The following is a 288,358-nucleotide window of genomic DNA, read 5'->3' as shown; positions in this document are numbered from 1 at the left end:
GGGATTGATCCCAGGGGTACTTTACCACTCAGCTACATCCCCAGCCCCTTTTACTTTTTTATTTTGAGAAATCTAATGAGAAATTGTAGTTACCTTAAGTGAATTAGGTTGCTACTACTTTTTGGGGATGGGGAAAGGGGTGCTATCACCCCTTTTGCCAAGGTAGGCCTCAAACTTGCAATCCTCCTGCCTCAGCCTCCGGAGTCACTGGGATTATAGGTGTGTACCATCACACCCACCTAGATGAGAAAAATTAATACCCCCAATTGTGAGAAGATGGTGTCTTCCTAGAATTGAGTAACTGAATGTTCAAGCCCCTGCAGAGTAAGAGTATTCTAGTTCTGGCCAACTCATTCTCATTTCTTCAACTCTTTCTTTACCTCATCTATCTCCTGATGCCTCCCTCATTACTTACCACTCATCAATTAGTTTAATGGGCCTCAGAAAAGCTATGAAAATCCTAAAATGCAGAGTCACAAACATCCCTAGCACGATTGCTGAAATTCCTCTGGGTGCACTAGAGCATTCATTTTGGTGATGCTTTGCAGATTAGACAGAGCCCTTAATTGCTTCACTAGTAGGGACTTCTTTGTGACCCAAAATGTAGGCAACTCTGAGCTCCTTTGGAGAAATGGACAGGAAATGTTACAAAAGAAAATGATATTGTTTTCCAATTCCAAGGAAATTTATTAGCAAACACATTAAAATGCACTTGAGTGTCCTAACACTGATGAATTGTTTTTGGAAGAAGCCCTGCTTTGGAAAAACACAGGGCAGAAAACATTTCACTCCTGCAGCTTGGCACAATGAGACAGCAGGATGACAGCTGTATTATTTTTCCCTGTGGTGCCTTAATATTGAGACGACATCTGCTACTATGTGTTTCATCCTCCCCTAAGTCACCTTTTTCACCATCTAACCTTATGTTATTGCTATTTTCCAGGCCCACCTGTTACGGTGATAAGACAGATATATTCCTGCAATGTGTGGAAAACAAATTAGCCCAACAGTCAGGAGGCCCAGATTCCAGTCCCAGTTCTTGTCCTCGCTAATGCAGTCTTAGGCAAATGTGTCAAATTCTCATGGTTTCAATGTTCTCATCTAAAGACTAGGAAGTGTAATAGATATGATCCCTGTGAAAAGGAAATTAAGACTTTCCCTGGTGATTAGGGAGTTCTCAGACAGAGAAGCAATATGTGATGAAGGAGTGACATATCTTTAGTAGGAATTAGGTTGCTACTACTTGTTGGGGATGGGAAAAGGGGTACTATCTGAAGGGCTCAGGGATTCAAGGAACAACCTCTTGGCTCAGTGGTCTGTCCGTGGAAAAGTGCTGTCATCTAATTAAGACAAAACTATCAATGTCTCATAGCCCCCACACAGTGAAGTTTGGGCCTCTCCAAACCTATTTTAGAGAAGCAGGCTAGGGCATCCTCATTTCTGTAGCCTGGCACAAGAGAGGAGGAAGCACCATGACCAGCAGAAGTTCTGACAGTCGATGAGCACAGGAATGGGAGATAGAGGAAGATCACCTGAGTGCCAACTTGGGCCTTGGGACCAGCTACTGAAGCAGAGATTATCCCAGCTCTGTTTTTTGTTGTTCAGTCCTCCCCCATGCCCACCTCCCTCCTAAAGAGAAAAACACCGGAGGTGGCTAACACTTTAGGCTCAGGTGGGCATATGACCACCTTCTCATTACCGCAGACCTATTCTCACCCTGCTCTGTTCTGCTCTGTTACCTGGGAGGCTGGCCTAAATGTACTTCATCTGGCCTTCTGGCTTCCTGTTGGGTTCAGCAACAGGGAGTACAGACAGAAGATCAGAAGGACCGAAGGAAGGCCTTTCACCCCTTTCTTTAAGGTCACTGTGCTGTGGGCTGGCTCCATCCCACATAGTGGTCATAGCTCGGGTCAGGCAGCTCCCTTCCCAATCAATAGCTGAGCCTCCTGGTTCTCACAATGGCTCTCTCTGCTTGTCCCTTCAAGCCTGTGGATGGGAAAGGTAAGCCATGTTACTAACACCAGAGTATTTTATTACCACTTTTGAGTTCCTTACATACTTCCTTTATTAAGCTTTTCTCAATTTACAAAATTTACACAAGCAGATTATTTCTTTTCTGTGGAACCTTGAAAGAGTTTTCTCTTAGGAACCACAAGAGATATTTCTAAGATAAAATGAGATTTTAAAAAAAAATGTATGTGAAGTTCAAATGAAGCATATACAATACATACAGAAAAGTTCATAAACATATATGTAGAGTTTAAAGAATAATTATTAAAGGAACACCTGTATAAGCAGATATGGAACTTTGCTGCCTGCTCAGAAGTACAATCTCCCTTCTCCTCTTTCTTCCTCCTTCTTACCTTTAAAGTCATTTTTATCCTGACTTTTAAAAAAATTATATGCATTTTTAGTTGTTGATGGATCCTTATTTTATTCATTTATGTATATGCAGTGCTGAGAATCAAACCCAGTGCTTCACACATGCTAGCACTGTGGCTATCACTGAGCCCCAGCCCCAGCCCTATTCTGACTTAATGCAATAATTTTTTTTTTAAAATATTTTATTTATTTATTTTTTTTAGTTGTGGGTGAACACAATATCTTTACTTCATTTTTATGTGGTGCTGAGGATCGAACCCAGGGCCTCACGTATGCTAGGCAAGCACTCTGCCACTGAGCCACAACCCCAGCCCTTAATGCAATAATTTTATTGCTTTCTGCATTTTCCCAGTGAGTGCTCTATAAACCCCTATGTAAGCATCCGTTGAATACAGTTTCATTGCACCTGTCATAGAATTTCTATAAATGGAATGATACTATATACACTCTTTTGTGCTTTGATTTTTTGCTTGATATTATGTTACCATGCTGTTGGGGATAGCATCCATGCTGTTTCCGGGTACTTAGGACACAGAGACTGCTGTAGACTCTTACATTGTAACAATATACAATGTTTTTTCTATCTATTATATCATTGGGAATGTTTTAATTATTTCCAGTTTCAGGCTATTCAGAACCATGCTACTGAGAAAATTCTTGTGCTTATCTGTAGTGCACAATATGCAAGTTTCTCTAGGACAGTAGTTCTCAAGCATTTTGGTCTCAAGAGTCTCTGTACAGGGTTGGGGATGTGGCTCAAGCGGTAGCGCGCTCGCCTGGCATGCGTGCGGCCCGGGTTCGATCCTCAACACCACATACCAACAAAGATGTTGTGTCCGCTGAGAACTAAAAAAATAAATGTTAAAAATTCTCTCTCTCTCTCTCTCTCTCACTCTCTTAAAAAAAAAAAAAAAGAGTCTCTGTACATTCTTAAAAATTGTTGAGGATCCCATAGAGCTTTTGTCTATGTAGATATCTATTAATGTTTACTGCACTCAAAGTGAAAAGTGAGAAAAAAATCTAAGCATTTATTAATTTATTTGAAATAACAATGATAAACTCATTATATATTAACATTTTTTCCCCCTAGTACTAGGAATTGAACCCAGGGCCTCATGCATGCTAGGTAGATGTGCTACGTCCCAGCCCATATGCTAACATAAATAAGGTACTTTTAAAGTTTTATCTATTTATTTATTTATTATTTTGTGATACTGGTGGTTGAACTCAGGGGCACTTTACCACTGAGCTACATCCATTGCCAGCCTCTTTTTTTTTTTTTCCTTCTTCTTCTTTTTATTTTGAGGCAGGCTGGCCTTCTCCTGCCTCAACCTCCAAAGTAGCTGGAATTACTGGAGTGAGCCATGGCACTCGGAAAATAAGGCATTTTAAAAAATGAAAATACTGTTATATTTAGGAAAATGATGTGAAAAATTTTTTTATAACTTTGGGATATATACTTCCTAAATAATAAAAAGATGACATAAATGATAATTTTTTAAAAAGGTACTAAATTGGTCTACATTTAAGAACTTCTTTTCATGAAATGATACATGAGAGATTGAAAATTCAAACCACAGCATAGAAGATATTAGCTACAGGTATAACCACCAAAGAACTAGGATTGAAAATATAAAAACTCACACAAATCCACATGAGAAAGTCAGATAACCCAATAGAAAAAAAAATGGGCAGAAGATGAATAAACAGTGCATAAGAGAGAGATTCCATTTACCCTAGAAGCATATAAAATCATGTTCCACCTTATTATTCCCCTTGTTATTAAAGAGGGAAGTGGAACAGAAAACCACAAAAAATACCAATACATACCAGCTGTTTGTGATAATGTGGACTGATGGTACTTCTCAAAGGGTGTTGATGGGAATATAAATTAGTACATCCACTTGGAAAAGTGATGCATTGCACTAAGACAAATTTAAATGTATTTTCTGACATAGCAACCTACCCTGAGACTGGTATCAGAATATCAGTTCCCAAAGTGTGGTTGATGGACATCCTAATCTTTCTGGATCTGTAAAGACAAAACTATTTATAATAATGCATTATTTGTATTTTTTATTGTTCTAACATCTGCACTGATACAGTACAAGTATTGCTGGATAAAATTGATGGGTGCTGGGCATGAATCAAGGCAGCAGCACCAAACAGTACTGGTGGTCATTGTGTTCTTCAGCGTAACTTGTTCATTGCATTAGCTTTCTGTTGCTATGACAAAAGACCTGAGAAAAACAACTTTAAAAGAGGAAATATTTATTTTTGGTTCATGGTTTCAAATCCATGGTCAGCTGGTTTCATTGCTATTATGCCTATGGTGAAACCGAACATTATGACTGGGAGCACACTGTGGAACAAAGCTGCTCACTGCATGGTAGCCATAGGGCAGATAGGAGAGGGCGCTGGAACAAAATATATCCTTCAAGGGTGCTCCTCCAGTCACCTAGTTCCTACTGCAAAGCCCCACCTCTGAGGTTTTCATCACCTTCCAATAGCCCATTAAGTCATGAATTCATAAATGGATCAGTCCATTTACAAAGTCTGAGCTCTCATGATTGAATCACCTTCCAAAGGCCCCATCTCTGAACACTGAGGCTTGGGAACCAAATCCTCAACACATGGGCTATTGGGCTACATTTCAGACCCAAGCCACAACATTTACAGTAAAAAAAAAAAAAAAAAAAAAAAAAAGCAGGACATAGGCTGCAGTTTTGGCTCAGTGGTAGAATGCTTGCCTAGCATGTGTGAGGACCTGCGTTCGGTCCTCAGCACCACATAAAAATAAAGATATTATGTCCATCTAAAACTAAAAAATAAGCATTAAAAAGAAAAGCAGGACAATTTAATTTAAGAGTTTCTTTAATGAAAACAGGTGTGGTGGCACATGCCTGTAATCCCAGCAGCTTGGGAGGCTGAGGCAGGAGGATTGCAAGTTCAAGCCCATCCTCAGCAACTTAGGCCCTAGCGACTTAGTGAGACCTTGTATCAAAATTAAAAATGAAAAGGACTGGGGATGTTGCTCAGTGGTTAAGCACTCCTGGGTTCAATCCCCAGTACCTGCCCCCCAAAATAGAGTAACTTTAATGAAGCAGTAAAAATTACTTTTATTAAATCTCATCCGCTGAGTGTACATCTTATCTTGCCTAAAGAGATTAGTAGTGACAGAAACAAATGTGATATTTTAAAATATCATATAAGAAAATGTGCTGACATTGGGAATATCTGCATGACCCAATGAACCAATATTTTCCAAATGACTAATGTTTAATGTCATAAAATTATTCATAAGTAAAAGTTTCAAAGTGGAAACGATAGATGAATTTTAATATATTTAATATATAGTTCACTGGTGTGGTTTCAGATTATACATTACATTGCCACTGATCTTTAAGAAACTACCATTGTAATGTTGAACAGAAGAGGTGGTAGTAGGCATTTTTAAATCTTACCTTATGTCAAAGGGAAAGCTTTTAGTATTTCACTGTTCTGCATGACATTTTTCTGCAGATTTTCTCTACGTACCCTTTGTTAGCCTTAAAGGTTCCCTTTTGTTTCAAGTTTGTTGCTTTTTAAAATTAAGAATTCACTGATTTGGGGGCTGGGGTTGTGGCTCAGCGGTAGAACGCTTGTCTCACACGTGTGAGGCACTGGGTTTGATCCTCAATACCACATAAAAATAAATAAACAATATAAAGGTATTGTGTCCATTTACAACTAAAAAATATATATATATTTTAAAATTCACTGATTTTTACCATGTACTTTTTCTCAAGATATTGAGGTGGTCAATAATTATTTTTAAGTTTATTAATATGAAAAATTACACTAACTCAATTTCAAATATTAACCCAGTTTTGTATTCCTAAGATAACCTATCTTGATTATATACATATTATTGTTATGCATTGCTGCATTCATTTTGTTAGCAGTTTGTTTCAGTTTTGTAATTTATGTCCATATATCAAATTCATCTGAAATTATATTTTGTCCTACTACTGTCCATGATGAGTTTTACTTTATTATGAGCTTGGGAGTTGTTCTCCCTTTAATGTTTAATGTTTTGTTTTTTTGTTTTTTTTTTTTACTTGTCAATGGACCTTTACTTCATTTATTTATATGTGGTGCTGAGAATCGAACTCAGTGCCTCACACATGCTAGGCAAACGCTCTGCCACTGAGCCCCAACCCCAGCCCATAATGTTTAATGTTTTTATTTGATATCAGAATGCTTCATTCTTTAAAAGAATGATAAGGTTACCTTAAAGATTTTTGGTCCTGGAATTTTCCTTGTGTTTTTTTTTTTTTCTATGAGTGATTCAGCTGATGTAATGATTGGTTATGGGATTATTCAAGATTCTTCTATCACTATAGGATTTGCTAATTTTATCCCTAGGAAATAGTCTATAAGGTCCACATTCTCAAATGCATTGTCATTAAATCTGATAGTATATCCTCTTATTATCTTCTCAATGTCTGCAACATCTGGAATAATATGCCCTCCTTTCATTCTTGATCTTGTGTTTTTTCTTTCTCTTTTATCTCCCAAAAGATTTGAATAAGAACTGCTTATTTTTATTATTTAAAATTAATTTTTTAGTATTCTCAAAGAATTCAATATTGGCATTATTGTTTCTGTTATATTTTTTTCTATATCATGTATTTAGTTCATCTTTCTTTATTTCTTACTATTTTATTTTCATTTATTTTGCAATTTGTTTCTAATTATCCTGAAATAGATGTTTAACTTGTAACTTTTAGTCTTTTTTTCTCTAATATAACTTTAGGGTCCAATCAGTACTCTAAGCATTTTTTTACTTTATCCACAAGTTTTTACTAGATAGTATTCTTTGAAAACCATTCTTACAAAATTTTTAAAATGAAAAAATTTTAAATTAACAGGTAATAATTGTACATATTAATAGGATTCAATGTGATATTTAATACATATCTATTTCCAATATGATTTTATCTTTGACCCAGGAGTTATTTAGAAGCATGTCTTTAAATTTCTAAATGACCTTCTTTGAGTTTAAATTTCCCAAATAACTTAGTATATCTTTGAAGTGATCTATGTAGTTAAATTTGTTTTTTTTTTATGGTGGTGCTGGGAATGTGAGCAGAATATTTTTTACGTAGTTGTTGAATATAATATTTGTTCTCAATTAGTTTAACTTTATTCATCATCATTGAATTCTCTACTTAATAATTTTTGTTCTATCAGTTATGAAGAGAGTTTTTTTTACTTTCCCATTTGATTGTAGTCCTTATAGTTCTTCTAATTTTCTCTTACATAATTTGGGGCATGTTATTAAGACATAAAAGTTTTACATTTCTAAATTTTTTTCTCAGTAAATTGAACTTGTATTCTTAAGAAGTGATTATCTATATCTTAGTAACTTTTTAATGAGTTTAATAGTTGTAAATGGACGCAATACCTTTATTTATTTTTTATGTAGTGCTGAGGATCGAACCCAGTGCCTCAGGCGTGCAAGGCAAGTGCTCTACCACTGAGCCACAACCCCAGCCCCAACTTTTTATTATGGTAAAATATACATAATATAAAATTTGCCATTTTAACTATTATTAAGTGTACTATCCAGTGGCATTAATTAGTCATTTAAGTCAATTAATGTATGCAATTATAACCATCATCTATTACTAAAAATTTTTCATCACCCCAAACTGAAACTGTAATCATTAAGTGAAACCCCCCTATGTTCCTCCTTCCCTCAGTCCCTGGTAAACTCTAATCTACTTTATATTTCTGTAATTTGCCTATTCTATACATTTCATATAAATGGAATCATATAACATGCATCCGTTCATGTCTGGCTTATTTCACTTAGCACATATTTTCAGGGTTCACCCATGTTGTGGGGTATGTCAGACTTCATTCCCTTTTATGAATGACTAGTATTCCATGGCATGTCAATGTCACATTTTGTTTATCTGTCCACCTATGGAATACTTATTGAACACAGTTGTACAAGTATCTGTTTTGAGTCCTTACTTTCAGTTGTTTTGTGTTTATACCTAGTAGTTGAATTTCTGGGTCATACGGTAATGTGGCTTCATGTTCTCAGGAACTGCCAGACTATTTTCAATAATACTTTTTGTCCTAGAGTCTACTATGTTTTATTAATATAGTAACACTAAGTCATTTTTGGTTATATATGCAAGGTATACCTATTTTCACTTTAAATATTTCAACCTGTTTGAATATTTATTTTTTATTTAGAAAACTTTTGTCTATTAACTGAAGTACTTAATCAATTTATGTTTTATTTAGCTGGATGTAGGTATGCCACTAATCCCAGCGATTCAGGAGGTTGAGGCAGGAGGATGGCATGTTCAAACCCAGCCTGGACACATAGAAAGGCCCTCAAAATAAAGAATTAAAAGGGCTAGGAATGTACAACACTTCTAAGTTTAATACTTAATGTTGCGAAAAAGAGTTTATATATTATATACATACGCACATATAAACACTTTTTAAATATATATTTAAATTTATTTTAATTAATTAGTATTAATAATTAGTGTAATTAAAATTGACTGCTTTCTGTTTTGCTTTCTCCTGTTCTTTTTCTCTTCTTCCTTTTTTTTTTAAAGAGAGAGTGAGAGAGACAGAGAGAGAGACAGAGAGTGAGAGAGAATTTTTTAATATTTATTATTTATTTATTTATTTATTTATTTTTATTTTATCTTTTTTTATTTATTTTTCAGTTCTCGGCGGACACAACATCTTTGTTGGTATGTGGTACTGAGGATCGAACCCGGGCCGCACGCATGCCAGGCGAGCGCGCTACCGCTTGAGCCACATCCCCAGCCCCAAATATTTATTATTTTTTAGTTTTCGGCGGGCACAACATCTTTGTTTGTATGTGGTGCTGAGGATCCAACCCGGGCCGCACGCATGCCAGGCGAGCGCGCTACTGCTTGAGCCACATCCCCAGCCCCTCTCCTTCCTTTTCTTCATTTGGATTATTTATTTATTTATTTTTTATTGTTGGTCGTTCAAAACATTACACAGTTCTTAATACATCATCTTTCACAGTTTGATTCAAGTGGGTTATGAACTCCCAACTTTACCCCGTATACAGATTGCTGTATCACATCAGTTACCCTTCCATTGATTGACATATTGCTTTTCTAGTGTCTGATGTATTCTGCTGTCAGTCCTATTCTCTACTATCCCCCCTCTCCTCCCCTCCCCTCCCCTTTTCTCTCTCTACCCATTCTACTGTAAATCATTTCTTCCATTTGTATTATCTTGTCTTACCCCTCCTTTCCTCTTATATATCATTCTCACTCCCTTTCCCTCCCACCTCTCATCCCTGTTTAATGTAAATCTTCTTCTCAAGCTCTTCGTCCCTACCCTGTCCTTGTTTACTCCCCTTATATCAAAGGGGTCATTTTGTATTTGTTTTTTAACGATTGGCTAGCTTCACTTACCATAATCTGCTCTAATGCCATCCATTTCCCTCCAAATTCTATGATTTTGTCGTTTCTTAATGCAGAGTAATACTCCATTGTGTATAAATGCCACATTTTTTTTATCCATTCATCTATTGAAGGGCATCTAGGTTGGTTCCACAATCTTGCTATCGTGAATTGTGCTGCTATGAACATCGATGCAGCAGTGTCCCTGTAGCATGCTCTTTTTAAGTCTTTAGGGAATAGACCGAGAAGGGGAATAGCTGGGTCAAATGGTGGTTCCATTCCCAGCTTTCCAAGAAATCTCCATACTGCTTTCCAAATTGGCTGCACCAATTTGCAGTCCCACCAGCAATGTACAAGAGTGCCCTTTTCCCCCGTATCCTCTCCAGCACTTATTGTTGTTTGACTTCCTAATGGCTGCCAATCTTACTGGAGTGAGATGGTATCTTAGGGTAGTTTTGATTTGCATTTCTCTGACTGTTAGCGATGGTGAGCATTTCTTCATGTACTTATTGATTGATTGTATGTCCTCCTGAGAAGTGTCTATTCAGGTCCTTGGCCCATTTATTGATTGGGTTATTTGTTATCTTATTGTCTAATTTTTTGAGTTCTTTGTATATTCTGGTTATTAGGGCTCTATCTGAAGTGTGTGGATTAAAGATTTGTTCCCAGGATGTAGGCTCCCTATTTACCTCTCTTATTGTTTCTTTTGCTGAGAAAAAACTTTTTAGTTTGAGTAAGTCCCATTTGTTGATTCTAGTTGTTAACTCTTGCGCTATGGGTGTCCTATTGAGGAATTTGGGGCCCGATCCCACAGTATGTAGATCGTAGCCAACTTTTTCTTCTATCAGATGCCATGTCTCTGATTTAATATCAAGCTCCTTGATCCATTTTGAGTTAACTTTTGTGCATGGCGAGAGATAGGGATTCAGATTCATTTTGATGCAAATGGATTTCCAGTTTTCCCAGCACCATTTGTTGAAGATGCTATCCTTCCTCCATTGCATGCTTTTAGCCCCTTTATCAAATATAAGGTAGTTGTAGTTTTGTGGATTGGTTACTGTGTCCTCTATTCTGTACCATTGGTCCACCCTCCTGTTTTGGTACCAGTACCATGCTGTTTTTGTTACTATTGCTCTGTAGTATAGTTTGAAGTCTGGTATCGCTATACCGCCTGATTCACACTTCCTGCTTAGCATTGTTTTTGCTATTCTGGGTCTTTTATTATTCCATATGAATTTCATGATTCTTTTATCTATTTCTACAACAAATGCTGTTGGGATTTTGATTGGTATTGCATTAAACTTATAGAGAACTTTTGGTAATATCGCCATTTTGATGATGTTAGTTCTGTCTACATTTGGATTATTTTTACCATTCCATCTTTTCCCTTCTAATGCTATATAGGCCACAACTTCTGTATTTATACTTTCAGAGGTTAACCTAAAACCTTCTATATATACATATAGTTTATCAAGTCAAGTTAGTCAATAATGTTATTCTTGTGCCAGATACTACAGATTTTAAACGCTAATTTACTCTTCTAATTTGTATGCTTTGATATTTGTGTATTTAACTTATTTTTCAATCTCTCTCTCTCTCTCTCTCTCTCTCTCTCTTTTTTTTTTTTTTGGTACTCATGGGTGCTTAACTACTGATCTGCATCCCTAGCCCTTTGTTTATATTTTATTTAGAGACAGGGTCTCTCTAAATTGCTTAGGGCTTTGGCGCCTCAGCCTCCAGAGTAGCTGGGATTACAGGTATGTGCCATGACGCCTGGCTCATAAGACATTTTGGGGGGGTGGGGGACGGGAGGTCCCAGGGATTGAACTCAGGAGTACTCAGCCACTGAGCCACATCCCTAGCCCTATTTTTTTTTTTTTAGATATTTTATTAGTGATTGTTGGACCTTTATTTTTTTGTGGTCCTGAGACTCAAACCCAGTGCCCCACACATGCCAGGCAAATGCTCTACCACTAAGCTACAACCCCAGCTCCCAAGTCCTATTTTGTATTTTATTTACAGACAGACTCTCACTAAGTTGCTTAAGCACCTTGCCTTTGCTGAGGTTGGCTTTGAACTCGTGATTCTCCTGTCTCAACCTCCTGAGCCTCTGGGATTATAGGTGTGTGCCACTACGCCTGGCAAGACATTTTTGATGATGTGTTGTGTACAACATTGCATTGTTTAGATTTGTCTTTGACTTTCACCCCCACTCCAGTACTGGGGTTTGAACCTGAACGTAACACATGTGAGGCAAGCATTCTACCACTTAGTAGAGTGGTACTTTTCACTGTTTCTTGTACCTCAGAACTTCTGTCTGGGATCACATTCTTTCTTCAGAATGCCATCCTTCTGAATACTCTAATACAAGGATATGGATAATAGCAAACTCTTTCTGTTTTTGAAATGTCCATATTATACTTATTCTTTTTTAAATTTTTATTTTAGTTGTAGATGGAGACAATACCTTTATTTTATTTATTTATTTTATGTGATGCTAAGGATCAAAACCCAGTGCCTCACACATGCCAGGTGAGCACTCTACCACTGAGCCACAACCCCAGCTCCATACTTTTATTCTTGAAATATATTTTTACTGAGAAAAATAAGTTATTTTCTTTCACCCCCATCATTTGTAATACACTGTCATTTAATTTACATTACTGTTATTGATAACAAATTAACTTTTTTATATACATTAATTTTGTGGTGCTTGGATTGAACCCAGGGCCTTGTATGCTGGGGAAGTCCTCTACCACTGAGCCACACCCCTGACCAAAGGCAGTTATGAGAAGTCAGTGGTCAAACTGCTGTTCCTTTGACAACTATCTCTACCTACACTCTGTCTTCAATATCTTCTTCTTTGGTGTTTATTAATTTTATGATGAATTTGGGTGAATTTCCTTCCTTTCTTTCCTACTTGGGATTTGTTTGTCTGGAGTATGTAGATTCATAGTTTTTGGGAAAGTGAAGGTCAGTTTTTCTTCAAAACTTTTCTCTACTACATAAACTTTTTCTTCTTCTTCTAGGACTCTATATGTATGTTAGATTTTCTTGCTCTGTTGTCCATGAATCTTAATGTCTCTATCATGTAACCTGTTTTCCTGACATTCTGGACTACATTCTGTAAAATCTTACTTTGCTATTCTCTACTTCTCTTTTCATTTGTGTCTAATATGCAGACAGCCATCCATATTGGTTTTGTCTTCATTTTCAGTCCTTGTTAACAAGTTTTCATTTTGAAAATTTTTATTTGGTTCTTCTTAAAATGCTTTTTTAAAATTTTTTTTTTAGTTGTAGAGGGACACAAAATACATTTATTTTTTATTTATTTTAATGTGCTACTTGAAGATTGACACCAGTGCCTCACACACGTCAGGTAATGCTCTGCCACTGAGCCACAATCCCAGCCCCTCTTCTTAAAATGTTTTTGGCCACTTTTTATAGTTTACAGTTTCCCAAAGAGATTTTCAAGATTGTCTCTTATTTATTTGATAATAGCAGTTACAATCATTTTATAATTTTTTGGCAATTTCAGCGTCTAGAATCTTTTCGCAGGGCCGAGGGTGTAGCTCAGTGGTAGTGCACATGCTTAGCTTGTGCAAAGTCCAGGGTTCCGTCTCCAGTGCCAATAAATAAATAAATAAAAATAAAATCTTTTTGTTTCTCTGTCAACCTCCTTTTTTTTCCTTTTGTTTTTAGCTCTCACATGGCACTAATTTCTTTATGTGTGCTTAGTCACTTTTTAGTATGTGCAGCTGATTGACCTTAGAAAAATACTTGTGTAAAGAAATTGAGGCCCTTCATGGCATTTGCAGGTAGATGGATGGAGTTGGAGAAGATAATGCTAAGTGAAGTTAGCCATATCCCCAAAACCAAATGTCGAATGTTTTCTCTGATATAAGGAGGCTGATTCATAGTGGGCTAGGGAACAGGAGCATGAGAGGAATAGATGAACTCTAGATAGGGCAGAAGGGTGGGAGGGAAGAGGGGGAATGAGTTATAAATGATGGTGTAATGTGATGATCATTACTATCCAAAGTAGATGTATGAAGAAAGGAATTGGTGTGAATACACTTTGTATACAACCAGAGATAAGAAAATTGTGCTCTATATGTGTAATTAGAATTGTAATGCATTCTGCTGTCATATATAAATAAAAAATAAATTAAAAAATATAAAAAATTTTAAAAAAGGAATTTCACATATCTAGTAAACAAGAGAACGCTGGTATATATATGTATGTTATTTATTATCTGAATATGAAATAAGTTGAAGGAATTTTATGTAAATAAATTAATAAGTTAGAAACAACAGGTTGATCAAATAATTCACTTAAATACATCACATTTTATTTAAAAAAAATAAGAAAGAAAGAAATTGAGGCCCAGGATAAAAGTGACTTCTTAAAATGGATATGTTACTTTCAATATCTGGGAGCTAGCTGCACCAAAATGGCACCAATTGAAGTTTACGGCCTGAATGTTTTTGGATTATCCAGGGGTGATAGCTGCAGTTATGCCAGTAAATAATGACAAATTTTAAGGGTTAAAATTGTTTGTCCGGACTGGGGTTGTGGCTCAGTGGTAGAGCACTTGCCTAGCATGTGTGAGGCACTAGGTTCGATCCTCAGCACCACATAAAAATGAATAAATAAAATAAAGGGATTATGTCCATCTACAAAAAAATTTTTAAAAATAAAATGAAATTGTCTGTTCATTGTATTATTCAGCAGTCCCCTCTTACAAAGAGACTTTGTAAAATGTAGACTTGGAGTTCTCAGTTCTCTTGGGGGATTTGTTTTGTACCTTCCTCCTTAGAGGCTCAGATTAGTTGGATTCACAAAGACCTCAGGGCAAAAGTTCCTTCGGTATTCAGTATCTCTTCCATTTTGTCCTGCTAATTACTTGCTGTCTTATTAGTACTTCAATAGATTTCATATAATTTTGGTTTTTAAATAATTTTAGTATTTGATACTCTTAGTCTTCAATGGAGCATTCTTTGTTGCCAGCGTCTATAGTCAAGTGACTGGTGTGAGCTGCTTGCTGGTCTGCCTCCAAGTCTAGTGTCCACTGAGGCCTCTCAGGTGCTATTTCTGGTTTCTTGCTGCTATCTGTTGCTGGGGATGGTCACTTTTCTGTACTCGGTCAGGATCTGGTGGTATGCCTCAGCTACCTCAGGCCTGCCGTGGTTCTCACCAGTGGTGTAGACCCTCTAAACCTCTGCCACATCCTCCATTCAATGCCCTCCTCTCTATTTTACTGTGAGGTCACTTTAACCTCCAAGTGACAAACCTAGTATCTATCAGTTGAGCCATGTTCTGTGTCCTCTACAAAAAATACAAGGACGTCTGAGTCCCTTCCACATCCTATAGGAGCTAATGGAGGTTCAACTGCCTGATTGCTCTACTCCTTTTCTTCTTCTGGGTCCACCCCATTGTGCTGTGGACTCACCTTGAACAGTGATTTTCTTCTGAAATTCCAGATGGGAAGTAGAGAAGAATCCCTTCTGGCCTTGGCCTTCCTCAAACCACTCTAACACATCTTCCCTCTCCGGGACTTACTCCTGATATCAAGAAACTTCTCACTGCCCAGCTTTCCTAGCTCCAACTCCTCCTGCCTTCTCACACTCCACCACAACAGGAAAAGGTTTAACATTCTGCTTCCTCATTCTGTGCTGAGACAGCAAAGCTCAAAGATGTGGTCATTATAGGCAGGCAAAGTTGTCACCTTACACTATAAAGGATTCTGAGATCTACTCTACTGGGTTTTGCCTTTACTATGTCAAAGCCTTTTATCTCTTGTCTTTTTTTATTCCCCCTGGATTTCCTCATTTATACACACACACACACACACACACACACACACATAATTTTGAGCTGGGCACAGTAGCACATGTCTGTAATCCCAGAGACCTAGGAGGATTGCATGTTTGAAGTTAGCCTCAGCAAAGCCTTAGTGTCAAAAAACCCAAAAAGTCCTATTTTGGATATCTGAAGCTGATTTTTAACTCTTCCTTAAATATATATATTAGTTATACATGGACATAATATCTTTATTTTGTTTATTTATTTTTATGTGGTGCTAAGGATTGAAGCCAGTGCCTCACATGTGTGAGGCATGAACTCTGCCACTGAGCCACAACCTCATCCCTTAACTCTTTTTTTAAATTTTTAAAAAATTTTTAGTTGTAGATGGACACAATACCTTTATTTTATTTTTTTATGTGGTGCTGAGGATTGAACCCAGTGCCCCACGCATTTGAGGCAAGTGCTCTACCACTGAGCTACAATCCCAGCCCAACTCTTACTTTTAAGAGTTTTTTTTTGTTGTTGTTATTGTTGTTCTTTTTAGTTATACATACAAGTAGAATGCATTTTGACATATCATACGTACATGGAGTATAACTTCCCATTTTTATAGTTGTGCATGATGTGTAGTTATACTGGTTGTGTGTTGATATGTGAACACAGAAAAGTTATGTCTGATTCATTCTACTATCTTTCTCATTCCCATTCCTCCTCCCTTTACCCCCATTCCCTCTGTCCAATCTGATGAACCTCCACTCCTCAAGCCCCCACACTATTGTGAGTCAGCGTCTGCATAGCAGAGAGAGCATTTGGCCTTTGGTTTTTTGGGATGGGCTTATTTTACTTAACATGATAGTCTCCAGTTCCATCTATTTACTGGCAAATACCATAATTTCATTCTTTTTATGGCCAAATAATATTCCATTGTGTATAAGTACTGCATTTTATTTATCTATTCTTCTGTTGAAGGGTACCTAAGCTGGTTTCATAGGTTAACCATCATGAATTGTGCTGCTATCAACATTGATGCAGTCACATCACTATAGTATGCTGATTTTAAGTCTTTTGGGTATAGGCTGAGGAATGGGATAACTGGGTCAAAGGTGGCTCCATTCCAATTAACTCTTCCTTTTTAAATTTATGCTTTAATAATCCTAACCCAACTCTTTACATGACCCCCTCAAGCCAGAGAATGCTCTAGGCCAAGTAAAGGAAAGATTTATGAAAATGCAAAATGGAAAAACATAGATTGTTTTAAATAAAATATTTACATTAGTTATCTGTTGCTTTGTAACAAATTACCCCAATATTCAGTCACTTAAAACAATGAATGTTCATTACTTCAGTTTCTACAGGTCATCAGTTTGGCAGCAGCTTACCTGGATGATTCTGCTCAGGGTACTTAATGTTTTAGTTCAAATGTGAGCTGGGCTGCAGGCGTCTGAGAGATTGACTGAGGCTGGAGATTGAACCTTCAAATTCCCATACATTTCTATAAGCAGGAAGCCTCAGTTACTTGCTAGCTGTTGGCTGGAAGCCTCAGTTTCTCACTACACAGGAGTTTCCTCATGACATGACAACTGGCTTCCTTTGGAACAAGCAAGGAGACACTACAGTGACTTAAAAGTCCTAGTTTCTGAATCACATGCTACTACTTTGTTTCACTCTATTCATTAGAATTGAGTCACTAAATCCAACCCATATTCCAGGAGAGGGCAATTAAACTCTGCCTCTTTAAAGGGAGTGTTAAAAAAGAATGTGCAAACATTTTAAACTACCACAGCATTCACCATGGCTACTTCCTATATATGCCATAAAGTATAACAACAAAATAGAGATTTCTTCCATAATGGAGCTCAAAGTCTGCTGGGAACATGAACATGAAAATAGGCAATTTTAAGTACTCTGAGATATGAGTTTTCTCCTATGTGAAATAGGGGATGATAGGTACTTGGGAGCACATGAGTTAATGCACATGAACATGTTTTTCAACAAGTGTAGTTTAGTAAAACTAATCAAGAGCTGAGTTTCAAGAGCCAGAATCCCAACCCTGTCACTTCCTGGCAATGTGACGGTGGATCAGAAACTTGTCTTCTCTGTGCCTCAGTTTCTTATTCAGTAAGATAAGGGCAATAACAGGTATCTATCTGCCTCATAGGGTCCTTGTGAGAAGTAAACAGGTTAACGTGTAAAAAGGCTTAAAAGTTGCCTGGAACATAGCCAATGTTAGTAATCCACTGTAAACCTCAAGGTGCTTCTGAAATGGCAGCATTGTTATTCTGATCTCTGAAACTAAGTGTATGTCCTTCCCCAGTCTTAATGAGAATGGAATTCACTTCCTTTGCAACTTAATTTTTAAACTTGATCTTAGCCAAAAGACTGAAAAGCAATTGTAATTTAATTTTTTAAAATATTTTTAGTTGCAGGGCTGGGGTTGTGGCTCAGTGGTAGAGCGTTTGCCTAGCACGTGTGAGGCACTGGGTTGGATTCTCAGCACTGCACATAAATAATGAATAAAATAAATATCTATCAACGTCTAAAATATATTTTTTATTTTTATTTTTAGTTGTAGTTGGACACAATACCTTTATTTTATTTATTTATTTTTATGTGGTGCTGAGGCTAGAACCCAGTACCTCACATGTGCTAGGTGTGCACTCTACTGCTGAGCCACAACCCCAGCACCTAAAATATATATTTTTTAAAAATACATTTTTAGGGGCTGGGGTTGTGGCTCAGTGGTAGAATGCTTGCTTAGCATGTCTAAGGCACTGGGTTCGATTCTCAGCACCACATATAAACAAATAAATTAATAAAGGTCCATCAATAACTAATAAAAAATACATTTTTAGTTGCAACTGGGTATGGTAGCACATGCCTATAATCCCAGTCACTCAGGAGGCTGAGACAGGAGAATCATGGGTTCAAAGCCAGCCTCAGTAACGGCGAGGCACTAAGCAACTCAGTGAGACCCTGTCTCTAATAAAATGCAAAAGTGGGCTGGGGATGTGGCTCAGTGGTGACTGCCCCTGAGTTCAATACCCAGTACCAAAACAATATATATATATATATTTGCATATGGACACAATACCTTTTTTTAACTCTAGTTTTTTAATGTAGTGCTAGGCTAGAACCAAATACCTCATGCATGCTAGGCAAGTGCTCTATCACTGAGCCACAACCCCAGCCCTATAATTTAATTTTGAAGAATGTATTTCTACATATTTTTTTTTCTTTTTAAACATATAAAATATCACAAAATGTGAATGTTGTTCCTTATTTTTACCTCTACTCACTGGTCAACCCCACTTCCTTCCCCACGGGAAACCACTTTAACTGTTTCATGAATGTTGTTACCGAAATAGATCTATCTATTTAAAAACTATATACTTTAAAACCATTTTAACTTTGGGGCTGAGGCTGTAGCTCAGTGGTAAAGTGCTTGCCTCACATGTGTGAGGCACTGGGTTCAATCCTCAGCACCACATAAAAATAAATAAGGATACTGTGTGTTTACCTACAACTAAATAAATATTTTTTAAAAATATTTTAACTTAAAAAGAACTATACCAGTCATATCATTCTATTACTTTGATATTTTCTGATAAATTACTGATCTTTTCATGTTAGTGATTATAGCTTTACATTCTATTTTTTAATGAATGAGATTACATTACTATATTAAATTCTATGGGATAGATGTGTCATAGACTCTTTTATCCCAGATTTTTTATTGGTGCATTACAGTTGAACATATTGATGGGATTTGTTGTTACGTTTTTGTAGATGAACACAATATTTGAGATGATATAATTTGCCATAAAATCTTATATATATTCTTTTTTTAACAGTAGAATGCATGTAGACATATTGTACACAAATGGAGCACAACTTCTCATTCCTCTGGCTGTACATGGTGCAGAGTTACTCCAGTAGTGTAATCATACATGTACGTAGGGTAATAATGTCTGTCTCATTCTACCATCCTTCCCATCCCCACAGCCCCACCCCTCTCCTTTCTCCCGTCTACATGAACCAAATTTCCTTCATTCTTCCCTGTCCCTCCTGCTCCACTATGGATCAGCATCTGCTTATCAGAGAAGACATTTGGCTTTTGGGTTTGAGGGATTGGTTTATTTCACTTAGCATGATAGTCTCTAGTTCTATCCTTTTTTCTGCAAATGTCATAATTTCATTTTTCTTTAAGGTTGAGTGATATTCCATTGTGTATATGTACTACATTTTCTTTAACCACTCATCTGTTGAAGTTGCCATAGTCTTAACCATTTTATTGATGGATATTCAGGTTGTTTTCAAATTTATTATATATATATATATATATATATATATATATATATATATATATATATATGCAGTACTGGGGTAGAGCTCTGGAGTGTGCTACCTCTGAACTACATCCCCAGGCTTTTCCATTTTATTCTGAGACAGGGTTTCGCTAAATTACCTAGGCTGGCCTTTAGCTTGCCATCCTCCTGCCTCAGCCTCCTGCATAGCTGGGATTGCAGATGTGTTGGCACGTTGGTTTTTCCAACTTCTTACTGTGAATAATTTTGAAATCAACATAAGCATTTAAACAGACTTTCTAGCCTCCAAACCCTCCAGCCTAGCTTTCTAGTCTTCCTGAATATAATATTTTTGGTGAAGACTTGCTGTACTCATTGAACCTGTAGAGTTCTAATGAAAAAAGTCTATACCATCTACACCTAAAAAATAAATATTTTTAAAAAAATCTATAGAATATTTAAAGCTTTTAGCTTGATATCCAAAATTTTCTCCAATGTGACTTTATTTCTCTAGTATCTCAGTACTTTTGTATAAACTCTAGATCTAGCCAAATGGCCCTACTTGATGTTACTAGAACAGATCATACACATTTCCGCCTTCAGAAAGGGCTTCCTGCTTCCCTCAGCTTGTCTCTCCTTCCTTCTGTAATAGGTGACCATTGGTTGTCTACCCATCCCATAGGGGTGGATCTCTAATCACAATTGTTTGGCCCAAGAGTTGTCACCAAACCCAAGCTGTGATAGTCCAAATATCTCCCTGGGGAACTTAGAAATTGGACCAAGAGCTAGGGTCAGCCTCTCTCAAAGTGGCCACATCTGGGTCACCATGGTGATTTTCTGATCCATGGAGACCAGAAATGCTGATGGAGACACAGGCATATGACAACCTACCCAGAAGGAACAAGAGACAAGAGTCTCCGTGTTTCCTCCTATAGCACCCAGATCTTCTCCCTTGCTGGAACCCAGTTTTAGTCCTGTTTTGGATTCTGTCAAATGCTGGGCTTGCTAACGCTGATTGTTCCTATTGGATTTCATAAAAGTAGGTCCCATTGTTTCTTCTTTTCAGGTTGAGCTCCAGTTACTCTTGACCTATGAAGGCTTCCTGGACCACTTGCCCCTCAGCCTAAACCTGCCTCCATTGGCTAGGAGTGCCACTCACTTGGAACTTAATCCACTCACTTTCATTACTTTGTTTAAAAATCAAGATTCTCGGGGCTGGGGTTGTGGCTCAGAGGTAGAGGGCTCACCTAGCATGAGTGAGGCCCTGGGTTTGATCCTCAGCACCACATAAAAATAAATAAATAAAATAAAAGTATTGTGTCCAACTACAACTAAAAAAATAAATATTTTTTAAAAATCAAGATTTTCTAACCTTGCTGGACAAAGAATTGTAGATTAACAAAATAAAGATTAACACATTTTTCTTCTTAAAATTTTAATCATCTTGGGCAAATCTTTTGAAGACAGATGACAGATATTACCTAGTTTATTAAATGGAGTGCATTACAATTTAGTCACTTCTGGGTCATTATTAAGATCAAACATTTTAGGGACAAGGCATAATTCAGTGAATCTATAGGTTTGGTTAGTATAATGAATACCTACTATTGAAACAACAAAAGAGTCCTCTTTTTGAAAAGGGGAAATATGAAATCAGCCACATGAGCTCCCCTTTAAAAATCAAAACTGTTTGGGTTGGGGATGTAGGTCATCATAGAGGGATTATATGACATATACAAGGGCCTAGGTTTGGTCCCAGCACAGAGGGGAAAAAAAAGAGTGGAAATATTTTAATTAAAGAAAAAATATGGACATCAATCAAACCACCTAGGCCTAAAGATGTTTTTAAATTCAGATGATGTTTTGTAAAATATTTCAGTCTTGTGCAGATAAGAAAGCTAAGTTTCTGACTTAATGAATGACTCAAAAGGTTTAAGTGATTTATCATTTAGGTTATCAAATATAATTAATTTTATCAAACACCACTCTCCATCCATCATGAGCAATGAGTTTTTCTCTGTTGTTTCTTCATACTTGTGGGAAGATTAAAAAAAAATCTGTCAGGAAGCCCATATTCATTGTTTATTTCTATGGTAATATAGTCATCAAGTGCAGTGAAACATGTAATCGTGGGATGTCTGAAAACGGGTGTGGCTGATGTCAGAGTTCACAAATTATATTTACTGTCAAATTTTACTTGTTTGGTTTGGTTTAGAGCTAGGTCCCCTTGTTTTCAACTCAAAAATCTCTAGTGTAATTTTTATTTGCTTTACTTTCAAGCAAACGGTGTTTTTTTTTAAAAAAAATCAATTATAGTCACTGGAGAATGTATTCAACATAAATATACATTTTAAAGAATGAAAAGTAAGTGAGCACTGTGCCTAACCTATGGGTTAAGAAGGAGAACATCGTCCATGTCATAGCAAGTCCCTGGGGGGCAAGGGGAAGACCTCAATTACTCATCCCTGATTATACCACTGAGGCTGTCAATGTCCTGATTTTTAGAATAATCATTCCCTTTTAGGGTAGCCATCACCTGTGTGCATCCCTAAACAAGAAATGTTTAGTTTTGTCTGTTTTGAACTTAGTATAAAGAGACTTACTGTGTATTTCTTCTGTGACTTGATTCTTTTCAGTATTGTGCCATCTATACTGATGTGCATAGAAGTTAGTTCATTATCTTTGTGCTGTATAATTTCCTTTCTATGGATATATATAATTATATATTCTAGGGCTGGGGATGTAGCTCAAGTAGTAGCGTGCTCGCCTAGCAAGTGTGAGGCACTGGGTTCGATTCTTAACACCACATAAAAACAAAATAAAGATATTGTGTCCATCTAAAATTAAAAAGAATAAATAAATATTAAAAAATTATATATTCTATTCTTGGCAGACATTTAGATTGCTTCCAATTTTTTATTATCATGTACAATTCTGCTCTGAAAATTTACGTACATGTTTTTTCTCTTTTTCATTTTTTTGTGGTGCTGGGGATTGAACCAAGGGCCTCGTGCATGCTAGAAAAGAACTCTCCCACTGAGCTACACCCCCAGCTTCCCCTGTGCATTTTCTTGGCACAAGAGTTCCTCTATAGTATGTGACTGGGAGCCGAATTGCAGAGACATAGGACATTTACCCATTCAGTCTTAATAGGTAATATCAAATTGTTTTTTCAGCATCTTTGTACAAACTTACATGCTTATTAGCAATGTGTAAGAATGCCCACTGTTATATAGCATTGTCTACTTTTGGAATAGTCAGTCAGTCTTTTATCAATCTGTGGGTTGGTCTCTGTGTCTTCTGCTCTGTACCATTGGCCTACATGTCTATTTTGGTGCCAATACCATGCTGTTTTTCTTTTATCAATCTGTTGGGTGCAAAAATATTTCAGTGTGGTTCTACTTTGTGTTTCCTTCCTTGCTTATTAGTATCTCCTCATACATATTTTAAAACTTTTTTTGGTAGTTGTGGATGGACAGAATGCCTTTATTTCATTTGTTTATTTTTATGTGGTGTTAAGGATCGAACCCAGTGCCTCACATGTGCTAGGCAAATGTTCTGCCACTGAACTACAGTCTCAGCCTCATCTTGTTGCATATTTGATAATTTTGAGTTTCCTCTTTTGCAAAGAACCTGCTTTAGTCTTTAGCCCATTTTTCTGTTTGACTGTTATTGATTCATTAGTGTTCTTTATTTTTTAAAAATTGTAGATGGACACAATACCTTTATTTTGTTTATTTATTTTTATGTGGTGCTAAGGATTGAACCCAGTGCCTCATACGTGCAAGGCAAGCACTCTACTGCTGAGCCACAATCCCAGCCCCTGTGTTTTTTTATTTTTTAAATTTTATTTATTCTAATTAGTTATATATGACAGCAGAATGCAATTCAATTCATATTACACAAATAGAGAAAAATTTTTCATGTTTCTGGTTGAACACAAAGTAGAGCCACACCATTCATGTTTTCATACGTGTACTTAGGGTAATGATGTCCATCTCATTCCACAATTTTTCCTATCCACATTCCCCCTTCTCCTCCCTCCCCTTTGCCCTATTTAAAGTTCATCTATTCCTCCCATACCCTCCCCGTCCCCATTATGAATTAGCATCCTTATATCAGAGAAGACATTCAGCATTTGGTTTTTGGGAATTGGCTTACTTCATTTAGCATTATATTCTCCAACTCCATCCATTTACCTGCAAATGCCCTGATTTTATTCTCTTTTAATGCTGAATAATATACCATTGTGTATATATACCACATTTTCTTTATCCATTTATCTACTGAAGGGTATCTAGGTTGGATCCACAATTTAGCTATTGTGAATTGTGCTGCTATAAACATTGATGTGGCTGTGTCCCTGTAGTGTGCTGTTTTTAAATCCTTTGGTATAGACTGAGTGGGATAGCTGGATCCCCTGTGTTCTTTACTTTTCAAACTACTTTAAAACTACTTTTAAAATATTTGTTTTGTACTGAAAATTGAACTCAGAGGCATTTTACCACTTAGCTTCATCCTCAGTCCTTTTTTTTTTTTTTTCAGATTTTACAATAGGGTCCCACTAAGTTGCTTAGGCTGGCCTTGAATTTGTGATTCTTTTGCCTCAGCCCCCTGAGTTACTGGGATTATAGGCACGTGACACTGCACCCAGTTTTTGATACTACTCTTTTAAATCTGATACATAGGGGCTAAGATTGTGGCTCAATGGCAGAGCACTTGCCTAGCGTGTGTGAGGCACTGGGGTCGATCCTCAGAACCACATATAAATAAATTTTTAAAAAGGCTCATCAACAACTAAAAAAATTTTAAAAAAAATCTGACATATATATGTATACACACATACATATACACACATATATACATATATGTGCACATTTATATACATAAATGTTTATATCAATCTATATATCTTCATATAGATAGTGTATAGTTTTTTTGTTTGTTTGTTTTTGGTTTTGACACTGAGAATTGAACCCAGGAACAGTTTACCACTGAACTACAACCCCAGCCATTGATTTTTTTTTTGTTTTAATTAGATATACATGACAGTAGAATGCACTTTGATACATCATATGTAATGGAATATAGTTTCTCATTCTTCTGGTTATACATGATGTAAAATCCCACCAGTCCTATAACTATATATATATATACATAGGGTAAGAATGTCTAATTTATTGCACTATCTTTCCTAATCCCATACTCCCTCTCCTCCCTTCACTCCCCTCTACCTAATCTAAAGTAGCTCTATTCTTCCCTAGCTACTCCCGCATTGTGAATTAGCATCTGCATACCAGATACAATTTTTGGCCTTTGTTTTTTTGGGGGGATTGACTTATTTCACTTAGCATGATATTCTCCAGCTCTATCCATACATTTTACACATGTAAATGTCATAATTTCATTTTTCTTTAAGGTTGAGTAATATTCCATTGTGTGCGTGTATGCACATATATAATGTATATATGTATGTGGGAGGCCATCCTCGCACATACATACGCATGATTTGAGTTACTTCCCTGGCTGGGTGAGAGGCGGTTGGACACAGCAGTGTTAAAGCCATCCCACACTCTTTTCCAGGTCCAAGGGCTTGTCTGTGCAGAGGCGTGCCTGGCCCTGACCTTGGGATGCTGCCTCCCTTAATCTTCATTGGATGGGATTTTCCCTTGAATTTTTTGTTCCCCAATAAAATCTCACTCCCTGGTGTGCTCTCCCTCTCTTGCTAGTCTCTTCTGTAAACCTCGCCACCGCCACCGCATTAGGTGGCTGGAGGCGGGAGCTAGAACAAGCCGTCTTGGAGCTGGGGTTAAAGGTAAATGAGAGTCTGTCTCTTTAATTTAAAACTCACTAGCAATTTCTTATGCACTGAATCTTCTTTTATGAAGCTCCCGCTGGTCAAGAGGCAGATATGTATATATACACATTATATATATTATATGTATTATATAAATTATATATATAATGTGATATATATTATCTATATAATATATATATTATCCATTCTTCTGTTGAAGGGCACCTAGGTTGGTTCCATAGTTTAGCTATTTTGAGTTGAGCTGCTATAAACATTGATGTGGCTGCATCATTGTTATATGCTGATTTTAAGTCCTTTGGGTATAAACTGAGAAGTGGATCAAATGGTGGTTCCATTCCAAATTTTCTGAAGAATCTACATACTGCTTTCCATAATGGTTGCATCAATTTACATTCCCACCTGCAATGTATAAGTGGACCTTTTTCTCCACTTCCTTGCCAACATTTATTATTGCTTGCAATTCTTGATAGTTGCCATTCTGACTGGGGTGAGAAAAATCTTAGAGTAGCTTTGATTTGCATTTCTTTAATTGCTAAAGATGTTGAGCATTTTTCATATGTTTGTTGATTCATTATATTTCTTCTTCTGTGAAGTGTCTGTTCAGTTTCTTAGATTTATGGATTGGGTTACTTGGTTTTTTTTTTTTTTGGTATTAAGTTTTTTGAGTTCTTTATATATCCTGGAGATTAATGCTCTATCTGAGTTGCACATGGTAAAGATTTTCTCCCATTCTGCAGGCTCTCTCTTTATGTTATTGATTGTTTCCTTTGCTGAGAAGAAGCTTTTTAGTTTGGATCCATCCCATTTATTGATTCTTGATTTTACTTCTTGCACTTTAGGAGTCTTGTTAAGGAAGTCAAATCCTAAGCTAATTTGGTGAAGATTTGGGTCTACTTTTTCTTCTTTAGATTCAGGGTCTCTGATCTAGTGCCTAAGTCTTTGATCCCCTTTGAGTTGAGTTTTGTGAAGAGTGAGAGATACGGGTTTAACTTCATTTTGTTAAATGGGGATTTCCAATATTCCCAGCACCATTTATTGAATAGGTTATTTTTTCTCCAGTGAATGTTTTTGGTGTCTTTGTCTAGTATGAGATAACTGTATTTATGTGGATTTATCTGTGTCTTCTATTCTGTACCATTGGTCTATGTGTCTGTTTGGGGGCCCATACCATGCTGTTTTTGTTACTATGGCTCTGTAGTTTAACTTCTGGTTTCGTGATGCCTCCTGCTCCACTCTTCTGGCTAAGGATTTCAGCCCTAAATATTTTTGTTTATTTTGAGACAGGGACTTGCTAAGTTGCTAAGTCTGGCTTTGAACCTACATTCTCCTGCCTCAGCCTCCTGATTATGAAGTTTCTGATGAATAATTGTTCTCAATTTTAATATAGTCCAGTCTGCCAATCTTTTGTGTCTCATGCATTTTGTATCTTATTTAAGAAAACTTAAATATTTTAAGTGTTACTACCCTAGCACCATTTATTAAAAGGTACTTCTTTTCTTCTTTATGCTTCATTGCCCCCTTTTACATATGTGTAGATCTATGTTGGGTCTCTCCCTTCAGATTCATTGATATTCTATTCCTGTACCAATAGCATACTATCTTAATTATTATGATTTTATAAATTTTAATATCTAGTATGACAAGTCCCCTAACTTATCACTATTCTTCAAAAGCATTTTGTCTATTTTGGGCCCTTTGTACTTCCATATAAATTGTAGAATCAAAATGTCAAGTTAACACCCAAAAATTGTTAGAATTTGATTGGAATTACAATTGAATCTAAAGGTTAGCTTGGAAGAATCCCCATCTTTAAATGTTGTCTCCAACCATGAACATGGATGATGACATTGATAAATATTATCTTGTAGTTAAAATGAATGTTGATAATAACTAAAAATTATCTGAGGTATTTTCTTTGCAAAAAATGTTTCAACATCAACAGGTAATATGTTGAATGAAATATGTATTATATTAAAGAGTATCATGTGCATGCAAGTTAGTTGTTAATCTTAAAATCTGACTTTAAAAAGATAGTTTTTCTTTGAAAAAAATCTTTTTTCCTAAGCAGTAAAGCAGGATAATAACGGGAACCAACAATTTGTATTTCTAAAGTTTGGAGTCAAAAATCCTGATACAATGGCAAGCTAGATACCACCATATGGGAAAGGAAAATATAAACTATAAAAGATTATATTTTGAGTTCAGGAACATTGTGTAGGATTAAAAACCAGAATAAACAGATTGTTTTCTAGTCATCTAGAATTTCAAATTTTTCTAGAGATTAGTGTTCTCCTCTACCTTCAAGATACCAGGAGAAGACAGTGGAGTTAGAGATTCACTTTATTTCAAAGCAGATTGGTTGATCTAAAAATGAGATATTACATAACTTGGTCTGCCAGTCTACCTATCACTGGGAACCTTAGCTTCTTTATGGATAAGAACTTATACTTGCATTGTATTATAACTATATTATAATTATCTTTGTGGAAACCATTGTTGGAAACCCATAAAAGAATCAAGTTACGATCATGATTACCGCTCACAATTTTGATTCCTTTGATCTTCACATCTTCTAGTTTGGCCATTCTGGCCCCTTAGTTAGACATTGGGTATAGTTGATCAGCCTTAAAATTTCAGACAAGGAGCTGTTGAAGTCCTTTGTGTCTTCAGGTTGCAGCTTGTCTATTCTGAAAGATGAGTAACAAATCTACTCCAAGCCTGAATGAAATAAATGACCAGTCTTGGAGCTGCCCTGATGGTCACCCCTGAGCTGAGCAGGACCTATGCAGAACACCCCCTTATTTACAGAAGTTAAGGCAGTGAGCACTTGCTATTTTCCATATCATCTTGAAAAAGTCCTGTTGTTTCTTCTTCTTCCCTCTCATTTCTTCTTTAGTTTGTGTGATTAAGAATTGCTATTAATTTATGGGAATAAGAAATAAAAAGCCCTGATAATATAGTGCTTTAGCATTGCCAAATTTAGCCTGTTTGGGGTTTTGAGGGTTGTTATTGTTTTTCCTTTGTGTTTTTTTTTCCTTAATGTTTATTTTGGATGGGCAGGGAGAAGGAGTGGAGTAGGAATATGCAGAGGTTAGTGTAGAAGGCATTTCCTTTTCATATTACACATATTTGGAGTTTCTTTTGGTTCACATGTGAGGTGTTCCCCAAAAGCTCATGGGTGAGATAATGCAAGAAGGTTTAAGGTAGAAGTGATTGGGTTATTCACTTAATCCAATTAGTGAATTAATCCCCTGATGGGGTTAATTGAGTGGTAACTGAAGGCAGGTAGGATGTGGCTGGAGAGGTGGGCATGGGGGGCTGGCGAGCTTCGGGTATATATTTTGTATCTGGTGAGTGGTTTCTCTCTCTGCTTTCTGATCATCATGTGAGTCGCTTTCCTCTGCCAAACTCTTTTGCCATGATGTTCTGCTCCCCTTGAGCCCCAGGAATGGAGCCAGTCTCCCATGTACTAAGACCTCTGAAACCCAAGTAAACTTTTCCTCTTCTACAGTTGTTTTTTTCAGGTCTTTTAGTCATAGCAGCGAAAAAGCAAACTAAAACAGAGTTGAAACATGAGACCGATTTTATTCCTGCCTCCCAGGTTAGCTAGGTGACTTCCAGCAAGTCACTTAAACTTCTAGGTTTCCTCATCTGACTCATAAAAACATTGGTCTATAGACAGCCATCGAAATCCATTTTCCAACTCTTCATTCAGTAGTTATTCAGCACCTTCTCCACATGGGCAGTGTTAACACTGATTCTTGAGAGTTCCAGATTGTGTCTCAAAGGCTTTTGAAGCATCACTCTCCTTTTAAAACCAGTGCCTGACTTCTCCCTCAGATTCCTGGGCTGGGGTTGTGGCTCAGAGGCAGAGCGCTCACCTAGTATGAGTGAGGCAAATAAAAATAAAATAAAGATATTGTGTCCACCTATAACTAAATATATATATATATATATATATATATATATATATATATATATATATATTTAAAAAAAAACAGATTCCAAACATCTTTGCCACTTGCAAACGTACAAAGGGAAAAGAAACGTGTCAGCTGCAGTCACCAAGCTCCAAAGGAAAGCTGGCAGGCCTCCCTGGTGAACTCTTCCTTCTTTGTAAAGGGCACTCTACATTTTAAAGGTCAGCCTAGTCACCCAAAGTAAAACGTCTTAAAGAGCGCCAGGGGTCAGGGTGGGGCGCTCCACAGTTCTTTTCTAGGCTGGGGAAACCAGGGAAACTTTTCTGGGCTCCAAACTAGTCACGCGGCAAATCCACAGTAGGAATTGCGCAATGGGTCGTGTCAGGCAGGCGTCCGGGGGCGGAAAGAATCAGGGAGGCTTCCACGGTGCCAATTCCCCGCCCCCCAATTCTAGGTTGCCTCACGCTGTGAGAAGCGCGATGGCTGGGCCAGACGGCGGGGTTCCGACTGGCCCTAAGCCCAGCCCGAGAAAGCATCACTTCCCCGCAGGGACGCGGGGCCAGAAGCGCGTGGGTGCGCTCCCTCCAGCAGGCGGGGCTGGCCACCACGGCGCCTCGCGGGACTCTGCAGCTGCCGGAGTGAGAGCGGGAACGGCGCCCTCGACTGGCGCTGGGCCCGAGGCGGCGCGGCGAGCACAGACCCGCCAAGCCGATCGGATCGGGGCTGGGAACTCGGGGCTTGCACTTTCGGTAAGGGCACCGGGGCTTCCAGCGGCGCCGCACCCCCGCCCCTGCCGGCCGGCTCGCCCTTTCTGCTGGTGACGCAGCCAGCGGGCTTCACTGGAGTCTGCGCGGAAACCCCGTGTCCGCCTGCCGCCTCCGCCGCCCGCACCTCCCCCGCCCAGCACTGTCCTTCCCCGAGTGGGCGGAGGCGCGCTGGGCTCCGCGCACCACACCCATTGGGGTCCCAGGACGAATACTGTGCGCGACACACTACGGAGCGCTCCCGGGTGCTGGCGCAGTGACTGAGGCTCCGTCCTGTACATCACTCAGGCCACTGTCAAAGTGACAGACAATAATTAGCTTTGCTTAGAAGTTAGGAAACTGGCACAAAAAGGATGTTAATTGCTTGAAGTCAAACCGAAAGCAGAGCCGCAAATTAAATCCAAGCATGTCTCGACCTCAACGCTGTGTATCCTAATTGTCTTGGATCAGCCACTTTCACTCCAGTAAACAGCGAGTTGGTAACAGGTGGGGCGGTGGAGGAATTTGCATCAGCTTATCGCCGCTCATTTGCCTCAGTGTGCTGTTTTTAAAATTATATATATGTATAAGTACGCACATATAGGAGTGAATATGTGTGTGTGTGTGTGTGTGTGTGTGTGTATACGTGCACCTCCCCCCAAGTGTATCATAAGGAGAACACGGGAAAAGCTTGAAAAGCATTCCGCAGACCCGGTGTTTCTATTTTCAATGTTATATTGGGATCAGGGACACCTATAATAAGCAGCTGAAATATTAAATATTAAATAAGACTGTTTACATGCATGCTAACACCTCGGGAACCCTTCTATAGGCTATTTCGCTCTTCCTTTTGCAGGAGACATCATTTTGCCCTGGAGACATCTGCGTCGTTATTCTAGGTCAGCACTCTTTGACAGTTGCAAGATTTAAACCAGTCTACAGGAAAATCACTCACCACCCCACCCCCACCCCCGTCACCATCTAATTAGTGACAGACACCAAGCTAAAGGCTGTCTTTTGGTTCCATTCAGGGGTTCTTGCCAATTCACCCCTCTTCCCCTTTTCCTCTCCGAAGATTCAAAACAGTTCTGAGGCTCGAACGTGACTTCCTCAGAGATCTGATGGCGGTGGCGTGGGCGGGGACCTTCCGGAAAATAGGCGTAGACAAGCGTGTAACCGCGCTAGCCGCCTGGGAGGGCTGGGAAGAGGGGAACCAAGCGTGCGTGGCGCTTGGCCAGGCCTGCAGGGGGCCTTCCTGCTGCCCGGGACTGGGCTCTTTTTGGTAACTACGGGAATAGCTGAAGCCCAGTAAAAGTGTGAGTGTGTGGTTTGGGCTGTGGAAAGTCCAAGTAAATTTAAGTTAAGTAGGTCTGTGAAAGGGTCAGGTGTGGTATCGCCCGCATTTAATCCCAGCGATTTGGGAGGTTGAGGCAGGAGGATAGCAAGTTCGAGCCTACCCTCAGCGCTTTAACGAGGTCCTAAGCAACTTAATGAGAATCTGCCTCAAAATTTTAAAAGGTGCTGTGGATGTGACTCAGTTGTTAAGCACCCCTGGGTTCAATTCCTGGTACCAAAAAAAAAAAAAAAAAAAAAAAAAGAATATGCAGGCTTTTGGAGCTGGGACAGAATCCAAATCTTTCCAGGATCAGTGTAGACTTTTGATGGGGGCGGTGTGCGTGTGTGTGTGTGTGTGTGTGTGTGTGTGTGTGTGTGTGTGTTTGGGTGGCGGGGGCGGTGCGGATATCTTGGGCAGTGAAATAGGTTTACGGAAGTTTTCTAATACTATGCTAATGCTATGAAATCTTGGAAATTGGCCATTCCATTTTAACAATTGCTGCTCACTAGAACAGCTGTTTTCCCCCTTCCAAAGCTTCATTTTGGGGATCAAGGCTAAAATTTCTCAACAGGCCTTTCCTTTAAGCACCCTGGAATGTTGGGACTATGAACAGATTCTTAGTAGAGCTGAAACCCTAAAGTGAAATAGAATCATGAAAAGAAGGATTCTCTCCTTTAGAAACAAAAACTTTTTTTAAAATCACAAAATAAAGGATAGAAATGTAGTAACTCAGTATTATTGCACTTGCCTGACCAAGTATAATTTTTGTACAGAAACACGATGACTTGAGAACCCCATATATGGCATTTATTTGGGGGAATTGTAAGTTGTCTCATGTTCTTGTACTGAGAGTACATCAATGACACAAGGCAAAGAAGTAGCCTATTATATCACACTAAAAAAGGTTTGGAACTAGAGATGTAGCTCAGTGGGAAAGTACATGTTTAGCATCCAGGAGGCCCTCAAACCAAAAACAACAAAAGACTTAGTCTTGATTCACATATCAACTGGAAAAAGTAAATTATAGCGCCTTCATAGTCATGATGAAGTTAGATCCCAGCACTTAACCTATCTAGAACACTGTGTTCAGTGGAGCCCCCAAATCATCCTGGGGAAAGAAAACAGAGAATAGGGAGATTTTAAAAGGAAATATTCCAAGAGAGTGTTGAGATGAAAACTACAGGGAATCAAAGAAATTCACGGGTAATAACTATCATGTCCATCACACAGTGTGCTATGTAATTCACATTAATTAAGTGTGGTCATGAGAACTCACTTTTTTAAGTTTAAAAAATGACATTAAGACCAAGCGTGGTGGCATGGTGGCACATGTCTGTAATCCCAGCAGTTTGGGAGGCTGAGGCAGGGGGATCACAAGTTCAAAGCCAGCCTCAGCAACTTATTGAGGCCCCAAGCAACTCATTGAGACCCTGTCTAAAGAAAATACAAAAAAAAAAAAAAAAAGGGAGGGGGCTGGAGATGTGGCTCAGTGGTTAAGCATCTTTAGGTTCAATCCCTGGTGCCAAAAAAAAAAAAAAAAAAAAGACTTCAGGGGTTGAAGGATGAAGCTCAGTGGTACAAGCACTTTCCTAGCATGTGCAAAGATCTGGGTCCTATCCTTAGCACCAAATAAATAAATAAATTCATAAACAAATAAAGCTTTAATTCTGACACATGTCCAGAGATTACTTCAGTTTCCTATTAGAAAACAAATCTTAGGGACTTTAAAAATCTTTAAAAATACATTGCATATTGGGCTGGGGATGTGGCTCAAGCGGTAATGTGCTCGCCTGGCATGCGTGGGGCGCTGGATTCGATCCTTAGCACCACATAAAAATAAAATAAAGATGTTGTATCCACTAAAAACTAAAAAATAAATATTAAAAAATTCTCTCTTTCTCTCTCTCAAAAAAATATATTGCATAGATTTTAGTCTTGAAAACCTTTTGAAAACTATGAAGTAGTATTTAATGGTTTAAAGTTAAAAACTCAAATGCCTATTGTAATCAGGTATGCCATTACTTTCAATAATTCTAAAAAATTCCCATCCTTTCCCATCCATTTCTCTATCTCCTTGAAGAATTTTGATTACATGGATATTAGACCCAACTCTATAATCCAAATTTTATAATCTGTCTTTCATAGTTTATATCTCTTTATATTTCTCAGGACCATATTTAGGGTAGTTTTTAGGATCTGCCTTCCAATTAACAAATTCTTTCTTCAACTTTGTTTAATCTCCTTTTTAACTTGAGTTCTTCATTTCTATCTTTTTCATTTCTAAAAGTTGCAGATCTGTTTGGACAATTTTGTGTAGTCTTTTGTTTCTTGCTCATCTTTATAAGCTTTTATTTCTTTTTTCTTTCTTTCTTTTTTTTTTTTCTTGGTACTGGGGACTGAATTCAGGGGCACATGACCATTGAGCTACATCCCCAGCACTATTTTGTATTTTTTATTTAGAGACTGGGTCTCACTGAGTTGTTTAGCACCTCGCTTTTTGCTGAGGCTGACTTTGAACTTGTGATCCTCCTGCCTCAGCCTCCCGAGCTGCTGGGATTACAGGCGTGTGCCCCCACACCAGGGAAGCTTTTATTTCTTGCAACAGAAGTTTTAAAGGTAAGATGGTCTCTCTTGTGGCTTCTGGGCTTCCATCTGTGGGAAGCAAGAGGGATCCGTGGAGTAACCTGCGCCTCAGGTAAGAACATCCCCTCCCTACCTCTCACATTTGAGTTGTCAGGAATGAAGAGAGAGGGCCAGGACTCTGTATGTTCTTTCTATCCTTACCCCACTTTCTAGAGCACTTGTACCACCACCATCTGTCTTGCAACCATTATAATCTTATTATTCATTTTCCCTGCTTGTCAGTCACACAAGAAGTCCAGGACCCCCAGATCGTCTCTCGTATTTCATGCTGAAAGCGAATCCCTGTGTGGCTGTAAGGACAATACGATCAATACGATATCCTCCACTTTATAGTACTCCACATTTCTCTCCTAGTTTTTTTTTTTTTTTTACCAACTCCCATACTATATATTTTATTGCTATTTTTCTTCCCCTCTTAAAATGTAAACTTTTTGAAAGTGAAGGTGTTCATTTTGTTGTCTACATTATTCTCAGAGCTTAGAATAGGACAGTATCTGGCAAATAGAAGATATTTAATATTTGTTGAATGAGTTAATATTAACATTCTTATTTTATATTCTGTGTCTTGTAATTCCACCTTTGAAGACTACCAATGTGATTTTTGTCATCTGTTGCTGCTGGTTTTTACCCATTGTGCTCTGTTTACTTGGGTATTTTCTGAATTTTGAATCTTGAGTTTATATCCCTTGGATTTTAACTGTAGATAGTCTTTGAAGTTGCATTCATCTAGAGGTAATTTGTGTTTATTTTTATTAGTTGCCTGGGGTAACTATGCTTCTACAGCCAAGCTAATATCCCTATTTGATGTTTATCTTTTAACTACATAAGTAGGGTGAATTGGCCTGCAAACCTACGTATATGGGAATATCTATATAAATTTGACTATAAATTACCAAAAGACAAAATACACATCTTTGCTCTACCAATTGTCAAGATACAAATGGACATTTCCTTGCTGTCCCTGTCTGTGCAGCAGATTTTTTTTTTCTTTTTAGTTTATCATTAGGTTTCCAGCTTATTTAGATCTCCCCAAATTGGTTGCACTTTAGCTTAAGCTATTTATAAAAATCCAGTGTTCTTAGATCTTCAGATTTTTCAAGAGTAACTTGATGTTTTCAGATACAGCACTAATCTCTAGGATATATAAAGAACTCAAAAGCTAAGCCCCAAAAATCCAAGTATCTCAATCAATAAATTGGCCGAGGACCTGTACAGACATTTCTCAGAAGATGATGGACAATCAATCAACAAATATATGAAAAAATATTCATCATTGCTAGCAATTAGAGAAGTGCAAATCAAAACTAAGATAAACTAAGATTTCATCTCACTCCAGTCAGAATGGCAGCTATTATGAATACAAACATGTGGGAGACCAACCTTGCACATGACTGAGTCACACTCCCCAGCTGGGTGCTGAGATGCTCAGTCACAGAAATGTGGCAGAGCTTTCCCCACCCTTCTTGGTTTCGAGGGTCTCATGCATGGATGTGTCTTGCTACAGCCCCATGGGTGAAGCTATGCTCACCTGCTCCTTTGTAATATGACCCCTTGCCCTGTTCAGGATAGAATATTCCATGGAAGTGCCTTGTGTGTGTCCTCTTCTTTTACTGTGCCTTTGGGTGTGGCCTGCTCAGATGTCAGTCAACCTGCTGACAGTGGATATCATGAAGATACCCAGCCCCCTGAAACCTGACCCCTTTCCTCATTTGAATAGTTTATCCTCAATAAAAGTCAGCGTGTGCTCTCATTCTCTCTTTCTGCGGACCCTTAAGGTCAGAGGAGCCGTCACAGCAAACCCAAAGAAAAAGGTATTTGTGTCTCTTGTGTGGTTATTTTGCGAAGCCCAGTCAGCCCAGTTCAACTGGAGTAACCCCTGAGCCTTTTAGTCACGAAAACAGAAACCTGGCACAAACAATAAGTGTTGGAAAGGATGTGAGGAAAAAGGTACACTCATACTCTGCTGGTGGGACTGCAAATTGGTGCAGCCAATATGGAAAGCAGTATGGAGATTCCTTGGAAAACTGGGAATGGAACCACCATTTGACCCAGCTATCCCTCTCCTTGGTCTATACCCAAAGGACTTAAAAACAGCATACTACAGGGACACAGCCACATCAATGTTTATAGAAGCACAATTCACAAAAGGTAAACTGTTGAATCAACCTAGATGCCCTTCAATAGATGAATGGATTAAAAAATGTGGCATATATACACAATGGAATATTACTCAGCAATAAGAGAATAAAATCATGGCATTTGCAGGTAAGTGGATGGAGTTAGAGAAGATAATGCTAAGTGAAGTTAGCCAATCTCAAAAAAACAAATGTGGAATGTTTTCTCTGATATAAGGAGGCTGATTCGTAGTGGGGTAGGGAGGGGGAGCATGGGATGAATAGACAAACTCTAGATAGGGCAGAGGGGTGTGAGAGGAAAGGAGGGGACATGGGGTTACAAATGATGGGGGAATGTGATGGACATTATTATCCAAAGTATATGTATGAAGATAGGAATTGGTGTGAATATACTTTGTATACAACCAGAGAGATGAAAAATTGTGCTCTATATGTGTAACAAGAATTGTAATGCATTCCGCTGTCATATATAAATAAAAAAAATTTTTAAAAGGAAATTGCTGCCATCTTTAACTAAACTATTTAACTAAATAATGTTTGAAATAAATATCAATTTAAGAGGAAAAAAGAGTAACTTGATGTTTATGTGAACTCAGTGAATTTAACTATTGGTTAATAATTCAAATTTACTTTTTAAAGTGGGCTGGGGAAAAATTGTCATAGTATATATTTGATCTCAGTCTACTAATTTGCAATTTCTGTTCTAGATAAGCCAAAGAGTTGACCTGTCAATCATCCCATGAATGTTTTATTTATATCATGCAGAATGCATCCTATTAGAATGCATCTGTTAGGGGCTGGGGTTGTGGCTCACCAGTAGAGTGCTCAACCAGCACGTGCGAAGCCCTAGGTTCTATCCTCAGCACCACATAAAAGTAAATAAATAAAATAAAGATATTATGTCAACTACAGCTAAAATATATTTTAAAAAAAGAATGCATCTGTTAGATACAATAAGCACAGAAGTGGAGTGGAAAGCCCAGTTTTAGGTTTCTCCTAGTTTTTTCCTATAAATATAATTCTTGGATTATGTGTGTCAATTTTTTATTCATGAAATATGGTCACTGTATCTATAATACAAGAAAATATAGGCCATAGTCCTGCCCCAAAGGATTTATTGTTTCTGCCATATAGAATGTGCAGGATGGATTGAAATATCAACAGATTTTGAAGAAGAGCAACTAGGAGGTCTCTGCTTCTGTATGGGTCTGCTTTAAAGGAGACTTAACTAGAGTGGGAATGGTGGCAATAAAAAAAAAAAGGGGGGGCAGGGGACTGGGGTTGTGGCTCAGGGGTAGAGCGTTCATCTAGCACATGTGAGGCCCTGGGTTCGATCCTCAGCACCACATTAAACAATAAATAAAATAAAGGTATTGTGTCAACTACAACTAAAAAATTAATATATTTTTTAAAAAGGACATATATGAAATATGTAAAAGACAAGCAATGAAGCTGGTCATGGTGGTCCATGCCTATAATCCCAAGTGCTCAGGAGGCTAAGGCAGGATGATCACAAGTTTGAGATCAGCCTGAGGAACTTCATGAGACTTTGTCTCAAAAAATAAAAAGGGCTGGGGATTTAGCACTATGATAAAACAACCCTGGGTTCAATTCCCAGTAACAAACAAAAACATGTACATAGGCACATCAAGATTTTGAAGTATCTATAGGTTCTTATGTTGGAAAACTTCATTGAAACAGACTGTCAATATTCACTTAACACTATGAGTTCCATTTACAGCATTTCACCTGTGTCTGATCATTTCAAGGGGCTATATGAAAACTGATGACATTAAGATAGATTATCTGTCACATTCAGCTCTCATCTCTCAGTGGCCCAGCAGAAAAATCCCATCATCACTAATGTGAGTTTTGAGCATAAGACTCTGTGTTATTAGGAGTTTACCAGTAAAAATCTATCAATCTCCTAATCTTTCCAGTAGATTGCAAATGGACTTTAACTTTAGTTATAATTGGCTAATTGGGTGGGAAAAGGGTTGGATTATAAATTATTAGCACCCAACATGTTTTATTTCCCTCTATCCTTTTCCTCTTTATAGGACCATAATGATGAAACACTTATTAACAGCCTAGAATAAAGATAGTACTAGAAGAAATTAGTCATTTATGTAGAATCGAGCCTGGAGGCAGGAATCAGGTAAGATAATGATTGTTTAACACTTTAGGGATTATTTTTCACATGTACAGTGTCTCATTTGAATCTCACTGTAATTCTTCTATAGTCAGGACAGACCTATTATTGCAATTTGGAGACCGATTATCAGAGTTACATTGAAGTTTCTTATCCAATATCACAAAGCTCATGTGTGAAAACCAGGACTAGGGGTCAGGTGTGATGGTACATGCCTGAAATCTCAGTTACTGGAGAGGCTAAAGCAGGAGGATTGCAAGTGCAAGGCCAGCTTCAGCAATTTAGCAAGACCCTATGTTAAAATTAAAAGGGTTGGGGATGGAGCTCAGAGCTCAATGGTAGATTGTCCCTGGTTTTAAGCTCCAATATGGCAGGGGAAGGGGGAGGGAATCAAGGGGAAAATAAAACAACAAGGATTAGAACCTAAATCTTCCAACAAGTACAATTCTGTATCCTGGGCTTCAAGTTGCTTTCACAGCCATTCAATTTAACAAGTGTTTCTCCAGGGCCCTGTTATGTGTGCCTGCATCAGGCTCTGGGGGTGGCCACAGTACTATGAAAGGATCTAGAATTTATTTGATGAAAATTGTGTACATATAAAATGGCTAAAGAATGAACTGCATTTTCATCAGGTATTTTAGGAATGGAGAAAAGGTAGGGAACCATGCACTATTCTTTGGGAAAGTTTTCATGAGGGAAGTCTGTGGATGTTCATAAATGCTCTCAAATAAGGTATCTGAGAAACTAGCTGTCTGGAACACCTACTCTGGGTCAGGTACTGAGCTAGGTATTTCTCATATCTTCTCTGGTTTATCAAGCAGTGTTGAGGATCGGTGGAACCTAGAGCCCCATCCATGCTAAGCACATGCTCTACCAGTAAGTTACACCCCCAGACCACTTTCTCACATATAAACCTCATTGTGATCTTCTGAGATAGGAATTAGATTGTCTATTTTACATAGGAAAAATTGGTGCTCAGATTGTCCAAGGCATACAGTAAAGGGCAAGGACAAGATTGAATGAACACAGTCACCAGAGTCCCAATTTCTTTTTACTTTTTTGGTACTGGGGATTGAACCCAAGGTTGCTTTACACTGAGCCACATCCCCCCAGCCCTTTGTTTGTTTGTTTATTTATTTTTTATTTTGAGACAAGATCTCACTACATTGCTTAGGACCTGACTAAATTGCTGAGACTGGCTTAAAACTTGAAATCCTCCTCTCTTAGCCTCCTGAGTTGCTGGGATTATAAGGTATGCACCACCACACTTAGCAAGTCCCATCTCTTAACTACTACTATACAGGATTTATAAAGTAAATTTTAAAATCTGACTTTTTTTTTAAGAGAATTTTAACATTTATTTATTTTTTCTTAGTTCTCGGCGGACACAACATCTTCGTTTGTATGTGGTGCTGAGGATCGAACCCGGGCTGCACGCATGCTAGGCAAGCGCGTTACCGCTTGAGCCACATCCCCAGCCCCAAAATCTGACTTTTTAAATGTGTGCAAAGTTGTGACCAGTCCCACAGAGCAAAACAAGAAGATGTGGGCAGGTCTATGGGATATCACAGAGAGAGGAGACCTATTACATTCCAATCCTCACTTTAAAGAAGAAAATCCTGGTCTACAAAAAAATATCTTTGAACTTTGAGATAATTGTAAAAAAGCCTAGTAGTTACCAAAATACTTTGCCAAACTTAGTAATTATGAAAACACTTTGCTTTAATCTGTTTTCTGTCATTATAATAAAATACCTGAGACTAGGAACTTTATGAAGAAAACAGGTCTATATAACTCACAGTTTCAAAGGCTGAAAGCCCAAACAGCATGGCGCTTGCTCTGGAAAAACCCCTTCTCTCTGGTTGTATCACATCATGGCAGACAGGATCATGTTTAAGAGGGAGAAATCACATGATGAGACAGGAAGCCAGAGTGCAGGGGGATTTCAGACTTGCTCTTTTTTTTTTTTTTTTTTAATAACAATCCTCTCCAGAGAACTCAGGATCCCAGAAGAACTACCTTGACTGTTTCCAAGGGCAGTTTTCCCAAATGACCTACTCACCTCCCTCTAGACCTCACCTATTAAAATTTCCACTACTTCTCATGTCTCCACACTGGAAATCAAGCCTCCAACACAAGAACCTTGGGTGGATACACTTAAACCATGATCAAACAGGAGCACTGAGGAAAACAAAACCAGTGAGAATATAATCACAGAGGGCTTTAGGGGATAAGCCCGTAAGGCTGGACTAAATCTTTTAATAAATCTTTGTGGCCTAACCCTTGGGGTACACCTGCCTTAAGATGGAACACTTTTTTCCTTGAACCACTGAGGGAGGTGATTAAGAAGAAAACTCATCCCCTGTACAAGTTTCTAAATCTATCAGCTATGGTTTACCTGTGCTTTCATGCACTTTTATTCAGTGTAATTTTTTTGTGCATACTTTTGTACTCACTTAATATTAAAGATTTTTTCCTAATGCCCTATTTTCTGTGCCAGCTCAGTTTTCGTCAGCACTTGCAGTTGGCCAGCTCATGGTGCCTGTTGGTGCATTTCTCTTGACAGGTGTTGCCAAGAAGCAGTGAGGAGAAAAAAATAAGCAATTGAGAGAGCAGTGTTTATTATTAGTGGACTTAGGAGAAAGATGAGAAGGGGGGAGGGGGGGAGAAACAAGTCAGGCCTAGAACCTACATAAAGGGGTAGTTTTACCTCTTCCTTTTCAATTTGGGTGCTCTTTGTGTCTTAACTTAGTTAACCTTTGAGCATGTGCATGGCATTCTATGTACCCCTATATGTACAGGTGTTTACGATTGTCCTCACCTCTCAAAGAAACTCTCTCCACATATTTTTCTTCCCAGGCCTCTAATTATCTAAGTGCATGGTTTCTTGTATGGCTTCACTATAATCTTTTTTGCCTCAGGCATTGTTCTTCCACTTCCTAACGTTTCTAGCAATGTCTGCCACTTCTCCAGCCTGGGCAAGTTTAGAGTTAGACGGAGAAGAGCACTTTATGCCAGTCATTTAGGTAATCTCAGAAAGTTTTTTTTTTTTTTTAAAGATGTTGATGGACCTCTATTTTATTCATTTATTTATATGAGGTGCTGAGAATCGAACCCAGTGCCTCACACATGGTAGGTGAGTGCTGTACCAGTGAACCACAACCCCAGCCCCCTCAGAAAGATTTTTAATAGACCCCCATGATAGTTTGCAAGTACGGTCTGCTTTCCTCTCTCAGCAACCAAGGATCATAGTTTCACATTGGCAGTATGGAATGCTGTCTTTAAGACTTCTGCTTAAAGATCAGAGCTGTGGGGTAAGGACAAGTAAAAATGCCACAAAATTTCCCCACCACGTCTAAGTTGACTTTTCTTGATTGAGGATTCATTTGGTTGCTATAAGCCTTCTCCTTTTTTCTTAGAGTTCTGACAAAGTTGATAGGACTTCTATTTGCTTTTTGATGTTTCCATGGGGAACGGGAGCTTGGAGCTGCCTACTCTGCCCACTTGCTGACCTGATCAGATGTTTGAAATTTAAAATTGAGATATAAAATGGACTTTTTTTTCTCACGTGTAATTAAAAAATGTATTTGCAAAAATTTAAATGGTTAAGTGCATGAACTTTGAAGGTAGATGGTCTGAATTTTATTTTATTTATTTATTTTTTTGCTCTGCCTCTGCAATTTATTTATTTATTTTTTAAAAGTTTATTTATTTCTGCTAACAAAGAATAGAATTATGACAGTGTAATTTAACAATCCTAATTGGCTTCATTTTAAATTTTAAAATCAGGTAACACTTCCTTCCATAAAACAGAATCAGTTTTCCTATGAGCCAAGCACTCATCAAAAATAATTTGATGGGTTAACATCAGATTATTTACTTTTCTTACACAAAATAAGGACAAGGGAACTTCACTATTTCGCCAGTTGAGAATGGCTGTTCTCCTCCAATCCAGATTTCTCTTGGAGGACCAGATGTGTCAGTAGTTGGTTTGATTAACTCCATGTTGCTGTTCCCCCCCCCCACGCTGGAATATTATCTCTGTTGAAAAACTGGCTTCACAAAGAAGGTGGCAGCAGGAAAATTTCAGAATCCAAAGCTTAAAAATAAGTCTTGGGCAGTGTGGGGTTATTTTCTGTCTCTGGAGGGTGGGTGGGGATCATCCGGTGTCCGAGGCCTGGGGATAGAGGCAAAGTCCCCAGCTGCCCCTCTAGGAGAGGTCACTCTCAGTAGCGTCTGGCGTCCTGAACTGTGCTCACCCAGGATGATGGTGGGTAAGGAGCAGGTCACAGGGGCCCCTGACCCTCTGGGAGACAGAGCTGTCCCTGGGCTGACCCGGGGACTGAGGGTCAGCAGCCAGGGAAGAATCAACGATTGTCCCCACCTGTGGTCTCTGAGGTCCTGGGGCAGGGATGCAGGAGGCAGCCAGTGTCACAAGATGTCCGCGTCCCCAGCTAGGCTGGGTGCCTGGCTAAGCGAGGAGAAAACCGGTGTCCCTCCTCAGGGCCTGGCCCATGCGCCTGGTCTCACTTCCTCCTCGGCACCGCCTGGAAGGGGAGGAAGTGACACCCAGGGGAAGGCCGGGAAGTGAGGCCACCATCACATTCAAGTTCAGGGTGCAACAGCTCAGTCGGCCTCCCAACAGGCCCCATACTCTGCTCCCCTTCATGGGCCACATCCCTTCTGAGAGTCACGCCCTGCCCTTTATAGGCACAAGGACCCAGAAGTTCCAGAGACACGTCCATGTTTAGGCCCTCGGATCCAGAAGTGCCTCAAGCGTCATGTTTAGGTCGGTGGACCCTGAAGTTCCTCAGACATCCACGTTTAGGCCCCCAGATCCGGAAGTTCCAAAGGTGCACATCCATGTTTAGGTGCCTGGATCCGGAAGTTCCTTAGGTGTCCATATTTAGGCCCACGGATCCAGAGGTTCCTCAGGTGCACGTCCATGTTTAGGCCCCTGGATCCAGAAGTTCCTTGGGTGCATGTCCACATTTAAGCCCCCGGATCCCGAAGTTCCTCAGGCATCCATGCTTAGGCTCTGGGATCCAGAAGTGCCTCAGGCATCCATGTTTAGGCCCCTGGATCCAGAAGTTCCTCAGGTGCATGTCCATCTTTGGGCTCTTGGATCCAGAAGTCCCTCAGTCCTCCATGTTTAGGCCGTAGCATCCAGAAGTTCCTCAGTCGCATGTCCATGTTTAGGCCCCCGGATCTGGAAGTTCCTCAGTTGTACATCCATGTCTAGGCTCTAGGATCCGGAAGTTCCTTTGGTGCACGTCCATGTTGAGACTCTAGGATCTGGAAGTTCCTCAGGCGTCCATGTTTAGGCCCCCTGGGTCCGGAAGTTCCTCGGGTGCGTGTCCATGTTTAGGCTCTAGGATCCGGAAGTTCCTCAGTCCTCCATGTTTAGGCCGTAGCATCGGGAAGTTCTTCAGGCATCCATGTTTAGGCTCTGGGATCCAGAAGTGCCTCAGGCGAACATGTTTAGGCCCCAGGATCCGGAAGTTCCTTTGGTGCATATCCATTAGATGGTCTGAATTTTAATCCCTTCTTTGTCATCAAAGAGTTTGTAATATTTATATTTATTTATATAACCTATCTGCACTTCCGTTTCCTGACTGTAAAGTACACGTATTGAGAAAACTAATTAGTATCTTCCATTATTAAAACAGTGGCCTGCTGGTGAATGCTCAATCATCAGCTCTTGGAAGAGATGGGGGCATAGACCCTGGTTTTTTAGTGTGTGTCAATTTCCAGTAGAAATACTCCTGCTAGGGCTGAACTTAAGATGCTTGTGTGAAATCATTTAATATAGAAGACAGGCACACAACGGACTCATTTGCTAGTGGGAGCCCACTCCAGCACATCACTTTAAAAAAAGTACAGACATATAAGTGATGGATCAATAAATATTATCATCTTCAGTTGCTCTAAACAAAAAGAATAAAAATAAGGGGAGAATTGGAGGATTCCTGAAGAGATAAGATATATAACTTCCCTCTTTATTGCCTTCTATTCTAAAATACTTTTGTATTCTAGGTACTTTGAAATGCTGTCTCCAGATGGTATGTCTTCTGTGAAAATCACGATTCCCATCCCCACTCTGTCTCTACATCTTGCATCACTGTTTACAGTGAACACAAACACAGGGAGGACAGTCATTGCTCACAAGTCTGCCACCCTGCTGGCAGCTGACCAGGCCTGGGAGGACTTGTTCCTCATTGATTAACCTATTAACCTTGTCCACACAGGAAAGCTTAAAGGCTTTACCCTGCCTTTGCTCCCTGGTTGCCAAGGCATTCTGCCTGATAATGGTCCTGCAGCAGGTCAGCTAGCACTCTTTCCCCTTGAAGGCATACATAGATTTCTCAACCACTCTCACCAGGTGAACAATTCTGCAGATGTCAGGTCCTCCGTACTTCTGTTTCAACCCCAACTTTGGCAAGTCTGTGAAACAAAGACTGTCTTATCTATTAAATGGGTACCCAGACCTAATCCTTTTACCAAGTCATGATGTTGCCCCATGTTCATTCCCCTTCCATTCTGTGCATCCACCCAAGACTTACAAAGTGCCTATGACTGCAAACACAAAGATGACTACACGGTTCTTTCTGTCTATAAACTTACAGCCCAGGATGGAATAGGGTAGAGTGGACATAGATATGCAAACAAAATAGATTACAGTGTGAAAGGGGAAAGTACTAAAGTCCATGCAAAATACTCTTGGAAACTAATGACAAATTTTGACTATCTCAGGGTTCTATGGAAGTTTTTGTAGAGTGCATGCAGTTAATATAGGGGAAGGTAGAGGCTTGGTGCAAAATTGCAGTATATTTTGTGCTCTTTTATTTCCTTGCATTTAGAACTTCAAGTCCTGGTCTTTAGTAATAATAAAACTAATAGGCAACATTTTTTAGAGTTCACAATGTGATAGATACGGTACTAAGTGCTTTACATGCGATTTTTAAAGTTATCTTCACAAAACCTTAGAAAATATTGTCACCCTCAATAAGAAAATCAAGTTTTGAAGTGGTAAGTTACTCAAAGTCACACAACCTAGGAATAGGTAAAGAGTTAAAACCCATCTCCAATTCACTGCCAAGCCTGTGGTCTTAGAAACAAGCCAGCAGGCCTGGCTTGGCGGTGCACATCTCTAATCCCAGTGGCTTGGGGGGCTGAGGCAGGAGGATGGCAAGTTCAGACTGCCTCAGCAACTTATTGAGGCTCTAGGCAACTCTGTGAGACTCTGTCTCTAAATAAAATACAGTAAGGACAGGAGATGTGGCTCAGTGGCTAAGCACGCCTGGGTTCAATCCCTGGAAGAAAGAAAGGAAGGAAGGAAGGAAGGAAGGAAGGAAGGAAGGAAGGAAGGAAGGAAGGAAGGAAGGAAGGAGGGAAGGAAGGAGGGAAGGAAGGAAGGGCCAGCAGCCAAGCATCTGGCACACACTTGTAATCCCAGTGGCTTGAGAGGCTGAGACATGAGACAGAAAGATTGTAAGTTCAAGGGCAGCCTAAGCAACTTAGTGAGGTCTTGTGCAACTTAATGAGACCCTGCCTCAAAATAAAACACAAAAAGGGCTGAGGATTGGCTCGGTGGTTAGGCACTCCTGGGTTAAATCTTTAGCACCAAAACGGGGGAAAAAAAGAAAAGAAACAAGCCAGCAAGATTTAGTATAGTTGAGGGACCAAGAGGAATGATTCTACCACCCCAAATTGCCTCCCCCCAAAATTTCCTCATATAATGCTCATGTCTTAAAATCACTTTCTCCTATCAGGGCCAAATACAACAATCTGCAAGTGTCCTTGGAGAGATAATAGCAGTTATTGTGAAGAAAGACTCTGAAGTTTGTTGATGTGGTGCCAATTTATCCCCCCCACCCAGGTCTGTGGTTGCTGCTTGGTGATGTTGGGTTAATGGTTAATCTGCTCTTGTATAAGTCAGCTAATGCCACTCCCAAATAATGAAATATACTAGCCCAATTAAGAAACACCTGCCCAACTAATCTGAATGTGGGATCTGAGTGTCAGTTTCCATTTTACACTTTGTAAAAGGAAAGAGGATTTCCACTGAACACTTGAAGTCTCCAAAGAACACAGCTGATCTTTCTTTTCAACCAATTGAAAAACTTCTTGCCAGGTATTATATAATATATGTTATTTGCTTTAAAGTTGACATCAGTTCTGTAAAAGTTTTTTTTTTTGTGTGTGTGTGTGTGTGCAAGTAAATAACACAAAAGCTCAGAAAGGTGAAACCTCTCGTAAAAGTTCACGCAGTCAAATGGCTTTCTGTTTCTCCAGGATTCTATTAAAGGGATTCGTTTAGTTTGTATCCTAGTTAACAATGAACTTTCTTATTAACGATGAGAATTTGAATATCTTTGAATGAGCATTATTACTCTAGAGGTGCAATATAGCAAAAAGAACAGGAATTTTGAAGCTCAGTATTCCTGTGTTAAAATGCCAGTTCCTGCTGGGGAGTGATATTCACCAATTATATTATTATATTCTGTGCATGTAACAACAAATCCCATCATTATGTACAACTATAATGTACTAATGAAAAATGTGGGGGAAAAGAGAGTCGATACGGTTAAAAAAAGTCACGAGGATGAAAAACAAGTTCCAGTTCCTCCTATACTGTTGTGACCTTTGTCAGATCACTTGATCTCACCCCCAAAAGGAGAATGTGAGAATTGAAGCAGATGGCAGGTACCTAGGGGTACTTAAATCCATGTTCCTTCTTTCCAGCTGTTCTCTAGTAGGGCACGAGTGGTCATCTCTAGCTGTCTCATGCAAATTGGTTAAAGACAATATATTGTTAGAGGCATTTTAATTTATTATAATTACAATAAACTCTTGCCATGTGCCAGTTTTAGGGAAATTTAGAGAAGGTTCTGTGAAACTAGGTAAATGCTACAGCTTCTGCAGGTTGAAACATAACAGACCAATCAGTGAAGTCCATTACCATGACACTGGATGAGGTGCCATTAGAGTTCTGGTGGAAAATCAGAAAAACCTCCTGTAAAACCTGGACAGGAGATAAAGCACAGAGACAGGTGGAAGAGAAATAGCAATAGAAGGCAATAAAGGACACGTTTCCAAGAAGTAATTCAGGCCATAAATGATGTGTGACTTCGGAAGATAGAGACCCCTTAAAAGGGGCCAAGAAACCCTCATGACCCACTTCATGCACTTTCTCCTCCTCCTGTCCCTCCATAGCCCTCTGGGTTTCTCTCAGAGTCACTAGTGCACTTATCTCTGTAACAAGGTGGAGAAAACATCACAACCTCTTAATAGCTGGCGCCAGAATTCCTCTTGAGGATAGAAGCATCTAGGTTTGGAAAAATTGGTTGGAAAATTAAGTGTAATCGAATGGATTAGAAAGTGCTTGAGGTGGAACAGGCTGGCTGCTAGAGGGGGGGCATTCACTATGCATATAACGGGAATTCAGAATTGGGGGCAATCTGCAATAGCGAGCGTGAGGGAAGGAAGAAAGGCAGAGGGAAAAGGGAGAGAGCAGCTAGCAAGGTAACAGAGTGGTAAGTCTTCCCCAAAGCGGGAGAGAGCAGCTAGCAAGGTAGCAGAATGGTAAGTCTTCCCAAAAGTGACCTCGCTATGGCTTCAGAGATTGCTGCCAAACCCAGGCAGCTTTGTGTCTTTCTGATGGGAAAACCGGGAAGGCACTAAATTTCATTTCATTTCATATCAATATTGTGCAGAACGGAGTAGATGTGAGGAGGTGGGAATGTCCCCTGGGAGATAATCTAGCTCTTGAAAGGGCTTTAGATACTTCTACAGGCCAGGGATTGAATTAAGGGTTCAAACCATGTTTACCCAGATCTTTGAGGGGCAAAAGGGCCTCAGCTGACTTCTGAGTTGTATTACCAGTTCCATTCTTCTTTTAGAAAAGAAAAAAAGCTTACCTAGTACAGTGCCTAACATATAGTAGGCACTCTATGAGTATGTTGTTCAGAATCAAATATAAACAAACATAAGCAGCCCTTCATATCTGCAAGTTCTATATCTACAGATTCAACTAATCATGAATGAAAAACATTAAAAAATTGAATTTCTACTGAACATATACAGACATTTTTCTTGCAATTATTCTCTAAACAATAGTGACTATTGACATAGCATCTGCATTGTACTAGGTATTATAATCTAGATATGATTTAAATTATGCTGGAGAATTTGCATAGGTTATAAGCAAATACTATGGCATTATATTAAGGGACTTGAGCATCCTGTAATTATCATATCCACAGAGGAGGGGGTTCGGAGTAGTCCCCTGAGGATACCAAGGCCAGACTGTACCTGGTTTCTACTATCATGGTAATTAAAATTGAGTGACGACAACATATATGTATTTATAGTTAAATAATCAATCTAATCTTAACAATTCTGGAAAGGATATAAGAGCCTGATTAAACAGGTTTAATACTTTCTCTTGTATTTTTCAGTATTCTTCAAGGTACAGCTCACATCTCATTTCCTTTACAATGACAAATCCAAGACTTGTCTTCTTGGATTTCCAGTGATGTTTTCTATCTTTGAAATCATATGATATTATTTTAGTCTGTACCAGCCATTTGACCCTGATCATTTATTTTTCAAATGGATGTTTCCCTTTTATACACATAGTCCCCAAGGACAAGAAAAGTGACCACCTCTACTAAGGGCCTATTTTAGTAGCTTGTACATGTAGTTGTTCAGTTGATTGTTACTGCTCATATATATCTGGCATCACGTTGTCAGAAATTAGCACAGTGCTTGCATGTACTAGTACTGAATGAAGATTTGATGACTTGAGTTGAATTATTGGTGCCATTGACCTTTGGGAATATACGATTTCTAGATATCGTGTTCCTAGGGGGATAACAGGAAATTGGAACTTGCAAAGAAATCACACATGATCCTTATCAGCTATTTTATTTTCCTATTATTTGGGGGCATGAAATTTAGGCTTTCCTCTTCAGTTACGCATCTCTATCAAATGTGCACATGATTTCTTGGCCAAAACTTTAAACAGATACTGTGAGATTAAAAAGTAAAGATGCACATAATTATGATGCTGACTGGCATCCTAAAAAAACGTGATCCAACCCAAGGAGAAATCTGAGCTCAAAGGGCTTTAAAAGATTTCCCTAATTTTCTTGTTTATTAAAGAGCTCACCAGAATGCAGGTCTCCCACTTTCTGATCCAGTGGTCTTTCCGAGACACCAATTTTGGTTGTCAGCAGAGCACAAAAAGTGTTTCAATTATTAATGCAGTATGCTAAGTCCCAGGAGTAGAATAAGCCTCATTATTAGCTAGTAAGTCAGTCCAAATCATTCTGACATTCCTATAAAACTGAACAGATTTTGAAGTAAAGCATCCTTAGGCTTACCACCCTAAAAGGGGGCTGCCATCTCATTTACTATTTAAAAAAACATAAATGAGCTCTTCTGTTTGGATATTCATTATATCTTAGTTTTATTGATTCTGTTATATTGCTGTTAATTACAGGAACCACAAAAGCCTTCAATTGGATTAAAGCCATAATAAAAAGATTAGTAATATTTTGTACATTGAGTGTTTTTAGAATCAACTGATGTTTATCTTTCCAGACATTACTACACTGAAATATTGTAAAATAATTAAATTGAATATTTTAATTTATTCTTGTTGGCAAAATAAATCTGAATGCATTTTAATAACTTGATGATATTAACAGGTATTATTAATTCTCATAACTCTGGAAAATGGGCTTTATGATTTGCCTCACTTACAGATGACAAAATCAAAGCTGTTAGAAATTTCATATTTTGTTCAAGACCCCACAATAGATAAGCTAGGATTAAATGAGATAATACATATGTACAGTACTTAGCACAGTGCTGGGAAGATAGTGTGTTGAATAAATGCAAATGAGAGACTCCATGTGAAGTGAAAATGAGTTTAAGAGAATAAAAGAAATCTGTTGTAAAGACAGTAAATAAAGTTTGTGTTGTAATTTCCTATGTACATACCAGAAGGATGACTAAAATTTGATTCTGAGGTTCTCAACAATAAGACCAAAGACAGAAATACAATCAGTTATAAAAATAGTAAATAACCTTGCCCAAGAGAAGTGCAACTATTTCTGAAGCTCAGACCTAGAGTCATTTTTTAAATCTGTGCATTATAATTATTCATAGTAGTGGGATTCATTGTTACAAATTTGTACATGCACAAAGCATAATTTGGTCAATTTCATTTTTGTGTCTCCCCTTTTTCCTTCCCTCCTCCTTTTCCTCAGTTCCTCTCCTCTGCTCTACTTGTATGCCTTCAAGATACAAAGACTTTTCAAGATACAAAGACTCTGGAGGATGAGGCAAACTTAATGTGGCTCCTAGAAGCCTGGAAAAAATGATGGCCAAACTTAGGTAAAGTGGAGTAATCAGAGTTATCCTGGCAGTAGGTAAAGGAAGGATTTAGAAGTTGAGGAAAGGGGCATGCTAGAATGGAATATTATACAAGACCCGAAGACTTGGCCTGGGGCTATAGCTCTGTGGCAGAGTGCTTGTCTAGCATTGTGAGGCACTGGGTTCAATTCTTAGCACTGCAAAAAACACTAAACAAATAAAGGCATGCTCACCATCTACAACTATTATTAACCAGAAGTCTTGCCAGATAATTCCATGGGAGACCCAAGGGCACAGTACTCACCAAGACCATTAAGAATACACTGGCAAGGCACTGGCACCACTAAGAAGTATAGTGGTGGTCTCCTCTGTAGGCCATGACTCAAAGCAGGACAGTGATCTCAGAGCTGAGCTCTATAGTAGCTATGGGCATGAATGGGTTCCTTCCAAGAAATAGAAAGTGACTGGAAATGGCTAACTGCCAGAAAGTGGAGTCCACAATTACCAAAATCACCAATAAGATCAGAGGGTCTTGATCTGCAGGAAATGTTAAGGAGGTTAATACAGTATGGTGTTCCAAAGAGCAAATGTACAGCCAACAAAGGTGCTACATAAAATTTAAAGAGGATAGACTGAGCTGTGGCTCAATGGTAAAAGAGTGCTTGCCTAGCATACATGAGTTCAATCCCCAGCACACGCAAAAAGGAAAAAAAAATCTAAAAAGGAATAGACTTTTGATCATTTAACATCATCCAGAGCAGCCAACTCCATAGTGTGCTGGAATAGCCTTTGAAAGACACACATGAAGTGACAGATTGGAGGCAATGCATTCATCTTGCAGGATATACATCAAATCAGAAATTTATGTATAGCATTCTGTCAACAACAAGAACAAATGGATCCAGGAATAAGGAGATAAATGAACTTTATCACTGTCCCCCATACTGGGTTTATCAAGGGATAAAGGTCTGGTTCCCACACTACATGTGATCATGCCAGGGAATATTACAAATGTCCCATTGAACTACAAGTTACAGCTGCCACTAAGGCACTTTGGATTTCTTGTCCCCAGGAATCAGCAAGGGAAAAAGGTCACCCACCATTGCACAGGGATATCCATCTTCATTAGTGGAAGAAAGAGGACACAGCTAGGGAAGAAATTATGTGTGGAATCTAGGTAATCTACCTGGGCCTTTCCTGATACTCCCTTGACCCATTGGTACATGACTGGATGTGCACAGCACTCCTGGCCAGAGAAGGGTGTGACTGCAAAGAGGGCTTAGGTCTATGGGGGAAAAGAGATTTGAGTAACATCACTAGTTAGCCACAAGGATGAGGGGAATTTAGAGTGGAGAGAGGAAGAGGGAAAGGATAAGAAGAAGCTGTGAACCTGAGATCAATGGCAATGACCTGGACATAGTTTTGTCATATTGACCTTCACTTCTAATTTTCCTGAAGGAAGAGAGGTCTGGGGACCTGCAGAGGGGCTGATCCTTGTACCTAGGTAGAAGCAAATCTGGCACCTAGGTAGAAGCAGTGTGGGGAATGTGGCTGCCATGTGGCTAAGATCTCCTACTGCCCGGAGCATGACAGGGTAATGACTTTATAAGTCGCTTCAGTGCATGGTTGCATGGAACAGGCCTTCCCATACCATTGATTGATCATGAAATGCATACTATAAAGCTGACCAATTTCTGCAAGCATTGGTCAGTTTGTTTCAAGGACTCCTGATTGGCCTAAAGCTCTCTCGGAACTGTGCTGCAGTCTTAGACTCTTTCTACCCTTCTCTTCCCTTCCTTTCTCTTTCCTCCAGATGTCAGAGCTGAAGTATAGTCTGGAGGTCTTACTCACTTTCTCCTATCCTCTCCTTGTTAATCTTTGACAGGTGTTTCCCCAAATAAATATCCTGCATGGCTAATCCATCTTATTCCATCGATTCTAGATGGCCATGAACTAATTAATGCATATTCTCCAGCTAGTTGCTAGCTAATTACAGGCAGATCCATGCACCATAATATTGTAGGAGAAGTGAGTTTTTATATACAGTTTAACATAATCTTTGTAATCATTTATTTATTTAAATGGGCTAGGTAGCATGATTTCAACAACAATAAAAAATAAAACAAAACAAACAAGCTTGGATCCAGGTTTATTCAATCAGTAATTTGAAGACATACCTTCATACAAATTCATGATAGGGTTACCAAAGTTCTCCTCAGTGGTAGAGCACTTGTAATACTGTATCTGGCTCAACAAGGTCATTGTACACATATTCAACTTACAAACCATTTCAAAATTATAATGTCCACGGTTATACAACCTGACATTGTGTACATTTTTCTGGGCAATGTAAATTTGCAGAAATTGCATGGAAAGTGACTTGCCAATATGAATCTAAGAATTAAGGTTCAAAAAATATGCACACCATTTGACTCAATAGTCTCTTTTCTGTGAATCATTCTGAAAATAATTATTTAAATATTAAACATTTAATTTTATATTTATTATCTAAAAATTACTTATATGAAGAAGTGCATTAGCTATGAATATGTGGAAACACGGAAATATGCTTATAAATTAAAATTAACTTTAAGGAATGATTTACAAAATTACATACGTATCATGATTATATTTACATTAAAATATACTTAGTAAAAAAAATGGAAGAAAATATATTACAATGGCCATGTTTATATTAGGGTTGCAAGATTATGAGTGGTTTTCTCTTTTTTTTCTTTTTGTAATTAAATTTCATGAGTTATACAATGGGATTTCAATTGAGTATTCTTTAGTACAATCTTTTAAAGGCAAACCTCTTTGTTTATATTTTCCCATTGTTTATGCAATAGCTTTGGCAGAGGCTCTTTTTTTTTTTATAGTGTCTTTTTATAGTGTTGGGGATTGAATGGGACTTTGCACATGTTAGACAAGCGCTCAACCACTGAGCTACATCCACAATACAATGTTGTGTATTCTTCTTTTCATGAAGACCATGTGTGAAATTGTGTATGATGGTTGGTTAGATGGTTATTATTATAATTTTAGATAATTTCCTGATAAGAGTCTTCTACTTTCTTACATTTGGTTTAGCTCAATTTAGATGTATGTCTAACAAATTTGTAATTTGTATGCATTACAAATTAGGTGGGAATATTTGTATTCCTCTGTTTTATGTTATTTTCCTTTCTCTGGTATCATATATATTATCCACAAATTGACTTTAAAAAACTTTTCTGTTCAGAACCACTGGATTCCTCATCAATTTATCTGTGGCATTATAGGTCAACTTGTCAACCAATTCAAAAATTGAGAGTCATGTGAGAGTCCTCTGTTTGCTTCACCACTTCTCAGCACTGTCTGTTTCATCTCCCCAGGCTTTTTGTATCTTCAGCATATCCTTCCCCAGGCCACTGCCTTAGAAAGGCTCTCATTACATGCAGTTTATAGTTCTATAATGCTATGTAATTAATCTCTTTGTCCTTCAATCTATCTTTCACATTATCCCTAAATTAGTGGTTCTCAATGGGAGAGGGGTGGTGTTTTGGCCCCCAGGGGACATCTGAAGATACTTTTGGTAGTCACAACTGGAGCAGGGAGAGAATAAGGAGTTTGGGGATGGAAGGAGAGCAAGGAGTTGTACTGGTAACTAGCATGTAGAAGCTAAATGAGATGCTGTTAGACATCCTGCAAAGCAGAAGACAGCCTGGTTCCCCCACAAAAGTTTCCAGCCACAAATTTTAATAGTGCTGAGAATGAGAACCTCTGCTTAGAGTGATTCTTCTAAAATAAAACTTAATTAAATCTTTCAAGTACAGACTATTTCTTTGTTTATTTAGTTTTTTTTTTTTTTTTTTTTTTTTTTTTTAATGTGGTGCTGGGGATCGAACCCAGTTCCTCACAAGGTCTAGGCAAGTGCTCAACCACTGACCCACAACTCCAGTCCCAAACTATTTCTTTTTTGGTGAAAGTTTTTGCATGAAGCTCATCTTTTCTAGTCTCAGTTACAAAGCATGTAGTATTCCTTGCTTGAATATGCTATGTTTTCCCTGGCTCCTGCCACTTGTCTGCTACTTGAAGACTCTTCTGACTTTTCCAGATTGGGCTGGATGATTCTTCTCTGTGATCACCTTTAGGGGTACATGAATCACACTAATTATTGCCTGTCAGTTCCACTTCACGATGAGCATTCAGAGAGCAGGAAGTCTTTTTCTTTGAATTTTCAGCAATGTTTGACACAGAAGAACGGATCTAAATCAGTCAAGGCCCTCTGCCCTGACTCCATTTAATGAGCAGGCAGATTTGCTTTTGAGCACAATAGGTTCACTGCTGCAATCCTTATTTTCCTTTTGCTTTATCCTCTCCTCACCTGAAATGCTTTTCTTTCATGTCTCTGTCTACCTTCATGTTCTTCCCACCTATTCTTTAAGGATCAGATTAAAAAGAATCACTATAATTTACTGAGCCATGTGCCAGGTCTCCATTATTTTAATTAACCTTCAGTAAAACCCTTATAAGGAAGGTATTGTCCCAATTAAACAATGATGCAAACAGCTCTGAGGTGTTCACAGTCGAGATAAGACAGGCACACCAACACTCACAATCACAATGCAGGTACGTGGGCCCAGTTCCTCCCTGCTTGGTTCTCCTGTCTTCTCTGATAGCTTTTCTTTTTCCTTCCAGATGGTAATTGGGAGATCATTTAGTCTGCTGTTCAACTTTTATGAGCAAACTGAAATGCTTTGTGGAAACAGGTGGTTAATGATGGAGGACAAACCCGAAATCTAGTAATCTGGATTCTGATGCTCTTTTCACCTACATCCAACATGTCTTGCTCAGTCTAAGTTGCCATTCCTCCCCCTCCCCCAAGACATTAGGAGCAGTCCAACATGGTTAGTGGAATTAGGACAGGTGGACAGTCTTAGTCTGCAGGGACTTAAAGATGCAGAATTCTGGGGCTGGGATTGTGGCTCAGCTGCAGAGTGCTCGCCTAGCATGGGCGGGACCCAGGTTCGATCCTCACCACCACATAAAAATAAAGGCATTGTGTTGTGTCCATCTACACCTAAAAAATAAATATTAAAAAAATGCAGAATTCTGAAGATCCATGGCCTAGGAGAATTTTCATCTAAGGATTTTCATGAGGAAGTCACTAGAATCACAGGAATGATTGGAACAGATTTGAATTTTTAAAAACTTACCATGGAAAATTGTGGGGCTGTAGTGAATGCAAGTGACAATGTAAGATGTTTTTGTGGTTCAAAACCACGTGTGGGAACACAGAGAAGTGGACTAATTGGAGAGCTATCTATATTGTCAGAATTTTGCCATCGATGGTCAATAGGGCATGAATTTTGGCTATAGTATGACTCTGATGAAGGGACTTTAGCCTTATTTTATCTCTGCATGGTTAAAATATGGTTAACACTTACTTTGAGGGATGTTAGAAACAAATGAAAAGTGCTAGACACATATTAGCTATCAACAAATATTAGTTCTTATATACATAAGTTAGTTTTCCTCCTTCAAATAGTTCTTTAAATAGAAGATCTTAAGTAACTCATCAAATCTTCGAGATTTGTTTTCTGGTTAAGTAAGTTCTTGTTAGTAGTCAGGTGCCCTTTGAGCTTAGTTTTTGTAAGATTGGTGTTAGGTGCGGACAGGCTGAATAAGTTATCTGCAGGGCATGCCAAACAAAGTTAGCTGCAGGGTGATGTGGCCACTCAAACCCTCTGTCTGGTTCTTTATCACCTGTTTGTTTCAAGCCAACTCCAAGCCCCACCCCCCTCCCCAAGGCTGAACGCTCAACCCACTGCTCAAGGCTGAACACTTAACTCCCCTTGTGCGAGCAAGGCAGCTTGCAAACACAGAGACCCTGTTAGATTTAGGCAGCACAGCAGAAGGGCTATAAAAACCTTTCCCTGCCACAGCTCTCCCCTCCACCTTACCCCCTTCTCTTTCTCTCTTTTCTCCTCTATTGCACTGCTGCAATAAAGATCTCTCTGCCGCTCTGAGTGTTATGGTCACTTTCCTTTCAGTTGGGATAAGGGGCAGAGGTGTACACGGAAGGCTGTGATAAATGCATCAAAGTGTACAAAGACATGAAGGAAGGCCTCCAAACTCGGTGGTGGTGGGAGTGTCACTCTATGGACAATTTTACTTCCTAAGCAGGCTGACCTCCAGTCCCTAGATTGGTGTTTTTAAAAGAAATGCTAAAACCTCCCAGTCACGGATGGGGCGGGGGCGGGGCTTGCGGGAGGCCGGATGGGGGCGGGGCGGGCAGGCCAAGTTCAGGGTCTCTAGCCTCCACCTAGGCAGGCTCCCGCCCCCTTTCCGGGGCTGCAGCTCCTGACGTCGAGAGGAGGCGGGGCGCGCCGCCGCGGGGTGGGAGGCGTGGCCGGCTGCGGGGAGGGGCGGGAGGCGGGAGCGTCGCGGAGCGCAGGCCTCGGAGGCCCCCGAGTTACCGCCAGCCGTAGACTGAGCTGGCCTGCGCCCCAGTCTTAGTTTTTCTCCCGGTGCCCCCTCCTCAGCCCTGGGCGCACCGCGCCGGGCCGAGCGGCTGGCTGCCTAGCGAGCCGGCCGCCCGACCCCGACCGGCGAAGCGACCCGGAGCCGTCCGGCCCAGGCGCACACGGAAGTGGTGAGTGTCTCCGAGAGGTGGTGAGAAGCCTGCCGCAGTCTCGGCGACTGGCGAGGGGCGCGGAGTTTTACGCTGGCCGGAGGCGCGGCCGCGGCTCTTGATGTGTCTCCGAGCGCCGCGCACCGCAGGCGACTCCGCGAGCGCCGCGCGGGACCCCGGGGTCGGGCCGGTGGGGCGTGCGGGTGCCAGCGGGGACGGCGGGGGATTTCCAGCCGAGCGGGGCCGGCGGCAGCGGGGAGGTCGCGAGGCAGGGGCCCGGGGCCAGGAGGGGAAAGGTTGAGTCTCGCCACCCCCTCCCCCCGAGCGCACCGCAAGTTTTCATAAACAAGCCCGGAACGCGCTGTCAGACATCCTGTTTATACCACCCCGAGCTTCGGGCGCGGGCTTGAGGTCTTGACGTCCCTCGGTCGCCGCGCGGAGAACTTGACCGCCAGCTCCCTGGCCCACTTGCTGGGGTGGGGGTGGTGGGGTGAGAGATTTTTTTTTCCTGGCCACAGGACGGAGGCTAAGTGTCTTTTCTCAGTGTTGGGTTTTGGAGTCTGGTAGGGGTCTGGTAGGGATCTCAGGAAACGCCCCTCCCCTTCTAGGTTCTGTTAAGGTACCTGGCGCCAGGTAGCCAGCGAGAAGGGCGACATGGTGACCCTGGACTGGAGGACCAGGGAAGGGCAGCAGTGAGAAAGAACCATGTAGGGATTTGCGAATTCTGCTGTAAAGGGACTTGATTAACCGAATCTGGGACTGGTCTCCGAACTCCTCGGACCCCATCCGCGCGCGGCTGCCTCGTTGGCGCATCTGAGCGGGGACGTTGCTTCAGCGGGACTAGTAAACACCTTTCTAAAGTCACTCCCTAAGGTTCCTGAAATGTGGGCTCCTTGCATATGTGTTTACGAACGAATTCTCTAGAGAGACTAGATGAAAGGTGACTACTGCCAGATGTTTGTGTGCCCATCTGAGGACAAATTTTCTGATTTCCTGTGTGTTACTGGGGAAGGGTATCCTGCCCTCCCTGCCCTTGATACGTGGCTGTGAGCTGTCTTGCTCCTGGCTGGATACACTACTATACATGCTATTAATCCAATTCATAGAGTTTTTCTCTCAGTGACAGGTATTTACAGTGCTATAAAATTGTCATTACTTCTGTCAGGGAGGAAGGCCTTGGGCTGTTAAATGATGGTATAATGCAGAGACTGTTAGGTGTGAGCATGTAGTCTTTCGTTATTCCGCCCCCCCCCCCCCCCCCGCCAAAAAAAAAGGTTTGAGTTATGTGTGGACATAGTCACTGTGGGAAATTAAGAGCATTTTGTATTGATTAAATTTTTGTTCCTCAGTTTCCAAAGCCCCATTTTGTGTTGTCTGTTCACTTTTGCTTTTGGTGACTCTAATGTTTTCCAAGACCTGAGAATCATTTTCATTGAAGGATCAATGTGTTCTTTTGTACTCTGTGGTGAAGACTAATGGAGACCACCAGGGTTCTGGACACTTCTGGTGCAGTATGCTTTGTAATAAGTAGAAAATGTCTTCCGCATACAGATCCAGATCACATAAAGACGCAAGAACATGTCCCTGAGTGATTGTGGACATTATGAATAGAAATAGTCATTACCTTTTCTTAATTCTATATATTGTGTTAACTAAGCATTTTCATTGTACCTTATCTCAGACTCTCTAGATAACTATGTAGCTGTGTTTTTTTTTTTTTTTAACCAGGATTTTGGTGTTAACAATCCACATAGAATACTGCTAGTTTAAACTTTTTTCTGTTCCATAGTATACTCATTAATTACTACCATTGGGAAATGATGAGAGTAAATAAATTAGGCATTGGCAAAATAGTTTGTTTTTCAAAACATACCTATATTTCAGGGTTTTTTTTTGTGTAATTTAGGCAGTTTTAATGTCAATTTGCCTAATGCTATACTTGTAATTACCTCTGATTACTTGGTATCCATCCTTTACAGATTTAAGATGTTAAAATATAAAATCTTTTGAATGTATGCATTTGCTAAAAAAATCTAGTGAAGATAAGGAATTTTGGGGATGGGGCTGCTTTTGTAGGAGTAGACTTGGATTGATTTTCTTGAAGAAACAGTCTGAGGGCTTCTAAATAGGCTTGTGAGGTCTTCCAGATTAGATTCTAAGTTTCCAAGCATTGGTGATTTTAGTAGCAGACTGAAAATTATAATAATTTAAATTATAAGTATAATGATAAATTATGTTCTGAATTATCAGTTTCTTCTGAATGCCTTAAAGTAACATATATTTGGACAGGAAGCCAGAAGAAGCAACTTGTGTAGGTTTACCATTTTTATAGAGAGAACACTAAGTAAAAATAACTGCATTAATAAAGTAGTTTTTTCTAATTTTTAGGTTCCTATGGTAAATGTTTTTTCCTTTTAAATACACATATCATTCTGGATAGTCATTATGTTCTAATTAGGTAATAATATGCCATTAGAAGGTTTATTGTTGGAAATGTACATATTTGTGCAAAGAACTTTATCTTGCTTGTTTGCACATTTAAGAAAATTCTTTCAACTAGGGAATTAGTTAAGAAAATGAATCTTCTGTTTCTGTAATGTGTGTGGCTCAGTCGTGTTGTCTCTTTGTTATAGAATTGAGGTGCCTGAAGGAACCCTGCAGATTCTTTTAGATCATTGATTCTCACTTTGGTATGATTTTGCACTGGAAGAAGTACTTGCAACTTCTGGAGAGGTTTTGGTAGTTACACTTTGGGAAGAGGGGTGGTAATATTGGCTTCTAGGGGGTAGAGGCCAGGGATTCTGCTAAATATCCTACAAGGCACAGGACAGCCTCTGACAACAAAGTATTATCTGGCTTAAAATGTCCATAGTGCTTGAGGTACCAGGTGAGAATCCAGAAGATCTGAATTCCTATCATGGCAAATCTTTTTACTTCTGGTACTTATTTTCTTCATCTGAAAATGGAAATAAAAATATCCACCTTAGTTGTCTCACAGAATTGTTGAGGAAAATCAGGTAAATAATGTATATATAGTGTGTGAAAACTGAACAACTACACAGGTTGTAGCTGTTATAAAGTTCATTTTTTTTAAGAAAGCCTGTTTTTATTTTAGTTGTAGATGGACACAATACCTTTATTTCATTTAATTATTTTTATATGATGCTTAGGATTGAACTCAGTGACTCACACATGCCAGGCAAGTGCTCTACCACTGAGCCACAACCTCAGCCCAAAGCTCAGTTTTTTTTTTTTTTTTATGAATAAATTGTTAGATATGTTGGGAGTTGAGAGGTTGAGACAGTATGCTGAGGAAAAAGCAGGATAGGTGGTTTAATATTGATTATTCATCTTTTTGGGATAAAGAGTTTATTTAGTGTAATTATTATTTTTCTTATTGTTAGAACACAAACTTCTTAGCTCTGTGTGTTTTTTTTTTTTTTAAATAAGCTTATTTTCTCATTGCTACGAGTGGGAGACACACTGTAGAAATATTGGAAAGTGGCAAGTAGAGGAAAAATATCATCCATGCTTTACTCTCTTTTCCATTTAAGGACAATCACCTTATCCTTTTTTCCTATAAGAGTGGTTAAAATTGGGAAAAGAGTTATAATGGAAATAGGAAGAGCACCTGGTGACCAAGGGTGGTACTACTTGTTTTTATGTCTTTCCTTTTTTCTGTTTTAATAATTAATTACAATACAAGTCAGGTGTTGGTGCGTGCCTACAATCCCAGCTAACTGAGAAGCTGAGGTAAGAGGAACTCCTGAGCCCAAGAGTTTAGGGCCTGCCTGGGCCACATAGACCTGATTGCCTTAAAAAAAAAAGTTGCAAAGGTAAATTATAGGAGGCATTTGAGAAATTGGCTCATTGTTTTTATATATTTCATGCTAACCTCCAAGCATGTTTATGTTTGGTTTGTTGCTTCCTCTCTTCTTGCTGTCCCCAGTACTCAGCTAGGTATGCCACTGTTGCTTCCTGTCTTAAAAAGTGCTTTGGTAACATGGGGTTTTAAGCATCTGCCATGTTGAAATGACTGGGTTTCTGGGGCAGGAAACTAATTCCTTTGAGTATTCTTTCCTCTGAAGTACATTAGCATTTTTGGCAGTTTGAGGCCATAAGAAGGCGTAAAACATTAAGCTCATTTCCGTGATACCTTCACTTCTAAGGTTTTATGATCTGTGATTCTTTGCAGCTGGCTGTGGGCACACATTCTTCCTTGGTGCTGAGTAAATTGCCCAGTTCCAAGGCAAGATGTACTTTCAGAAGCAAAAGGAAAATTTCTTATAAGTTTACTCTGGCTAGAAGATAGCGGGTATTTGTTGGGGTATTTTTAACCTATTACTGACTTTTTTTTTTTTTAACAGTAACATTCACACAGCATTTTATTCATTTATTTATTTATTCAGTAAATGCTTACCGAACTCTTGCTACAACTGTCAGAGAGTGAATAAATAGAACAGAACAGGTAAAAATTTCTGCCCTGAAAGAGCTATGTCTAGTGGAAGATCTCAGAGAGCGTGTGCAGAGCTTTGAAGTTGCAGGTTATACAGATGAGTAAATCCTATGTTGTTATTGTAGATTGTTTCCTAGAAGCCTTCAGAGCACTCCACTGATGTCTGAGAACTAAGGAGTAGTTTCTCTTTGTTGTTATTCTCTTTATAAAATTTTAAGTTGGCGCTGGGATTGTGGCTCAGTGGTAGAGCGCTCACCTAGCAGGGGCGCGACCTGGGTTCGATTCTCAGCACCACATAAAAATAAAGGCATTGTGTTGTGTCTATCTACAAAAAAGATTCTCTCTTTCTCAAAATTTTTTTTAAGTTACAGATTAATTTATTCTTTGTATACACAGATGTCTCTTGGTACCTCTGAAGTGTCTGGCAGATGGATTAGGCACAGTTTATAATGGAAGTAAGTTTGCTCTTTGTAGCTATAACACGGTGTAGGTAATGCTATAATAGAGGTGAAAATTAGACCACAAGGACCCCTGAAAAGAGCTAAATTCTATTTGGAGCCTTTCTCAAATGCTTTTATGAAGAGGCTTCATTTGAATGGGTTCTTGAAGGAGGAGTAGGAGTTTCCTTGTTTAGAGGTGGGGAAAAAAAATCTATGCAGATATGCAACATGAATAGAGGCATGAAGGTGGGCATGTATGTGGTACATATGGCAAACTTGGAAGCAACCTCTGTGACTAGAGCAAGGACCACTTGGGAAGAGCAGGAGGAGGTCGAGCTGGACTGCAGGGTGGTGCCGGATTGAGAAGACTGACTTTCTCCACAAGTCTGTGAGCAGTGTGAGGTCAGGACCATGGCCTGTGTTGAATAAATGAATAGGGAAGATGAGAAGACATTTTAAGTTTTGGAGCTCAGGCGTGTCATTTCAGATGGAAGAATGAGAAGAAACACTGAAAGTTCTACAAAGGGCCAGCTTTGTAGAACCAATGTGCTACCCTTTCCTTCTCCCCACAACAGAAAATGCTTTATTTACCCACTACTTATCAACTATCCAGAAGACTGCCAAGAAACAGAAAATGTTTAGAGCCAAAATATGTCAAGAAGTTCCTATATGCTTTCCTTATGGTAGAGTTAAAACTACTTTATTTTGCTTTTAATTTTTAAAGGACTCTTGACAATTTTTCTAACTGATTTTCAGGTCAAGAGAAAGCTAAATACAACAAGCCTGAGAGAAGACAGTGATCAAGAGGATGAATTCAGGAAGGCACATCTTCAGGCTAGCAGTGTTAATTTTTATCTTAGCTGTGAATGAGGAGTAAGTTTATGAAAAGTAGAATCATAGCTTAAGAATGAAACACTCTTTGGGGCTGAGGTTGTGGCTCAGTGGTACAGTGCTTGTCTAGCACATTCGAGGCCCTGGGTTCAATCCTCAGCACCACATAAAAATAAATAAAATAAAGGTATTGTGTCCAACTACAACTAAAAGTTAAGCGGGGGGGAAAAAAGAATGAAACACTCCTGGGCATTTAGCGGAAGGACAAACCATTGTAAACACCATAGCAATTTGAAGTTGTTACTATCACCACACACAGTATGGTAATTGATGTTGGTGATGATACTGCCCCCAGTATTAAGAATAAGACACACTGCATGAAATGAAGTGAGAGTTCAGATCTCTAGCAGAAAAAGGCCATTTCATACACCTCATTTAAGAAATGGGAAGGAAATGTACAAGTAGAGGATGGGGACTGAATAAGAAGCTGCTGTCAGGGAATTTCTACAGGACAATTCAAGGAAGAGGTTTTCTTCAGAATGAAAAACAAGTGAAGGATCTTTACTTTAATTCTTCAGGAAATGAGTTACTTAAGAGTGAATTGAAAACCTCTGAAATTTGAAAAGAGGTGCTGTGGCCGTGTAGGAGACAGTAATAACTTGAACCAGCTATAGGTACTGAGGTTGATTTTTATACCTCTAGGTAGAAAACAGATGAAATTTTTGCATCTTAGCCTTGTTTCTTTCCTTGTTTTTTATGATCTTAGTCTTATTTCTTTCCTTGTTTTTTTGTGATCTGTTTTTGGACCCAGACTGGTTTGGTCCTGGCTATGAGGAAGTGAACAAGTAATGCCCATGTCCTTACCGACAGTGAAGGGTACCTCTCTGTAAGATTGATGTGAGGATTGAATGGCTACACCTAAAGATTTTGGAATGGTGCCAGTCACAGAGTATGTTAGCTGTTTAAAGATTGGTATGTATGCTTTGTGTCAGTTACAAGAAAAAAAAAGCCGAAAGTATATTCAGAATATTTAAAGATGTTAAGTCTCACCCAATAGATGCAAGACAAAAATTATAACTGAGCTAATCTGTGTGAGAAATACTTTATTTAGAAATGAGTAAATCAAAAAAGTTTTGGTGCTTAAGACAGTTTCTCAAATCTAGAAGCATTAATTATTTAGACAGCACTCAAAGTACTAAATTAGACTTTCTTCTATTTTTAAGGAAAAAAATGATAAACAAAGGTGCTTTTATTTAACTTTAAATGCCGTCCAAGGTATATAATTTGGTAGGAATGTATTAGGCTTTCTGGGAAAGTCAATATAAAGATACTGTGTTGCCTTCACTGATTCAGTTTACTTAGGAAATGGTGAGCTGCTGGCAGAGAGGCACCAGGCATACCTGATTTTAAAATGTTGTCTTCTGAGTTGTGTGGAAATTAAAAATCTTATAAATCAGGTAGTACTCCAATGAGTTTGCTGCTTATGGAATTATAGGATTTTAAAAGAATTCTCACGTGTGCGCGCGTGCGCGCGCGCGCACACACGCGCACACACACAGTTAAGAGGAAGGACTAACAATACAATTTTAGATTTTGGGTAAATCTTGCTTTAAGAAAGGACAAAACGTAGGGCTAGGGATGTGGCTCAAGCGGTAACATGCTTGCCTGGCATGCGCGGGGCGCTGGGTTCGATCCTCAGTACCACATGATGTTGTGTCCATTGAAAACTAAAAAATAAATATTAAAAATTTTCTCTCTCTCTCTCTCTCTCTCTCTCTCTAAAAAAAAAAGAAAAGATAAAACATAAACAGAAATAGAAATTGTAGAGCAACCTTTACTGGAAACTGAAATAAATAAATAAATATATATATATAAATATAAAAACCTTCTATTTCTATTTACGTTTTGTCCTTTCTTAAAGCAAGATTTACCCAAAATCTAAAATTGTATTGTTAGTCCTTCCTCTTAACTGTGTATATATTTTGCATACTTAAAGTACATTTCCTTCTTAGTGGTATTTATGTTGAACAGGTTTCTTGGTTCTGAGTATTATTCTTACTCTGAGGAACATTAGTTGCTTCGTGGTTGGAAAATGACTGTTGATAACTTTTTCATTCCAAGAGCTTTGACAGTGAAGGATTTAGCTGTATCTTTGTCTTCCCATTTGATAATGACAAAGACAGTGAAGCTCTGTAATTTGATTTGTGGAGGGACAGTGTATAGTGAATTCTACTTGAACTGTAAAAAGGTGAACAAAAAGAAACTTAAATCTCTTATTTTCATATACCATGGGTAACTGACTCGTTTGATTGTATAAAGCATTACTAGATAAGAATAACTAGTAATTAATACAACTCTCATTTGTCTTTAATGTTGTTTTAAAGGGCCTAAGGGTATTAGAACTTACAAGTTAATTAGTTAAACACAATTCTATTTGTAGGCTTGCTTGCACACTTAATTTTCTCAGAATGGATGACTGTAATTCATATCAATTTTTCAATTAGTACAATTTAATCTTTCAAGCTATGGTAAGAGAAGGGAAAGAGAAAAAACAATCTGTTGAATGTATATCTTCTTATGAAAATTTTTGATAGTAAACTAGTTTGATGGATTACAAGCAGTGCAGATAGTCTTGATACATACATCTCCAAACCGATTTTAGGGTTAATTTGTATAATATAGACTAAAAAATTCTGAATTTAATATACTACTTAATTTTGTTCAGTTAAAGCCATTCTGTAAAACTTTAGTCCACCGATCATTGTGTGTCAATTATCTTATTGTGAAATGTGTTTGATGTATGATGGTGACTCCAGAGAATGTCACCTTTTTAACTTATTTTTTTACAACCTAGGTTGTTTAGAAGTAGGGGGATGTCAGAGGTCAGATACATCTGAATATAATAAATTTTAAGCCCCCTTGACGGATGTAGTAAATTGTCCACTTATGACACACAAATTGATTGTGATTAACAAAACACCAACTCTTAGGTTTTCTTTTTTATCCCTGTATTCAACAACTATCTGTAGATCACATATATGGTAGAATAAGACAGTTGTGGCTGTGTCCTCAGAAGGGTTCCTTGCTAGTAGAAAATACAACAATTCCACAATTGTACAGCCTTTTGTTACAGATATGCAGTGTATCATAAGCTGGCCAGCTGGTTGTAAAAAAAAGATGGAACATTAAGAAGAAAGGGTTTGGGACTGGGGTTGTGACTCAGTGGTAAAGCGCTTGCCTGGCATATGTGAGGCTCTAGGTTCAATGCTCAGCACCACATATAAATAAAGTAAAAAAAAAATGCTTTGACAACTAAAAAATATTAAAAAAAAAAAGAAGGGATTTTGTACATTGAAATCTGATGAGTGGAAGGGGTTTTCTAGCCAGAGGGAACAGCATGTGCCAAGGACATGCAGTAGGGCCAATATCCTGCAATTGGAACAGAGAGGAAGAGGATGCAGGCTGGTGAGAGGCGGGATCATTCTAAGTGCTATCAGGCAAGCCATTAGGGCCCATATTTCTTTGGGCTTTCTCGTAATGCAGTGGGGGAAGTTGGAGACTTTTAAACAGGGCACTACCATGATCAGATTTGTGTCATTCTATGAAAGAAAGAAGGATCCCACTTCCTCACTGCTGCCCCAGGGTGCGCCTCTGCTCTCCTCTCTCTACTTCCTCTACTCTGCTGAAAATGCCTTGAAAGCTTTCACTTCCTCCTACCCACTTATTCTTTAACTGACTGCCACCTTCATACTCTTGAGACTGCTTCCTTGAGATCACCTTTTTGTTCTCACATTTTGACACCCCTTTTCTGAAAACCTGCTTCCTGGCAGACGATCCCCAGCCCCATAGCGCTTTGGCTTCTGAGACACAGTAAGTACTTCCCTTTTTCCTCTTTATGTCTTTGTTTTCTTTTTGTGTGTCTTCTCTTTCTCTCACTTTTTGCCTTATCCCAGTGAAACTTTTCTGAAGGTTCTGTGAATGGCATATCTCGTTTGTTTCTAAAATTTTGCAGATGATCCACTTTTTACCTGAGCTTCAGTTGTCCCTTTATTCATTTTTCCTTCCTTTCTGCTCTTTACCTCCTCAAATACTGGCTGAGCAGTTTCAGATACTCTGGTAAGCACAGGGACACAGGGGAACAAGAGGCAAGGCCTCTGACATTTTAAGATGTTAAACATGTCTATACGTAATATAATTTCAGGTGGTGGTAAGTACAACATAGAAAATTAGGAAGGTAACTGATGGAGAATGCTTAGGTGTCGGAGAGAGGGACTGCCTCTCTGATGGAAGTGACATCTGAGCTCAGACCTGGGAGAACGGGTGTATAGGATCCAAGCCTTGTAGTGATCTGGAGGAAGACTGGGTGAGGCCAGGGCAAAGCTGGTGCCCTGGCCCAGGGTGGTATGGTCTTTTCAATGCATGCCAGGCCCCTTACCTGGCTAACTTATTGATACCTTGAATTTAATTACTCCAAAATTGATACTATTTCTTTCTTTTTAAAAATTTTTTTAGTTGTAGATGAATATAATACTTTTATTTTGTATATTTATTTTTATGTGGTGCTGAGGATTGAACCCAGTGCCTCACACATGCGAAGCAGTGCTCTACCACTGAGCCACAACTCCAGCCCCTACCTGCCCCATACCATTTCTCTTTCTGACCCATTAGCTTACTAATAGATGATGTCTTTGTTTTTCTGAAGACCATATCTGTCCACCAATCTAAAAACCGTAGACCTGCAGCCAGGAATTTTTTTCCTGAGAAAGGAAAGACAGGAAACTTTTTTCTCTTCAAGGGTTAGGTAATATTTGTCATAACCACGGAACTCTGCCTTAGTATTACTAAAGCAGACGATATGTAAATCAATGAGCATGGCAGTGTTCAATAAGATTTTATGTACGGACATGCACAGACGGCAGTTCTTTTCCTTAAACATTTAAATACGCAAAATCTGTAAGTTTATTTGGCTATACAAATGGAGCAGGCCAGCTTTAGCTTGCAGGCTAGTTTGCTGACCCCTGTCTTAGACCCATCCTGATCTCTCCCTTTGCCTTTTCCCTACCCCTTACCCAAGTTTGCCAAGCCCTCTGGGTGCTCCAGTTATTTTTGCAGTTTGCCATCTATTTCCAATGCCGCTGCCTTTGTGCTGACTTTCTTTTTTTAAACCTGGGTGGTTGCAGCAATCACTAAACTAAGTCTCTCTACTCCTTGCTTTCCCCTCTAGGCTGTTTTTTTTATGTGAATATTGAATAATCTTTCTGAAGCTTGACTCAGGTCATAGAATTTCTCTGGCCGTAAGCCTTTAGTATCTCCTATTGCCTATAGAAAATAATCCAAACCTTGCCTGAGTGTGGTAGTAGAGAGAGTTTGTGATAGGACCTCAATCTACCTTTTCAGCTTTTTTTCTCTATTTCTTTCCTTTTCTGTATCACAATGAATTATTCACTATCACTATTTCATATTTACATTTACAAATGTTTTTTATGCCTTTCTGTGTTCTATTTTTTTAAAATGCACTTTGCTCATGTTTCATGTTCTGTCAAAATTCTGTTAACTTTCAAGGCCCTTTCAGATATCCTTGATCACCAACCCCTCATGATGCGTGGGTGGGTGATCCTCTGTTCTAGAGCATCATGTTCTGCCCTGTGCATTTTTTTTCCTTTTTTTCTTCCTCGACAGGGTCTTTTAAGTTCAAAGTGGGAACATTTTAATGAAGGGAGTTTATCAAGTTAAGTGCTTGATTTCTTTATAAAATGGTACAGTTATGTGAAAGATCACCAAGTATTTTGTAAGGCTTTGTTTGTATTTTGGTCCTGCCAGTGGCTTAGTTAAATAAGTTCAACAAGTTATTGATAGTTCTTCTCAGGAATTGATGTTTCCTTCTACAAACAGAAAAAGAAAAAGAAAAATGTATTCTGTAACTCATTATGTTTCCTTGCCAACAAACTCAAGGTTAAATTATTTGCTTGCTTTTGGTGCTTCAGTTTTCTTACAATAATCTCTGCCTCAGTCTTTCTACCACATTGTCATATGTGTTAAATCCTTCTTTTAATTAATAGTTCTATTGTGTGTCTTTTATATTTTACAGTTGTTCTCAATTCTTTTGCAGTAATAAAAATATAAATAATAGTTGCCCATTGTTTCCCCTATCTGCAGTGACCTCAGAATGGTAAAATAGATAAATATCCTGAGTAAGAGACAAAAAGGCTTTAGGGCATTATGGGAATAATGATGCAGGTTTGGTAGAGAATGAGGAAATCTTAGAGTTTGTAGGTTAGTGTGTGCTTTGGGGCAGGGCTGAGCATCTTCCCAGATGGGAAGAGAGAGAGCCATGAGGATGTCTCGTGATTAGTAAGCTTTTACTGTGTGTCAGCTGTGGGGTTATGTGCTTTGCATTTGATATTTAATTTAATCTTTGTAATAGCCAGAGAGTGGGAGCTTAATGGCATCATTTTTCAGATGAGAAAACAACACTAAAAATGGCAGAGCTGGAATTCAAATCTGAGGCTCTCTGGTGTAAAACAAAAACAAAAGAAAAAAATCTTTTCTACTGACTTGTCACTTGTTCTTTTGTCCTTTTTTTTTTTTTTTTTTGCTGACATTGGCATTTAAAATGAAAACCTAGGAAACTTGTTCGTGTCCTGTTTTCTAACCTAATGTTTCTGGAGTAGTTTTAAATCCTTGGAGAAGTGCCTCCCTCCATACATATATATAGTATATGATGGTGTTAGTGGTGGAGCAGTAAGGAGGACCTGAGAGGATTCCTTCCTTCCCACTCTCCACCTGTTGCCCAGTTGGTCCTGAATTCCTAGGCTCAAGTGAGCCTTCTGCCTTAGACTCCTGAGTAACTGGGACCCTGGGTGTGTGCCACTGTGCCCAGCAGGATTCCTTTAAAAACCAACAAAAATGGGCAAGGCAATTGGGTTCATTTAACTCTCCTAAAGAGAGTTTGTATTTTCTAATGAAATAATTAGATTAAAAGTTACCTTATGGAGTGGGGTACGCCTTGCAGCTCAGTGATAGAGGACTTGCCTAGCATGTGCAACTGCCAGAGTTTGATCCCCAGCAAAGGAAAGAAAAAAAGTTATTCTGATGATTTTGCCATTTTAAATCAAACTAGATTTACTGTTGATTTATATTCCCTGATGGTTATATAACGTGTCCTGTGTTTACCTGTTTGAGCCTAAGCATACCAGATATGGTGTTACGAAAAGCATGCTGGGTTTGGAACCCGGAATATCAGGAACTGAAGCTGTCCTCTGCCACCACTAGCTCTGTGACTTTTGGTTCATAATTGATTCTCAGTTTTTCAAAACTGTAAAATGGACTTAATAGATCTGTCACAAAGGAGGCTTTGTGAAGTCTAAGTGAGGTAGAACATATGAAATAGCTTCAGACAGTGCCTGGGATCCAGTACCATTTAATAAAAGTTAACTACTACAACCTCGCCAGAAAAATCTATAAATTATTACATAATGTTTATACCTTTCCAAGTGGGAACTTTATAGAAGGCATTACTGAAATTAGGAACTGCTGCTGCTGCTTGTTTTTTTTTGCACTGGAGTCTTGAACCCAGGGGCACTTTACCATTCTGCATTCCCAGGCTGCCACTTTTTAAAATTTGAGACAGGATCTCCGTAAGTTGCTAAGGCTGATTTCAAACTTGCAATATTCCTACCTCAGCTTCCTGAGTTGCTGGGATTATAGGCATTCGGGCGTCAAGTAATACATTTCTGATATAGGAAACTGGTTGGATTCTAGCTATAAAAGCATGGGTATAAGATAGTGAGTGATTCAGGCTCCCAAATCTGGAATCAGTCTGTGGGTTTGAATCTTGGCTTATTTTTCTAGTTGAGTGATTGGGGCAAGTTATTCAACCTCTTTGTGCCTCACTTTCCTCATCTGTAAAAGAATAATAGTGAGGCTAATAATTACACCTACCTTAGAGTAGTATAAGGAGTAAATGAAAATATGTGTGTGTTACATGTGTATGCATCAACACTCTGTAGAGGTTTGCTGTACTATTTACTATTCCTCCTCTCTTCTCCCATCCTGTAAGTCATCTGGATATTCCCTGGATTCCCTCCTCATATCTTCTTTTATTGGGAGACTCCTCTGTACGATATATGCTTGTCTTTTCCCTCTGTATTTACTGCCTTCCAACTTATATTAATTTAGATGCCTTTTTCTTATGTGTAACACTTCTTATCAGTCTCCTTCCTTGCGTATTTTTGCCTAGATACTTTGAAAGATCTGCTTTTCTTTTATGTGGGGAAACCGGCTGTGTTAAGTATACTTTCATATCAAAGAAGATTAAAGCCATATAGTCTCAAACAAATTAAAAAAATGTATTCTTTACTGAATATTTACTCTGCCAGATATTTAGAGAATAAACAGGCTTAGAATGATCGAATAACATGTTTAGAGGCATAGAGCATTTTAAGTAGGTTTGATCAAAGCCAGGCCTACCTGGCTCTTGGTCTTGGTCCCTGGGTTCAGTGTCTAAAGTCTCCAAGCACCAATTCAAGATTCTAGCCGTACTTTGTTAGCCTATAATTTGCTTTCCTTCACACTCCAGCTTTTGAAATGACAGAATCATTCACAGTGCTCTTTGACTGTGGTACCTTTCTGCTCTTTTGGCAGGGCAGAGGTGTAGTGTTTCATATATTTTATGTGTTAAATTGGTCTTTTGTGTTTTGCTTGGAAACTTAACCACATTTACAGTAGGGTGTATTGGGGCAAAATGTGCTTCAAGTTTCAAACAATTAATTGGGAATGAATTTTTAAAAAGGCAGAATAGTTTTTAAGCTAACAACTCTTGAGTATATTTGAGCTTGTCACCTGTACTGGTGACACTTTAAAGGCTTGTGTGTCAAGCCTAAGCCAGGCTTGTTTTAGGATGCTTACTGGTCATCTGTTGGACCTGTGTATCCCAAACAACTGCCTTTGGTTTTTTTTTGGTATATAGTAGGAGCCCTGTGAAGATACCTATTAAACCTCTTTAAATATCATTGGGAGACTGAGGCGAGAGGATCACTTGAGCCCAGGAAATGGAAACCAGCCTGGGAAACATAAGTTAGACCCTGTCACAAGAGGAAAGAAATTACTCTTTACATTTTTCTCTATGTCTGACGTGTTGTCTTCAACTTAAAAAAAAAAAGTTGAAAAAATCAATAGAATAAGGATCAGGCAACACCAAAAGAGGAATATTGTCAGTCAGATGGAAATACTACCTATGCTAGGTCAAAAAGAGGCACTTAAGACTATTGCTTTGATTATTGAGAGACAAGGAAAGCAGTCAAAGGAGTTCCTTTTTGCTTGGAGTCTTGTTTATTTTTCTCAGGTTAAAGCTGATAACTGTAATGATTTTAAGAGATTATAGAGATAGGTCTTCCATGAACCTGAGCATATTTGGATCTGAGATTCTAAATATTATACAATAAGTGCTATTTAAGGGTTATTAGCATATCATGGTGATAAAATCTTATAGTAATTTTAGGAATTGCAAGAAATCCAAGTCACCCAGGATATGCCTTTTTTCTCTGTGTTACAGTGAAGAAAATAATCGGATCACTTAAGTGACTTGCCCAAGACCTCTATGGGTTGATGCTTTTTTTTTTTTTTTTTAAATATATTATGCTGGATTTGTGATTTAATGATGCAGTGTTTCAGAAGGTAGTCACATGTAGAATCTAAGAAGCTAAATACCCATTTGTTTAAATGGTTCTGAGGCTACTGAGGTAGGTATATAAGAGGAGTCTCTTGTTTAAGAGAACTTAGGCTTCTCTAAGGTTCCTCTTACCTTGGATATTCTAAAGGGCAGTTTATCTCATGAGAGAAGAGAGTTGAAGCAATTTGGGTGAGGTGTCCTGGGCGGGATGGTGGCAGTGAACCTGTTTGTATGCTTTTGTCTTGGGAGCAAACTAACTAACACAAGCTTAGTTTTTTTGTTTTAAAGAATGATAAAGCTTTGTACTAGTCTTAAAAATTTTAATAATAACTCTGTAAATTTCCAATACGTATATTTCCTTTAATGTTGACATTTCCTCCCATATTACATTAAAGCTATTTTTTACTTACTGTGTTCCAGTCTTTGCCCATAATGGATGATGTAATTTGCCCACATGTATTATATAATTTTAATTGCAGGATATATATGTATCTGTCTTTTCTCATTTAAACTTTTTTTTGTCTATTGTAGAATTGTCTTCATAATAACCATCTTCTAAGAGAGATGAAATATTTTGTTGGGTCAATAACATTTTATTTTGCTGAAATAAATCCCCTATTATAGCATATTTAAACTATTTTCATTTTTAGAGAGTACTATGGGGATCCTTTACAAACATATAAATGGTATTTTTTGCTCCTCAATTAGGTTAAGTCCATAGATTTACTGTATCAAAGGATATAACCAATTTCATGGTTTTTAATTGTAACTCTGGAAAATTAAACAAACTGAGATCACAGTGGCTTTAAATGTTGGGAGGAAGCTTCAAATTTCTTGATGGTTGTATAGGCAGCCTGCTGGTCAGTAACATGCATATATTGACAATTATAATTGTGCTTTTAAATTTTATTTTGTCATTGGTGCAATATTTATTATACTGAATGGTGGGTTTCATTACGTTATAATTGTTTATTGTGAACAGATACAGTTTTCTTCAAATGCTGTAACAGGAATTGATTTGATTTGATTTTGGTGCTTTTTCTCATTAGAAAGTAATATTCTATAAGTAATATTCTATAAGTAATGGAAGCCATGAATGTGAAATAGTATTTAGGATTTATATTATTTGTTATATAATTTGGTTATGATAAAATAACTTTAGGTTTGAGTCTATATTTTTGCATGAATAATAGGAGGGGTCCCAAAGTAAAGTGGTCCCCTTTTCTTTTACATCAGTCAGGTGTAAAATCATATACGCTTACTAGTCTTCCTTAAAACATTCATATATTGCTCTTTTTTACTTAGGAAATGAATCCTACTTTCAGTGTTTGGTATTTTTCTTCTCAGTGGGGATATTTAGTATGGTGCCTGGACAATTATTCTGTAATGCAAGTCTGAACATGTCACTGCCTTGCTTAAAATTTTTTATTTGCTGTCCTTTGCTGTTAGGATCAAGTCCATGACACTGCTGGTTATTGGTGATGAGTTCTGCTCCTTCACATGTTGAAATATAACATTAGAGAAGCACGCAGAGGCAAGCATACAAAACAGGGTTTATTTAAAAAGGGAGGGAGAAGGGAGCCATAGCTGGTATCCTAGTGTCCCAAGAAGCCAGGGTGTTCTGCCTTTTTTATATGTCCTAGGCTTCCTTTGTTCTCCTGTTCTCTTTCCCTTATCTCTCTCCTTCCTGCTTATGTGACTAGGCCCAGGAGATGCTTGGTTCCCTGGTTAGAAAGTGAGAAGCAGATTGGCTGGAGAGGTCAAGTTGAAGTGATCTGGGCTGGAAGGGGGCATAATTAACAACTCCCTGTAGGGAGGGACAATCTCTGAGAGGTTACCCTAGCAACAGGTTGGAACAGGGGCAGGTTATCTCAGTAAAGGTAGAGGAAAGGGTCTGAAGGAATTAACATTTCAATTCCTCCATTCTCTGGATCCAACCCTTGCCTATTTGTTTGTCTAGTTCTGGCTTCATCCAAACTCCTTAGCAAGGGATAAAAAGCTCTTTATAGTTACCAGTCTTGCTTTCCTTCCATAATCTACCCCCTACCCCCAGCCCCGCTTTTTTTATTTTGGTATCAGGAATTGAACCTGTGATGCTTAACCACTGAGCCACATTCCCAGCACTTTTTATTTATTTTTTTTTATTTTGAAGCAGGATCTCATTAAGTTCCTTAGGTCCTCGATAATTTGTTGAGGCTGGTTTTGAATTTTTGTTCCTTCTATCTCATCATCCCAAGTTTCTGGGATTACTTGCCTGTGTCACCATGCCTGGCTTTCGTGACCATTCTTGGAGTCAGCAATGTTGAGTAACTTTTGGTTCTAAATATTTCACGGTATCTCTTACTTCTGAGCCCTATTCTTTGCACGCACAGTTCCTTCTCCCAGGAACAGTTTTCCCTTCTCTACTCCTATTCGCCCTTTAGGTGTGAGTTTTGTGTCTTCTAGGAAGCCTTCCCTCATCATCCTCCCAGGAAATGCCTTTCCTTTGCCCCTGGATAGCACCATGGTTTTATCACAGCATTTACTGTAAATATTTGACCTCTGATCACTGTCAAGATCCTGACCATGTCCTTGAGTCAGAATTTACCTATCGTCACCATGTTCTTGTGTTTGTGTTTGTGTTTGTGTGTGTGTGTGTGTGTATCTACTCATCTGCTCTCAGCAAATCTCACAGTAAGAGTGTAGCCAGAGCGAGCAATTCAGTAAAGGTATTTATGATGAGACAAGGTACCTCAAAGCAGACAGTCTATTGACTCTGACTTGGGCCTTTGAGGAGAGAGAGAGGCTTTTGTTTTCTCTTTCCTTTTGATGATTTGTTTCCTTTGTTTTCTCAGATTTCTAATATATATATATATTTAATTAAAAAATAATTCTAGCCTTTCTGTTTTATACAAGAAAGATCCATATTTTATGGGTTCTTCCCTGATGTGTATTATGATGTTTGGTCATAGACATGAGACACAGTGTTTCTCTAAGGTGTAATTTTTAAATGAATTTTAGATAATTTGTATAATCAATGTTCAACAAATAGTTATAGTTTAATAAGGAACCCTGTGTTAGCCATACCATGTGGAATACTGTCAGCCATTTTTATGTTTCCTTTCAGAGAAGTCAAGTTGTAAGCTTAATAATTTGCCCTTTCTAGGCCATCATTTGGAATTTGCTGTACCTACAAACTGCAAATTAAACAAAATAACAAATAGTATATTTGTATTTTAGAAAAATTAAGAAATAAAAAAATCCAATATTTGCCATTATGTTTTATGTTTATATTCAGACTTTGTTTCATGAGTGTATGAACTTCTAAATTAAAAAAAAAATTAAAGGAGATTGTATTAATCAGCCTTTGTGTCATTGTCATCAAAATACTTGATAAGAACATCTTGGGCGAAAAGTGTATTTTGGCTCATGGTTCCAGAGCCTCAGTGTATTTTTGGCCAAGTCCGTTGCTCTGAGAGCTAGGTGAGGCTGACCACAATGGCAGAATGGTATGGTGGAGGAGCACTGTTCCTTTCATGGCAGAGTGAGAGGAAGGGGCTGCAGTGAAGATGAATCCTTTCCTGGCATACCTCAGTGACCTCCCTCCACTCCACTTGCCTACAGTTCCCACCCATGTAGTTCACAGAAACTAGGATGGACTGGTTAGGTCACAACTCTCATTCAGTCATTTCACCTCTGAACATTTTTGGATTAACACAGGAACTTTTGTGGGACACCTCATATCCAAATGATAACAGAGATTAAAGAACATAATGCTGTTTTGTTTTCTCACTTTTTCACCAAGAGATTCCCTTTCCCTCGTGGTAATAACTTTTGTTATGGCAGCATAGCTTTTTTTTTTGCATTACAGCTTTTTATGGTGGATAGATCTTCATTGTATATATGAATGAAAGTTTATTTACCCAACCCTCCACTGTGGGAAAAACATATTGTTTGATTATCTTACTACAGATGCTCTTGCAAATATGAGCATCTTTGTGCTTCTGTTAGTATGTGTTTCTTAGTATTTCTTCAGGATACTGTAAGTGATAGTTGTCTTAAAATTTTTCTAAGTTTTGAGGTTTTGGATACTTATCTGTACATGATATTGAGAGATTGATTATAGTACTAGGATTTGAAATTATGGGCTAGTACTAGGATTTGAAATTAGGCCCCCCCCCCTTAGAGACATAATAATATTCTGGCCTAAGATAATAGTTTTACCAACTGGAAAGTTATATTGTTTGAAATTATACTAAGTTATGGAATTGTATATTACTTTTTAGCAGTGATATATGGCACTGCACATAAAATTCTAAAAGGTGCTGTGGTGAGAAAATTCTTGTGTAGTTACCTGTTGCTCAGTGAAATTGCTTTTCTTTTGGATTTCTGTATCCGTTCTATTTTGGTGGCTTAACCGGAATAATGAAAGGTATTGGGGTTTATTGGCCTGTGTAACTGGAGTATCTTAAGGGGAAGGGGAAGGTCCATGGACTCCAGAGTGTAAAGATGTTCTCCTCTCATCAGGAGTCCTGCTTATGTTGGCTCCCTTTCATTGGTCTCATTTCTGGCCAACGAATTGAATGTTTCTTGAAATGCCTTGAAAGAGAACAACCTGCTTTCCCAAGATGATATTCATTTGGTTTCCATTTATTAAATATTTCTGATGGAATTTTGCTTGGGTCATTCCTTGGTCCTATAGGTGGACAGTAGCTGGTCAAGCCTGAGTCATGTAGAGGGGTTAGTAAGGAGTCTGATTAGCACTGTTAACAGAACTACATATGATGAGAGGATTCTAGACTGATAAAAACAAGAGATTTCTACCATAATATCTTGAAATGACAGTTTTTGAGAAATTTAAAAAAACTGGTAAAATATGCTTATCATTCAGTTTAACATCTTAACCATTTTGAATGCACAGTTTAGTAGTATATAATGTATTTAGAGTGTTATGCAACCAGTCTCTAGAATTCTTTGTTTTAGTCAGCTTTGTGTTGCTATGACCAAAAGACTGGACAGAAACAACTCAGAGAAAGAAAAGTTCATTTTGGCACTCAGTTTCAGAGGTTCAGTCCACAGTCAGCTGACTCCATAGCTTTGGGCAGGTGGTGAAGCAGAACATCATGGAGATGGATGTGGTAGAGGGAAGCAGCTTAAGATATGGCAGCCAGGACACAGAGAGAGATCTCTGACTGGGGGACAAAATATAAACCTGAAAGTCATGCTCCCAGACACACCCTCTCTGCCCACATTTACCACCAAGTTAATCCGTATCAGTGGTTCGTCCATGATAGCTTTTTAGATATTCTCACTTTACTAAGTCAGATAAGTCTGCAGAGCCTAACACCACCTCCCTTTATTTGCCCCCTTTCCCATGCCTCTTGGTTCATGCAAAGGTCAGTCTACCTAGGCAGTCAATAAATATTTATTGATTAGATTTGGATTTAATAAGATTATACTGGTTAGGTCACATTTCTTATAATAATTTTACCTCTGACTGTTCTTTTATTGTCTCACCACATGAACTTTGCAGGGAAGACCTCATATCTAAACCATAATACTCTTTAAATCTTGCAGAACTGAAATTCTACATCATTCAAATGATAACTGCCCATTCTTTCATCCCTGTAGCCCCTGGCAGCCACTGTTCTACTTTTTGTCATATGAATTTGGTTATTCCAGGTACCTCCTATAAGTACAATGAGGCATATAGTATTATTCTTTTTATGACTCATATTTCACTTATATCTGAAATATATCCTTAAGGCTCATCCATATTTTTGCATGTCATAGAATTTCTTTCCACTTTAAGGCTGAATAATATTCCATTGTATGTGTATATCACATTTTGTTTATCCATTCATCTCTCAGTGGATATTGGGTTGCTTCCATTTTTTGTGAATGTTGCTTTTGTGAACATGGTTATGCAGATATCTCTTTGAGACTTTGCTTTTAACCATTTTTTGAATTGATACTTTTTAAGACAACTCTAATGCAAACAGGTCCAAAACTATGTTCATTGTTTCTCTTAAATCTGCCCTTCAGTGAGCATCTTGACTGTCCTGCAAAGCGTGATTCTTCTCAAGATATTCTATGAGTGAGTATTTCAGGTTCAGAGGAGTGTGGAAATCACCATGATGTTACTTAGTTTATTGTTTTCTTTGTGAACTAAAATGAATTCGGATATACCAAAGTCTCAGAAGCCTTGTAGTAAGGAATCTTATTGTATTCATTCAGTTGTTTGCAAATATATTTGGTCCTGGAACCCTCTTTTCACTAAGCACCTACCAATGTGAAGTCAAGCTTGAGAAACATATCTCTGATCTCCCCTTGCCTTATCATCTTCCCTTCCTGTGCCTTTCTTTACATTTCATCTCTTGCCTAGATTTTGCAGAAACCTCTGGAATTAGGTTTTCCATCTTGTCTCATCAGTCCCTTTGGCAGTCACTTGAAGCAGAATAATGTTTTTGAACACATACAGTTAAATACATTACAAAATATTTATCATTTTGGTAGAGAGGATCTGACTTTCTGGTTTATTTCACTCTCTTGAAGACTGGAAATACGCAAAGAGACACTAATGTATGGTTGGGAATAGTGGGGAAAATGGAGTGAGGACACCGAGTAAACAGATTACTTAAATCCTCTGTATATTCATCTGTAAAATGGGGGAAAATAATAGTACTGACCTGCTGCGCCCCTCCCCTGACTCAGGCAATGGCAAGGCCCTACTGAGGTGGATGGCGCAAGGTGTCCATCCTCTGGAGGAGCGCAGTATGTTTCTGGGAATGGGCTGATTTGTTTTTGTATTCCTTTAATAAGTATAGTTGCAACTTCTCATATGACCATTAAGTATGAAGGAAAAAACATGACTTTCCCAATTAATGCAACTACTTCTAAAGAATAGATCTGTTTGCTCTAAATGCAATGATTCAGCTGTGGAGTGTAAATTGTTAATATCTAATGATATTATCTAATGAAAAACTCCCTGATTATGGAAAAGGATTTAAAAATATGAGCCATTTTGTTTCATTAAAAAGATGTGTGTTATTTATGTGCCAAACTGATGTTTATTATAGTGTTTGGATACCAAAATTTACTTGATATAAATTATTAGAATGACTAATGAATCTCTTCACCATTGATGCTCTTTTTTTACAAAATATTTATTTTTTAGTTTTAAATGGACACAATGTCTTTATTTTTATGGGGTGCTGAAGATCAAACCCAGTGCCTCATGCATGCTAGGCAAGCACTTTACCACTGAGGCACAATCACAGCCCTTGTATATGCTGTATAAAATGACTTAAGATGTCAAAATTTTAAAAATATATAAAGTTCTTTGGGTCCAAATGAAAAAAAAATAGGTCTTTATATATGATAGTTCTTAGGATTATAATAGGGATTTTCTTCAGGTCTATTGAGTTGTGGTTTATTTGTATGTATATGTACACACGTGTACACATATACTACCTTTGTTCCACACTGATTACCTTTGGACTGGAATTGCCAGCTGTTAAACCCTCGGTGCTTAACCCCTGAGCCACACCCCCAGCCCTTTTTATTTTTTGTGACAGGGTCTCACTAAGTTTATTGAGACCTTGCCAAGTTGCTGAGACTGGCCTTGAACTTGCAGTCCTACTGCCTCAGCCTCCCAGTTGTTGGGATGCCAGGAGTGTGCTACCATGCCTGGCTGTATATTCTCTTCTTGAAGCTATCAATATTCCTATGTAAAGTGCCTGTTCCTAGGATTTATACTTATTGGCATCTAGTCACTTATAATTTTTACATATCTCTAAGTGAGAAGGCTGGTAATATGTGATGTTTGTGAATATTTGTGTGATATTTCTGCAGCATTTCTTCTGGAAAACTTATAATTTGTGCCTACTCCATAATGATGAAGCTTAGTCCTATTAAAACACAAAGAGTATATTTGCATACTGTCTTTTATTTAGAAAGGAATGCTATTGAATTACCCCATTGGGGTACTTGCAGTCTATTTTGTTTTTCTCCAGTTCTTTCTCTGGCTTTAGATTTTATTGACTTGCATGGCAAATATACACTAGTGATATAGCAATAGCTGGATTTCAGAGTGCATGTTTACGTCATGTGGTTTCTCTGGATTTTTTTTAAGCCTTGTATGGAAATTTTTATCTGTTACCTTAACTTTGTAAACTGCACGTCTCCTGTATACCTAGGTAGTTGTATATACCTCATTTCATCTCTGAATGACCTTTTTGCATTGGATGGTATTATTCCCACTTAAATATGAGGAAACTGTTGGAGAAATTAAGTACCTTATTTATTTTAAATGAGTAACACTTGTCTAACTACAAAGCTGATGCTTTTTACCATGCTGCCTGCTAGCTCCAAACAGTAAAATTCTTGTGAATTTGGGTGGATGTATTGGAGTTGGGTTGGGTAGGTGTTCATATTTTTTCCCTTATCCCTTGTAGTGGATAGTAAGCTTCCATTTGCTATTTCCAGCTACATAGTCAGCCTTAGGGGTATGTATGTAGACTTTCATGTACAAGATCCACTGCTTACAGCATCATCTGACAAGGGGGCTGACCTCAGCCAGAACTGTGTTGTGCCATGGGCAAGGACGTCTTTAGGGCAAAATATATTATTGACTATCAGATAGTAAGTAGTTCTCTAAACATATACTGAGCCAACAGAATCCCTTCCCTATGAAAACAATCCTAGTTAGGCCTTCAGTTTAGTTATTTAATTATTAAATACTAAATGATAGCATTATATAAGACTGGCAAGGTACACAGAGGCTTGATTCTGTTCTAGGGGCACTAGGAAGCATAACCTGAGACTATAGTGATGTCATCTCCCTTTGCCTACATCACATCCTGTGTAGATATAAAATATTCAGAAGAGGAACTTCATAAGGAAGCAAGTTTCTCAGTTTCTTTTGCAATCAACTCTACTTTTAATTGAGAAACTTGAAAGTTATGATGTTGTGTTAAAGAGTTTACTTACTAGTTTCGTTTAGAGCTAATACAGTTCTGGGCTTTATAAATGGTTCTTGTATTGAGAAGTAGAGAAGATAAATAGTTCTGATGTTAAGGGAAGTGGAGCAATAAAATCAAACTGAAACATAGTCATTAAACCCATGCAAATCAGCTCATCTGTATGCCTTGATATTAGGCTGATGATCTCAGTCCAGGCCTTCATTGAGTTCATGTAACAACATGGAATCAAGAGTTCAGACGGTACAAATGTTTCTGGGTATTTTTTCTAATTAGACTTAGTTTATAGGCCAGAGAAAGATTCTGCTGCTACTATTGTTACTGTATTGAACCAATATTTAAAAAGAGCCTTTCTGTTATTAATGGACTAGCGACATAAAATCATACAATACATCTAAAAGATTTCATTAGGTTGTTTTTGACTAAAGAGTCAGTTCTTGCTTTTTTATATAACTGAACTTCTCTAAAAGTACTTTTTTAAATCATGAAATTGCATTCTTTTTTAGGATAGAAGATTTTGACATTCTCTGCTTTAGAAACTTCCACAGTGAATGTAATTTGGTGTGTTTTAGACAGTGTTGGAGTGATTGAAAGATGGTTTTCTTATTCCAGGGTAGAATATCAAGAATCTAGGTAAATTGTGAATGGATCAGTTTGCCTTAGACTTAAGGATATTACTGAAAAGCTGAAATAACATTTCTGTGGCTTTTTTTTTTTTTGGCTGGTTACTGTTCCATGATCATTTAAGTCTATTTTGTCTTTTAGTTAATTACTCAATGTTCTATAACACCTGTAAAGTAAACCTTATTTTGCAATAATTTTAGATTAGCAGGAAGTTGCAAAGACAGTTCAGAGGGTGCTTATGTTGTATAATTGAAAATTAACCTAAGTGATAAGCTCTTTTCTCTCTAATTATTAAAAGTTTTTAGTCTTATGGAAAACCAAGCAAAGATAAAAGATGTTCATTGTTGCGTTCTCTGAAATGTCTTTTGGAACTGGTTTTTTGAGTGACTTCAGATATAGCTGGAATAATGGCTGAAATTCAGATGGTGTTGATTAGGACTGTGACTGTTGCATGAGCATGAGGTGGTTTCTCTGGAATTCAGAAGTACCATTAGAAGAATGATTTAGTGGAGTTCTCTGGTGGCTGTGATTTGCTCCTTTAGTCTTTGGGCTTCCAGTATGTATACGTTTTGCAGATGTTTCTGGTAGCACTGAAGCTACAATTGTAAAAGTAATAGGTCTGACTGGGGGCCACCTTGGTAGTAGAGCAGCTCCCCAAATAGTTAAGGCTACTCAACCCTCATAAGGTTCTGCAGACCAAATTGAGGGTGGGGAGGATCAATCCCATACTGATATTTGATCCTCTTTTTTTTTTTTTTAAAAAAAAAGTTGTTTGAAATATTTTCTATAAAAGATTTGATCTTCTTTAGGTATAGAAGATGATTTAAAATGTACTGCTTTGCATTCTGATACATCCTATTTGATTTTGTTATATATTTCACTTTTCATCATAAAAAATGGCCAAATATTGGCAATTTTCTATGAGTCAACTCAAGTTTTCTAACTACCATGTAGAAAATTCTTAAAAATGTAGAATAGCATGTTTCAGGGAAACGGTGCTGACTCTTCATTTATGGAGGAAATATAGCACTCATGATTAACTTAATTAGTTAACTTAATCCTTTTAACAATCCTATTAGGTAGGTGGCTCCTAGCATATCCCCCTTTTCTAAGTCACAGAGTTAGTGCATGGTGGAGTTGGCTCACTGCCTAACAGTTCAGCTATGAAGCTGTGCTGTTTTCAGTACTTCTAATGGGTCCTGCCTCTTCACTTGTGCTTGTAAAAGTCCTGGGGCTCTGGACAGTGATGGACTAGTGACATAGGAGCTTGTCTTTGATTTCATGTGAAGAAAACATAATTTTCCCCTAGTAATGAATGGATTCTTTCACACTACAAGAGTTTTAGGGACTGAGAAAAACACTGCCTTAAAGGTGCCTTCTAATGTCTACTTTATTGCCTTGGAGGGTGCACTGTGTCAGATTTTTATTCTTAAATACTAAATGCCTTTGATGTCTTTGAGGGTAAAGGTAGAGACTTGTTGGGCCCAAGAAAGCTCTTGTCATGGTGGCTCTTGTCATGGAAGAGGAGGATGAACCTTGAAATCTACGGCTCTCTAGTAAATCCCTGCCTCTCTTCTATGTTGCTGAACTGTGATCTTGAGGACAGAAGTAAAAAGTTAATCAGCCAACAAGGGAGTTATATTTAGAAATCTCTCATCAGCTTGTTGCTTTCTGAGTGTCCAGCTGATACTGGGAGAGTAAGGCTAGAAGACCAGGCCACATGGTAGTAGCTTTGTGAAGTGGGTAGGGGTGAAGAGTGGGCCACTTGTTTGTGGAGCAGCTGCCCTGGCATTCAGATGCTTGCAGCTCTGTTCTGGGACAGTTCTATTGGCTTCTGTCAGGTTGCACTCTAGCCTTTCTGGGTTATTTGAATATCATTCAGTTTATTATCTACTGCACAGAGTTGTAAAGCTCACACAGTGGCTTTCCCGGGGCTTTGCCTCTTTCATAGCCTTTGAGACAGGCCATGGCAGTAGAAGGTGGTTTTATCGTAGCATTTCAGGTACTCATAGCAAGACAAGCTGGATAAGTAGCAAGTAACTGCCATAATCCAGGTGACTCCCACGCAAGCCTACCTGGAAGAAGGGACTTGGTTTAAAATGAATTAGGGTCATTCTTCCTGGTTTCATCCTCTGAGAGGTGGAGGGGAAAAAAAGGTCAGAAATGTGTTTTGTAACTTTTTCAGCACCTTCCAAGTTTGGTGCTTTAGATTTTTGGTTGCAGTGGGTGGGAGATTAGAGACCAGCTTGTGTGTGTGTTGGGTCATGCCCAGTGATGTCAGGTACGTCTGTGTTCTCATTCCCACTGCTAGAGGGGAATCAAGGGTGAAGCTACTCATTCCAGTCTTAAGGAGAATATGGAGAGGAGTGGTGCAGTCTCTGTGTTTAGGACTAGATTGGTCCTTAAGGTAAGGACCAATTGATTATGAATCTCCCTGCAGATGGCTAGGGCCTTGGGAACTCTGGATACTCTTAGTGCACATTCCATTCATCTTTTGAGTCCCTTCTGTGTTCTAGTTACTGATTTGGAGGAAAAAAATGAATAAAATATACCCTCAGCCCTCAGTGTAGTTTGGCAGGTGTCTTAGGACAGAACACTCTGAGGTTATAATCAGTGAGTGCAACAGCACAGAGGCACAGAAGAGAGAGTGACTGTTTGTCTAGGGAAGTCAGGAGGATTTCACAGAGAAGGTGGGGCATTTGACCTGGATTGTCAGAAGATGAACCAGAATTCTTCAGGTCCAAAAGATGAGAAAGTTTTCAGAGAAAACTCAGAAGGATAGAGTGCATTGAGGGCACTCAGGTGGGTCCACTACCCATCTTGTTTGGTAACCAGAATACCATATTCCCCCTTAACTGTTGGTTATCTTCTTTGTTGTTCTGTGGTCTCATCATGAGTCATTAGAACCACTCTGCCTGGGGCCAGGCATTCCTGGTGAGAAAACGACCCAGGACTTTGCCACTTGACTGCTCTGGTGTGGCTGCTGTCCACTTTTCCTTTCCCCTTCTCAAAGCAGGGGCAGAGGGCTCTTAGAATCTTAAAAAGGAGCTTCATATATATGCCTTCGTGTCATTTGTTGGATTATTTATTGAGCAGGTTTCTGAGGACCAGAGCAGGAAGACATTTGGGAGGTATGTCCTGGGATTCCACTGAAGCCTTGCTCATTGTTCATAGCTGGGGACAAGGAACTGGACTGTGTTTGGTCCTTTCTCTTCTGTCCATATATTTTCTGGCTTTCTAAGATACTGCATTCCTCTCTGAATTTGGTTAGTATTTCTCTTTCCTTGTGTTTAGTTTTCCTAATGTTGTCTGGATCACATTCTGCCAGCACCCTAATTCCAGAAATAGACCCGAGTTAAATACTTTGGCAGCATATCTTCTCTGTGTGTTTTTATTTCTTGAAGATGTACATATTTAAATATTAATTGTACATTCTGTAGTGCCTGAAACTCCTAAAAAGTAGATATGAATGATTCAAAGTTAGTCACTTTAGTATGAAAGAGTCTACAGGCAACCCAAGGATTCTTTGAAAGCAGAAGTCGGTCTCTAGAGCAACGTGTTTGATGAAGCAAATAGATTGTATTTTGTGGTGCCAGAAATGTACTGTTTATTCTCTTTTTAGACTAACTCCATCCTTCCATGGTGTCAGAGACCTGTAGATCCTTTGAGATGAATTCTGGCACAGCAATTTTGTGTTTGAGCTCCATGCAAGGAAGGGTATCCACTGTGTCTTTAGGATTCCTTTTGAGGAGCCAGCATCAGTACAGTGCTGCATTACTGAGGGAGGCTGCAGGTAGGAGGCGTGATGTCTGTTACGAAAACCTATGTGAAGGGCCCTTTGGAAACCTGCTTTTAGGTAGTGTTGTGAAAGTCCTTCAGAAATTTCTTTACTTCCCCTGGAAACATGCACAAGAGAGTGATATATCATTCTTAGGCAAAGATTACTCAGGGGCTTAAGAATGCTGCACTTATGATAGTTTTGCTGAGCTGGAGATTGGTCACATCTGATGTTTGGATGGTGGCCATTATTAAAAATAGCTCCCCAAGTTTGGGAATCTAGGAATGTACAAGCTCAAAGCCTGGGGCTAAGAGCTCTGTTTTCCTTCCCAGGAAATGGAAGCATCTTATTAGCTGCTTTAAGCAAGGTTAATACTTTGTACCTGGGTTTGCTCATCTGTAGGATAGGGATGACAGTGGGACCCATTGTATGGAATGTCTGAGATTAAGTGAATAAAATGTTTGGCATGATAGCTAGTACTTACACTGTGTTTTACTATTTTTTCTCATAATTATGTTCTTTTCTATTCACAGTTTCTTTGAGGTTTTATACTTATTTAAAAAATCATAAGTCTTCCTATAGCTATAGGCTCCATATCAGTGACTTCATAATTCCCTTTCCTTAACCCTGGGATGTTGCAGTGGGGAAGATGGTGGCAGAAGTGCTGGCTGCAGGTATCTAATATTCTTATGATTATTTGGTGATGAAATGGATAACTTTCATTTTGTCAGTTTAAAAAATGTATTGGTATTAGAATTGACTGAACAAAGGTAAATGAGAACTCTTATGTACTATCTTTGCAAGTCTTTTGTAAATCTTAAGATTATTTCAAAATAAGCATTAAAAAAATAAAACCCCAACATGTTGCTGGCATGTAGTAGCACCATGCCTGGCACATAGTAGATGTTTAATAAATGCTTGCTGGAGACAAGAGTGAGTTAATGAGTTAGGTTTGAACCTGATCCTGATACTTACTAGCTAAATGGCCATTTGCTAAATTTTTATTTTATGAATCTGTCTTATTATTTGTAAAGTGTCAAAATATCTACCTTATAGTATTGGTGTGAGCATTAATGAGATGTAAAGAATCTTACCAGAGGATCCATTATATGGTAAGTGCCCCATAACAGAGCAGTCATTATTCTTAAAAATAGTGTGGGGTATTCTGTTGTTTGTGTGTCTTTTTTTTTTTTTTGTACTAGGGATTGAACTCAGGGGCCCTTGACCACTGAGCTACATCCCCAGCCCTGTTTTGTATTTTATTTAGAGACAGAGTCTCACTGAGTTGTTTATTAGCACCTCACTTTTTGCTGAGGCTAGCTTCGAACTCCTGATCCTCCTGCCTCAGCCTCCTGAGCTGCTGGCTGCTGGGATTACAGGTGTTCACCACCACGCCAGCTTGTGTATCCATTTTTAGGCCAATATCCATTTAAAATATACATTTAAGTTGCTTTCAATAAAATACAAAGTACGGCTGGGGATGTGGCTCAGTGGTTGAGGGCCCCCGATTTTAATTCCCGGTACTCCCCACCATTTGCACCATTTACTGTAAACTCCCCCCACCTTTTTTTTTTTTTGCTATTGTAAAAAACATTGTGACTAATAGTCTTATAGCTGAATGTGCATATTTTGTGTGTTCTTAGGATATGTTCCTGGGAATCACATGAGTTCCTAATTTTTATGTCTTTTTAAATTCCATTACCAGATTGCCTTCTAGTAGTTTGTAACAATTTACCATTCTGCACAGCAGTGTGGATAACAGAGATTTGAAAGGCAGAGATTGGAGGGTAGGGGACAAGGAGTAGCCCTTATACTATAGAGATGCTCTCTTTAAACTAAAGTTAAAGATTGAGGGAAGGTTTATCAAGTGTTGAGTTGTTCTTTCAGAAGGTGACTGTTTTAGCTTTTTTTTTGACCCTGTGACTAAAGAACCTGACCAGAACAACTGTAGAGGAGGAAAAATTTATTTGGAGGCTTACGATTTTGGAGGTCTGAGTTCATAGACAGCCAGGTTCATTCCTCGTGGCTCAAGGTGTTCTGAACATCATGGAGGAAGAGTATGGTAGAGGGAAGTAGCTCACATGGTGATCAGAAAGCAGAGAAGGAGACTCCACTTTCAGATACAAATATATACTCCCGAAGTCCACACCCCACCTGCCTCTAGTTACCACTCAGTTAATCTCATCAGGGATTAATTCACTGATTAGTTTAAGGCTCTCACAACCTAACCATTTCCCGTTTGAACCCTCTTGCATTGTCTCACACATGAGCTTTTGGGAGATACCTCACATATAAACTATAAGAGTAACCCCCTAGAACTTTTCCCAGTAGTTGCCCAGGATACAGTCAGTCAACCTTTTGCCAAATGTCTGGTAGTATTTGAAGAGGATTTTGAAATAATCTGGTATAGTGATTTTTTTGACTCTTTGGAAGCATAGGAACCCTATTTCAATCAAATCCCACATAGAACTCATATAATAAATACTATATGTTCAACTTCTAAGTATCATACCATTTACTTACAATTCAGTGAAGAGAATTATGCACACCCATTTATCGAACAAGTATTATTGAGTATTGATTACTATATGTGCTAGGCCTTTTGTTGGTTAAAGATACAATGTTGATGAAGATAGACATGGTCTTTTTCCTCCTGGCTGGTGAGTGGGATGGAGATAAAACCAATACACAGATCGGCAAGTAACAGAAAGCAGGTTGTGATTAGTACTCTGAGGACAAGAAACAGGGGTGCATAGGCTTATAGAAGCTGGGGAGGGGAAAGGACGCTGGAGACAGATCCTGGAGAGTGAGATTCTTTCTCAGTAGGGTTGTTAGGAAACATCTCTGAGAGGTGAGCACATGATTAGATCCAAGCGTATAAGGGGCTGGCATGCAAGGGGAGGTCAAGGAAGAAGAATCAGCTTGGACAGAGGGAAGTAGTTTGGTCCATTTGAGGTCATTAATGTATGGGTGTGGAGACAACACCGTTGGAGGCAGTAATGATGATAACAGTAGAAAACACTTGTTTAGTCATATTTGTGTGCCAGATACTATACTGAGTACACATACATCAATCCTATGAAATTTGTATTTCTTTTGTTATTTTTCAGATGAGGAAACTAAACCTTGAGGGGCTAAATAATTTATTCAAGATTTCCTTGCTTATATGTGGTGGATCTGGGATTTGAACAGTCTTGATTCCATAGCTACTCTGCTGTATGCCAGTGGAGCCTAGATCAGGCCAGGCCTCAGTTTCTTCACTGTAAAGTAAAACCAGTATGTGAATTAAGCAAAATAATGTATGTGGAGTGGCTGATCTCTCATCTTAGTAGGAATTCATTAAGTGGATCTAAGTCTAACGGTAGTGGTTGCAGTTAATGTGGATTGATTATTGTGATATGGAGAGTGGTGGGAAGGGCCCTGAGCAAACTGTGAGAACAAACAATGTTGTGAAGGCTCAGAAGTGGGGTCAGTCCCTTCGAGCTGGGCAGTGAGGAGTATCTTAGAGTAGGGGTGGGAGGGTAGAAGGCATCCCTGAAGGATGAGCAGGATTTTATAAGCACTGAGTAGAGGGGCATTTCTTTTTTCTAGGTAAGCAAAGATGTAGTGTGTGGTCAGAGGCTAGCAAGTTGTGAGTGAGGTTAATAACACTGGCCATTCCAAGGAAGAGAGGTAGGAACCACTTTTAGACAGAGTGGAGATAGGTTGGAGTCAGCATTCAGTGGGGCTTGATGCCATTTCATAGCTTTGTATTCTTGTGCATCAGGGAATAGGTGGTCTAGGTGGTCTTGGTATGCACAAATTGATTTAAAGATCTAATTTGAGAATCCTCCCAATACCTTTGTCTCTGCCTTAGTAGGAAACAGGATCCCGTCCTCCCTCCCCCATTTTGGCTTTTATCTGACATGCTTTCTAGTTCTTTCTCTAGAGGTGCCTATCTACCTCCTGGGTTCATGCTCAGGAGAGGTTATCACTCGAGTTGGAATTCTTTTACCCCATTCATCCAGACAGGTGATTTTCAGGGTGCCTGAGGATGAATAGCACAGGCTTCGAGTAGATACATCTGAGCTGTAATCTGGGCTCTTTTACCAGCTTTTGACCTTGGATCTTGTATTTGGGCCTCATTTATCTCCCTGTAAAATATGGATTTATACTATGCTATATCATTGTGTGAAAGTCAACTAAATGTATATCACCATGTACCTGAAGAGCATGGTAAATTCTAAGGTGATGTTAGTGAGAATTACAAAATTGCATGGTGTAGAGTTCTGTACATGCCTACAGAAAGTTCATTTGAATTTACTAATTGTCTTGTCACATTTTTGAGGTTAGGAAGCCGAATCAATTGGCAGGACTTATAACAGCCATGTTGAGATGGATTTTAAAGCCATTCCCATGCTCAGTTGGGACATCATGCCACAATGGGTATTTTTGTTCATTTGATTATTTTTTCTTTAAGGCTTTATTTAAATTTTTTTTTGTAGTTGTAGATGGACAGAATGCCTTTATTTTATTTGTTATTTTTGTGTTGTGCTGAGGATTGAACCTAGTGCCTCACGCATGCTAGGCAACACTCTGTCACTGAGCTACAGCCCCAGCCCTAAAGCTTTATTTTTTAAAGTCGGTTTCAGGTTCAGAGCAAAATTAAGAGGCAGGCAGAGATATTTCTTCTTTTTACTGTTTATCATTATTTCCCACCAGAATGTGCAATTAACAAACCTGAATTAACACATCATTGTTACCCAGTCCTTAGTTTAACTAGGATTGCCTCTTGCCTCTTGGTGTTGTACATTCTGTGGGTTTGGGTAAATGTATCATGGCATATATCTACCACCATAGTATCATATAGAGTCTTTTCACTGCTCTAAATTTCCTCTATGTTCTGCCTATTCAGCACCACCTTCACAATCTTAGGCCACCATTATGGAGTAGATATAAAAGTGTCCTATTGTGAGTGAAATGTAAACTTTCAATCCAGAAGAGGCCATCTTTCTGTTGACTGAGCCTACTGACTCTGACGTTCTGCAACCTTAGATTGAATGGAGTAGGAATTTTAGAAGAATTGCTACCCATTTTTTCAAACTTACTTAGTACCTACTTAGTAGCCAAGAATAGTACTAAAGTTAGTACGTGAAATATAAAGACAGCGAGACTCTACTTGGCCTCACAGCAGTGCATGCCTGGCACAGTGGTTTTCTGTGGGGTCTTGTTAGTTGTCTCATTGATGGTGGGTTGAATGGCTTTGGCATTTAGAGGATATAGCTAGAATACTAGGAATCCTATATTGTGCACAGGAACAATCTTGTGCAAAGAAGAAATTTTTAGTAGTCTATATGACTTTCAGATGTCTCTTAAAACATTCTTGTAAGGGAAAAACCTATTTACAACTTTCAAAACCTAAATCCATTTTACATAAAACATTTTTGCATCATTTTGATATACTTTAAATATTCTGAGAATGTAACTACTATGTAAAAGGATATACCATACAATATAAAATACTATGAAACTTTATATTTGTAATTTTACCAAAAGCTGTTTCCTACTGATTACTTTGAAATTATGTGTACATAGTTTATAAATTTGTTTTTTTTAGAGTAATAAAGGGAGGGCATTAAAAAACAGATGTTAAAGCACAGAGGTGGGTGGGTGGGTGTTGAACCATTTATCTAATACATTTGGGTTATCAGTTAGACTTGGCAAAGTGCAGAGAAGTATGTGGGAAGAGCTTAAGTCATGATATGTGTGATCTTGATTCTAAACTCATTTGAATAGAGTGGATATTTTTTTCCTGTTACATTTTTTAATTGGTACATTATAGTTGTACATAATGGTGGGATTTATTGTTACATATTTGAACATGCACACAACATAACAATATAATTTGGCCATTATCACTCCTAAGCACTGATCTCCCTTTAATTTTCATGAGGTCCATCCCCACTTTTCTTTTCCTTTTTCCTATCTTCTACATGAGAGAGAAATATGACCCTTGACCACCTTAGTTTGACTTATTTTGCTTAACATAATGGTTTCTAGTTCCTTTGATTTTCCTGCAAATGACATAGTTTTATTTTTCTTTATAGCCGAATAAAACTTTGTTGTGTATGTATATATCAAATTTTCTTCATCCATTCTTCCAATGATGGACACTTAGGCTGATTGCATAGTTTGGCTATTGTGAATTGTGCTATATAGGTATTACTATAGTATGATGACTTGAATTCTTTAGGATAAATACTGAAGAGTGGTATAGCTGGGTCATATGGTTAGCTGATAGTTTTGAAGTTCTAGAAAATAAGTATATCTGAGTGGATGTGAAGTGGTTTAGTCACAACACCCTGAGTCTAAGAATCTTAGCCTCAGGGACTCTGCTTCTGACATATTCATCACAACCAACCAATGGAAGTACCCCCATGTGATCTAAACCAAAGTGATTTGGGGAGTGTTAGAACATTTATTTAATAAGTTAAAGTTATCTGTTATTACTCAAGAATTTTTATGTTCTCAAAGTTCTGTAGTTCTAATTAAATGACATAAGTGGAATCACTTATGGCTTTGGTATAGTTTTAGTTTTAGGTTTTTTTTTTTTTTTTGGTAGTACTGGGGATTAAATCTCTGGATTTATGCATACTAGCCAAGTGCTCTACTGTTTAGCTGTACCCTTAGCCCTGTGGTGTACTTTATGAGCTAAAATAATTAGGGGTTAGTAAGATTGGAATTTGGAGAAATAATGAGGAACTTTCTACTTAAGATCTTAAACAAATAGTGATCCAAGAAGAGTGATACCAGAAACAGGATAAAATGTTTAATGAAGTGCTGATTATGCTATGATTCAGTCATTGTAGGCTGAAGTTGATAGAACATGGTGGTGAAGAAGGAGCTTGGATTGGAATGCGCCTTGAAGGGTAGTACAAGGAGTTGTTTCCTACCCTGGCTTCCATGCCATTATTTCCCAATCAGTCACATTGGCTTTATTCCAGATTTACATGTATAATAGTTAAGAGATGATATATTTTATTTAGTACCTAATGGATGATTTCCACTGTGCTTAGTGTTTGGCAGCAGTTACTTGAAAGGGAATGGGTATTAGAGATGCAGAATGAATCTCAGAATCTCAAGTGCCCAACGGCCATACAGCTCAGAAGTAGCAGAGCCAGGATTTAAACTCTGGTCTGACAGATGCCAAACCCACTCCTTAAGGTTTGTCACATTAACTGTGGAGATGGTGTTTATGATTAGCTTGTTTACTCACGGTTTCTACCCAGATTATAAAGCAGATCTCATTTGGCCTAAGAATTGAATATTTATTTTAAATATTTGACATGTAATCTGTGATTGTATTTAAATGAGCTATGATTAACAAGTTCCAGCACTTCTATTTATTTAGGAACTCAAAGCATTAGACAAGCATTGTTAACTGAAAACCTAATCTAATAAATGTTTGAAGTGGTGAAGGGAAGGGGAGATTTTTATATTGTTAGTAGTCACCTTTAAAAAATGTTTATAAACTGAGAAGTCTAGGTGAGTGGCATGTGTACTACTGAAGTTTGACTGGCTTTGGAAATTCCTTCCATTGTGACTTCTTGTAAACTTGGTGAATAAACTGACAGGGGTTTCCAGCCCTTGCTGGTGTGTTGTGATGATTTTGTATGTGTTTGCTGGGGATCCAAGCCAGGGCCTCATGCATGCTAGGCAAGCATTCTACCATTGAACCACATCCCTGGCCCTTGCTGTATAATTCAAGGTAATGGTGCAGAGTGAATTTCTATACCTCCAACTTTCATGAACTCAATTGTAGCTGCCAGTGATAGGTAAATGAATAAAATCTTAATTTTATGTAGGGATGGTCTTGTTACTGTTCTGAACTTACTAACTGGGGAGAACATTTAATAGTGGGTTTTTGTTTATGAATGAGTAACCTATCAACAACTTTATCTGTTTGTTGAGATTTTGTCACTGAAAGGACTACTATGAGTTCTATTTCTGAGGGGAATTGTGGAACATCTCAATATTTTTCTCTCTGGAAAAAAATCGAAGGCCCCATGCTGTTTCATTTTGCAACTCTGTAATTTGAGGCCAGTTACTAAATATCTCTTTACTGCCAGTGACTCAAATCAGGCTAATTTTTTCTGAGGGCAGATATTAAGAATTGTCTTTTTTTTTTGTATCAGGGATTGAAGCCAGGGGTGCATAACCACTGAGCCACATCTCCAGCTACTTTTTAATATTTTATTTAGAGGCAGGGTCTCACTGAGTTGCTTAGGGCCTCGCTAAGTTGATGAGGCTGGCTTTGAACTTGTGATCCTCCTGCCTCAGCCTTCTGAGCTTCTAGGATACAGGTGTTCGCCACTGTGCCCAGTTTAAGAATTGTCTTTTAAGAAGGGAATGAAAGGGAAATATACATCTGGGGTCAAGTCCAAGTGGGTAAGCAGTCTCAGTTCCTGTTCTGACTGGCTCCTCTCCCTACCCATGGAATTTATCTCCTCGTTTTCTGGGCTTCTGAGGTTTTCTTGACCCACCCTGTGAGGGATGAGATAGAAAGATGATGGGAGGATTTAGTCATGGAGCTGTCACTGGACATGCTTCAATTTTTGGATCCCTCACTTCTATATTCTTCTTGTAAATAAACATTTGTAATGTTGGGGATGGGTACAAGTAGGGGGTTGTAGTAGTTTCATCTACTGTCTTTCTTTAACTTGATATTTTCTTAGAAGAAGGTAATAACTCCAGCAATCCAAGGTACAGTGGATCTTTTTTTCTTTTGTGGTGCTGGCGATTGAACCAAGGGCCTTATGAATTCGAGGCAAGCACTCTACCAATTGAATTGTGTCCCCAGCTGGTACAGTGGGTCTTATAAGAAAAGGGCAGGGACTGGCTAAGTGGCACATGCCTGTAATCCCAGTAACTTAGGAGTCTGAAGCAGTAGGATTGCAACTTCAAGCTAGCCTCAGCAACTTAGCAAGGCCCTTAGTGAGGCCCTGTCTCAAGAAATGAAAAGGGCTGGGGTTGTAGCAACTATGGGTTAAATCTCCAGTACCAAAAAGAAAAGACAGGTCAGGGAAGCTGCAGTATTCATGAAAAGTTGGGCTCCTTCCCTCAGTAAAATTCTAAGAATTGCCAGCATGTTTCATTTTAGTCACTTATCCCCAGAACACAAACCAATTTGGTGAGAAGAATATGGGTTTTGCTTTTGGATGACTTGGGTACAGGGCCCAACTCCACCACTTACTAGCTGCATAACCTTGAGCAAGTACTTAAAATTCTCTGAACCCCGAGCCTTTCTCCTAAAATGGGTGCAGTGGCATCTTCCCCTAAGCACTCTACTGGGTCATTGGAAATTAGCTTAGTTAATAGATGTAGAGTGCTTTGTAAACTTCGAAAGGTTGTATAAACCTGAAGGGTAACTGTTATGCCTTCAGGTGTCAAAAACTCTAAGATAGCTGTGCATGGAAGGTGAGGGAGTCATATTTTTTTTTTTTCAACTGACTAGGGGTCCTTTTTCTAAAGCAATTTTATTTTATCTGCTTCCAGCCCTATTGTGGCAGTCTTGGGCTGGTTTCTGGAGTGTGACCAGAAACATGCTATACTTATTAAAGGCTTTGGCACTCTGTAATGTGGGATTACTGGCACTGGAAGATGAAATGATAAAGGAACTTCTCATTATATTCGGTTGTGTGAGTCATGCACATTTATGAGTTACTTTAAAAAATGGAATCATAATAGAAGTGTGCAGAGGTTCAACTTAGATTATTTCTTTGGATTTAGAAAATTTCAGGTTAAAGGTCTTTAAATACATTTAACTGTCTTTTAAAACATAGAATTTATAAAAAGCTCTTAGGATTTATACTGTATAAATTTGAAACTTAATTTATTTTCTTTCTGGAGATAATTAGAGACAATGTTGCATTGGACTTGTCAGTGTTCTACTTTGACACTTACTTAGATCTTGAATCAGAAAGCAGAAACCCAAGGACTCCTGAACCCTGTTGATCTCTGTAGGGAGCTTCAGAGTCATTTATTTTGACTCCTCCTCCTCCTCCCCTCTCCTCCTCCTCCTCCTCCCCTCTCCTCCTCCTCCTCCTCCTTCTCCTCCTCCTCCTTCTCCTTCTCCTCCTCCTCCTTTCCTCCTTTCCTCCTTTCCTCCCCAAGGGGTGCCTAGCCATTGAGCCACATTCTCAGCCCTTTTTATTTTTGAGACTAAACTGAGTTGTTTAGTTCCTTGATAAGTTGCTGGGGCTTCAGGCCTCCCAAGTCACTAGGTTATAGGCATGCACTATGGTGCCCAGCTTGCCCACTTGTTTTACAATGGGGAAAACTAAGGGCCAGAAAGGTTACCAGAAAGGTTACCAGAAGCAATGTTAGAACTCACTCAGTCACATCATATCATGACAGGGAGACAGACTCCACCAAAAATTAGTCACAATTGAATAAGAAGATTTTCCATCTGTTTAAATTACAGGTCAATTACAGGTTTAGTTCTTTTCAAACTTGGAAGTAACTTTCAAGGATTATCTTTAGTACCATGCCTTCTGTTTATCATTTAAAAAAAAATTAACATTGTAAATGGACACAATATCTTTATTTTATTTATTTTTAAGTGGTGCTAAGGATTGAACCCAGTGCCTCACACATACTAGGCAAGTGCTCTACCACTGAGCTACACCCCCAGCCCTCTACTCTTTATCTTAAAAGTTTTGCTTGATTCAATGGATCAAAAATGATTTTTAAAGAATTTCGCCTTTTCATATGGAACTACTTTTTCAATAGTCATGGTGGTCATATTTGGCACTTTCTTAGCAGTTTTTTATTCTTCTTTTATTTTAAAGAATTGAAACATTTGACTTCTTAGTCTGTGCCAGGCCCTGTACTAGGCAGGTGCTAGAGTAGGAAAGTATTAAGTGATGGAAGGACCCCATCTAAGAACTTGACTCTCTTGTGAGAGGATCTAGCAAGCCAGTCAGGCTTCTTGGTTTAGAACCATTATTCCACACTAGGTAGTGGAAGGTTGAACGAAGGAAAGAATCATTAGGGACACCCCCCCCCCCAACGCCCTGCCATTTCTCTTTTCTACTTAACTCTGGAGGCGTACATTCTCAGTAAATAGTGACACAAACTGGCAAGTGATGAAAGTCAAGTGGTAATTGTCTAGGTAATGCTTCAGAAGGTTGCTACCATTTGGAATCATCTTTTAAAAAACAAAATATTTTAAAACTGGAGAGAATAGGTAATTGATAATATGTATCTATTTAGGGTTTTCCATTAAAGACTTTAAATGTATGCTTTTTGGGAAGGAGATTAAATTTGAAAAATATATCAGCATACAGAAGACTATTTAAGTGTGTAATTAGAGAAAAATACCCATATGTGTACCATTCAGGTTAAAAAAGAGAGTGTTGCCAGTGTCTTATGAAGTTGCCAGCATCCCTCCATTGCATAGCCCCCACTTTTGGGTTAATCATTACCTTCCTTCCAAGTATAACTCCTGAAAGCAAGCACATACTGAAGTGTATAAGGAGAGGGCTGTGTTGCCATCACTAGATGAAGGCTCTCAGAAGAGTATTATGGTTCTAGATTGACATTATCCCTGGATTTGAATAGAAACTCTAGGTTACGTCTGGATTCAAAATTGAGAAGTTGTGGGGACCTTTCTGGGAAAGTCAATGGAAAAGATTGTGAGGGAGTTGAGGGAAACAGGGATCCTTTCAGTTAAGGTATCTGGAAGACTGTGGTGGGTCTACTGTTGGGAGACATATAGTCAAGGGTTAATATAGTTAATATAGTTAATATAGTTGGGAGACATATAGTCAAGCTGCTCCACATTTTGTTTTGGTTTGTAATATCACCCTGGCTTATGTCCAGCTCTTAAAAGTAGTCCAAAGCAGAAAGCTTCTATAAGGAGAAATGATCTTCTGCTGATTTAGGCAGTAGGGCACAGAGGGAAGAACAGGAACATCACTACTACATGATAAAGAAAAGCCAAGTTCAGTTAGGAAAGAGGTCCAGGCTCACCCAGGCATTTTGACTCTTCGAGAAGTCTGTGAGGATCTTGCTGATGATAGCCCTCAATATTCCCGTCTTTTTTGAGTTGCACTGCTCAAGTGTGGACTGGTCAACCTCAAAGGCTTGCCACAGTTTGTATCCTGAGAGCTCTTCATTCTGTCCCCTGGGATTTTCCATTACCTCCTTTTGCTTAATCTTTATTTCTTGTGTTTTGCTAGCTCCTTGAGCGTATGTAGAGGTTGTGTTTTTGAGATCTTCAATGTCTAAATATGTCTTGATTTCTCCTTCATACCTTACTGATAATTTGGCTGGTTATAAACTTCTAGATTTTAAATTATTTTTAGAGTTTTAAAGACAAATGGTTGATGCTGTTCTTGCTTCTTCAGTGAAGCTGTTAAAAAGCCTAAAAATATTGGCCAGGTGCTAAGTGGCAAACACCTGTAATCCCAGTGGCTTGGGAGGCTGAGGCAGGAGGATCACGAGTTCAAATCCAGCCTCAGCAAGAGTGAGATGCTAAGCAACACAAATAAAATAAATAAATTTGTAAATAATACAAAATAGGGCTAGGGATGTGGCTCAGTGGTTGAGTGCCCCTGAGTTCAATCCCTGGTACCCACGCCCCTCCCCCAAAAAGCCTAAAAATATTCTCAATTATTGATCTTTTGAATGTAGCCTGTTTTATTTTCTTTAGGAAACTTACAGTATCTTATTGTTTCCAGTTTTTTTTTTTTTTGAAATTTCACAGGAATGCCCAGAGCAGGTCTGTTTTCATTCATCATATTTGTGGGTCTTTCATTTTGGCCATTTTGGCCTTCAATTCTGGGAAATCTTACGTGATTTTGCTGAATTTCTTCCCACCATTGTCTCTGCCTTTGGGAAATTCTTTTAGGAGTTTTCTTCACTAACTCAGTGTCTGGATTGGTACTCTTAAACTTATCTTTTCTCTCCTATTGTCAAACAATTCTTTTCTAACCTACACTTTGTCTTCAAATCATAGAACCTGTAAAAATTAAGGTACAATTTACATACAATAAAGTACAATAAAGTTTACCAATCCTAAGTTCATTTTGCTTAGTTTTGACAATTGCGTATTCTAATGTGACTCTAAAATAAAATATGGATCATTTCTAAGAACATAGAAAGGTCATTAGGACCTTTTTCCAGTTTTTCTTTTCATTTCTATTGTTATCTTTTTAATAATCAGAGACTTGTTTTGGTAGGTTTTTTACCTCCTGATATGATACCTAAAATTTAAGAAACATCTTATTCCTGATTGATAAATAAAGTGTATTATTTTAATTTTTCTGAAGATATTAATCTTTAAAGTTTTCCTTTGTATGTAACCTTTGTTTACTCTGAGTGACTTTTTCTATCTATATGTCTACATTAGAAGCTTTCTTCAGACAGTTGTTTTCCTTGACTGTTTTTTCATTATTAAATATTGGGGAGAAACTGAGCATGTATGTGGAGCTTATGAACTTTGAACTTTACTTAAGAGTGACTTGAGTGAGACATGTTGGGAAATACCTGATGTCAGTGGCTTTGGGTCTGTTTTGGTGGGATGGTCACATCCTTCAGACAACAGTCTCTTTTTTGGAAGGTTAGGGACTGGCTGTCAGCATTTCTGGAGCCATGTAGGGAAGGGGGTGCAGTTGCAGTATCCTGGCTTTAGCATTTAGTGTGTTTGCACACTCAGACTTTCTGTGGGCCCAAGGTCCCTATGTTTTGCCTAGTATCTCTATTCCCAGGACTCTCCTCTATCTTACCCTTTCTGGAAAATAAACCTCTAGACCCACATTACCCTATAATAAAACAGCCACTAGCCATATGGCAACTCAGGGCTGTGAGAATGCTAAGCATATACTCCTAAACTACACCCCATCCTCAATTGATTTTAAATTAATTATGATTTAATAAGATTAAATTGATTGCCTAATTTGAGTGGTCACATTTTAAGTATTGAATAACACCTATAACTAGTGGCTACCAGATTGAACAGTACAGATACAGAACTTTTCCATTATTGTAGAAAATCTTATTGGACTGTGCTGGTTTATACTTTGACTTGGGTGAAAGATTGGGCAAGGGAATTAATTTTCCTGAGGACCTCCCAGCCCTCTTCTTTCACCCCAGTAACTGGTGTTTCAGTGTGTGAGCAGACACATACTGCACACACTAAGACTTTTGGTGCTTCTGTGTTATATATATTGATTCTGTTCTCAGTTTTTGCTGTGGTTAACTTGGGATTCTGTTTTTATGGATTATTCCGTGTCATTTTTCTATACACCCTTCTGCTAACTAGCCTCCAAACAATGGTTGCATTTTCTCCTAAGCTGTTCCCTTCATGTACTTACAGATTTTGTCTTTAAAAAGCCCCCCTCCCCCCCCAAAAAAGTAGATTTCACCTTTTAGTTGAGTTTCAGGAGGGAATGAAACTTGTGTTCGGGGTCTGTCATTTTTATTAGAAATCTTCATTTATTTACCCTTCACAGTCTTGTAAGTTATAGACGTGGTTATTTTAATTTTACATGAGAAAAGTCAGGTAAAATACTTGACTCAGAGCAACATAGCTAATAGGTGGGATTTCAACTTTTATTTCAGACTTTAAAATCAGAGATTTTTATTATTATTATTGAATAGTATTGCTGTGTCTTATACTCAGGAAAGACCCCTCTAATCACACATTTTATAAGTAGCAACACTTGGTTCTTAATCAAAATACATCAGCCCAGGTGTTTCTCACTTCTCCTTAAAACCACCTTAATAAAGAGCTTAGTCTTGAATAATTCTGTCTCAGAAATGATATTTTATGTTTATTCCCACAGTGTCCTTGGACTTTAGGACTTCTAAACTTTAAGTTAGTGTTCTTTTTCTTGAAGTTTTTAGAGTTAAAAACATTTCATTGTTTAATTTAGGCCATTTACTCTCATTTTAGAATTGTCCAATATTAGCCTTTTCAGTTAGATGAACTTTGATCTCTGTCAAGTGTATCATTTATTTTCTTCTTCTAACCCTTCATTATCAAACTCAGCTCCTCAGCATGGTGGGGAGGATTAACCATTGTCTTGACCATTGTCTGCTTCTTCACTACTTAAGGCAGTGGGTGGTTCTTTTTTATCTTTGAATCCCTAGTTCTTGGTCCTGAGTCTAAGGAGGATACTCATAAATGTTTGGTCTATTAGTACCATTGCATTTGTTTCCTAAACCGCTGTCTCTACTTTCCACTGAAAATTGCTCTTTGTCAAAGGTATCATTTATTGACTTTGAACCTTCATTATCAAGTCTTGACTCCTCAGCATGATGTAGAGGATTCCTCATTGTCTGCATCTTCCCTGCTGTATTAGCTTCATTTCCTGCCACCATACCCACATGTACCTCTCTCCTGTACCACTCTGCACTTCATGGAAGAGTTTCTCTAGACTTGAATTTGTGTTTCTCGCATACTCTTAATTTCTGCCTGAAAAATGATCTCTCTTTTTACCCATGTGCTTCTCTTGCTTGATATCTGCTATTTTTCTCAAACGTCAGCCCCAGGACATCTTCCTTTTTTGAAACCTTGCCCAGTTCACCTTTATATAGTTAAGAGGATTCATTCTGCTCCCACAGCACTTCAGTCCAATACAGTATATCCATCCATCCATCCTCCCAATGAGATCTTGTCATACATATTATTCTGCAGTTTGCTTTTTATCCTTAATATAAAACTTGCTATATTGTAACCGTTCATGCTTAGTTCTCCCAGTTAGCTTCTGGTTGGTAGGAATTTTATCTTCATATGGCATAGAAACTTTGTACAGGATAGGCACACAAAAATTTTTTGCTGAATGAAACTGAGTTCTAGTGTTGAGTAAGCCTAGAGCAGTTAATTTCTACCTTTGATGTTTTTGAATTATTTTACCAGTAGAGTATTCCACTTTATGCCCATTTTCCCAGAATAGTTATGAATAGCACCCCACTTTCACTTTTAAAAAATGCCCACTTTGGGCACTAAGTATATAGCCATCCTACTGGTCCAACACATCTAAATGGAAGCCCAGTTTATTTTATCCATGGGACAGCTGAAAGAGTAAGAAATATTTGAGGTCTGAGCTTGCATTTGAAACCAACTTCAATTTCTCTCTAACCATCAGGAAAGCCCAAACTGTACATTAGAAAAGTCACCTATGATGTATCTTCAAAGACTAGATGTTTTATTTTTCCAGAAGGACTGCTGATTTCTTTCAAAATGCTTTTATATGGAGCAATTTATATTTCAGAAATGGGCCTTTGCTTCCCTTTCCTGAAGCTAATTTTAAGATTTCAGTTTCAGTCTTAAAATCTAAGAGCTGCTTAGGTTCTTTTTCTGTTGAGACTCTAGTCGGGTTCTGGGTTGTTGTGCTCAGCCTCAGTGGAAGCCAGCTGTCTGAAAGGCAGAGGGCTCTCAAAATAGCTTTAGGTTAGGTGGTGGATGTATGTCCTCATTCTGCTATTTTCTAGCAGTTTGACCATGAGAAAGTACATTTAACCTTTCTTAGAATGTAAAATGGGGGTGATGAATACCCAGGGTTAATATCATGGTCAGTTCATGCCTGAAGAGTGATTAACACAGTTAGTGGTGTAATAAGCAATAGCAAATATAAGTTTGTATTGTCATGATTATAATCTTTTGACATAGACTAATTCAGAAGATGTTGATGAGGAGAGAATAGGATCTGTTCCTCTGATTTCTGATTGCAGTGTGCATGTCTATAGCTGCCTGTCAATGCTAGATGCTACTGCATTGCAGTGCATGGAAGAAGAAAATCGATAGGAAGAAATCATGTGGGTCGCAGAGGAGAGAGTAGAATGACATAACTGGTTGCTGGTAAGTTAAGTGTTACCTGTGAATCTATCCACCAAGGGAGTCTTGCATTGGTCATATTTGGATTGGAATTAGAAGGGCTTATCTCACTATTGCCTGTGGAGTTTAAAAGTATTCTTTTCTGGGTTCTAGCATTAGAAACCCTGATTCAGTAAGTCCAGGATAAAGATTAGAATTCACACATTTTTAAAAAGTCTTAGGTGGTTCTGATGTGTAGCTGGGTTTGGGAATTGCTAGATTAGGTGATCATTTATTATTAAAACATTTCCTAGTAATTTACTATTTAATATAAGGCAGGTTACAGTATTATAATCTTTACTTTAGGAATAAGAAAATGGAGATAGATTGTTGTAAATATACTAAAATGGAGAGCCTGAATTAAACTGAATTAAATTTTATGAGCTTTAAGTTTCTCATGCATTTGTTTTGTTTTCCAGAACACTTGTCTATATTTAGATTATTGGAATGAAATAACAAGGAAAAATTATGAAATCAGAAATAATCAAAAAGTCCTTGTTAGGTGTGTGAAATAACACAAAACATAAACTTTGGTATGTTTGAATTTAAAGCCTAAAAGAAGATATTTTCTGCTGATATTTCAAAATTGTATTTCTCTTATTGTAAAAGAGAAAGAATTTAGGACTACATCATTGATATTTGGTCCAGGTCATTACTTAGATTATTTAATGAAAGAGCATTTGATTAGGAGTTGGGAGACCTGGGTGGAGTCTTAGCTGTGGTATTGCTCTTTGTAAACTTGAGTTAGTTACTTGACTAATCTCTTTGACATGTATTTTCTTATCTATAAAATGGAGATAATATTATTGGCCTCTGTCCCATATGGTGTTGAAGGGTTATAATGAGGAAACATAGAGATAGGGGTATAAAACCACAATGAGTAGCTGATTGACCATTTGTCCCTATTTGCCTGGGGCTTACTCCTGTAGAATGTTGTTAACCCTCTTTAACTCTCCTGTGTACCAGTTTGGATATAAATTATATAATCACCTTGAACTCATAAAACCTATCCATTGTTTTATACTTAATATATCACAGAAAAAAATATTCTGGCCTTGTCCCATTAGCCCCAAATTGGTTACCAAGTACTCTAGCATTTCTTAGATGCTTTCTGGTAATTTTCTTCAATTTTATGTAACTCTCATGTGTCCAACTATATTAATGAGTGGATAAGAATTGTTTCTTTGTTTCTCTGCTCCTGAGTAATCTTGATGTATCATGGTTTGGTGTCGTGACCCTTTAATTGCCCACTGTGACTGTTATGTCCAAAGGAAATAAATTCCAAGTGCAGGGAGAGGATAGTGGAATCATAGGGAGAAATTAAAGATGACGAAGTCTTAAGAAAAACGAAAAATGAAGAGAATTACTTCTGTTTATTTCAGATAAAATGATATTTGGACTTGGGTTTTTGAAATCTAAAAGCTGATATTTCTAAGTGTAGCCTAGATCTTGAATTATTTTACCAGTAGAGTATTCCACTTTATGCCCATTTTCCCAGAATAGTTATGAATAGCACCCCACTTTCACTTTTAAAAGATGCCCACTTTGGGCACTAAGTATATAGCCATCCTACTGGTCCAACACATCTAAATGGAAGCCCAGTTTATTATATGCATGGGACAGCTGAAAGAGTAAGAAATATTTGAGGTCTGAGCTTGCATTTGAAACCAACTTCAATTTCTCTCTAACCATCAGGAAAGCCCAAACTGTACATTAGAAAAGTCACCTATGATGTATCTTCAAAGACTTCAAAGTAATTAGGAGATCTGCAGAAGCTCCAGGAGATCAAGTTTCAAATGCTCTCTCTCCCCACAAATTTGTTTTAGAAATAAGGCCAGAAAAAGTTCTCAGGGAACATTTTCTTTTCCTTAGTTTGATAGTGAGAATAATGCATTTTATCACATTTTCTTTTCCCTTTTGACCCATAGGAAACTCACAGCCAAATTGTGGCACATTCTTAATATCTACGTGGAAGCCTGTAGCCTGCAGATAACTTTCCACTAATCTTGACTTTTGGTCCTATATTATAATTTGCTTACTCCTTAATTTTCATTCTACTCTTTTTTTTAAACAAAAAATATTTTTTAGTTGTAGATAGACTCAATATCTTTATTTATTTTTTATGAGGTGTTGAGGATCAAACCCAGTGCTTCACGCCTGTGAGGCAGGCGCTCTACTACTAAGCGACAGCCCCTCATTTTACTCTTAAAAAAAAAAAAAAAATATATATATATATATATATATATATAAAGTATATTCTCATGAATGAACTGCCTTACAATCTTGTGAGTTAAATTAAAGATGAAATAAATAGCAAATATAAAAATACCTTTAATGAGGGAGTCACTTCCCCATAAAAATAAGGGTTACATAAAGCAGATTAGCTCAGTAAGTTGCCTATTAAAGCTCTCAAAGGACTGATAACAGTATATCAAAATGTTAATGTGAGGATACCGAAACTTAAAAAATTAGATCTGGATTAGAATATATATTCACCCCCGCTTCTAAATTATTCTCATGACACTGTCTTTCTTCATCTCCTTGGGTCCTCCTAACTAAACTTTTTTCCTTGATCTTGTCTTCATTGCCTCTATCTTAAAACTTTCATATCTGATTGCCAGCCAGTTTCTCTCTTTCTTCTGTTAAACCCTACTTTGCTCATTCCTGCTTACTATTACTTTGACCTCTGAGACCCTCTCTTCCTGATTACTGCAGACCAGTGGTATGCATGTACCAGCTTACTTGTAAGTGGCTCTCTCGAAAAGTAAACGCTGCTAATGATTTATTTGAAAACTTCTGAAAGAAGTACAAAACTAGATATGAGCTGTGAGGCTAAGAAAAACAAAGCCTTACATTTGATTGGAATAACTTATGTTATATTCTGATAGTTTGATAGACAAATGAAAATGTGGCAGTAGATAACAAGAGGCTCCATGGTGGGAGCAGTGTGAGCTGAGTTCTTGTGCCCTTCGTTTATTTATTGTTCATTTACATACTCAACAATCACTTATCTATGTCTGTTAGGTTGTTATTCCTTATTCTGTGTCTCTTATGTGGTGTGGTAGTGTTTTGGTGGTTTGGGTTTTTGATGATAGAATTTTTTGTTTGTTTGTTTGTTTTGTGATGCTGGGGATTGAACCCAAGGCCTTGTGCATTCGAGGCAAGCACTCTACCAACTGAGCTATATCCCCATCCCCTGATGATAGAGTTTTGTGCAGCTTGTGACCTTGTTTGGAAATCCAGTACTTGTTTGCTTTGGGGGCTGGAGAGAGACCATCTCTAATTACACAACTTCTCCTATGCATAGAGGTTATATTTACAAATAACAGTGACCCTGAATGTTTACTTTAATAAGGTGTGTCTGTATGTTTGCTTTGAATATATGCACAATACATTATTTTCTCTAGACTGGGCATATGCTTTCATTTTAACAGACTTAGAATAAAATGTAGCAATTTGAATGTCTGATTAAAATCATTCAAATTGCATTTTGCTACTAAAAGGAGTAAAACCTGAAGACTGGGCAAGAATAGAGTGTTAACATCCTGCTTTTGCACTGGATGAGATCTTTGGGACCTTTTCCCAAATGCACTAATTTAAGCAAAATGCAGTTAATTTTTAAAAATTTAACCTTCAAAGTAAAACTTTTACTAATTGGAATAAATGAGAAAGAAGACTTGCCTTAATATGTTGAAAGCTTGAGCAATAGAATACATAAAAAGGGATAGTATATCAAGAAATGGTAGCTCAATAGAGTAACCCCTATCCTGTTGAGTTTAGTATGGATACAACCAAATCCAAATATCATTTTGAGAGAATCACCAACATGAGAATAAGGACTAGAGAAATTAACCTTATATTTGGCTTACTAGAGGTTTTATGTACAAGAATGTGATAAGAAGTATTTGTGATTAATACATTGAAGTGTTTTGTTTTGTAGCTGGGGACTGAGCTCAGGGATTTGTGCATGCCAGGCAAATGGTTGTACCTTTGAGCTACATTTCCAGCCCTTTATATTTTTTCATTTTGAGACAGGGTCTTGCTAAGTTGTTGAGGCTGGACTGGAACTTGCAATCTTCCTGCCTCAGCTTCCAGAGTAACTGGGATTAGTATGCCACTGTGCCCTGTGGTACATTGATATTTTAACCTGACTGGTACTGACTTGATTTCTCCTCACATTACCAATACTTACAGATAAATGGACATTTCTAAGGTGTTTGAAATTCTTTTTCTGTTAAGGACATCCATACTTCATCTCTGTTCTTTCTTTATCACTTTCAATTTTGGACAGATGGTACAATGCCAAATAATTTTGAGCATGTCTCAAGTTCCAAACTAAAAAATCTGATTTAGAAAATTTAGGCTAACAGGAATAGCACAGAAAGTTTCATAATTATGTTTTAATCAACTGAAATTTTTGTGTGAACTGTCTTCCTAGCTTTTTCACAATCCTTACTACTTGGAAGTAAAGGGACATGTGTACATGTCACTTGTATATTTGATTGTATTTGAAGGTAACTCCTGTGTCTTCTGTGGGACTCAGTATTATAAGATAAGGGGCATCTCAGCATGTCAGGGCTCATGGCTGGGAGTGCACTCTTTTTTTTCCCCCTAAATATTTATTTTTTAGTTTTTAAGGTGGACACAATATCTTTATTTTATTTTTATGTGGTGCTGAGAATGGAACCCAGCGCCTCACGCATGCTAAGCGAGCACCACTTGAGCCACATCCCCAGCCCAGGGAATGCACTCTTAACACACACTACTTGTATGTTCTTATGATATCTGAGGAAATGGACTTGGAGAAAAGTTTGTTGTGGTAGTCTGTAATGGGTTTGGAACTTTTCCTAAATCCTACTTTGCTAAAGTTTTGGAAAAAGCCAAGGTGTTCATTGTGTTAGAATAGTATTGCTCTTTCTTGCAGAAAACCAGAACCCATCCTTTTACTTTAAAAAAAAAATTATATATATAATTTTAGTTGTAGTTGGACACAATACCTTTGTTTTATTTATTTTTATGTGGTGCTGAGGATTGAACCCAAGACCTCACACGTGCTAGGCAAGTGCTTTACTGCTGAGCCACAACCCCAGCCATCTTTTCAATTTTTAATAGGGGACCCCAGGAGGAATGTATAAATGCATTTAGATAAAATACATGGGAATATCTCTTCTTCCAGATGCCCCCTCTCCCAGTCCTATATTTTGATTTTTTTTTTTTTTTAGTTTAGAATTGGGTTTAGGCCGCAGAAGCATCTCATTAGCCCCCTCTGCCATCATCCTTACTAATCTCTTATTTAAAAAAAAAATATTTTTACACGAATAGACCCAGTATACAAGTTGTTACTGAAAAGTTTAAACGTACTTTGGTTCCACAGATAATTTCATTCCTTATTGCATTTCCTCATTGTCTAATGCAGAAGTCTATAAGAAGTGAAGTTTTGAGTTGTGTGCATTTGAGGGGGATGGCCAAAAGAGAAGGAAGAACAAATAAGCTTCGAGAGATGATGTGGAGAGGTAGAAACAGTCTTTCCCTAAATGTCTGGAGATTTTGGGTTCAAGACCTGCCATTTCATTAATTTGAGTCATAACACCTCTCTGAGTCATTATTCATGTATTCTTTCACCATTTATTGAATATCTACTGCGTGTCAAATACTTCAGATACAACAGAGAATAAAATTGATGCAGCCCCTGCCTTTTGGGTGCTTCTATTGAGATGATGATGATGGTGACTGACAGTAGGATGGTTGCAATAGAAATGGGAAAAAAATGTTGAATATGGGGCACATTTTGAAGCTGTCTGATAGAATGAATGATGGTTTAGACATGAGAGTAGAGAAAAAGACGTATGAAGACTAATCTTTGGAGGTTTTGCTCAAACAATGTGGTTAATACTGACATTGGAGATAGTGACCACTGGGGAGGAGGGAGGAGGCATGTGGTAGAGTGGCTGAGATCATGTGTTGCTGTTTGTACAGGGGATGCTTAAATGTCTAGTAAACTTCAAGTAGACATGTTGAAGAGACAGTTGGATATTTGAGATCTGAGTTCTGAGATATAAAGTTGGACATTGTCAGCATATAGGTAGCACTAAAATCATGCAGTTGGGGACAATTGCTTGAATTTCATGTGTAGGTAAGGTTTCTAGTATATAGATTCTGCAACTAAGGGAAAAGCAGGTGGGAATGGGAAGACTGGGAAATTTAACAAGAGACCTACTGTACAATGTTCTGTTATTTTTGTATTTTAGTGTAAGAAAATATATAGCTGAAGGATCCAGGGGCTTTATTACTGTTAACAATAATATTCAAAAAATTTAACAATGATATTTGTTTGCATCTGTTTTTTTTTTTTTTTTTGTGAGCAGATGTCTGCTTGGGCTCCCAAATCTTGGTAAGTTATTTGTACTTGCCATGTTCTCACTCTCTGCCCCTTCTCTGTCATCCTCCTTCATTGGGAAGGAGGCGGGGTTTCCTGAAAAGGGGGCTCAGTTCTGGGAAGACTCTGTGGCCAGCTGCCAGTGTGTCATATAACTCAACCAATCACACAGTAAGAAGAGAAGACTTGCAAAAAGACTGGGATGAAAACAGGAAAATCAAGTGGGTTGAAGGGAAAAAAAAACAAGTAGGCCTTGGCTAATAGACTCAAAGGAGCATTTGGGAGAGAGCTGGGGAAAAAGGAGCCGCCACTGTTCCCCCAATGACTGTTATTTTCTCTGTCTCCTTTTTTTTTTTTTTCCTCCCCCACCTGCTATTACCAGAATTGCAAGGATTTTCCCCAAGTGTTTGGGTTATTGAGTAATAGGTAAATATAACTTTTTCTAGGCATTGTTTTCTAGCATACCTGGTTGAGGTAACATTGCAAAAAAGCCCTGTTCTTCCCCATTTTTATGAATACTTTAAAAAAATCTGATCTGATTTTAGTCTGATCTGAAACCCTAGATTTTATCCTCATGCTTTTGTCTATCCATTTCTGTCCAATTTTAGAGTGTGGGTATGAGTGAGAGTGACAGGAGGAGGAAATATGAATATATGAATGAATGCATGAACAAATACTATTTCTGGGGAGTCTTCTATTCCTTCATCTACCCAGGAAAGAAGGCCTTCTGAGATGATGAGGTCAGATAGAATTTGATGAAAAAAAAAAAGAGAGAACATAGAGATCACCTGATTCAGACTTTTACCAAATGTATATATAGTCCATCAAAAGGAAGTCCCTTGAAAATAAGTATGGAGGTTTCTCAAAAGACTAGCCATGGAACCATCATGTGACCCAGTTATACCACAGTTAGGTATTTATCCTAAAGAACTAAAGTCATCATACAGTGATGTATGTATACCCATGTTTAGAACAGCACAATTTAAAATAGCCAAACTGTGGAACAAGCCTAGGTGTCCATTAATGATTAATGGTTAAAGAAAACATGGTATATATATGTACGCATGTATATATATGTGTGTGTGTGTGTATGCACACACACACACACACCACACACATACACACACACATACACACACACACACAATGGATTTTTATCCAGCCATAAAGAAAAATGAAATTGTGGTGTTTCGAGGAAAATGGATGGAACTAGAGACCATTATGTTAAGTGAAATAAGTCAGAAGGTCAAGGGTCGTATATTTTCTCTCATATGTAGAAGCTAGAGAGGAAAAAGGAAAGAAAGGTTTTAGGGTGGGGGGTGGGAATCTCCTGAAAATCAAAGGGAGATCAGTATAGGAAAGGGACCAGGGGGTGGGAGGTGCAGGGGAGGGATGTTGGGGGAGTGCTAGGGAGTGATATTGACCATATTATATTGTTACATTATGTGCATGTACAAATATGCCTTGTTCTAACAGTTCTAACAACAGATCCTATCATTATGTTCAACTATAATGCACCAATAAAAGTACAGTGAAAAAAAAATTCCTTGGTAAAACAATCGTGCAAAAGTTAGATTCTCTGTACTTATTAACATCAAAGGCTTGAGAGCTGTTGCTGTCAAAAATTATTTAACTTTAAAATTGACCAAATTATATTGTTATATTGTGTGCATATAAGAATATGTAACAAACCCCACTATTTATAATTATAGTGCACAAATAAAGAATTTTAAAAAATAATAAAAATTACTTAACTTTGACCAATTTCTCCAGTTTATTTCACCATGGGCCTTTGTTTTCCTTTTCCCTCCCACCTTTTTTGAGGGACTATATATATAGGACTGTTATTGCCCAGAAGTACAAAAGGTTCTAGAACACATGGCTTGGGAATGCAACTTTAATTTAGTCCTTACATGTAAATTAATTGTCATACTTTGCTTCTTTTGGTGTGTGTCCTTATTTGTAAGGTGAATAGGTTGAATGAATTTATCACTATTGTCTTTGGTGGCTGTATATATAATCTCTAGGATATATAAAGAACTCAAAAAAGTTATATTTTTCACATTTTAAGTACTTGTTCCTTCTTTTTAAAAATTTCTTCTAATTAGTTATACATGACAGTAGAATGCACTTTGATATATAGAGGGAGTATAATTTCTGATTCTTCTGGTTGTACATGATGTGGAATCCCAATGGTCGTATAGTTAGATATGTACATAGGGTAATAATATCTGATTCATTCTAGTATCCTTCCTAACCCCATATCTGCTCCCTTCACTCTCTTCTACTTAAAGTAACTATTTTTCCCTATCCCTGCTCCCTGCCCTACCCCATTGTAAATTAGCATCCTCATATCAGAGAACATATTTGGCCTTTGGTTTTTTGAGATTGGCTTTTATCAGTTAGCATGACATTTTCCAGCACCATCCATTTCCGGCATATGTCATAATTTCATTCTTTGAGGCTGAGTAATATTCCATTGTGTGTTTGCGTGTGTGTGTGTGTGTGTGTGTGTGTGTGTGTGTATGTGTGTGTGTATATATATATATATATATACCACATTTTCTTTATCTATTTATCCATTGAAAGACACCTAGGTGGGTTCCATACCTTAGCTATTGTGAGTTAAGTTGCTATAAATATTGATGTGGCTGCATCACTGTAATATGCCTATTTAAGTCCTTTGGGTATAAACTGAGGAGTGAGATAGCTGGGTCAAATGGTGGTGGTTCCATTCTAAGTTTTCTGAGGAATCTCCATACTGCTTTCCATAATGAACCAGTCTGCATTCCAGTCAGCAATGTATGAATGGACCTTTTTCCCCACATCTCTACCATGTTGGTCTAGGATCTGACTTCCTTAACAAGACTCTAAAATGCAAGAAGTAAAATTAAGAATCAATAAATGGGGTGGATTCAAACTAAAAAGCTTCTTCTCAGCAAAGGAAACAATCAGTAATGTGAAGAGAGCCTATATAATGGGAGAAAGTCTTTACTAAATGTGCCTTGATAGAGCATTAATCTCCAGGATATATAAAGAACTCAAAAAAGCTTACCACCACTCCCTCACAAAGAAACCCCACCAAAATCCAAATAATCCAATCAATAAATGGTCTAAGGAACTGAACAGACACTTCACAGATGAAGAAACACAATCAATAAAATATATGAAAAAGTCTTCAACATCTTTAGCAATGAGAGAAATGCAAGTCAAAACTATTCTAAGATTTCATCTTACACCAGTGAGAATGGCAATTAACAAGAATACAAGCAACAATAGATGTTGGTGAGGATGTGGGGGGGAAAGGTACACTTGTTCCTTCTTAAAAGCATAGCAACTAGTATAATGCCTGCCATATAACAGTGTCTCAGTATGTACTGTTAAACAAAGATTCCGACTGTGCTTGGAGGCTGTAGAGAAGAGATGATTTTGTTTGTATCCTCAAGGAACTTATAGTCAAGATCATGGGATATGCCATGGAGAGAACACAGATTAGATTTTGATTTTGTTCATCTGTGGGATAGATATATATTGAATGTGATTTCCTGCCTGAGTCAACTGTGTGGTTTAGAACACAAGTGTGTTGTGTTAACATAACTTTCATGACAAAAGGTATTATTTAGAGTTACGATCACCATGGCAACTACATAGTCCTTTCCTCCCTGTCAAGGACATTATGATATTATCAATACTAACTAAGACAAGTTAGTATTGTTCCCATTTTGTAAGTAAAAGAGCTGAGGCTCAAGAGTTTTAGGAACATGTCTAGGTTAATGTACCCCCTAATGCTAAACTCAGAATTGGGACCTAAGTGTGTGATTCTAAACCTTGTGCACTTAACCCCTAGATTCCTGGCCTCCACTGATCCTAGTGTCTCTTATCAGTCCATTCATATGAGCAGCTCACCTTGACCAGGTTCTGAGGACATACCCATTTCTAGACTTCATTGTTTAACCCCTGCTTTGTTTCCTCTACCCCCCAGTCCATGAAAGCTGCTTTCTTTACAGCTGATTTACTGGCTGTGGTGAGTTTTGGAGCTAGTAGTAAAACATCTACAGATTTTCTTCAAAACTGATGTATTCATGTCTATCCCTACCTTCTTCTTTCTTTCTATAGTGGAAAAGTTGTTTTTTTAACCCACCCTGGGCTAGGTACTTGTGTGTTAGGACTAACTTGGTTGGATATGATGAAAACTCCACAATGACAGTGAATTTAACAAGAACAGAGGTCTTCTTATCACCATGTGAAAGTGAGAAGAATGTCAACAGGGTGGCTCTTATTTAAAAACCAAAACAAATATCAACAACAAAATGGAAAGTTAAAGGTACCCATGAGAATATAAAGAAAGAAATTGCAACCCTTGGGCATTGCTACTGGGGCTGTAAAATGGTATAGTTACTATGGGGAACAGTATGGCTATTCCCTGCAAAATTAAACATAGAATTACTATATGATCTAGCAAATTGGCTCACAAAGATATACCCAAAGAATTAAGAGCAGATAGTTGTATACCAGTGTTCCTAGCAGCATTATTATCAGTAGCCAAAAGGTAGAAACAACCATTGTGCCTACCAGCAGTTGAACAGTGGAATATTATGCATTGATAAAAAGGACTGGAATTTAGATCATGCTTCAATATGGATGAACCTTGAAAATATTATGCCAAGTGAAATAAGTCAGATACAAAAACCAAATTTGAATGATTCCACTTAGATGAGTTATTTAGAATAGTCAAATTCATAGAGACAGAATAGAGGTAACCTGAGGCTGTTTGGAGGGAAGAATAAGGTTATTGTTTAATGGGTACAGAGTTTCTGTTTGGGATGATTAAGTAATTCTGGAAAAAGGTAGTGGTGATAGTTATACAACATTGTGAATGTGCTTATTGCCAATGAATTGTGCCCTTAAAAATGGTTAAAATGGTAAATTATATATGTTGTATATTACAAAAATGGAGGAATATGGAGACTGAGACAAGAGGATCATGAGTTCAAAGCCAGCCTCAGCAATGTCGAGGTGCTAAGCTAAGCAACTCGGTGAGATCCTGTCTCTAAATAAAATACAAAATAAGGCTAGGGATGTGGCTCAGTGGCTGAGTACCCCTGAGTTCAATCCCTGGTACCCATTAAAAAAAATGGAGGAATGTGGCTAACACTATGTGGCCACAAAGACTTCTCCATGAACCCACATGATGCCATCCTTTGGTTACGTTCTTTGGGTATGGTCTTTGTCCTTTTCATCCAGGTTGGCAACATCCATAGTCAAGGCTATGGATCTGGGAAGGGTTTAAGAAAAAGGGATGCATATGTATAATATATTATTTATTTATTTATTTTTTTGGGCACCAGGGATTGAAACCAGGAGCACTTAACCACTGAGTCAAATTATTAGCCCTTTTTATTTTTTATTTTGATACAGAGTCTCACTAAATTGTGTAGGGCCTTGTTAAGTTGCTGAGGCTGGCTTTGAATTTGTGCCTCCTGCCTCATTTTCTCCAGTCACTGGGATTACAGGCATGTGCCACGGCACCCAGCAGGGCAATATATTTTAAGAGAATACTTTTAAAACTCTGTGTTAACTTTGGGCTTACAATTTATCCTTGATTCTTCTGTAACAGAAATATCTGTTCAGTATCTACCTGAGCTTGAGTTTTCTTCATCTCCTGGCTAAACTGAATTGACTTGACATATTGTGTTAACAGACTCTTTTTTTTTTTTGGTTCTCATTCCAGGGCTAGGCAAATCTTGGCACACTGGAGATCTCAGGGCATGGTTAGGAAGTGAGAAAGCCTGTGGTCCCCCTCAAGAGTACCTTTATGATAGAGAATATAAAATAAGAATTTAAATAGTTCCTCACAGTCTAGTTAGGCATGTAAACATTTAATATTATAAAAGTTTTGTAAGTGCCTGCTGGTATATGGTATCTGCATGGTTAGGCAAATACTTCTGAGGGAAGTGGGAATAGTTAGTGGACAAGGGAATGTTTAGGCTTTTGTCCCTTTCACCCACACTTATTAATTTGGCTATGCCTCAGGCACTGTTGTGTACCTAAGTAATAGCTGTGGAGAAGACAGACAGTTCTGCAGTTATAGAGCAGGATTAGAAGTACTGCTCTAAAGGTGAGCACAGGATGCTCTGGATGCCTTGACTTGGTCCATTGGACATCCTTGATAGAGGAGATGATGCTTGAACTGTGCATTGAAGGTTGGGTCAGCAAAGGTTTAAAGGACACAGTTGTTCTGGATTCCAGGAACTGTGAATAATTCAGTATTCTGGAGTCCAGGTTACAAGTGGTGATAAGCCAGGAGAGGTGGATCACAAGGGCTTTGTAAGCCATCTGTCCTAAGAATAGGAAATAAAGATATTGAAGAGAGTGCATAAGATGTTCAGATTTGCAGCTCAGAAACATGACTGCATGTGGAAACTGGAATAGAGACTGATGAGAAGAAGGGCAGGAATCTTTCAGGAGACAAGGATTGTCATTTAGGATAGAAGTAGATGGAGATACAAAGTTTTCATGAATAAGGATTGTTCCTCAGTTGGATGTGTCAGCAGTCTGTCCATATCCACTGCACCATTGTCTCTCCAAATTCGAAACTAGCCATTCTGTCTCCTAAGTCTTTCTTATCATTTTTTTTTGTTTACAGTCCCCAAAATATTCCTGATAGTTTTATGCCACAGTCTTTGATCTTACCTTTATTTTTACCTGGAATGGATATCACTTCTCTTCTTTTCCTGCCCAGATTTTGAAATCATGACTTCTTTTGATTCATTCCATGACAAAATGGTCTCTTTCTCCTCTGAAGTCATTATGTTTAATATCTTTACCACTCATTGGAAAATACTGATATTGTGCCTTGTCACATCTTTTCATAGCTTTTAAAAAAATTTATATATTTTATATTTTTCTTTTAGTTGTAGGTGGACACAATACCTTTATTTTATTTATTTATATGTGGTGCTGAGGATCAAACCCAGGGCCTCTCATGTGCTAGGTGAGCACTCTACTGCTGAGTCACAATCCCAGCCCTTTTCATAGCTTTGAGTTGTGGTAACCCTTGAATTATTTGCAGCAGGTGAAGCGATAGGTCCATTGGATGGCTTACGTAATGGATAGCAATTGGCTTTTCTGAAACTCCTTCCCAGTCCAATTTCCCTGTGTAGTCTGGGGGAATCCCTTTTTCTCCTTCTTCTCATTAGAGTACTAACTCATATTAATTGTAGAATACTTGCAGAATCTTAGAAATTGTGCAAAATGAAGTAGCCATCAATATCAAAAGCAACTTGGAATAACCATTATTAACATAGGTACTTATTCTTGTAATGCCCTCTTTACCCTCCAGTTTATTCCTTTGTTGAGAATTACATGTATATGTCTGTGAAACAAAGGATCATCCTATGTGTGCTATTTTGTGATCATTTTTTTCATTATTATATTGTGGCATTGCTGAGTCAAAACATATGGAGACTTTTAAGTCCAAATTGGCCTGGGGGGACAACAGAAACTTGTACTAAAAACTTAATAGTGACTGTCTCTGGGCAGTAGTGCTATTCAATGATATTGCTCTCCATTGATATCTTTCTATAGTGTTCAAAGTATATATTTAAATAAAAACTAGCCGGGCGGGCATGGTGGCACAGGCCTGTCATCCCAACAGCTTGGGAGGCCTAGGCAGGAGGATTGCGAGTTCGAAACTAGCTTCAGCAACTTAGCGAGGCCCTAAGCAAATTAGCCCGAGGCCCTAAGCAAATTAGCGCGAGGCCTTGTCTCTAAGGGCTGGAGATGTGGCTCGTGGTTAAGTGCCCCTGAGTTCAATCCCTGGTTACCTCCTCCACAAAAAACAAACAAACAAACAAACAAAACATAAATAGGGCTGGGGTTGTGGCTCAGTGGTAGAGCACTTGCCTTGAATGTGTGAGACACTGAATTCGTTTCTCAGCACCACATATAAATAAAAAATAAAGGTCCATCAACAACTAAAATGAATAAACAAAATAAAAAATAAAGCCTGTATCTTGAAGGTGATAGTAATTTGTACCTTTACCTAATCTAGGCTTATATTTATATTAAAAACAAACCACACCTACTTTCCTTTAGATGGATAAAAAAAAATGGTCTCCTACTGTTTGTTTTTGAAATGCCATCAAGCTCATTTGCCCTTTTTTCTTCAGTTATTTTAATATCTCTTGCCTCCTAATGAGTTAGATTTGCCTTTGGTTAATAAATACATGTGACTTTTCACAAATTACTTAGTAGTGTATGTATACATGCATTTATGTAGTATTTTTGGTGCTGTGGATTGAAATCAGGGGCGCTTAACCACTGAGCCACATCCCTAGCCCCTTTTGAGACAGGGTCTCACTGAGTTGCTTAGGGCCTCACTGAGTTGCTGAGGCTGGCTTTGATCTTGTGATCCTGCCTCAGTGTCCCGAGTTGCTGGGATTATAAGCATGTGCTATCACAACTGGCTTCTCACTTAGTATTTTTAAGCCTTAGTTTACTTATGAGTAAAATAAAACTGATACTTTAGATTTTGTGATGATTGAGATCATGTATTCAAAGTGCTTTGTAAAATATAAAACATACAAAATATAAAACATAATTATATTTATTGGTTTTATATTAGTCAATGGACATGAACTATTAAGCTGCCTTTGCTTTTTTGTGTTTTTATTTGGAGAAAGACAAAAAGGCAGAGATACCTTCATTAATATTTATTTATTTTGGTGGCATGATGGGAGCCATGAGATTTGGCATCTAATGGCATGAGTTTATGCCACATAGTTATTAGATATGTCAGACAGGAATGCATGGCATAAACACAGCTTCAGCCAGAATCAGAAATGTTGAGGCAACACCTGGGTGGGCACATGTCAGAGAGCTTGGTGACTGGTAGAACACTTGTGCAAAACTCCTGCATGCTGTTTAACTGGATGATAGTATAAGAGAGCTGGTTTATCTAAGTTCTACTAACTGAACTCTCCGTTCACCAATTCTACCTCTCAGAGTTTGGTGAAATGAAAATTGGTCAAAATCATGATTCTAATAAGAAGGACTGAGAAGGTCTTCTTAATCATCAAAGGTAGATATAATTCCATTCAACATGATTTTTGCATGATCTGCTATCTTCAGATCCCTGGAAACATAGGTACCAATCAGTTATCCAGAAGGCTGAATTCTGCATAGTAGGGAATCAGAGCTGTGAAAAAAACTCATACTAAGTACTAGATGGCCTCCTGGCCTCTGATTTCTGGCTCTGCATTCCCTTTAATCCAAGGACATGGTGTTATAAAAATAGCTCAAGAGCTACTCCCAAGAGCAGCCCTGTGAACTCCTCTCTCTGACTGTACCAGGGGAGGAGGGTGAATCATGACCAGCAGAATATTGATGCCCTGGTTGCTGTTAGTAATTGACCTAGTCAGGTTCTTCAGCTAAGAGGACAAAAGCTTTGGGAAAGTTTTTTTCTGACTCATTACCATTATGATTCACAGAAAACCTTTAGCTTCTTATTTATTTATTTATTTTAAAAAAGAAGGTGTGTGTGTGTGTGTGTGTGTGTGTGTATGTGTGTGTGTGTGTGTGAGAATAGTAAGGTGGGGCAAAGGTATAGATCCCCCAAATGAATATTCTTACTCACAGAAATATTGAGGCTCTTTGCCCAGTTAGCTTTTATTGTCCTGGGATGTTCACTCTGGGATTGGCAGTAGGGGGAACTCAGTACACAGTGCCCTTTTATCTAGCCCAGGACTAATTGATGATTTTAAAATATTTGAAAAGAAGGACGTTAGTTTTTACATAGTTGAGTTTCAAGCATCATGTGCCCATGTCTTTTCTGTCATCTTCTGTCTGAAAGTTCCTACCCCAACACCACACACACACACACACACACACACACACACACACACACACGGACACGGCAGGGGACTTTTTCATTTCTGAAGAATTCACGTGAGTCAGGGAGTTGAGATTTTTTTAGGTGGCGTCTCTTCAAGGTAAAGTCCAGACTTCTTAGTGGACACATGTGGTCCTCTGGAGCTTGGCTCAGCTCCGTCCCTCACCTAATCTCTGTCCCTCACCTCATCTCTGTCCCTCACCTCATCTCTGTCTGTCCTACGTATACTTTCTGTTCAGTCTCCAAAGATTCTATACTCCCCTTTTCCTTCTTTTGCTCTTCATAATCTGTTAAGTGGAATATTCCTTGCATTCAGCTTCCATTCTCATCATTTTTGTATTCTTCCATCCCCAAAGGCCTTGTTCCCATCCCACCTCCTCTGTGGTGGTCATGGTATTGTGTGCCTTCTGTGGGCCAGGTGTTGTTCTAGATCAATCGATTGATCTACCTATCTTTTCCCAGAGTTTAAAACAATCCTGTAAAATAATTTCAATCATCCTTATTTGCAGATGAGAAAACAGTAACAGAGAGTGAAAAGTTTTTGAACCCAACTGCTGAGTAGCAGAGCCAAAGTTATTCTTCACTTGAATATTTAACTTCACCATGCTGGTTTTCCTTGAAGTCTTCTGGATTAAACTAATTGCATCACTCCCTACTCTTACTCCATTCTCTGCACACACTCCTTTGCTTTATGTCTTCTGTGTTTGGCAGTGAGTCACATATGATCACCTTGCTACATTTTGGGGGTATTACCTCCTCTTTGTTGTGTGTCTTTTCTTTCATTCTTTAATGTTATTTTTATTTTTTGACTACTGGGGATTGAACTCAGGGGCACACAACCACTGAGCCACATCCCCAGCCCCATTTTGTATTTTAGAGACAGGGTCTGACTGAGTTGCTTAGCACCTCGAAGTTGCTGAGGCTGGCTTTGAACCCATGATCCTCTTGCCTCAGCCTCAGCCTCCCAAGCTGTTGGGATCGCAGGTGTGGGCCATCTACCTGGCTGTTGTTTGTTTCCCATTAAGCTGTGCTGTGCAGGCTTTACACAGTGAGTTAGTTTGTTTGTTTTACTTAACTAATTTGTTCCTAGTCAGTATCAACTATTTTCCTAGTTGCATTTAGCTTAGTCATTTACATTCTACTGTGTTTGTCCCCACTAATTAAGTAGTCTTAGCAAGTTATCCTTTCTTCCTCTTCCTACACTTTGTTCCCTAGAAAAGAGAGAAAAGCTTCATGATTTGGGTCTGTACCATCTCCTCCCCTTGCCACCTCCACCCCCCGCCCCACCAAAAGGAAAAAAAAAAAAACCCAAAACTAGAAAAATTAAGTGGAAAAAAAGATGACTAGTCGTAGTTTGGTGCAAGGAATGAAACAGATGCCAATTTGGCTAAATTCCATTGTTGTCTGTTAGAAAGGACCATTTGATAAAAGGATTATAAATATAGACATGCTGTGGACCTGCTTGGGACTTCATTTCCAGGATGTAAAAGTGTCTCATTGAGGCTTTGCTTCCTTATTTGCAGAGTGGAAGGTGAATATTTGTGTTTAAGAATAACTGCCTCTTATCACCCCTTTCGATTGATTGGTAGCCTAATTCTTGATACACCTACCATCTAAATCTAAGACTTGGGATAGATCCCACCCCTAAGTTTCCAGTGATGGTCATACACTGAACTCTTCCCTACAATGGTTATTTCTGTGAACCACATTGAAAATTTTGCACAGATGCAAAATAAGCAGATTGACTTTTAAATTCTTTATGTTCTGAGAAGAATCACTGAAAGATGTTCTTATGTAGGTGGAAACTAGGGACTGGGAATTAATTGTGTGTGTAAGAATAGTAATTATTGGCAAAATTTAAAATGTGTGTCTTTCATATTTTATTCGTATAGTTTCTTCTTGTTCTAGATATCTATGGCACCATTATATGGATCTAGGAGGTAACCAATTGAAAAACTTTGAGAGGAGAAATTGCATTATGAAATGAAGACTGAGAGTGCCATTGTATGGCAGAACTCAGTCTAGGCCTTTGGAGTGAAACCTCTTAAGCTACACATTGTGAGAAAAGAGGAATGATCTGCTGGTAACTAAAGGAATTCCAGATGAAATACATGTCACTGTTTAATGTTCATCTGGGGAAGGTATATGCATTGAGTGAAAATAAGGTAAATTTTATTGGTAATTTTGTTGAGTCTCTTAATAAAACCAGTGGTTTCCAAACTGTGATCTATTATTTATCAGTGGGCTGTGAAATCTATTTTGAGTCTTCTTTAGCATTTAAACATATTAAATAGAAGAAAACAGTGAATTGCAATAGTAATGATAAGTATCTTTTTGTGAAACTTATATGTCACACACACATACATACTCTAAAATATATTTCTTACTGTGAATCATGGTCCAAAAAAACTTAAAGGCTATATATTAAAGTGTAGCTGTCAGCATGGAGTCCTGGGATATCAGGTTGTGATTCGTTGCCCCTCTTGGATTCTTGGTGGGTGCGGAGGAAGCTGCTGGTAATGAAAGGAGAATGAGAGGAGGCTCTGTGATTCTGGAGGAGAAGTGCTGACCAGCTGCTCTGGCTCTACCCTGATGCTGCTGCCTTGTGCTGGCTGAATACAGTACTCATCTTGCAGAGCTCTGCTTTGCTTAGAGCTGTGTGTGCAGTTTAAGAGTGAAGCCTTAGTGTTTGGAGTGTAGTTCCATGGAACTTGCCTGGCATGGTCATGGGCTCAATAACCAGAGCCACAAAACAAAAACAATGAGTGAAGCCATTGCTGGTGATGTTGTTTCAAAGCTAACCATAGAAATAGGTTGTACTTTCTTGGCTGAGGAGGATTATAAGGAAACATATCTCTTGAGATTTCCTCTTTAACTCTTATCACACAATTTCATTTATATTTTGAGGCAATAGCACAATTTCTTTGGGATATAGATCAGAAGGGACCTTTTCCAGTTGGGGTGTTGACTAGCACCTGAACCCCCTTCCTTTTTTGAGTTTCAGTTGAAGGAGCTGTGGATGTCTGACTAGGAAAGAACTGGGTTTGGCCTGTTGGATCCCTCCTTTCCAAGACTTTGAGTCTGGAGGGAATAGTACACATACATGGGAGAGACTTGAGATCATTCCTGGTAGCCATAGAATTAGGAGTCCAGTTGTGGTGAGAGTTGGTGACCAGTGGTGATGGTGCTAGCGGTGGTGTTCTCAGCAGGCCATTCTTGGGTCCTGTCTTTCTCTTATACTCACCTTTACCTCAAGGTAAGCAGAGTTAATTTCTGATTTTTTTCCATTTGAGAACCTGAGTGATTTGAGTTACAGGAATCATGTTAGATGGATTTCTGCCTAAACAGAGATTCCTATGTAGCCTTAAGAGAGGGAATAGGTGAATATGTGTAGATACAAATAAATTAGCACAAGGTGCAAAAACTTGAGGGACTCTGGATTTTTTCTTTAAATTATGGTTACCCCTACTGAAGACTGGCGTGCCCAGCCAGCCACTGAAGACTGGTCCTCAGCTCCCACTGCTCAGGCCGCTGAGTGGGTAGGAACAACCACCGAGTGGTCTTGAGCTGTTCTGCAGACACTTATTAATAAGAAAGATGGAAATAAGGTTATGGAAAATAAACACCAATTTCTTTTTTTTTTAAGAGAAAGAATTTTTTAATATTTATTTTCTAGTTTTCGGCGGACACAACATCTTTGTTTGTATGTGGTGCTGAGGATCGAACCTGGGTCGCACGCATGCCAGGCGAGCACGCTACCGCTTGAGCCACATCCCCAGCCCCATAAACACCAATTTCTAAAAATAAACAAATAAATTATGGTTACCTTCAAGCTTTGTCAGATGGCACTTTTGTAATAGATTTTATGTCTTTGCATCAAGACATTTTGGAAGTTCAAATTAATGAAAAATTATGTTAGAGTGCAGCATAATGTGGTTTCAAACATTTGTACGCTAGGGTTGATTTGTTTTCTTTCTTTTTCTTTTTTAATCTAAAGGGTTTTAAAAACCGTGAGTGTACTCACAGAAAACTGTTCTAATGGACATAAGCTTTTTATTTTAGTTTAAGAGTTTGGGGAAATCTTGAATCATCACAACAACCTATGAAATACATACTTTTACCATTTTACATTGGAAACAGAGTCTCAGGTGAAGAAACTTGCCTGATGTTGTCACACAGTAAGTGTTCCCCCACCCCTCACAGACAGGTTTCTTTAGGAAAGTAGATACATATTCAAGGTAGGGGGGTAATCTCAAGAGAGTCACCTTTAGGGTCAATCACAGAATACACATTCAAGAGAGAATGTGAGCCATCTCCAGAAGGAGAGACAGCACACACAGTGTTAGAGATCTGAACCCAGGTTAGGATGACTCCAGGCTTAGGCTTCTGTTTCTGGGCTGTAAGGAAACCCAGAGATCATCTAATACTTTTTTGTTAAGCAGTCTGAGCTCAAATCCTGCATAAGAAGCTTGCTTTAGATTGGGCAAGTCTTGGCAGAGCTAGGATGGAACCTGGGCCTCTTTCTGATTGGCAGTTTATCTTACTGCCTACAGGAAGAAACTGGCATATAGACTGCCCTCATTTGCATCCTCCTTCACTTTGCATTCTTTCTGCTGTTTTCCTACATGATCCCTTCTGGTCTGCGTATTCTTTCCTATACTTACACCCTCTTGATCTCCCTTCCTTCTGGTCCTTTCCTTGAAGAGCTGCAACCTTTCTTTCTGTCTTTTGTATCTTTTCCATTTCTTCAAGCCAGGAGCAGGTTCACTCTCCAGATAATGTCACAGACCAAACCATCACCCCCTTGCCTTCTTGATTCCCACAGTTTTTGCCATCTCTGTCCTGGCAATCCTTAACATCCTCTGACTTGAGGTACCTGTGTATGTGTTAGCCTTGCCTGGTGTTAACAAAACTACAGGATTTTGGAGGGCTCACACATATTTATGTTACATCTTTAGATTTCCTGAAGCCCTGAGCCTTGCCCAGGGCAATGTGGGAAATGGAAAGGGCAGCAAGCAAGTTCCAGACTTGGTCTTGCCACTTTCCCAGTTGACCATGGGAATCCAAGTCTTCTCAGTTGTGAAAGGGACTGTGAGACTTGAATGTGGTTTTGTGATTTTCCCAAACTCTTAAACTAAAATCAAAAGCTTATGTCCATTAGATAAGTTTTAACCTTTTCAACTCATAGAAGTGCTGTATAGGGGCTAGGGATATAGCTCAGTTGGCAGAGTGCTTGCCTTGCCTGCACAAGGCCCTGGGTTCGATACCCAGCAACACACACACACACACACACACACACACACACACACAATATCTGTCTCTCTCTCTCTCTCTCTCTCTCTCTCTCTCTCTCTCTCTCTCTCTCTCTCAAGGTTTTATTGCATTGGCCCAGGTGCTTCATATGTATTTTAGAAATGAGTGATTAAAAAGCATATACTGGGGGCTGGGGTTGTGGCTCAGTGGTAGAGTGCTTGCCTGGCATGTGTGAGGCACTGGGTTGGATCCTTAGCACTGCATATAAATAAATAAATAAATAAATGGATGGATGAATGAATGAATGAATGTATTGTATTCATCTGCAACTAAAAAAAATTTTAAAAAAGCATATATTGTCAAGATAAGCCATTCTCTCCACTTCTCTCTTATTGAGTAGCCACTTCTGCCTCCATGTTTTTTACTTCTGGGAAGGACATGTGAATAGCTTCACTAAAACTTATATTCTATGCTCTTTAATAACATTTTAGATGTATTAGTAGTGATTAGTTTCAAAGAAGAAAAAAGAAAAAGAATACTCAGCAAAGTATCTTGATACAATGTAGCTTTTAGAGACACTTATTGACTTTAATTAAGCAAAGTACTATATTTACTTTGATCAGAAACCTCCTCTCAACTAAAGTGGGCTTGTTGGGAGCAGAACATAGAGCTCTGAACTATTGAGTTGGCATTGATTGTTTGATCGTCCCTAGAAGTTTATTGTAAATGAAGCAGCATTTACGATTCTGGGTATTCCTGGAATTGCTGCTGTAGTTTGAAGTGAGTTATTCTGTATGGCAGGAGTGGCATATAGAAAAGCCGTAATTCTGACTTGCTGACAGGAAAAACTAGTAGATTTTGTATTTATATTATGTCATCCTTTTGGCTGGAATCCATCAGCTTTACAGTATCTTGCGATGCTTTCATCAGAACCATTATCCAAAGTCTCAGCCAAGTAATGGGCATCTCAGGAGCAGTACATACAAGTCATTTCTGTGGCTCCAGGGGTGTGAAGCCACTGTGATTTGGCTGAAAGAGAAACAAAGACATTTTCCCTGGTATGGTGTGTGTGCTGGGCTATAAGAAGTTTCCATGCCCACACAGGGTGGGCCTGTGCTAGAAGTCACCAGAAGTTTCTCCCCATTGCTGCAGCAATGGTGCATGGCAGTGCATTGGTTGTAAGCTGGAATGCAGCCAAGGTTGGGGCACGTTAGTGACATTTTTAAGGATTTTTTTTTAGTAGCTGGAGGGAAGGGTGTTTTGGACTGACATTAGTTTTCTAGATGGATTTTAGACTATGAAAAGTACTAAAATGCCAGAGAAAGTAGTATTGGAGATGGAGACCATTTTAAAGTAGTTTTCCCCCTTATGGAAAGAGCAAGTACTTAGGAATCGGTCACTTGCACACTTAAAGCTTCTCATGCTTTTTATGCTCTAAGCATAAGATGCTGAACGTGTTTGTACATATAAGGGTTCCCTCTCCTTGACTGGAACTGTATTCCATCAAGTTGTAATCAGTTTAATAGAAATTATGGTCAAAATATTTGTTTCCTGAATGCTACACTCTGTTGGGCACTTTATATGCATTAACCATTTAACTCTTGACAGCCCTGTGAGATAAATTCTATCTTTATCTCCCTGCTTACACTGAGAACATTGAGTTTGGGGATGGTAAGTAACTTGCCTTAAGATTATAACTAGCAGGAGCCAGAATTAAAACCCAGGTCAGTAGGATTCCAGCCCATGCTCCCAAACCACTCTATAGTGTCATCTGAAAATCAGGAAATGAGACTCTGATGTATGACCAGGCTTCTGCTGAGAATCCCTGTTTATTCTCTTGCTTTTTCAAGCAAGTTACAGCCCACATTAGCACTCTGCCTTTCTGGAGCACTTTTATATCCATAGCTTCTTTTGAAAAATGTTGCTTTTGAAAAGGTATTGTGATAAGTACTTAATGAAGACTTTTTGTTGTTGTTGTTGTTGTTGGGGGGTGGATACCAGGGATTGAGCCCAGGGCACTTAATCACTGAGCTGCATCCCTAGCCCTTTTTATTTTTTATTTTAAGACAAGGTCTTGCTAAGTTGCTTAGGGCCTTGCTAAATTGGTTAGGGCCTTGCTTAGTTGCTGAGGATGGCCTTGAATTTGAGATACTCCTGCCTTGCCCTCCCTAGTTTCTGGGATTACAGGCATGCACCACTGTGCCCACCTCTCTGATGAAGACTTTTTGAAGGATCCTTTTGATCCTTAGACCAACCCTTTGGCAGGATGTTTCCTCAGGTGAATGGGTGGGGAAACTGAGGCTCACCAACCTTAAGATTGTTGACTGCTTCTGAAAGCCTTCTAAAAATGTCTACAAGCTTAAAGCTTCTTAAGATATTTAAGCAGCCACTTTCAGGACATTTTTAAAATTACACATTTTCCTAAGTTTAGTTCATCAATATTTTATTTGTATTTTTATTTCAGAAGTCAAAGTCTTTGATTCCTTGAAGACTTTCATAGAATAACTCATTATAGATGAGATGGTATTTTTAGTGAAAATAATCAATTATCTATGATGTATGATTTTGATTCTTGTCATTGACTTAAACTGTCACCCAGTTGATTTTTACATATAAATCTGATAGTGGTTTTTGGCCAAAAGAGTCACATTCTGATGGTTCTATTTGTGAATATTAAAATGGTCTGTTTTTATTTCTCTCTCTCTTTTTCTCTTTAAACTGTCCAATCAATTTCCCTTTGCTTGCACAGATATCAGTATTTCAAAAGATGTTCTTGAAAATTAAGAGTTTCAGTATTGTCTGACAGATTTCTGGAATTTGCATCTTAGAAAATATTTGTATTATCCCATTTATTGCAGCTAGGTTCTATTCCCACTCACAGAACTGTTTTGTTTCTTGTACTTTCCCTTATTCAGAAAGTATTAGTTGTACTTGTCTCTTACATAAGAATATGATAAATTAAAGAAATTTGAGGAATGTGCAAAATTTCTCTTGATTTTGTTGCATATAAATAGCAGCAGCTACAAATTAAAACACAAGGGTAATCCTCTATTACCAAAAGAAAAATACTTTCTTTCAAATCCGTGAATTTTATAAGGTGAAGGATTTACTGCTTTCATAAAAAAGTTTTGATTGCTCCTCTTTATCCTTCCCATTTTCTAAGCTATGTTGTATTCATTTGAGTTGGAAATTGAACCCAGTGAGTCATGTTCTCTTTTAAAAGGATATTTTGTGATTCCTGCTGATTTGTTTCTAGCATTAAAATTTTGTTTTTAGCTTATAATAAGAAGCTTAAATTGATTTCCTGGAATGATCTAAAAAGTGTTTATAAATTGATCTTGCTCCTTTTCTACTTGATCTAAAAGTAATCAGCTAGATACCATTGTATATTTTTAAAGAAATGCTACTTGGAAGAAGATATTACACAAATGTTATATCCCTAAAAAGCACTTGCCATCCTGATTGAGCACAGTGTTGTCATGTCTTATAAAGTGAATCAGTAGTTTGATGTTTAAAGTGCTTAGAGTAATGCCTAACATTTTAAGTGCTATGTGGGTGGTTTTTATTTATTTATTTTTATTAATAGTCTGTCAATTCACTTGAGAGCAGGGATTTTGTTATTATTAAAGCAGCATAAAAACGGTATAATGTATAAGAATTTCATTAATTTTGTTTTCTCAAAAGAGTTTAAGGCTAAGCACCACAAATTTAGGCCATTTTATTGTCCTGCCCAATAATATTAGAGGTTAGTTTGAAGATTAAGTACAATGTGATTTTAATATAGTGTTGTTTGTAATAGAGAAGGAATAATGGGAAAAACCAAAGTCTCTTTGATAGCAGGTTTTCATGGAATTTTAGTTCTAGAAGAATTTTCATGGTTTTAGTCTGACACTTGACTCTTATGTGAGGCCCAGAGAAACTTGTGGCTCCTCAAGTAAAGTAACACGTGGTCTGATGGTTAATTTTAAAAAGCTTTAAACATTCTGAAAATGTTTATATGGTGGCCCTTCTGTGAGGAGCCCAGGTCTGGGAGACTTGTCCAACCCTTCCTGCCCTAAGGGGCCTGGGTGGGTCTTTGTCTCTTTCCTGGCTTGGGACAAATTACTTCATGGTGCAGAACATTGAGTTCCCTGGGGGCAATTCTGTCCCTCCGTGGCTGTAGCAGATAAGGGTGTGCTGTGGGGAATCTGGGGCAGAGAGGCCCTGGATACCCGCTGAGTGTGAGTGATGCCTGTGCCCAGGCATAGAGGGATTGTAGAAAGTTTCCCCAGTCATGGAGCCAGAGGGACTAGCTGCAGAGGGCTCTTTCCTTCTAGAGGGCCTTTGCACATGCTGATCCTTTCCAAAACCCAGACTGTTTTCTTCCCATTGACTTTGTTCCCCACTTCCCCAGACATTCACCACAGTTCAGCTCTGTATTACTGCCTTCTGAGCCCACCCTTGATCATCCCCCCCCCCATTGTATGCTCTCTGTTTTTCCTTCGTAGCATTTTAGCTGTTTGAAATGACCTCTGTCTATGCTTCCCTGATTGCATTGTTCCTGTAGACTGTAAGCTCCTTGGGGGCAGGAATTGTATTGTTCTTTTTCTTTGTTGTGGCCTTCTCTTCTAGACCAGTTTCTGACTTGCACAAAAATACTTGTTGAATGGAAGACTCTTCTAAATATGGCATTTGAGGCGCAGCTTCTGAGCTAAAGCAAAGCATTAGTATTCAGCTAATTTCTAATGCTGTTTTGATACAGGACAAGGTGTCTGTTTACATTAAAGCAATTAATTGTATTAACTTTCAAAAAGCTGGAGATGTAATGATTTGTTTTATGAACCTTGTTAAAATTGTTCATATCAAAATAACTAAATCAAAGTCATGACATCAAAACCCACATTTGAACCTACTGCCTGACTTATTGTTATTACTTTTGCTAGAGTCTCACCCACTACAGAAAGCCTTGCCCAGCTAGCCCTGCCCAGCATTAGTTACCATTAGCAAGAGGCACAAGATGACATCCTGACTCACTGTTGAGTTGTGTTTCAGTTTTCATATGTGTTCCTCCTACCTCATATGTAAGACCCTGTGAGAGTTCTGCCCTCTCAACCTCAGGGACCCACCCCTCATCTCCCTTAACCTGCCATCTCTGCTGCCCTGAAATGCCTGGGATTGTGCTTTTCCTAATACTGGATTCTGATGTGTTAATTAAGACAGTAATCTGTATTAACTTAGAAATCAATTTGGAATCTCTAAGACTTATAGTTCCTTCTTTGTAAAAATAACTTGATTCTACTGTTAAATTTGTGAGAAGCAACAAGGAAAGCAGTTAAAACAATTCAGAACTCTTGTGTTTTTGTGATATGAGGTTACAAGAGGAAATGAAAATGGGAAATAAAAGTGCACATCTTTGGATGCCTTAAACTGTTACTTTATAGCGTCAGGAGATGGGTTGTTGATGTAAAAGTCATAGTCCTTACTCACTTTGGACAGGGCACTTCACCAGGAAGCAGAAGTCTCTGGCTTTCTTTATTGGAACAATGAATGAAAATAATGCCTTTGTTGATATTTTATGCTCTAAGATGTGTCTCTGTCCTCTTAATGTCCTCATCAACTTTTGTTTGTTTTCACTTCTGCCTCCCAAGTGCATTTTTCTGCCCCTTTAATTTGGGCTGTTTCTCAATGAACATGACCTCTTATTTTCAGGCCCAGTTACCTCTAAGCCTATGTACTTACTTATTTATTTTATTTTATTTATTTGTGTCTTTAGCTCAATTCTGAATGGGCTTTGGAAAGTAGAGAAGAAAATCCAGTCTGCTTTTCGTGGGATATTGGACAGCCGAATAAATGCAGGTATGTCGAGAGAGAGAGAAATGTTTTGTTTTAAGGAAAACATCTGACTTTTAAAAAGAATAATGAAACTGATCTTGAACCTGTAGGGCTAACTATACTGTTATGCATAATTTTTAAAAATCAACATTTTATTCATCCTCAATGGGAAGTATATGGATTTTTAAGAAATCTCAGGAGTATAAAAGTACAGGAAATACAGAGTAAAAGCTGAAGTTTTCTTATAATCTATCCTAGACACTCACCACCATTAAAAAATTATTATATGTTGTACCAGATTTTAATATGCATATGCATAACCCAAAGGGCCATAATGTACCTGTTATCTTTTTTGACTTTGCAGAGTGCCTTGTACCTCTTTCAATGTTGAGGTACATAGCTTTATGTCATCCTTTTATTTTTGTTATCATTATTTTATTTTGTACTGGAGATTCAGTCCAGGGGTACTTAACTACTGAGCCACATCCCCAGCCTTTACTTAGAACAAGATCTCAGCAAATTGCTTAGGACCTTGCTAAGGTCCTGATGCTTGCTTTGAACTTATGATCCTCCTACCTTAGCCTCCCAAGTCTCTGGGATTACAGGGGTGTGCTACCGTACCTGATATGTCATCCTTTTAAACAGCTCTTGATAGACTTCTTCTCCTAATGAACATTGTCCATTATATGTATTTTTTTAATGTTTCTAGCAGTGCTATATCTTGTGAACCTGTAAGTATGTATACTTGTCTGATTATTTAATCTCCTTAGAGTTAGGGGTACAATGTTCTCTTTGAATTCTGTCTCTGTCACATCTATAAAGAATCTCCAGGACAAAGGTTTGCCTTACATTATGAAGCAGGTTTTTAACTATTATGCTTTCCATGTCAATATTTCAATGTGGGTTAGAGTTGGGGCTTAACTGCTGGTTATACTTGTTGATCTGAACTTTGAGGTAAACTTGATTTCCGGAAGCTTCTGGTTTTCAGCTTTATTTTGGACATTGAGCAATTAAAATGGAAAGTCTCTTATTTTATAGCATCAAGGCCTACCTGGTTCCTGTCCTCCTGTAAGCATCTCACCTCTCATCTTGATTTATTAGGGCAGCTAATAGATCAAGCAAATTAATTTGTTAAAGAGGATTGTGACTGTTGTCCCCATGTGACTTTCCTGTTTGGGGAGCTTCCTTAGGTCAGTCCAAAAGCACCAATTACATGTAAGCATTTATGCTTCATAGAAGGGATACAAAGGTAAATGGCAGGTAACTTACAGCGTGTGTAAGTAAGGTACAGATGCATGAATAAGATGGTTCTATTTCATTGTGGTTAGAGAAGTGTGATGAGTTTGGGAGCTCATGACAGAGGGTATATACCTTAAATATAGGACTGTAGTTCAGTGAAAGCTTCCTGAAGGAGGTGATGTCTGGGCTAAGTCCTAAAGAAGGTTGATGTCTGCCATAAAAGATGTAGGTGGGAAGGTATATCTGTACAGGAATCAGCATGAGTAAGGCAGAAGGATGAGAAGCAGCACTGGTGAGGGAGGCACAAGAATGCTGGCAGCCTTGTGGGTTTTAAGCATGAAGTAAGAAGCTCGGAGTGACAAGAGATGAGGCCAATGAGGAGATGGAACCCCTCAGTTTCAGAGTTTGGAACTGGTCTATAGATTAATGGGGAGACAATGAGGGAGTCTGATAAGTTTTAAAGACATTTCTTTGGAGGTTTAGTGAAGGCTGGCTTGGCAAGAAGAAAGAAAGCATTAGTCTAGGGACAGGGAAATTAGTTTTTAGGCAATGATATTGGGGCAAGGAGAAGAAAATGTGTAGGCCTTTCCCTTGCTCTTCCATTCCTTTAGCCTCACTCAAAGCAGAGTAGCTGAGGCTGGTTCTTTGGTCCTAGTTGCCTTCCCTTTTGAGGGGGCTCATAGGAGCCGCTGACATGCAAGCTTATCACCAGTAGGTCCTAATTTTTCCACAATAAAACTTCCTGTTCTTGTCCCATTGCCATGAAGTGCTGCTTGACCTGCTGCCTATTCTGCTTGCCTGCCCATGGGTGAACTGTGGACCTGGCTCCATTCATTAATTTTTCATCTCCTTTCATGTGACTTGTAAATATGCAGTGGCGGTCATTTTGTGTGTACTGTCACAAAGGGGCATGTGAATAGATATGCCCTGACCAAACTTGCTGATTAGTAAGAGATAGACATAAAATTAAGAGTATGATTCTTGCTATAGGTCTAATCAAAAGTTGTGATTCCAAAAGTAGCAATATTAACAATTACTCATCATTCTTTTAACATTGTTGGTTCCAGAATAGGCCTAAAATTTTCAACTATAACTTATGTGCTAATAGACAAAGTTAATTAAAGCCAATATTATTCTGATTTTTGACAATATGGCCTGACTATAGTTTATTACTATGCATAATTATTTCCATGGTTTCATCTCTTGTAAGCTCTGACCTGCCTGATTTTTAGGAAGGGAAGGAGGAAGAGGTTCTTATCCAGTACTAAATATTACTGCTTGCATACCTTTACAACACTCTCTTTTGCCCTAGAGACTTGTAAAACATAGAACGACCATATCACCTTGTTCTCCTCCTTCTACAGTATCTAAATATAAAAGAAGACTGCAATGCCATGGCTTTCTGTGCTAAAATGAGGAGCTCCAAGAAAGCGGAGGTGAATCAGGTGGCCCCTGAGCCAGGGGTGGAAGTGACCTTCTATCTGCCAGACAGGGAGCCCCTCCGGCTGGGCACTGGAGAGTACACAGCAGAAGAGCTGTGCATCAGGGCAGCGCAGGAATGCTGTGAGTACTGGCAGTTGCCTGGGGCTCTGGAGTCACAATAGCATACTCTCCCAGAAGCAGATCTAGGGTCTCTGCCCTTTATATCTTTGCTGAGCAGAAGATGTGGTCTCCGGTAGTCAGGGGTCTGCCTTGCCTCTGCTTCTGCCACTTACTTACATGTGATCTTTGGCCAGTGATTTTAATCTAGGGAGTTTTACTTTTTACTGCAAGACGGATCATTCCTCTTTTATCACTGATGAGCTGTAGAATACCAAGGAATGGTGCTTAACTCAGTTCTCATTGCCCCCACATCTCTGATCAAAATAGCATTAGTACCAGGTAAGGTGGTATGTAAAGCACATAGCCTCAAGTACAATCTCAAAAGTAGCATCTCTCAATATGTTAGAGATTTTTTGGAAACTCTTCCTTCAGAGATTGGCACCATGACCTGCCCTCCCCTGTGTGGTGTGCAGATGAGGTGAGAAGCTGAGTGTTGCTTTGTGACTTGGTCAGGTTGCCAAGCTGTGAAAAGGACAGTGAGACAGTTAACAGCACAGTCTGGTTTTTTTTGGTGTGTGTGTTTAAAGTGAGGCTTGTCTTACTTAAAGTTAACCTATCACCCTTTGAAGATGGGAAGCCAAAGTGACTGACAAAACTTTCATTACCCTTGCAATTTAGGTGGGGACATTGGCAGATTTTTATCTTCCCAATTTTAAATGAAAAGCAAAACGAAATCAGAAACTTAGAGATATAATCCACATAGATTATAGCAATGGTTGTACAACTTAGTACTAACACACTAAAGTTCATTGAGTTATATACCTAGAACAGGTATACTTTATAGTATGTAAATTGTATATCAATAAAGCTGTTTATAGAAAATCTAATTGACTTATATTGTAATGATGAAGTAACTTTATGATCCCAGACAGTCTGATCCATGTTTTACTTATACCATCTTTAGTACTCAGAGCAACTTTGTGAGGATAGTGTAGTTATTTAAGAATCGCTTACCATGTTAGTCATATAGCTTGTTGAGAAACCCCATTTTCTTCCTGTTACATGCCTTTGTGCCTAAAGGGCTTTATATACCAGAGTGCCAGTAGAATGGAAGAGGTTTCTGTTACAGGAATGATTTGTGGTAGACTCTCACTAACTAAACAGGGTGTGGGATGTTTAAGTTATTTTGACTGGGCAGCAATCTATACAAGTAAATAGCTTTGAACAGCAGCTCTAAGTGTATTTGTAGTTAGCAGAATTATTAGATGTGTGTCAGTGCTTCTAGAGCATTTCTAAAGGCTTTTGTCTGTTTCTCTTCCTTTCCCTACAGGTTTGCTTGTAGTGCCGATTCCTTAACCAAGCACTTTATAATAATCATTCAGTATTAACCTCACTCAGTTTTTTTTTTTTTTAAAGCAGGGATCACTTTTGCAGAATTGTTGGATTGTAGTTAATCTATCAGTTCCTAAGTCTTGTCTGTAGAGAATGAGTGGTGTCTTTTCTGTAACTGGCTCAAAGGAATTTTGCCACAGTACATTAATTTTAAAAGTACGTAAATACTGAATATTACAGATTTTTGTAGCACTCATTATTATTACAGAAGTGATGTTTGGGAGCTATACTGTTTTCTTCCCTGTTTTATACTCACCAATGGTAAAGTTTGGTTCTTTGAGCTTTTATCGCTTATCTCCTCGGTGGTTTCTTTCTTGGTTTTAATCTCAACTCTGCATGGTACTGAGTAACCTTGAATTACATTAAACCTTGGGAGACCACAGTTTCTTCAACTGTAAAACGGCAAAAGAAAAATATTAACCTCATTAAGTATCAGGAGGAGCAAAAGATAATAAAAGTAATGTTAACTCTATGCCTAACATGTAGCCCCAAGTAAATGTTAGTATTATTGTTTAGTATTTTTATATAACATGTTATCTCTGATCTTCCTGTTTATAAATAGTTATGAATAGGTAAGATTTTTAGAATCAGACCTGTGGTAGGAAAAATAGATATTTCCATGATTACATATAAATCATGCTTCAAGTGTGCATTCAAATAAAGATATGTATAAAGAAAGGCTAATTTTTCAGGCCAGCCTATAAGAACCAATTTATGTATGAAAACCTATAGCATACCTGAAACATAGTCCTAATAATACTGGATCCAAAAGCCATTGGTCTTTGTTCCCTAGGGGAAATGCTCTTTAAAGTTTAGCTCCATCTTTTCCCTTTGTTAGTAGAATTGTAGCTTGGGCAGGAATAACTTTCACCTTTCTTGAGACCCGAGTTGAGGTGTCAGGAGAAAGCTTTGAGATGCCAAGTCACCTGTGACTTCTTAAGCCAGTTTCTGCATTGGAGTGTCCCTCCCAGGCTGTGCAGGGCCAGAGAGGGACCCTGTCAAGGTCATTTTCACTTCAGGTTTCTGATTTAGAAAACAAGTGCCAATTACCTCATTTTTTCCCACATTTTTTGATCATTTAAGTTCACTATATCTTAGTTTGAGGCTTGGTTGGACCTGAAAATATCAGTAATAATTGTTTATTGGCATTCACCTCCCACCACCCCAACATCTGTGTAATCTACTGGTCTATAATTTTAATCATGGGCTAAGAAGTGAGTGACTGCATAATCTCCCTTACCTTTTTTTATCATGCTTGTTATTAAGGAAGCAGTTGATGAGGTAGGGAGGCAAAGCATTACTGAGCCAACTTTGTAAGCATATATCTTCATCTTACTTGGATATTAATAAAAATATTTATGGTAACTGTACAGAGTACTTAAGAATTATATTTATTATTAATGGTAATAAATTTTAATCACTGATGAAAACCACTTTGGTTATTATTTATTCTAATATGCATTTTGTGCACTATAACTTTGCATGCTTAATGTATAACCACAGTGTGTTAGAATTGTTCAAACATGTTTTGGAGGAAACAGATTGAGGATTTCCCAAACTCCAAGAGTGTTTCTGTCTGATTAGAAAGGTGCACATTGGGTGGGATCTGTGAGCCTCTTAGATGGCCTTTTTATCTTTTAAGCAGGATTTGGTGAGTCTCTGTCATAGACTACCTGTATTGAGAAACATCATCAATTTTTATTTTTAAATGACTTTAATTTGGCTTACCAGGAGTTACATGCCTACAACTGGGGAGTCATGGTTCTTGATTATTATAATTCAAACTGCCTAACTGAACGTGGTTGAAAATTGTTTTTGCCCTAAGAGGATATAAGTGACCCAGATTTTTTGTGATGAGAGACTCACTTATCATTATGTTGTCATGCTTGAGAAACAGGTGGCCAAGTGCATCTCCCTGTAATCTTCTGATGTGTTCTTTCCCCAGGTATATCTCCTCTATGCCACAACCTCTTTGCCTTGTATGATGAGAACACCAAGCTCTGGTATGCTCCGAACCGCACCATCACCATTGATGACAAGATATCACTCCGACTGCACTACCGCATGAGGTACGTGAGAACTGAGCTGATGCCTGCCTGGTCTCCTCATGCATCCAGAGATGACGGTTAACCTGGGCCCTGAGTCGTTTACCAAGAAGTAACATAGTCATTTTTGTAGTTTGTAACTTTTTGCTTGATATGAGAAAGGACTTCATCAGTATTTGGAATATAATTCGAGATGAATTTGATCACTTTTCCTTTGCCACATTTTAGAAAAGAAATGTTTATGAAATGTTAACTAGCATCTGTGTCCTTAGCAGTTTTTTTCAAGTAGTGAATCTTGATTTTGTTTTTAATGCAGAGGGCTGTGACCAGAACTTAAAAAAAGAAAGAAACAGGAGAGAATAGATAATATTCATATATATATATATATATATATATATATATGTATCCTAAGAACATTTAAAAAAAATCTGAGGTATATACTAGGTCATTATATGAAATATATTTCTTACTAAAAGTTACAGCTAGGAAGCATGAGATATATTGCCTGGAATAGAAACTCTGGGCTGATCTTTCTTTCAGGTAATAGATGTTTTGATCAGGAAGCAGATGTTTGACTGTTGTTCTCTTCTGATGAGTACTTGCTTTTTCTCCCTTACTATAAACTTTGCTGTAGACTCTATAGTGTCTCCCAGGGTCAAATACACAGTTGGTAGTTCCAGGGCTGCAGTCTCTTGACTTTGTAAGCATATTTTTCAGCAGTGAGAATTGAAAGTATCTTAGTTGGATACTAGTTAAGCACAAATTAATGTGTGTTTAGCAGTGAATCCTTTTTGAAAAGGATCTTAATTTAGTTAGTTATGATTATCAGTAGACTAGCATAGAAGCTACTGGGATTCAGGAACATGTTAGAAAAACCATCCAGATCCTCAGAGCCTCTCCACAGTATCTTAGCTGTTAGTTTTTTCAGAAACTCGGTAGTTGGCACAGTTCCAGAAAGACAGGGTCATTTTTCTGGAAGCTGAAGCAGATCTAACTTTCATAATCATTCTTGGCCTGATTTTTTCTCCTCTTCCTCCTCTCCCTGTACTTCCCTAAAGCCTTACCTTGAGAGGAGAGGAGTGTGCCATGTGAGACTTGTCCCAGATTTAGGGAAATGTTTACTGCTTCCAGCTGAACTTTCTGACTTATATTTGGATTTGTTTGGTAAAATGTAGTCTTGCTTTTCATGGCCTGGGATTGGCTGTGTGACCAATGTTGATATGGGTACTTACAGCTGGAAATCTCAGAAGTTCTACTCCTTTCCCTGTAGGTTTCTAAATTGAGCTTACAATCTAGCATGGTAGCATTTGCGACTTGGATGGAATGAGAGTTACTTAATTCACCCCTTCTACTTTTTTCTGATGTCAGAAAAGAAAAGGGAGTTATTCAGAGATATACCTGTAGTGAATTGTCTTATTATCAGTACATTTCACTTTGAGGCATTAGTCTTTATTGTTCATACGGGTCTCTCACTATTAAAACTTGTCTTTGCCCATTCCCCATTTCTTTTTGCTGCCAGGAAGTGCACAGATGCTTCATTTTTGTCACCTTGACTTTGTACCTGACATTGTGCTTCAACAGGATATTGCTTTGTTACCACAGACTCTTTGAACTTGGGGAAAAAGATACCACCCTAAGCTAAAACATTTGCATTGCAACAAACTACAAAAATTTTGAAACCTCATAATCTCACCACTAAAGAAGGTGCAATATGAAAATAAATGTTGATGATTATTTCAGTGGAATCCCAGCTCTATTTTGGGAAATAGTCTTATACTTTAACTGTGGTTTTCTGTTTTTAGGTAATGATGTTGATAGTTACTGTTTTATAATATATGTTAATTCAAGGTAATCATTTTTATTCCTTTTTAAGAAAAAAATTCTTGCTTTTTCATCCAAGTGAATTTCACTGTTAATAAAATTCTATAGAAACTTAAAGAGAATTTATTGTGTACTATGTCTATAAGTAAATTTAGATTCTGCAGTCATCTGTAATATAATTTCTCAAAAACTTGCAGGGTGTATCTGTGACTGACAGATCTATTTATTTTCTCCGGACTTACCCTTCCATGTTCTTTTGAAAAGGAATGTGGGTGGGTAGGGATCACACTACATTTACTTGTTACTCAGTTTTTTCCATTGGCATTCATAATATCAGGAATTTGTACCAAGTTTGATGAACACCTCTGTAATTTATTTTTTATTTCATTGTAAATTGACAATTTATAATTATGTATATTGGGGTACAAAACAATGTTATAACTTGTGAATATAATGTAAAGTAATTAAACCAAACTAATTAACATATTAATCACCTCAGGTAATTATTTTTGTGGTGGGAACATTTAAAATTTAATGTTAGCAATTTTGAGATATGCAATTAACTATAGTTACCACATTGTGCAGTAGATCTTTTAAGAAAAACACTCTTATTCCACCTTTGAACTCTTGGTCATATCAATTATTAATTTTAAAAAGGAGTGTAGAATTTTAAAAATTTAAAAATTTAAAATTTTAAAAATTTTAAAAAGGAATGAAATTGAATTTTCTAGCAATTAGGAAGGTGTTGATATTTGTGGCCACCAATTTAAAGTTGTTATTATGTTGTTTGACATCTTATGAAATAGAATTTTGTCAACTTTTGAGTGTAGGCAGTTCATAGAGACTCAGCTTGTTTTAGACTTCCTGGGCTTGGTGTTTACCGTTAGTCTTTACTGTTGTGGAGAAGCTGCACATTGCTTGATCTCTCCAGCCTTATCTCATCTGAATATCTGACCAAAAGGCTGCCAAGCCAGACATGGTTCCACAGTCCCACAGGGCTCTCAGAAGCCTAGAAAAATGTGCTTGTGATGTCTTTGTCAATCTTTAGTGACCCTGTTGAAGATTGTATTTAGTGCAGAGGGAGAATGTTGGGTCCTGGGTTCTACCACAACTGAAGGAGAAGGAGACAGACAGGATGTGGAAGATGAGATCCATGCATTAGATTGGTTCAGGGAGCACCTGCCTTCAGTGCTTCTGTTACAATGTGTTCCACCTCTGAGGGCCTTTTCTTTCCCTACTGCAGGAAACCTTTGTGTTGTACATATCCTCATGCTCTGATCACTGCTTCCCTTATCCATGAACAGAATTTACCTGGTCTAATGCTATTCTCTTAGAGCCCTGCTTTGAACTTTGTATGGCACAGGTCATTCTCTCCTTATTTTCTACTTAGGGGAGAGAAGCCATCCATGCTATCCATGTTATCCATGGGGATAACATGAATGTCAGCCTCTCCATCACCTCGGGCTCCTGTTGTTACCAGAGTCTGATCCCCTGTAAGAGGACAGTACACCTGCTTCAGAGACCTGGTGTGGTTTATGCAGCATGTGGGCTCTTCAGTTATATTTCTCTTTTTCTCAGTCACATACACAGTTGGTATTTCTACGGCTTCAGTCTCTTGACTTTGTAAGCATATTTTTTTTTTCAGCAATGATAATTGAAAGTATCTTAGTTGGATACTAGTTAAGCACAAATTAATGTGTGTTTAGCACTGAATCCTTTTTGAAAAGGATCTTAAATCAGTAGACTTGCTTAGAAGCTACTGGGATTCAGGAACTTGTTAGAAAAACCGTCTAGATCCTCAGAGCCTTTCCTCAGTATCTTAGCTGTTAGTTTTTTTCAGAAACTCGGTAGAGTTGGCACTATTCCAGAAAGACAGGGTCAGTTTTCTGGAAGCTGAAGCAGATCTAACTTTCATAATCATTCTTGGCCTGACTTTTTCTCCTCTTCCTCCTCTTCTGTACTTATTTTGAGGGGAGAAGTACAGAGACAGAGAAAGAAACATACAACAAAGCTGAGAGAGAGAGAGAGAGGGGGGGGGAGGGAGGGAGGGAGGGAGAGAGAACAAAGCCTACAAACTTATCCCTTTCATAAGTTACAGGGAGGATGGGCTGTATAGAAACATAGAAAGTTATAAAATATTGATTTTTTTACCTTTAATTTCTTCATCCTTTTCTCTCATTGTTGATTGCTACTCCTTGAGTTTGTTCTTTATTTGTTGTTTGTCTGTCAAGCATGTATTAAGCATGTGTTAGGTGCCAGGCACTGGGGATTTGGTGGTGAGTGAGACAACTGCAGCCTCTATTGCCTCAGAGCCCACTGCCTCACCCAGACTGTTGCCAGAGTCCTGCTGTTTCTTGGCCTCTTCCACCTCATTTCTTCCTGGGCTTCCTTCCAGAGGTATCCTGCCTTACGTCAGTTTGGCGGTCTAACTTTTTATTGTTTATTGTTTGGTGGTATAACTTTTTATTGTTTATCTTTTCTTTAGTGGAGGAAGGAGAAAGTATATGGGATCCATGAACACTGCAGTGTAGTCCTGCTTGTGACATGTGCTCCATTATATGTTGCATTATATTGTTTGTTGGTTGTTGAGCTCACAGAGGGCAGGGTCTGTGCCTAAGAACCCTCTCTATCCCTGGGCCTGGTATGTCCCAGGCTCTACACACAGTTCAGTGACATGTATCTAAGTTTAACAGCAGTCTTATTTTGTGTGTGTGTGTGTGGGGGGCGGACTTTTATTCATTTCTTTTTGGTGACATGGTAGTTTTTCTCAGCACATGGGCATGTGAGGGGTGAGAGGCCCAGGCAGCAGCCGAGTCTACAGCCTGAAGACCTTGGGCCACTTAGCTTAGCTACCACCCCACATTATGGAACTCACTGTGTTTCCTATACAGATGGCAGAGAAAATCTGCTATCTTAAGAGATATGCTTTTAGTCTTAGATCACCAAGCCTCTTGGAATCTGTTTTCCTTATCTTTGAAGTAGAAACAAATCTACTTTGTGGAGTTGCTGTGAGGATCACAGCACACTGTCTATAAAGTGCTGTTACATTTCCTCATGACACCACAGTTGATTCTTATACTAGTATTCATGTAGTTCTCTTTTGAAATCATTCATCATTAGATGCACCATCAATTGAGTAATGGAAGCCAGGGAACTAGGAAACACTGCTGTGTTAACCGCACATCTTGACCATATGGTAAAACTAGGTTTCTGAAGTGTTAGGATGAGAGGCCAAGGCAGGTGGCCCAACCTTGATGCAAAGGTATAGGGGCTGTTGGGTCAGCAGCTGGTTCTAGACAGCAAGGACTCTTTCCTGTCTAGGAAGACACAGTGGCTGTCAGAGGAGCCATCTTTGTGATCGTTGGGAAGTCACTTTACCCCTCTGCATCATTGAGGAGATGCTGACAGGACAGTCTTCACAGAGCACCTGCAAGAATAAAACTAGCCTAACAGATGAAGGGGTGCTGCAGAATGCGAGGCTGGCCTCTTTACTCACCTCTCAGGGCAGTTCACCTCCTGAGCTGTTCACTCTTGTGGGACCAGGATGCCTTTCCCAGCATTCCAGGATTCCCTTTGCCACAACTGACATTCATTTTACCACCTTTCAGGTTCTACTTCACAAACTGGCATGGAACCAATGACAGTGAGCAGTCTGTATGGCGACATTCTCCAAAGAAGCAGAAAAATGGCTATGAGAAGAAAAAGGTTCCAGATGCAACCCCTCTCCTTGATGCCAGCTCGCTGGAGTACCTGTTTGCTCAGGTGAAAAGTTTGGACCTGAGGGAACCAGGAGTTTATAGGGAGGGTGAGATGTTATAGGGCTCAAATTCCCTGTGCAGCTGAACTTGGTGTTGGAATGCTTTATGGCCTGTTCTGCAGAAGTGCTGCTGCACCTAGACTTGCCCCAGGTGAGACGGAAAGGCTGTCCTACTTGTGGGTTTTCAGGCCTCACTTCTCTATTCCCTTTTTCTTCCCTCTCTTTTTCCTTGTTATCTGTAGCATCTTACATGCAAAAGTCACAGGGAGGTATAATTGAGGGAAGGTATAGTTCAGTCAAGCTAATAAGGTACTTTTCAGCAAGGAGATGTCTGGGAGGAAGGAGATGGCCACTTTATCATAGTGGTAGGAGACTGGGAAGATTTGATACTAGGAAAAAGTCAAAGAGAAGTTAGAATCACCTGAAATTACATTGCCCTGAGATTGTTAGCATTTTGGATCACATGTTTGCTGATTTTAACATGCAGATTTATATTATATACTATGTAATTTTTGAATATATTTTATTTGTGTCACTCTATAGGCCCTTTATTCATTCTATTTTTATTCATCCTATCATTTGCCTTGCAAATGTCCATTAAAATATTGATCTTTGTTGTTTTAATGACTTCATAGTAATTCATTTATTCAACAGATATTTACTGAGTGTCTGGGTCCTGTTTGCCTCAGGTGCTTATACTTGTTGAGGTATTGGAGTGAATGAAATAGACATGATCTCTGCATGCATCAGTTATTATCCAAGTTAGACAATAGAAAACAACAAGCATACAAAATGATACATAATGTGTAAGAAATTGTAGGAAATGCTATGAAGGGACAGAAAGGCTCTTGTGATAGAGACATGGTGTGAAATTTGAATGGGGAGACCGAATTTAAATAGTGTGAACAGAGAAGGTCTCTTTAGGGATTCATTTATAATGAATCTTGAAGAATATAAAAGAGGCTGTAGTCTAGAGAGGAGTAGAGGAAGTATTTCTTTGCTGTGGAGTTTCTCAATAGTTTCTGTCAGTAGTCAGTTGTTTCACCGCTGACATTTTGAGGTAGATAATTCTTTGTTGTGACGAACTTCCCCGCATTGTGGGGTATTCATCAGCACCCCTGGCCTGTACCCACTAGATGCCAGCAGAATATTTACCAGCACCTTACCCTCCTCACAGTTGTAACAACCCAAAATGTCCTCAGACATTACCCACTATTCCTTTCGCCCTGATTGAAAACATCTGAGGAGAGGAGCTCATGTGGGGAGGTCCTGAGGCAGGTGGGAGCTAGAAGGAGAGTCACTTGGGAGAACATGAGCAGGGTGTTAGGAGAGGGGATGGTGAGGCAAACAGGCAGGTCCTGCAGAGCCTTGCATAAATTGGTAAGGGGTCATGTTTTTACCCTGGGTGCCAGTTGGAGGGTTTGATCTTATTAATGTTGTAAGTCAATGATGGTTCTGTTATATGTGGAAAGTGGATGTGCTGGACCCAAGGGTGCATCTCTTCCATAGTAGCTGAGAGTCTGTAATAGTGATTTAAGCAAGAGAAAATGCTGGTTTGGCCTAATGTAATGGCATTGGGGTTGGGGCAAAATGAATAGATCTGCCATTAATTTTGGAGGTAGAATTAGGCTGATTTGCTGATGGATTAGGTTTGGAAGATGAGAGACTCTGAGGACTCAGAGATGATTTCTAGGCGTTGTTTTGAGCAATGTTGGATAGATGATGGAGTCATTTCCTACATATGGAAGACTGGGAGGAAGAGCCTGGGGAAGTGGTGGAAATGAGGGATTCTCTTTTGGAGAGGCTGATGAACACTCAAGTGGAGATTTTAGATAGAAAATTAAATAATGAGGAAAAGCCATCATTTATTTAAGTAATTAATTGTTTCTGGACATTTTTTTAAAAATATTTTTTAATTGTAGGTGGACACAATACCTTTATTTGTTTATTTAGTTTTTTTTAACTTTATTTTATTTGTTGTTATTTTTATGTGGTGTTGGGGATCCATTCCAGTGCCTTACGCATGCTAGGCAAGTGCTCTACCACAGAGCCACAACCCCACCTGACATTTTGAGTTTTTCCTCAAGTTTTTTAATGATGCTATCATTATGATAGGTTGTCATATATGAGTTTATATGAGTTGTCATATATGAGTTTATATGAGCCTTATATGAGTTTCTGTACATGCCTGTTATTTTCTTAGGATATACTTTTACGTCAAGAGTTATATTCCATTTTATATCAAAAGTTATATCCCATTGTAGCTTTGGTTACTAATAGTACTTTATTCCATGTATACCTTAAAATTGACTTTAGAGACACCATAAAAATGAGAAAATGCACAACCCTCAGGAAATAGTATTTGGGAAAAAAATCAGATCAGTCTTTTTGGATTCAATTTCTCCGTTTTATGAATGCATATCTGAGATTTACTTATCTTTCTTTGGAGCAGACATATAAAAGAGCATTGTATTGTATTTGAAGGATGAAATACTGCATTAGAATTTGACCTTTGGGAGGCTTTTAGACCCAAGTTACTGAAGGTAGCTGCTGTATAACAAATATTCAAAGAAAATTGTAGCCAAAAACCAGTTTCAGATTTTGTTCTGATCTTCACACATTGTTGGCATAGATTATTGTTATTGGTTCTTAAAAGTGTGTAGAACAGGTCAGTGACCCTTCCTCACCCCATCCCCTATGATGCTTGGCACTTGCAGTTGACTTTGCTTTTTGTAACTGTCTGATGTCAGATATTCCAGTTTTTTTTCCCTTTCTCCTTATAATGTAATCTCCATGGGGTCAGAAACATGGTTTAGTTTATTTCTACATCCCTTATGCCTAGAATAACATCTGGCCTATAATTAGTTCTCAGGAATTATCTAACTGAATGATAAGTGTGGGTAATGATGTTAATGCCATCTCAGAGGGCTGTTGTGAGGATCAAATGAAATAATAGGTGAAAGGAGCTAAGCACAGGATCCAGCAATGAGGTTAGGGGTTAATAAATACGAGCTGGTATTAGCATTGTCATCATTTCTGTGAAAGGCAGGTGGTCGGCCTTTCTTTTTAGTTTTGGTTTAGTTTTTGTTTTTAAAGCTCCCATTGGTTCTTGGAGTGGAATGCACCCCCATCAGTGAGGGAGTTACTCTGATGATACAGTTCACTACTGCATACATGAACAGCAGATGTGGAACACACTTAGAAGAAGCTGAATGTGAATTCCTTCTTCTTTCGTAAACCTGCATCAGACTGGGAGGTGCTACCCTTGCTGACTTTATACACACAGTTCCTAGACTTGGATGTTTGTGGAATTAATGAATGATCAAACCTCAGCCCAGTGTCACTTGCCTTGTTCTAGCACAGTTCATACCTAGCACACATTGCTTGTCAGCATTGTTTATATAAGCCTTATGAAGGAGCTTTGTGTTTGTACTCTTCACCAGTACCTAACATAGCGCTCAATAACTACTAGTTGAATTTGTTTTTACTCTTCACCAGTACCTAACATAGCACTCAATAACTACTTGTTGAATTTACCTAGGGAGAACATCTCCTGAGCCTTTTCATGCCTAGTTTTGTTGAAAAAGAAGTTCAATGCTGCAGAAGCTATAAATGTGATTGATCTCATTACTGAACTGCTTTTCTGGGTAGCACCTTCTCATAAGGAGTCCTTCCTTTCAAAATCAAATACAGGAGTGGGCTCTTGAAATTTAAGTGGGGGCTCATTTTCTTTTCTCATTTCTCCCCCAAAGGGTCAGTATGATTTGGTCAAATGCCTGGCTCCCATTCGGGACCCCAAGACTGAGCAGGATGGGCATGATATTGAGAATGAGTGCCTGGGAATGGCTGTCTTGGCCATTTCGCACTATGCCATGATGAAGAAGGTGCAATTGCCGGAACTTCCCAAGGACATCAGGTAAACTTTCTGCTGGCTAAATAGTGGACTGTGGGGCTGGTGTTAATTATACATGCTCTCACACATATTATTTAACTGCTACCCGTGTTTGCCTGACTCCTGCTCTCTGCAGATTTTACCTAGAATATTTGTAAAAGGTAACACACTTATAATTGTGTCTTGATTTTGAATGATGACTAATAATCTCAGAAATTTGTTCTAGGGTGAAATTTCTGGGCTGTAATGCCAATCACATTAGTGACCTACCTTTGCTCCTTACCCACGGACATTGCCATCTGTCACTGTAGTTTTTCCTTCGGTGCTAAACCCATTTTAAATACATCTCAGTATGGCTGTACAAGCAGCTGCTACTACTACCCCTGTCTGAGCCCCCAAGGAGTTCTAGTAATTCACTAGGAAGCTGTTAATTCTGATGTGAGGGACAGCCAAGCAGTATCTTAAGAAAATTATACTTACCTAAAGTAAAATTTGACATCAGTACTCAATCTGTATAATTTTCACCCATCTGTGAAATCTATTTCTTTTTTTCACCTGGGCTATTATGATTGTCACAAATGAAGACAATCTCATTTTTAGAGGAGAGGTGGCTGCATTATTGTGATGGGTTATAAGCACACACCTTGGGCTATTATGATTATCACAAATGAAGACAATCTCATTTTTAGAGGAGAGTTAGCTGCATTATTGTGATGGGTCATAAGCATACATCTTGTCATAAGGTTACTTCTTGGTTCTCATTGCCCTTGACCAGAGTCCTAGTCGATCCTCAGTGCAGGAACTGATGAGACACATGCTGAATTGTGTTTACTTTTTTATGTGACTTTCACTCTTTGTGTTTTCTCTTTATTTTTTTTACAAGTCTGAAGTGAAAAATGATAGTTTTTCTTTAATTCTATTCTATTAATTTAAAAGAGAAATTAACCCTATTTGTTGAATATAAACCCCCCATTTAATAAGGTTCTTTGTTGTGAAATCATTCATGCTGCAGGGATTACTCTGGGTCTAGTACTGTCTCAGACTTGGGGAAAACAAATGGACCATCTCCCCATTTGTTTGTCCCCCAGTGGACTTTGAAGGCATTCATGCTTTTCTTAAAACTGACTCCTGTTATTGCAGTATATTGGTTTGCCAAGATCCTGATATCATAGATCCTTTTCCATCAGTACCTGGATGGAAGAAATTAACATTTCAGCTTACTAGTTGATCTATTTAATAATATATTGTGGACTTATTTACATGGCAGACACTTTAAATCTTTGTATTTAATTAGGCTTTGTGTATGTTTTAAAAATTTTTTTCTATGCTCTTTATAGAAAAATTATCAAACATATAAACAAATAGCACATACCAAAGCATCTATAATATCACCTGGAGTTACTCCCTCTTGATGCCTTTCAGACTGTTTTCTAACTGATGCTCAGTCTTAACAGTATATACTATATGTGAGTACTAATGTACATAAGAGCAGTGAAACAAAAATATAGATATGTCAATTTTGCTACCTGCGTTTATGATCCAGAAAATTTGATAATACCTGTAAGGATTCCTATTTTTGTAGTGTTTTTGGAACATGTACCTTTCTGTTCTCTCTCAGTCTTTATTCAGCTCCATCTTCTTAGGATTATCATCCTTCTAAGGTCTTCTGGGAGTAGATCTTCCTTTTTCCTATGGCAACACATGCAAGGAAGATTCATAGACTTAGGTTTGTTTCTATTTTCTACTAATCTATATATGAAAAAGAGTTCAATTTTCATACTTTCTTTTAGCTACAAGCGATATATTCCAGAAACATTGAATAAATCCATCAGACAGAGGAACCTTCTCACCAGGATGCGGATAAATAATGTTTTCAAGGATTTCCTAAAGGAATTTAACAACAAGACCATTTGTGACAGCAGTGTGTCCCCTCATGACCTGAAGGTGAAATACCTGGCTACCTTGGAAACTTTGACAAAACATTATGGGGCTGAAATATTTGAGACTTCTATGTTATTAATTTCATCAGAAAATGAAATGAATTGGCTTCATTCAAATGACAGTGGAAATGTTCTCTCCTATGAAGTGATGGTAACTGGAAATCTTGGAATCCAGTGGCGGCAGAAACCAAATGTAAGTGGCTGATTAAAGGGAACATAATGTGTGCTATTTAGCCTGCTGGAATTATCTGTTTATATGTCTGTTACTCTTCTAGACTGAGTTTATTTAAGTTATACACCATGTATTAGTCATCATCCTTGTAGCACAGATAAATATTTATTGAGTTTTGTAGGGAAATACAGATAATAACATATATAAAACACACTAATATAATAACAGTATACATTTGCTGAGTGCTTACCATGTGCAAGTACTTTTCTAAGCATTTAAAAAAAAATTTTTTTTTAGTCGTTGATAGACCTTTATTTTATTTATTTATATGTGGTGCAGAGAATCGAACCCAATGCTCACACATGCTTAGGCAAATGCGCTACTGCTGAGCCACATCCACAGCCCTCTAAGCATTTTATATATATTAGCTTGTTTACTTCTAAAATTAAAAAAAAATCTTCAAGGGGAGTACTTCCATCATCCCCATTTACAGATGAACTCGAAGAGAAACAGAGAAGTTAAGGAATATGCCTAAGGTCATAACTAAAAAACAGTTGAGGTAAGAATTGAACTTAAGCCTCTGGCTTCAAATTATAGAATAATTGATTTTTGCATTATGATGCTGCTTTATTGAGGTAAAGATGGATGAGGCAATAGAACAGAGTGGTCTAAGAGCATGGGTTTTAAACCTCAGGTGACCTGGTTCAAATTCTAGCTCCATGACTCATGATGATATGGCCTTGGGAGGATTATTTCACTTACATCAGGAACATATAACATCTGTCAAATGGAGGTACAATTATCTTTTAGTATCCACTGAGGGATTGGTTGCAACATCCTCTGCAGATATCCAAATATGCTACAGTCTCTTATATAAACTGACATAGTATGTACATATAATGCTCACAATCCTTTTGTATACTTTAATTATCTCTAATTATTTATAATACTTAATATTATGTAAATAATATGTAAATACTTGTTATGCTGTACTGCTTTGGGGGTTAATATAATTAAAAAAATTATACGTTCAGCATGGACAGACCCATTGCCTTACATTTTTGGTCTTTGGCTGGTTGAATTTGTGATACAGATTGCATAGTCATGGAACCCATGAATATGGAAGGCCAAGAATGCTTACTGTATCTAACTCATAGAGTTAGTAAGAACACTAAATGACATTTGGCATAGAACCTGGCATATAATAAATGTTGAATAAATTACTATAGTATTTTAGTCAGCTTTTTCGCTGCTGTGACTAAAGGACCCATCAGAACAATTGTAAAGGAGGAAAGGTTATTTGAAGGCTCAGTTTCAGAGGTCTTAGTCCACAGAAGGCCAGCTGTATTCATCAGAGCTTGAGGTGAGGCAGAACATTATGACGGGAGAGTATGGTGGAGGGAAACAGCTCACATGATGATTAGAAAGCAGAAGGGGGAGGGGAGGGTCTCTACTTACCAGATACAAATATATACCCCTAAGTTGCACATCCAATTTCCACCTTCTCCAGCCACACCCAACCACCCATTTAATCCCATTAGGGATCAATTCACTGATTAGATTAGGGCTTACCCAATAATTTCTCCTCCAAACCTTCTTGCATTGTCTCATAGGTGAGCTTTTAGGGGAGACCTCACACAAAACCATAACATTCAACTACTGTAAGTATTATTGTAAATAATAAGTTAAATGTGAGAATTTATTTTCTTATGTTTTATTCTAATGCTAAAATTACAATGCCTAACGTGTAACAAGGACTTTCAAGGTAGTAGGTACTTTGTTAATAAGCTGATTTGTTAATTACCTAGTCTTGAAGAAACTCTTGACAATGCAAACTCTCTCTTTTTTATGATTGGGGAAATGGTGGCTTAAAGAGATGATCTTACTAGTTAAATAACTGGTAGGAATAGGAACTTAACTAGAACTATAGTCTCCAGAGCCCATTCTACATAATATATTTAGACTTGTGTAGATTATTCAGATCTTCTTTTGAAAATATCCACTTCAGTACTGTTAACAGATCAGGACAATTGATAGTAGAAGGAGAAAGCTCTTGTTCTGTCCAGTCGTGTTTAGGAAGAATGTGCTCTCTTCTCATATTGAAGCACATGTCAGATTGAAAGTGAGGTGGCCTGATTGTGGATACATGCCCAGAGGCGGTTATGGCCCCTGCCAAGTTTACATTGCACATTGTATATATCACATGAAGAGTTTAGTCAGTGTGCTCAAAGAGATCTCTTCCAGGTTTGAAATTCCAAGATTTCTTGATGTGACTCAGTTCTCTGGTCCTAAGCCCATAGCTCCCCTAGTTGCTGTGTATATCCAGACTTGCTAGCTTTCTCCTAGTCCCTGCATAAGGTTGCCAGAAACAAAATGAGAAAGCCAACTTAACCCTGTCACTTTTATGTATCTTATCAGGTTGTTCCGGTTGAAAAGGAAAAAAATAAACTGAAGCGAAAAAAACTGGAAAATAAACACAAGAAGGATGAGGAGAAAAATAAAATCCAGGAAGAATGGAATAATTTTTCTTATTTCCCTGAAATCACTCACATTGTAATCAAGGAGTCTATGGTCAGCATTAATAAGCAGGACAACAAAAAAATGGTAAGTACTCTGGAAGCTTTTCAGTCTGCATCTGGTGATGAGAGGAACACATTGCTAAGGACACTTGCGCGGCATATGATCTTCAGTTCCTGTCCCAAAGGGAAAATCTGATGATTGTCTGATTTAAGCCAAAAAATCTACATTGTGAGACATATTCAGTACCAGTTTTTAAGGTACACTGGTGCATTCTAGTACTATTCTTTGGTCTTGCAAATTGAATCTTAGGGTTTGTTGTTCACCCAAAGATTTTTCAGCATCGATATTTAATTCACAAATTTAGCAGATTTTAAGAAGATTAATGAATATCAACATTTTCACCAATGGCACCTTGTGGCCTCCCTGCTGAGTTGGTGGGTCCTCTGGGATGAAATGGGTGGGAACACCCCTTGGCACCTCATCAGACCACAAGACAAGTGGCAGACCACAGTGGCAGGGTGTCAGGCACACCCAGCCACTCTTGGATAGAAGAGGGGTGTTCAGCTGGGGTTGTAGCTTAATGATAGAACATTTGCTTGGCATCTGTGAGGCACTGGGTTTAATTCTCAGCCTCACATATAAATAAAATAAATAAAATGAGGTTCATTGACAACTAAAAAAAAATATTAAAAAAAAAGAAGAGGGGTGTTCAATCTCACTTCCTCTTTTTTGGTATCACTTGAGGACATACTCTAGACAAGCAGGCCAGTTTGGCAGGGAAGTGGGAACTCTGCCAAAATAAACATGTTTTTATTGGGGGAAGTGACAGCTGACCACCACATGTGGAGAGGAAAGGCTGGTGAGACAGGGCATGCTCACAAAGCAAAGAGTCAGCACCAGGGGAATACCATGATTTGCCTGCAATTTGGTAAATACTGTGTAAAAAAGAAAACACCCATTGCTAAGGAAGAGCCTCGTGATATGATTTAAGAAACAGAGTCACTCACATCCACAGACACTTGTCTTTTTGACATAACCTTTAGGAGAGCAGCTTGCCAATATGTGTTAAAACCTAGAAAATATTTATATGTTTTTTCATTGGAATCTAGGGAATCTCTCTTCCAGAAGCAATATGAGATACAGGCAGCAGTTTATGAATGAGAATGTTTACTCCAGCAATATTTACAGTGTCAGTTCTGAAAACAACCTAACTATATGATACTAGGAGATAGGAAAATAGGTTTCAGTTCACTTGAGTAGTAGAATATTATACAACCAAATTTCTGAATTGTGTATGATCTGGAAAAATGCCTTTGTTAATTAAAAAAAAAAGAATATAAAACATTACCTATAGACTGTTCTAATTTTCTTCAAAAAAAGTTTTAAGAGTAGCATACATTCTCTCAGAAAAATAATCAAACATTAATAGCTGTTTACTTAGTAATAGAAGTAGCTTTAATTATCTTATTCTGGCTTCCTTTTTTTTTTTTTTAACCAACCAACAAAACCCCAGGCATTAATTTATTAAGAAACATAAGAGCAAAGTGAAGGGAGAATTAGAAAAGGCCAGAGTAATGATGGTGGAAAGAAAGAAAGAGAGAGAGAGAAAATAATACTATAAATACTATTTATTGAGCATATTATAGATATCAGATTCTGTTATAATGCTATAAACATTAATGTGTTATTAATCCTTACAATATTAAGGTCCTAAGCCTATGTTATTTAGTCCTTGAAAGAACCTTAGATGGAAGGATATTGGCTATATTTCAAATGGGAAACCTGAGACTGATTGAGAGGCATAGAAACTTGTAGTGTCACACAGTGAGGAAACGGCAGGACTTTCCAGTACCGTCTGGCCACAAGCTATGATTTTTGCCTGTTTTTCTTTGATTTTTGAGGCATTATCATACCCCAGGGACTCTGAGGGAATGAGGGAGAAGTTGGCATCTCTGTAGTATGGCTCTTCATTGTGGCCAAATCCTTAAGACACCTGGCAGAAGAGAAGCAGCAGACAGGGTACATATTTTATGAGCTTCCCCAACTCTGCCCAGGCTGACAATCATATCTAGCACACTGTTGGTGTTCCCATCCTTTAAATCACACCTTACCTGCCAGCTCTGCCAAGTTACAGTGCCGTGGTGGGCATGGGAGCTCCTTCACATACACTAGTCCTTACAGGTGCCAGACATTTCCTATTCAGAATACTTTACAGATCGCAACTCTTTCAATTTTCATATCAACTCTATGAGTGGGTAGGTTACTCTCCCCATTTCACAAAGGGGGAAACTGAAATACAGAGAAGTTGAAGTATCATGCCAAGGACATGCAGAAATTAGGTTAAATCATTTGAAGTTGCCAATATTTGACAATTTTTAAAATTTGTTCTTATTAGTTATACATGACAGTAGAATCATTTTGACATATCATACATAAATGGAATGTAACTTCTCATTTTTCTGGTTATACATGATATAGAATCATACCGGTTGTGTAATCATATATGCATAGGATAATAATGCCTGATTCATTCAACTATCCTTCCTACTCCCATACCCCATCTCCTCCCTTTACTCCCCTCTGTCTAATCCAAAGTACCTCTGTTTTTCCCTAACCACACTCCCCACAATTGTGAATTAGCATCTTCATATTAGAGAAAACATTCAGCCTTTGGTTTCTTGGGATTGACATATTTTGCTTAGCATGATATTCTCCAGCTCCATTAATAATTTCACTCTTCTTTAAGTCTGAGTAATATTACATTGTGTACATATACACATTTTCTATATCCATTTACCTGTTGAAGGGCATGTAAATTGGTTCATAGTTTGGCTATTGTGAATTGAGCTGCTATAAACATTGATGTGGCTGCATAACTATAGTATACTGATTTTAGGTCCTTTGGATCAAGGTTCCATTCCAAGTTTTCTGAGGTCTCTCCATACCACTTTCCATAATGGTTGCACCAATTTGCAGTCCCACCAGCATTGTATGAATGTACCTTTTCCCTCCACATCCTTGACAATGTTTATTGTTCCTTGTATTCTTGATAACTGCCATTCTACCTGGAGTGAGATAAAATCTTAAAGTAGTTTTGAATTGCATTTCTTTAGTTGCTAGAGATGATGAACATTTTTTCATATATTTGTTGATTGATTCTTTTTTTTTAAGAGAGTGAGAGAGGAGAGAGAGAGAGAGAGAGAGAGAGAGAGAGAGAGAGAGAATTTTTAATATTTATTTTTTAGTTTTCGGCGGACACAACATCTTTGTTGGTATGTGGTGCTGAGGGCCGCACGCATGCGAGGCGAGCGCGCTACCGCTTGAGCCACATCCCCAGCCCTGTTGATTGATTCTTATTCTTTGAAGTGTGTGTTCAGTTTCTTAGCCCATTTATTGATTGAGTTTTTTGTTTTTATAAAAACAGTACATACTCTTAAACCTACAGCAGGTGGAGATGTGAGATTTGACCCAGACAGTCTAGCTTCAGAGCCTGGGGATCAGCCACAATTCAATGCTGCCATTTGGATATCTCACTTCCCTGTCCCTTTCCAGCCCTTTGCTGCTGCTTTTTAAGGAAAGCATGATGCCAGCCTGTTATTAAATCTTATCTTGATTTATTACTTTCTTCTGTATCTCTTTGACACCTTCCTTTTCTATTTATAACTCTGCTCTCAGGAAACTCTTGTGCTTATGTGGTCTTGATTATCATGTGGTGGGTGAGGACCCACCTCAGCCAGCCCTAGCACTCACTTTAGAGCATCTTAAATTTGATTTTCCAGGAATATTTGCAGTGAATGCCAGGTCACACCTGAGAGGAGGTCCCCTTCCTGAGGTGCTGTGGTCCTGCCTTCCTTTGGCCTCCTTGTCTCACAGCCCAGGGCACCCTTCCATTGGTATCACAGTGGTCACCAGCCCCCCTTATTTCTCTCCTGATTGGCTGCTTTCACCTACCTACCTTTCTCCCCTCCAGTGGTCTTATTTGTCTGTCACCAGCCATTCATTTCTTCAGTGCTGTGGAAAAAACTGTAGTCAAATGAGCCATTGTCTTCCCTGCCCGCAACCCTGCATGCACAGGCACAATGTCCCTTCATCTGATGGTACCCATTAAGATAATGGATGAGAAAGTGTGCTAACCATCAAGGCCTACGTAAGTACAAGGGAAACAGTACATATCAACAAAGAGAGTTTTCTTGAGGGGCCATACAGTCTGTGTTGTTTAAACATCTTCTCACTGTGTACCCTGCCGTATAGTCAGCCACTTACTGATGGTAGCTGCGTGATGTAACTGGCAATGTCTTCTCTTTTACAGGAACTGAAGCTTTCTTCCCATGAGGAGGCCTTGTCCTTTGTGTCCCTGGTTGATGGCTACTTCCGGCTCACAGCAGATGCCCATCATTACCTCTGCACTGATGTAGCTCCCCCATTGATAGTCCACAACATACAGAATGGCTGCCATGGTCCAATCTGGTTGGTTCTGGAATGCTTTCATTTGCCTTTGGTGTGAAGTGAAAAGAGAGCACATTTTAGTGGCAGGAAGTCTGGTCTCCTTAGTCCCAGGTGTTATCTGTTGTTTATGCTGGGGCACTCTCTCCCTATTTTCCATCCCTGCTGAGCTTTGGCCAGGCCTTCTGTCATCTACCTTAATCCTTGCAGCAGCCCCTTAGCTCCTCTCCTACTTGGTTTTTTACCCTCAGTTCATCCCCCTCACTTCTCTAGAGCTAACTGAGCAAAGCTTCCCCTTTTTAATAGTCCCTATCCCTTGTCAAACCCTGTATGTGAGCCAAGAAAAATAAGGTGCAGATCTGAGCATCAGACAGTATAGTAAACACAATGCTGAGTCTATTTGTCTTTAAGTGCCAGAGGAATGGCAGACAGCCTTAAGACCAGAGGGGCTTTGTGAAATGTCTTAGTCCACCTGCATCTCAGAATTGGTAAACTATACCCAGATAACCCTAATGATGGGGTACTGAGTACTGCACAGGCAGCCAGTAGATTGTCACTCTTACAGGGTCAGATGTGCATCCCTTTCTGAAAGGGAGTTGCACTTGTGCTCTCTTTAACTCCTCTTTTCTCTCTGTGCTCTGCCGAGGAGTCAACAGGGGTTCATTGTACTTCCTCTTACATGTGACTGTCCTTAGACGAGGGACACAGTTGCCCTGTTTCTGTAAATTCAGGAAACTGTCTATTCAGTTGTTTTCCATGTGATATGGTTTCTACCTTCTTCCTACCCCAGTTACCTGGGGACGGGTAGTTTGGTGGCAGTGTGGTTCCTGGACTAGAGAGTTTTCTCATTGGAGAAGACACACACAAAAAATTATGAAACAAGGAACTGCATGCCACAAAAGTGTCTTCCTCCAGTGTCCCACCCAGGGCCCTGGCATTTGCTTTTCTTTGCTGGGAGTGTTCTTCCTATAGGATCTAATAGGCTGCTTTAGTTACTGGGGATATAGCAATAAACAAAATAGCCCCAAATGCCCACTCCACAAGGCTCATATTCCAGTTAGGCTGGGAAAGGAAGGCTGAGGATAGGATCCCTTTTCTCTATTATTGGCAGCTCTTTATCACAGCCTTAGGGGACACTCTTCTAGTGAGAACCAGAGACATCATCTCTGGGGAACTTGGGGATAAGCAGGTCTCAGTGGCTTAGGAGACAGCAGGCTGAGTCCTCTTCTCAGTGCTATAGATTCCATCCATCTCCTGGCTCCTCAGTATCTCCATGTGCATCATGTCAGAACCTTAGAACCCTGGGCAGCTCTGGGAACCCTAGAGGCTCTGGGAAGTGGAGACCCTAGGGTCTAAAGTGTTATGGTGTGAGCTCTCTCTCTTTGCCCATTTGCCTTTCCAGCACAGAATATGCCATCAATAAGCTGCGGCAAGAAGGGAACGAGGAGGGAATGTACGTGCTGAGGTGGAGTTGTACCGACTTTGACAACATCCTCATGACTGTCACCTGCTTTGAAAAGTCTGAGGTCAGTCTGAACACTGGCATGGGCCAAGTCATATGGTTACAGGGGATCCAGAGCAACCTGGTCCAGGATCTGTTGCAGACAGAACTACTCTTGGCCAGGTTGGGAAAGCCTGTGTCTCTAAGAAAATCCCTGGAGGATCTTTCAGGGAGCACCCCATTTTCAGAAGGAGTTTGCTCCTGAGCACCAGACTCCATGTTCTTTGCTCTCCCCGCCCTTCCTTCCTCCCATGGCAGGGGTACACTGTGGCTCTGGAAGGCAGAACATGACCAGAAAACCAATTCACACGGGACACCTGTGATCTGAAGTATGGGATGACCTGGAGTGGTTTGTTTTAGGTTCAGTACTAGGATCATTACAGACCTGGAACTGTGTCTGTCTACAGCATTCTGTGACATGAACAAGTGCCCAAGTATGGCCTAACAATTTTCCCCAAATGATAGTTTCAGACGTTGTAACAAAAAAGTTGGTGTCCCGTGTTTTGATAATGAGTGTCTATTAGACATTCAAATGTGGCTGGAATCTGAGAATGATATGAGAGGAATCCCAAATGCTAAGATTTTAGTCAGAATTAGTATTATGTACTTTTGTTGTTCGTCCATTTTTTTTCCCAAATGCAAAGGGGAATATTTTAGAAAATAATGAGTTTTATAGAGTTTGACCACATATATTTACTAGTCCTGGCTGAGCTCAACTTGAACTGGGAGAACTGAGGAGAGAGAGGAGTGTTTGAGTTGTAAGTCAGCCATTATATACAATAGACTTCAGACATTGGAAGGAAAAGCACAAGAGAACCCCTGGGAACTGGACTCTTGTCAAGAGTGGAAAAAGGAAATGGCAGAAGGAACCCAGTGCCACCAAGTGTCCTGGGCAAAGTCCCAGGGACCATTGCCTGCCTAGGGGTGTTCCCATACAGCTGGGCCTCAGGGTTGATACCAGCTTTATGGTTCAGAACTTGTCAGTCTTGTTGCCTTCACAGGATGCCTATTCATCAATTTTTGAAGGAAGTTTAATATTTATAAGATGAATGGGCACATGAGACAGCCCAACTTCCTTCTGAGAAAGAATCGACCTGTGCTGTACCAAGGAGATCAGTCAGTGATTGTGTGATCTGCATTGGGAAAGGAGCACTCACAGATATGACTAATCTTTCTGCTTATCCTAGCTCACTAGGCACTGTGCTAAACATTTTACCTACATGTTCTTAGGTAAGATTTACAATGGCCTTTTGGGATAGGCAAGGTTATCCCATTATACAGATGAAGTAACTGAGGCATTAAGATTTTAAATAAATATCATGTCCTACTTTACACAAGAAGTAGATCTTCCTGGCTCTCATTCTTAACCACTAAGATAGTTTTCTTTGTACAGAAAGAGTCCATGAAGGACAACTTCTGCTTATACTTCCCTTTCTGTGGTACCATAGAACCTTAAACCTGGATAGACAGACAGCCAAATATCATCTCCCAGTATAGTTCTCAGGTACATTTATGGTGTGGAAGGGCTTAGTTTGTAGGAGTTCCTGGATGAATTTTTCTATTGTAATTCTTATTTCATGCATAGTATTTGCTAACCTTGATAAAGTGCATACTAAGTTTGAAAATGTACCATATCATTTAGCCATAGTACTATGAGGTTGGTGGGTTTTTTTATTTTTTATTTTTTAGTTGTAGTTGGACACAATACCTTTATTTCACTTAGTTATTTTTATGTGGTGCTGAGGATCGAACCCAGGGTCTTGCACATGCGAGATAAACGCTCTACTGCTGAGCCACAACCCCAACCCCCAAGGTTGGTGTTTTCATGAACTTAAATTTACAGGTAGGTAAACAAAACAAAGCAAAACAAAACAAACAAACAAACAAACAAAAAATCAAGTGATGCTTCTGTAGAAATAATTGTTCTGTGGGCCATAGTGTAAACTCTCTTTTATTAGTGCTGCCTTCTAGATCCCAATTTTATTATTTACTTATTTGTTGGTTGGTTTATTAATTGTAAAATTTTATTTTCAAATAATTTTAGAAGTACATAAATGTTACAGAGATGGTTCATAGTTTCTGTACTCTTCCTCAGTATTCCCTAATGTTAATATCTTACATTCCCATGGTACATTTATCTGGGCACCATTCTTAATAGTAATTTCTGGTCATTTTTCTGAATAGCAGGTGCTGGGTACCCATAAGCAATTCAAGAATTTTCAGATCGAGGTACAGAAGGGCCGCTATAGCCTGCATGGCTCAGATCGCAACTTCCCCACCCTGGAAGGCCTCATGAGCCACCTCAAGAAGCAGATCCTGCGCACAGACAACATCAGCTTTGTGCTGAAGCGCTGCTGCCAGCCCAAGCCTCGAGGTTTGTCTTTCTGTGCATCCCCTCAGTGATGTCGTTTGCCCCTTGTTAATGCTTCAAGACTCAGATGGACCAAAAGATGTTGCCTGGTTAAAGAGAATGGTTCTTTCCCACAGGTTCTAGGTATTTTTCTTTGAGTTTTCTTACAAGTCTGCCCCCAACTCAAATCTTACCTCTTGAGTGTTAGTATTTTCTTTAGAAAAGATATATACTTTATTTTAGTCAGCTTTTTCACCTCTGTGATCAAAAGCCCTGTCAAGAACAGAGAAGCTTATTTTGGGGCTCATGGTTTCAGAGATCTCAGTCCATAGATGGTAGACTTCATTCCTCAGGGCCCAAGGTAAGGCAGAACATTATGGCAGAAGTGTGTGGCAGAGGAAAGCAGCTGGTACCAGGAAGCGGAGAGAGACTCCCCTCACCACAGACAAAGTATAAACCCCAAAGGCATACCCCACATGACCTCCCTCCTCCAGCCACACCCTACCTACCTACAGTTGTCTCTCGGTTAATCCTTATCAGTGGATTAATATATTGGTTAAGACTCTTACAACCTAATCATTTCACCTCTTAACTTTCTTGCATTGGTTTGCACATGAGCTTTTGGGGGACACCTAAATCTAACCATAACACATTTTTTTTCTTAAGATCTTAGCTGGGCTGCACAAAGAAGCATATTCAGGATTAGTAAGCAGAAACTTATTTTTTTGCTTTCTAAAAAGATGAAGTGTCTTGAGAAATCCCCGTGTCATTGGTTTATTTATATGAGAAATGTTCCTGGCACATTTTCTGTGGGCCAAGAACTGTGATAATGTAAAGAATCAGAAATACCTAAGACCCAACCCCTGCTCTTTTGAGGATTTCCAGGGCAATGCAGAAAATGTTACAGGTAAGTGATGCCATTGTTGTATGTGATGGGCATTTAAATTAGCCCACATATATGGTACCTTTGGAGGCAGAAAGGGATGTACAGCATCCCTGAGTTGTAGCACGTCAGACTGTGTGGAGGAGGCATATCTGGAACTGTATGTTAGATGATAAGCTGGAAGTGCCAGATAGGTGAGGGTACGTCCCTCCCTAACAGAACCAGGAGCATGTTCAGGGTACAGTGAAGGTCAATGTGGGGGCTATAGGAAGACTCTGGGGAGGGGGATGCTGATGTGAAGGTGGAGACATAAAGAAGGGTGGTTAGATATTAGATCATAAGAGGTCTTGATTGCTACCAAGAGCTGGGACTTTATTCAGTAGGCAGCAATAGGGGGCCATAGAAGGATCAAGAGGTAAAATCAGTGTACAGGGTGAAGGAACCAGCTGTTCCTTTTAAAGCCACATGAACTGTGATGTCCCAAAGAATTCATTGTCTTTCAGAGTGTGAGAATGGGAAGGACACTTTAGGGGTCAAAAGCCTCATTTTGTGGTGGCAGGTATTGGGGATTGAATTCAGGGGCACTTGACCACTGAGCCACATCCCAGCCCTATTTTGTATTTTATTTAGAGGCAGGGTTTCTCATTGAGTTGCATAGTACCTTGTGTTTTTCTGAGTATGGCTTTGAACTTGTGACCCTCCTGTCTCAGCCTCCTGAGCTGCTGGGATTAGGGGCATATGCCACCACGCCTGGCAAGAACCTCATTTTATAGATAAGAAAACCGAGAAGTGAAGTTGATCTCTTTGAAGGTCAAGGTCAGAGAAGGGTTTGAGTGCCAGGTTTAACCTGAATGCCAGATTCCACAAGTGTTGGTTTTTTGTTGTTCCCTCTTCCTTGCATGGGTCAGATATCCTTCTCAGAAGAGTTAGGCCTCAAAGTAGGGGCTACATCATGTTCCCAAGTAAGCATCAACAGAAGATCCTTGGAGGAACCCTGTTGTTCGAGATCATTTAGTTTTTTTAAGGGAATTGTCTATGAGCCTTCATGACATGGGTAGGCAGAGCAAACAGCGTCAGAACACAAAAGGGGCCTGGTTCTTGATGTTCGAATCATCTTTTGGTCTCAGCCAGGGGCTTGTCACTGAACTTGGTGAAAGAGGAAGGACTTGTATTTTTGTTGATCAGATAGGGTTTCCTGCCAGCCTTGGGGATAATTGAAGCCTTTATTTTTTGCTTGAAGATGTTCTGCAGGGGCAAAACGTATCTGCCAGTTGGCTGTGAGACCTCAAAACATGTTGAAACCTTAAAATACAATGACTCCTTCACTCACATAATCTTTTCTTACAGATAGTAAAAGGGGGTTTGACTTTTCTAGTGCTTTAGAGTCTCTAGGTGAGGATGAGGAAGTGGAGAACAGCATCCACAGGAGTGGAGAAGGCTGGAGTCTAGGGTGTGGTTTCTTTTTCTTCTTTTTAAAAATTTGTTCTTTTTAGATGTATGTGACAGTACATTCTATTTTGTCACATTAAACATACACGGAGTATAACTTCTTCTAATTAGGATCCTATTCTGTGGTTGTACGTGATGTGGGGTTAAACTGATCTTGTATTCATATACAAAGTAGGAAAGTTAGATTAATTCTGCTGTCTTTCTTATTCCCCTCCTCTCTCCCTTCTCTTTATTTCCCTTTGTCTAATCCAATGGACTTATATTCTCCCCACCCTCCCTTGTTGTCATGGATTAGCATCCACATATTAGAGAGAACATTTGGACTTTAATTTTTTGGAACTGGCTTATTTTACTTAGCATGATAGTCTCCAGTTCCATCCATTTACTGGCAAATGCCATAATTTCATTCTTCTTTATGGCTGAGTAATATTCCATTGTGTATATATACCATATTCTCTTTATCCATTCATCCATTGAAGGACACCTAGGTTGGTTCCATAGCTTGGCTATTGTGAATTGAGCTGCCATAAACATCAATGTGTCTGCATCACTGTAATATGCTGATTTGAGTCCTTTAGATATAAACCAAGGAGTGGGATAACTGGGTCAAATGGTGGTTCCATTCCAAGTTTTCTAAAGAATCTCCATACTGCTTTCCTTAGTGTTTGCACCAATTTGCAATCTCATAAGCAATGTATGAGTACCTTTTTCCTCCATCCTCACCAGTATTTATTGTTACTCGTAGTCTTGACAATTGCCATTCTTACTGGAATAAGATAGAATCTCAGGAAAGTTTTAATTTGTACGTCTCTAATTGCTAGAGATGTTGAATGTGTTTTCATATATTTTTTTGACCATTCATATTTCTTCTTTTGTGATGTGCTTGTTCAGTTCCATAGCCCATTTATTGATTGGGTTTTTTTTGGTGTTAAGTTTTTTGAGTTCTTTATATATCCTGGAGATTAATGATCTATCTGAGGTGCAGGTGGCAAAGATTTTCTCCCATTCTGGAAGCTCTGTGTTCACATTCTTGGTTGTTTCCTTTTCTGTGAAGAAGCTTTTTAGTTTGATGTCATCCCATTTATTGATTCTTGATTTTCCTTCTTGTGCTTTAGGAGTCTTATGAGGAAGTCAGTTCCTAAGCCAATATGATGGGTTGGGCCTACTTTTTCTTCTAACAAGCACAAGGTCTGTGGTCTAATGCCTAGGTCCTTGATCCACTTTGAGTTTTGTGCAGGGTGAGAGAGAGGAGTCTCATTTCATTTTGTTACATGTGGATTTCCAGTTTTCCCCAGCACCATTTGTTGAAGAGGCTATCTTTTCTCCAATGTATGTTTATGGTGCCTTCATCTAGTATGCGATAACCATATTTATGTGGGTATGTCTCTGTGTCTTCTGTTCCATTGGTCTTTGTGTCTGTTTTTTTTTTTTTTGCCAATACCATGCTGTTTTTGTTACTATAGCTCTGTAGTAGAATTTAAAGTCTTGTATTGTGATGCCTCCTGCATCACTTTTCTCACTAAGGATTGCTTTGGCTATTCCTGGCCTCTTATTTTTCCAAGTGAACTTCATGGCTGTTTTTTCTATTTCTATGAAGAACATCATTGGGATTTTAATAGGCATTGCATTAAATCTGTATAACACTTTTGGTAATATGGCCATTTTGATAATATTAATTCTGCCTATCCAAGAATGTGGGGAAATCTTTTTATTTTCTGAGGGCTTCTTGAATTTCTTTCTTTAGTGTTCTATAGTTTTTAATTGTGGAGATTTTTTACCTCTTTTTTTATATTGACTCCCAAGTATTTTATTTTTTCAAGGCTATTTTGAATGGGATAGTTTTCCTGATTTCTCTTTCAGTTAATTCGTCATTGGTGTATAGGAACACAATTGATTTATGTGTGTTGATTTTATACCCTGCTAACTTTCTGAATTTGTTTATGAGTTCTAGAAGCTTCTGGTGGAGTTTTTTGGGTCTTCTAAATATAGAATCATTTCATAGGCAAATAGGGATAGTTTGAGCTCTTCTTTTCTTATTCATATCTCTTTAATTTCTTTCTTTAATTTCAGTTGCTCTAGCTAGTGGTTTGAGAACTTTGTTGAGTAGGACTGGTGCAAGAGAGCATAGGATGTGATTTCTTACACAGTTCTAGTGAGGAGGCCTCTGATGTAGCTGCCACCTCTGTAACCCAGATCTGGGAGCCAGTAGCTGTGGAGGGAGAAGCATAGAAACAGAATTGCATCTCTCTCACATGGCCTCTGTTGGGACTCCTGAAACTCAGCTCAAGGGTCTTTAGTGTCTGCCATTACATTTGCTTATGAACTCTCAAGATAGGATCTGGGTCGCACTTACCACTCAGTAACTCATGAGAAGCAAAGGGCCCAGCAAAGAGTCAGTGACCTCAATGTGCATCAAGTGATAATTGTGGCAGTATCTATCATGTAATATTGATATGATAGATATGATATGATAGTAGGTGGGCACCTATCTACTTTGTCCCAGGCAATTATCATGCATATTTCATTTCTTTCATCATCATACTAGTTCTTTATAGTTATTGTAAAGGTGAGGAAATTGAGTCTCAGGCATGTTCAGTTTCTTGCTCAAGGTTTCATGGCTAACAATATCAGAAGTAGTTATAATAGTGGCCATAAATCATAATATTAATGGTTACCTTATTAATAAAGCTTATAGTTTACCAGATGCTGTGTGACAGGCTTTCATATTTTAAGTCTTTTAATCCTCAAAATAACCCAGTTGTATGTTGTTATCCCTATTATACTTGGCCAGGGTCCACTTAGGTAAGAGGGTGAGTGGGGATTTTAACTCACCTTGTGTGACTCTAGGTCAATTAATTCCAACCTCTGATTCCTGCCCACCACGTCATTTTGTCTTTGCAGAGATGCAGGTTCAGTCAGCTTGACTCCTGGGCAGAGGCCAATTCTTCTGATATTGAAGGCAAGGACAGACGTGTGCCTGGTGGTGGGGAGAAGAAGGAGGAGGCTGCTATATGAGGCTTAGACTCCTTTTTCTTCCATCTACCACCTGCAAATTAGAGAAGTTGTAAAATCTTGAAAATGTGACAGGAGAGTATCATTTTGGGTTGTTCATCTCCTTTGCTATCCTAACCACAGACAACAAACAGCCACACACCCTGATCTGAATTTCTTACTTGAAAATGCAACCAAGAAATTCATCATGAGATAAATAAAGGCAAAGTGAAAAAACAGGATGCTACTCAGAGTTGGTATGATGGCTAAGCAAAGCCACCATCTCTGTCCTTTGTCCAGCCCAATGCCCATATCACGTGTGAGGGTGACTGTGGTAAAAGTATGTAAAGATCCGCCACCATCCTCACATACCCTCATCTGCGCAGGCAGGTGTGATGCTTGACTTCTCTTCCCTTCAGCTCTGATGGAAAGGTCTTCACAGTCTGTTTTAGGCAGCCTTTTCACTGCTGTGACTAAAAGACCCAACCAGAACAAATATAGAGGAGGAAGAGTTTATTTGGGGGGGGGTCATGGTTTCAAATGTCCCAGTCCATAGAAGTCCAGTTCCATTCCTCAGGTCTCAAGGTGAGGCTGAACATCATGGCGGAAGAATGTGGCAGAGGGAAGCAGCTCACATGATGATCAGAAAGCAGAGAGAGAGGTCTCCACTTGCCAGATATAAATATGTACCCCAAAGCCACGCCCCCAATGCCCACCTCCTCCAGCCACACCCTACCCACCTTTAGTTACTCAGTTAATCCCTATCAGGGGATTAATTCACTGGTTGGGTTAAGACGTGTCACAGCCCAATCATTTCTCCTCTGAACCTTCTTGCACTGTTTCACATGTGAGCTTTTAGGGAACACCTCACACTTAAACCATAACATCATCTGCTACACAAGGCCGGGCCACCCTGATGGTGACTGGTCATAGTGACAGTGGCTAGTAATGATAAAATTTTTGCTGCACATAGCTACTAGAGAAAGCCCTTGTTGTGTGTTATCTCATCTGTCCCCTATAATGACCTAATGAGGACTCAACTGGTACCTTCATTTTCTAGTGAGAAAACAGGTTCATGGAGGTAAAATGGCTTCCCTGCAGCACCCATACCAATAACCAGCCCACGAACAGCCCCTTTTCTACCTTCCTAACTTCCCCTGTGGCTCTGCTGCCTAGCCTCTGCCTTGTGGACACCATTCTGGTGGCCGTTTTTTGCTGCCTTCCCTCTCTTAGGGAAGCCCTGTGATACATGTTTAAATGGGATTTTGCCCAGGGAACAGGGTGGAGTCAGGAAAATAGTATGGAAGGAGTAGCCTCTGAAAAACATAGTAGCCAAGATGTGGTGACAAGGGGAGCCTTTGCCTGCAGCCGGTTTCTGTAATTCATATTTGTTCCCCCACTGTGGCAAGCCATGTTTTGGGAAGATAAAAGACTAGAGAGGTCTCTAACTTCTGTGTGACTCCTGTGTCTGAGATTTGTGAGCTACATCATTGTGACGGGTCATTTGATCTCTTTGAGTCTCCTTTTCTTGATTTATAAGAGGTAACAGGAGTTGAACTTCTCAGGATTGTCAAGAGAACAGAGGAGTTAGTGTGAGCAATGCTCTAAGAGCAGTGATCAGCACAGAGAAACCAGTCAGAAAATGTGAGCTTAAAATAGAAAAGTTGGGGGAATGCTACTCTGCAGGGAGTGAGGATTTCAGGGACTGCATTGGAGTCCTAGGGCCTACATGGGGACCAGGCGCTCATTAGCTATTGCTTGCCAGTTTATCTGTGCAACCTCTGTGGACCTGCCTCATAATTCCTACAGATGTTTTGTTTGAGAATCTCCTTTATCAGAATCCAAGAATCTAGACTCAAATGGCTATATTTTCTCCCCAAACTCTTTCCTATCTTCTACTGAAGGAAAGCAGAAGGGGGAAAAGCATTTGTGTCATCACTTCCCTAATGGCTGTGCTTTAGCTAAAATAAACGCATACATTCAGTGACCATGTCTGTGTCACAGGGGTTCCCCTGGGGGACAGTACTGTGTCTGCAAGGTTTTCACTTCTCCCAAAGCTACTTCATGACTTCAAATTGTGGACTATAAACTCCCAGTCAGCCACTAGTGCCCTGGCTTGGTGCACTATCATGTCAAGTTGCTATTTGAATTAGTAGGATTTGGGGAATGGTTCACTGCTAACCTGCATATTCAGGGAACGTTGGGAGGTACCTCCTTGGTGCTAGCACTGCTGAACCCAGAGAGGCTTAGACAGGACTTTCTTCTAGGTCTCCTTTCCTTTCCTTACATAAAACCATTAAAAAACCCCTTCGAGGATTCCAGCACTCCTTAGGCCCAAAACTTCTACCTCTCTCCTCAGCTCTTTTCCATCAAGTAGCCCCCAGTTGTTCATTCATACATTGGACAAATATTTGCTGAGGACTTAGGGTATAGCTCAGTTCTTGCCTAGCATGCACCAGGCCCTGGGTTCAATCACCAGCACCATGAATACAAACAAAAACCAAATACTCGTTGAACATCCATCATGTATCAGGCTGTGGAAGTAGAGCAGAAAATAAAATAGACACATGCCCTGACTACTTGAAGTTTCCATTCTTACATTTAAATTTTAATTTCCTTAGGGAAACCCTCCCTGATCTTAGGGACAGTCCTGCTGTATGGGCTTTGAAGCATGTTGGGTCTGTCCTGTAGATTAGCTGGGCAAATTGTAGCTTTCCATATGATTGGCTGATTATTTGGTTAGTTTTGACTCTATTATTAATCTTTGAGTTTCTTGAGAGCATGAATTAAGTACTAACCCATAAATTATTTGTTAAGTGAATCAAAAAGGCACACAACTCTGTTCAGCAAGCCCCAGAGCTTAGCACACATTGGCTGGCTGGGTCTATGCTTAGACTTCTCCAATCTCTTCCACAGAAATCTCCAATCTGTTGGTGGCCACCAAGAAGGCCCAGGAGTGGCAGCCTGTCTACCCCATGAGCCAGCTGAGCTTTGACCGGATCCTCAAGAAAGATATTGTTCAAGTGAGTCGTTGCCACAGGGGTGCAGCTTTGGTTCTGGCTTCCCACAGGAAAGCAGGCTGGATATTTGCTGGGGTGTGGGATGACAGATTTAGTCTGGGTTTGGGGAAATTATAGTAGAAAAAGAAAAAGGGTCTTTCCTTCACATTAAAGGAATTCACCTAGCATTATACCTCCTACTTGCCTTGCTGATACTTCTCATAGACACTTGACCTTGAAGAAAGATTCGTCAAGGTTCATGGGGTCACCTGGAGTAGAAGGACTTTTGGTTGTGAGGGAGCATTAATGGGCATCAGGAGCTGGTCTCCACAGGGGAGCCTGGTCTGAAGTCCCTTGCTACCCCATAATGTGCTATGTGAAAGTGTTTCTAGATTTTATTCCTGTTCTTTCTGCTGGTGCTTCCAGAAGGAGCAGAGCTGTGAGAACAAAGAACACAATGAGGTGACAGGGTAAAAACTAGCTTGAGAAATGTACCCAGCATGGGGACTCAGATCAGTGTCCCAATCTTTGGAGGCCTTTTCCCCAGAATCTACTGCCTTAGGCAGGCCCAGAGCACCCGAGGTTTTGGCTGGGGATGTGAAGCCCAGAACAAATCCTGCTTTCTGTAAGCTACCCCTTTCCCCAGCCCTGTTAGATAGAGCCAGGGGATGGGGTGTCAAAGCAGAGCACATGCCAGCAGCCTTAGAGAGAAGGAATTAGTTACACTGTTAGTTAGTTTCTGGAAGAGACTAACACCTTGGCAGGCAGGAGGACAAGTCATGGGCTCACTGCTGTGAAGGAACCTGGGGGAGGGTGGCAGACCTAGATCCATTTGTTAGTGAACCTTTTTAAGTGAATCCAGATTTCTTCACTGAAGGTCCACCAGTGTTGTTCTATGTTCCTCTGGTGATGGTGAGAGCTGTGTCCTAAGATTAAAATCACCAGAGCTTTAGTTCTGTAGCCTATTTTCAGTCTAGAACTTGACACAGTACTTGGGGCCTGCCCTTTTTCACTGCCTTTGAGTCTCTGAGATGATAACTGTCATATTCCATGCCTTCTACATCCATTTAGCCAATAGTGACAAAGCATTTACACATGCCAGTCACTACTCTCAATAGACTTACAGTCCAGCAAGAGGAGATAGACTTTTGTCTGCCTTAAGTGGATAATTATGAAGAGACAAATCTTAATGTAGTCAAGTACAGCAAAATATGGGAACATCACCTAGTACTGGGAGGATAACATGTCCTCCTGGGGGAAGGAGCAGCAAAGAAGAGTCCTAGAGGATGAGCAGCAAGTAACTGTGCAGAGGTAGAAGGAACAGTGGAGGCGGATGCTGGAGTGGACATGCAGGGGCCTTTGTGGGTTGCTGAGGGATCCTGACAATATGGTGCCAAGACCTGGCCACTGAAATAAGTAACCCTTCTGAGTAAGAGCAATTATTCTAAAAGCATAGGGCTTTTACAGGATGTTCTGGGAATACAGCTTTCTATAACCTTGATGGATCACTTCATGACAGATGCAGCTTTAATGAATAGTCATAGGACCTTGCCAGATACAGCAGATAGTGTAGATATATGGCCATTCTGCTGTGACAGATGACAAATGGTAGTGTTTATGATAATTAATATACACGGTTAACAATTTGTTTCTGGGGGGATAATTCCTTAGATATCTGCAACAATCCATTTTCTGCATTTTTAAGTAGTCCTAGGATCATAGAATAATACCACTTTGATTTACAAGTTTTGTGGGGCTAATGTCGACAGCTCAATATTGCATAAGTTTCACGAATCACGCTTTGATTTCCAAATATTAAGAATTTAAAAAATCTGAAGTTGGAAGCTTAAACTGGAAGGATCCTTATCATATGGTAAGGGTTTTGCACGAGTGATCTCATTTAATCCTCCTGCCACTCACTTGTCTTCTTTCATGTGTGAGGAAGCTAAGGGCCCATCCTTGTAGCAATACCTCCATCTTTACACCTACTCCTCTGCTATGGGGTTGCTGGGCCAAATGCAGGCATAACTTGTATCACTACTTTTAGAGCTTAGTCTGCATGCCCATGTACACACACACTGGATAGGTGGATGGGAATGAATGCTTCCACTATGAGACATAGCAACCACTTGGCCTAGAAGGCTCCCAGGCAAAATACATTGGTCCAGTGATGGGTTTCTACCCCACACTTTATATCTAGTACTTTTTTTTGATTCTTAGAACAACCTTATCAGGTAAGAGCCATTTTTATCCCTATTTCAGAGAACAGGCAAGGTTACACATGGTGAAGGAATGATCCCGAGTTAACAGCTAATAAGCAGTAAAGCAAGGAGTTTCAAGTCCATTCACTTTGTCCCCCAGCCTGAGAGTGGAGGAGTAACCTAGTTGAGTCCTCCCTGTGTTTGTTGTGGAGCCCTAAGGTGGGACAGATATGGCTGACTGTTGATGAGATCTTGTAGTTTAGTGATAGGTCAGGATTGGTTTTAGCCACTGGCTAGTCTTCAAGGTAGAAAGCAAGAAGATGTTAGGGAATATGGGTACTCTTTGGGGACCCAGGAACTGCCAAACTGTATTTGGCCAAGCTGCTTTTTGTTTCCTCTGGGGACCTGATGGGGACAAACCTCCAGAAGCTGTGAGCTTTGGGGCTTTTTTTTTTTTTTTTTGCCTTTGCCCCATCCTGTCCATGTTGAAGTTCTCTATATTCTTCCCTAAATCTGGACACCATACAACTATGAGAGCTATTACCTAACCTTCTGCTTCCTTCATCAGGGTGATCACCTTGGCAGAGGCACGAGAACACACATCTACTCTGGGACCTTGGTGGATTACAAGGACGATGAAGGGGCTGCTGAAGAGAAGAGAATAAAAGTGATCCTCAAAGTCTTAGACCCCAGCCACAGGGACATTTCTCTGGCAAGTGCTTCCCCTATTTCTGGGGAAAGTGCGTGGGTTGAGAAGACCCTTTGCCCTTGGTTTGGGCTAGTGGTTCTCACACTTGTCTTTCAGTCAGAATTCCTCTCTTTAATATAGTCTCAGACCTTGTGTGTAGAATAAGTGATGGAGGGTCGAAGATGAGGTGGGTTGGGCAGCCCCTCACACTTGGCCTGTCCCCTCGCTTCCCTCCCCACTACTAGGCCTGTGTGCAGTACTGTAGAGTTCTGGGACAAGCTGAGTGGTCTCAGAGTTCCTAATATAGCTCAAGGCTCCCATTGGAAAACAAATCTCAGAGGATTCACATGACTTACCCAGGATGTCACAGGATCCAGGATGTTGGAGGGAAACAGTCAAACTGGGAGTGGAGATTTGCTATCTTGGTTTCCCTTTTATTTGTCTTTATTTTTTTTTTAATATTTTTCAGTTATAGGTGGACACAATATCTTCATTTTACTTTATGTGGTGCTGAGGATTGAACTCAGTGCCTCATGCATGCTAGGCAAGCTCTGTACCTCTGAGCCACAACCACAGCCCTCCCTTTTATTCTAATGTAGTGTTAAACATTGTTTTCACTAAAAAGACCAGAGGTAGGCAAGAGTATCTGATGGGAAGACTATCAGCTTGTCCCAACAACCTTGCTGTGCAACCTGTTGGATTTTCTAAGTAAATCCCACATCTTAGCCAGATTGGCCTAGAGGTCAAGGCTTGATAATGCCTCTAATGAGTTAGGGCCAGGGGATCAGTTTTTAGGACCTGGGGTATTGTCAGTGGTGAGCTTTCCTGGCAGCGGGGGTGGGGTGGAGTGGGGGTGGGTGGTTTATGGGTTTTCCCCCAACAGTGGAGGCTGACCCCAGGTATTCTTTTGTCCCATTTTTCCTCAGGCCTTCTTTGAAGCAGCCAGCATGATGAGACAGGTCTCCCACAAACACATTGTGTACCTCTATGGCGTCTGTGTCCGAGATGTGGAAAGTGAGTGTGTCCCCTCACAGGCTGGCCCTGGCTGGGAGTGTGGGTACTGTAAAGACCCTGGAGGGTAGGGGTTGCTGATTCCTCCCTTATGGTACCCAGGATTCTTGCTTTTTGGCAATTGAAGAAATCAAGGTATTCAGCAAGCTATTTGTATAAGTTAATGGTGGTGCCTGTGGAACTAAAACCATTTTCAATCATTTCTTGAATACTTGTTTCCCATCACTCTGGGCCCACACTGTGCTAGACCAAGAGGTTGAGGTAAGATGAGGCCATCTCTTGAAAGAGTAGTAAGAATTGGGGTGGTGAAAGCAGAGTGTAAGCCCAAGCAGCTGGATGGCCTGTTGAGACTGGCTGCCTTTAACCACCAACAGTTCTACCTTCTTTTGATGGCAGGTTGTAGAGGGGTGGGTCTTCAGCCACTGCTATTCACCTATCTTGGGGCTGAAGCCTCCAGAAACAGATGGCATCTGCCTGAATTTCTGACATAAATTTGGAAGAACTTTCATTTAACCACGAGCATATTGCTATGGAATGCAGTAGTGTGGGCTGTTCTTACATGAGTCCTGCTGAGAGGGACCCTTTGTCACTCGAGTGACCTGACCTCTGTATGGCAGTGTGTGGTAACAGTAGCAATAGGCTGGGCATGGTAGCACATGCTTATAATCCCAGGGGATTGGGAGGCTTAGACAGAAGGATCGTAAGTTCAAAGCTAGCCTTAGCAATTTAGCAAGGCCCTAAGCAACTCAGTGAGACCCTGTCTGTAAATAAAATACAATAAAGATCTGGGGATGTGGCTCAGTGGTTAAGTGCCCTTGGGTTCAGTCACTGGCACCAAAAAACAAGTAGCAATAGTGGCAGCACTGTTCTCAGAGCCCTTGTTCTGTGTGGTCAGGTACTTAATCAAGGCTTTCCATACCTCATTACGTTTGGCCCTCCCCATTTACACCTCTTGTGAGGTGTAGGTATTGCTATGTCTGAAAATTTACAGATGAGGGATCTGAGACTCAAAGAGGTTGTCACTTGCTCAAGATCACCCAGATTAGTGGAAGAGCATGGGGTTGAACCCAGGTCTGTCCAACTCTGAAGTACTCTGTCACTTGTATCTCCCAAGGATATCTGTGTAAGTTGACACAGTACTGTCCATCTAAAGAGGGCTCTTATAAGGGGATGAGGCAAAATACTGTCCTGGACAGACCTAAGTTCCAGATGTGGCTGTTTTCATACCTATAGATATCATGGTGGAAGAGTATGTGGAGGGGGGACCCCTGGATCTCTTTATGCATCGGAAAAGCGATGTCCTCACTACACCATGGAAATTCAAAGTTGCCAAACAGCTGGCCAGTGCCCTGAGTTACTTGGTAAGAATATTCTCATAATGTGGTAATCTCCAGCAGAAACCAGAATGCTCCTGTGGGGGTGGCAGGAAGCAGGTGCTGGTAAGCAAGTGGGAGACCCTGTGCTTGGGTTTCAGGCACCAGGGCTCTTTGGTTGAACACAGATGTGTCTGGTACTTAGTGAAGATAGTAATTTGAGCTGTTCTGCAGGCACTGAGGAATCCTGTTCAGAAGAAAATGGTATCGTGCCAGAGGTGTCTGACGCAGCATGTGTACTGGCTAGGAATAGTGCAGGGCTTGCTGAGGGAATGAGTGCAACTACTGGCATCCATCAGCAAGAACATTATTGGGTGCTATCCTGGATAGCTATTCCCGTTTTATAGATTTTAGTCACTTTAATCTTCACAAAGCCCTATGAGACATGCTCCACTATTATCTCCCTTTCACTGATGAGAAAACTGAAGTCAGGGAACATTATATGATGTGAAGAAGTGATGCAGATCATTGGTGCAGAGGCTAGGCTATGGAGCCTGGCTGTGGCTTGGAGCCAGAGATGATCTGATGGGCCATGGTTGGGAACAGGGAATATGGGGAGGAAAGATAAGCACCTTATCAAATGTCCCTATTTTATAGGAAGATAAAGACCTGGTCCATGGAAATGTGTGTACCAAAAATCTCCTCCTGGCCCGTGAGGGCATTGACAGTGAAATTGGCCCGTTCATCAAGCTTAGTGACCCTGGAATCCCTGTCACTGTACTGTCAAGGCAAGGTAAGTTGTCCCCACAACCCCACAGCCATTTACTCTAAGCCAGAGATCTAGCTGGCAGGGAGAAAGGTCTTGACTGGGTCAGGCCTCCCTTTAGAATGGGTCAGCAAACAGGTGTCTGGTGCTCCTTTCTCCTAGGCCCTGCATGGGAATATGGAGCCACAGGAGGGTGGTTCCTGATAGCCCAGCTGAGGCTGTCAGATCCCCATGGTAAAGGCCCCATGATCAAGGGACTGGGGTAGTACATGGGGCTATGGACTCCAGACAGTGGTCAGAGAGATGCCAGAGCAGAAGTTAGGCCTTCTGGGTCCTTCTCCATATTCTTCTGGAACTCCACTGTAGCCAGCGAGCATTTTGGGGGGCACCCCAGCCTATTTTATCAAGTGATTGCTGTGGTCTCACATCCTTACTGTGAATTAGGTTGTGCAGAGTTGCAGTCTTTAAAGGAAAGGGCAGTCCCAGGAGCTGAGACTGAAACCTATGCCAAACAGGTCTTGCTGTGTATCCTAACCTGGTAGGCCACATGAGGGGACCAGTGTGTCCTAGGTCCTTGATCTGGTGTCCTCTAATGGCCTCTGCTGTCTTTTTTTAAAATTTTTTTTATTTATTTTTTATTTATTTTTTAACATTTTTTTATTGGTTGTTCATAACATTACAAAGCTCTTGACATATCATATTTCATACATTAGATTGAAGTGGGTTATGAACTCCCAATTTTACCCCAAATGCAGATTGCAGAATCACGTCAGTTATACATCCACAATTTTACATAATGCCCAATTAGTAACTGTTGTATTCTGCTACCTTTCCTATCCCCTACTATCCCCCCTCCCCTCCCCTCCCATCTTCTCTCTCTACCCCATCTACTGTAATTCATTACTCTCCTTGTTTATTTTCCTATTCCCCTCACAACCTCTTATATGAAATTTTGTATAGCAATGAGGGTCTCCCTTCATTTCCATGCAGTTTCCCTTTTCTCTCCCTTTCCCTCCCATCTCATGTCTCTGTTTAATGTTAGTCTTTTCTTCCTGCTCTTCCTCCCTGCTCTGTTCATAGTTGTTCTCATTATATCAAAGAAGACATTTGGTATTTGTTTTTTAGGGATTGACTAGCTTCACTAAGCATAATCTGCTCTAGTGCCATCCATTTCCCTGAAAATTCTATGATTTTGTCATTTTTATTGCTGCATAGTACTCCATTGTGTATAGATGCCACATTTTTTTTATCCATTCATCTATTGAAGGGCATCTGGGTTGGTTCCACAGTCTAGCTATTGTGAATTGTGCTGCTGTGAACATCGATATGGCAGCAGCCCTGTAGCATGCTCTTTTAAGGTCTTCAGGGAATAGTCCAAGAAGGGCAATAGCAGGGTCAAATGGTGGTTCCATTCCCAGCTTTCCCAGGAATCTCCAAACTGCTTTCCAAATTGGCCGCACCAATTTGCAGTCCCACCAGCAATGTACAAGAGTACCCTTTTCTCCACATCCTCGCCAGCACTTGTAGTTGTTTGACTTCATAGTGGCTGCCAATCTTACTGGAGTGAGATGGTATCTTAGGGTAGTTTTGATTTGCATTTCTCTGACTGCTAGAGATGGTGAGCATTTTTTCATGTACTTGTTGATTGATTGTATATCCTCCTCTGAGAAGTGTCTGTTCAGGTCCTTGGCCCATTTGTTGATTGGGTTATTTGTTATCTTATTGTCTAATTTTTTGAGTTCTTTGTATACTCTGGATATTAGGGCTCTATCTGAAGTGTGAGGAGTAAAAATTTGTTCCCAGGATGTAGGCTCCCTATTTACCTCTCTTATTGTTTCTCTTGCTGAGAAAAAACTTTTTAGTTTAAGTAAGTCCCATTTGTTGATTCTTGTTATTAACTCTTGTGCTATGGGTGTCCTATTAAGGAATTTGGAGCCTGACCCCACAATATGTAGATCGGAGCCAACTTTTTCTTCTATCAGACGCAGAGTCTCTGATTTGATATCAAGCTCCTTGATCCATTTAGAGTTAACTTTTGTGCATGGTGAGAGAAAGGGATTCAGTTTCATTTTGTTGCATATGGATTTCCAATTTTCCCAGCACCATTTGTTGAAGATGCTATCCTTCCTCCATTGCATGCTTTTAGCCCCTTTATCAAATATAAGATAGTTGTAACTTTGTGGATTAGTCTCTGTGTCCTCTATTCTATACCATTGGTCCATCCGCCTGTTTTGGTACCAGTGCCATGCTGTTTTTGTTACTATTGCTCTGTAGTATAGTTTGAGGTCTGGTATCGCTATACCGCCTGATTCACACTTCCTGCTTAGAATTGCTTTTGCTATTCTGGGTCTTTTATTTTTCCATATGAATTTCATGATTGCTTTATCTATTTCTACAAGAAATGCCGTTGGGATTTTGATTGGCATTGCATTAAACGTATAGAGAACTTTTGGTAATATCGCCATTTTGATGATGTTAGTTCTGCCTATCCATGAACAGGGTATATTTTTCCATCTTCTAAGATCTTCTTCTACTTCTCTCTTTAGGGTTCTGTAGTTTTCATTGTATAAATCTTTCACGTCTTTTGTTAAGTTGATTCCCAAGTATTTTATTTTTTTGGAGGATATTGTGAATGGAGTGTTTTCCTCATTTCCGTTTCAGAAGTTTTGTTGCTGATATACAGAAATGCCTTTGATGTATGCGTGTTGATTTTATATCCTGCCACTTTGCTGAATTCATTTATTAGTTCTAGTAGTTTCTTTTTAGACCCTTTTGGGTCTTCTAAGTATAGAATCATGTCATCTGCAAATAGTGATAATTTAAGTTCTTCTTTTCCTATTTTTGTGCCTTTAATTTCTTTCGTTTGTCTAATTGCTCTGGCCAGTGTTTCGAGAACTATATTGAATAGAAGTGGTGAGAGAGGGCATCCCTGTCTTGTTCCAGTCTGCTGCCTTTATCATTGATTTTGATCAATTCAGCATATTGAGTTTTGCTCTACGATTTAATCAAAGAGTAGACAAAATTTGGAGAAGATGGATGAAAAAACAATCCTTGCAAATGAGACTTGATCCTCTGCTCTTTGGAAGGGCATGGGAAACATCCTTTGGTACCTGTTGGATGCTTATCATGTGGCCATTGCCCAACAGTTCTGAGGCAGAGATACCCCTGGGGCTGGTAAGGGTCCTGTCCTCAAGGTCTGAGACACTGATGTTTCTTGAACAAGCAGAGTAGCCAGGGACCCAGTAGTGCCCATGAAATGCAGTAGGGACCTAGACTTGGGAGAAAGATCATCCAACTGAAACAGAGTGATTCAAGGAGCTGATGAGATTTCATCTGGGTTTGCAGGTCAGCAAGGTAGCTAGAGCAAGGGACCAGAGGCACATCTTTTAAGGACACCAGGGGCACGTGCTGTGCCAGAAAGGACATGAGAGGACTGTATGGTCAGTTGGGCCTGTGCCTGAGTGCTGGGCTCAGGAGCACCCTCCTTCCCAGGGCAGCTTGGAAGCTGCTCTGTACAGGCTACTAAGTTTGCTGATAGGCATTTTCATGGATGTGACAGGGGTCTCTGCTGAGATTTCTGTCTCTGACCTTGGTTAGAAGCCAGAAACAGGTCACAGAGATTGCCAAGAGAAAGGGATATGAGACTTCTTTGCCTCAGTCTTTTCTCGTCCTTTCCCCAAATGAAGGAAAACCAACATAAAACAACACAGCTGAGAAATGGTCTGTGGTATGTGCAAGCTGCTCTTTGTGTTGTCCTCATCTCTCTGCTGCCTTTTCTTTCCTGAACCTTTGTTCACATGATCCCCTGATGCCACCAATCCCCAATGATGGCCTACCTGGGGAATGCTCTGCTATCTCTGAGGCTAGGGCTTCCCAAGACTGACTGCTCATGACCCTCTTGGGGAGGATGTGATGAGCGAAGCCATCTGCTGCTGGCCTGATCAGACTGATATATCAGAAGTGCCAGGGGCAAGGTATGGAAGGCAGTGCATCTTACCAGCTCCCCCTGGGACTCGTGGCCAGTCCATGTTTGCCAGAAAGTTTTTCATTAACTCAGGTTCTTGCAGTTTTGACAATGTTTAGCTTTCCAGGTGATCCCAGAAGCTGATTTGTAAAGTCTTTTCTTTCTCTAGAGTGCATAGAACGAATCCCATGGATTGCTCCAGAGTGTGTTGAAGACTCCAAGAACCTGAGTGTGGCTGCTGACAAATGGAGCTTTGGTACCACACTCTGGGAAATCTGCTATAATGGCGAGATCCCCCTGAAAGATAAGACTCTGATTGAGGTAAGCAGTTGTTTCCCAGGGAATGTGGTAGGTGAGATTCACTAAAAAGGGACTGTCCAGAAGTTAGGAAGCCTCATGCTATGGGAAGAGATGGACTTGAGTTGAGTCTTTCCAGTAGACTTGCTGGCTATGTGATCTCACGAATGTAACTTTACTTTCCTAAGCCTCAGTTTCATCATCTATAAAATGGAGGTAAATAAAAATGATTTTGTGGGCTCCTTGTGAAGAGTAACAAAATATGTAGAGTGACAGACATACAATCAGTATTGAGAAGACTGTTAATGTATTATTTATCTGAGTTTTTAAGTGCCTGTTATTCAACAAAATGAACACACAAGTGTCTACTGAGTACCAGGTAAAGGATCCTAGGTGAAAGCTGGGGCTCACCATAAAGTAGACATGGGCCTGCCTTCCCTGGAGGATATTAGGAGGTGGAAGGGGAGTTAGGCTAAAATAAAGATACTAAGGTTCCACAGATGGTATCTAGCACCCTGTGGGGGTCTAGCTACAGGTTAGAAGCTGGAAGGCAGTGATTTCACTTTAATTTTTTAAAATTGCAGCAATAGTTTATTTCTGAATTTTAAAACAATAATATTTGAAGAAAATTTTGAAAACACTGTAAACAATTTTTTTTAAAAAGTCACCCATAAGATATCTGATCACTGTTAACACATTGACTTAGTCTTCCAGTCTATTCATATCATTTTTAAATAAAATTTGGTCACTGCTAGATATAGTTATATTTTCCACATTTTAAATTTTAACATTGTGAGTACTTTCCTATTCAATTCAAAAGTCATAAATTTTTATAAATTTGAGTTAACTTGTTTTAACTCTAATTTACTTAACTAATTTTATATTTGACGTTTTTGTTGTTTTCAAATTTCCAGTATTCTAATTCTGCAGGGAATACTTTTGTACATAAGTCTTTGCTCATATCCAGTTTATTTCTGAGTCATTCAATAATTGGAATTAATGATTCAGAGCTTGAAGAATCTGAAGGTTGAAATACAAATTGCCACACTGTATTCCAGAAAGGCTGCCTGACTTCACTGGAATGCAGTGTCTAGGGATTGGGATGTATTGCCCTGTCTTCCTTGAATTTGGATTACTTTAGTATTAGGACTGAGACTTCCTCATGCTGGAATAAGGCCAAAGTAACACATATGTTTATAAAGTCCACCTTTCAGGAGAGATGCCAGGAATTAATTAAGGTAATTACTTCTCAGCTGAGATGACAGGTTTTGAGGGTGGTTCCTTAGTTTTTTCCAAGTGTCCCTCTTCTTTACAGAAAGAGAGATTCTATGAAAGCCGGTGCAGGCCAGTGACACCATCATGCAAGGAGCTGGCTGACCTTATGACCCGCTGCATGAACTATGACCCCAATCAGAGACCCTTCTTCCGAGCCATTATGAGGGACATTAACAAGCTCGAAGAGCAAAGTAAGATGTTGTCCGATGCTTAACTGGGATCATTCACAACCCTGGAGAGCAATTGGGGGAAGTGGGGAGATGAGTGGGAGCCCAGAAGCCGCAATCCCTAACCATCAGTTACCTTTTTTAAAGTTGGTTTTCTTTTCTATTAGATCCAGACATTGTTTCAGAAAAAAAACCAGCAACTGAGGTGGATCCCACGCATTTTGAAAAGCGCTTCCTGAAGAGGATACGTGACTTGGGAGAGGTAAGTGGCACCTGGTGCAGCTCTGGCTGCATCTTCTGCTTGCACATCACCTCTCTGCATAAAGTCACCTCCTGTTCTCCCTTACTTTATAAGATAAAGAACATTTCTGCATTTTGGAAGCCACTTTTAGCATGCCCCACTTGACCCACACGCCTACCAGGATGCACATTTCTGCCTGCATGTGTGACTATGCATATACACAGGATGCTGGCCTGCTCCCAGGAGAGCCGAGTTTTCTCTGTGGAGCAGAGGGGATTAGATGCAGATATGGAGGAAATAGAAAAATCTCTGTCACTGACTTTGGGGAATAAGTTCCCTGCGAAGCTCTTTAACCTGTTAAGTCCAAATTTCCAATTCTGTGAGCATAATAATTATTTCAAAGTTACCAAAAGTGGTATATTTGTTGCTTAAGTTTTTATAGGTGTTCCACATCTGGGACAATGAGACAAAATGGGTTAACTGAGGGATTGATGTACTACACAGAGTGCCAAAATAGACTCTCAAACTTTCTTCCTTTGGACCTTGAACGGGAGTTTCCAACAGTTAATATGACAAGGGAGGCTCCTGTGATCTATGTCTTTACACAGATCTTCTATTGTTAATTGAATGAAGAGTGGCGTATCTTGAGTAGCCACTGTGTGCTATCATCTGTGCTGGGCAGTTTCACAAGCACAGTCCTCACAGCATCCCCCAGAATACTTGTTACTATTGTATACAGAAAACACAGTAGGACTCAGGATGATTGTGTGTCAGGGCCAGCCAATGTCACCATTAGGTGGCTTGGCTGGGGTCTGATGCCATAGCTTCTGAAGATTCCTTGTGCACAGCTGCACTGTGGTGCCTGCCTGTAGAATGGGCTCTGGGTTCTCAGAGGACTCCACAGTTTTCTACAGGTCCAGATATGTCCTTCATCATTTTTTGGGTTACTTTTTCTTGGAAATTGGGATTGATGTGTGGGTTCATCAGTCACCTGTTACTTTGTCTTATCTCACTTACAGAGGAAGTGAGGCCAGGAGAGGAAGGGGGTTGTGGTAGGTGGTGGAATCCAGGTGAGAGCCTTCTATCAGCAGAGGTCTGACCAGCTATTGACCCCTGGCCTTCAGGGGAACAGCTATGAGGAGTAAGACTTATTTTCTAAGTGTGTTCCAGTACCGCCTGGGGCTTCTTATAATAGTACGTACATTTTTTTCTCTAGGGCCACTTTGGGAAGGTTGAGCTCTGCAGGTATGACCCAGAGGGGGACAACACAGGGGAGCAGGTAGCTGTCAAATCCCTGAAGCCTGAGAGTGGAGGTAACCACATTGCTGATCTAAAGAAGGAAATAGAAATCTTAAGGAATCTCTATCATGAGAACATCGTGAAGTACAAAGGAATCTGCACTGAAGATGGTATGTTGCACACAGTGGGGTCTGATTTAAAGACTAAGTGACTGTTATGGTCATAAGGCCAGTGCAAAGCAGGCAGGCCTTGGCCTCATCTAGGTCATCTGAACATACTGGCTGTGGCTTCTATAGGCTGGTAGGGCTTCCAGGTTGCATGCTATCAAATCCCGTAGCAGCTTCTGGGGAAGTACACCGCCTCCCTCCCAGCCAAGGCATGGTTCCAGCCTCGTCTCTCCAAGGGTTCACACACACATGCTGTGTACTAAACTGTACCCACCCAGATATCTACACTGATGCCATATGGAGTGAATGACCTTCCTCACTCCCTTTCCCCATTCTTCTGATTCAGTCCTAGGCAGGGCATCTTGTTCTATGCTTATCTAAGTCAAGATGACAAATGGTATTCAATGGTAGTAGTTTACTAATACTTGTATCTTATTTGTCAGCCAGTATTCCACTGAGGTGTATAAGGCTACTAGTGAAAGAACTTGGCTCATAAAATTATTAATTTGCCTAGTGGATTACAGAGTACTCAGGCTGTTATCCTAGCGATGCTTGTGGCTGAGGTAGGAACCTAAGTGTTAAGATTTTTTCTCTGTTGAGGGTCCTGCAGTGCAGAGGTTAGGAGTTGGTATGTGCTCGGGGAATAAAGAAGGAGCCATGGGCAAGTCCTCTGACTCCATGTCCCGTGTTCTTTCCTCTTTGGCAGCCTCATACTGATGTTTTTTTCTCCCAACAGGAGGAAATGGTATCAAGCTCATCATGGAGTTTCTGCCTTCTGGAAGCCTTAAGGAATATCTTCCAAAGAATAAGAACAAAATTAACCTTAAACAGCAGCTAAAATATGCTGTTCAGATTTGTAAGGTAAAAAAAGAAAGCGTGTTTAAAAAAAAAAAAAAGCAGGCATTCTTCCCTAGTAAATTTTTTTGTAATTTAATTTTAAGACAAGTGGGAAACTTTGTAATAATTATACTGAGTTATTTTGCTCTGTATTATTGGGATGAGAAATGAGCTTTTACTCTGAAAGTGAACAGATGTATTAAGTGTGACTGCTTGAATGTGAATTTCTTTGAGTCAATTGATCTTACTATTTTTGCTTAAAAATACAAATCAAAAAATTGTTATGTGAATGAAATGACATTTCTTTTTCTTATGAAGTTATACAAAATCCATCTGAATGATTTTAACAACATGTTTTATCTTTATTTCTCTACTAGGGAATGGACTATTTGGGTTCTCGGCAATATGTTCACCGGGACTTAGCAGCAAGAAATGTCCTTGTTGAGAGTGAACACCAAGTGAAAATTGGAGACTTTGGTTTAACCAAAGCAATTGAAACTGATAAGGAGTACTACACCGTCAAAGATGATCGGGACAGCCCTGTGTTTTGGTAACTGAGTCAGACAATTAGAGTGCAGTAGTGATGCAGGGTTTACACCATTTTAAGTTCTTTCTGGCTATGCTAATGCCTCATTCCTCTGGCCTGAATCAAGAGAGGATTAGAACAGTTAGAATTGATTTATATTTACCTTCAAGAAACACCAGTCAGGCTGAAAAGCAGCCTGTGAAAATGCCTGAGCTTGGATGGCACCATCTTCCAAGGAATGGGAGCCGTCTCATTACCAGCTCAGCATTTCCGGCTCCCATCTGCACAGTTCTCACAACTATGAGCAGGTGGAGGGATGCCTGGAGGGCAGGTGGGAAGAAGGGACAAGATGTGACAAGGTGGGCATCGAGTAGTCAGGGAAATCCTGGACAGAGCAAGTGATGGGAGGGACGCTTGACCATCTCTCATGAGGCACCAGTCATCCTGGTTAGAAGGCCACATACTGACCACAGCCCCCCTCAGTTGCTTTGATCTCTACACCATCCCCTGTAAGACTGATCAACACTCAGGTGTGCTGCACAGATACAGGCAGACCTCTCACACCTGCAAAACCTGAACCTTTGCTCACTAATACAAAACAGTATGTCTCAGGGCCCACCCTTCATGCCAGAGATTTGGAGACCAAGCAGATAGGTACAGAGTGAGGCAGCCAATGTGAAGGAACAGTTAGCACAGAGGGGTTCCAGCTTGGTTTTCTGGAAGTCTTGAGTGTTTAGCTGAAGGGGGCATGTGTGACTAACAGGAATGAGAGAGTACCTGAGATAAACTCAGCATGGGTAAACATGAAGGGGCAGGAGGTTTTCAGAGGGTGGCTAAGTCAGAGCTCTGGAAAGGGAGTTCTGCAGCAAACACTCCATTTCTAGAGCAGTGGGAATACCATTGTAGGATTGAAGGATACAAATTATTTTTTAAGAAGATAACCATGGAGGAAAGCAAGATTGGAGCCAGGGAGTCTGATTTAGCCATAATGAACTAGGACGGTGATCAAGATAGTGAGAATTAAGTAGATTTGAAGAATGTTTAGGAAATTAGACATAGAATGCCTTAATATCTGGCTTGGGCAATTGGGTGTCATTCACCAAAACAGATAAAATTAGAAGAGGATAGGCTGGTGAGGTCCCTGCTGATCTAGGAGCCTGTAGGAATCAAACCTGGGGCTTGTTTTCTTGTGACCTCCTCCTCTACAGGAAGTATATGGGTCGGACACAAAGAGTGCAGACTAGTCTTATTTGGGGGCAAATACATGCTACTAAGAACCTGTATAGTAGCACATATGTACATAATACATACTAGATGCCTGTAAGGATCGAAGAGGCGACTTTTATGAGCTAATCTGTAATTTTTGTTGAAGTAGCTCTGCCATGAATTGAAGGCTCACATTCTTTATTTCAGGTATGCTCCAGAATGTTTAATTCAGTGTAAATTTTATATTGCCTCTGATGTCTGGTCTTTTGGAGTGACTCTGCATGAGCTGCTTACTTACTGTGATTCAGAGTCTAGTCCAATGGCTGTAAGTCTTAACTTTTCTCTTCATCTGAAAACAGAACCCAACTAAAATATGTCCATGCCTGTGCTTTGTAAGTTTGGCTTTTAAATGGAATTAAGTCAGTATACTATATTGGAAAGATAAAAGTCCACTTTTCTATCTTACTTGGTTTGTTACTTATCTATCTGTGAGTCTCTCAGGTTTGGGTTTCATAAGGAACTCAAAGTTAAACTGGATGATCCGACTTCCCAGGGTCTGTCTTATCTGTGAGAGTTTGTGCCTTGTTAATTTCTAAATGCAATCATCTTCATGAAACAGCCTCCTTGGCTAGCAGAATCTAAGACACTGATTCCAGATTAACTGTTGAGAGCTAGTAAGGATTTTGGATTTTTATTTAACATTGCTTAAGAAGAAAAACATTTTTGTTACTTTAATTTCCAGTTAATTCTACAAGTTGTACTTTAATCTGCTTAATTTTTATACGAGTGTATGCAAAGTAAACATTTTGTTTGGTTTTATTTTACATAGTTGTTCCTGAAAATGATAGGCCCAACTCAAGGCCAGATGACGGTAACAAGACTTGTGAATACGCTGAAAGAAGGAAAACGTTTACCATGCCCGCCTAACTGTCCTGATAAGGTATTTATCTTTCCATAGCTCAAGATATCCAGCAAGGAAGTGAGGAGATGGAGTAGAAACCACCTGTAAAATAGTTTTCTGAGTCTGAGACATCTAAGGAATCATCTTTGGTGTGGATGATAGTAATGTTCAATGCAAGTACTCTCCAGAAAGAGGCTCCTTTCCATGCTTGTCCACACACACCCGCCCCCCAAGGAAGTTTTGGTGTAGCCTTATTATGAAAAATATATAAAATTGTACGTTTGTGTGTAATTTTATCCCACTTAATAACAGCATTTATAATGTTTATTCTGTTTTTAATACTCTAAAATTAATTGAGGCTTTCAGTCTCAACTCCTTAGACCACTTAGATACACTGGATAGAATAAGTCCAAGAGTGAGGTGGCCAGTGGCAAGACGGAGTCTAAACATAAGGGTTGGTAGTGACATGGACTCTGCTGAAGGGCAGTCAGCCATGTGCTTCTCAGATGTTAGTACCATTTTTGAACTGCAGTTATGAATATTTCCTATATTTTAAATAATTGAAATTTTTTTTTACTCTTAAGAAAATAATTTCCTTATAGTTCCAAAATTATTTCCTTACGCTTGATATTTCTATAATTTTTTGAAAAGCTTCCAAACATAACAATATTTTTACTATGACTACAGTTCTTGTTTTTACTTTTTATAGGTTTATCAACTTATGAGAAAATGCTGGGAATTACAGCCATCCAATCGGACAACCTTTCAGAGCCTTATTGAAGGATTTGAAGCACTTTTAAAATACGAAGCATGAATATCATCTAAATTCCACTGTTTGTTGATAAAGTAATCGTCCCCCAACAAATACCCAAGCCGTTTTTTAAAAAATTTTTTATGGAAAAAGTTTATGTTCTAACAAAATATAGTCAACAAGTCCTTGAGCACGTGCACATGTGTACAGCACACTGTGGTGCTCAGCATGGATAAAAACTTCTTTTCAATTCAGCCTCTCTCAAACTTAGTGACAAATGACAACAAAGATACCTAGAAAGCACTTAAGCACTCCTCCCTTTGGAAAGAATGTCCCACTCACTGTTTCATCTAGCTAGTTTACTGTCATAATTACATACCAAAATGGGATTTGTGAAAATAAGAGGAACTGACCAAAGTGATGTCTCAAGATGATTGCTGTTCCCAGCTGCCAGCTGATCTGAAATGTTTTTCTGGCACATTAATCTTAGACAAAAATTGATGGACTTAGGTGATACTCTTAACATACCCTCAGATTTCAATATCTAGACAGTGATAGACCAAGCATTCTTAAAATAGTAGATACCAGTTAGTATACTATTGTTTCCTTACAAAAAAAAAAAAAAAAAAGTAGGTATTCCTGTCACCAGTAAGACTGAAATATCAAGCTGTTTTTTCAGTGGCTCAGTTGCTGGTCCCTTGATTGACTACTGGGTACCCATTGTTGAGCAACCTGGTTCTGCACAGGAGCCAGCGTGGAAATAGATACTCTGCTGCATGTTATTATTTCTTGAGAACTAAGCCTGGGCCAGTGCTTTCCTAAGCAGTCAACTTTTATCAGACAGACTTTGCAAACCTGGATGCTATTAGACATGCTTTTAAGAAACATCAGCGCATATCCTTTTATAACTCTACCACTTTGGGGCAAGCTGTTCCAACATTGGTTTTGGATGCTGTATATGAACAGAATGTATACCACATACATTGCACTGTTCTTAAGAGTGTTTCAATACTTACCACCCATCTACAAGGGTCAATCACTATTGTGACCATCATCTTATGGTGCAAAACTTGAAAGAAAAGACCCGTCTAGAGACACTCTGGAGTTCAGGATACATTTAGATGGTTTTCAGTTTGCTTGGAGGTAGCTGGGTAATTAAAAATGTTAGTGTCTGATTTAATGTGAAACATAAAGTTCTTTACGACCAAGAGTCTGAAAAACTTTTCTGTTAATGATGTCTAGTATTCTTCAGTATCTTACTTTACATCTTTTGAGCCCAAAGAAAGTTCAGGATTGCTTTAGTGGCAACAATAAACTTGACATTTAAATTTGTTCAGTTGCCCTGTATCTCTGTGTCAAACCTGTGGCCGCTCTGTATGCACTTTGTTTACTCTTTATACAAATAAATGTACTAAAGACTTTACATGCATATGCGTTTTAATATTTTCATTTTTGAAGCATTTCAAACAATTCACTTACATAGAAAAATAACAGTATAGATTCTGAGGGGGGAGGGTTGGTAATGACTTAGTACTAACACCACTTGAGCTGCACTTCTGTTATGTCTGATGAAAACGGGCCACAGGCCAGTATGGATGGCAAATCTGCATGTGCTGTGAGCCAAAACATTTTTTAGTTCTTCCAATCTGTGCCTCTTCTCACTTTGTAACTCATGTAAAATTCACCATCTTCCCTGTCTTCTGTTCTTAACTTCAATAGAAGTGTGACTAAGCGCTGAAGAGGCAAAATACAATAGGAAAATCAGAAGGACACGTACAGGACATGGAGATGCCATTAGTCATCTGCCACATAACTGATGTAATCCTGATTGTGATTTATAGGTAGTATATTTCTTAGCAACTGTCTTAGTTTAACTTTCCAGCCATAATTTTCCAGCAGAAGCTAGTGAATGCAATAAATTAGACCAAGTAAAATTCTTTACAAAGCATACAACATATGAACCAGTTCTAGACTTTATAATTAAAGCAAGATATCTATATCTTAGTCAAAAACAAGTTCTTCAAAAGACATATTTTAAGGATATGATCTGAAAGACTAAAATCCTTGAGATCTCAAATTCAATCAGTTATAGTCATAACAATGAACAGACTTAGAAATTTCTAAATGGCAAAAGGTTTTTCATGCATTTAGTACCACAGTCTTCAGAAAATGGTGATGTCAAAAGTCACATTAATAAAGACAAAAATTCTTTTCAGAAGTATAGTTGGTAAAATCACTCATATTTTTCAGCATAATATACTACCAAAGAATGAGAGACAAACCAGAGAGTGAGGTATAGCTTATTAGCTCAAATGGTTATAAATACTATGTCCCCATAAGACTTTCAGAGTGCAGCATTGACTGCTTTACTCTATTGTGGAAATATAGGGCATTTGATGACAAAAATGACCCTGTCTAGTAATTAGATCATCACTAGTCTATGCTATGAAATGAGACACAGAAACCTATGTTCTTGTCACTTACAAGTCTATCTCATAGGTTAAAGCTCTTTCTTTAGGCGAAATAAAAGGAATGGGGAATTAGTGCTATTGGGTCAGTGCCAGAAACACCGTGAAGGGCCTGATAGTAAATGTTTTAGGCTTTGCAGGCTATATGGTCTCTGTTGAAGCTACTCAGTTCTACCAAGGTTACAAAAGTAGCTATAGATGATACGTGAATGAGTGAGTATGGCTGTGGTCCAATAAAATTTTGTAGACACTGATAATTGAATTTCATGTAGCAAGTTTTCATCCCCCGCCTTCAAACACTTAAAAATGTAAAATGTCATTCTTAACCTTGCAGACAGCACAAAGATAGGTGGTGGACTGAATCTGGTCCTAGGGTAGTTTGCTAACCCCTGTGTTAGGTCACCACAAAGTTTTTTTTTAATCTAAGCTATCTTCTGGTTTTTACAAAAGGTATAAATAGTAACAACACGTTAAAAGTCAAGCATCTGCAGTATTGTATGCCTTGGACTTCATTATCATTCTGTTGTTGGGTTTAATAGTGCATGGCTGGTGTGGGGGTGATAATGAAATTTGCATAAAGAGCGTCTTTATAGCATGGCCATCAGCACGTTTGGTACTTGCACCCTTGTAGTTCTAGGAAAAGTCCTAAAAATCTATAAATGAGATTACTTCTAGGGGAAGTAAATTAAAATGCACATTGGCTTATAAGAAATTCATTCTAAGGCTAAGGAAACAAGATTGTTTCCCATTTATTGCTTCAGACTTTTATATGTGATGTGAAAATTATTCCCATTCCTCAAACAAGGAACGTTGAAACATGATTAGTTTCTCCAATGGACAGTAAGTTAATGTCACGTTGATTAAGAAGTATTAATTCTAGTGGAAAATGTCCTCAATTGATGTCTCTTCTTATTGCTACCATTTTTTATTTGGCAATTCTGCCTGCTGCACAACACAGTTCCTTCTGGGAAACAATAAACCCGTATTTATAGGATATGGCTAGTTTGAATGAAGTTAAGGCAGCGATGAACAGCAGAGATACTGCAGAGAATCTCAGGAGGCTGTAAGGAGAAAACTTAGTATACTCGCTTCTTTTTTAAGTAGGTTTCCATGTAGTATGCTCCTGTGCCCTGAGAATGCTGGTCAACTAATTCTACTGCGCCACCTTCTGGAGCAGAGATGAGATAGGATGAGCCTCGCTTTTCATTTCTTAAAGAGGACACCTATAAGAAAGTAAAATCTCAATTAATATTAAAATGTATATTAAATTGGCTTATTAAGGATGTTTCTGAGAAAAACATTCTACTTCAAGTTGGTGCAAATACAGAATAGCAGGATAAATATCAAAACCATCAAATATATATTTAAAAATATAAACCAGACACCATGTTGCATTCCTGTAATCCCAGCAATTTAGAGGAAGAGGGTAGGAGATCACAAGTTCAAGGCAACCATGGGCGACTTAGTGAGACACTGTCTCAAAAAAAAAAAAAAAAAAAACTGGGCTGGAGGTGGGGTGTGGGGCTTGCTGGTATAGCTTAGTAGCAGGGTACCCTGGGTTAAATCCTCAGTACCAAACAAACAACAAAACAACACACATACACTTCCTTAAAGTCTTTATATAAAAATCATCTGTAGAGGGCTGGGTTATTGCTTAGTGGTAGAACATTTGTCTAGCATATGCAAGGCTCTGGGTTCTCTTTTTAGCACCATTAAAAAAAAAAAAAATCACCTGTGGAACTTTAGCTGAACACAAACCATCCCTTACCCTACCTCCAAGATGTGAGCAAGAAAAAAATTAAGAGCATTGTGTCCTTCTTGTTGGTTATACACTAAGCCCCACTGATTTAGAACACCAATACTAAATATTGATATTCCTTTGAGGAAGGGCACTTGCTAAGGAATGGAGCCACAGATCAGATTAGATGTTAAGTCTGCCTAGTAAGAGAAGGAGGGGCAAAGAATACACTTGCAGGTGTGAACACTGGCAAATGATGTCAAGGAAAATAACATTCTAGAGAGGAACAGGTACTCAAATAAAAACTTTGGTGTCTCAAATAATCAGATTTCCAGGCTCTATCCAGAGATTCTACTCTGGGAATGGGTCAGGACCATTGATCTGATCCCGAGGTTCTTCCTTTTACAAACAGTATGATAAGCTTGTTGAAAAGAATAATGCAGGGGCTGGGGCTGAGTGGTAAAGCACTTGCCTAGCACGTGCAGGGTGCTGGGTTCGATCCTCAGCACCACATAAAAATGAATAAAATAAAGGCATTATGTCCAATTACAAGTAAAAACATTTTTTAAAAAAGAGAAAAGAATAATGTACAAGAACATGGAAAGCAGTGATAAGGCAAGCTTTCAGCTTCACATTATAATTAAAACTCAATTGCTTTTGAACCAACCGCAGTCAACAATTTTTAAAATTGAAGCCAACCTCAGAGGAACGAAGGATAAGTCTGTCACAACTCCCTGTAGACAGTGCAGCCAGTCTTCCATCACACTTGTCAAGGCAAGGGGTGACGGGACTAACAATTAGGGTGGCAGGGACTCCCTCTGTTTTGGCACATATTTCAATTCTGTGTGGTTTAATAATGCTATGGGACAACAATAGCCTTCACATAAACCTTGTTTTAAGAAATGGTTCACGAACTGAAGCACTAATTAACAAAGAATTTGGCTTTAACTTCCATCTGAAAGTTTTTCCTGGTAGTAAAGAAGCTCAGAGGTTTGCTCAGAAATCATTTGAGGGAGGGCAGTAGGTGGAGGCATAGATGAAATGAGACCGGCCATAAGTTGTCAGTTGTGGAAGCTGAAGTGATGGGGACCAGGGATTCAGCTCTGGAGGCTGCTTGGCTCACCCCTCTGGACTGACTTTGCCTCCCTCTCACTCTCTTCAGCTGCCTTCTCCACGGGCGCCCTCAGCCAGCTGCTGAACTTCCTGCATGCTGGACCCCGGCCACTACACCTGGCATTGCTTGGCTTCCAGTAGCAACACCTCTTACGAGCTTTCTTCATCTTATAAAGTCATGAGTCTGTCCTGAAAGTGAACTTTTCCAAAGCACACACCCCACTGGGTCTAGCGCTCTCCTGCCCGCTTGCTTCCCTTCCCTGGTTCTCCTTGCTAGGTGGTAATCTATGGCTTCATGTCTTGGCATAAAGCAAAGAGAAAGCCTGAACTTTCCTTGTTTTTTTTTTTTTGTTGTTGTTGTTTTTTAATATTTATTTTTTAGTTCTCGGCGGACACAACATCTTTGTTTTTTTATGTGGTGCTGAGGATGGAACCCAGGCCGCACGCATGCCAGGCGAGCGCGCTACCGCTTGAGCGACATCCCCAGCCCCCTTGTTTTGTTTTCATTTTTAATTTTGTAGTAATGGGAACTGAACCACTAAGTTACCTTCCTCCTGACCCCCGCCCCCCCCCCGCCCCTGCCTTTTTTTTATTCTGAGACAGGATTTTGCTAAATTGTTCAGGCTATCCTTGAACTTGTGATCCTCATGCCTCAGCCTCTCAAGTAGCTGGGATAACAGTTGTGCAGCCTGAATTTTCCTTTCAAAACCATACTTATTTTCAGGCACCAGATAGGACATTAGATTTTTTTTCATTCAAAAGATATCCCAGGGCGGGGGTTGTGGCTCAGGGGTAGAGTGCTTGCTTAGCATGCATGAGGCACTGGGTTTGATCCCTGGCACCACATAAAAATAAAACAAAGGTTTTAAAAAAAAAAAAGGGAAAAAACAACAACAAAAAAGACATCCCAATGGCACCAGGCTACTCACAGTGAGAACCAACTGAGATCTAAAAGCAATAAAATACTTCATGGAGCAGCACAGAAAATTTAGGAAGAAAAGGAAGTGAAGATAGATGCCATTGTGGTCATACAATACTAGGAGAAAGAAGATTCTAACACAGCCTATCAAAGACATCAAAGACATCTAACACAGTATAAGAACCAGTGAATGGGCAATGACAGTAGTTAGGATTTTTTAAATAAAGCTCAGTGATATGAGAGAAATAAAATCCTAAGAACCAAGTTGTTTTTTTTTTTTTTTAAAGAAAGGAAAAATAAGCCAGGTACAGAGTCACATGCCCATCATCCCAGCAACTAGAGAGGCTAAGGCAGGAGGATTGCAAGTTTAAGGCCAGACTCACCAACTGAGAAAGGCCCTAAGCAACCTACCATATCCTGTCTCAAAATCAAAAGGAATGGAGATGTACTCAGTGGAAGTGCCTATGGGTTCAATCCCTAGAGAAAGGAAGGAAGGGAGGGAGGGAAGAAAGAAGGAAAGAAAGAAAGAATAGCCACAAAAGAGGAAAAGAATATAAACACATACTTTTCCTTCAACAGTTTACACAGATACTTGAAAAAACCTAGAGTTCTCCAGTTCAGGTGATGCTGAAGAATTGTATCTTTGGAAGCAAATAACTCACCCTGAGATATACATAAATATATCCCAGATGCTTTCTGTATGTTAACTCATTTAACATTCAGAACAGCAGCTCTGGGAGGTAGGATGCTCAGAGAGGAACCCCCACCTCTGCACAGCCAGTGCTGGGATTTGCATACCCAGCCTGAAGTCTCAGTCAAATCTCAGTCTGAAGAATTCCAAAGAACACTTGGTCAAGATCCTACACATGTTTAATCCCTAGGCCTTGCCTTTCAGTGTGTATACTTCCAATAGAACATTTAAATCCAGAGAACTCCAACCTTCAGCAAGATCCTCCTTAGGGTGAGCTGAACTGCCCTATGAAATGTGAACTTCTACTCTTCCTCCCACCTCCCCCACTTTAAGGAACCACCATTTGATCCAGTTATCCCACTCCTCAGTATATATCTAAAATCATTTTTAAAAGTACTTTCCAATTTACTGTCTAGTCTTAATATAGAGACATCTGTGTTCCTGGAATTGTTGTTTAAATTAGGTTTAGATTTTTAAGCAGCATTTTATACGGTTAGTGTTTGCTTAAGGTTCTGATGTGTTGTGGTCCTCACAGCATTCCTTCCAATGTGCTCTTTTCCGCATTTTTCCCACTAGGTGGCAGCATTAGGCTCTGTGTGAAGGACCAAGCACCTTCTGGGTCCTTTTGTTCACCTTCCTTTTAGTTCTCTTTCCCCATCACAGCGTCTTATCACACAGTTCCCTGGTTCCTGCAGTCAGCTTCCTGGCAGGAATGACTCCTGGAGCCAGGGTGACACAGGAGCCCAACATGCAAGTCAATAGGCTGCAGCTCAGGGCCCAGGTCAGATGAAAGCCTGAAGACAACAGTCACAGCGAACAACTGAGCTCAGTCTGAAAATGCTCTTCCATTATCGAAACCAATGACAATGTCAAGCTGAAAAGTGGCTGAAGATATACTCTGACCTGTTTTACCTTGATTAAAGGAGGGAAAATATTTTGTTTTTGTCAGATTATAATGAGATGTTCACCTAGGTACTAAAGGTATAATAAACTGGCTCAAAGCCTTCCCCCATAATGTGGGCTCCCATCCATGGGTGTACATGGAACTATTTATCTCTGCCTCAGAACCTGAAATTTCAAACTCAGCACATTGCAACTAACAAGATAATTCAGACTACAGTGCTATGATCACAGCTAGGGTGTATGCTACAAAATTATTTTTTTCTTAATTCTTAAATTTTTGGTACTGGGGATTGAACCCAGGAGAACTTTCATTACTGAGATACATCCCCAGCCCATTTTCTATTTTATTTTGAGACTGGGTCTCACTAAGTTGCTTAGGGCCTTGCTAAGCTGCTGAGGCTGGCCTTGAACTTGTGATTTTCCTGCCTCAGCTCCCAGAGTTGCTGGGATTATAGGCATGTGTCACCACACCCAGCAGCTACAAATCTTTAAATAACTACATCTGTTTCTGACTTAAGTTTTCTTAGTCACAGTTCAAATATTTAACACATGCAGTCTTTGACAAAATCAACTGCAGCTCAATGGCAATTCTAGTTCATTGTCAATTAACTAGAGAAATGGGAGGGGTAGTCTACTTGAAATTGGTTTCTAATGAGACCCAGATTAGATCTGAAAAACTGATTTAACTTGTTTGGTTATCAGTAGACTTTCATGATCTTCAGAACATCAAATAAAAATGCTGCCTTCCAGGGCTGGGGTTGTAGTTCAGTGGTAGAGCATTTGCCTAGCAGAGTGAGGCACTGAGTTCGATTCTCAGCATCACATAAAAATAAATAAGTAAATAAATAAATAAAATAGAGGTATTGGAAAAAAAATGCTGCCTTCTATTTAGTACAGTGAAGGCTTGCTCTCTTTTAAGAGTCCAGTATTTGTTGATATTCGCAAGGTTATTCAATTATTGCAATCTATTTCCAGAGCATTTCCATCACTCCAAAAAGGGATCTTGTACCTGTCAACAGTGAACCCCCAACTCTGCTTCCTCTGGTCCCCAGTAGCCTCTATCCACTTACTATTCCTATGGATTTGCCTGCTGTGGACATTTCATACAAATGGAATCAAATAAAATGTGGCCTTTCTGTCTGGTTTGTTTCCAAAGTTCGTCCACGTGACCGTGTGGGTCAGTGTTTCATATGGCTGAATAATATTCTATTCTATGAGTATGTGAAATTCTGTTTACTCATGGACAACCTTACTGGACATTGGGTTATTTCCATTTGAGGCTATTATGAATGCTGCTGCTATGAAAGTGAACATATAAATTTGTATGTGGACATTAGGTTTTCAATTATCATGGGCATGTGCCTAGGAGTGGAGCTCTTGGGTCATGTGGTAACGTCAACATTTTGAGGAGCTGCTGGGCTGTTTTGCTTTGTTTTGTTTTCCCTCAGCAAAGTGGGAAGCTTTAGATTTCTCCACATCCTTGCGTACACTTATTGTGGTTAATTTTTCTTTGATCTCTATTGACCTATATTCCAAGTTTGTGGTTTCTTCTCCCTGTTCAGATTTTCAATTTAAAAATTTCTATTTGATTCTTTGCCTCCTCTTTGCCGACATTCTCTATTTGGAGAGATGTGGGTCTCCTACTCTTAGATCCTTATGTGTGGTTTCCCTTAATTCTTTGAATGTGATAGTAAGTCTTTCTCTAGTAATGCTTCCTTACAAACATTTTCTATTACTTGCTCCCCCCACCCTACCATCATGTGCATGGGGCAGATTTCCTAATTTTTTGCATGTCTTCATTTTTGTTGCTGTTGTTATTGGAAACTGTTGATCATTTAAAGTAATACCACACAGGAACTTTGAAAATCAGATTCTACCCCCTCTTTAGGATTTGTTCTTGCTTGGTGACTTTTATGAAATAGTTATGTGAAGTCTATATTCTTTATTGTGCCTTGTCATGGTATATGCTATTCTGTTAATAACTAGATAAAGACTTCCTTAATTGCTCAGGCTTTGCACAAGGGCCGTGTGTATATTGGGGCCAGCTTTCTACACTGACAACTCTGCCTTAGCCTTCCCTTCCTGCTTACGTAGTATCTCAAAGGCAAAGTGACTGAGAGCGGAGGGCCTTCCCAGCTCTTTTCTGAACATGCATATAGCCCTATGTACCTCTATGACCTTGTGATATTCCTATAAGAGGGTCAGAGCTTTTCAACAAGCCCAGAGTTTTTTCTTTAAAGCTTTTTAGTTAGCATATTCTTTGCATCAGATGTTATCTACCACCCCAGGCAGCCACAACTTTAAACAATTTCCTCTAAATGCTATCAAAAAATTCCCCTAGGGAAATAGCTTTCTGTTCTGAGCAAGGTCTGAGGCAGGTTAAATAAAGACAGCCTTGTAAGTGGGGTCTTCCAGGGAACCAGCAAATGGGTCAAATAATGACAGTGGTCTGTAATGAGGCTTGTGGGAGTTCCCAACCCATGGCACCCCCTAAGGTGGATGCCAGCTTGCTGGTTTTCACTGTGATTTTGGGTATTGGAAAAGAAGGCAAAAGAACAGGGGTAGGGCAGGTTAAAAGACACAAAGCCCTCTGTTTTTACTAAGATTCATCCATTGTTCTTGAATAAATGCTCTGTAAATTGCCACAAGCTTTTGTAGTCTTCTGGAAAAGTTGATTATGATCATTTTTTTCTAGTTTTTTTTTATGCTTCAATGGAGAAGAAATTGTTTGAAGGTTCTTTCTACTGTTTTGCTGATATTATCTATGGCTTGCATTTTACATTTAGGACTATGATAGATTGAAAATTAATTTGAATATGGTATAAGGCAAGAGCTGGGGTTCATTTTCCAATATAGAGAATGATATTTCTACTCTTTCCCCATTAAATAGTTTTGGCATTATGTCAAAAATCAATATACTGTTTAAGTATGGTCTATTTCTAGACTCACTATTGTTATCAGAAAAATTCCCCTAGGGAAACAGCTTTCTGTTCTGAACTGTCTACTTAGTTTAACTATCTACTTAGTTAAAAATGTTGTTGTTCTACTTCATGTAAAACGTGAGAACCTTGCGACCAAAATTTCATTTACTTTATGCTGAGTTTCCATGTAGATTTTTGCAGCTCCTACCCTTGCTTTTTCTAATTTCTGTTTTTAAAATTTGATTTTTTCTTTTTAGATATACATGAAAGTAGAGTGTATTTTGACATATTATACATACATGGAATAAAACTTATTCTAATTAGGGTCCCATTCTTGTGGTTGAACATGGTGAGGAGTTTCACTGGTGGTGTGTTCATATATGAACATAGGAACATTATGTCAGATTCATTCTATTTTTCCTATTCCCCTCTCCCTCCCTTCCCTTCATTCCCTTTTGCCTAATCCACTGAACATCTAGTCTTCCCTCCCCACCTATTATACATTAGCATCAGCATTTCAGAGAGAATATTTGACCTTTGGATTTTGGAGATGGGCTTATTTCACTTAGCATGATAGTCTCCAAGTTCCTTCCATTTACTGGCAAATGCCATAATTTCATTCTTCTTTATGGTTGAGTAACATCCCATTGTGTATATGTACCACATTTTCTTTATCCATTCATCCATTGAATTGTGAATTGAGCTGCTATAAACATTGATGTAGCTGAGTCACTGTAATATGCTGATTTTACACCCTTTGGGTATATACCGAGGGGAGGGATAACTGAGTCAAATGATGGTTCCATTACAAGTTTTCTGAGGAATCTCCATACTGATTTCCAGAGTGGTTGCACCAATTTGAAGTCCCACCAGCAATGTATGAGTGGAACTTTTCTTCAAATCCTCCATGCTTCTTCTCTTAACTGTCTTTGTACTATTGTCCAACATATTATATCTACATTTATTATAAACCCCATAATGCAATGTTGTAAATTTTGCTTCTTTTTTATTTATATATGACATTGGAATGCATTACAATTCCTTTTATACATATAGAGCACATTTTTCATATCTCTGGTTGTATACAAAGTATATTCACACCAATTCATGTCTTCATACATATAATTTGGATAATAATGTCCATCACATTCCATCCTCATTTCTAACCCCATGTCCCTTCCCTTCCCCTCCCACCCCTCTGCCCTATCTCGAGTTCACCTATTCCTCCCATGCTCCCCCTCCCTATCCCACTATGAATCAGCCTCCTTATATCAGAGAAAACATTCAGCATTTGGTTTTTTGGAATTGGCTTACTTCACGTAGTATTATCTTCTCTGACTCCATCCATCTACCTGCAAATGCCATGATTTTACTCTCTTTTATTGCTGAGTAACATTCCACTGTGTATATATGCCACATGTATTTTTATCCATTCATCTATTAAAGGTCATCTAGGTTGGTTCCACAATTCAACTATTGTAAATTGTGCTGCTATAAACATTGATGTGGCTGTGTCCCTGTAGTATGCTGTTTTTAAGTCTTTTGGGTATAGATCGAGGAGGGGGATAGCTGGGTCAAATGGTAATTCCATTCCCAATTTTCCAAGAAATCTCTATACTGCTTTCTATATTGGCTGCAGTCCCACCAGCAGTATATGAGTGTGCCTTTTTCCCCACATCCTTGCCAACATTTATTGCTATTTGTATTTATAATAGCTGCCATTCTGACTGGAGTGAGATGAAATTAGAGTAGTTTTGATTTGCATTTCTCTAATTATAGTGATGATGAACATTTTTTCATATATTTGTTAACTGATTGTATATCATCTTCTAAGAAGTGTCTGTTCATGTCTGTGGCCCATTTATTGATTGGGTTATTTGGTTTTTTGGTGCTTAACTTTTTGAGTTCTTTATATGCCCTAGAGATTAGTGCTCTATCTGATGTGTGAGGTGTAAAGATTTGCTCCCAAGATGTAGGCTCTCTATTTACCTCACAGATTATTACTTTTGCTGAGAAGAAACTTTTTATTTTGAGTCCATCCCATTTATTGATTCTTGACTTTAATTCTTGCACCAAAGGAGACTTATTAAGGAAGTTGGGGCCTAATCCCACATGGTGGAGATTAGGGCCTACTTTTTCTTCTATTAGACGCAGGGTCTCTGGTTGTATTCCTAGGTCCTTGTTCCATTTTGAGTTGAGTTTTGTGCATGGTGAGAGATAGGAATTCAGCAAAGTAGCAGGATATAAAATCAACACCTTTAAATCAAATGCATTTCTGTGCATCAGTGACAAATCCTCAGAAAGAGAAATGAGGAAAACTACCCCATTTATAATAGCCTCAAAAAACAAACAAACAAAACAAACAAATCTTGGGAATCAACTTAACAAAAGAGGTGAAAGATCTATATAATGAAAATTACAGAACCCTAAAGAAAGAAATCAAAGAAGACCTTAGAAGATGGAAAGATCTAATTTGCTCTTGGATAGGCAGAATTAATATTATCAAAATGACCATACTACCAAAAGCACTATACAGATTTAATGCAATTCTAATAAAAATCCCAATGACATTCCTCATATAGATAGAAAAAACAATCATGAAATTCATCTGGAAAAATAAGAGACCCAGAACAGCTAAAGCAATCCTTAGCAGGATTAATGAAGCAGGTGGCATTCCTATACCAGACCTTAAACTAGACTACAGAGCAATAGTAACAAAAGCAGCATGGCATTGGCACCAAAACAGACTGGTAGAACAATGGTACCAAACAGAGGACACAGAGACTAACCCAATTATAATTATCTTATATTAATACAAAGGTGCCAAAAACATGCATTGGAGAAAAAAAATTGCTTCTTCAACAAATGGTGCTGGGAAAACTGGAAATCCACAAGCAACAAAATGAAATTAAACCCCTATCTCTCACCATGCACAAAACTCAATTCAAAATGGAACAAGGACCTAGGAATAAAACCAGAGACCCTGCGTCTAATAGAAGAAAAAGTAGGCCCTAATCTCCACCATGTGGGATTAGGCCCCAATTTCCTTAGTAAATTTTACTTTTAAATAAATCAAAAGAACAATCTTTTATTTACCAGTTCTCTTAATAGTGGTTGTATAGATAGTGAAGTCAATCTGTGGATAGAAGTCAAGGATGATGCTAAATATCCTGCAGCACACAGAATAGCTCACCAAAAGAGAGAATTACATAGCTCCAAATGTCAATAGTGTCAGGGCTGAGAAACCCATCAAAATAATATGCATTGTTGTTGTTGTTTAAAATTTTTTTACATGCATTGTTTATATCAATTACTTTCAAGATTCTTTCTTTATAGCTGTGTTTTTCAGCACATTAACTATAATGTGCCTATGCAAAATTCTACTTTTTTTGCTTTGTAAGAAAGGTCTCTGTGTCTATTAAATCTGTTTTTTGAAGCAAATTTGAAAATTTTTATTATTACTTTTTTAGATACTTTATGCTCCATTTATCTTCCTCCTCTTCTCCTCAGACTCTACTTACATGTATTTTAGACTGATATTTAACTTAGGTCCTTGAGAATGTATTCATTGCTCTTCAATCTCTTTTCTCTTTTTTCTTCCAATTGACTTATTTATTTTTATCTGTTTTTATGTTTATTGAATCTTTTTTTCCTGCTTGCCCCAACCTTCTGTAATGTCCATCCATTATATTTTTTAACACGAGAAATGATACTTTTCAATTCTAGAATTATTCAGTTGTTTTTAAATGTATACTTTTTAGCTGAGATTTCCTATCTGCTCATTAAATCCATCTTTTTCTTTAAGTTTTAGCATATTTATAATAGCTGCTTTAAAGTCGTTGTCTATTAACACCAACATCTGGATCAACTTGGGGTCAGTTTCTAGAAACTGCTTTTTCTCTTAACTATGGGGCATACTTTTTTGCTTCTTCAAATATCTAGCAATTTTTGTTTACTGGACTTTGTGAATGAAATGTGTAGAGAACACAGATTCTATTACACTCCTCCAAAGAGTGTTTTGTTCTAGTTGTAGAAGGAATTAAATTTGCTGAACTTAAATTCAAAACTCTGTCTTTACCCGGGGTGGAGCCGACTCTCTCCTCCCTTCCTCCCAGCTGCTGTTCTCTACCAGGTCTTCAGAGTCTCCCTCAAGCTGAGTGTCCATACGGATGTTGAGGCTCCAACCCACGCAACTTCCTTTTTCCTAGATTTTACCTCTTACTTCATAGCCTCACTAACAGTCCTAGAAATCTGTCTTCTGACTCTTCAAGTGGTTAAGACTGAGAGGATTTCTGCGCAAACTAGACGCTGGTATTAGGCAAAAAGCAACAGAGACAAATTCCATTCCTGCAGAGTCCCCATCTTTCGGGGGCTAATTCTGCCTGCTTTGGGTCATTCTCCAATGTCTTCAAATAACAGTTTTCTCTTCATATTTAGTTCAGTTTTTATAAAAGTTATCTGTAGGAGGGATGGTGTGTTATAAGCAACTTCACTAATACTGGAAATGCCAACTATTGCATTTTAAAATGTGAGAGTTTTATTTGAAACAGAAACTATTCTATTCATCCATGCTTTAACATATCCAATCTCTCTTAATCCTTATGCATTCAAACCTACACACAGGGCTGGAGTTGCGGCTCAGTGGTTGAGCACTTGCCTAGCATTCATGAGGCACTGAATTCAATCCGCAGTACCACATACAAATAAATAAATAAAATATTGTGCCCATCTACAACTAAACATTTTTTTTAAAAGAAACCTATACATATAGTTTCTATGAGATACTACTTCCACGCCTAAAGAAATTTCTCTGTATGATGAAGATAATGTAGACTCTGGGTTCAGAGGAACCATTTACTAAGTGCATGAATTTGGAAAGACTATTTACTCCTTTATGCTTTTTCACTTGTATTATGCAGGGAGTAGTTTAAAGCTCACAGGCTTGTAGGAAAGTTTAAATGCGTACACTGCCTAGCATGTGTAAGGCTCTGGGTTTGAACCCCAAGACGGCAAAAAATAAAACAAAAATGCTTACTTTGCAATGCATATGCCGAGTGTTAGTAATAAAACAAAAATTGTTAGTTCCTTTTTCTTAAATCTCTTCCTCCATCCAGCTGTGGCAACGGTACGAGGAATTCCGAGGAATTCCTAACACATGACCACCTTTTTCTAGTTACTTTATTCCATTAGTGATATTTAATTAAGTTTACTTTATGAGGATGAGAGAGAGAGAGAGAGAGAGAGAGAGAGAGAGAGAGAGAGCGAGAGAGAGAGAGAGAGAGAACACATCTCACTCTATGGACAAGCACCAGGAGGAAGCAAGGAGTGTCCCAGGGGACAGAAAACCCTTTCCTCCACAGCGTCTCCAGATAGACAACCCTGAGGCCGGAGGAAGCAGGGGACGAGAAAGGCACGTTTATCACAACTTCCCTCACGTAAACCAGAGTCTTTCCACAGATGTGACATGTATAAAACAAACCACACTGACCCACAAAACAAAACTCCTGAGATAAGTGAGGCTGATTTCAAAAGTGAAATAAAAGAAATGGAAAGGTCAGTACAAAAATACTTTTTGAAGCTTAAAACACACATTGAACTAAATTTTAAAAAATGCATTGTGCTGCTCCTGTTTTACAAGAGTAAAGAGTATAGATGCACACACGGTCCTTATCTAAGTAATTATTTCAAATGTTCATAACCAAGATAGGACCTCAGCGAAACAAGAGAGGGCTTCTGGGGCAGCAGGGCCTGACCGCTGTTCTTCAAACTGAAATACGCTGCTACCCACCTGTGGGACTTTCCAATCCCTGGTCCTCCATCTCATCCAGATATGTGAGAGACTTTGCCACATATCTCACAAACATCCAGCTATGCCATTTTTAAAATGGAAATAGAACTGTGTTTCTAGTACTCTTTCATAAAAGCATAGTCAGCCATTAATTGTCCTAAGTGAATTAAATTAGTATTCTCTTCTAAGTCCATTAGAGACAGAGAAGGCAAACATAAAATTGCTGCAGGGAAATCTAAGTGGAGTTGCTGCTCCGATAGACAGAACAGGGCTGAGAAGCTGTCTGCTCTCAGAAATAAGAAAGAATCAAAACTGCTAATTATACAGCTCCGATGACTGCATAATCATATAGTGCTGACGTGATGATGTACATGCTCAGTTTAAGTTACTTAGAATAGGATGAAGATGAAAGAGGCCATGTCAAATTGACATCTAGGTCAGGACACAATATGCCTCTTCAATCTAATGTAGCATGATACTCCCTACCCAGGGGTTCTGTGTCCACAGATTCCATCAACTGCAGATTGAAATTATTAAAAACAAAACAAAACATTGCATCACTACTAAACATGTACAGACTTTGTTGTCATTATCCCGTAAACAGCACAGTATAACAACTATTCACACAGTGTTTACAGAATAATAGGTATTGTAAGTAATCTAGAGATGGTTAAAGGTATGCAGGAGGCTGTGCATAGAATGTATGCAAATAATACACCGTTTTACATAAGGGAGTTGAGCATCTATGAATTTCCATATTCATAGGAGGTTCTGGGAACAAATTCCCTACAGATACTGAGGGATGATTGTATCTGGCTTAAAATTAAAAGTTAGTCTAGCAGAGTCTGTAAAAATGATCATCTTTGTACATCTATAAACAGTGATGAAGAACAGAGGCATTTTCTTGGATTTCTTGGGTCTATACTTGAGTAAGACGGTGGACAGCAGAGTTTTTCTGCAGTCAGATAGTAAATATTTATTCTTGTAGACTGTGTGTGTGTCAGTTGTAACTACTTCTCTCTCATTGTAGCATGACAGCACCTCAGAAAACATGTAAATGAATGGATGTGGCTATGTTCCGATATAATTCTATTTACAAAAACAGGTGGTGGACTGGATGTAGTAAGTAGGCTGTTGTTTGAAAACCACTGGTATAAAGAACAAAAGGTAAATATCTAGGACAAACTATTCTAAACAATCTCTGAAACACATTCCTAAATTTCAAATGGTGAACAAGAAATACATATAGATGGGTGCAATTTCATGGGTCCATAATAACATTAAACACATTGCAATTTCATTTTCAGTGAACTCAATATGTGATTGAACCAATTTTTCTATATATCATCTGAACCTGAGAATCATTTACCTGTGCATAATCACCAAAGGGCGGAGAATAAGCAATGCACTTCTCCAACGTATGCTGCGATTCATTTCCCTGAGAGATTGCATCCAGAATGTTGCTTGAAATTCCAGTCTTATGTAGAGTGGATTTACTTGCAGCAGCTAAAGGCAAAATAAATACAATCTAGATTGTTCTATCGCAAATTATAAACAGAGTGCAAAACTCATTAACTAACACAACAACTCTACACAACACAACTTTTAGTTTGTGAATATATATTTATGTTTGTTTTTCCCAGGGCAAAATATATATAGTATGTGATATTGTTTCATTTATTTGGAAAAACTAAAAATGAAAGTTTGCCCCATGGGTAAAATAACTATGATGGAAACATTTAAACATACATATCTAATCTCTACAACAAAGTATACAAAATGTAAATTAAACATTCTTGTTCAAGCAATGGTTGTCATCATCAATTTTTAGGCCAGATCAAAGCAGAGTCAGCATATTTAAAACATATTTAATTTTTTTCTGATTTTTTAAAAGATAAAAAATTAATATTTAGGTTCAAGAGGACACTTTGTAAAATACAGAAGATGTATATTAAAAATGAAATTAATCTTTAATTTCTTTTCATTCAATCCTATTCTTTCTGGAGGTAACAGATGAGAATTTATTTCTCCAGATTTACTTCATATATTTATACAAATATATGTATGAGAATATATAGCTTTAAATAAACATAAATTGAATCATTTTATGGATATATTTGCTTTCTCCACTTAAAATATGCTTCAGTGATTATTTCATATGAATGATTAAGAAGTTGCAGGGTTCTGGTTTATGATGAGCTATTTATTTACTCATTCCCTTACTGATAAACAATATGTTCCAAATTTTCACTATGGACAATCAACATTGCAGTTACTATCATTGTGTCTAGAGCACACATTTGTGACCTTAAAAATATCTGAGTGGGGATGGGGTGGGAGGGGGCTGGGGTTGTGGCTCAGTGGTAGAACGCACGTGTGGGGTGCTGGGTTCGATCCTCAGCATCACCTAAAAATTAACTAAAGGTATTGTGTCCAACTACAACTAAAACAAAATATTTTTTAAAAATATTTGAACAAAAATATAAATATTTGATTCATATTAATTGGAGAACTGAGAAGGTCCTCAAGAAAATAAATGAGTGACAGAAGAGTGGATGTATAATACATGAAAATATTACAGTAAATCCCATTAATCTGTACAGTTTAAAAAGTTGTATAAAGTCACAAATTATTTTCTAGCAATATTCTATATAATCAGCCCAATCTTGTAACTACTTAGAATTTTTCAAGAACAAAAAGAAATATATTTTATTAGAGGTTACCACTCAATTAAATATCAAAAATTAGAACTAAAAAAAGTAAGTGAGAATTTCATTTCTACTGATTAGTAGTCATGAATTTGGGGGGTATCCAAATACTCTGTATATTACTTAGAGGTTTACATTTCTGGTTTATAAATATAGTACTGCCAAATAATTCTTTGCCTCCATTAATTTCAATCATAATTCAACAATCCAATAGAACGATTACATTCTTAATAAAATACTATTAAAATATTTTTCTTAAATGAAGTAGTATTCAATTTAAGTGTCTTAATTTCAATTTGTTTTTTCAATTTAAAGAGTGAAGTTATGATTTATGGCTTAATTTGGTTAACAGAAATTATTTGCTTTCCATTGATAAAAATTAAAGTAAAACCCATCATAGAACTTGTCCAGTAAAACTGCAAAACACTGATAGTGGCCTCCACTTACATGATAAGCACACACTGGGCAACACACTTGCCAGATTCAAATATGGATTTTTACTGAGTCTGATTTCTTTTGGTGGTTCTCCCAAGAGTGAAGTCTGATTCTTAGAGGCAGCCTATTCATCAAAAACAAAAGATGGAGCATTTAATAAGAGGTATAGGAAAATAAAGATGCAAAATAGAGAAATACTTATTTTTCAATACATCTAGTCTACTGTGATTCAAATTTGTGGAACCTAAACTTTGATGATATAAACTTACAAAATATATACAAATTTTGATTAAAATTATATTTTATCTGCTATTATTTTTAAATTACTTTAAAAAACCTTCTAGAACCACACTATTTTATTTTTTTCTAATATTTATTTTTTAGTTGTAGTTGGACACAATACCTTTGTTTTATTTATTTATTTTTATGTGGTGCTGAGGATCGAACCCAGGACATCACTCACACTTAGGCAAGTGCTCTACTGCTGAGCCACAATCCCAGCCGCTAGATACACACTATTTTAGAATTAAAATAGAACTAAAGAAGGCTGTTATGGCTCAGTGGTAGAGTGCTTGTGTAGCACGTGTGTGTGTGTGTGTGTGTGTGTGTGTGTGTGTGTGTGTAGCGCTCGCGCTGGGTTCAATCCTCAGCACCACATAAAAATAAAATAAAGGTATTGTGTCCAACTATAAGTAAAACAAAATGTTTTTTTTTTTAAATAGAACTTAAGATATCCTGTCCAACTTCTCACTTGAATCTGAAATAATTCATCTTCATCATGGAAAAAAAATTCTATATCACATCTCTAGAAATACAAATATCAATATTTATTATTATGATTCTTATTTTATATCATGTGACCACAAACCAAATAGCAAAACTGATTTACCTCTGGTACTAAAAATAATAGCAAGCAAAATAAGGGAGTTTAATAAAACCAAACTCTACATTTAGATGACGAGGCTAGAAATTCACATTTCCTGAAAATGCATGTCACTATATTTTGATATGACTGCTTAGGTATGAGGATTCTAGCATTTCTTTAACAGAAGAAAAAGATGAAATCATGTTCTAATTCTTCAGTGTATTTCATATACTGATAGAATTTTTTACTTTTTAACTCTCTGATCATGAAGATTTTAAAATAAGACATTGTTCAGGATTATATAATTAAACCTAGAAGCTTGATTTTCATGTTTAATTGGCTTTAATTTTGTTTCCTAAACAGAATAAAGGAAGTATAACCTCCAAGAGGTTAAATTTATAGGGAAAAGGAATCCAGCAAAGAGCTCACACATTTTGTTTCTGAAATGTTCAGATTTGTGGGGTTATATACACATCAGAGGTTCTCAACTCTGGCTCTAAATGAGAATAAGTTATAAAGTTTTACAAAATACAAAATATTCCTATAAATAAAGGCCTAGAATCATGTGTCTTTACTGGTGAAGTATATTAGACATTTTAAAAGAAATTTAACATCAGTCTTTCTAAAATTCTTTCACAAAAATGTAGAAGGAACACATCCTAAATCATTCCATAAGACCAGGATTTGTCCTAGTATCAAAACCAGACAAAGACAATACCAAAAAACTATAGACCAATATCTCTTATGAATATTAAAGCAAAAATCCTCAACATATTTCTAGCAAACTGAATTCAGCAGAACATTAAAAGCATTATAACCCATGACCAAATGAGATTTATTCCTAGAATGCAAGAATAGTTCAACATGTGTAGGTTCATCTATGTAATATACCACAATAACAGAAAAAGGCAAGGAAAACCATGATCATCTCAATGCAGAAAAAGCACTGGGCAGAATTAAACACCTGTTCATGATAAAAAGACTCAACAAAACAGGAATAGAAGGAAACTGTCTTAGCATAATAAAGTTATATATGAAAAGCCAACAGCTAACATCATATTCAATGACTAAAGACCAGAAACTTTCCTCTGAGATCAGGAGCAAGTCATGCCAACGCTTGCCTCTTTCTAGTACATAGTATTGCAAGTTCTAGCTAGATCAGTTCAGCAGGAAAGAGAAATAAGAAGCATTCAAATCACAGAATAAAAAGAAAACATGATCTTATAAATAGAAAACCTTACCCTCCGTAGTTCTAAACTGTTAGAATAAAATAATCTAGCAAAATTGCAGGATTAAAAAAAATCATGAAACCAATTGTGTGTATACACAAACACTGAACAAACTGAAAAGAACATTAAGAAAGTAATTCCCTTTATAAAAGCATCAAAATAATAAAATACCTAGGAATTAATTACGAAGGAAAAGTCTTGTAGTAAGCCTACAATACATTGTTGAAATTAAAAAAGATATAAATAAATAGAAAGATGTCCTTATAAATAATATCACTATTTAACTGGATCAGTATTAACGATTCTCCTAAACTCTTCCGAACTGTAAAATTTTGAGCTTTTATTAGCTCATATTTAATTTTTAAGATACCAAGTGTTTTTAAAGCCATTCTTTAGCACATACTTTTCAAAACAGCAAATAGTCATAAAATAAAAAAATTCATATTGACAATATTTTACAATAACAGCATTAAAAACTCATTTTACAAAAATCAAAACTATTTTACTTATGGCATAGTACCACATGTCAGCCGGCATAATTTATCAAAAGAGGGATTTTTGCTTTTTTCTTTATAATAAAACGGTATTTTCAAAAGAGTGTTATGCTTTCTTCAATTTTGAGGCATAAATGCAAGCTACCGAAAATCATTTCACTGACAAGGCAATTATCTAGTTTGTCATCCATATGTAAATACTTTAGGCTTATTATTAACCTCCTTTCAAATTTGAAAATGACTGGTTTATCCAAGTTCATAAATTTACCACCTATAAAATAACCATAACTTAGAACACCCTAGTATTAGAAACATTTCATGGCAGATACAATGTGAGGGGAACACACGCACAAACATGTCTGTGTCCTGGCCCCGAGCTCACCTCCGGGCCTTTTGGCTGACTCTGCTGCTGCTTATGGTGTCCCGTCAGCAAGCCTCCAACAGCAAGATTTGGAAAGCTCTGAAGGTAAGGCTGTGACCCTGAGAAATTTCCTTCTGCTATTCCCACGGAAGCGGTCTGTTTCTCCTGAGTATTCCCCAACCCTGACCCAGCTTGTCCAACAGTGTGCTGATTTGGGAAGAAAGGCAACATGCCCATTCCAGCTGTGATGGTGGTTTGAGTTGGAATCAGATTAGATGCTGCAGTGAACACAAATGCAAAAAAGCTGTAGTTAAACAAGATTTATTCACAACTGTCCTTTTGATTTTATTACTTTTGGGGGGTAAAAAATGGAGAATCCTATTTCATGCCTATGAAAGAACTGTTAAATTCAAAAGGTGAGGTTGGAAGTTATAAATTGCTACATTCCTTTATGAAAACACAAAAACCTACAAGAGTAGTTAATGTGAGCTGGGTAGAGTGGTGCATGCCAATAGTCCCAGCTATTTGGGAGGCTGAGGTTAGAGAGTCACTTGAGTACAGAAGTTCAAGACCAGCCTGGGTGACATAAAAAGATCCTATCCCATCTCAAAAAAGAAAAAAAAAAGTAATAATGCTTTTCTTATTTTCAACAACTTCTAAGATAATCTCAATAATATTTTAATTGTATTTTAGAAGTTCATATGCTTTTTGGCATGTAAGTTATATCGGTATTATTATTATTATTTTTTTGTATTGGGCATTTAACCCAGGGGCACTTCACCTCTGAGCCATACCCCCAGGCCTTTTTATTTTTGAGACAGGATCTCCCTAAGTTGCTTAGGGCCTCACTTAGTTGCTGAGGCTGGCCTCAAACTTGTGATCCTCTTGTCCCAGCCTTCCAAGTTGCAGGATATATGTGCCACTATGCCCAGCTTATCAGTATTTTTTAAAATAATATCAGTCACTGCAATTTGTCTGCTTTCATGTTTGAAGGGAACAAAAGTCTTGAGTCAAAAAGCTCTTGGACATTTTTAAAGTGAACCCCATAAGTCTGGTCAGCTGGCTTGCAACAGCTAATGAGAACCAATTGTGCATCTCTCTTTGCAACTGAATTCATTGTCTTCACATCTGTAATCTGAAATCAGCCGTGGCTGGAGGGCTCACAAACAGAAATCTACAAATGACTCGAACCAAGACTTCTTTTTTAAACCTAGAGAGTTTGTTAAACACCATCATACCACTGATTGGTTGGTTTATTTTACTAAACGTTTCGAGATGGATACTTTGGGTTTTCTATGTTTGTTTGTTTTGGTCAGTACAGTAGTTCTTCTAACTTTTAGCAATATATTCATTTAGACATTGAATTTTCCATGTTCTTAGAGCAGCACATGCTATAGCAAATGGCTTATTATTTAACTTAATACAAGCAGGAAACATTTGCATAAGCTTTTAGTCAAAGGAAATTTAATTTTTTAGAAGGACAGACACTGTCATACAAAAAAAATTTTTTTAAATTTTTGCCTGGTCATTTTCAATAGGCAGAACTGACTGAGTAATTTTGGTCCTATGAATAGTTGATTTAATGTTCAAAAGGCTAAGTGTGCTCTCTATACTTAGTTAACTTTTAAATTATTAGCAGTCCTTTGTTTTTAGTCAGCATATTTATGCATAACTAAATTTTCAATTAAGCTTCAAACTGAAAGCACCTTTCCAAATTACATTAAAAAAAATCAGGTATAACACCAGGCTATTGCTTTTCTATATATATATATATTCAGAAGTACACAGAACACATATCATACTTTTCTGTAAGTACTAATTTGAAGATACTTTTTAAAAGTAAAACAAATAAACTTTACATTCTAAGTACTAGATATTCCTTTTGTAAAAACTAAGGGCTTCTTATCCAGGCAAAAATTAAATGGATACATGTGTAATGTGCTGTCCGCCCAGTGGGCAGCATGTCAATCTCAAATAGATCTATGTCTTCCCCTCATACTGCTGTGAACCTGCATGAAATATTAAAGCAGATCCAACAAGGATCGTCTTATCTTGGCATGGAAGCAAGCCCATCAATAACTCATTAATATTAAAATAAAAATGTCAAGAAGGTTCTTAAAATTTCAAATGACTGAATTAAACTCAAATTTGACCTTCCTGTAAATAAAAGTAGAACACAGGTAGACTACATTTCAATCTCAAGTCTGACTGTTTACTGACTTCTCCATAAGTACACGCCATTTACTTTTATGGGCTTCTCCATGATGTCCCAACTCTGTTTTCAAGGGAAGCGCTGCTCCTATCCCAAGTGCAGTTTGAAGTACCATAGCTGGGGGTTCTCCAAGTAAGCCAGGTTTCTACAAAAGAAGGAGAGAAATAAGACTTTGCTCATGGCAGAAAGATATAACCTAATAAAAAGAATACACACATGAAATTTCACAAGCAATCTGCTCAACAGGCTGGTTCTACAAAAGGAATGAACTTATTTTAGAAGAAAAAAAAAATGCCAGACTTACATTATTAGTATGGATAGTCTCAGACTTCATCAACTGTTGCTGTGTCAGGGGTACATGAGAAAGATTCTGAAGGAATAAGTTAGAAGTGTTACCCATAACTGAGCTCTGTGGAATGATAAAAACACTCGGTTAGTTTACTCTTGAAAGGCAACATGTTGTAGAACTCAATTCATCTTCAAGTTCAGTTCTTGAGCTCATCAGAGTAAAAGCAACTCCTTCTTAAAATAATATTCTACTTCGCAACTTCAGGCAATAGTAATTCTTTTAATGGTAGGGAAGAGGTGACCATGTGGTTATGAGACTAATTCCATATCCTTTCCCTCTTCATCCTCCTTTTCTCCCCTCTTTCTGAATTTAATGACAGTGATATTATATTTGTTTATTTATTTAATCATTTACTCAACGAATATTCATCGAGCACCTATGTGTCAAGTACTGCGCTACATGGTGAGAAATACAATATCATCTACATTCATGGATCCTATAGTCCCCTGAGGAAGGGGGACTTTATAAAACCACATAGAATTACAAATAGTAAGTATACGAGGAAAAAAAATTTGTGGACCAACAGTGGAGGAATTTGATTTAGACGGGACAATCCAAAGAAGGTTTTCTTGAGGAACCACCTCTTGTGTTGTAATCTGAAGGTGCATCAATGAGTGGGTGAAGTCGCAGGTGGTTAGGAGGAGAGCACTCCAGGCACAGTGGGAGTAAAGACCTCAGTGGGAGAAATAAGGTCCTTGAGGATAGCAAATACACGGAGCATGAGACAGAAGGGCCGGCTTGTACAGGCCTTAAAGGCAAGGTCAAGCATTTTTGGCCTTTCTCCTTTGAAGAGAACATTATCAATACTCTGAACTCCCCCTCTCATATCACTCTTTATACCTTATTGAAATCCACTGCTCAACATTTGTTTCCCCACAGTTCGTTCTTTTGTGTTACTAAGGATGAACCCAAGGTTCTGTGCATGACCAGCTCTGCCACTGAGCTCCATCCCCAGCCACGACTGTCTGAAATTCTGTAACCACAGAGACTGTTGATGATTTGTGTGATGCTATAGCTGCAATGATTAACAGTGTCTAGGACACACATGTTAGATTCTCAATAATACAGGCCAAGTGAATGAATGAATGAAGACCCTACAAGGTACTATGTTAGACTCTGAGGACCAAAAATTTTAAATGGGCCTTTCCTTTAAAAAGCTGTGTTTAGGACCACACATTCATTCATTTGCCTTATATCAATCCTCTATTATATATTAGCTTTGATTTGTAACTGAGGTTCTGTATCTTTAAATATCACCTGAAACTGAGTAATGTTTATGTCCAATATTGTGGATAGATAGATAGATACACATTCATATCTATATCTACAGGTTAAAATACCTGTAAAAAGAAAAATCTTCTTTACTCTCATATACATAATGAACTATTTTTATGACATTAAGTTTTAAGAATTAAGAGTTATTGTCCACTTGTTTTTCTCTATAGATGTTTTTTTGAGTTAGGGGCACATAAAAAGTTTTGTTTTGTTTACAGATCTATTATCTAGCAAAAATATGCCACAAATATATCTCTTCTTCATGCCTTGCAAATAGGAATATATTCATTAATTAGGTTAATTGGAGCTGCATTAATTAGGTTAATTGGATCTGGTAGGATTATTAAGTTATGATTGTAAGTAACTATAATTATTAAAGATTTTCTTCTAAAACAAAATACTCAACTTCTTGAGTATTTAAATGTTAACAACAAATGAAATATATTCACTCCATTTGATCTTCTGATATTCCATGCTATTTATGTACCTGGTGTGCTTTATTCAAGTGTAGAAATGCAGGGGAGATGGGTGAGTTCATCAGATGAGGCAAGCTGTGAGGGGTTCCAAGCACTGCTTTAAGAAAATAAAAATAAAAATTTAACTGTATAATATATGAAATTAAATATAAGACAAGCTCCAGAAGGGATAAATGAATATTTCTTTAAAATTTTAACAAATTCATTGACAGCTTAAGGATATACTGACTTTATCATTGGTCAAAAGTGACAGGTCCATTTCTGTGATTCAAAATCTTGAACTTGCTTTAAAATCCCTATAGCTTCTATCTTGATTATAAAACACCAAACCTGGGCTTACGCTTCTCTAGCACTTGGTGTAAAAAAACTAATTCCATCTTTTAATAAGTATAGTACTAAATGAACCCACATTATTTGCTCAGTGTTTATTAGGTGTTTGGAAAATTTTGTCAGAGGATGGGAGGAGAGGCAAGATGCAACTTTTTTTTTTGGTTGGGGGGTGGGATTCAACCCAGAAGTGCTTAGCCACTGAGCCACATCCCTAGACTTAGAGACAGCCTCTCACTGCGTTGCTTGGGGCCTCACTAAGTTGCTTCGGCTGGCTTTGAACTTGTGATCTTCCTGGCTCAACCTCCTGAGCTGCTAGGATTACAGGTGTGCATCACCATGCCTGGCTGCAATTTTGTTTTTAAAAATCTTATGTAAAATGCTATTGAGAAATAATATAAGTACACAAAACTTTTACACAATAAAAACAAAAGACACATCAAAACTATATAAGGGATAAAAGGAATAAATAGTAACCATACTCTTTATCAAGTGTTAGGGCCCACATGCCAGGGTGCTCTTTAGTACTCTAGAGCTATAGTTAGAGATTTCAACACTTCTTCCTGTCTTTTTCATAGTCTCTATATTTTGTTGTAAATGAATAAAATGTATTTTACTTCATTTTAGTTCATTTTACTAAACACAGTAGCTCTCAGTTCATAACAAAACAACAACCAAAATAAAAACAACCTGAAAACACATGTAGCATTATACAGATTTAATGCAATTCCTGTTAAAATCCCAATGACATTTTTCATAGAAATAGAAAAAGCAGTTGTGAAATTTATTCGGAAAAATAAGAGACCCAGAATAGCTAAAGCAATCCTTAACAAGAAAAATGAAGCAAGAGGCATTACTATACCAGATCTTAAACTATACTACAGAGCTATAGTAACAAAAATGGCATGGTATTGGCACTGAAATAGACTTGTAGACCAATGGTACTGGATAGAAGACAGAGACAAACCCATGTAAATACAGTTATCTAATTCTAGAAAAGGGTGTCAAAAACATTCACTGGAGAAAAGATAGCCTATTTAACAAATGGTATTGGCAAAACTGGAAATCCATATGTAGCAAAATGAAATTAAACCTCTCTCTCTCACCCTGCACAAAAATCGACTCAAAGTGGATCAAAGACTTAGGCGCTAGAACAGAGACCTTGCACCTAACATCAGAAAAAATAGGCCCAAATCTTCACCACATCAGCCTAGGATCTGACTTCCTTAACAAGACTGCTAAAGCACAAGAACTAAAATCAAGAATAAACAAATGGGATGGATTAAAATTAAAAAGCTTCTTCTCAGCAAAAGAAACAATTAATAATGTGAGGAGAGAGATTGGGAAAGAATCTTTACTACATGCACCTCGGATAAAGCATTAATCTCTAGGATATATAAAGAACTCAAAAAACTTAACCCTGAAAAAATAACCCAATCAGTAAATGGGCTAAGGAACAGAACAGACACTTCACAAAAAAAGAAATACAATTGATCAACAAATATATTAAAAAGTGTTCAACATCTCTAGTAATTACAGAAATGCAAATTGAACCCACTCTTAAGATTGCATCTCATGCCATTCAGAATGGCAATCATCAAGAATACAGGCAACAATAAATGTTGGCGAGGAGGTGGGGGAAAAAGATACATTCATACATTGCTGGTGGAATTGAAAATTGGTGCAACCACTATGGAAAGCAGTATGGAGATTCCTCAGACAACTGGGAATTGAACCACCATTTGACCCAGCTATCCCACTCCTTGGTTTATAACCAAAGGACTTAAAATCAGCATACTACAGTAATGCAGCCTTGTCAACATTTATAGCAGCTCAATTCACAATAGCTAGACTATGGAGCCAACTTAGGTGTACCTAAATAGATGAATGGATAAAGAACATGTGGTATACATACTCAATGGAATATTACTCAGCTTTAAAGAAGAGTTCAATTATGGCATTTGCCAGTAAATGGTTGGAGTTGGAGAACATCATGCTAAGTGAAATAAGACAATCCCACAAAAACCAAAGGCCGAATGTTTTCTCTAATGTGCAGATGCTAATTCACAAGGGAAGAATAATGTTACCTTAGATTAGGTAGAGTGAAGTGATGGGAAGGAAGGGGAGGGGATGTGGGGATAGGAAAGATAGTGGAATAAAACAGACATTATTACTTTATGTATATATGTGACTATATGACCAATATGATTCTGCAACATATACACAGAAAAATGAGAAACTATATCTTATCTATGAATGATATATCAAAGTGCATAAATGCATTCTATTGTCATGTATAACTAATTAAAACAAATTAAAAAATTTTAAAAAGGAAAAAAAAGTTGGACCTTACATAATAAAAAATTTTGTTCTTCAAAAGGCATTGTTAATAAAAAGATAACACAGAGTGGGAGAAAGTATTTGCAAACCACATTTCCAACAGAATACTTGTATCTAAAATAACTTAAATAAGACAACAACTCAATTTTAAAATATGCAAAGCACTTGAAAGAATGTCACCAAAGAAGATGTAGATGGCAAATTAGCACCATAAATGATGCTCAAAAGAGTCAAATAGATATTCAAATAAAAACCATAATAAGATAGCATTTATACACCCAATAGAAGCTGGGCATAGTAGTGCACATCTGTAATCCCAGGAACTCTAGAGGCTGAGACAGGAGGATTGCAAGTTCAAGCTAGCCTCAACAAGTTGGCAAGGCCCTGTCTCAAATATATAAAGGGTTGGGGATGTAGCACAGTGATAGAGCACCCTGAATTCTGTCCTCAATACTAGAAAGAAAGGAAGGAAGGAAGGAAGAAAGGAAGGAAGGAAGGAAGGAAGGAAGGAAGGAAGGAAGGAAGGAAACCAACCAACCAACCCAAAAGAAAGGCAAAAGTTAAAAAGTCTAATGTACTGCATGTTAGTACAGATACCGAGCAAACAGGAACCCTAGACACTGATGGTAAAAATGCAAAATAGCTCAACCACTTTGGAAAATGGTTGGGCAATTTTTTTAAAATTTAATTTTTAGTTGTGGTTGGACACAATACATTTGTTTTATTTATTTATTTTTATGTGGTGCTGAGGATTAAACCCAGAGCCTCTCATGTGCTATGCAAGTGCTCTACCACTGAGCCACAACCCCAGCCCCAGTTGAGTAGTTTTTTAAAACTTTTTTTTAAAAAAACATTTATTTTTTAGGTGTAGATGGACACAACACAATGCCTTTATTTTTATGTGGTGCTGAGGATCGAACCCGGGTCCCGCCTGTGCTAGGCGAGTGCTCTACCGCTGAGCCACAATCCCAGCCCCAGTTTTTAAAACTTAAACATACATCTGTCATATGACTCAGATCCAAGAGAAATAACAGTTATTCAATAGAAATAAAAACATAAGTCTACAAAAAACCTAGTACACAGATATCCTCAGCAATTCTATTGAAAATGAACCCAAACTAGAAATGATCTGAATGTTCAAGTCAATTAATCAGCAAATTATGAAATGGAATACTGTTGAATAATAAAGGAAATTAATTGTTATTAATACATGCAGTACAGAATCTCAAAATAGTAAGTTTGAGATAAAAAAGTCAAATAATATATACTATATGATTCCATTTATACAAACTTCTTGAAAATACAATCTATGGTGACAGAAAGCAAATCAGCCATTCTTGGGGAGTGGGTGGAGGGTGGCTTACCAAGGAGCAAAAGGGAACTTTTAGAGGTAAAGTGAATATTCACTATTTAATTGTGGTGATGATTCCATGGGTATATACATATATCCACACATATCAATTAACACACTTCAAATATGTGTAGTTTAATATGCATCAATTGTACCTCGATTGATGGTAAGCTGTTTTAAACATACAGTTTAGATGATAAATGATTACCTAATGGTTAAATTTGTAACACACACAAAGAAAGAAATCTAGAATATTCACTTTGTGTTGTATTCTTGAAGGTAGCTGAAGGATCTGTATTGAAGAGAAGATTAGTTTGGTCAGAGTAACATAGTCAAGTTGGACCTGGGGAGGGGGGGCGATCAGTCTGATAGAAATGTGCAGAACAAATTAGACTGAAAGGAAGGGAGATTAGAAAAGTAGGAATGTCTACAAACTACATGGAACTAACAAAGGTGCGTGTAAATTCAAGGGAAGAGTGTAAAGGAGGAGAAAGAGTTCCTAAATAAATTCCTGAGTACCTTTAACCGCAAAAGACATTACAGCTCCTGGTGCTTGTGATGAACAAGACAGAGATCCCTGCCTTCCATTGTAGCAAAAGTAACAGACAATAAGTAAGTAAATGCATAATACCTATCCACTATCTGAAAAAAAAAATACAAAACTATAGTGACAGAAATAAAACAGTAAGAAAGAAGTGGCGCAAAGGTAGAAAGAATTACAATTCTTTATTCCAGTTTGCTCAGACAAGTTCTGATAGAGTAGGGATCTAGTTAAGATATAGTAAAGGATACACAAATGGAATTTTTTGATTAATGAGACAATTAGCTTTTCCTCAATATTGAAAAACTTCCTTGGACTGAGAGTGTAACTCCTACTACCAGTAGAGCGCATGCTTAGCATGCAGAAGGCTCTGAGTTCAAAGTTCAGTCTCCAGCATATCCACCAAAAAACAAGGAAGGAAGGAAGGAAGGAAGGAAGGAAGGAAGGAAGGAAGGAAGGAAGGAAGGAAGGAAGGAAGGAAGGAAGGAAGGAAGGAAGGAAGGAAGGAAGGAAGGAAGGAAGGAAGGAAGGAAGGAAGGAAGGAAGGAAGGAAGGAAGGAAGGAAGGAAGGAAGGAAGGAAGGAAGGAAGGAAGGAAGGAAGGAAGGAAGGAAGGAAGGAAGGAAGGAAGGAAGGAAGGAAGGAAGGAAGGAAGGAAGGAAGGAAGGAAGGAAGGAAGGAAGGAAGGAAGGAAGGAAGGAAGGAAGGAAGGAAGGAAGGAAGGAAGGAAGGAAGGAAGGAAGGAAGGAAGGAAGGAAGGAAGGAAGGAAGGAAGGAAGGAAGGAAGGAAGGAAGGAAGGAAGGAAGGAAGGAAGGAAGGAAGGAAGGAAGGAAGGAAGGAAGGAAGGAAGGAAGGAAGGAAGGAAGGAAGGAAGGAAGGAAGGAAGGAAGGAAGGAAGGAAGGAAGGAAGGAAGGAAGGAAGGAAGGAAGGAAGGAAGGAAGGAAGGAAGGAAGGAAATGTTCTGGACATTCTCCAGCTTTGTGCATGCTTAAGTGAGTCAGGAATGTAATCCTCTTCCTTTGCCAACCCACACAAAGAAAAAGCCAGTTTTAGTGACATAATTTCTTCATCCTGGTAATATTGAACATTTTACTTAAAATTGAGAAAGCACTCAACATAAGAAGCATGCTCCTGTATAGCAATATGTCGGTTCAGGTAGAAAAACAGAATAGAGAATATTTAGTCTTAGATAAAGAGACAAAAATAATACTGGGGAGCTGGGGTTGTATGTGACTCAGAGGTAGAGCACTCACCTAGCATGCATGAGCCACTGGGTTCAATCCTTAGCACCACATAAATTTTTTTTTAAAAAAAGATATTAAAAAGAAATAATACTGGGAAGAAATTATTAAAGAGGCCCAGAGTCCAAAGGTGTGGGTAATGCTTTCTGCCAGACCCAAAAGTGTGGTATACTGTATTTCCTTAGACATTAGTAAGATCTTGAACTGCATCAATAAAATACTGATAACAGGAACAAAATACCACTGCATTCTGTACTGACCAAAACCAACCTGCAGGAGATATCTGTGTTTGTATACAGCATGTTTTAGGACAACCAGAAAACCCAGATGTGATATTATCATGCACACTTTTTGCTTGTCACCTGCAGTTACTGGCTCGTATCTCCCTCCAAGGCCACTCACAGAAACTCTAGTCTTCTCCTACCTTTCTATCTTGGAGCTGGCTATGAGAAATTTTCTGACCTACCCCGTGTGATAGTAGACCATTAGACCCCCACTTCAGGGGGATCCTTCCCCACACATGAGAGGAAAGAATGGTGCATAGAAAAGAAAAGAAGAACCTGGAGAGGCCTGGTTTCCCCACTTAGTCTTTTAGGGTTAGATCCTAAGCTTTTTGTCCAATCCCATTTCTGCACAGTTGTCCATGTTTCAATCATGCTTATGAAATGAAAAACCTCAAAGTAAAGGGTTCAGAGAGTTCCTGAGTAAATGAACACACAGTCCATGTCCCGTCCCCCATACATCACTCTATGTGTCTCTTCAACTGTGTCCTTCTAGCATCCTTTATGATGAACTAATACACATAAGGCAGTAGCACAAAGACCAAGAGACAGAGACACACAGAGAAAGAAGAGAAATTCAAGATGGTGGATTAGAGGCACCGGTACTTCCCTGCTTGTCCACAAGATAGAACCAAACCAACAGGAGCGTAGTTGCTTGTTGAAGTGAGCATCCATGAACAAGCACTGGAATTCAGCAGTGTAGATAAAGGGACCTGGAGGAAACCTAGAGACTTTGAGGAATGGAATAGTGGGAGAAACAGAGTGCCCCAGCAACAATCGCACGGCAGCCCTTGGCAGGGGTAGAGGTGCAAGAGGGAGAGTCCCAGAGAGCTCTACTAGCACAGCATTTGGCAATTTGCAAACATGTGGTCTGAGCAGATAAGGGATCTGGGAAGTGCATACAGAGCTGGCTCTGGAGAGGCTCTCTGTACTTCCCAGCGTATTATCACTGAGCTGCAACATGGCACCACCTTGAGAAGGGTCTTATTGTCTGAGCTTACTACCCTGGGGATCAGAGGTCCCTGCGTTTTCCTATCTCTGGGACCCTACAACAATTTTATACCTCACTGGCCTGGAGAGCCACTACTTGTGAATCAGTTTGGCCTGGGGGTGGGGGTGGGGGGCAGAGAGAGAGAGAGAGAGAGAGAGACAGACAGACAGACAGACAGACAGACAGATAGACATACACCCACTGAGAATTCTTCACAATGGGAAACCAGATTGTGACATAGAGGACAGTGGAAGGTGCTTTCCCTTTAAAATGAGCAGTTCAGGAAACTTGCTAAGAGTCTGGGGGAGTAAGAAAGGGCAGTGAACAGTTGCATGTGATTCAGCACAGAAGCCAAGTCTGGGGGCACCAGATTGTGGGCAGTGGATCATAAGGAACTCCCGCCTACAACCCTAGCACAGAATTTTGCAGCTCCATAGCCTCCACCCACCCACAGGGACATCCAGGGACACACTTACATTGCTCCTTCCTCAAAATGCACAGCCTCCAAAGCTCCAGAGCTTAGAGCTAGTCTGCAAACACGAATCACCAGGATGCCCCCACCTCACAGTGCATACCCCAAAAGCTCTGGCTTAGCCTGAAATCACCCATTCTCGGCCCTCATGCAAGTACCTTACCAGAGCAGAAGTTTTTATCTTTTTATTTATACTTGTATCTTTCTTAAAAAATTTTAATTTATTTATATTAGTTAGGTATATATGATGGCAGAATGCATTCTGATTCATTTTACACAACTGCAGCACAACTTTACATTTCTATGGTTGTATACAATGTAGCGTCTCACCATATGTGCAGTCATAAATGTACCTAGGATTCCACCGTCTTTCCTGCCCACATACGCTCTCCATCCCCTTTGCCCAATCAAAGTTCCTCTGTTTTTCCCATGTCCTCCCCCATTATGGATCAGCATCCACTTATCAGAGAAAACATTTGGCCTTTGGTTTTTGGGGATTGGCTTACTTCACTTAGCATGATATTCTCCAACTCCATCCATTTACCTGCAAATGCTATAATTTTCTTTTCTTTTAATGCCAAGTAATATTCCATCGTGAATATATACCACATTTTCTGTATCCATTCATCTATTGAAGGGCATCTAGATTGCTTCTACAGTTTAGCTATTGTGAATTGAGCTGCTATAAACATTATTGTGGCTGTGTTACTATAGTATGTTGATTTTAAGTCCTTTGGGTATAGACCAAGGAGTGGGATAGCTAGATCAGATGGTGGTTCTATTCTAAGTTTTCTAAGGAATTTCCATACTGCTTTCCAGATTGGTTACACCAATTTGCAGTCCCATTAACAATGAATGAGTGTGCCTTTTCCCCCACATCCTCGCCAACATGCTATTGTTGTCTGTATTCTTGATAACTGCCATTCTGATTGGCATGAGATGAAATCTTAGAGCAGTTTTAATTTGCATTTTTCTAATTACTAGAGATGGTGAACATTTTTTCATATATTTGTTGATCTGTTATATATCTTCTTCTGAGAAGTGTCTGTTCAGTTATTTAGCCCATTTATTGATTGGGTTGTTCTTTTTTTTTAATGTTAAGTTTTTTGAGTTCTTTATATATCCTGGAGATTAGTACTCTATTTGATGTGTGTGTGTGACAAAAAAATTTGTCCTAAAATGTAGGCTCTTTCTTCACCTCATTGATTGTTTCTTTTGCTGAGAAGATGATTTTTAGTTTGAATCCATCCCATTTATTAATTCTTAATTTTATTTCTTGTGCTTTAGGAATCTTGTTAAGAAAGTCAGGGCCTAGTCCAACGTGATGAAGATTTGGGCCTACTTTTTCTTTTTCCTCTATTAGGTGCAGGATCTCTGGTCTAATTCCTAGGTCACTGATCCACTTTGAGTTGAGTTTTATGAGAGATAGGGGTTTAGCTTCATTTTGCTGCATATGGATTTCCAGTTCTCCTAGAACCATTTGTTGAAGAGGCTATCTTATCTCCAATGTATGTTTTTGGCTCCTTTGTCTAGTATGAGATAACTATAATTATGTGGATTTATCTCTGTGTCTTCCATTATGTACCATTGGTTTACATGTCTATTTTGGTGCCAATACCATGCTGTTTTGTTGCTATAGCTTTGTAGTATAGTTTAAGTTCTGGTATTGTGATGCCTCCTGTTTCACTCTTGTTGCTAAGGATTGCTTTGGCTATTCTGGGTCTCTTATTTTTCCAAATGAATTTCATGATTGCCTTTTCTATTTCTATAAGGAATGACATTGGGATTTTAATTGGAATCACATTGAATCTGTGTAGTGCTTTGGGTAATATGGTCATTTTGACAACATTCATTTTGCCTATCAAAGAGCATGGGAGATCTTTTCATCTTCTAAGGTCTTCTTCAATTTCTTTCTTTAGTGTTCTATAGTTTTCATTGTAGAAGTCTTTCATCTCTTTTGTTAAGTTGATTCCCAAGAATTTTTTTTTCATGGGTATTATGAATGGGATAGTTTTCCTAATTTCTCTTTCAAAGGATTCATCACTGATGTATAGAAATGCCTTTGATTTATGGGTATTGATTTTATATCCTGCTACTTTGCTGAATTCATTTATTGATTCTAGAAGTTTTCTGGTGGAGTTATTTGGATCCTCTAAATATAGAATCATGTCATCAGCAAATAATGATAGTTTGATTCTTCTTTTCCTATTCATATCACTTTAATTTCTTTTGTCTGTCTCATTGCTCTGGCTAGAATTTCAAGGACTACATTGGATAGAAGTGGTGAAAGAGTGCATCCCTGTCTTGTTACAGTTTTTAGAGGAAATGTTTCCAATTTTTCTCCATTTGGAATGATGTTAGCTTTGGGTTTAGCTTAGATAGCTTTTACAATGTTGAGGTATGCTCCTCCTATTCCTAGTTAAGTGTTTTGAAAGAGTGCTATATTTCATCAAGTGCTTTCTCTGCATCAATTGATATAATCATATGATTCTTATCTTTAAGTCTTTTGATGTGATGAATTATATTTATTGATTTCCTTACGTTGAACCAAACTTACATCCCTGGAATAAACCACACTTGATCATGGCGCACTATTTTTTAAATATGTTTTTGTATGAAATTTGTCAGAATTTTATTGAGAATTTTTGCATCAATGTTCATCAGGGATATTGGTCTAAAATTTTCTCTCCTTGATGTGTGTCTGCGTGGTTTTGGTATTAAGATGATATAAGCTTTATAGAATGTGTTTGGATGGGTTCCCTCCTTTTCTATTTCATAGAGTAATTTGAGGAGTATTAGTATTAATTCTTCTTTGTAGGTATTGTAGAATTCAGCTGTGAATCCATCTGGTCCTAGGCTTTTCTTGTTTGGCAGGCTATTGATGGCATCTTCCTTGTTTGAAATGGATGTTTAGATGATGTATGTCCTCTTGACTCAGTTTGGGTTGATCATATGCCTCTAGAAATTTGTCGGTGTCTTTGAGGTTTTCTATTTTACTGGAGTATCATTTTTCAAAATAGTTTCTAAATATTTTCTGTATTTCAATAGTGTCTGTCATGATATTTCCTTTTTCATCACAAATTTTAGTAATTTGAATTTTCTCTCCCCTTTAGTGTAAGTCCTTCTTTTCATTAGGGTGGCTAAGAGTTTGTCAATTTTACTTAGTTTTCCAAAGAACCAGCTTTTTGTTTTGTCAATTTTTTAAATTGTTTCTTTTGTTTCAATTTCATTGATTTTTGCCCTGATTTTAATTATTTCCTGTCTTCTACTACTTTTGGTGTCTGTTTGTTCCTCTTTTTCTAGGGCTTTGAAATGTAATGTCAGGTTGTTTATTTGTTGGCCTTTTCTTCTTTTAATGAATGAACTCCATGCAATGAACGTTCTTCTTAGCACTGCCTTCATAGTGTCCCATAGATTTTGATAAATGGTATTAGAGTTCTTATTTATCTCTAAGAAAATTTTTTTTATCTCCTCGCTGATGTCTTCTGTTATCCATGCATCATTCAATAGTGTATAGTTTAGTTTCCAGGTGCTGGAGTAGCTTCTATTTTTTATTTTATCATTGATTTCTAATTTCATTCCATATAGTCAGATAGAATGCAGGGTAATATCTCTATTTTTTTTTTTGTATTTGCTAAGACTTGCTTTATGGCATAATATATGGTCCATTTTGGAGAAGGATCCATGTGCTGCTGAGAAGAAAGTGTATTTGTTTGTTGATGCATGGAGAATTCTATATATGTCTGTTAAGTTTAACTTATTGATTGTATTATTGAGTTCTATAGTTTCTTCGTTTAGTTTTTGTTTAAAAGACCTATTCAGTGGTGAGAGAGGTGTATTAATGTCGCCCAGATTGTTGTGTTGTGGTCTATTTGGTTCTTATAGTTGAGAAGATTTTTTTTTAATATACATAGCTGCCCCATTATTTGAGGCATAGATATTTATGATTGTTATGTCTTGTTGATATATGAATCCCTTAAGCAATATGAAATGTCCTTCTTTATACCTTTTCACTAGCTTTCGTTTGAAGTCCACTTTATCTGATATGAGGATGGAAGCCCCTGCTTGTTTACATGGTCCACGGGTCCATGTGAGTGGTACGTTTTTTCCACCCTTTCACCTTGTGTCTGTGTCTTTTTCTGTAAGGCGAGTCTCTTGAAGGCAGCATACTGTTGGGTCTTTTTTTTTTTTTTTTTAAATCTAATCTGTCAATCTATGTATTTTAATTGATGAGTTTAGACCATTCACATTCAGGGTTATTAATGAAATGTGACTTGTATTCCCAGTGATTTTGGTTTATTTTTGGTTTTTTAACATGACTTGGTTTCTCCTTTGATTAGCCCTTCCTGTAGTGTAATCCCTCCCTGTGCTGATTTTTATTGTTGTTTTTCATTTCCTTCTCCTGGAACATTTTGCTGAGAGTGCCCTGTAGTGCAGGCTTTCTCACTGTAAATTCTTTTAATTTTTGTTTATCATGAAAGGTTTTTATTTTGTCATTAAGTGTGAAGCTTAATTTTGCTGGATATACAATTCTTGGTTGGCATCCATTATCAGATTACCTGTACCTGACCTTGGTGTTGAGCTTCTAGATCCCAGATGGTGTCCCACGATAAATGCTACTGCAACTAAGGACGGTGGTGGCAATAGTGGAGATAACTCAAGATAGCAGTGGGGGTGTCCCAAGATGGAGATGGGGCTGAAAGGGTGGACTGCCTGTTTGGAGATGCAGCTGCCTCCAGGCCCTATCTGTTGTCTCAAGGTGGAGGCTACTGCGTGGGGAGGGCTATGGCGATGGCTGCAATGTCCCAAGATAAAGATGGGGTAGGCCTGGGCTGCGGAGTGGTCAGCGGGGTGGTCCTAGGCCTGAGCCTATACTTTTTTTCTTTGATTCTCTTCTTACTTTTTAATTTCTCTCTCTAACCCCATTTCCCCCTCCTTTTTATTCTTCTCCTGCTTTCTTTTTTCTTTTTAAATTTTAACTTCAGATTTTTAGGAAAACATTTTTTTGTTGTTGTTTCCCCTCATTCTTTCCTGTTGGCATTATTGCTATTGATATTTTGTTGTTCATTTGTTTTGTGGTATAGGACCTGGGTGACACTTCCAGCCCAGCTGAGAGTAACTGCACCTAGCTACAACCCTGCCCTAGTCCCTGTCAAACCTTGGCGGATACTTCAACTTAAAGTATAGGGAAGACAGTAACCTGCTGCCAGGTGGGCATAGCTGGGGGTGTCTGACATCCTACTCCTAGACTGTCAAGCCCATAGTAGCAGCAGGGAGAAATAACACAGATATTGTGGACACAGCATCTATGGGGGTCCCCAGCATTGGTCCCTCCCATACCTTTTGGATCACATATGGCTGACAAGACTGGATTTGAGTAGCACAGAAGGAAGTTGTGATTCTGACCCTCACCTCTCCATGTGATACACCAGGGACTGCATCAGTGTCTAAACTGAGGATAACTGCTTCATGTCATTTAATAAGACTGGAATAGCCAGTGTCAGAACTGCTTTCAAGTAGCAGAGCCAACATCAACAGCGCATGTGGAAATAACCTACCACTTGATAGACCTCCACTCCCGTTATCGGAGTAACCAGCTATGGTGCACTCCAGTTTCTCCCTCTATACTACACTGCCTCAGTTCAGAGGAATGCTACTGTTTCTAGACCTACCAAGAAAGCGGACCCCTTAGGCTCTGCTAATGCACTATGGCAAAACTCACTAATCGCAGCCAAAGAGTCCAAAGGGAGATTGCACTATGAAGCCCAGTTGTAATTAAACTCAAGCCTACATAACAAATCAACTTCCAAAGACACATCATGAAGAGAAGGCTATTTACTAAAAGGCCCTCACATAAAAGTAGAAGAAATATGTTTACCAATCAATGCACAACTCCCAACATGGAAACAAAAAAATATATGAAAAAATAAGCAATCTGATATTTTTAAAAGTTCATAATGCTACTGTAACAGATGAGAAAGATATTGGAATGGCTGGAATGCCAGATTTTAAAAAAATTCAAAAGAATGCTTTTTAAAAATCTCATCGATGGGATGGGGTTGTAGCTCAGTGGTGGAGTGCTTGCCTCCTGCGTGTGAGGTACTGGGTTCGATCCTTAGTACCACGTAAAGATAAATAAATAAAATAAAGGTACTGTGTCCATCTACAACTAAAATAATAATAATAATAAAAATCTCAATGATCTTCAAAAAATACAGATAAATTATTGAATGCATTAAGTAAGACAATGCAGCATATGGGTGAGAAATGTAGTAAGCACAGAGACAGTTTGATAAAGGACCAAATAGGAATCTTGAAAATGAAAACTGTAGTCAGATTAAAACAAACAAACAAATAAAAAAACCTCAGTTGAAAGCCTCCCCAACAGACTAGATTTAGAAGAAAAAGAATATTAATGTTCAGAGACAAGTCTGACAAAATATTACATTCAGACAGAAATAAAGAAAAAAAGGCATAATGAAAAGAAGAACATAGTCCATCTCTGTGACACTTTTAAATGATCAAATGCCAGCATAAACAGTATACCCAAGGGAGAAGGCTGAAAGAATAGAAAACATGATCAGTTAAATAATAGCAGAAATTTCCCCAAATCTTGGGAAAAACCTAGACTTCCAAATACCAGAGGTACTTAGGACCCCAAGTAAAGGTGACTAGAAAAGATGCTCTCCATGACATAGTTAGAATGTCAAAAGCACGGGACAAAGAAAGAAGATTAAAATCTGCAAGAAATATAAGTTGCGAAGTCACATTTAATAGCATACTTCTCAGCAGAAACTCTAAAAGCCAAGAAAACATGATATATTTGAAATTCTGGAATAAAAGAACTGCCAAACAAGATTGCTTACCCAGCAAGATTATCCTTCAGAATCAAAGTTAAAATAAAGACCTTCCAATCTCAGCATAAACTAAGGAAATTCATGACCACTAAACAAGCATTATGAAAGATATTTAAGGAAATTCTACATCCAGAAGAGGAAGAAAGATAAACACAAGAGCATGTTAAAAAAATAAATCTCTCCAGAAGAGAAGACATGCAAATGAGAAATAGAAAAGAATCAAACATTATCAATACAGTAAACCATCGAACTTCTAAGATGAATACAAAATAAGAAATGGAACATAAAATATTGAAAACAACCAGAAGAAAAACAAAACAATAGGAGAACATACTGGGTGTAAATGGTCTTAATTCTCTAATTAAAAGATACAGACTAAGGCTGGGGTTGTGACTCAGTGGCAGAGCACTTGCCTAGCAAGTGTGAGGCTCCACATATAAATAAATAAATAAATAAATAAATAAATAAATAAATAAATAAAAGTACATCAACAACTAAAAAATATTTTTTAAAAAGGTACAGACTAAAATGGATTAAAAAACAAGACCCAACAATATGTCACTTGCAAGAAACATCTCACTTGTATTGAAAAACACACACTGAAAGGATAGAAAATGTTACTCCAAGAAAATGGAATGGGAAAGAAGTAAGAGCAGCTGTACTTATATCTGACAAAAAGACTTTGACACAAAATCAGTTAGAAGAATACAAAAGTCGATACAGATTAATCAAGGGAAAAATCATCAAGAAGATATAATGATTCTAAATATGTATGCACTGGTCATTGAAGCACCCAATTTTATAAAACAAACACTACTAAACATAAAGGGAGAGATAGGCTCCAATATAATAGTGGGCAACTTCAATACTTGCTCTCACCAATAAATCACCCAGATAAGAAAATCAACAAAGAAACATCAGAGTTAAATTATGCTATAGACCAAAAGGACCTAACAGACATCTACAGAATATTCCACCCAACAACTGCAAAATGCACACTCTTTTCATTGTCCCATTGCATTTTCTTCCAAAATTGACACATATTAGGCCACAACACAAGTCTAAACAAGTTTAAAAAAACTGAAATAATTTCTTGCATCTTATCTGATTACAGTGGAATGAAGCTAGAAATCAGCAGCAAGAAAAAAACACGTAATTATACAGAACATACAATTATACAGAAAATTATACAGAATATATAAGCAGAGGGGAAATTTTAAAATTCCTTGAATCAAATGAAAATAGAAACACAACCCACCAGAACTGTGCGACACAGTGAAAGCAGTACTAAGAAGGAAGTTTATAACAACGAGTACTTACACCAAAAAAATACAGAGATCACAAATGCATAACCTAATAATGCAAAAAGAACAAACCATCAAAATCAGTAGAAATAAATAAATTATAATCAGAGCAGAAACAAATGAAATAGAGATTAAAAGAACAATACAAAGGGGGCTGAGGTTGTGGCTCAATGGTAGAGCACTCACCTAGCACGTGTGTGTGTGTGAGTGTGTGTGTGTGTGTGTATATATATATATATAATTTAAAAAAGAACAATACAAAGGATCAATGAAAGAAAGAGTTTGTTGAGAAGATAAAATTGACAAACCTTTATCTAAACTAACCAAAAGTGAAAGCAGACCCAATTAAATGAAATTAGAGATGAAAAAGGAAATAGTCCAATAGATACCACTGAAATTCAAAGGATCATTAGAGAATGTAATAACTACATAATATAAAAACTATATGCTGGGCTGAGGTTGTAGCTCAGTGGTAGAGTGCTGGCCTCACATGTATGAGGTCCTAGGTTCGATCCTCGATCCTCAGTACCACATAAAAATAAATAAATAAAAATGAAGATACTGTGTCCATCTACAACTAAATTTTTTTTTTAAAAAAATATGCCAATACAGTTGAAAATATAGAAGAAATGGACAAATTTCTGGAAAGATATGACCTACCAAAATTGAACAAAGGGCATATATAAAACTTAAATAGATCAATAACAAGTATTGAAATTGAAGCAGTAAATAAGAAGTCTTGGGAGTTGGAGGGAAGCCCAGACTGATAAATTCACTACTGAATTTTTCCAGACTTTTGAAGAACTAATACCAATTCTCCTCAAATTATTCCTCAATAATAGTTTGAGTAATTATAAACTCATTCTACAAAACAAGTATTACCCTGTTATCCAAACCTGAGAAGACACTCTAGTGAGAGGCCATTATCAAAAATATTTTTAAAAAAAGAATAACAATAAATGTTGGAGAGGATGGATGTTGGGTAAAATTAGACTCACACATTATTGGTGGAATTGCAAACTGGTATAATCACTCTGGAAAGCAGTATAGAAATTCCTCAGAAAACTTGAAATGAAACCACCATTTGACCCAGTTATCCCACTCCTTTGTATATACCCAAAGAACTTAAAATCAGCATACTACAGTGACACAGTCAAATCAATGTTTATAGCTGCTCAATTCACAATGGTGAAGCTATGGAACCAATCTAGGTGCCCTTCAACAGATGAATGGGTAAAGAAAATGTGATACACACATACACATACACACACACACACACACACACACACACAATGGGATATTACTCAGCCATAAAAAAGAATGATTTTATGACTTTTGCTGGTAAATGGATGAATCTGGAGCCTATCATGCTAAGTGTAATAAGCCAATCCCCAAAACCCAAAGGTCAAATGTTCTCTCTGATACGTGGATTATAACATACACAAGGCGGGGTGGCAGGGGGGAGAAGAATAGAAGTTCAGTGGATTAGACAAAGGGGAATGAAAGGAAGGGAGAGGGAATGGGGATAGGAAGGACAGTAGAATGAATCAGACATAACTTTTCTATGTTCATATATAATTACACAACCAATGAAACTACACATCATGTATAGCTACAGGAATGGGATCCTAATTAGAATAATATATACTTCATGTATGAATAACATGTCAGAATGCACACTACTATCATATATAAAAAGAACAAATTGAAAAAAAAATAACCTGAAAAGACACAACAGAAGAAATATACATAACTCTGATGAACTCAGATGCAAAAATTCCCAATAAAATACTTTCAAATCAAATCTGACAACATGTTAAAATGATCATATGCTAATCAAGTTGGTTTCATTCCAGGGATACAAAGATGGTTCAACATACACAAATCAATAAATGTAAATTGGCACCTAAAAAGAATCAAGAAGGGGCTGGGGTTATGGCTCAGTGGTAGAGCCTTTGCCTAGCATAGGTAAGGCACGAGGTTTGATTCTCAGCACTGCATGTAAGTAAATAAAGATCTATTAATAACTAAAAAATATTTTTAAAAAGAATCAAGTATAAAAATCAAATGATCATCTCAACAGACACATAAAAAGACTTTGATAAAATTCAAGATTCCTTTAGGATAAAAACCCCAAGTGTCTTCTTCATTTGGGTACTCCTAAGTTATGTCCTTTAAAATACATACAATTATAATCCTAAATATTGTGCTTTCCTGAGTTTCTATCTGTTGAATTCTCAAAACTGAGAGGGTGCTGGGAACTCCCACATTTATAGCAAGTTGGTCAGGAGTGTGGGTGGCCTTGGGGACCCATTGAATTTCTGACTGGGACTGTAAAATGGGGCGCTCATGTGGAGGACTGAGACTTTAACTTGTGGGGTTCCTGTTAACATCAAGTAATTAATTCATGCTAGAGCTAAATTACAGTAGGCAAGTGGATGTTAGGCAGTTGGGATTGAAACAGAATAAACTTATTTAATATATTTATTCTAAACTTTAGTATTGAATATCAGGTCTCATTTCCTCACAATGCCAAAAGAGACATTTTGTGTATATAAAGTACATTGTACATTTCAGAAGGTAAGTTATTACCAGAAAAAGAATATTAAATACATATTCAATGTATATTGATAGTATAAAGACTGGCATAATACTTACAAAATAATAATGCTTTCATCACTGGTTACAGAGTGAAAGAATTTTACATCAAAAAAGGGAAGAACAAAAGAGGAAACAGATCTTTAGCACTTTTAACATAGTATTCTGCTAAAACTATTACACAGAAATATATTCTTTGTGGATAGAGGCTATAACAGTGTAGTATGTTAATTATTACCACTTATTCTATAAATTTATGTCAAGTAAGAGCTAAATTGAAGGTTTAATATTTAACATTTATTAATGGCAAAGAAATAGGAAACACATAAGCATGTTGTACCTACCCAAAATAGCCAAAATACATTATCACCTCAGATTATCTATTAAAATTCAATAACAAGTCTGGGGAAAATTATATATTTTAGACTACTTTAAGTGTGCTTTTTTTTTAACATGTAAATGTACATTTTGAATGTAAAGTAGCTGTATTAACTTCAAGCCAACATTCTGCATTTAGTCAGGACATGTGGCACTTACCTGGTTTGACAGCTCGTTGTAGCTGGGGATGTAGAAGAACTTGCAACATGGCGGGGTTGTTTAAACTTTTCATAATTTGTACTGGATTTGGCTCTGGAAGTAATCCCTTTTGATTACTGTGCATCTTCAGCAAATACAAAAATAAGAAACATTAGACCAAGCACAAAAGATGGAATTTTAAAGGCTTTCTTCCAGAAATTCTCATTTGCCTAAGATCTATTGTCTCATAAACACAATCTGTTTTGTGTTATGTATCTGCTATATACTTGCTACCATCGTGCTCAATTACATGTTAAGATGTCCATCACACATCGGACATGAAATCCTCATAGACTATTGCAGCTAAATTCCAATGGGCTTCAAGAAGACTAAAGTTTAATAGAATAAATCTCTTTACAAAGTACAAATAGATGACGAGAGAATCTCAATTTGCTAACAAGGAGATAACGTGTTGTTTTAACATGACTACTCTGATGCTAATAGGAGAATCTTACTATATTGCTAATCAGAAGTTTAACAGTGTGGGCTGCCTCGAAAATCAGAATTTTCTTATACTAAAAGATCTTTATTTCATTACCTTAATCCTCCAATTTGAGACTAAGAAGAACTGGCGTTGCATATATGTAATTGGTAGCTCCCTAAAAACAAAATTGTTTTCAGTTTTTAAAACCAGTGTGATATATGAGGATATTAAAATAAAAAGCAAACTGTAAACTTCTAGCCTGAGAAAACAGAGAAATGACAGGGACAACTGGGTCCTTCTCCCAGGCCAGATACTGTGAAATTGAGAGGGAAAGGGAGAAACTGGCATGTGACCATTGAGAAATCCGCAGAGATAGCCAAGGTGTGAAAGTAAACAGGAGCGAGAATGAGAGACCCTGGACCTGCACAGGGTGATTCAGAGAAAGGCATTTGAGTTGTTCTGTGGTGCGGTTCCCTCTGCACTACCTTTAGGGAGCATGGCTCTCCTGGCCAGCACAGCAGGGCAGGAAAGAGCGGCACTGTCCCAGTGACAGCCAGAGGACCAATAACTCAACAACAGGGAGGCACACCAGGACAGGGACAGTGGGCACCAAATAATGCTAGTATGGACAGAACAGCTGGTTAATGAAAACCTCGTTCCCATATCCCCAGCCTTCTCAGTTCCTCCTGCGCACACCCACAATGCAAAGTAGAACAGTTTCAATGGAGGAAAGCAGAACTGAGTGCAAGACGGGGAGGGGAGAGGCAAAGAGGTTCTTGCAGGACTGTCTGGCTGGGGTGGGAAGAGGACCTGGCCAAATGTGAATGGTGAAGGCAGAGCATCTCTGCCCTGAGGTCCCTGCCTGCCTTCCCTAGACCCTAGCCTAAGTCCCATATTTACCTCTCCCTGTCTATTCCTTCTCCCATCAAACTATTTTTTTTTTTTTTTTGGTGGGACAGATTAAACCTAGGGTCTTATGCAGCATATGTTCTACCACTGAGCTACACCCCCAGCTCCCACACCCCGCCCCATTATATAAACACTAACATACAAGGAAGCTGATAGCTGCCTCCAGGAAATATGTGTTCATAGGAGACAGCAACTAGACATTTAGGAAACAGAGCTGCTCAAAATAAAGGCAAAAAACTGGATTGCTTATAAGAAAGAAAGCAAGATCAATGAATAAGAAATAACAAGAAAGTCTAAAAAGAAAATGAATTTTTATTAGTAACATGAAGCAAGGCCATGCAGTTATAAAGACTAACTGGTGAGCAATAGTGGGTATGGAAATATAAACACTGAGAAAAATAAAAGCGGGCTCTCATTTACTATAGACTTGGCATTGTTCTAAGCACTTCACGTGGGTTAGATTACACATTCTTTGAAAACAGTTCTATAAATTGGTATTATTATCCCCAATCTATAGATGAGGAAGCTGAAGAAATTCATAAAGCATTATTATTAATCTCCATTACACGATTTAACATGAATAAAATAGTAGAAAAAATATGTACATATATATGATTAAAAAATAAAATAGTAATCTAAAAGGTCAGGTTAAAGAAATAGAAAGTACAAGAAAACAAGTATAAGCGGGGGACAGAGGTAGAAGTGTCAAGATCTACATAAAAGGAATCCTGAAGGAGAAAATATGAAGGAAATCTCTGAAGAAATGACAACTGAGAATATCTCATTATTAAAGAACATTAAAGACCACAGAATGGACGGGTTTACAATGTCCCAAATAGGATGTCCAAAAGAAAAAAAGCCCGTCTTTTCATATTTCTTGGCATGAAATTTATGGACATCAAATCTCAAGAAAAACTGTGAAAAGCTTCCAATATGAAAGAGCATACCTCCAAATAAATAAGGATCAACATCAACTCCTTTCTCAAGGCACCTGCACTAGATAGAGCAAGATGATCAACTTGTATTTTCCAAGTAGTACAGAAGAAAAGCTCTGGACCTAGACTTTTGTATTTAGCTAAGTTACTATTTAAATATCAGAAAGGAATGAAAATGTTCTCAACTATACAAGTTATCAGAAGGGTTTCCCACACGAGTACCTCTTTCAAAGTGTCCTTGGAAGAAGTACTCTGGCGAGAAAAGAAATAAATGTAAAACAATATTGCCTGTTATGTGAAAATTAATCTATGTAATTATCATTTTAATCTTGTTTACTAAAGATAGGGTCATAAAACAATAAAATAATATTAAAGACAACTCTAAAGTAAAAACGTAGACAACAATATGGTGGCAGTAGGGCAGGATGGAGGAAATGAGTGCAGGTGAGAATTATTTCAGTAGAAGACAGAGCACTGGTGAACCTGAGAGTGCTCTTTACGGATTCAGGGACAACCCCCCAGGAAGATAAAGATAGACTGTATAGCTCTCAAACCAGAAGAAAGATTTATCTATCCAATAGAAGGAAAGGGAAAATAAAGGGAGTTATGTACCTAAAGCAACATATATCTATGTACATACACATTCATAACCCACAAGCATAGAGCTTGAGTGGCTGGCTCTAAGCACAGGTGGATCCACTAGCCATCAGGGCACCAAGGCCACAACATCCATTCCTCCCCAAATCAACATTAGAGATTAAGTTCTCTAACCTTAATCAATACAATTAGAAATCTGTAGCAGAAAAATAGCTTGTCAAAATTACTAATTTGTTATAAACCAAAACTATGCATGTTAATTAAGCTTTGAGTTTAAAAGGAAATCATAATAAAAATTGAAACATTCATAATTTAAAAGTTATGACATGGAAGCATAGCATTAGTTAGAAGGAAATGTACCTTAACTGCATTTATCAGAAAATAACCAGACTGAAAAAAAAAAAAAAAGAGAGTTAAGAATTGACATCAGTAAAGATGGGTAAATATATTCTCTTCCTCCCTTCAAAAAAAAAAAAAAAGGAGAAAAGGAAATATAAAGAACAAAGAAATAAGGAAATCATAAAGGCATAAATAAGCAAAAGAGAAAATTTTAAAATGATGAATATAACAAAAGCTATTACTTTGAAAAAAAAATAGATCTTTTATAAGCCTGATCAAGGATCAAAAGGAAAATGCAAATAAATAAAATATAGAAAGAAATGAGGAAACCAGACAGGATGTTTTAAAAATAATAAATTATATGTCAATAATGTTGAAAGCTTAGATAAAATTGATAAATGTATAGGCTACACTCAAATGTGAAATATGGCACAGAAAGAATAAAAACTAAAATATGTAACTATCCATAGATGAAACTTATGTGGCAATCAATAAGTCCTTTTGGAAGAAGCACAAGGACTAGGCCCACACGGGTTTATTTGTTTATTTTTGTTTCTTTGTGTGTACTGAGACTTGAACCCAGAAGTGCTCTGTCACTAAGTTACATCCCTGGCCCTTTTTATTTTTTGAGACAGGGTCCTGCTAAGTTACTGAGGCTAGCCTTGAACTTGTGATCTCCTGCCTCAGTCTTCCAAGTACTTAGGATTATCGGTGTACGCCTCCATGCCTGACATCCCATGATTTTATTGACATCCCTGTTTATACAAGCTGATCTAAGAGACAGAAAGGAAAGGAAGAAGTAGAAAAGTACTAAAATCATTTTATAAGATCAGTGTTATCTTAATCCAAAAAATAAGAATGGTACCAAAAATTTAAGTGCGTTCAATTTATGAGCGCATGTGTACACCACGTATCAAATAAAATACTGACAAATCAAACAAGGCATTAGAATAAAAGGGTGATTTATACAAGAAAATGTGTGATTGACCACATTAGTGAGCTTGTGAAGAAATCACACAATTATCTCAAACATTGTAGAAATAGTTACATAAAATTTAATCCCTATTTATGATTTTAAAAAATCTCAGAAACTTGATTAAAAAAAAATATGTACCGCAAACCTATAGTAAACATCAGTGATAACTTACTTTGTGTGTGTGTGTGGCACTGGAGAATGAACCCAGGCCAGGGGTTCACAAGAGTAGCTGGGATTTCAGGTGTATATCATCCTTCCTGGCATATAATTTACATTTATGACTGAAAAATATTTACGATTTCTGTCACTGTTATCCAATCATAAAGGGCCATGTAGGTCATTTCTAAGGAATTAGAATCAGGGTAGGCATTAAAGAATATGAAGAAAGAAAATGACATAATATAATTTGAAGATAAGAAAGATCACTTTGATGCACTGTGGAAGGGGGATTAGAGGAAGAAAGACGAATGGCTTGGGGATCATGTAGGGAGTTATTCTAATCACAAGTGAGAAAAGATGACATCCTGACTAAAATAACAAACATGCAGACAAGGTCTCAAGGACTTGTGATTTTAGATGTAGAGTTTAAAGAATTTGCTGATATTTCTGACATGTAGACATAAGGACACCAATCATAATTAACGCATGACACATAAAGTTGTTACAGAATATAAAAAAGCAGGTGCCAGAATAAAATAATTTTCTTTTGAAATGTTGAAATTGAACTACTTATTTATTTTAAAGGTAGGCTAATAAGCGAGCCTTTGGAACTATAGATTTACTACTTATAAAAATTTGGTCCAAAAAATATGCCTGCAAGTCATAGTTAACAGACAACCATTGAGGCAATTGGAGTGTGTTAGAGGAAGGAAGTCAGAAAGTGAAATACAGAAGTCTAAGATATCTGCCCTTTGGGGAAAAATAGGAGTTAGGGAAGGAACCATTAGGCAGGTAAGAAAAAGAATGGTGTGACAGAATCCACGGTAGCAGAGAGTTTTAAATGTCAGAGATCAAGCAATAAAATATTAAAAATATTTTATATATACCTGCAAGATACAAATATTAAGAAATCCTTGTTTAAAAATGTTCAACATCTTCTAGAAATTAGAGAAATTCAAATCAAAATTACTATAAGATTTCATTTCATGCCAGTCAGAATGGCAGTTATGAAGAATACAGACAACAATAAATGTTGGAGAGAATGTGGGGGAAAAGGCACACTCATACATTGCTGGTGGGATTGAAAATTGGTGTAACCAATCTGGAAAGCAGTGTGGAGATTCCTCAGAAAGCTTGGAATGGAACCACCATCTGACCCAGCTATCCCACTCCTCGGTATATACCCAAAGGACTTAAAATCAGCATACTATAGTAACATGGCCACATCAATGTTTATAGCAGCTCAATTTACAATAGCTAAACTGTGGAAGCAATCCAGATGCCCTTCAGTAGATGAAAGGGTAAAGAAACTATGGTATATATACACAATGAAATATTACTCAACTAAAGAGAATGAAATTATGGCATTTTCTGGTAAATGGATGGAGTTGGGAGAATATCATGCTAAGTGAAGTAAGCCAATCCCCAAAAAAGCAAAGACCAAATGTTCTCTCTGATAAGTGGATGCTGATCCATAATGGGGGAGGGCATGGGAAAAACAGAGGAACTTCGATTGGGCAAAGGAGAAGGAGGGGTGGGAGAGGGGCCTGGGTATAGAAAAGATGGTGGAATGAGATGGACATCATTATCCTAGGTACATGTATGACTGCACATATGGTGCGACACTATATTGTATACAACCAGAGAAATGAAAAGTTGTGTACAATGAATCAAAATGCATTGTGCTGTCATATATACCTACTTAAAATAAATTTTAAAATGGAAAAAAAAGAAAGAAAGAAGAAAGAAATCCCTGTTGATTTTTTTTTAATGTTTATTTTTTAGTTTTCGGTGGACACATCTTTGTTTGTATGTGGTGCTGAGGATCGAACCCAGGCCGCACGCATGCCAGGCGAGCGTGCTACCGCTTGAGCCACATCTCCAGTCCCTCTCGGTTGATTTTAATGAGAGCAAATTTACTTGATTAGGGTAGGCAGAAGCTACATTGCATTAGACTGAGAAAAAATGGAAAATTAAGAAATAGTGACAGGGAGCAGGACCTTTTTGTTAAATAAGCTCTATTAATATATTTATATGGTTATAAAGGCCAATATCTGGACAGGGCTTTTTTAGGGAAAAGGCTTGTTAATGATTATAGAGCTACTGAAGCAAGTAAAAATAAGTATAAAGGTAATGATCAAGGGCCCCGAGGATGGGGGCATAGTCATAAGCCCCTGCTTGGCCAGGAGAAAGCATAGCCCTACCTCCAAGAGAACAGAAATATTTACTGGCTTTGTTCACCGGAGAGTATTAAACATCTCTGAGTGTATGTCGTGGGTACCCTACAAGTACTTGTAGAACAGATGCTATTGATCAGAGAAGGAAGCAGGAAATTTGGGCATGGATAAGAAAAGATGAAGGAATGCATTCAACACATGGCCTCCATATTTCTATACAGTAGGAACCATGATCATTGGGCAGAAACAAAGAAAAAAGCAGGAACAGAGTGCAGGGTTCAGGTAGTTTCTGTTAAAATGGAAAAGAGCTGATGAGAGACAAGCTGAAAATTTGCTGGGGGTGGGGGCAGCTATAACTACATGTCATTCATCCTTAATGGCATCAAGCTACCCAGTTGTTTGTTTTTCTCGAAGAGGACACAGGGCCTCAATTTCAGAAGTAGGCAACCGGACAAACTGAGTTTTAAACTCCGCAAATCTATCGCAATGAATAGACAACTTAACCAGAGGAAATGAAGTTGATGGTGAATGAGTGGCTGAAGTAGTGACTTACATAAGGATATAAGAATGAGAACCTCTAAAGGGGATCAGGGTGAGTCAAAGAGGGTAGGAAGAGGGTGGGAGATGTGAGAGTAGAAGCCTAAGAACAAGAGCTTGTCCAGTCTTCTAATTTCCTCTCTCCAGCTCATCTACACATAAACCACTTTCAGATTAAATCTCCAGATGGCTTATCTTTGATTCCGTCACACCTTGTTTATTTAAGTTCTAAACTGCCTATCAAATTCAACATAAATTCTTTGAGTATTCCACATAGTCCCTGCTTGGGCTTCAACCTATACTTCTCTATACAAAGTGCAACTAGACCATGTACCACTCTCCAAGCACGTAAATTCAGCTCAGACTACTGCTGGAACAGTTTCTCCCACCTAGGGTGACCACTCCCTGCCTCCTGAGGGGTCCCAGATCTAGCAAGTAAAAATACAGGATGTTCAGTTAAATTTGGAGTCAGATACACAACAAATAATTTTTAATATAAGTATGACTCAAGTAAAATCTGTATTTGGCAATCCTATCCTCCACCCCCATTAACACATGTCAATATCTCATCTGCTCTTGAATGTCACCCGAAAATGTCACCTTCATCATGCAATCTTCCCCAATTTCCTTCATTGAATCAACAAATATTTGCTGAGCCCTAGGATGAAAATTGTGGTCTCTGAGATCTCTAAGGAACTTTGAGGTTACAGAAGTAGAGAGGGAAATAAATAGAACAGAGAAGTAAGTACAATGTGCCTTGTGAGGAAAAGAGGAGACTTTTGCTATGGATGCTTTATGAACACTTGTTGAAAAAGAGGCATTTAAAAACTCACTACAGGGAATGAGGATGTGGCTCAATGGTAGAGTGCTTGCCTATCGTGTATGAGGCCCTGGGTTCAATCCCCAGCACTGCAAAGCAAACAAACAAAAAATTCACAACAGAAGAGCAACTCAAATAATGTGAGTTGTATGAATGAAATTCCTTCAAAAATACACTTTACTAAATACAATTTCTTGCAGGTTTTTTGTTTGTTTGTTTGTTTGTTGTTGTTGTTGTTGTTTGGTTGGTTGGTTTTAGGTACTGGGGATTGAACCTAGGAGCACTCTACCACTGAACTACATCCCAGGTCCTTTTTTAATTTTGTTTTGAGACAGAGTCTTGCTAACAAGTCCAGGCTGGACTTGAACTTGCAATCTTCATGTTTCAGCCTCTGGAGTAGCTGGGATTATAGCTGTGCATCACCAAGTGGACTCAATTTCTTTTTTTGTAACAATTTCTGGCTTGACTTAATGAAGATACCAGTTAGCCAACTTTAAAAAAAAAAAAGATGAATATCTTCAAATGTATTAGAAATATAACAATGGTCCAATTAAAGCTCATTACTTTGGGTAGACTAGATAGATTAAGGTAGTATTAGAGGGGGCTGGGGTTGTGGCTCAGTGGTAGAGTGCTTGCCTAGCATGTGCAAGGCACTGGGTTCCATTCTCAGCACCACATATAAATAAATGAATAAAATAAAGATCCATCAATATCTAAAAAGAATTTTAAAAAAGAGATAGTATTAGTATGTTCTATATCCTAAAAAAGAGGGGGGAAAAAATCTTGCTTACCACACGTTGAGCCGCTATCAATGCTGCTAATGTACTTCGTCCAGGCGCTCCTGGGGCACAGAAGGAAACCTGGACTTTGCTTCCCTTGACGGTCATGCCATCTGCTGCTTGCTGAACCTCTTCAGCATGCTCTGCAGTGTGATACTCAACCACTGCAAAGCCGCCAACGTAACTACCTTCATCCTGTGCAAGCTGACAATAATACATTTTATTAAAAGGGAATTTTGATGTTGACTTAGAAACATTAACTTACAATAAATAATTTTCAAGTTCAAGAACATTTATATTAGCACATGATGCTGATGAAGATGATGTTTTCTTTTTCTATGAAAATGAAAGTTTACTCACTGCTCAGATACACTCCTTCCTGAAGACAGGAAGATAAAACAGGGGTCTATCAACTTTTTGATTTTTCTAATTTATTTTAATAGTCAATGCTCAAATGATAATAATCACTAAAGAGTAAGAAAAAATATTTTTTAAGAAAAAAAATTTGATTTATAGGAAAACATGGGGGCCCATTAATGAAAGCTTTCTTTAAAATAAAATTCACTGGATATATGGACAATGAAACACACCAAAGTATTACTGGAACATATGTCAACATAAAATTAAATTAGTATTTTCAGGAGCAGAAAGGTAGGAGGAAGCATTCAATTTGTAGTTCAGCAGTTTAGGCAGGTCCCAGCAATCTGGTCAAGTATACCAGATTTATTTTTAAAAATCGTGCCCCAGGTTTGTTAAAATATCATATGTAACACACAACCTTTACTTCTGAAGGTAACCTAAGTAAACGGCTGCCGTGTAGAACTTGATTTATTTCTAGTCACCCACCTGTAGGAGTGTAAGGGAAGATACTAAAGTCCTGGATCTGTAAAGACTGGCACAAAGAGCAAAAATAAGAACAAAATAAGAAACTACAATGTTTCTAAGTTTTGAACATGTCTGAATCATCTTACATACATTTACGCTGCAAAGGGATCAATGTGACAACTTTCAGGTTTGTGTGTCTTTGAGAAGACACACTGACAGCACTTCTATGTGTTTGGCATCTCAGATATTATTACAAATAAATCACTTCTTAATTTTAAAAATAAAGGAGACTGAAAAGAACTGTCTTCTACTTTCTGGTATACGTAGACCAAATATCCATTTTTCCTTCATGTGCTTTATTCCCTTTAAAACTGTCCTCAAATGTCTTTGTCTCCATAAACTATTTTCCAATCATGTGGGGAAAAATGAAAATGCAAACTCCTTCCCAACAACTCTGTTCTCATGATGCAAGCCAGAACTTCAAACTGGATTTGTAAAGGTCACAATCCCTTTGGTCTCCTGACCGCAGTGACTGTGTCTTTAATGCTGTCTGTGTCGACTTACCATGCACTAGGCCTCAGTTAACAGGCCCACGGAAAAGAAAGCATTCTGACATTTTTTTAAGTATTTATTTTTTAGTTGTAGTTGAACACAATACCTTTATTTTATTTACTTATCTTTATGTGGTATTGAGGATCGAACCCAGGGCCTTGCGCGTGTTAGGCGAGAGCTCTACCGCTGAGCCACAACCCCAGCCCCTGACATTGTTGTTTTAATAATCTTTTTTGAAAACTTTAAAAATACCATTTACTATTTCTGTTTCAATATGATGAGCTTCCTTCCTTCACAATATGTAATATCATTTTAAGTCTTTCAAATGACAACATCATTTTAACTCCATGGCATCAGTAGTTTTAGAGAAGAATATTTCAGCTCAATGAAAGCCATTCAAAGATATAATGGTCTGACTTGCAACCTAGTTAATTTTCCACTATTTTGAAGTATTTGAAAAGCTAAATGGTCACTCAAAAATATTACAGCAAACATTTTCTATCAGTGTAAAGCATGACTCAATAATCTAGCTGTAAGGTAGCTGTCAACTCTGGGGTTCATAATTCAAACATAATAAATCATGATTGGCATTTCCCCTCATATTTGCCTCAAAGCCTCAACTAAAGTTATAAAGAATTATGTATGGCTACTGGATGATATTGATATAATTCTTAGTCCAGAAGAATATCATATCAATAAGCCAATCAACTTTCAATAACTGGACAATGATAAAAGTTTATAATAAGGGGCTGGGTTGTGAATAAGCAGTAGAGAGCTTGCCTAGTATGTGCGGGGTGCTGGGTTTAAACCTCAGTGCCACATAAAAATAAAATAAAGGTATTGTGTCCAACTATAACTAAAACAAAATATTTTTTTAAGTTTATAATAAAATATTCTAATTTTATAAAATTCATGGATGGTTTCTTTGATGTTTATATTGGGATTGGAGGGGTGGAAATGTAAGAAAAAGGATGGTAGCATTAATCGTATTTATGTACATACATATATTACTAAAAACAAAAAAAGTATAGCCAAAAAAAAAAATATATATATATATATATATATATTTATCTGTATCTGCATGATCTTGCTCATATTCAGAATCTAAAAAAGCTGAAATTCTAGAATTAGAGAGCAGAATGATGGTTAACAGCAGTTGAGACAATTGCAATGTGTGAAGAAATATTGGTTAAAAGATACAAAACTCAAGAGATAGGAAGAATAAGTTCACTGTTGGAAAACATGGTGGCTATAGTGGACAATATATTATTGAAAAATGGTAAGAGAGTGGATGTTTAGTGTTCTTATAACAAAAATGACAATCACAGGGGCTCACAGGGGCTGGCAGTGTAACTAAGTGGTAGAATGTTTGCCTGGCATGCACAAAGCCCTGGGTTCAATTCCCAGCACTGCAAAATAAGTAGATAAACAAATATTTTTAAAAAATATTTTAAGTTATGCATATTATAATTAGCTAGATTTACTCACTTTGTAAGTAACGAAATCATGTTATACATGATAAACCCATGTAATTTTATCTGTCAATTTAAATACACACATACACGCACTCTCCAATTCCAAAATTTCTATTGCAATAGTAAGAATTCAACAAATGTAAGATTAAAGAAAAATGGGAAGAAAAAAGAGGGAAGGAGGGAGGGGAAAGAGCATGGAAGGAAAGGGAAGTTGGTAAAAAAGAAAAAAAAATGAAGACAGAGAACAGGAATAATTGATCAGTTGCTATCAACACTCAGGAAGGGAAAGAGTTTTTACATAGTATATATTCTCTCTATTTATTAGGGATGTTGAATTTTACTATTATAAAGCGCTTGACATTTCTCACCAGTTGCTGTTAGTTTTCAGGATCTTCTCTAAATGTCTCACCTCCATGACTCCATTAAGATATAAGTATGCATTATTTTTAAACTTCATGATACTTTTCTATACTCCATTATATCACTCTTCGTACACCATGTGCAATTACTTGCCTACTTGTCTTTCTCCTCTACAGAATTTTGAGGAAGAGAGAGAGAGAGAGAGAGAGAGAGAGAGAGAGAGAGAGAGAGAATATCCTTCTATTCTCTGCATTTTGGGCACTTGGCATAGAATCTGGCACAGAAAAAGTACTAACTTAAGAGTTGGATAAACAAATGGATGAATCAACACATAGCTGGACAAATGGATGGGATGAGGAGGGGAATGAGCAAGCCATGGATTTGCTAAGGCATACTTGACTACACAATATAGTTTGGCCCTTGAACAGAAGGAATTGACTTAAAATTTCACACGTGATTAAAGTCTTCCTTATAGACTAGAACAGAATCAAATTATCCATTGTAATATTCATACAGGCATGAAAAATAAATGTTTGAGTTTACATAGGAGATATATACACAGATATTTCTAGGTGATCTCCTAAAAATACATACCTGGCAAAACACAGGCTTATGGATACTGGAAAAAAATTGCAATAGCTCTTCTGAATCCCTGTAGTCACTAGGGAGTTTATCTATACAAAGGCACTTAGAATGAATGAGCTCTGAGGCCAATAGATTAACATCCATCCATTGTGCAAAGAGTGCTGATGCTCCCAACTGTTTACCCAGTAGTTCCAATCTAGCCTTTGCAGCAAAGTCCTTTTTCATGTATTCCACAAATCCATAGCCTTTGGAATGGCCAGTAACTTCACTGTAGACCAGAAAACATCTCTCAATATTTCCATAAGTACGAACAAGTTCTTCAAACTCTTCTAATGTGAAAGAAATGGGCAGGTTGGTAATACACAGCAAAGCATCTGTGGGCTGGAGTTGAACTATCAAGTCTTTGCCTCGAAAAGAATATTGATGAAACATCTGAATTGCACTCTGGGCTTGTTCTCCATTCAATAAGGTAACAAAAGCTGGAAGATAATAATAAAGTGAATTAAAGAGTTTTCAAGGCCAGTGTTTTCCATTTTTTTTTTTACTGTGACCCACAGTAAGAAATCCATTTTATGTTCACACACAATTTTTCTGAAACATAATTATCATGAAATTATACCCCTGTTATATGAAAAGCACAAAGTACTAATTTTTTAAAGTTCTATTTCACAGTTTTCTTAATGCTGACATCTCACTAAACTACTTCCATGGTCAGTTGTTCAAATAGAAAGTATGGAAATTATATTAGGAGTTCCATTGTAAAGTCCTACCATATTCTAAGAGGTTTTTTTTTTTTTTAGTAATCTCCTCCAAAATATAGAGAGATAATTTTTCCCTAACAACTTGTGATACAAAAATCTTATGAAGCCTTCATAAAAAACAAAAACAAAAAACCACAAAGGTATAGCAAAAAAACCAACTGCCCAGAGGAGGAAAGCCAGTTCTCACCAACTCATGTATGTATTTTCTTAAAATAAGATTACTTAGGTTGAAACAACCCACAAATATATATAATTTGGTATACTTTTATGAATAATATCTAATGAAAAGATCACATGATTTTGATCTTAGACAAATAGCCTAGTTTTAAATTTGATAAAACAATAAAAAAAAACTGTCCTCTCTACCTAATGAAATCATTCCAGCATCAAACAACAAATTGATATGATAATTTATACAACATAGCTAGGTACGGTAGAGATCCCATCTACTAAGGAGGCTGAGGCAGGAGGATCACAATTTGAGGCCAGTCTCAACAACTTAGCAAAAATCTTGTTTTAAAATAAAAATTCAGAAAGGGCTGGGGTGTAGCTTAATGGTAGAGCACCACTAGGTTCAAATCCTTGTACCATCCCCCCAAAGTAATTTAAACACAAGGTTCTAAATCAATGAAAAAAAATCATATAATGTGTATCTATTAAAATTTTAGCCATGTTAATTATCTATTTTTCTAATAAAGTAAAAATATTTTGAGCAACTTTCTAAGAAAATTGGAAAGCCCCACATTAAAAGAAATAACACAGAACAATCCATAAGTTACAAATAAGTTGCTCTAAAGAAAGTTCCTCCGGGGGCTGGGGGTGTGGCTGAAGCAGTAGCGTTCTTGCCTGGCATGTGTGCGGCCTGGACTCCATCCTCAGTACCACATACAAACAAAGATGTTGTGTCCACCAAAAACTAAATAATAAATATTAAAAATTCTCTCTCTCTCTCTCCCTCCTCTCTCTCTCTCTCTTTAAAAAAAAAGAAAAGAAAAAAAAAAGAAAGTTCCTCCCTCTCCTACTCTATTGGAAATATACAGTGGAGTTGCTCTATATAAGCATTTAATTTACTCAAATTCAATTAGAACAGCATGATAATGAGTTGTATATAGAAAATATGTATAAAGCAAGAAAGGAAGAAAGAATTTAAATAGCCTGGGTAATTCTGCCTGTCATTTCAATCTGTTCTTCCCTCAGCTGGTCTTCGTGCCCACGTAGGTGGCTCGCAGTGTGAGCATCTCACCACACTGAGTATGAAGCTAACATTTAAAAAACACATCTTTCATTTAACATGGTCTCCAAATGCAAGGAAATCATTGCCAACGGAAGAGCCAATGCTTTCAACACTAGAGAAAAAATAGCTTTGCCATACTTATTGAGAGAATATCTCTTGGTTTCCAACACCCTTTTTAAATGGCTTAAGTTATTTTGATTCTGAATCTTTTTTCACCTCTTATGCTGGTATAAAATATCATCTAACTCAATTTCCTTAAAACATGCAAATAAGTCAACCGACAGTTTGTAAATACTGGTTATGTTCCTAATATCAGCCATAAAATCATCAGCTCATGTGTGACTTGAATTCTCAAGGCATTTGGAACTGTTTATTATTCCCCCCCTGCTTTTTTTGTTTTTTGGGGGAGTACCGGGGACTGAACTAAGGGACAATCAACCACTGAGTCATATCCCTAGCCCTATTTTGTATTTTATTTAGGGACAGGGTCTCACTGAGTTGCTTAGCACCTCACCTTTGCAGAGGCTAGCTTTGAACCTGCAATTCTCCTGTCTCAGCCTCCTGAGCAGATGGGATTATAGGCATGTGCCACTCACCCAGCTAATATTCCCTTTATTAGTTTCCTTGGTATACTCTTTCTTGGGTCATACATGGGTAACCTGTCTGAGTACTCCTTCCTCTGTTTCCTTTGTTACATCTTTCTCCTCTGTGCATAGCTACAAGGTAGCTCTCCTTTGTGTTCTTCCTGGCAGATTCACACACAGAAATACCTGTGTGCCTGTACCCAGCAGCTTCAGGCCACTGAGTCCCTCTTCTCTCCTGCTACACCTTCTTTTCTTGGGGCAATCGAGTCTCCTCCCATTTATTCAGTAGTATGTGACAAGAACCATGTTAGGCACTGGAAATGCACTGGTGAATAAAACAGGTACGATTCCTTTCAATATAGAGCTTACACTCTAATAGGGAACATGAAATGTTTAACAATGAGTTACAAATGTGGTGTCATCAGAGAGGAAGTAGGAAGGACCATGGGAGCAATTAAATACAGCAAATAACCCAGTCTGGAGGCCCAAGAGGGCATCCTATACTCTAATAATTCCCAAACCAATGTTAATGTTTTTAATCTTCAGTTATACACACACACACACACACACACACACACACACGCACACATGCACACACCTGACTGTCCAAACATTACTCATGATCTTCATCTTATTGCCACCAAGAAAAATGAAAACAAAAACTCAATTACTGCTCCTCTTCCTTTGTTCCTTATTTTAGCTGGTGACCTCACACTCACAAATCTGAAACCCAGGAATCCCCCTAGACCTGTCTCTTTCATCTCCCACATAAAATGTTCTCGAATTCCACCCTTATTCAATAGGTCTTGAATCCATCCTCTTTTCTTTGTTCCTCTAGCTTTTCCCCTTTTTAATCCTTTTTTCACAGATGACAATACAGCACTCTCAAAACAGAAGCTTAACTGTGTCTGTTTACTGCCCAAACTGCAATGGTTTGGTATTACCAACGCAGCTGCAGCCCAGCTCAGCCAACAAGCCCTTCTAGTGAAGCCTTTCCCAGTCTGACTCCAGCCTCGATAACTGCCTTAGTCCCTCCCCTCCCCACACGGTTCTTTATTCTCTGACAATACTGAATTATTTGTAGGTCCTGTAAACATCAGGTTGTTTCAGGCATCTTATACATTACACATGTAGTTCATCTTGCTACAAGATCCTTCCCTGTATCTTCAGCTACTTGGTTGAGTTTCACATTCAGCCCAGGGACTGCTGTACCATGGCCTCCAGGAAGCCTTCCCTGAAGCTCTCTCCCAGCCAGAGTTCGCCATTCCTGGTTTTCTGATACCTGTGCATTTTGAACTTTGCTTGAATCGTTGTATAAATTACTAATGACTGTATCCCCACCAACTGCCGCAGTCATGACACCTAGATAAATGAATAAATGCATGCATCCATAGAGTGACAATACATTTAAAAACTGACAATCTCTTATTTTTTTTTTCTCCTTTGGGTGTCTGCATTTACTCAACCCAAATAAGAGATTTTATGGAGAAATTAAATGTCATAAGCAAACTTAAAATTTCAAGCAGTAGGAAAAAAGGTCACTTTTGTTCTTATATAGCTTCTTCCATGTCTTTCAAAGATCACAAATTCACTAAAAGCAATAATTTTTTTCTCACATTGACTCTGGTGGAAGTGGCAGATGTCATTTTAGAAAGAAAAGCTTATAAGGGATTTCAGGATTAATTCTCTTATGCTTTTCCTGCGTTAAATATTCCACAATTGGTCCCAACTCTTAGACAAGTCATTGCTTGCTCACTATTAACACATTATTGGGATAAATTTGATGGAAAGCATGCCAAACATTTTCTCTTAAAGTATCCTGTTTTACTTTAGTATGGCACTACCCCACTTGGTGCTGGGCTTGAACCCAGGGCTTCACAAATGCTAGATAAATACTCTACCCCTGACATCCCCAGCTCTAATGTTTGTATTTTAATACAATAATTTCCTCATATCTACTATAGAAAGCTCTGGTTGATAGGTTATAGTTTATAGGTGTCAGCATCTTTTATCAATTTACTTATTAATTATATGTTTCTACAGATACCATCATTGCTACTGAACTCCAAGGAAACACCATTTAATACAATTAATGCATTTCTTTGTTGTGTTATTTTAGTGGGTGACTTAGGGCTTCCAGTGCATCTTCAACCTATCACAGTCTACTCTCAAGTAATATTACACACTTCATGTATAGTACAGGAGCTTGACAACAGTGTACTTCCATGTCCCCCACGCCAGTCTTTGTATTATCACTATTACACATTTTATTTCTACATGTGTTATAAATTTCAAAATAGTGTTATTTCTACTCTAAAAAGTCCGCTATCTTTTACATAGACTTAAATATTAAGAAAAAGTCTTTACTCACATAATGACCATATCTGGTTGTGTGTGTGTGTGTGTGTGTGTGTGTGTGTGTGTGTGTAGTTCCAGATTTTTGTCTAGTATCATTTTTCTTCCTGCTTGGAGAACTTTCTAAAATATTTCCTACAATGCATGTTTTATGACAATTATTTCAATATTATTGTATGATTGAAAAATATCTTCATTTTACCTTCATTTTTAAAAGATTTTCAATGGGTAAAGCATTCTATACTATTTTTATTTTCAACAAAGGAAAAAAAAAGTTGTCCTGAGCTCTTCTCATTTGTATGGTTTCCTCTGTGTCATTTCCTGTGATCATCTTTATCTTTGTTTCTCTAAACATCTTTCCCTTCCCTGCTTTTAAGAATTCTTCTTTATTGTGAATCATAAGCAATTGATTGCAATGTGCTTTGTAGTCCTCTTTATAAATTTGTGCTTGGGGTTAAGTTTATCAGCTTAGAGTTTTCACCAAATTTAGAAAATTTTCAGCCATTAATTCTTTATATGCTTTTATCTGTTTTCCCATTGCCACTACCACCCTTTTTGGGGATTCTAATTACTCCAGTATTAGGACTCTTGAAGTTGTCCCACAGTTCACTTATAAAATATTATTTTACAGTCTTTTTCATTCTTTGTTTCATCTTTGATAGTTTCTTTTGTTACCTTTAAGTTCACTAACCTTTCCTCTGCTATGTCTATCCCACTGCTAATTGTAGTTTTCATCTTTGGGACTATGATTTGGTAAATTTTTAAAAATGCCTCTACTTCACATGCTCAATCCTTATTAGAACTTCTTGTACCTATAGAACACAGTTATAAAAACTGGCTTAATGTCCTTCATTAATTTACCTGCATCAATTCCAGGTCAGTTTTGACTAATGTTTCTCCTCATGATGGTTTGTACTTTCTTTTCTTTTTAAAAATCTTTTTAAGTTGTAGATGGATACAATATTTGTATTTTATTTATTTATTTTTATGTGGTGCTAAGGATCGAACTCAGTGCCTCATACGTGAAAGGCAAGTGCTCTACCACTAGCTACAACCCCAGCCCCAGTTTGTTCTTTCTTGCTTCTCTGCTATATCTGATCTTTTTGTTTTGTTTTGTTTTTGTTGTTGTTGGATGCCAGACATTGTACATTTCGTCTTATTTGAGTGCTAGATACTTCTGCATTTATATAAATACTCTTGAGTTTTGTTTTAGGGTATGGTTACACTTTTGGGAAACAAGTGGATCTTTCCTGGTCGTACTTTTAAATTTTGCTAACTAGGTAGAGAGTATCATTCATCTAGAGGGAAGCTTCCTCCCTCCTGAGGCAAAACCTTTGTCATTTCTCCTAGTGCTGCATGAATTATGCAGTGTATCATTCTGGCTGGTGACAACACTTCTCCTGTCCCCATGAGCTGGAAGACTGTTATCTTTAATCCTTTTGTCAATATCTGGAGACACTAAAATTTTGTGAAACCTACCACACAGCACTTTAAGTGTAGAGAAACAGTTGCAATGCACACTAGAAACAGGTATTGCAACATTGTTTGTAATACTCAAAGCCTATCAGAAATGGATATACATCAACTGTGATAAATTCATGTGACAATATGTAGCAGTTTAAATCAATGAACTATAGAGTTATATGTATCAACATGGAAAGATCTGAAAAGCAATGTTGAGTAAAAAAAACCAAAAAAAGCAAAATGCCAAATAAAACATTTAGAATACCATTTATGTAAAGTTAAAAAAAGAACAATAATCATTAATTGTGTCTAGATATAGTAAAATTACATGTATTAAACAAGATACTGTGATAACAGGTTCATAATCTCAATGGTATAACAAAAGGTTTTATATTTGCTCATGTTGCATGTCCCATGTGAAGGTTTACAAAAAAAAAAAAAAAGGGCTTTGCTCATTAAAGCCACACTGGGACTTGGGTTGAAAAAGTTCTATGACCTTTCCCAATAACTTGGAAGTGGGATGGGCAAGCAGTGAATCACATGGTGGCTCTGAAGCCTTCTACCTAGAAGGCATACATGCCATTTTCACTCATTGTATTTATCAAAATGCAAATTGCATTTCCATTTTGACCTTCAAAGAGGGACAGGTAAATACTATCTTATCTCATACCCAGAAGAAAAAGAACCACCTGTGAACAGCTCTACTGACTACCACAATGTAATGCACAAATTGAAAAGTAGGTATCTAATTCTTGAGTGCTTGCCCACAGGTGAGGAGAGACGGAGGTATAGAATTGAGCATAATAGAAACAGGATTTCATCTTTATATGCAATGTTCTTTTTCACTGTTATTTTTAAAATCTGAAATAATTCAATAGATCTGTATCAGGGTTCTAGCATGCATATCTCCCGACCCCGAAATCTTACCTGTTCGTTTATTTCTGTCCACATAACAGTACTTTAACTCATAATCTTTTAACAAATCATGAACTTCCTGAAAAAGAAAAACAAACAAACAAACCATGAATTCAATAAGCACCCAAATGCAGTTAGTGGCTAATGTAGCTTGACTAGCCTACCCACCCCCGCCCCCCAAAAAAAACTTTTATGAATTCTCCCTAGTACTTATTTAAATTAAAGACAGGGAAGGCCCAAAAGATATGGCACTAGCCTGAGCATCCAAATATATATCCCCCAGTGCAACCCCTCCACATAGCCATGTTCCTGTTCAAATGGTACATTTATGGTCTCATGAGTGTATGAGGCACTGTCTTCATTCTGTATTTCTGCTTATACTTATGCCTTGATCTAGCATGGGGTAAACAAATCACTAAAGTTCACTAACTTTGTCTAAAATCACATGCATACTTTGAAATTCCAGTTCACATGTTCTTTCATGAAGAACAATTTCCATAGAATGTGACCTCATTCTTCTTGATGCTAACAATAGTCCTAACTTTATCCCTCTTATGGAAATGAACATTATATTTCTTTCTATTTATGTATACTACATACAGAGGTTTTAACAATACACCTGCAAATTTTTGTAGTATGAACATACAGAATAAATATACATAGCATTTCTTGTAATAAACCACTTGTAGATTTTTAAATTAGAAATTCCTTGTTATAAATCAAATAACAACCATTGAAGTACAGTATGTAGTTTTGATATATTTCTCCTGGGCAGCTAATAGTACTTGCATACAGGAACTTTATTTTCTGTATTTATATATTACCTGTATTGCTTTACTTAAAACAGGCAAATATATATTAAAGTACATGTATTTGAATTGATATATGGCCTTAAAGATTTTTGTTCATAATATATAACAAATTCAAAGGAATTAAGACTATCACATAGGTGGACGTTTAGACCCCACATTGGAAGCCGGGTGGTGGCACACACAAGTAATCCCAGCAGCTCAAAAGACTGAGGCAGGAGGATAGTGGGTTCAGTCCCTACACTGAAGAGTTACAACCAACCTATTCTATATAATGACTAAAAATACACAGGTGTTTGTATAAGTACATAACCTAAATCCTTAATTCAGTAACAATGATTCTTATTACTGATATTATTACAGTTAAAACTTATTTAGCTTTCATTAGGTATAAGGCACTGAATTTGTTTCTTTAATTAAAAATCTGAGAAGCAGAGTAGAGGGAAATCAAGTGGCTGAAGTCATACAGTCGCAACTTGGGGAACGGAGATTCATCACGGTCGGGCTGCAGGGGCCCCCTCTAGCCCTCTGTGGCATGTTGTCTTACTCTTTCCAGTGTAAACTTGAAAAATAGCACACTACCAACTACAGTTACAGAAACAATTATTTTTAGTTACTTTGTGAGATATTTGTCCACCCCCCAACCCTGGTTTGAGGGTTTTTTCCCCTTCTTTCTTTTGTTCTTCTGTAAATGAAATGATTGTAGAATTGATTTTTGTGGGAATTCTAAAAGCTATCTAAAACATTTCTGCAGCCTTTTTAAGCCTCATTCACAGAAGTACATGAAAGCACACACAGAGCCACAGGTTTCAGCAGTTTCAGTGCCACAGTTAGATCAATTTTGGGGTCTTCTGATGAATCTTTTTTTTTTAAAGTTTGTACATAGATAACAAGAGTTACTTCTTAAGATATAAAAAGGGCTGTGAACTAACTGTGGTGTTTACTAAACAGAATTATGTGTTGGGAGGAATTGGGATTTTGTGTTTTCCCATCTGCATTCAGCCTTCTCCTCTGGGTTTTGACCCTGAATGGTTTTTCTTTCCAAATCCTCTCTTACTGAAGCTGAGTATTGAGGCACATGCCTGTAATCCCAGCAGCGTGGGAGGCCGAGGCAGGAGGATCTTGAGTTCAAAGCCAGCTTCAGCACTTAGCAAGGCCCTGAGCAACTTAGCAAGACCCTGTCTCTAAATAAAATACATAAAAAGGGCTGCAGTAGATGAATGGATAAAGAAAATGTGGTGTATATACACAATGGAATATTATTCAGCATTCGAAGAGAATAAAATCATGGCATTTGCAGGTAAATGGATGGAGTTGGAGAATATAATGCTAAGTGAAGCTAGCCAATCCCCCACAAAAAATGCCAAAAGTTTTTTTCTGATTTAAGGATGCTGATTCATAATGTGGTTGGGGAGGGGTGTGTGGCATGGGAGGATTAGATAAACTCTAGATAGGGCAAAGGTGAGTGAGGGGAAGGCTGGGGGCTTGGGGTGAGAAAGACTGTAGAATGAGATGGATGTCATTACCGTAAGTGCATTATGAAGACACAAATACTATGACTCTGTGTACAACCAGAGATATGAAAAATTGTGCTCTATATGTGTAATATGAATTGTAATGCATTCTGTTGTCATATAGAACAAAATAAAAATTTTTTAAAAATGGGGCTGGGGATGTGGCTCAGTGGTTAAGCACCCCTTAGTTCATTCCCTGGTACCAAAAAAATCCCCTCTTACCACTTTGAATTCTGCTGACTGTACCTCTCAAACATACTTATGATAATCTGCACTTTATGAGAAAAGGTAAATTTTATAAGTTTATGCTCTGCTAATTATAGATGTTTACTACTGTATGACTCATTTATTTTTGTAACCACTTGTGGTCCATCCTTTATTTTAATTCACACTTCTTACTACTGATGGTGATGTGGAGGAAGACACTGAGATTAGGAAATTAATTTGTACTATTTCAGCCCATCTGTGAATGTAAAAACTTCCCGGTTGCCTTGCTGTGGTCCACCCCATCTGGTGTGGAACTGATAGATGACTGTCTTGACACTCACCCTCGGGATGGCACGGAACTAACTCTCTGGTTCTTTCATTTCACCCTTAACTCCAGCACAGCCTGTGGGGGGGTGTTGGGGCGAGGTACCAGTATGCAAAGGGGACTTTGGTTTTTCCACTGGTTCTGATCTGCTGCCCATTTACTAACATGTGTACTGCGTTTGCTTACAGACTGTAGGTGGACGTATAATGTAAAGCTTGGTTTAAAAAACATTTAACTCTTCCAAAAAAAAAAATAGTCATTTAATTATAAGAGTAACTCTCATAAAAAAATAATCTTAAGAATAGCATAGAAGAGGAAAATAAGAGGACAGTTACAAGTTCAGAAATATTTTTTCTTTTTAACCCAGTGAAAGAGGAAAAGAAGAGTGATATAATAGGCAAAGGATAAAAGTATAACATATACCTAATTAAAATTAATTTAAAAAGAATAAAAATATAAAGCTGGATTTAAAAAAATCACCTATCATGTGAAAATTAAAGAGGATTATTTAGTAATGCTTATTAATACGTTGAATTAGAAATGTTTTAAAATGTGTACATGTATCAATTTTTAAAATATTGTTTGCTGATGCATATGGTACTATAATCAATATGCAGATTATTTTATTACTATGGTAACTTCTTATCTTGTATGCATCAATGTTTTCTTGGACTTACAAAACACACAGTGTATTCTTCATTAAGAAAAACATAACTTCTCAGTAGCATAACATAATACATCTTGCCAACAGACTAATACTTTATGCAGAAGGTTTTGTTTGAAGGGATCCAGTGTATTCTTTTAGTCACACAGAATCTAATCTTCTTTTCACTGGTGAACAGCTGTCAAGTGTGAGATAAAGAAAACATGATACTGCTCTTCATATTATCATGTTTCTATAAACAAATGACATGTTATGCTACTCATTTAGCTAAGAGAATTACTTAAGAGAAAGCTTCAATATTCAAAGACATATTTTGGAACTTAGAAATTTTATTTTGAAACCATTCAAAATTTTTAATCATAGCTTTTCTAGGCATCAGATGAGGGATACAGAATTTGCCAACTGAGAAAATTTGCAAAGCTTCCTACAAAGAAAAAAAAAAACAATTACTTTTTCTCTCCATGCCCTGGTTGTTTTGACCCAGGCAAAAGTGGGTCACCCCTCAATTTGAGCCCTGGTAAGTTGGCCAAATTAAAAACTTAAAACCTGAAAGAGAGTCCTAAAAACCATTTGCCAGCATTCTACTGTGCTCTGCCACAAAGAACTGAAAGGACTACAATTATAGCTCCCTATAACTGATCTGGCTTTATGACATTTCTATCATTTTACAAACTAATTTTAAAGTAGTTCCTTTGATAAAAAAAACTCTTTGTCCTCTGACCAGCAATATCATTTATGAATTTCTTAGAACAAGAGAAGTTCAACAAAATTGACATTAGTTTTAGTAATATATTTCCAGAGAGGATTCACCACCACTCCCTGAAGTTAAACAAAAAGTTTTGCTCATGTACAATGTTTTCTTTCAATGACACCCCCATCCCCCTAAAAGTTAACCATTGTTATAGCTGACCTGTCCTTCTTCCTAAATGAAAGTTGGCCTTAGCTAGAAACCTGAATCGCATTGTCATCTCAGCCCTTCACACACTTTGTTTTTATTATTAGAACAAGGCTTTCATACATTAAAGTACACTACTTTTAAACCCCACTGCTTTGCATTTGAAGAAGGCAACTGATATTTTTGTTAATTTTGTTTAAAAAATTTAAGTAACTTGATAATTTAAAAAGATTATCTGAAATGCAAAATTATGAGACATAATAATGAAACAGATATCCAGTAACTCAAGATCTAGAAGCCAGAGGATGGGAACATGGGTACCACGGTTGTATCCCCCTTCCAATCCCATATCTCTGCTTCCCCCCTTACACAGGAGTGTATTTTATGTAGATATGGATTCCCAAACAATATACTGTTTTGTATTACTTATTTTTGAGCTTTATAAAAAATGGTATTATCCTTTTTAATCTTCTGTGCCTTGATTTTTATAATCAATCTTTGTTGCTAACATTCACTCACATTTCATGTGGCTGTCACTCATTTATTCACAACAGTTCTATATTTCGTTCAATACCTCTAGTACGACTTATGTCTCCATTTTTCTTTCAATGAATATTTGTTTTGCTTCACCATTTTTTAAAATAAAACTCTGTCGCATTCTTGTAAATATTACTTATCTCCTGGCATTCATACACAAAAGGTTTTCGAGGAGCAAAATTCTTGGACTGAATGCCTGCAAATGACTCACTTTAAAAGAAATTGAAAACTTGTTTTCCAGAATAGCATGGCAGTTTACATTCTCATCACACACATACAAATATAAAAGCCTTGGTGATTCATATTCTTTCAATGCTTGGTCAGATACTAAAGCTTTGTTAATTTAGTGTATATAAAATTATGTCTTACTGTGTCTTAATGCGTATCCTGATTAATAAGGTAGGACATTGTAATGGTTAGTTTAATGTGCCAATTTAACTACAGTATCCAGTTATTTAATCAAACACCAATCTAGATGTTGCTATGAAATTATTTTTCACATACAGTTGAATATTTACAACCATCTGATTTAAGTAAAGGAGAGATTGCTGTAGGTAAGGTGGGTAGGGCCTCATGCAATCAGTTAAAGGCTATAAGATCAAAACTAATGTTTCCTGGCATAGAAATTCTGCCTTAAGACTACAGAAGCTAGGTCCAGTAGTGGATTCCTGTAATCCCTGTGACTGGGGAGGCTGAGGCAAGAGAATCATAAGTTCGAGGCCAGCCTCAGCAACTCGGCCAGACATTTAGCGACATAGTGAGACTGTCTTTAAATAAAAAATAAAACAGGGTGCGGATGTAGCTCAGTAGAAGAGTGCCCCCAAGTTCAATTCCCAGAAAACAAACAACAAAAAACTAAACCAAATACTCCCTACAGATCTTGGACTGGCTAGCCCCCACAATCATGTGAACCATTTCTTTAAAATAAATCTTTACACACACATATTTTACTGTGTGTATATCCTATCGCTTTTGTTTCTAACCCCAAGTGATACAGGCATCTTTTCATATTTATTTGCCAATTCTTTATTTCATCTTCTAAAAACATTTACTTATCACTATTACCAGTTTTTCTGCTTGTCTTTTTCCCCCTCCTTGAAAAAATTTTTAAAACACCTGAATACTCATTCTTTATAATTAATGGAATTATAACTGTACTGTCCTACTATGTGGTCTGTCATTCTATTTATTTGTGAGGACTTCTGGTGACGTTTTTCATTTATCACTCTATTCCCTTAAATTTGTAGGTTTTGTGCCTTAAGAAGTCCTTCCTATAGAAAAAGATATTTTCTTTTGTTTCCCAAGAGTTTTGATTTTTTTTTCTCACATTTCAGCATTTAGTCAGTTTGGAATTAGTTTTCATATAGTGTTAGATAGGATTTTTTTCTTCTCCATATGGAAATTAATTTTATTTTTTCCCCATGTTGACAACCATCAAGCCATAATTCTTTCCTCGATGATCAGCAAAGCTGTCTCTCTCAAATATCAAGTTCTCAGGTACACATGAATCTGTTTGCCTCTTGCTTCTGTCCCATTAGAAATTCTGTCTTTCCTGTGCTAATATCATACCATCTTAAGTGACATAGCTTTGTGATATCCCATAAATCAAATACCCGCTCTATTGATGTTGCTTCTAGTTTGGGACTATTCAAAATAAAATCAGGAATTAAGTTTGAGTAAAATATACATAGAATTGTTAAATTATATGGTAGATATATGCTGCAGTTTGAATATGGTTTGTTGGAGTTAATCCTCATCGTGAGGATTAAGAGGATGAAAACTTAATCTGGCAAAGATTTTTAGAGGTAAGGCCTTTGGGAAGTGAAGAGGACCAGATAAAGTCATCAGGGTAGAACCCTAATGTCTAAATATTGGTGGCTTTATAGAAGAGAGACCAGAGGATATGCATGAATGCTCCCAATCTCCATGTGATGTCCTGTGCTGCCTTAGGACTTTGCCAGCAAGAAGGCCATCATCACACTGGGTCTCAAACTTGGATCAGAACTATGAGTCAAAATAAGCCTCTTTTCTCTATTATTTAGCCAGACTCAGGTTTGTCTTTTTTTAAACTAATATTGTATTTGTTTATCCTTAATATAAATTATACGGGTTTTCTGAAAATTATGAAACAATTACACGTGCTCCAGCAGAACCTGATTTCCTATTGCTCCACATCCTACCTGGTATCATCCGTTATTTTACTTTGACCCATTCTGGTGGGAATGCACGTGTGTCTAACTATGGTCTTACTGCCTTTTCCTTGATGGGTAATAATGTTATGGAACTTTCCATTTATTTACTGGCCATTTGGATATACCCTTTTTGTGTGGAAAATGTTTGTTTCAATCTTTTCCCTATCCAGTCTACCATATTTTCTTTTCTGATGAATGCTTTTTGGGTCCTGTTTAGAAATCTTTACCTACTCAAAGTCATAACATTATTGTTCTTCTGGAAAGTGTATATTCTTTTCTGGTTTTTATTTTGTTTCAATTTTAAAGATTTGCTCTTTTTAGATATACATGATGTCAGAGTGTATTTTGACATATTACACATACATATACATGGAGTATAACTTATTCTAATTAGGATCCCCTTCTTTTGGTTGTACATGATGTGGAGTTTCACTGGTGGTGTATTCCTATATGAACATTGGAAAGTTTTATCCAATTCAATTCTACTGACTTTCCTATTAGCATTTACATTTGGGTGATGATTCATCTTTAAAACCTTTTCTAAATGGTTTTAGATAGGGAATCAACTTTTGGCATATGATTATCTAACTGCTCCAGCATCATTATAGGAAAGGCCTTTCTTATCCTTGCTGAACTGCTGTGTTGCATGTGGGTTAATTTCTGGACTCTCTAGTGTATTCCACTGGTCTGTGTGTCCTTGTACCAATATCACACTCTATAAATTACTATACTTTTAAGTGAGTTTTGAAATCTCATTGTGTCTTTCAACTTTTTTCCTTCAAAATTATCTTAGCTATTCTAAGTCCTTTGCAATTCTATATAAATTTTAGAACCAGTTTATTAGTTTTCCATTAAAAAAAACCTACTATGGGGTTGGGGTTGTGGCTCAGTGGTAGAGCACTTGCCTAGCATGCGTGAGGCACTGGGTTCGACCCCCAGCACAACATAAAAATAACAACAAATAAAATAAAATTTTAAAAAATTACTAGGATTTTGAATGGTACTGCACTGACACTAAAGATCAAATTGAGAAGTGACATCTAAAAATTGAGTCTTCCAATTCTTAATTACAGAATGCTCTTCTATTTATTTGCATCTTAAATTCTTCTCTAAAATATTTATGGTCTTCAGTATAGAGATTTTACATTTCTTTTACTAGATTTCTTGTATTGCATTTCATATTTTTTTAACTTTTTAAATATTTATTTTTTAGTTTTAGGTGGACATAATATCTTTATTTTACCTTTATGTGGTGCTGAGGATCAAACCCAGTGCCTCATGCATGCTAGGCGAGCGCTCTACCACTGAGCCACAACCCCAGCCCCTGTATTTCATATTTTTGATATTAATTTACATTGATTTAAAAATGCAATAGATTTTAATTTTTAGCAATTGATAGTACATAAAAAATAACAACATAAGTACATAAAAAGTATCATTGATATTTACATACTGACCTTGCATATATCAGTTCTTTCTAAACTTAAGGAATTCTGATAGGTTGTCAAGTATTTTCTATATATGCAGTTATGTCTGTAAATAGACATTTTGCATATTTATTTATTTATTTATTCTGGGGATTGATCTCAGGGTCACTCAGCCACTGAGCCATATCCCCTGCCATATTTTGTATTTTACTTAAAGACATGGTCTCACTGAGTTGCTCAGTGCCTCACTTTTGCAGAGGCTGGCTGTAAACTTGAGATCCTCCAACCTCAGCCTCCAGAGTGGGATTACAGGCATGTTTTGGATCTTTAGATGTTTTTAGCTGTATTGTGCTATAGTTAGCATTTCCAGTAGGATATTAACTAGTCATGATCCCAGTATTTTTTCTAATCTCAGAGAAAGATGTCAATATTTTGCCAATGAATGTGATTAATTTGGATTTTTCTAGATAATCTTTAAGTTGAGGGGGTTTCCTTGCTATGGGTTTTTAATTATAAATAGGTATTCAATTTTGTCTAATGCTTTTTCTGCATATATTGAAATAACCAAAATCCCATCTTCATGCCAATAATCTCCAAATTCTTATTCAAACTTCATTCCTAAGCTCTTATTTTTTGCTTTGAAACGCATTTAGAACTGCATTTTTTTTTTTTTGCTTTGAACTGTACCAGAAAATAAATTTTGGGGACTCAACACAGGGCCTATCATATACTACATTTCATGATATTAGCTGAGTAGACACGGCATCAATTTTAACTTGGCTAAATTTTTAACTGCTTTCAGGGAAGTTGTTTTGCTGGAAAGTTCATTTGAAGATCCACTTTTTTTTTTTTTTTTTTTGCCAGAAGAACATTTTGATTTGGCCTAAAAAAATTAATAAACTTTCAACATTGTTATTAGCAGAGAAATAATGGTAATGTACTGATTGATTGTCTTATCCCTTGCACTTTATAGACATTATCTCATTTAATCCTAGCAATTCTACAAGCTGGATTTTATTGCTCTAATTTTAAAGACGAGGACATTGAGGCCTCGAGAAATTAGGGGACTTGTTCAAACAGCATGTGATGGAGCTGGGGTTCAACCCAGGCCAACAGAATTCAGAGCAAACATGATGAACTCCTAGACTACATTGTTTCTCAGCTATCACTGTTATGAAAATAAAGTCCACAAAATAGTCATTCCTATCACATTCCTGTATCTCACTGCATCGCTGAACTCCTAACCTTAGAATGGGATACAGCAAAAACAAAGTTTGGAATGCCTACCATGCAAATTCCTTGGAGATGAGAACAAAAGCAACATAACTTCTTTTTGACAGCTAGACATCTGACTGCATCACTCCCTCATTTAAATATTTCAGTGGCTCCTCATTTCCCTTAAAATAAAATCCCAACTCCCTAATATGGCCTATAAATTTTTAATTATCTGGCTCTGCTTAATGTGCCAGCCTTAAGTTTTACCACTTTCCCTCTCAAGCCCTGTGCCTCAGCCACAATGGCCTAATTTTTTTCTTGTCTTCAGGACTCGGTACACCTCCTTTTTCCCCCACCATCCTTGCTGTTTATTTTCAAAATCACACATTACATACACACACACACTACATTCAATCAAAAATGTATTCAACAAATCCCCAGTTTTTTTTCCCTAGCTACTAAAAAGAAGGAATAATTCACAAATATGCATGTCATCCTTGCAGAGGGGCCATGCTAATCTTCTCTGTATCATTCCAATTACAGTTACATGCGATGCCAAAGCGAGCCCAGGGCTTGTACATCTTTGTTCCTAGGACCATGGTGATTCTACACCTGTCTTCCTCTTTCTTCTCCTAGCTACATTCTTTCTCCTATGGTCTCAGAGGAGTTTCTCCAAGGAGACTGTCAGGTCTGGTTAGATCTTTTCCTTGTGTTTCCATAGCATATTTTACCTCCCCATCCTCTACCATTCATATTTTAACTATTTGTATACCTGTATCTTCATGACATTGTGGACTTAACAACAGTAAATATCATGTCTCTGCTTAGTGTGTAAACAGATCTCCAAGACCCAGCACTGTTTGCCAATAGCAGCCCTTTGCTATTTATTAAATGCATACATATTTGTCTCTACAGATTGTCTTCATCAACTCCATTTTTCCTGAGATTATTTTCTAGTCTTAATGTAAACCAATATATTTTTAAAGTGCTCAGAAGAAAATATGAACACATATTTGATAGTTACCTAATACATAACTCATTTCTGGAAAAAAACATACATAAAATTAATTAGCATTACATAATCTATCTATGAGTTTTTCCTATGAGGAAGAGGACTTTAATCTCTAGGAGTTAGATTTAGATAGTCTTCTGTTCCAAAGAATAACCACACATAAATCACAATCCCTTTTTCATTAATGTGTAAAATAATTTCCTTTCAAGTGTTACCTCCACGTATTACTGTATTCATTTTGTATTTCTGTGAACAAAGACCACACATTAAGCTGCTTAAAATGACAACTATTTATTATCTCATAATTCTTTAAGTCAGATATCCAGGCAGGCTCTACTGGGTTCTCTTTAGGATTTCCCAAGACCGACGCAAGCTAGGCTCTTATTTGGAGGCTCTGAGGAAGAATCCCTTATCCCCTTCCATTCATTAGAGGTCCTTGTGATTGAAGAACTGAAATCTCTATTTTCTTGCAGCCTGTCAGCTAGGGATCACTCCAGCAACTACAGATTACTCTAAATCCTTGTGGTAGATACTCCAACTTCAAAAACAGCTCTCCTGAATCATATCTTTCCTAAGCTTCAATTCTCTCTGACATCTCCTTTTGCTACCAGCCTGAGTAAGCACTACTTTTATAGGACTCATGTGATTAGACTAGTCATACCTAGTAATGTCTTTTCATTTTATTTTTTGTACCAGGGATTGATAACCACTGAGCCACATCCCCAGCCCTTTTTATTTCTTATTTTGAAACAGGATCTTACTAGGTTGCTTACATACTTGCTAAGTTGCTAAGGCTGGCTCAGTAGGCCAAGGCAAGAAGATCACAAGTTCAAAGTCTGCCTAAGCAACCCAGTAGAGCCTGCCTGGATATCTGACTTAGACTGAAGCAACTCTTGCCTCAGCCTCCAGACCCTCTGGGATTACAGGAGTGGTCACCACACCCAGCTAGTAATGTCACTTTTGACTAACCCTAAATCAGATTAGCGACCTTAACTAGATCAGCAACAATTCATTTTTACCATGTAACATAACAACGGCACATGTAATACCCTACCACAGTTACAGTCCTTTGGATTAGGACAGAATATCTGTAGGGACCGTTTTTAGAATCCTGGCACAACTGATACTACTACTGCTAGATATCTTTTACTATACCCTACATGTACTTGACACAAGCTATCTTAATAAGTCAGGTTTCGAAGCTCCAGCAGGGTTTGGAAGGCATCTACACATGAAGGAAGCTTGCATAGAGTATTAGAAGTGAGGAGGTCCTCACACAGGCAGGATGACTCTGAGCAGGAGGTGAATATGGAGAGGAGGCAGGCATTTGCAGGAGTGATGGGAAACTGAATACATAAAAGGGGCCTGATCAAGGATAATGAACATCAAATTTGTGTAAGAGAAAGGAGTTACAGATAGGGAACAGAATGAAGCCATACAGAATGAACGGCACGGTGTTGGATTGCTTTCTTCTTTTGTGGTGCTGGGGATCAAATCTAGGGCCTTGTGCATCCTAAGCAAGTACTCTACTACCAAGCTACATCCTTCTCTGCCCACTGTAATTTGATGTGAGGGTGAACTTATTATTTTCAATAGACAGATAGGTATAAATGTATGTGTGTGTGTATGCACATACACACATTTATAGCTGCTCTATCAAAATGAACTGCCCCATTGAGACCTAATGGCAATGAGAAATCTAGATTCCACAGATCTTGGCTTCTCAGTAGTATTTTCCCCTAAAAGAAATCAGGCACTGTATTATCTCAGAAAATCATTAGACACTTGAATCAAATGTATGAAATATGATATGTCAAGAGCTATGTAATGTTTTGAACAACTAATAAAAAAAAGAAAATCATTAGAAAAACAGCATGATGACATTCTAAAATATTACTGATCCAAACTGCAAGGTCATGAAAAGAAGGAAAAACTGTCATTGAATGGAGGCTTAAGGAGACAAAGTGATTAAAAGAAACATGGCATCCTCTATTGGATCCTGGAACAGAAAAAGGACATAAGTGAAAAAACTAATAAAATACAAATAGTTGGGGCTGGGGTCGTGGCTCAGTGGTAGAGTGCTTGCTTTGTACATGTGAGGCACTGGGTACGATCCTCAGCACCACATATAAATAAATAAAGGTATTGTGTCCAACTACAACTAAAAAATAAATAAATACAAATACAAATAGTCTATTGTTCAGTTAATAATAATAACAAATACCAAAGTAAATTTCTTAATTTGACTAATGTACCTAGGTTTTATACAAGATATAACATTAGGATAAATTAGGTAAAGGATATATGGTAAATCTAGGAACTATCTTTGCAACTTTTTCTGTAAATCTCAAGTGTTTCAGAAATAACAACTTATTTTCAAAGAAGACACAGGAGCTGAGCATGGTGGTATAATCCTATAATCTTAGCAGCTCAGTAGACCAAGGCAGGAGGATCACAAGTTCAAAGTCTGCCTAAGCAACTTTTTTTTTTTTTTACCATTTAAGTATTATTAAGTGTACAATGACATTAAGTACATTCACATTGTTATACATCTGTCACTGTTATACAACTTGTCACTTCACGAGACAGTTTTCATATTACAAAATGGACACTTGTACCCATTAAACACCAACCCTTCATTTCTTTCTCCTTCCATACTTTTTTTTAATGGTGCTGGGGATAGAACCCAGGGCCTTACCCCATGCTAGGCAAGGGCTCTATCACTGAGATACATCCCCACCCCATCCCTCTACAATTTTTTTTTTATTGTTGGTCGTTCAAAACATTACATAGTTCTTAATACATCATATTTCACAGTTTGATTCAAGCGGGTTATGAACTCCCAATTTTACCCCGTATACAGATTGCTGTATCACATCAGTTACCCTTCCATTGATTGACATATTGCCTTTCTAGTGTCTGATGTATTCTGCTGTCTGTCCTATTCTCTACTATCCCCCCTCCCCTTCCCTCCCCTCCCCTTTTCTCTCTCTACCCCTTCTACTGTAAATCATTTCTTCCATTTGTATTATCTTGTCTTACCCCTCCTTTCCTCTTATGTATCATTTTGTATAACCCTGAGGATCGCCTTCCATTTCCATGCGATTTCCCTTCTCAAGCAACTTGGCTGGGCCCTAAGCAACTCAGTGAGACCTTGTCTCAAAATCAAAAATAAAAAGGGCTGAGAACGTGGTTCAGTGGTTAAGTGCCCCATAGGTTTAGTCCCAGTAACAACAACACAAAAAGACACAGGAACAAGCTTAAAGAGGTTCCTACTGCCCAAATTTAAAACAATTTAAGCATCAACATGAGTAATGATAGTATTCTCAAATGATTAAAGGAAAGAGAATGTGCAGTACATACCATTTTTCTAAGTTTCAGATTATTTCAAAATTTTAAAATTTCCATGCACATGTTTTTATTGCCATCACTTTTAGTGTAGTACAGGTTGCAAAAAACTTAGAAAATATAAAATCGGAGAAATAGAAACTAATTTGGAATCAATAGAGTGTAGTTAAACTAGTAAAGTAGTAGAAGATCCAAAGTCCAGGAAATAAAGGCAGTCTGGGAACTAAAAGCAGATAATCAGCGCAATGAGTTGAGAGAGACATAAAACCCAACTTTCCAGGGCAGGGGGGTAGGGTAGGATAGAGGGGGGGGCAGGAAAAAGAGAGACAGTAAAGGCAAGTACAAATACAGGTTCAGTGAATTCTAATGCTATTTTGGCATTCAGGTGGTAACACACATCTAGCAGTAAGTTCTCAAGACACAAAGAAAATGCAAAGAGGAAAAGAAGTTTACAAATCTAAAGACAATGATACTAAATAAACACAAAGTTAAGCATAAAGTACCCAGAAAATAAGTTTAAGGGCTTTCAATAAGTTGCATAAATAAAATCTAACAACAGGCAAACTTTTTTTTTTTTTAGCAAGAAATACTCATTGAGAAAAACACTAAATTATACAATAAATACTGTTCATGATGTTTTAAAGAGAAACATCTTTGTACCAATCTCTGAATTTTAACAAGTGTGAATGGGGAAATACTACACTGTAACTCCTTGAAAACTTGTTAAGAGAAAATTTTATTGAGCATCCACTCTGTGCCAGGTGCAGTTTCTAAAGGGTCAGTCATGGATTACTGCATGACCAGAGAGCAATAAGCTTTGATCTCTAACATGAAGTGTTTGACAATGGACTTAAAAACAAACAAACAAACAAACAAACAAAAAACAAAGCCAAGGAACCTTATTTGCATTCCTGCCCAGATGGAGAATCACCCCACCTATGCATAAATGTGGCCCACAGAAATTTCTGATGAAGACACTTCTCAATAAGCAGCTCTGGATCAGGTGATGTTCCAAAGACAAGATCAGAATCATGCTGATCTGCAACAACAACAACATTTTTCAACCTAGGGTCTACAGTTCTGTGGTGAGATCAAGATAGGCCACAAGAGATCCATAACCCCCTGAAGTTACATGCAATTTTTTCAGAGAGAGGGTTTATACTTTCAACATGCACATAAGACAGACAGTTGAATGATAGCATAATTACAAGTGAATTGTCTAAAACGCTAACATAGTCTTACACTTCAAAATTTATTCATCCAACAAATCAAACCTAAGAGCTTGCCATATGTGTGTCAGACATATTAACAGGAGTGTAGCACTTCAGAACAAAGTAGGTGAGTAGTCCTCTTCTGTTCTATATTTCCCTTGCAACATGTATCAGGTTCTAGGTTAAACATTGGTGATACAAAGGTAAATAGGACATGATCCTTGCCCTTTGTAATGCTTAGAATACAGTGTGTGCAGGGAGGAATTATAGTATAATACAGTGTGAGATAAGAATATGAGCTTTGGAATCAAACAAACATTAGCCCTCCAGTCTACCACTTATTAGCCAAATGATCTGGGGTACTTCCTTAATATTAATTCTGCATCTGTTTCCCTATCTGGAGAAGAAATTCTGATTTGTAGGTTTAAAATGAAGATTAAATGTAAACAATGCTCTAAACACAATGCCTGGCAATGGTAGGCACACAAAAAAACTGAGCTATTACTGCAAATATAGACATCCAAAGGAAAAAGAAGTTTATTCAGGCTGGGAGAACTCAATGAAGACTACCACATGTTTTAGAAAATGTAATGACAAAAGGATGATGGTGTATGTTCAGAGAAAAATAACTGAAAAGATCAGGAAACTTGGAGTCATGTACTAAGAACTAGTGATTTGAAGAAACTGAAGTTTGAAGTCAAAAAAGTGAATATTTTAAGTTCTATGTATGATTGGAAGGTAGACATTAGATCAAGAAATCAAAACTTCAAGGAAATAAATTTTACATGTTCAATATAATTAAGAAACATATAACAAAGAAAGCTGTCTGGAGACAGGACACTTTAGAAAACAGTCATTTCTTTGAAATGAAAGGTGTTAAACATGTGTTGAGGATGCTCTAAATTGAATTCACGACTTGAGCAAAAATGCCATGCACCATTCCTTCCAATACTGAGATTTTACATTTTTTTATTAAAATTCTTTATTAGCAGGCTACTATTTGTTGGTAGTAACACAAGACCCAACTTGAAATAAGTGAAACAAAGGGAATTAATGGCTTGCATAACCATAAAATCCAGAGATAGGTTAAGCTGCAGACAGTCTGATCGGGATTCCAGTCCTCCTCTGAATGTTGACTCTGTCCCCTGTCAGCTGCAACCGTGGCTACATTTCCCTGTATTTATGTCCAGTGAGGAAAAAGAAAATTACTTACCTTAACAACCAACAAAAATCCTAGTCTTCTGTGTTATAGCAGGCTGAAACCATCATTATGGCCAGCCTACTACCAGGAATAATTGCTTAGGTCCAGGTTACTGCCTGTTCTTTGACCAATCCCTCTTGTAAAAGGGAAGATTCGTGTTCTTTGATTTATGTCATGGGAATAGAGATAAAACCCATCCAATTCATAGATTTGCTAAATAATGAGGGAATGATGGGTCCTCAAAGGAAAACCTGGGTACAATTAAGAAAGACAAGAGGAAGAAAGCAGACTGAGTAACAGTATTGGGGTCCCAGCAAGAAACAGATGGTACATTCAAACCTAAGTAATTGGAAAGATTTTTTTTAATATTTATTTTTAGTTGTAGATGGACAAAATACCTTTATTTTATTTATTTATTTTTATGTGGCACAGAGAATTGAACCCAGTACCTCACATGTGCTAGGCAAGTGCTCTACCACTGAGCTACACCCCTAGTCCTAGAAAGAATTTTTTATAACAGATGATCTACAATGACTTAAAGAAACTCTATGGCTAGCCACTCCTCCTAGCATCTAAGTAGATAAGGGGAAAGGTTATGACAACCCAGTGAGCTTAGTTGTAATGGAGAGAACCACAGCATAAAAACTGACCTTTGAAAGAGGAAGCAGCCAACCCACAGTAACCTGGTAGAGAGGGAGCGGGGTGAAGGACATGCTCTGATCTCACTCTCCTCCATCTGCTGATCTCCCACTAGTGGCTCTGGCCAAAGGCAAGCAGAGGTTAAGAGAACCTTGTTAATGCAATGCACCATGCAGGTTAGCCTCCCCAGACACAGAGCAGGCTTGAAGGGTTGGAGCACAGATGGAAGAGCAAGTGGAAGATACTTAGCATAACAACCAAGGAAGGACTGTCCTTGGTTGATAACCATCATCCAAAATATAAGAAAGCCAAGTGTCCAAGGGGATCTGATCTGCCCTCTTGTCACTTATTACCCTCTAAGTGCACACTGCCCACTTCCAATGAAGACAGTTTTACCTAGGCAAACAGAAATACACACAGAGCTGGGGCTCCTGGTGAGCAATTTTAGGATCTTTATAAATTTTATTTTCTTTATTTACATTTTAACATTCCCTAGCTTACCTATTTTTGCTGGGATAAAGACAGCTAAGTATAAATTTTATATCCACAGATAAGAAGTGAGTTCCGAAATCTCCTAAAGGTCAGTGGCTTTACCAAAAGGAGGATAAGTACAAACAGAAGAAATCAGGAAACAAAATTGAGGGGGTTAGTAACAGGGCCACCCTGCTACAGCAACATCCTTCTATCAGAGTTGCCTTCATTCAATGCTTCCCTGATCTTCTGTATCTTATTTATCTAAAAAGGCAAATTCCATTTAATTCCTTCCTTCTTGAGTTCTGCCTTAAAACACAGGAGCACATATCAGGAACTTGGTAGCTGGGAGAGTCTCTGTTTCTGTACAAAGCTGATTCAATGCTATTGCAGGACTTGGTATAATCTTACATTTCAGAAGCCATTTAAATGGACATTAAAGTACTAACCTGCAAAAATGAATACCATCTAACACATTCTTTCAGTGGAAAAACATGTTGCAATTCTAAAGAACAATTTCTAAGTATAAGTCATTCATTAACTAGGAAATAATCTATAGATTATGTGAGAAGTTTGGTGACTGGCTGTTAACACACAACATTGTGATGCTAACCACAAAGTACTCTTCCTCTTCTTGAATGTGTTTTCAGAGCAGAGAACAGCATTTCTGAAACACTTTTCAAGAATTTCTGCCAAGACCAGGAACTTGAGGAGGCAGTGGTGTCCCAGAAATCTAGAAGTATATTTCCTTAGCAGTTTTCAGAGCCTTTGTTACACTGGGAATAGGAAAACAAAGCACACAGAAAAGCAGCAAAACCCACAATTCTATTCTACTTAATTACATTAGAAATGAAAATGTAATGGGGAATTTTTAAGAATCATAAATTACACTAAAATAAGTAACTTTTGTAAGTAAGCAAAATAGCCTTCCTTTCTTTTCTTTCTTCCTCTCTTTCTTTTTGGTAGTGATGCTAGAAATTGAACTCACAGTTTTGTACATGCTAGGCAAGTACTTTACCACCTAACTACATCCCCAGCCCCTAAAACTGCATTTTTTATTTAAAACAAATAATTTTAAAATGAGAAAACATCTCAAATTGTCCAAAAAAAGTGAATAATATTTATTTTTTAAAAAAACAGTCTGTAATTTCTGAATATATTGTTAAAGAAAACAAGGTGTATTTTAAAATTCTACAGTTGATGGATACATCATATGTGCGAAACTTCTATTGCTTTTATACTAATGTAAAAGAAATTTTTAAAAATATAATTTTATTTTATTTATTTATTTTTGTGTGGCGCTAAGGATTGAACCCAGTGCCTCACAAGTGCTAGGTGAGCACTCTATCACTGAGCCACAACCCCAGCCTGGGAAATAAGTAAAATTTAAAGATAAGATCAATCAGTTTCTTACATTTGGTGACTTGTAATTCTAAAAGCTGTTTAATTGATAATACTATGCTTTCAAATGGATCTCCAGAAATTAATAATCAAGCTTCTGAATTAACTACCATAATAGGGTACCTTGAAATGAAAATTTATAAAATCCAAGGTGAGAGGATATAATTTTTATTTCTTCTTATGTCCACAGATAAGAAGTGAGTCCCGAAATCCCCTAAACGTCAGTGGCTTTACCAAAATGAGGATAAACACAAACAGAAGAAATCAGGAGACAAAATCCTGGATTTTGGCCCTAAGCACTCACAATTAAAATTCATATTTTAAAACAACACATGAAAAACAAAACATGTGTATAGTCACAAGACATGAGAAAAAACTAAGTGAGTGAATACAAAATAGAAAGAAAATGCCCATTTTCTTCATTTGTGTGTGTTTGTGTGTGTGTGTGTGTGTGTATGTGTGTGTGTGTGTGTGTGTGTGTGTGTGTGTGTGTGTGTTGCTGGAGATTGAACTTAGGGCCTAACACTTGATATATCCCCAGTCTTTTTTTCCATTCTGAAACCCCAAATAACAATGCTATTGAATGAGAAGTTAAAATATAGGCAATTTCTAGAAATGCAGCAACAAACATAGATTAGGACATTACCTTAACTAATCAAAGTTCTAAATTTAGTCACAAAGAGAGTATGGACACATTGCCATCTATACACAGTGGCTACTCTGAATAAGAACCAGTAGTCACACAATATTATTAAGTATAAATTATTCACTATAAATAATTGTGATAATTATAAATATCAACCACAATGAATTTTTCACTATAATTTACATTACAAAACACAACACTGAATGACATTACTGTAAATATTCAAATCACAGAAGCGTGAAGTATGTGGAGTAGATAGCTTGAGAAGCTGGAGCAGAATCCAGTGCAGGACTAATAAGAAATGAGACTGCAAATGTGACTTGGCCCATCACGTAAAAACTAAGAATTTTAGATTTCTATCCTGTCATACCTTTCAAAGTACTCCTGTTAACAAAGGAATATGTAAAGTCATATAAATACAGTATATCTTCTAATAGTATCAAGTTTTTTTAAAAAAAAATTAGAAGTCAAATTACTGGTTTTAAATTGAATTCAATGCTATTACAACATCAAATGAATGTGAATTTTTCAGACAGAACACAAAACCTCAAAACAACTTCACTCTTCTAGTAGTCTAATTTAGAGCCACTAATTTTTATTTTTTTAACTTCTAAGAACAATTTGAAGATGAGCGCACACCTGTAATCCCAGTGACTTGGGTAGGGGGGATGAGGAAGGAGAATCACAAGTTCAAGTTCAAGGCCAGCCTGGGCAATTTAGTAAGACCTGTCTCAAAATAAAGTTTAATAAAAGGGTCAGGGATACAGCTCAGTGGTAAAGTGCTCCTGGTAGCAGGGTAGAGGTGTGGAGGTGGGTGCCAGATGATCTGAGGAAAACTTTAAGAAGCAGTATGGGAAACGTGAAGGCACTAGGATTTTTGTTTGCTGGATTGCTTTTTTAAAGTGAGATATTGATATGATCAGATCAGAGGATGTTTCAAGAGAAGAAGTTTGAAGGACAGGCTAAAGCACACAGGACCAGAATAGCAGATGACAATCTGAAAAGTAGAAATAGTCTGTACAGGAGATAATAAGCCCTAAACCAGAGCTGAGGCTGTGGAAACAAAAACGCCAGGAAGATTCTGGAAAGTTGAGGAGGCAGACCAGTCAGGATCTGATTGAATGTACAGTGATTACTCAATAAAAAAAAACTTTTGAGAACTTACTAATATAAAGGTATTTGTGTTGAACTTCTAAGGTATTTAATACACATACCTCTAAAAGCTCCACTTAAAAACAGTATTTTCAATGTACCTTTAAATCACAGTAACTATGAAACTGTGGCATGCTCCTATAAATGTGATACCAGAAATTAAACAAAATTTGACTTATGAAAACTATGTTTTAAAAGAAGTACCCATGTTTTCAAAATGTTAAGAAAAAAAATTCAATGGGTTCCTACTAATCAGCTACCAGGCAATAGCTTTTCTAAAGACATAATTACACAGCCTGAGAATCAGAGTTAAGAACGCCTTCAATCCTTAATGTGAAATTGTAAAATAAATGAATGACTAAGCACAGACTCTCTCCGGAAAAAGAAACTTAAGTATTTGAGATATCTGATTATTTAATAATTGAATAAAAGCCACATTAATCATCTCCCAGGGAAAATTTGTGGTTATGGCACAGGTAATTTAATGTAGGCCTTGCTGGTTAAGAGGCACAAAGCAAAATTAGAGTTAAGTCTTCATTAGTAAGTTGACAGCAAAATATAGCCACTGAGAAACAAAATAAAACTAAACAGACATTAAAACTATCAAGGGAAACTGAATTATGACAAAACTCAAAAAAATTTCATGCTGAACATATTCGTGAAAATATTACAACTTGGAAAAAATAAGTGAAGTAAATTTTAATTTTGCTGGACCAATAAAAACAGCAATTCTCAACAACAACAAAAATATATCTTTAGGAACAGCTTTTAATTGCTTTTAGAAATTACCATACTTTGGACTTTCTTTTTCTTCCTTCCTCCCTCCCTCCCTTCCTTCCTTCCTTCCTTTTTTCCTTCCTTCCTTCCTTCCTTCCTTTGTACAGGGGATTGAATCTAAGGGTACTTAACCACTGAGCCATACCCCCAGTCCCTTTTTATATTTTATTTAGAGATAGAGTCTCACTGAGTTGCTAAGTGCATTGCTAAGTTGCTGAGGCTGCTTTGAATTTGCGATCCTCCTGCCTCAGCCTCCCTAGTCACTGGGATTATAGCATACACCACCGCGCTCCACTATCTTACTTATTTTTGTAATACAGACCACTAATAGTTGTAATTGTGATCAAAAAGCTAATAAAGGGAGTAAAGTACTAAAGGTGATGGAGGAAAAAAGAATACTACTCAGAAAACCTTATATATAACCTAAAACTGATTTGCTCATATATTTCAAAACCACATCAGAAATATTAAAAGCATTATGAAAATTATAGAGAAAATATAAATGCTAGGACAAGACTGAAAACAAGCCGTGTGTGTGTGTATGTGTGTGTGTGTGTGTGTGTGTGTGTGTTTTCTTTAAGATGGAACTCAAAAACCATGGTGTAAGAATTTAACTTTGCATAAAAATTTTAAGATACTTTACTTGACAGTAATGGACTCATCTATACAAGGAGAATGTTCACCCCACCCTCTTTTTTAATTATGTTGTTTTTTTAAAATATCTTTATTTTGTTTATTTTTTTTTATGTGGTGCTGAGGATCGAACCCAGTGCCTCACATGTCAGAGGTAAGTGCTCTGCTACTGAGCCACAACCCCATTTTATTTGCTCATTTATGCTTGCTACTTCACAGAAAATCCTAAGATTTAAGGTAAACAAAAATCCGTAACAGAAAGAATATCTGAAAAAATTGAAATTACACTGTAATTCTCAGAGAGTCTCTCTCCACCCATAACACCTGATCTAATTGAAATGATTCCTTTTATAAGACCCTTGGATATGTTTTTCACCACTTTTGAAAAAGGGAATGAAAAAATATCAACAACAAAGCAAAAATAGAACTGTCTTGAATTTTACATTTAAATATATGTTGAATTAATGCAAGAAAATGCTGTGACAAAAATAGTTGACATTCTACAGAGGAAATCAAAACACTTCTCCATCTTCTCCTAGATTATCTACACACAGAGCTGTTATTTCTTTAATTTGTTTTTTAGAAATGCCATCTGCTTCTCTAAAGCCTCCCTCTCCAAATCAGGTCATTGCAGGTGTCTTTATTCATAGTAATGCAAAACATTATCTAACAGACAAGAAGTGGACAAAGGTAGAATGAAAAAAGTTGAAAGAGGGACAAGACACACTATATCAACAGACAATATTAACAACAGACCTTGCATTTGCAAACAGAAATCCCCACATGCATATGAGTTATAAAGGTTACAGGCTCATATTTATTGTGAGTGGCTCTCTAAAGTCTAACACAATAATAGGGCATTAGTCTCATTTTTCTATGGGTGGCATGGAAGAACTGCCATGCAATTTTGAGAAGGGAATCCTCCCAATTCCATGCATCAGGTTATAGGAGGAACTACATGAGACCCCCACCCCCACCTCCCCCAAATTTGCAACTGCCAGGACCTCTCATCACAATCCATATAAATTCAAGTTATATATATATGTGTGTGTGTGTGTGTGTGTGTGTGTGTGGTGTGAAATATGTGAATATCAGAGAATTAAGAACCTCCAAAGAATTGAAGAAATTATCTCAAATTTCAGATAAAACAAAATACATATGTACACATATGCATAAGAAAAGAAATGATATTCTAGGTTAAAAATGGTTACCTTTAGATAGCTGAACTATGGGATATTTCTATTTTTTCCCCCTTTATACTCCTCTGATTTTTTAGCTCTCTTAAAACAATTTGTAACTTTCACAATCAGGAAAGAAAAAAAAAAGTTAAATAGGTTTAGAGTTTCTGGATTAAAGACACAGAGTAGCATAGTTTTAAAAGCTTCATTCAAAATCACTGAGGAACAAATCTTTCCCTACTTGGTTTGGCACAAGCCGACTGCAAGGCTCCTCAAAGCGCAGTTAACAACCTCCCTATTCTGGGGCCTTAGCAAACTGAGGAGACAAAGTTGTTTCATACAAACTTGGTCAAGTGCTTCTGCATCAGCAAAACTCACTCCCAGCTCTCCCGTGATCCCGCCCCCCACCCCCAAGGCACACCTAGTCCTGAGGTCCCCACGCGGGACCTTCTGCCCCTCTGGAGGTGTTCCCAAAGACTCAGGCCCCCAAATGGGAGCTCCAAAGCTCACCTCCACTCTCCTTCATCTGCAACTACCTCAAGGGCTGCAGGAGAAGAAAAGAGCGGAATACTCTTGGCGGCAGCCGCCACCAATCCCGGTGACCTTGGACGAGCCACTACGCCGCCGCTCCGAGCCTCAGTTTCCTACTCTTACTCCCCTCCCTGGAGGTCTGTCTGCAGGCTTGGAAACCCCAAGAGCTTTGTAAAAGCTAGGGGCCGTCCTAGGCACTCTGCGCCGATCCCCTCCTCCTCCTGCCCCGACACCTCGGAGGCAGCTTTTCTCCAGAGTCTGTCTCGTCGCCCCCAGGGCGCGTCGCCTCCCCAGCACCGTCCCCACACCTGGCAGCTGCTGTCCTGGGGCAGGTTTTTCACCAAGATCTTCCTGCGGTTGCTCAGCTCCCGCCGCATCCGCTGCAGCCTCGCGGCGACCTCCTCCGGGTGCAGCACGGCGGGCGCGGGGTCCACGGAGCCCTCGCGCGCCCCCGGCCCCGCCGCGCAGCCCAGGCCCGCGCCCCCCTCGCCGCCGCCGTCTCCAGCCGCCGCCGCCGCCGCCATCTTCCCGGGCGCCCCGCGGCTGCGGACTCCTCGGAAGCTCGAGGGGAAGCGGAGAGAGAAAGCGGGAGGAGGCCGGGGCGGGGGCGAGGCGGGCCGAGGCCGCAGAGTGGGCCCAGCTGCGGAGGGGAGGGAGCTAGGGAGGGAGGCGGCGCGGCAGCCAGCAGCCGGCCGACGGGCGGGAGAGGAAACCTGAGGAGCAGCCGAGAACCACCTCGCGGCACCTCCCCTCGCGCCCCCAGCCCCCGCGCCCTCGGCTCTCAGGTCCGCGGGCAGGCCCGGCGCCGCCTCCCCCACACCTGGGCGGGCGGCTGGCTCCTCTTCTGCAAGGCCTTAGCCAACGCCCGGGGTCGGGCTCCGGAGATGCGGTCCCTTCGCGGGACTCGAAGCCCCCAGCACCTGTCCCCGCGCGGCCTCCCCGCGAACACCGCAGTCCTCCCCGGAACCCCTCGAAATTCCCGCGCTAGGTCGGCTCGGGGGCTGCAGGTGCGAGTTCTGACTTCCGAAACCCTGGGAGGCAGCAGGGAGCCTCCCCGCAGCCCCGGCGGGCCCCGGACTGCAACTCTTCTGAGTGTTCAAGGTGTGCATATTTGGCAAAGTTTGAATTTACAATAAGAGATAAAATGTGGTTTTCTAGGAAGCAAAGGGAGGGCTATCCTGGGGGAAAAAAATCATACACGCGGTAAAACCTGATTGTGATGTATTTTTCTAGATGTGTGTGTAGGAGAAAACCTGTGCCCTTCCACCGTCCCTCAGTACTTGTCGCACAGTTGCCGAGACTAGAAACTGGATGGTTGCATCTAAAGCAATGCTGAAACGCTCCTAGAAGGGAAGAGTTGCTGTGGCAGAATACTGGAAAATACGTACTTGGAACATTATTTGAATTGAAATTTGAAGGAAGAGTTACATTATAGGACTATAATCAAAGTGAGGTCACCAGAACAATTCAGTAGTCAAATGACCATCAGCAAGGGGAACAGGCTTCTTAAGTGTATAGCATTCAAATCTGTCTCTGTCACATAAACACACACACAAATACTATTTAACTATTACTATTGTAATCCAGTAGGAGGAAAAGTTTTAAATAAACATAATCAAAAAGTATGAACAAAAATACAATTTTTTAAAGCATACTATGAATTCAGTACTTACCATGTGCCCCACTTTGTGTGGTGCTGGTGATTGAACCCAGGGCCTGTGCGTGCAAGACAGGCACTCTATCAACTGAGCTATATCCCCAGCCCCCCACATATTTCTAATTAATTACATATATTCCATTTACTTTTTACAATAATCCAATTAAGTAGGTATTATTTTCTTCGTATTACACATGAAGAAATGGAGTCAGCAGGCACCGTGGCACACGCCTGTAATCCCAGTGACTCAGTAGGCTGAGTAAGGAGGATCACAAATTTCAGCCCAGCCTGGGCAATTTAGTGAGATCTTGTCTCAAAAAAATAAAGAAGGGTTGTAAGGATGTCAAAGATGAAGTACCTTGGGTTTAATCCCCCCAAATGGGGGCTGGGGTGTGGGGGGTGGGGAATGAAGCCTGGTCCAATTAATTCTAGGGCCCAATGTTCTAAATAATATAAAATGATTCACCTATTATCCCTCCACCCCCAAAAATGGTTGTTAATATTCTTGAATTTAATTCTCTGCTAACACTTGTATCATTAAAATAATGTTCAGCAATATACCTATGTTCATAACAGCTATGAATATCCATCTTTTCATCAAAAGTGATAAAAAGATAAATTGTGAAATATGTGTGTGCGTACACAAACACACACACAATGAAAAATTATTCAACTGTGAAAACAAGTACTGCCACAAGGAAGATGAACCTCCAAAACACTAAATGAAAGAGGCCAGAAACAGAGGCCACATAATATATAATTCCATTCATATGAAATATCCAAAATAGGCAAATCCATAGAGCAGAATGAAGATTGGGAATTACCAGGGGCCATAAGGAAGGGGTAATGAAAACAACTGCTTAATGGATATAGACTTCTTTCAGAGCAATAAAACTGTTTTGGAAATAAATAGAGGTGGCAGTTGCCAAATATTGTGAATGTATTCAAAATGGCTTTTGAATTGTTCCTTTTTAACTGGCTGGTTTTGTTATATGAAGTTCACCTTATAAAAAATTTAAATGATATTCTGTAGTTTATCGCTCTATTTCCTGTCTTTTACAGTATATCGCCCGAGCCCGTTTCAATGCTAATGTAATTAAACATCATTATTATTCATAGCTGCACATTATTCAATTGTAAGAATTATCATAATATACCTCACTAATCTTCAGGTGGTAGACATTTTTATCTGTTGTAAACAGCATCGAATTTAATATCCTTGTGTCCATATTTGAAGACCTTTACTTTTGCACAGAATAAATTCTGCATATTGAAAGATTTGGGATGTGCATTTCCAAACTACCTCCCTCACTTTTTACCATTGTAAGCATGATAAGAGAGTGCTTATTTCTCTGCTTGCAATCATGATATTCTGATATCAAAAACTGTTTAAAATTTGTGCATTTCAGACTCCAATATAGCCCTATTTCATAAAACTGAGAGGCTTAGAAAAGTATATTCTTTAAGTGAGCAAGAATAGCCTTTGAATATGCTACAACACTAAGTCAGTCATTCATTAAGTTTCAGGACATATATTTATCCAAATGAGTACTGTCTCCTTGACAAACATTTGTTAAATGTCTATTATGTTCTAGACAATACGTATATAAAGGCACTTGAGAATACAGAAATAATAAAATAAGATTCCTCTATGATAAGGGTAGAGTTTCAGTGGCAGGAAAAAATGCAATAATTATAATTAAATATAATGGTATGAAAACAGAACTTTAGGAGCAGTCCTAGGATATAGTGATCTTAACCTAAATTTATTGATGTTGTTTTACTTAAAACCTTTTTCAAACTGCTTATTTGTTTGTTGTATTGACTTCAGTATTTTTGGAAAATTCTTCTGCACAGTTCCTGTAATAGTAAATGTACATCTCTTAGACATAGGTTCAATTTTTTGGAAGTAGGTTCGATTTTTTTGAAGTTATTAAATGTTATTTGGAGCCAACTCCAGTGAATGAATCAGGTTTTGTGTGGGGGTTATGATGATATAACTGGAGTTTGGGGACCCAGCAGGGAGGATTATCAGGTTATTAAGCTAATTTTATTAAGTGGATATTTGGAATTGATCCCACTCTTTGAGCAATATTGCTAGGTCATATAGGGCATTGTCTTTCAAACTTTTTGGACCAATCTAGTGGGATTTACATGCCACAGTGGGAAATATATTTTACTTCCCAGGCCAGTAAACACACAATTGAAATGAAGATTTCACAAGAAGTCATGCCCTTACATCATGCAGCACATTCTAGAATATCCTATGCCATTTCATTTTTTAAATTGCTGTGATTACACAATTGATTTTCTGTGCCACTAAATGAATCATTACTTACATTTTGATAAACACTGCTCTAGGTTACTTTTGCTCAATTGTTTTCAGGGAATTCAGAGAAATAATAGACCACTGAATTGTTCTTGCCACATTAAAAACAAAAATGGATAGAAACTACAAAGACATAGGAATGCTACTGTCATTCCAAAGAGTTCCTTTCATTTCAGGTTTTAACCTGACACTTGAAAATAGCTGTTTTCCTAACAAAATAAAGGAACATTCTAATCTGAACTTGAAGTGGAGCACAGTTATCAAGCTGCAATGTATTTACCAATGCCCACAGGTAATTATGTAGATTATTATAATCACCTCATTCTTAAAATATGAACCATGTGCTCATTTTAGCTTTTTAAAGCATAGGTGTTATTTTGTATATTTTTAAAACTCTGCAATTAGGGGGAAATGTTGAAGAGATTTAATAAAGTCTCAATTTTTAATAAGAGTAAAAAAAAAACAGCCTCTTGTGTCCAATCTTATGATTGTATATCCTGATCATGTGATGAAATAAGTATGTGAAAAAGCTTTGTAGACTGTAAGAACAATACACTTTCAGTTATTTCAGCAATATATATATCAAGTGCCTACAATATACCAGACACAGTACGATGCACCACATTAGACTGATTTTTATTCAGAAGTGAACTTTTCCCTGGAGAAAGTCATTGCAATTCAGTAATTGCAAAATTAGTTTGATAAATATTGGGATTAAAGTACTTTCAGTAGCATAGGGATTGGGATATGGCAGTATTAGATTCTGATCTAGGGGAAACCATGGTGAAAAGCTGGATTTTGAAGGACAAGTAGGAGTTTTCTATGAGAAAAGGGAAGCACAAAGAGGCCCCAAGGCATCAAAAGCACTGGTGAGTCCATGAAAGAATAATCTGATGTTTATGAAAACTAGGCTTCTTTTGAGAGAGGAGCAGGAAATAAAAGAGAAAGGAGTAGCAGATGTCATTCCAGTTTTAAGAAGTTGATTCCATTTTAAGTGAATGCTTCAATATGACATCAAAGGCTATTCCCACAAGAAAAGGAACATCGGGGACTTTCAGGCAGGGAAGTGGCATGGTCAGATTGAGCTTTTTGAAAAATAATTCTGACAACAATGGAAAAAAATTAATTTATGGGGTCAAGTCACAGAGATCTGTTAGAAGTCTTTTGAAAACAAAGTGAAAATGTTTGCGAGTTTATACTGGAGTAGAATAATAATAATAGTGCTTAAGCTTGTAGAATTTACATGGGTAAAGCTAAGTTTTCATTTTTTTTTTGTCATTGATATTATTTCATTTGAAACCTTATAACCAACCTGAAATGTAACTAGTATCTGTTTTTTCCCTGATGAGGAATCACAGGCAGAGAAGGTCAGGTTCCTTGTCCAAAGTCACACAGCAAGCCGGGGTCACAGGACTTCAATGCAAATCCATCTACTCTTAGAGCTCAGCTATGTAATTTTGTGTGCTTGTAGCCAGAGAACGGTTGAATCAGTGAGACTTTCAGGAGAAAGGCTCAGTAGAGCAAAGAAGCAGCAGAATATAGTGGCAAGAGGGCAGGATCCAGAGTCAAATTACCTGGATTCATTTTTGGGTAAATGGAGCAACTATTTAAAGCAAGGGAGAATATTTTAAATATGCTGAACCTCAGACTTTTCATCTCTAAAATAGAGATAATAGCAGCACCCATACAGCTATTATTAAAGGCTATTATGAGGATTAGATGAGGTAATCTATATATAAAGAATTTAGCAGGGTGCTCAGCCCAAGGGCTAGATAAAAGGCAGTCATAATATTAATAACAATGATAATGAACACTTAATTATATTTAAAGCTCTTAGTGACATATTGGATGTCAACAAACAGAATGGCATCATGGTTTCTAATGGAAGAGGTTGTACGGGCAGTGATGCCGGGCTGGAGGCAACATTTTAGGAAGCGCAGGTACAAAGCTTGGTTTAGCATCTGAGCTGCAAAAACTGTGGGACATATAGAACACCCAGAAGACACTCTAGAAATTTAAGATAACTTGGCTGTTAAAAAATGAAATTGAATTAGATCATGCTGGCTAAATGTGTAGACTGAAAGAGGAGTCCAAGAAATAGGACCTTAGGGAACAATTTAACAACTCAAAATGAAAAATAGTGGAAGATACATGTCAGTTTTGTTAACACCCTGCTTGAACTATGTATGTGCTCAGCTCATAAAAAGTAAGGTAAAAATGTAAAAGTTGCCAGGCAAAAGTAGTTGGACATGGGTTTGGTGCACATCTGTGATCCCAGTGACTTGTGAGGCTGAGACAGGAGGATCACAAGTTTAAGGCCAGCCTGGGCAACTTGGAAAGGCCCTAAACAACTTACTGTGACCCTACCAGGGGAGCCAAAAAAAAAAAAAATGCAATTGGACTACATAAGGAATTGCTGCCTGTGTGATACTTTTAGCTTGGTGGTGATCTCCAGCTCCCGATCCTTGGCTGCAGTTTTACAATATAACTCCTGGCACATCAGCTCCATGGCTTCATTGTTTTCCCGGTATTGACCTTGGTTGTTTTTGGACTCCCTTCTTGGATCACAAAAACTGGCCTGACTTAACATTCACTGCTTTCTGCTACTGACCTTGCATTTGTTATCATACTAAAATTAGTAAAAATAGATTGGAAATGTGGTAGGCAAAAATGGCTTCAGAGGAGACTAGGAAGCAAAACATCTCAAGGAGAATGGTTAATACAGTGATGCAGTGGAGAGGATAGATAGAATGAAGACTTTTAAGGATTTAGCAGTTAGCAAGATCCCAGTGATTTCAAATGAGAGAATCTTCAATATAGTAGTGGGAGCAAGAGATATCAAAAAGAATTGATAGGATACGTTTTATACCGTTTACTTTTCTGTGTGAAGCAGAAAGAAGATCATCCTCTGACAGTGAGGAGATTTGAGCAAAAAATTAAAATCTGTGGTCCACAGAGGTTATTTACAAATACTTAACTCTCATAACACACTGTGGGTATTATGCTCCCTATAACCTGGGCAAAGTGACTGACATAAGGAAGTTAAGTAAATTTCTTAAAGTCATGCAGCTAGAATGAGGCAAATTTAGAACTCAAACCCAGTCTGTCTCCAAATTCTCTGCTTTTCTTACTTCATTCATATGTATAGCAGCCACCAAGAGGGTGTGAAAGTTCAGATGTGGTCATGACAATGGTAGTCGTATAAAGATCATTACTTATTTATAAGTATGTAGTAGTGTAATGAGTAAGTAAGATGAATCAGGTAGTGGTCCTACTCATGATGAGAGATGAAAGAATGCTTCTGCTGCCCAAGCTTTAACTATAAAAATGGTCTCATAGCTAAATTTATGCCTTCAATCATAGTGCCTATGAGTACGTAGTATCTACAAGTAAATGATGTTACTTTTCTTGGTTTAAATTCTACCACAAAGTGCCATTCTATTTTCCTTTTGTCACAGTTGAAACACATCTTTAAAATACTTTAAGCTCTTACTGTAATGCAGATTTATATTAATTTTATTTATAAGGTTGTGAAAAATGTTTGCAGATTTAGAGATTTGTAAACCATAAACATTTCCCTTGAATCTTGAATTATATTACATAATTCATGAAGAACTGTGGCTCCTTGACATTGAAGTTTAGACTCTTTTGGAAACTTCCTGAATTTAGAAGTTTAAGGAAGTAGTACACTTTCTAACAAATATGTGATTTTTTAATATGGCAGAATAAGCTGGGTGCAGTGGTGCATACCTGAAATCCCAACATATCAGGAGGATTACAAGTTCAAGGCCAGTCTCAGCAATTTAGGGAGGCCCTAAGCAATTTAGCAAGATCCTGTCTCAAAAATAAAAAATAAAAAAGGAGGTGGGGATGTGGCTCAGTGATTAAGTGGCCTGGGGTTAAACCCTTGGTACCAAAAAATAAATAAATAAATAAATAAAAATGGCAGAATGGGGGTGCTGGGGTTGTGGCTCAGTGGTAGAGTGCTTGCCTGGCATGTGTAAAGTCCTGGGTTTGATCCTCAGCACCAAATGTAAATAAATAAATATATACGTACATAAATACATAAAAGATCCAATGACAACTAAAAATATATATATGAAAAATGTCAGAATGGTAGCTATAAGGGCTGGGGATGTGGCTCAAGCGGTAGCGCGCTCGCCTGGCATGCGTGCGGCCCGGGTTCGATCCCCAGCACCACATACCAACAAAGATGTTGTGTCCGCCGAGAACTGAAAAATAAATATTAAAAATTCTCTCTCTCTCTCCTCTCTCCCTCCTCTCTCACTCTCTCTTTAAAAAAAAAAAAAGAATGGTAGCTATAAAATCATAGGAAAATTCATGAAGCAGGCAGCATACTCTTTTAAAGATAAAATACATCCCAGCTATTGGACAGGGAAACAAATCTTTTCATATGATACAGTTTTTGTGAGGAATGAAGAGACTTGCCATTTAGTCATGTGACATTTAAAGCAATCATTTTGTTGAAAGTCTGTTAGAGGTACATGTGTTAAAGTGTACATACTTACCTCATAAAGCAGATAATACTCAAATGATACTTTCAAGATGATTCCAATAACACATTGATTACCTTCGGGGTGCATTGAGGATCATCTGATGATTTCCCCTTACATAAAAACTATACCTTTTCATGGTTGGGTTTGTGGGGTACTGGGGACTAAACCCAGAGCCTAGCACGTACTAGAAGGGTGCTCTACCAGTGAGCTGAATCTCAAACCTTTCTACTTTATTTTGATGCAGGGTCTTTCTAAGTTGCCTAGGCCGCCCTTGAACTGGTAATCCTCTTGTTTCTGCCTTCTGAGTAGCTGAGATTATAGATATATGCCATCATGTCTGGTCCTTTTTAATTCTTGTGTCTGTTTTTTATAGATTTTTTTTTTGTCTCTTTCCTGGCATGCATTCAGTTCCCACGGCTGCTCGTGCACTCCACAGGTTCATTCATGCCATTTGTAACATTGAGTCAGTCCATTAAACATAGACATGTCAGGAGCCATCCATGGGTTGCATGTGGGTCACTGTGCATGGAAGCCTCGGAGATAGAGACATCTGGTGTCTGAAAATGGCCAGTGGACATCTCCTCTCCCAGAGACAATGTGGATCTCTTTCCCCATCTGCCTTGTGGGCCGACACAGCACCTGAGATGGGTGTGACCTGCCAAGATGTCAATCAACCTCCTGACTGCAAGACATCACAAAGCAAGACTCCACCCTTGAAACCTTATCCCTGCCTTTGATGTATCCCCTTAAATAAACCATCAGAGCCATCTTGACTTTGTCTGGCTCCAGAACCCATGTGGACTAGATCTATCAAGGTCTTTGCTTTCTGTAAATATATTTCTGAGTATTTGTGCTTTTTTTACTGACTAATTACCTGAGATTGTAAGTTTTAGGGTAGCTTGGACTCCCCTGGGCAGGAAGAACCCCCCCCAAAAAAAAGATGCTGGCCATCGTCCCTTCTGAAACAGACACATGTCAATAAAGGAGGCATTACACACAGCTTTACTTTAATATTTTTTTAATTAACAGGTAATACTTGTACATATTTGTGGATACAATGTGATATTTTAATACATGTATACATTGTGTAATGATGAAAACAGGGCAATTAATATATCCGTAACCTCAAACATTCATTGGTTTTTTGTGATGAGAACATTCAAAAACTCTTTTCTAGTATTTTGAAGTATACAATATAATATTGTTAACTGTAGTCACCTTACAGTGCAATAGAACCTGGGAACTTATTCCTCCCAGATAGTTCTACACTCTAGCTTACTACCCATAAGCCTTCTGGGCAGGCTCCCTTTCCATTTCCCACCTGGCCTCCTGGCCTTGGCATCTCTTCTTCCTGCTTCTGCACTTAACACTTGATTGTGGGGGTGTGTCGCCCAGAACAGCCTTCATCCCGAGATCATTCTCCCCACCCCACCCCATTCCCCACACTGCTCACAGGCACTGCCTAACAATATGGGGTAAAAGGGTTGGGCCATATCTGCCTGATACAAGAGGCCTCTCTCTATTGGGCATCTTTGTTGGGGAACTTCCCGGTTGTTTGGTCAAGACGTTTTTAGAGCTGCACTGCAGACTGGGCTCTTCCTACATGCTCTCCTCTCCTTCCCTCTTCCATCTCACAAGTGTCAGACCAGGTTTGTGTTTCGAAATCTCTCCTCCCGCTCCTTTCTCCCTTATATTTCATAGACGATTACTTCAAAACATCTTTAGAACACTTATCTAATTTGGACTTGATGTCTGATACTCAGGAGACATAAACATTAATCCAGCCATGGTGGATTAATCCTTTGATAAGGTTAGGGTCCTTATGATCCAATTGCTTCCCCAAAGCCCCTCCTCTGAACACTGCTGCATGGGGTGATTAGCCTTCAGTACATGATTCTTTGGGGGATGCTTCATAGCTAAACCGTAACAAGTATCTATGAGGATAACTGTGTTGGCTGGTTATTTCAACGTTCTATTTATGTCCTCCTAAGGAGGGATGAGAAATTGAGAAATGGTAAGAGGTAAAGGGTGAGAGAGAGCCTCTTTAACTTGGAATACTTTCTTGGGTCATGGGATCTAACATCATTATAAGGTTAGCTTTCTAGAGAAAGTAATGGCCCGTACTGAGTGAAATAGAAATTCTGAAGTTGTTAAGACAGAGAGCAAGAGGAAGAATTATAAAAATGGCTGGAAACAGATGCTGCCGTGGATTCATAATGTGAGGCCAGAATTTCCATGAGAGAATTATGTCTACCACAGGGCGCAGAGAACACCCCAGTTTCCAAGGCCATTGAGAAAGTTCTGGGGAGAGAGGCATCAACATCATTAAGGACTTTAGTAGTGGCTGCCCCTGCAGGCAGGGCTGAAGGTGTCACAGAGTTAGGTTATTAATAACAATAGGGATGATAGCACCCCAAAAAGATAGAGGCCAGGTAACAATACTTAACTGCCAGAAGCCAGAGGGCTGCCATTATTGTAACTTTCAACAGCATTAAAATAGCTGTCAAGGGGTCATGACCCAGAAGACAGAAATAGTTAATAAAATATAATAGTCCCTGGGGAAAAAAAAAATAGAAGGTCAGCCAATCAAAGTGCCATTTAGCATTTATAATTAGAAACAGGCAAGAGGATGAAAGTGGTTTCCCAAAAAGAAATTCATGATTCATTGCTTAGTTCCTGAGGAAATTTTCACACCCAGAAGGCAATGACTGAGAGGTGATTGTCCAAAGAAAGAAGAACCTTGCAACACCATGACAAGTCTTAACTGTGATAGCCCTGTCCTGTCCAGAGGGATCTTATAGCTATTTGTTCATGTGACTAAACACTGGGAAAAGTAGTATGGGCACACAGATTGAGGACTTACAGACACATTGAGCTGACATTGAAACCTGAAGTCCTGTTAGATACCTAGTCCCATTAGAGCTGGGGCTTTGTGGCCTAATTATATATGAAGTCTGTCTACAGCCCAGTTTATAGTGAGCTCACTGGTTCTATAAATCCAGCTGGTAGTCATTTCATCTACCCTTGGTGAAAAATCAGGATTTATACTCATCTTGTTGGACTCACGTAAGATCCTTAGCTAGTGGGGTAAGGTCTTTCCTATTGGAAAAGCCAAGAAGAAGCCTCTGAAACTACCACGTCCTGAGCCAAGACTGTGAATCAAACATAATATTCTATCTCAGAAATGACAGCAGACATTAGTACCACGGTGATGATTAACCTTATGTGTTAACTTGGCTGGGCCATGATGTCTAGTTATTTGGGTCAATATTTTTCTGGATGTTTCTGTGACGGCATTTTAAAAGGAGCTTTACATTTTAATCAGTGGACCTTAAGTAAAGCAGATTGCCCTCCATAATGCAGGTGGGCTTCATCCAATTAACTGAAGGCCAAAGTAGAAATAAAGCTGACTTCCCCCGAGCAAGAGGGCGTTCTGCCAGCAGCCTTCCCTCTGACTTCATCTGTAACGTCTGCTCTTTCTGGCTCACTAGCAAACTGCCTCTGAACTAGAACTAGAACTCCTTCCTGAGCCTCCAGCCAGCCATCCTCCCTCATCAGACTTTGGACCCACCAGATTTCCACTATTGTATGAGCCAAGGCTTAATCCTCAAAATAAATTTCTCTTTCTCTCCCGATCCCTCCCCCGACTTCCCTCATATACCCTACTGGTCCTGTTTCTCTGGAGAACCCTGACTAATACCGCACAACACCTGATAGACTTCTTTGAGGTCTGCAGGTAACCTCATGTCAGGTAAGACTGCAATGCCTACAGACTGGGTGACATGGAAGTCTGCCTGCTTTGAGTATAAACTGGAGCAGAAAAGAGCTGTGTGGTTCTAACTGCCCTTCTGCTCGACATGAGGAGGTCTGCAGTACAAGGTGCAAGAATACAGATGATCTTTAATCTTACATGTTAATGCCCACCAGAGAATACCCACCTTGGAAAGGCATAGGAAAACCAAATATTTGAAATGACTCAGTTGAGGTTAGCTAGCCATCGTCACAGGCTGTCCTAGAGTTGATACAATGAGCATGTGAATGGAATGGCCCTGGTGGCCCTGGTGGGGCCATTCCATTCCATTCACATGCTCATGGCAGCTTTGTGCAGGGTAATCTAACTACTTCTGCCTGAGAACATCTGAACTCTATCAGTAGAAGAGACCAACATGGAGACACTATTCCTCAAGGAAATAAAATGCGATTTGATGTTATTGAGATCTTCTGCCCTGGAAGGGCCCGATGGTTTATTTTTATAGGAATAGATATTTATTCTAGGGGTGGGTTTGCCTTTTCTTAAGAGCCTCAGATAGCATTACTATGTTGAGGTCTTTCAGAAAGTCTGATTCACAGACACAGAATCCCGTATAACATGGCATCTGACCAGGGGACCCACTTTAAAGAGAATGAGGTGCAAGAGAGGACTCCAGGCCATGGAATTTCCCGGTTCGTCACCATCCTGAAGTAACCGGCTTGATAAAGTGTTAGATGGTTTGTTGAAGCACAGCTGAAGTACAACTCAGAGGCAATACTCTGAAGAACTGGGTACAGGGACTTCCGTTTCTGAGTTTCCAAATGAAAGAAGACATAGGTATAGAAACACAAGGGTAGAGCAGCTATGGCTCACTGCCATCACTCTGTGACGCATTAGAGGACTTTTGGCTTCCTGTCCCCATAATTCTGAGGTCAGAGGGAGTGAGGTTTTACCCTCAAAGGAGCATATTCAAGCCAGGAGGATGACAAAGTTCTCATTTAATTATGAACTATGCCTACTGCCTATGTGTTTGGGCTCCTTGTATCCACCAACCTGCTGAAAAAGAGAAGTCACTATTTTAGTCAGAGTAATAGACTCAGAACAACAGGAACAAGTAGGGTTATAGTTCAACAACGTGATCCTCTTGGGTACTTCTTAGTACTCCACTGTCCAATGATAACCATGATCAGACACGTGACTGTACATGTGGGCCTGAGAGGGTATGATTACCAAGGAGTCAGATCCCTCAGAAATGAAGCTTTGAGCTATACCACCAGTTAAGTCGCCAGGATCAGGCAAGATAATAGCCGAGAGTGAGGGGAATGTCAAAGGACAGTGGAGGAAGGAGACAATGAGAAGCAGTTACAGGTCTGAGATCAGCCGCAGCATCTAGGG

The 288,358-nt window shown here is 38.3% G+C and overlaps 3 protein-coding genes and 1 non-coding gene across 10 annotated transcripts; 1 reads left to right on the top strand and 3 right to left on the bottom strand.

Moving 5' to 3' along the window:
- Window positions 1–29,335: 29,335 nt before the first annotated feature.
- On the bottom strand, window positions 29,336–30,980 carry LOC144368080 (uncharacterized). Its single transcript, XM_078026413.1, has 2 exons — window positions 29,804–30,980; window positions 29,336–29,651 (listed from the first exon to the last, which is right to left on the bottom strand). The coding sequence occupies exon 1, from the start codon at window positions 30,733–30,735 to the stop codon at window positions 30,226–30,228; it is 510 nt and encodes a 169-aa protein (XP_077882539.1). The 5' UTR covers window positions 30,736–30,980; the 3' UTR covers window positions 29,336–29,651; window positions 29,804–30,225.
- A 26,498-nt stretch (window positions 30,981–57,478) lies between these two features.
- On the top strand, window positions 57,479–186,560 carry Jak1 (Janus kinase 1). 2 transcript variants are annotated; one of them, XM_078026406.1, is made up of 25 exons: window positions 57,479–57,720; window positions 130,593–130,675; window positions 133,255–133,453; window positions 136,770–136,893; window positions 142,299–142,452; window positions 146,200–146,363; window positions 148,130–148,472; window positions 150,870–151,055; window positions 155,281–155,438; window positions 156,817–156,940; window positions 159,103–159,289; window positions 167,505–167,611; window positions 170,357–170,500; window positions 171,403–171,490; window positions 172,721–172,848; window positions 173,458–173,593; window positions 177,700–177,851; window positions 179,143–179,293; window positions 179,437–179,531; window positions 180,727–180,919; window positions 181,653–181,777; window positions 182,131–182,303; window positions 183,693–183,810; window positions 184,315–184,425; window positions 185,096–186,560. In XM_078026406.1, the coding sequence occupies exons 2-25, from the start codon at window positions 130,670–130,672 to the stop codon at window positions 185,198–185,200; spliced, it is 3,471 nt and encodes a 1,156-aa protein (XP_077882532.1). In that variant the 5' UTR covers window positions 57,479–57,720; window positions 130,593–130,669; the 3' UTR covers window positions 185,201–186,560. The 2 variants fall into 2 exon arrangements, with proteins under 2 accessions (XP_077882532.1, XP_077882531.1); XM_078026405.1 differs by having other exon boundaries at window positions 159,100–159,289.
- Window positions 186,557–275,756, bottom strand: Raver2 (ribonucleoprotein, PTB binding 2). 6 transcript variants are annotated; one of them, XM_078026410.1, is made up of 13 exons: window positions 275,018–275,756; window positions 250,737–250,803; window positions 243,421–243,890; window positions 239,627–239,818; window positions 230,924–231,047; window positions 230,447–230,467; window positions 212,094–212,176; window positions 210,287–210,352; window positions 210,016–210,127; window positions 207,792–208,048; window positions 204,834–204,945; window positions 203,048–203,184; window positions 186,557–188,828 (listed from the first exon to the last, which is right to left on the bottom strand). In XM_078026410.1, the coding sequence occupies exons 1-13, from the start codon at window positions 275,231–275,233 to the stop codon at window positions 188,682–188,684; spliced, it is 2,004 nt and encodes a 667-aa protein (XP_077882536.1). In that variant the 5' UTR covers window positions 275,234–275,756; the 3' UTR covers window positions 186,557–188,681. The 6 variants fall into 6 exon arrangements, with proteins under 6 accessions (XP_077882536.1, XP_077882533.1, XP_077882538.1 ...); XM_078026407.1 differs by having other exon boundaries at window positions 210,287–210,391; window positions 275,018–275,751; XM_078026412.1 differs by lacking the exon at window positions 230,447–230,467 and having other exon boundaries at window positions 275,018–275,752.
- LOC120891139 (U6 spliceosomal RNA) lies at window positions 260,970–261,073 on the bottom strand. Its single transcript, XR_005735559.1, has one exon. It is a non-coding gene; the product is annotated as a U6 spliceosomal RNA (small nuclear RNA).
- Window positions 275,757–288,358: the final 12,602 nt, after the last annotated feature.

The sequence above is a fragment of the Ictidomys tridecemlineatus genome, chromosome 11 (genome assembly GCF_052094955.1).
Source record: "Ictidomys tridecemlineatus isolate mIctTri1 chromosome 11, mIctTri1.hap1, whole genome shotgun sequence".
Classification (NCBI taxonomy): domain Eukaryota; kingdom Metazoa; phylum Chordata; class Mammalia; order Rodentia; family Sciuridae; genus Ictidomys; species Ictidomys tridecemlineatus.
This window is presented reverse-complemented; position numbering and strand designations above follow the sequence as displayed.

Excerpts from the sequence above, each read along its gene's own strand:
- Raver2 (XM_078026407.1), bottom strand. The coding sequence starts at position 275,233 with ATGGCGGCGGCGGCGGCGGCTGGAGACGGCGGCGGCGAGGGGGGCGCG. Across the intron at positions 239,819-243,420 it reads ATAAGCCTGTGTTTTGCCAG|CTTGCACAGGATGAAGGTAG; the intron begins GTATGTATTTTT and ends TATTATTGTCAG. Across the intron at positions 210,392-212,093 it reads ACTTGAATAAAGCACACCAG|AGCTCAGTTATGGGTAACAC; the intron begins GTACATAAATAG and ends ATCATTCCACAG.
- Jak1 (XM_078026405.1), top strand. Across the intron at positions 146,364-148,129 it reads GAACTTCCCAAGGACATCAG|CTACAAGCGATATATTCCAG; the intron begins GTAAACTTTCTG and ends ACTTTCTTTTAG. Across the intron at positions 171,491-172,720 it reads CTGTGTCCGAGATGTGGAAA|ATATCATGGTGGAAGAGTAT; the intron begins GTGAGTGTGTCC and ends TCATACCTATAG.
- LOC144368080 (XM_078026413.1), bottom strand. The coding sequence starts at position 30,735 with ATGTACAGGACGGAGCCTCAGTCACTGCGCCAGCACCCGGGAGCGCTC.